Source organism: Triturus cristatus, chromosome 8 (assembly GCF_964204655.1).
Source record: "Triturus cristatus chromosome 8, aTriCri1.1, whole genome shotgun sequence".
Classification (NCBI taxonomy): domain Eukaryota; kingdom Metazoa; phylum Chordata; class Amphibia; order Caudata; family Salamandridae; genus Triturus; species Triturus cristatus.
Window position 1 is genome coordinate 1,405,414,185 of NC_140591.1, and position 288,358 is coordinate 1,405,702,542.

The window sequence follows — 288,358 nt, forward strand, 5'->3', positions numbered from 1 at the left end:
TGATAACTTGATACCATTATACTAAACATAGGGGGCGGAAATAAGATGCATTTGACTTGATGAGCTCTTCAAAATGTGATTGACTGCTGAGTGCTTCCCGTGGCATGAATATCTTCACAGTAATGATGGAGTCTGGAAATATCTTGAAAGTTTAAAGTTCAGGAAAAAAATCCATAGACTATTATCTATTTTAACAAACCCAGCATACAGATACTTGAACTGGGCAAATGCTGCTCTGTGACAACATGACTCTGATTATATTCATTTTCTGTACAGACAGCATGCATTTCATTACATGTTAAGGTATGCTTTATAGATGCAAACTCTTATAAACAAGAAATACTTCCAATTGCTGTTTGCTTTGTTTTTGAGAGAGTCATATTGACTGTGTTCTTATTCTCATTATTTATAAAGCCTAGACTATAGACTGATGTAGTATCATTATACTGAAGAGGTTAATAGACTGGGCAGTGAAAAAGCAACAGTTGTAGCTACTAAAGACCTTATTAGGAGGTCACCTGGAATTTTATTCGAGATGGTGACAAAAGTTACCAGCTGCATCAGAATTATGAGATCTGCAGAGGTGATGGTCTTTTTAAGAATGGGGCATCCAGATGAAATTCCAGGGGGAAAAAAAAATAACTAGCCCTGGGAAAAATTTACATTATGCCGCAGTAAATCACATAATTTTGGAGACTTTACATTACACTTGTTATTTGCAATTCATGACATTATTCCATTAATCCACTTTAAACATTTGTATGCAATTCATGGTAATAATTTACCACAGATGTGGCCATTCACTGTAAAGATTTACCACAACAGCACAGGAACAACAGATTGTGAGTGGCTGTTGTTCATGGTACTTTTTTTGCACTTTTAAAAAATTTGAAATTAGTTCTTGCGTCGAACATTTCATGCTATTGCTTAGCATTTTCACTCTAAAATATAGAACTAAATGGTAGCTTTTCATTTCAAGTAATTACATGTTATTTCACCAAACATCTATGTAATTACATGAAAACAAATTATGCAAATTCCATACACCCTTAGAAATAACTAGGAGTATCAGGACTAGAATTAAAGATTCCAATTAAAGATTCTAATGGGTATTCCTGATTTGCCTGGAGCTTCCACACGCAATTCAATATTAACTCCACTGTCGCCCTTCCAAATGGTAAAAATGAATCTGCATTAACTCCAGGAAAGTTATTGGGCCTGGCTATGGGACATTTGTGAAAGTTAGTTTAAAAAGTTATCTTGAGAGCATAGATAAAATTCAAAAATGAAGGGAAAAGATGCAGCGTCATGAAAACAGAGTACAAGTAGTAGCATTAATAAGGACAAAGGGGAAAATTTGAGACAAAAAAGGCAGCTATCAGAAAATGAATATGAATAATGAGAGGTTTTGGAACAACATGAGAAGATTGCACTGAACCTCATGACACCTCTGCTGGACATTGCCTGCAAACCACAGACTCAATATCATCTTCTACGCCAATGACACCTAGCTCATCCTTTTCCTCACAGAAGATGCCGACTCCACAAGAGCCATATTCCAAAATACCATGACCAACATCGCAACCTGGATGAAGACCAACTGCCTCAAACTCAACTCGGATAAGACAGAGGTCATCTTATTGGACAGAAGCCCTCCCCATGGGACGATACATGGTACTCCGCCTCACTTGGCCCATCACTTCCCCACCAACATGCATCCTCGGAATCATCCTACACACCAACCTGAACATGAAACAGCAGATCAACACCATCTCCTCAGCCTGTTTCCTCATCCTCTGCATGCTCTGCAAGATCTCCCGATGGATCCCCATCTCAACGAGGAAGACTGTAACCCAGGCCCTTATCGCCAGCAGACTCAACTATGGCAATGCAATCTATGCCGGAACCACCAAATAACTCCAGGGCCACCTGCAGTCCATCTAGAACTTGGTGGCATAACTCATTCTCAACTTCCCAAGAAGAACCAGCATAACCCCTCACCTTCGTGATCTCCATTGTTGCCCATCCAGCAAAGATGCCTATTCAATCTCCTCACACATGCCAACAAAGCCCTCCACAAGTCCGGACCCACCTACATCAACGACCGCCTAACATTCCACCAACTGACTAGGAAAGTCTGATCCTCCTTCCTCGCCTTGGCCCACATCCCTGCATCCACCAGAGCCACTGTGGAGGCTGCTCCTTCTCCTATTTCACCACCAGGTCCTGGAACGACCTCCCCCTCCACCTTTGCACCTCCCCATTGCTGAAGAACTTCAGGAAGCAGCTCAAGACCTGGCTCTTTGACCGAGACTTACACAGCCCACCAGCGCCTGGAGACCCCCCAGGGTGAGAATCCACGCTATACAAGACCTCATGGTAAGAAATGGGTGAAACCCTACTCAAGCAACAGCCACAATCCTTATCAGGGTGAACCACAAAAGTCACTAATTTAACCTGTGCTTAACTCTCTGGTAGCATGGTACAAAAGAAGTCAGGCTTAACTTAGGGGCAATATGTAAAGTGTTTATTCAGCAATTAAACAGTAATAAAGTGAAAACACAGCAGAAGAAAAATCCCACACTAATTTAGATAAAATGACAATATTTTTATAATTTATTTGAGACCAATTAAGGATTGTACTTTATGTCTTTGTTGTGGAGTCTACAAGGTGTTGCTATGCGAAGCTTTGCATCATCCAGCATTGTTTCTGATGAAGCTATGCATCTAGGCTTTATGGGGCTTTGCGTCACTGTGTGTTGGAACCGATAAGTTGTGCTGTAAGACTTTGTGGAATTTTATGTCTCTCGTAGTTGGTTCTGATAAAGCTGGCAGTTGTGTGGCAATGCTTTATTGGCCTTCCTGTCTCTTGGAGTGAGTTCCCATAAAGCTGTGCAGCAAGGCTTTGCGGAGCTTTACATTGCTGCGCATCGCTTTGCTCTGGATTTGGGGAAACTTCATTTTGGCCGGAAGGAGCTCTCTCTGATGCCAGCTAGAGTCCCAGGATGTGGGTAGGAACCACTTGGGGTTCAGGAACTCAATTCAGCAGAGGCCAGCAGAGCTCCAGCAAGTCCAGTTGCAGGTCAAGGTAGGTCCAGTGCAACAGGTTAGCTGGGCACGTGCAGGGAAGCCTCTGGAGCTTGTTGGGTCCCTTTAACTCAGAACAGGAACTCAGCCAGCTGGCCTTTTGAGTCACTTAGCCTGGAATGAAGGGAGCAGGTTCAGTTCTTCCTTCTCAGTTGTTTGGGGTTTTTCTTGCTCACAACACTCCAGTGGGTTAAGTTATAATTATTATTGTACCTGTTTCAGTCTCAGTTTCATCCTCCAGTGGAAGAATTGAGTGCGATTCACCCTGAGGGTTGTGAGTAAGAAAAACCTCAAACAACCGGAATAAGCGGTGGAAACAGAAAAAGATACGTAAATGCACAAAAAAGTTGTTGACAACAGGGGATGGGCAAGTATTAAAATGGATGATATAAAGTAGAGTTTGTCTCTTTTAAGAAATTCTCGACACTTTTGTTTTTTCACCTTTCATTATATTATTTTACTTCTTGATTATATTGGCACTACACCTCCCATAATGCTCAACTGGGCAAAAACAGGAAATGATGTTGAAAGACACTGGGAAGTATATATGAGGTTAAATGCCAAGATGAACTTTACCATGATAAAGGTCTCTGGGAGACCGAAATGCGTAGGCGTTGTTCCTTGTTGTAAATAAATAGATTTTGATGGTATTTTTTATGTATTCCGGATGATCTGACAAAGTATGTGCCTTCTACCACCTCTTTCTACAATGTGTGTCTTCTTTATGTCTCATGACAATCATCCTACATGAACTGACCAATGAACTTAGTGGTCTGACACAAAGAGGTGACAAAGGAGGTGTCGCCACTGGACCAAGACGATTAAAATATACATTACTCTGAAGGAGAGGGGAGGGAGATGATTTGCCGATGTTGGCAAAACGTACTTTCTTTTCCTGAAAAAGACACTGCTTTTGGGAACTTTGGTAATTGATGAATATGCTGTGTATGCTATTCGTGGACTCTTTCTTGATGGGACACTGCCCATGAGTTGTTTTGGCTCATGTCCTTGCTGAACTTTCCAGAGCTTTTTGTCATCTTATAGCAACTCTAAACTAATTAAATCGATTAGCACTCTTTAGAATAGATCCTAAATGTTCATTAATGATGTACTACTCTTTGAATATCTTTGATAAATGATACCTTTAACTAAGTTATAAACTTGTCATCTCTTGTCTCCTTAAGTTGATTGTGCATTCCAATTAATTCCATAATGACAGGGAAGGATCAGTATACAGAGTTTTCTAATCATCAGGTACTAATGTTATTGTTTTGTTTTGCCATAACCAACTATTGGTTTGTATGATCTTAGTCCGGCTAAATTTCTTTAGAAGGTTCCGACTAGCAGTGATCATTCTTTACTTATATTGTCTGATGTTGAGGGTAACATATGAATCTAATTATCAATTTTTTAATCAGGTAACCAATTCCTGATCCTCATTGGATATTCGGATGCTAGATCTCTTATGTCCAACCCCTCAGTGGCACAAAACAAGATCTATCGGAGGATCAAGTTAGTATCAGAAGAAATTAAACAGATGACAAGAATAGAGCAAACAAATGGGCCCAACATTCCGCTGCAACAATAAGCAAGAGACATCGCTGAGAAAAATTCTTGAGGAGATTCAAGCAATACATTCCAATATGGACATGATATGTTTTGGCATTAAGCATATTCAGAGAAATATTGCTGCACATTCAATAAAAGTGTCTGCTAATGAGACCAAGATCAAAGATACAAAAACATCAATTGATAACATTGTTTTTTTTTGTTAGTCTAATCTCTTCTATGAAAAAACAATTTGGAGAACTGGAGAACAGAAACCATCAATATAAACTGCTTATTTTTTATTTTCTGATGAATACTTATGCTCATAGCTACAGAGTTTACTTGGAGAATGTACTACCAAAGTGATTAAAGATAACTTTCCCTGAAAGTATTGAAATCGATAAATCACATCATATTCCACCTCATTGGAAACCTATCCAATCACAACTAAGGCAGATTGTATTTACGGTCTCAAGCCACCATCATATTGTCCTCATCAGAAAGGCTGCAAGAGAAATATCATTGCTATTGATAGAAGGAAACAAAGTATTCATCCACCAAGATATTGCCAAAGAAACACATAAACAGTTCTCAGACTTAAGACCTAGACTGAAAGATTCTGGTTATAAATATGGTCTTTCGATCTGTCAACAATACGCATCTGAAAAATGTATATCTCAAAATCCTTCTCTTCCCCAGGAGAGTTGGTCTTATACTCGGATCAACACAAACCAATCACAATAGACTTTCAATCTATAGGTAACTCTTGCTGAATTTAAAGATTCTATTATTGATTAAATCTTCGAATGAATTGCAGGCATTGCAGGGTGCTTGTCCTGATTTGTACCTTCATTTTTCAGTATCTTGTTGTTGTTTGGGTCCTGTTTAGAAAACGTCTATGTTTTGTTTGTCATGTTTGTGTATTTTTATGGGCTACATCTATAATATGTCCCTACTGTATTTTTTGTTGATATTTCTACCTGATTTTAGCTGTCATATAAGAACACTATAAATACCATGCCATTATTGTTAAAGGATTACATGCCCCAGTCAAGAGGCAAACAATTTCTGCATGTTCAATGCGGGAATTTGTTTTCTCCAAGAAACTCACATGGTAAAACCATAGTGTCTATGTTTAAAGGATGGGTTGGCACTACTGTTTCTTCATCAACTAAAAGATGGAAAGTGGTTTTTCACTTATTTTCTCTGGTAAATCACAACTTCAATTGTTGCAGAAGGTAGCTTTGTTATGCACATTTTCTGATGGATACATGTATATTAAATTTAGTCATTATGTGGGACTACAAATGTCAAACCAATTTTTTAGAGATATTACCAGAGTGATTATTATGATTGGTAATGTACCTCTTATTATAGAAGGCAAATTGCTTCTTACCTACCAACTCTTGCTCCGTATTGACATTTGTTTCTCAAATCTAACTTATTGATCATTGGAGACTTTCGAATTCTACAACTAAAGAATGTTTTTTTACTAACACTCATTCCACCTCTTCTAAATTGATTATTTACTATCTTCAATTAGCCTTTGCCATAGGATTAAAGATTCCAAGATTAAACAAATCATCATTTCTGATCATACATTGATCTTTTTCTCTCTAGTCTTAAGGGGCATACATTCTCCTATGAACAGATGAGAAATTAATACTGAAATACCAAATGGAGTCTTAACAGAATTTTATAAAGCATTTCAGATACAAGTCTCTTCTATTTTATGTTTACTATTTCATTGTTTTAAGTTAAATGTTACTGTTGAAGGTTCTTTCAATTAAGCCATTATTATTTTTCCTCTAAAACCGGATAAAAATTATACCTCAGTAGCCAATTATCATCCAATATCTCTCCTAAACCATAATTGTAACAGCTATACTGAAATATTAACAGATAGATTAGCCCAGTTCTACAACTGGGCCAGTATTACAGTTGGACAAAACAGGTCTTATGAAATGTAGGCTCTCTGCCCATAACACGACTTATATGTCATGTTTTATCCTCTACTGACAAAACCAAAAACTCCTACAGGATTATTAGCTTTGAATAATGCAAAGGTTTTCAATAAAGTAAATTGACAATTCATATTTTTAACATTTGCCTTTTTTCATTTTGGTCCTAATTTTTTAAATATAGTCAAAGAACGGTTAACTAACCCATCTAAAATCTGTGTTAATGGAATCTTATATTTTTAATTGCTGTAGAACCCCTATTATGTTTTATTCGAAATATTACAGAATATAAAGGTATTGTTATACAGGATGTTGCTTTAAATGTTTTATCTTATACTGGTGATATATTGTTGTCTGTTAATAATCCTTCTAAATGAATTCCGATAGTTTTAAATATTGATAACCAAATGCTACTGTTTCTAGATATACACTTAATACCACTAAAATAGATTTGTTTTACCTCTGAATAGCCTATGTACCTCTGATATGTTAATGGGCACAAATCTTATATAGAAGTTGATGTCTTCTCCATCCCTATTTAAAAGGATTGAGAAACTTAACAAAGGTAACAAGGGTAAAAGTGGAGAAATGGTCATCTCTTCATCTAAACTACAGGGGTAGAACTGAAGCTGCCAAAATGCTCATCATCCCACAAATATTGTATACATTATTTATGCTACCAGTATGCTTTCCAACGAACTTCTGTAATAATTAGTTAACACATTTATTTGGGTTAGCAAGTCTTCTCGTATACGTTATAAATCTTTGCAATTGACAAAAAAGATGGGAATATTGGTCTGCCAGACTTTAAGAACTATCACTCTTCTTTTCCGACTGTACAGAGTTCATTATGGTTTCAAAATAATACCCCCTCCTCTCTCCCAAAATGGATGCTAATGGAGATTAATGTTCTTAAAACTGTCCCTTCCACAAGATTTCTTTAGTCTTTCAAACTGGAAATTTGGTAAAATCTCACCAATTATTAAAGCGACAAATCTTACCTTAGCAAATTTTGATGCAAGATTGGGCACTAAACAGTCCCTCTTTAGTACAATCCTAAATGAAACATGTATTTTTCTGGATTGAGCTAGCATTTTGCTTATATTAGAGATGTATGCAACTAAGATATGTTTTTATCATTTTCAGAACTGCAATTTAAATTTCATCTACCTAGAATATCATAAATATGATTCACTGCATTCCTTATCATCTGCTAAAGTGTCTGATATTGAGTTATGCATCAATATCTTTAGTCGCTGTGGCTACATAGCTTCTAAAATACATAAAAGGTTCACCACTCTTGACAATTCCACTCTAATTAAATCTGCACAAGTATGGAACTCTTAACTAGAAGTTCAACACTCCATCAATCAATGAAGAAATGTATGGTCATGTAATGTTACATGCTACCTATCTGTCTCTATTTCCCAAACTTTTTTTTATTCTATTGTTTATGGTCTTGTCCAAAAATGTTTAGAGCAAAATTAATTGATAACCAAAATTGCTCACATTGCAAATGTGCAACAATGTCTCTAAAACATGTGCTATATAATTGTCATTTATTTAGAATTTCTGTAAATGAAAGATTATTCCTAAGATTTTTTATTTTAATATACAGATCTTGTTTATATGTATTATTTGTAAATCGTATCCCCTTGTCTGATAGTGATTTGAAATTATTTGACTTTTTATTTCTACAGCAATTAAGTGAATTACTTTGAATTGGAAGGATGTGAATCTGTTATCTGATCATACTTGGTTGGACTTGATAATATATCTCAAACGTGGCCAATTCTAATTGATTCATAATGCTTTTTTCTACATTGACAGCTTGTGACTCGTGTATTATTACTTTAAATTAATTATATGAATATTTAAATCACTTGATATACTAGCGGCCCTTTATATAATTTCAGTTTATTATTTGAAGTATATTATAGATGTAATATATGAATATTACTATGTAATGTTTTCATTGGGCCTGATTGGGCCTGATTACTAGTCTGGCAGTCTTGTGACTGGCAGATTCGCGGTGGCTGAGGAGTGGCTGTCCACCGACTTTGAAAATCTTATCGGCTGTAGGCCACCGGCTGCACCAGGGAGCAGTCGTTTCCTGGCAGTGGCGCAGGAGCTCCACAACACATGGACTGGCGCAGTCCCGCTCAGCATATTTTGACCACCAGCCTTTTTTAATGCGGTGTCCTGCCATGAAAAGGCTGGCGGTGCAGGAACAAAGGGGTCCTACATAGCCCCCATGTCCACCCATGGGATATGTTCAGGGGTACACAACATGTGCCCCCTGTCTGTATTGCCCCCTTTTAACCAGCATGGCATGGATGTCACCGTCCATGCCACGCTGGAACTTTTTGGCCGTTCCGATTGTGGTGCCTGTTTTCAAGGCACCGCCACGGGAAAGGCCAAAGGTCCGCCAACCGTATTACGAGTTGTACTTTTACTATATGTAATACGGCTGGCGGTCCATGAATGGGTTTTTGCACAGCAGAGGCGGCGTTGAGCATGTGCCACTGCACCAAACTTGTAATAAGGCCCTATATACTCACTGAAAAAAACAAAGGTTTAAAGGACATCATAGTTAGGTGAAAATGTCAGTTAAAACCTGCCATTTTAAACTAACAAACCACTGAAACTGATCAGACTAGTTGTCTCCTAAGGTAACTATGACTAGCACTTCCACCCTCTTCTTCATGCCACTGGAGTCAAGCTATCCTGGCTGATGAGGGGTGAAACCCTGAAACCGGTCCAAGGATGCTTGTTTATGGTCCAGAGAGGACCCGGCCTGGCAGTTCGGGCTGGACTGTTCCCATGGGGAGCAGGGTCAAAACTAATTTACATAAAGCTGGATTTAAACTGGAAAGGCATGGGGAGCAAAAAAAGATTAATTTAGGCCCAGATCTCTGTACTGGGGTGAATGTTTGACATTGTTTAACATTCTGTCTATCAGTTGTTCTTTTTGCATTTGGAACACAGCATCTGGATGTGTGTGCTGTGAGGTTGGTGGTCCAATTATCGTGCATGGCATTCGGTTGCCTGCGGGCCAGGTCCTGTGCCCATCCCTTGCTGGTGCTAAACCCTTCCTTCTAGCATAAGCCATGGGCAGTAAGGGGTTGGCTTTAGGCTGAGTGACCAAACTCCTGCTTGCAAACATGACTGAATACAAGGGGTGTCATTTCGAGTAAGGAATAGGTACTGACTTTGTCAAAGGGTCAGAACACCAAACTATAAAATGGGGGCCTATTGGCTTTTTGAAGGGGTCAGAATATCAACTTATATAAAGTAAATGTTTGTTTTCACATAAATGACCAATAATTAAAATGAAATGTATATTTCATCAATTCACACAGTTCAATGTTTAATAAAAGTGAGCCGTTATAAAATGTAAAAAGTATTTATTAAAAATCTGCGTGTAGATGGAGCCAGCTTTGTTCCCACCCAGCAGGAGCAGGAATCTTTCTATGCTCATTCCTGGCAGTAGCAATCTCTGTTTCCCTACCCGTAAGAGCCAGGGCAGGGAATAAATGTGTGTTCCAATTTGGGTGGGATACTTTTTTAAGCTCCCGCTAGGTGGGAGTGCACATTTTTATCCTGTCTGTGGACAGGGAAACTGCATCCCGGGAGTGGGCTCCCAGAGCACAGAAGTGTAGGTGGCCCGTGGAGAATGGGGTTCCCAGGGCCTTTCAAGGCTCAGGGAGAGAGCAGCACCCTCTTTTCCCTTTAAATCTATGTGTTGGTCTACATTTTTTAAACATAAAGTAAGATTGTATTAGCATACATAACTATGCTAACCCTCTGGTGTGTGCGACCTTCAGCCGTACCTGCTTCTTGAAAGTTTTGTTTTTCAAAATTGACTATGGGTGTCTCCTTCATGGACCTCCCCCATAATGATTAGGGGTTGTGGGTACCACACACTGTCCCTTTAACTTACATTTGTTTTTACATTTGAGGGCTTTAAATATTTTGAACACAGAAGAAACGATGATAGTTCCCAAACTGAGAAATTTTCAACAATAGGGGATTATTACTTCAATTGAGATGATACTGTTTGATTGAACAAAGATGACAAAACTAAACAAAGCCAAAAGTGACTTTTAAATGTCGTACAAATAAATAACATCAGAAATAGCAATCAGGGTGAATATTTCCTAAAGTAACATGCATTGCATTGCAGTTTCTACATATAATACATATAGGGGCCGATTCCGATTCCGGGCGCAAAACGAACCGACCGACACAGACCAGCGCCGTACGACCAGTGCAGTACATTGCAACGCGTGTGAATTACAACCAACACGTACGGAATACAAGCCGTACGACCAAGCCGTAGGGAAAATAGTGATCCGGACGGAAAACCGACGTGAATATCATCGACCGACACGAACCCGGAATGAAGCCGACCGACCCGTACCCGCGATGTACGATTTGCGCAGTACGATGCAATGCATGCAAAACCAGACCGACTCGCACAGAGAACAAGCCGCACGACCGACACGCACAGACAACCCGGCACACAAGCAATAGAGACCGCCGCGAACGACGCGTACCAAACACAGAAGACAGGCAGCGTGAACGAGGTGGAGAAGCCCGCACAAGGCAACAGCAGCGTCCGTTTCCGTCACATGAATGTCTCCTTCATGCCTACAAAACACAAAGGAAAAAAGACAAAAAAAGGACCAAACAAGCAATGACAAAGCCAATAAATATAAAAAAAAAACATGGGACAAAGACAAACCCACCACTCCAACTATATAAATTACTACAATCACTACCATCATCCCTTAAAACAGGAGACACAGCCAGCAGCAAACACCAGTACACAGCAACCACAACTCACACATTACACAACTCACACATCACACAACTCACACACCATCAGCACTACATACAAAAGCACACACACATACACCCAGCAAAACCAACATCAACCCACCATCACTTGCACCCTCACACACACATCCCTCACCACCACCACCCATCACCATGCCTCCAAAGAAGAATCCAAAGTTCACAGATAGTGAGTTAGAAGTGCTGGTAGACGAGAACATCAGAGTAGAGCCACATTTGTTTGGTACATTGGTCCAAAGGGCTCCCATCTCACAGAAAACCAAGATGTGGGCGAGGATTGTGGACAAGGTGAACGCACAAGCACCAGCAAGGCGCACAAAGGATGACAATCAGAACAGGTGGAATGACGTGCGCAGGAGGGTCAAGAAACTCATCGAAAAAGATCACGCCCTGAGTCAGTGCACCGCCGGTGGCCCTCCTGCCAAAACAGTCTACTTCAGGACCTGGGAGGAGAAGGTGCGGGACATCCTACCACTAGAGAGCGTCCATGGCCTAACAGACATCCCAGAGCCTGGTGAGTACACAAACAACATACCCAAGATTGTGTGGCAAGGGGACAGTGAACGCATGCACCGCAAGCAAAGCTACACTAACCAATAGATAATCAGCCCAAGATGTGTATGCCAGTAAGACAAACACAATACCTGCCATCTCATAGTGACTGGGAACTGTGTCATGACATGCACCAACCTACAAACAAATAGAGCAAGCCAGTGGCACTACGCCAAATACACCCTGCCAGACAGTTTGACACCACAAACACACCACCTCACAGTGCAGCTGACTGTCAGGAAGGAATAGTGGGAATGCAGGTAAAGTGAGTGTAGACAAAAGAATGATGGGGTCTGAAGTCACAGATAATGCTCCCCTCCTGACTGGCCCATCAAGACCTCTCTGATACATGCCCACATCACAGGGAGTGGAAAATGACTAACAAGATGGCTGACACTGGGTCCTGCTGTGGGGAGCACAAGGCCCTGGTAGGGCCTGTGTGCAAATCAGAAGCAGGACACCACTGACTGACATCCTGAAAGACAACTTGCACACCCTACCATGGAAGAACGTTTCATGATGGGAAGGAGGACTGACAGCCCTGACCATACTAATCAGCATGGGGAGACACCCCCCTCAACACAAACTCCACACAACTCACCGGGTACAATGCATTGACACACACCTCATTGAAATATCAGCAAAAGATACCCCGTACTGGGTACTGCTGTGTGAAGCACAGGGGCTCACTTGGGACTTGTAGCCTAACAAACACCAGGATTTCACAGTCAGCCATCTTGCCATTGATGTCACACCCCCTCAAAGGGAAGCAGAGTCAAGAGGGAGGAAGTATGGGCATGCTGGGAAGGGGGTGTAGCCAAGAGTATGATGGGACTCGCAGTCACAGACAACCTACACCCACCCACATGGCCCAGAAAGATCAAACTGAACCATACGCGCCTCACAGGGAGTGGGAAGGGACTGACAAGATGTCTCACACTGGGCTCTGTTGTGGGGAGCACAAGGCCATGCTGGGAAATGGCCAACAACAATATCAAACTCTGTCCGTGACAAGCTGGGAAAAAGCAGTGTACAGGCAGGCATCTGTTTGAAAAGTTGAAAATGTCATGTTTGTGAACCAACGATGCATGTAGAAACATAAACCACATTGTATCCTATCAATCACTACCATGATCCCTTGCAAACAGGAGACACAGCCAGCAGCAAACATCAGTACACAGCAACCACAGACACACTCACAACTCACACATCACACAACTCACACACCATCAGCACCTAATACAAAAGCAGACACATATACACCAAGCAAAACCAACACCAACCCACCATCACTGGTACCCTCATACACACATCCCTCACCGCCACCACCCATCACCATGCCTCCAGAGAAGAATCCAATGTTCACAGATAGAGAGTTAGATGTGCTGGTAGACGAGATCATCAGAGTAGAGCCACTTTTGTTTGGTACATTGGTCCAAAGGACCCCCATCTCACAGAAAACCAAGATGTGGGCGAGGATTGTGGACAAGGTGAATGCACAAGCACCAGCAAGGCACACAAAGGACGCCATCCAGAACAGGTGGTATGATGTGCGCAGGAGGGTCAAGAAACTCATTGAAAAAGATCACACCCTGAGTCAGTGCACCGGCGTTAGCCCTCTTGCCAAACCAGTCTACTTCAAGACCTGGGAGGAGAAGGTGCGGGACATCTTACCACCAGAGAGTGTCAATGGCCTAACAGACATCCCAGAGCCTGGTGAGTACACAAACAACATACCCAAGATTGTGTGGCAAGGGGACAGTGAAACTATGCACCGCAAACAAAGCTACACTAAACAATACATAATCAGCCCAAGATGTGTATGCTAGTCAGACAAACACAATATCTGCCATCTCATAGTGACTGGGAACTGTGTCATGACATGCACCAACCTACAAACAAATAGAGCAAGCCAGTGGCACTATACCAAATACACCCTGCCAGACAGTTTGACACCACAAACACACCACCTCACAGTGCAGCTGACTGTCAGGAAGGAATAGTGGGGATGCAGGTGAAGTGAGTGTAGGCAAATGCATGATGGGGTCTGTAGTCACAGATAATGCTCCATCTCCTGACTGGCCCATCAAGACCTCTCTGAAACATGCCCACATCACAGGGAGTGGAAAATTACTAACATGATGGCTGACACTGGGTCCTGGTAGGGCCTGCGTGCAAATCAGAAGCAGGACACCACTGACTGACATCCTGAAAGACAACTTGCACACCCTACAATGGAAGCACGTTTCATGATGGGAAGGAGGACGGACAGCCCTGACCATACAAATTAGCATGCGGAGACACCCCCTCCCTCAACACAAACTCCACACAACTCACCGGGTACAATGCATTGACACACACCTCATTGAAATATCAGCAAACGATACCCCGTACTGGGTGCTGCTGTGTGAAGCACAGGGGCTCACTTGGGACTTGTAGCCTAACAATAACCAGGAATTCACAGTCAGCCATCTTGCCATTGATGTCACACCCCCTCACAGGGAAGCAGAGTCATGAGGGAGGAAGTATGGGCATGCTGGGAAGGGGTGTGTAGCCAAGAATATGATGGGACTCGCAGTCACAGACAACCTACACCCACCCACATTGCCCAGCAAGATCAAACTGAACCATACTTGCCTCACAGGGAGTTGGTAGGGACTGACAAGATGTCTGACACTGGGCTCTGTTGTGGGGAGCACAAGGCCATGCTGGGAAATGGCCAACAACAAACATCAGGACTTCACAGTCAGCCATCTTGCCATTGCTGTCACACCCCCTCACAGGGAAGCAGAGTCAAGAGGGAGGAAGTATGGGCATGCTGGGAAGGGCGTGTAGCCAAGAGTATGATGGGACTCACAGTCACAGACAACCTACACCCACCCACATGACCCAGAAAGATCAAACTGAACCATACTCGCCTCACAGGGAGGGGGAAGGGACTGACAAGATGTCTGACACTGGGCTCTGTTTTGGGGAGCACAAGACCTTGCTGGGAAATGGCCAACAACAATATCAAACTCTGTCCGTGACAATCTGGGAAAAAGCAGTGTACAGATAGCCATCTGTTTGAAAAGTTGAAAATGTCATGTTTGTGAACCAACGATGCATGTAGAAACATAAATCACATTGTGTGTCTCTTCCAAACACAGGTGGTGCTGGGCACCCAGCACCAAGTGATGAGGATACCCAGTCCCAGACTCTGGTGGACACTGAGCTCTTTGGTCTGACTCTCTCACTGTCCTCTTCGGATGCCGATAACCAACCTGGCCCCTCCGGTGTGAGCCATCATTCAGCACCAGCAGCATCAACATCTGCCCCCCTGTACCCACGCCTCCAGCATCTGGACACCGACAGGGCACCACCCGCCAACATGGACAGACCAAAGATAATCAACACCCACAGCACAGGGACACAGGACCCCCCGGAAGCTACAGCCAACACCACCAGCAACACCACCCAAGGGGTCACAGTGTCACCTGTGCGTCCTGCCGCTGGTCCTGCCCGTGTGGAGAGGGGTGCTGGGAGGGGTGGAAGGAACAGGGCGCGCCTTTCAGAGGGGTCTGGACTGCATGATGACCCCCACCTGGCACGCATCTTAGATGCGTACCAGGATTGCACCGGAGGATTTGGCCAGGTAGTGAGGATCCTCAAGGACATGCAACACGAGCAGGTCGCCCACCATGCCCGCATGGAGGCCAAGTGGGATGACATCACTGCGGTGCATCGGGACATACTACAATGCCTCTGCCAGATCAACACCAACCTGTCCACATCCCCCTGTGTGCCCACATCATCTGTCGCAACACCATCTGCCAGCGCCACAGGGAGGGAGGAGGACTCTGGTGGAGAGTCCCCTGCACCGCAGAGGCCTGCACATGAGGATCCCCCCCCCCCCGGAAGAAGACGGGTCATCCAAAGAAGGACATGTGAGAGGCAGATGTCCCAGGGCCTCTAAACCTGTTCTGGACAATGGTATTTGTGCACAACCCGTTCACCTTGTCCAATCGCACACAACTCACCCACATGACATGGAGGGTTCATGTTGGGCTAATGTATCAGATGACTGTGGAATTTACTCTGGACATTTCATCTACCAGCACTTCCAATGTGAACTTTGGATTCCCAAACCACTGTACTGCACCCACCATCCTGTGCACTTCCCTCACACATGTTTGTAAATAAACTCACCAGTACACCGTACTTGCCTCTGTTGTGATTCCAACTTGTCATGTTCAGGGAGATGTCGATCTGCTACACAACACAGTGCATGCCAAATACTGCAACAATGTGACCAACGTAAGGTGAGTCATGGGGATGTGACACATGTGAGGGAGACACACCACTATGGCAACACAAAACATACTCACCATGGCCATGTTACTCATCACACACAATGATGTTGACCTGAAACACATTGGCATGCAGAGACTCAACACCAAGACCAGTCAGTGGTAACAAGTCCACAGGTGAGGTAAGCAGATGTCACGCAGATGTGGGAAGACAGACAACACACATAACAAAGCGTAGCACAGGTTCATTACACATCAGCAACACGTTTATTCCACACTAGTTGCACGGTAATTCTACGTAACAGTGGACACACGCTCCCAATGTGTTGGAGAATGGAAGTCCAGGGATGTGTGGTACGTCAGTTGATGGGAATTGTCAACTTCCACACTGGTGTTGGCTTCTGGGTGTTGGGGGTTAGAGTTGACCACACAACAGGCAAAGTACCCTGGGAAGGACAGACAAGATACAGTCAAAAGCACAGAAGAACAGGAGAGAAAAGCAATACACATGCACAAAACATGTTGCAAGACACCTACACAAACACTAGTTAGCAGTACTACCCTATTGTGGAGTACACACTACCTGAATGGACACATCACAGCATGCATCCAGTCAAGTGGCACACAGACACACTCAGACAGCAACAGAGCTGGCACAACACATTCCAGGCTACCTCCATATATTCACATAACAACCCTGGAAACTCACATTCAGGTGAAGAAGTTGTTGATGAGCTGGGAGCGGATGTCACCATCATCTTCATCATCACTGGTATCTTGGCCCAGGCCGGGATCCTCCACAGGTGCCGGACGTTGGTCGTCATCATCATCCTGGATGAGAGGCACCTCCTTCCACACCGCCATGTTGTGTAGCATGCAGCAGACAAGGATTATTTTGCACACCTTTGCAGGCTGATATGAGAGGGCCCCTCCGGTCTTGTCCAGGCAGCGAAAGCGGCTTTTCAGAAGGTCGAATGTCCGCTCAATCACCCTCCTGCTCCAACCATGTGCCTCATTGTAGCGCAGCTCGGATGGTGTCACAGGGTTCCTGAGGGGAGTCAGCAACCACGGCATGTTGGGGTATCCGGAGTCACCTACACACACAAAAATGAACAAGTAGCTGAGTTTTTTCAGAGTGCGGAATACAACATTGACAAACACACAATGAGAAACAGTCAGGTACACACCGACAAGACAGGCATTCTGAGCTGGCATCTGTGACATCAGCGTTGCAATGCGACTACTCCTCATAATGTAGGCATCGTGCGCAGAACCAGGGAACCGTGCACACACATGTGTGATCGACATGTCAGCAAGACAGACCACCAGAGCATTGATCGAATGGTAGTGCTTCCTGTTCCGGTATGCCTGCTCATGTGCCTGTGGTGGTATCAGGGCAACATGTGTCCCATCAATAGATCCGATGACGTTCGGCATTCTCCCCAGTATATAAAAGGCATCCTTTATTTCAGGGAGTTCAGCTGGGCTCGGGAACTTGATATACAGGTCGAGGAATTGCAACATTCCCTCCGAGACATCGTGTAGCACCCGACTAAACATCGTTTGCGACATCCCACCAGCAGTAGCCACAGTGTACTGGAAGGTAACAGTAGCAAAGAAGTGCAGGGCTGCCATCACCTTCACTTCTAGGGTCAGTGCTGTAGGGTATGTCCGGCCAGGTAGCAGATGTGGTGCCAACTGCTCCGCCAACTCCGCAATCAGTGAAGCGATGCCGTCTGATGCAGTCGCGTTCCTGCATGGTTGCAAGGTCTGGGAACAGACGATGGACAGCTGGTGCCCTGCAGTATAGAGATGCACAAAGGAAGATTGTCAGTTCATCCACCCATGTGGCCATGACCACGATCACTATCACATGCTAGTTCATGACATTACACATTGTACTGAGGTGTGTGCTGTTGGTCATGGACACATATGTCACCTACAAAACCACCACCTCACATCTCAATTCCACATGTCCACATGAGTCCCATGTAGTGCAATGGCCAATCATCTGGCTGTGTCACCCAACCTATGTGCCGCTGCAACATTCCAAAAACACACCACAGTGACAATAGAGGCCTCATGTCTCCCAGGCATCACAGATATTTGCCATGCAGAAACCCAGGTTCCCTGTATTGCCACATCAACACAGCAATGGACATGGCGTAGCAAGTACACATCACAAGGCAAACGTAAGTCCCACAGGTAGTGGCCACTGTTGTTCCTGCAGGCCCTACATGTACGTCTCTTAGACACACACCCCATCAAGGTTGATGCATATACCACATGGATGTGGAGACTGTCACCCATTGGTAACATTTGATCAGACACATCTGAGACACAACATGCACACAGACTGTGGGTGCACATCAGTATTGTGGCTACAGGTCTCACTGTGACGTACATGCCAAAACCCCCAGCCTCAGGGTGTATGTGTCCTGTCCTAAACATATCCAACCTAACACCGTGTCCGTGACTCATGCCCATTACTGTCCAATTGCACATCATAGTGGTAATGTGCACAACACACAAAGGATTCTGCTCCCATGTACACGTGCACAGCCTGGGAGTGGCTGCACAAAGTGCCAGCCAAAAAAACAGATGTGGCCCCCCAAACACCCAGGGAATGCAGCCTTACATGCCATGGGACACTGTGTGGCCAATGCTGTAGTGTGGTAGGTGTGCACAGGTGTCCCTGGCCAGTATATGTGTGTTGTATCCATATATTAGTCACACTAATGAGGTCCGACGCGGGTGACAATGCGTACGCATTGCACGGTTCATGACCGAGCCGTGCGTACGCTTTGCCATTGAATGCAATGAAGTCCGACACGGGTGACAATGCGTACGCATTGCACGGTTCATAACCGAGCCATGCGTACGCTTTGCCATTGACTGCAATGAGGTCTGATGCGGGTGAGTATCATGCATACGTGTCGGACAGGCATGGTCCGAGACAGGCGTACACCTTGGCCATTGAATCGTATGGAGACGGGTGCATGTGTATATTCAAAATACGCGTTGTACAGTCAGTTGAACGAGCCGGGTGCACCCATTGGCTCAGGACTGTCATGGAGACGGATGCGGATTCAAAACTTGTATGAGTTGTGCACTGGAAATTCAGTTGGATGCCTACAACAATGTTACAATTTCAAGTGTTCCATGAAGGTGAAGATTTGAACGATGCGGAAGGCATATACGAGTCGTACTTTTGAATGGATTGACCAGATTCATAGAATGCAACCATGTTGGACCTATCACTTGGGACACATGGCACAGAGTCTGCCTCTGCAGCACAGATATAAGTCTGTCTGGCCCCCAGGGAGCTCACTTGCCTGCACTACATGCTACTGGACCACATCCCTGCTACCACTGCTGCAGTCTTTGCATCCTCTGGCTCCTGCTATGGCACGTACTCTGGAGAGGGCCCCAGCCTTCACTGAGGAGGAGAACCAGGCCCTGCTGGACGGGCTCCTTCTCGAGTACAGAAAGCTCTATGGGAAACCAGGGGAGCAGGTGAGTGTGCAGTCCACTGCCTTCCGAATTATGCATGTTGTCTGACTAGCAGTACTAGCAGTGTGTACACCAGTGGCAAGCATTCTCACTGACTACTTTCATCTCCCAAAGTGTGTAGGTACATGTAATTAATAGTTTTCCTGCTGCTCAAGTGCATTATTGCAAGCTTAAACTATCCAGGCATTGTCAGACATGCATGTGATTTTTCCTTCCCCATGGTTGCACTACCTGTGTAATTTATTTCCCTTTGTGATGATGACATGTATATCCAAATGTGTGCTGCACAAATCTGGGGCATGTGTGTTAATGTACTTTTCACTTTGTCCTCCTCACAGGTTGATGCCCACCAGAAGCAGGAGATCTGGCTGACCATCACCCGGGCTGTTCATTCTGTGGGGGTCTACAAGCGCCGTATCCGCAACTGCCAGAAGAGGTGGCAGGACCTTCGGGGCTGGACCCGGAGGATAGCTAGAGTCCAGCTGAAGCTGTCACCTACACGCAGGAGGGGTGGACACCGGACCCTGACTCCCCACATGCTCCGTATCCTGGCGGTGGTCTTCCCAGACCTGGATAGGCAGCTGAAGGCCAGACAGCAGCAGAAAGGGGGTGAGTCCATGTCTGATCTGTGTACTATGTCTGACATGCAAATAGCAGTCTTTTGTCCTGGTCACACTTCCACATTACGTAGGTCTTGTAGTCCAAAACTCAGGTCCCTCAATTGTGTGATTCACCCTCCTCATCTGTTCCACAGGTGTGGCCCCTCTAGTCTGTTGCTTGTGTTACTAGGGCACTGTGTCCCTGCAGTCAGCTATGCTTCAGGTACCGATCAGCATCAGTTCCCGTGAATCTGTTGTGTGTTTCATGGGTGGGTCAATTGTTTACACAATGCCTGAGATCTGACAGGTGATCTGTGTGTGCCCTTGAGATGTGTACCAATTGCTGGTCTGACTCGCAACATGTGGCTGGGGTATTCCAAATAAACCCATGCAGCACGGGACTCCAATTTTTGGGCCTCAGGAGTATGTATATCAAGTATGTCACACTTGCTAAGCCACCTGGCTACTGTCCAGGGCCAAACACTGTTTCACTTAGTCCCGGCCAGTCATGCCCCTCAAGGGCATTTAGGAACACTCTGTAATCCCACTCCTGTGTATGAAATTGTAGGTTGTGCTTAGTGACATGTGCCCTCAGGTGTCTGCCTCTGTGTCATTAGGGTGTGGCTTGCGTTACTACGTACAACTGGGGTGTCCATGATTCAGAGGGTCAGCATGACATCTGCGATGTGACTGTGAGAGACAAGACCTGTGTGACATATAGGTGTGTGATCATCTGACGGCGCACAATGGTGTATGCAACTGTGTCCTTCATGCAGCTGGGTTACATGCATGGCAGATTGTGATGTGTTAATGTACAGGGATTTGTGTTTGCTGAGACTCATATGTATGATTTGCATGATGTGGGGTCTTCTGGGTCCTGGATATGTTGTTTGCATGGGATGGGTGTTGGACTTGGCTCTTCTGGCAGGTTCACCCCTGAAACTTTTTGCTTTTAATTATGACCTGGTGTTAGTGATTTTTGGCTTCTGCGCACTTTACCACTGTGTCCCAGGGTAAAGTGCGTGCGTGTAGTGAGATTGGCCTGCCCTCCCATAGGAATGCATGGGGGAATGTATGTGTCCCTGGTAGTTCCTGATGCGTGGGGAGTGCAGGTGCGAGTTTGGTATTTGTGGACTCGTGTGATTAAATGCTGCGCGATGATGTGTGCGGCGTTACTGTAGCTAGTGTGGAAGTGCCACTTCTAGACGCTGGCATAAATGTGCAGTGACTGCCTGGCACGTGATTGGCTGGCTGAGGTCATGTGATGGGCTAGGAAGTCCCCAGAGTCAGGATGAGTCACCCAGTGGTGAATGGGGAGGTCAGCAGCCAGATGGGTGGGAGGAGTACACCTAGGACCTGAATAGGGCTGGGCTTTCCCCACACAATGCTGGCTCCGCCCCCTGTGGTGCGACTGATGACCCTTGCCTGTTCTGTGAATAGGTGAGAGGGGCTGAGCAAAACAAAGTGCTCAGGAACCAGTTGTAACTGGTTCGCCCCTTCCCTGCACCTTGAGACAAAGGAAACCTGTGTATAAGAAGGGGATGTGACCCCAAGTAAAATGTTCTTTGCTGATCCTAATTTGAGGGGGGCCTGCTGCTGCTGCTGGGCGCCAGGAGAGACCACCACTGGGGACTGCCTCCCTGCCTGGAGGGCCCTGTGAGCTGGCCCCTGGGCCCAGTCCTTGCCCCCCTGCCTTCCTACAAAGACTTTTCCCTGGACCTTGTCTTCCAGCGCTTGGGAAGCGCTATACCTTGATTTACTGAGAAGCGCCTGCATTTGTGGCCAGCAGCGCTGCGCTACGATAATTTGCGAGGGAGCCCCGACGTGGGGATTCCCCCGCTTTTGCCGTGTTTATTAGCGGGTGCCCACCCCGCTGATAACGTGATTTTGGCGGGTGCCCACCCCGCAAACATCTGCATCCTCCAAGCGGGTGCCCACCCCGCATTTGTTCTATCTTAGCCCGGGAGCCCACCCCGTGAAGAAAATCACCGCCGCGGCCCCTGCGAAAGAGGAAGTCAGGCAGCCCTTGCAGGACGTGGGCAGGGCGTGAGCAGGAAGCGGTCGGGAGCCTACCCCGTGCTCCTGTAGCCGGAAGAGAAGAGGAAACAAGGAGTCCAGGCGGAGGACGGGAGCCTACCCCACCTCCGTCAGTGAAGAAAGCCCCGTGTCTGCCCAAAAGCCGACCGGGTGAAGTCAAGCGCGAGTGCGGTGTGGGACTCCCTGGCTCGCAGAGAGCCCCGCGAATGCTGCAGCCGACACAGCGGAGAGAGCGGAGACAACATGGGAGTCCCCAGAGCACTGCCCGGTGAGTTGGGAAGGGCTGGGGGACTCCGTGCGTGTGTCGTGGGTGCCGGTCCCAGACCGGCCTATCTCCAGAGCGGCCCCCCTGCCTGATAGAGGGGGGCGCTCCCACACAAGGGGGACATTATTGATTTTGAGCCCACGAGGCTCCAACGTCATTCGGGGGCATTTCTTTGGTGATTTTGAGCCCACGAGGCTCCAACGTTGTACGAGGGCATTTCTCTGGTGCTACGAGCGGCCCCGGAAGGCAGCGGGCCGCTCCAACGTGAGTGGGGGCATATTTGTTTTAGAGCCAGAAAAGGCTCCAACAACAGGGCACAGTGGTTCACAGAGCCCCGTGAGGCTCTAAGTGCTTTGCTGACTTGGTCCCAGAGCCGTGTGAGCCCCTGAAAGGCCAAGTTGGCCTGGGGACAGTTTTCTTTTGTTGTGCCCTCACCTAGGGTACATGGTTATGTTTACCGGTGTACGTTTGCGCAATGTGCCTTTCCTTTATGCTATGTTTATTTCTAACTGTGCCTATGCGTAGGAGAGGGTTTTTCCTAGTATAGGTTACACTAGTAAGTTCATGGTTCCCTGCGTAATATTTTCCTAAGGTGGTTAGGGTTGCGTAGGTGGTACTTACCTGTTACCAGTGGTTACTGGTTGTGCGCTACATTTTCTAATTGGTGCTACAGTGAGTATATGTGCTATGTTCTAAAGTGTTATTCCTACAAAGTGCTAGTTCTAAAAGTGCTTATTCCTGACAGTGGTCCATGAGGCCCTGTCCCATGTAGATAATTCCCCTGTAAATTCTGCCCGTGCCAGTGGCACATTGTAAAGTGTGTATTTATTATCTAATGTGTTTTGGTATAATACAAAGGCTATTTTTATATAATACCTTGTGTGGAGGTTCTTTTGTGGTGGGCCTTGGGTGTTGTTGCTGGGTGCGCACGCAAACGCTTTACACATTGCCTCCGGGATAAGCCTGACTGCTCGTGCCAAGCTACCAAGGGGGTGAGCAGGGGTTATCTTTGGCGTGTAACTCCCCAGCCCTGACTAGAGTGGTGGTTTCTGCCTGGCTTTGGCGCAAGCCCTAGCCAACCAGAAATCCCATTTCTAACAATGGGCAAGTGTGCCGGTCATCTGCAGAGTTAGTTTTACCCCTGAGTTAGGATTGTGAGTCAGTGCATATTTTTGTTGTCTGGATGCCCTGCCCCTGTGACAGGAGACAGTGTTGACTGACTTTCACGGCATCCCAGTGCCATGGCATTTAACTTGCTATGAGTGAGCCTGCATTGTGTTCAAGTGTGCACCATGCACCCCCTTGTGGCTTTGTCCATCAGGACATGAGTACATCATAGTGTGTGTTGCCGGCATGCATCCCAAGCATGTGAAATAAGTCTCTGCCCATCCCTTCATCCGGACACCTGTACTGAGTCAGTAGCAAGAGATGTGCTGTGTGTATATTGACATACTCCTACATGTTCACTTGCATGTAGAACTAATGTGTGGGTGGTGCATGTTGGCACATTGGGGTGTTAGCATCCAACATGCAACAGACATATTTGTGAAAGTCAAGGGGGGATATGTGTGCAATGGTTGATGTTGAGAATGACAATTGTCTTATCCTAAACAGTGTTGGCACTTTGAGCTGTGTTCAGCTGATGTTGCCAGGGCTTGCCCTGTGATGTACTCTCAGAATTAAGCGGAACTGCACCAATATGCATGATTTTATGAGACATGCTGAACAACTAAAAAGAAGACTTCTAATTAGAGGTTATCCCAAATGTTTGATTAAACAATCCATGAAACCTGCCAAATACTACGATCGAGACAGTCTGATCATTGGAAAGGAGAAAAAACCTTTGGAAAGAATAGTATGTGTGATTAATCACACATTCTACAACAATAAGATACAGCAGATTCTAAACAAAAACTGGAAAATCTTAAATACTGACGAAAACAGTGTGGCACTTAAGAAACCTATAGTGGCCTTTAGAAGAAACCCAAACCTACGAGACAACTACCAGTATCATGGAACAAAGCACCATTGATGGATTACCACAGATTTTGGGAAACAACAGATGTGGGACCTGTCACGCATGTCCAACAGCTATTACTACAGAAGAATGGTCTTATGGCACCAAGAAAGGTAGGCTCAAAAGTCATGCCAACTGCAGAAGCCACAATGTAATCTATCTTATCCTCTGCCCCTGTGACCTTGGATACATAGGTGAAACCAGCATAGAATTCCGCATAAGACTATCAGAGCATAAATCTGCCATCAGAACGCACAAAACACAAGCCCCTGTGGTAAAACACTTTATGGATCAAAACCACAGTGAGCATGATCTCAAATGGCTCATTTTAGAAAAAATAACCCACAAACAAGGCCAAGAAATTGGGGAAGTGCGAAAAATAGGGAGACCTTTTGGATTTTCCATTGTGATACAGTGCGCAGAGGCCTCAATGAAGATATCACTTGGATTATTACATAAATAGACAGATGGTAATTATGGACCCTAGTCAAATTTCTAGACTCACATATATCTCTACGTAAGAGTCCTCGTCTGATAATTAAGACTTCTTACCAGGCACATCTTTTGATTTAATGACGTATCCAATCTTATCTTCATTAAACTGTTGGGTCCCCCAATGATTTCTACTATTCCTGCATTTAATATCAATCTTAAATAACAGGTGGGAAATTGAACACTCAGTACATTCACATATATCTAAACAGGTATTCTCACCTTTCCAACATGGTGCCCATATCTGTATTTTTGACAGGCCCTGCCAGTATTCTGGCGACTTTGAAAACGTAAGTAATGATACTGCACGTTTATCGTACCTAGAAAGTTCAGACATCTTTCTTTCTTTTCTGTCCCTCGTTCCAACTATTCGAGGGCCATTACCATGGTGTTCAGCGGAGATTGATTTGTCTCACTTTGTATAATATATATCGCGAGCTGTGGCCATGGCCACATTCACGCAAGACATGTTCAAACTTCTTGAGGGCTATTTCGTTACCGTTCGAAGATGGCGTCCTGGGGTGCATGAACTGCTTAATTACGTAAATTTTATCGCGAGTTCTGGCCTTGGCCATGGCCATACTCACGGGAGAAATTACATCACTTTTAAACTTCTCGAAGGCCACTCCGCCACCTTTCCAAGATGGCGTTTTGGGGTGAATGAACTGTCTCTTTACGTAAAGTTTATCGCGAGCTATGGCCTTGACCGCCCATACTCACACGAGAACTATTTATATTTAAAAAAATACTCTCAGCTACCTGGTTTGCTTCGGCAAGTCTAACAACGGCTAGCGGCGGAATACTTACACAGACAGGTATGCTGATTCACTGCAACTACTGGGTTCTTGATCTAGTGTCCTCTCGAGCTTGTTTATTTGGCTCTTCCCTGCGTAGCACAGCGTAAATTAAATACCTTACCAAAACCTTCTTCTAATGTCACTATTCTCTTTCCACAGACATCCCGTGAATCTTTTAAATGTTGTCAACAAATTTTGGTCCTGAAGAAGGTGGTCCTCCACTGAAACGCGCGTAGACCGCAAACTGTTTCCAGAAAAGTTATTTTGGAGATCTGTATCTCCTGTAATATATGGTTTCGACAAATGAATGATTAAGTCCACCTGACGATATCTTTGAGACCAAATTTAGGATCCTCTTTTCTCTTTATTTGTTTTTTTCTTTTCCCTTTTTTTAAGATAGCATGTCTTGAAAGGGTCATGTATGAATGGAAGCATGAGTGAGTATGATAGAAGTTCTGAATGATGGCTAAATAGCTAGCACTTTTTTTTATATTTGTATGGGATGTCCTTTGAGAATCTAGTGTATCAAGTATTTGTAAAAAGAAATAGTGTGAAAATTATTCATATCATGTGTGAAATTCTATATATACATGTACATGAAGTTATCTTAAACAAAAAATGTCTACCAAAAGAGTAATAAATTGTTTTCTATAAATATGTGTGATTATGTATGATATGCAGAAGGTTTGATTGGTAATGTAGAACTCTAATGGGTCATTTCTCAAATTAAATAGGTCAGTATAGAGGCCATTACTCTGATTTATACTCACTGTGGTGTGTGCAGTCCGTGCAGGTGACTGATGTTGTTCTCTTACTTCCTATTCCTATCCAGATACATCCACGGCCACAGGAGGGGACAGCTCCATGGACCAGGAGGAGCCAAAGAGCCTTACAGGGACAGAAGGAGAGGAGTCAGGTGGACACAGTGGCACGGAGGGCGAGTGGAGCCACACAGAGGAGTCGTCAGCACCATCACCCCCAGCTGGGGGCACCAGCAGCTCTGAGGATGACTCCCTTGTGGAGGCGGGTGTCAGCAGCCACCAAACCCCAGCTAGTGAGGCTGTCCCCACCACCGCCACCACCCCCCTCCCATCGGCTCCCATCCCAGAGGTCCCTGTGGGCTCCTGTGTTCATGAGCATGTCTCCTTTGTGCCAGGCACCGCACCCCCGTCCCTTGTGTCCCCTGCTGCCCTGAGTGAGGAGTCTGTGGACTTACTTCGACAGATCCATGTAGGGCAGACGTCGATGCTGAAGGTCCTTCATGCACATACAGGTCTGTTGACACAACTGGTGTCATTCATGGAGGGCATTTCTTCAGGCATGTCTGCCCTACAGAGGACCAGTCAGTCCATGGCCTCCTCCCTGACGGCAGCAGTGTCCCTCCTCCAACAGTCCCGCATCCCTCCTACCCCTGCACCACCCATGATTCCTAGCACCCTATCTGTTCCAAGCACAGAAAACCCAAAACCAAGGTCTAGACGTGCACACAAGCAAGTGCAGGGGACTGATTCGACACTCACAGGGGCTGTTTTGCAGACACACACACAGTCATCCACAACCACTCCACAGTCCTCTGAGACCTCTCCCTCCCAGCCCCCTTCCCTTGCCTCACCTGCAACCCCATCCCCCCAGAAGCTCTTCCTCTGTGACCTTGGCCTCTTCCCCACCGACCCTGCAGATCCTGATTACAAGGGGAAGAGGAAGTCCCCACACACAGAAGGGAGTGCCCCTCACACCCGGACACCCTCCCCCAGGCGCAGTCAGACAGAGAGCCCCACCGGCAAGTCCCCCCGGTGCCAGAAGAGTAAGACCCCCCCACCACCACGCAGCTCCAAGGCAAAGTCTCCATCCTCCATCCCCCAGGCCACCACTCCATAGGTTCCCCCACCACTCCCTGCCCCGGGTTCCCCCACCCACAGATACACCATCCCCAAAATGCTAAGGCCATCCCCCCTAGCACTTGCTCCTCCACACCTGGTCAGACAGTTAGTGCCACTGATGTGGGGACCGTGTCCCCCCCCTGCCCTGCCGACCTCACCTGTCCCCCATTCCGCTCCCATGGATGTAGGCACTGCTTTGGAGTCCACGACCACCCCGTCTGACTTGGGCACTGCAGTGGTGAGCCAATCCATTCCATCTGACCTGCCCACTGGAGTTGTGCCGGCACCCCCACCATCTGACTTGTGCCCCACAGTTGTGACAGCACCCACCACTTCGGTCAGCTCCACTGCAGTTGCAAGTGTCTCGCCTGCATCCCCCACCTCTTCACTGCCTCCTTCTGCTGCGCCCTGATTCTGTCCCTGCGGTGCCTGGCCTGCCCCCATGTATGCCCCTCCGAGTGGATGACCCCGGTCCTTAGAAGTGCAGGCAAGCAACATGTGACAGTTGTCACTCTAGTTCACTCCTTGGCATTTGGACATGGACTGGCCATTGGCCTTTTGTCTGAACAGACGTTTAGATTTTTATATACTGAATTTGTCACTCTAGTTCACTCCTTGGCATTTGGACATGGACTGGCCATTGGCCTTTTGTTAGAACAGACGTTTAACTTCTAATATGCTGAATAAAGCTTTTTTCTTTATCCCTGTGAACTTGATTTAGCTGTACATTATGTTGATGTTGTTTTACATGCCCTTGCACCTGTAATGCTTGGTTTCCAATGTTGAATACTGATGTGTTGATGTGAGGTACTCCATGTGGTCCATGAGATATGTATCCTATTCTGGTGGGTATCCATGTCATCCTTTGCAGCTACCTGTGTATTATGATCAACTATTTGTGGACATCTCTGTGTACATTTCATTTGCATGGTCACATCTGTGGCTTGCACCCATGCACATGTGATGTGCTTCCCATGTCCAATTTGTCAATTTCACAGACTTTGTGCGCATCACCACTGGACCTACAGGTGTGGCATCATTGGTATAGGAGCAACTGTGTCCTCTGTGCAACTTGCTAGACATATGTTTCGAGTATGTGCAGATGACTGAGAGGAGAGTCACATACCCAGGCTGTTGTGACCAGAACCTTCATTGTGTGGTAACTGATGGCTGACTGACCAAGTGTTCTGCTGACATGAGTGAGACGTGCTGTGAATATGTTTGGCACAGCTGGGCTTCCATAGGAGTTGGGTCCCCTCAAGTGTGTTGTCCCGTGACATAGCCTGGGCCCATGGTGTGTGTTGTATGAGCATGTGTGTGTGTCCACATCCCTTTTCATGCACAGGCAGTGTTCCCTTGATATCTTCCTGTTGTTGATGCTTGCTGATTGGTACTGTGTTCATCCCACTACTTTGCCATGGGCTACCAGATGTGTGGGTGCATGACACACCACTATTAATTGGTGTATCATCATTGGGATTTGTTGGTTCTGAGTGGTGATGATGTTGTCAGACACAGATGGGACACAGCCAGGGTTCCCCAAGGCACTTGCTTATTCGCAATATCATGTAGTTGTCCCTAGGTGGTACCTTTCAGTGATTGAGTCATGTGTATGTGTGTGTGACTGCTCCCACTTGTCAGGTTCAGGGCTGCAATGTTGGCAGGTGTCAGCATGGGTGCCTTGTGGTTCTCCTTGGCTTCTGCATTGTCCTGGGACTGTGGCAGGTATTCTGAAGGTTACATGAGCGTTGACGTCATGGCCATGTACCGCATACTGTGCAGTATGTTTGTTATTCCCCAGGGTTGTAAACTGTCCTTGTGTGATGAGTCTGTGCACCTTAGTTCCTCCCAACATTCCTGTGTTTGTCATGGGTGCATGTGCAATGTCACCTGTCCATATGGGCTTCACAGATGCACATTGTTGCAGTTCAGGGTGTGTGGTGTTGAGGGTGGACTGATGTAAATGTTTGCATGGATGGTCCCCTAGGTCCAGTTTGTCCATGGATGACCGGCCATGCTGAGTGATTTGTGTTTGTGTATGTGTGATGTATGTTTGTGGAACAGGACACATGTCTGGGTTTCCCAGTTTGTACAACATCTGCCTTTGTCATCACAGTGGAGGTGTCATGCATGCTTGTGTTACCCCAATGTCTGGTCCCTGGGGGTAGTGCTGTTGTGTGTCAGTCTCTTGCTGTGTTAGTTGGTGTTTATTCCAGCCTGTGTCACATGTGTCTGTTGTGCTCCCTCTCATCTCCCAATGCCTGATTGCCCACTGAGGGTGTCCCAATGATGGTTTACTTTTGTATGGCACTGTGTCCACATCTGTGTCACTGTGATTCTGCCCGCCTCATGTGTTGTGTAGTTGCCTGGGGATACTGTGACACACACACACACATGCTGTGTCAGATGTGCAGTGTGAGTTTGCCTGTTTGCATTGGTATTGCTGTTGTGGGCCATTGTCTGGATGCTGTTTCTGCGATTTTGCATGCTGTTCCTGTGAGTCATATCACATCATTGTGCACATTCATCCTGGTTGTTAGGTGCCATTGCTGGCATGGAATGTGAGTTTGGGATCTGACACCTACAGTCTACACATGTTGTTTTGATTGGTGTGTCTATTTTCGAGATGTGTGCATGCTTGGTGATGGTCACTTCTGCTGCTGTGTCATTGTACGCTGTATGCATTGTCAGCCCCCACTTGTGGTGCTTGTCTGCACATGGCCGAGAGTGTGTTATGTTTTCACAGCACTGTTGGCCTCACCACATTTCTGTGTGTATTGGACACAACCACTAGTTTGCCCCAGAAGTGTTTGATGTGTTGGGAGCAGCGATCATACATGCTGTTTGCAATTTGCATCTTTGATCATGATGACACTTACCTTTTGGTCACTGTGATGAGGGGGGTTTAGTCCCCATCACCACAATGCTCAACATCTGCTGCATTTTGGAAGCCCCCACTTAACTTCTGTTCTACACAGTGAGGGGGTGTTCTTTTTACATTGCCACAGTGCTATGGTGATGCTTGCCTTGTGTATTTCACACTCATGTGTTGGTCACACGTGCTGTTACTTACACTGTATGCTCGTAGCCATAATCACTGTTGTGGGCATTTGTCACAGACTACACACTGTTGACATGATGTTAGGGGGGATGTATTTTGCGGACATACCTGATGTTGGAGTATGCTGGATGTGTTGCGCACCACCCATCCTATGGGTGGGGGTGGCAGGGGTGATGGGCAACATCAGCCCTATGGTTGGGGGTGGCAGGCGTGATGGGCAACAGGTCCCCTGTGAGTGGGGGTGGCAGGGGTGATGGGCAACATCAGCCATATGGGTGGGGGTGGCAGGGGTGATGGGCAACAGGTCCCCTGTGAGTGGGGGTGGCAGGGGTGATGGGCAACATCAGCCATATGGGTGGGGGTGGCAGGGGTGTTGGGCAACAGGTCCCCTGTGAGTGGGGGCGGCAGGGGTGATGGGCAACAGGTCCCCTGTGAGTGGGGGTGGCAGGGGTGATGGGCAACATCAGCCATATGGGTGGGGGTGGCAGGGGTGATGGGCAACAGGTCCCCTGTGAGTGGGGGTGGCACGAGTGATGGGCAACATAAGCCCTATGGCTGGGGGTGATGGGCAACATAAGCCTTATGGCTGGGGGTGACTGTAGTGATGGGCAACATAAGCCCTATGGCTGGGGGTGGCAGGGGTGATGGGCAACAGCTCCACTATGGGTGGGGGTGGCAGTAGTGATGGGCAACAGGTCCCCTACGAGTGGGGGTGGCAGGGGTGATGGGCAACAGGTTCCCTATGGGTAGGGGTGTTAGTGGTGCTGGCCATGCAACCCCTATGGTGGCCTGTTGTTAGTGGCCAGGATGTGGATCCCCTGTGTGTGTGTGTACCATTTTGCGGGTATGTGTCGTTTGTTTATGTGGTAGGTGTCTGACTTTCCGCCTGCGCCGTCGGCATCGGTTCCTGATCCGGTCATAGATGTAGAGTACTGGTATGACCTGCACGATGGAATTCATGATGTGTTCGTGTCATACACGCTGCTTGTTGCTCCGTCTCGTACCCGCTGCAAGCTGGTCCGTCTCGTAGCCGTGTATTGAGTTGTGACGCGAATCGTAGCTGATATGCTTGTTTTCTGGATGCTGTGACGTGCCGTACGTGACGACCCGTCCGGCGCGTAGGAAGGACTCATCGTACATGTCATGCTGGAAACTGCTGTGGATACTGTTCTGGGCAACTCGGTTCAGCGTTAGGAGTTACAGCTTAGACGGAGAATGGAGCTTGAATCACAGCCTATGTATCGGTCGTGTTCTTGGCAGTTATGCGCATCGTACATACTCTACAGGACGGACCGGCTCCGGGTACATGTCGGTCGCACGGTAAGGCTACGGATAGCTGTCCGACCGGCCATCGGAATCGGCCCCATAATGTCAAGCTTAATCTACTGTGTCACTTTCTTTAATATCTAGATCTGCATAAATGTGTGCATGTTAAGACAAATGTTTTCTTAACATCACACTTAAAGCTAGAGGTTGGACATCTTTTCACATCTTGTAGATCCACTACATGTCATGTTCAGAACACACACTGGCCCCAGCAATGTAAATATTCAGGGCCTGATTCACTAAGGTAAACTAATACTTTTGTGCAAGTTTACTATATTATGGTATTCCAAAGCTACAATTTTAATTTTACTAATAGTTATTTCATGACTGTGGGATTCTGAATTGGATGCAGAGAACTCCGCACATAAAAATATAGGACAAGCCTCTCATTTTATGTGCAAGGTCTCGAGTGCAGAGTCTCCACAGTCATAAACTTACTATTATCTCGTAGTTTGTGAATACCCCAAAAATAGTAACCTTACACAAAAGTGTAAATTTGCCTCTGTTAATCAGGCCCTCGATGTCTGACATTTATCAGAAAAGTAAGTGAGGCTGTTCTTCAGTACTAAGCTGGTAATACTGCTTGGTACTAGACTAACCCCGTGCCTGCCTCTAAATAAAGACTGCAACGTGAGGAAAATGGATTCCAGGGACATTAGCGTGCATAATATCTATTGCACAGCTCCGTCTTCTAATCACCAGATGGGTCAAAACATCTGGGGCGTTGGGCGTGTAGCCACCTAATCTCCATTCTGGCAACAAGTGCAGAGTTGTTTCATCACTGCTGATAAACCACTAGCTAAAACATAGCCAACTAATGTGCCAGTTATTCAGGGTTGCTTTTATCTTGTAGTGTTTCCAGGTTGAGCAGCGTGAATGGGGAATCAGCAGGAGAGGAGGCAAGGGGAACAGAAGCGAAAGAGCGTCTTGCAGGCCACGTCAGCGTTTGGCAGGCACTAGGAGCAAGTGAGGTGATATGGGAAAGTTCAGTGCAATCGACCTGATGATCCATTAACTTTGTTAGTTCAGTGGAATCTTTATTGATCGCTACCGCAGGTTTAAAGTAAATTCCGAAGAACATAGTAGCACCTACGTGATTTTCAATTCTTTTCATTAAGTATATCTTTGTGTCTTTTTATAATGCCAAGACTAGGCACGAGTGCCTTGTAGAAACACAGGGGCAGATGTACAAGGAACTGACGCATCAGTATAGATGTGTCAGTTACCTTGCGCCAGTGGCAAATGTCTTTGCGCCACCATGGATGCACTGTATTTTCAATACAGTGCTCCATGGTGCAAGGATTGACATGTCGGCCCAAAAGTCATGCATTGCTGAAGTTGTGTCGCAAGCACGATGCAACTCCAACAATGTATGGAGAGGGATATACTTACTGTGCTGCATCACTCCTTATGCCTGCTTCAAGCAGGCGTAAGGTTTTGACAGAGTGGCAACCTAAAAGTGGAGCAGTGAAATCTTGTAGACCTGCATGGGAATGCCCTCCCTCCATACATTATACCTGATGCAGGTATAATGTGACGCAGGGGTTTACAATCTCCCTAAATCCGTCACATTGTAAGTAGGCTGTATTGTTTGTGCCGCCGTTGCTTCAATAAAAGTGATGCAATTACGGCGCAAGGAGGCGCAAGGGGCTTGTAAATCTGCCCCAAAACATTTAACACAATATTGCAACGTTAAATCTTATCTGTAGGAACTGCTCTTGTGACCTCAGTAGCATTCTGTGCAAGAATACTTCAATTTGTGCTCTAGAAAGATACCAATGACACTTCAGTTTTTAAAGAAATCGATAATAAATTCCTTGCAGAAATTACCATCAAAGTAAAAGCAGGGCCGGCTTTAGGGCAGTATCACTCGGGTTACCGCCCCTGGTTCTGACACCGGAGTATGGGGGCTCGCTGTTTAAAAATAACTTATAGTTTTAAAAGCACTGGCTGCAGATTTCCTTCTGTGTCACCAGTTTTTGGGCAACAACAAAGTGTCACACTAACTGTTGATTAATATTCCTGCTGGAAAAAGATCATAGTTTTGTATAGTGACAGTTTGGGCTCATAATGAAGTAGCGCATAGGGGGGCATATTATCAAGCCAGGCGATAAAATTATCGCCACTTTAGCAGCAAACGGCGATAATGGGCTTGATAATATGCTCTATGGAATTCCAATTGAAGCCCATGTTAAATGTGAAGGACGTCTAACATGGGCTTCAATTGGAATTCCATAGAGCATATTATCAAGCCCATTATCGCCGTTTTAGCGGCAGTTTTCTGCCGCTAAAGCGGCGATAATTTTATCGGCTGGCTTGATAATATGCCCCAGGGTTATTAGGCCTTCTACAACAAATGTGTATTGTGAGAAAACTGGTGAGCTATGAGTTGAGCTATAAAACAGGAAATCTGTGTCCAAGAGGGGCTATGGAGAGATGAGGGGCACTGTTGAAGGGTTATGGTGAGGGAATCCATGGAGAAGAAGGTCACAGGGGGGAGGCAAAAAGATTGTTGCACCGGGCGTCACCAGCAACGTTTTGCTTCTGTTTTTTTAATGGTATAATCTGGGGTTCTCTAACTTGGTAAACACTCTGGCACATACTTATAGGTGTACATACCATCAGCTGCTTCAAATTTTTAGGAGCAATAGGAAAGAGTTCCAAGTAAAATGACTTTTAAATCCAGAAATGCTCAGGGAAACTGGAGTCCAGCTCCTAAATGGAAGACCAAATAACCTCTGTAGGATTACAGAGACTTCACTCAATTCAAATGTTCCTAGGAGCACCATGTATGCTCTGGCTGCATTTTGTCCTGATTGAAGTACAATGCTTCATCTAGTCAACTGGTAAAGTTTTTTGGTTCTGTTAACTTTTTACTTTGTATGCCCTATCCAAATACTACCATGGCCACCTCAATTTTAATATGCTACTTCCGATCAAGCTGTTCCGTAAGCTACGACTCTGGCGTAGCTTTAAAAGGATTTCTCTCCCACATACAGTGACCTAAATGAACTTGGTTCAATGCACCAGTGCTGAATTTAGAAGACAGATTATTAAAGTCCCACAAAACTGCACTCAGTACATAGTTGAAATAAAATCATTTGCTTTTGGGTCACTAACAATTCCCAAAGGGAATCAAGGGCATTGCGGTAACAGTAAGCCTATTTTGTTCTTCACATTCACAGAGTATGAAGAAGAACAAACACTTTTAACTAAAAGTATTTATAACAACAGGGTGAACCTGTTTCTTAGTACATCTAAAATAATCACACAGGATAACATAAAAACAGCATGAAGTAACATTACAAGCAATTATAATAAAATCCAAATTTCTAACATGGTTAAAATGTCATATAAAAGCCTAAAACCCAAAACCTACTTCTATGCGCTACCGTAGGAGAGCATATAGCAGAGCAACTTGTGAAGTAGATTTCCTTGGGGGTAAGCAGTGCACTGCATACCCTGTTGATAGCTCGAGCTGTCATTATCAAAAGAGCTGCAGAGAAAGTATTTCCTGCAAAAGGCAAACACGTGCTTCAGTAGCCGCTCTCCTTAGGGACTCGACTCTTATCATCTTCAGGCAGGATGTATCAGCCTCTCTAAATGATGGCAGTAATCAAGATTGACAGGTTTTTTTTCTTTCTTAATTTTTCCCTGTTGTGCCACTGTTATTGTGCCCATCTGTGTCTTGCTCTAAATCCACCACTGTTTTTATTTTCTCGTGTCTGCCAATTCCTTTCGCCTTTCGCCGCTGCTGCCCCTGCGGCCCCTCCCCCCAGGAATTCCCCCAGAGAATCCCCCCCCCGGAATTCTCCCGACTCCCAGCCTCTCCTCCCTTCCACCTCTTCTACTTAATGGCGGTCGCACAGAGGATGAGCGCAGCAGGCGCGCACTCAGCGAGCCGAAGGCGTGCCACAGGCTAGCCCATCTGTGCCTGTCTGCGACCCGACCGCAACCAGTGGTCATACTCAACCCTGGAAGACTTAGAGAATGCCAACAGGCCTCGCCGAACACAACCCACGGCCAGATCTCCTGCCTCCACTCCTGCCAGACCCTCACCGCCACCCCGGCCTCCAACATCGCAGACGCCAGCACTTTCGATACCCTAAAATGCATCCTCCTCAACGTACGCTCCGTACACTTAACACGCCATGGAAATCTGGAACCTACTTGATTCTCTCTCGCCCAAAATCACCTTCTTCACAGAGACCTGGACCAATGCATCCTCTGCCCCTGACATCAGCACCGCCATCCCAGACAGATACAAGATCCAGAGGAAAGACCGTCCCAACAACCCAGGAGGGGGCCTCACCATCGCCCACAAGAGCACCCTCCTCCTCACCACCTCCAGCGAAACGTTCCCCTCCGCCGAACACCTGCACTTCCAGATCCAGACCACCCCCAAAGCCACACTCTGAGAAACCCTCGTCTACAGACCCCCCTGGCCCCCGAACACCCTTCGCCACCACCATCACGGACTTCATCGCACCCCACGCCATTGCCTCAACAAACTACATACTCATTGGAGACCTGAACTTGCACCTCTACAACCACAGCGACCCCAACTCTACTATCTTTCGTGACAACCTTGCCAGCATCAGACTTAAGCAACTCATCAACACACTGACCCACAGAGCAGGACACACCCTCAACCCCATCTTCGTGGCAGGAAACGGCGTCCAATTCAGCCACACAACGCAGCCACCATGGAACGACCACCACTGTGTACACTTCGCCATAAACAAACCCAAGGCACCCAAACCAACCCCACGTCCACCATGAAGGAACTGGAGCAAGGTTACCGACGAGCAACTTAACTCCACCCGAAACAACAACACCTGGGTAGCCGACGCAAACAACGCAGCCAGAGAACTCCACACCTGGATCTCCAACTGCGCAGACGAGCTCGCCCCGCTACGCAACCCAGACAGACAATGCCCCAGGAAAGCCGCCTGGTTTACCACCGCTCTCCAAGAAGCCAGACGCACCTGCAGATGCCTGGAGAAGAGCTGGAGAATCACCAAGACAACCAAAAACAACACCACCTACAAGGATGCCATGACTTACTACCACAACCAGATCGGAGCCACCAAGAGGAACTTCATCCACAACAAAATCCTGTCCAACTCCACCAACTCCAAGGAACTTTTCAGTGTCATTCAAGAATTCACCAACCCATGCAGTGAAGCCACAGACATTACCCCATCCCAAGACCTCTGCGACAATCTTGGAACCTATTTCCACCTCAAGATCAGAAACCTCTACGACAACTTCATCGACTATCCACCAGGCCCCACAGATGGCCCCCCGGCCCCCAGAAACACCAGCCAGCCCACCATATCCAGCTGGACACCGATCACAACCAAAGACACCACCTCACCCATGAAAAGCATCCACTCGAGGGCCCCCACAGACCCCTGCCCCCTTCACATCTGCCACAGAGCTGCAGCTGCCGTTGCACCTGAACTACAGTGCACCATCAACACCACTTTCAAAACCGGCACCTTCCCAGATGACTGGAAGCGTGCAGAAGTCAGACCCCTGCTCAGGAAGCCCACAGCTGACCCCACCGACCTCAAGAACTATCGGCCCATCTCGCTCCTCCCCTTCGCAGCCAAAGATGCAGAGAAAGCAGTCAACAGGAAACTGACACGATTCATTGGAGAACGCCGTCCTCGACCCATACCAATCCGGATTCCGAAGCAACCACAGCACAGAGACCGCCCTACTCACTGCCACAGATGACATTCGCACCCTCCTGGACCAAGGCCACCCAACAGCCCTCATCCAACTCGACCTTTCAGTGGCCTTCGACACTCGTCTCCCACCGCACACTAGTCGCCAGACTACACGACACAGGCATACAAGGAACAGCCCTGGACTGGATCCGATCATTCCTCACCAGAAGAAGCCAAAGGATCAGACTCCCACCCTTTCTCTCCGACTCCACGAAAATCACCTGCGGAGTCCCACATTGTTCATCCCTGAGCCCCACCCTCTTTAACATCTACATGGCCCTCCTTGCAGCCATCGTCCGACAACACGGCCTCAACATCGTATCCTACACAGACCACACCCAGCTCATCCTCTACCTCACCAAAGACCCCACCACTGCCAAACTCAACGTCCAGAAAGGAATGCAAGACATTGCAGTCTGGATGACAAACATCTGCCTGAAGCTCAACGCAGAGAAGACAGAAGTCCTCGTCCTCGGTACCACCCCTTCTGCATGGGACAGCACCTGGTGGCTGACCGCCCTCGGAAGTCCAGCTACCCCCTCAGACCACGCCAAGAACCTTGGCATCGTACTCGACTCATCACTCACCATGAACCGACAGGTCAACGCCTTCAACTCCAGCTGCTTCAACACCCTCCACATCCTCCGCAAGACCTTCAAGTGGAACCCCCCTGAGTCAAGGAAGACAGTTACCCACGCACTCATCACCAGCAGACTGGACTATGGAAACGTACACTACGCCAGCATCATCAAGTCCCTACTCCGCAAACTACAGACAATACAGAACTACGCCAGACTCATCCTCGGCATCCCCCGACACAAACACATCAGCCAACACCTATGAAGTCTCCACTGGCTCCCCGTGGAGAAAAGAGTCACTTTCAAAATCCTCACTCACACCTACAATGCATAGACAACAACAGATCCAAATACCTCAACGACAGAATCAACTTCCACGTACCCAAAAGAAACCTCTGATTTTCCAACCTTGCACTAGCCAAAACCCCGCGCATCCACAGAGCCAGAGCAAGCTGAAGATCCTTCTCTCTTATTGCAGCCAAGACCTGGAACGAGCTACCGGCAGACCTCAGACGCGACCCCTCCCTGAACACCTTCAGGAAGACCCTCAAGACCTGGCTGTTTGGCTAAACAGATCTGCGGACTCCCCAGCCTCTCAGCGCCTTGAGATCCTCATGGGTGAGTAGCGCGCTTACAATTCCCTGATTGATTGATTGATTGATAGCTGGGTCATTATCAGAATGCCTTGACAGTCTTTGTCCTTTTCTCAGTTTAACCATTCATGGTGGTAATTTTCACAAAAGAGATCACAGAATTTGGAAGGGGTGTTGTCTGAGATGAATCAAAGAGCCTGACTGGAATGGAGTTGGGCTTTAAGGACTTTATGTCAAAGCCTCATCAGTGATCTTGCTGCAGATCGGCGCATATAAATTCTCCCTGCTTCCACGGACAGAGTAAATCTACAGTCACACACACAATCACTCATCATACGCTAGGGCCCATATCACTAGATTCACGCTATTACTCTATCCACACTGTATATAGGAGAGAAATCCTAATCCAATCTGCATCTACAATGAGGTCAATGCGACCTTATGACATTGCCTTGAGTCATGATTGTGAACACAAGAAATACATCTGAAACTCAATAAATGACAAAGAATAAACACCCGACACTGTAATTCAATCAAAAGCTTGTTTATCTAAAATTAATTCAAAAGTAAAGTCAATCATTAGCAAAATCGTTATTCTCATAATTACTTATTCTAGCTAAATGGGACAGGTCAGGTCTCTCGGTAAAGTCTCTCGAGCTGCCGTCCTCAGCATGAAGTCCAAACGCGATGACCGCAAGGAACGCGATGAATGTAAAGAGCGCAATGAACATGGACCCTCTCTGGTCTAACATTTTTATAGGAAAAATAGCAAATAAAAGTAACAAATGAATGCCGAATATCCGTTGAGCCGCTGAGCAGAGCGAGCAGGAAAGGAAGTCTTTAGATACATTGAGAAAATCTCTGCTCAGAAAAAATCACAAAAATAAAAAGACGGAAGAAGGAAACTCGAGTTTACAAATGTTTCTTTCGGCTTAGCAGAGCCACCGCAGCATTGTCATTGTTCATTGTGACTTTATCCTTGTCCAAGGGCAGTTGGAAGCATGCCCAGAGCTGCTGTCCTCACGGAAACTTTTAATTCAGGCAGAAGCTGTGGTCAGGTGACTCTCGACCATGTTCAGCACGGCCTCTCATCAAAATTCGATCACTCGAGCGCAGGCTGTAAATGGCAGCCATCTTGTTTTAGGCCAAAACGGACCATCTTAATTAAAAGAGACAAAACAACGTTACCACATCATAATGATTGTACAGTGTTAAACCCCTCTAATACCCTTATGTGTATGTACTTATCTAGCCCTCTGCAACGCATTAAAGCATTAGTACACGTTATTTTAAACGTACAAAACACAAAACAAATAGCTTTTGTGAATAAACCGCACACTATTATTAAGCAACATAAATGCATCCCACGTGTAGTTTCTCTCATTAGTTAATATTGATTAATCAAACAAAACAAACTATTAATTAGTAATTACAAATTAGTAATTTTAAATCACAACATATAGACAAAACTGGAGCTTAAAACTCGATAAATTTTCAACAGAAAACTCTGCTCCAGCAATCTCAATCTACACCACAGCCATAAACAACATTCCACTTCCAACTAAGCCTCACTAGTTATCTGAATTCTTCAATGCACAGTCATAAACAACACTTTTCTTTCAACCAAGCCACACCAGTCATCTACATTCAGGCCATAAAAACCTTGAAAGTTGTTCCAAAATACAAGATACTGAGGAGGTATTTGAACTCAATGAAGAATGAGTTCCATACTGGCTGAAAGTCTGTGTAGCACTTAAAGTTTGCATGAAAGGAGTTGAAAACTACAGGAAGGTGTGAGGTTTGGGGACACAAAATGTATATTTGTAAATTATCAGGAAATCGATGCTCCTGGGTTGAAACATAATGCTTTTTGTGAGACAGGTTCAGTCACGAACACACCCTGGACCTTATGGCCATATTAAGTGATCAAATTACCTAAAAATAAATGTTGACTTGTAGAGCATTAAAGCTGTATCTATGTGTGTCTCAGTAATGAGATGATGAGCAGACAGAAATTGAACCCAACTCAGAAGAATTTTAAAGGAGATGATGATGGTGAAAATCTACGTTTTGCGTTGTTCATGGAAAGTGGGCACATGAGTGAGAGATTGGAGACAAGGGATAGGATTGCACAGAAAGAAATTGTTTTATTGGTTCAGAGGGGTGGAAGTTCCTCTCAGCCAACAGCCACAATCCTTGTCAGGGTGGACCACAAAAGTCACTAAATCAACCTGTGCTTACACCTCTAGTAGCTTGGCACAAAAGCAGTCAGGCTCAACTTGGAGGCAATGTGTAAAGTATTTATGCAGCACGCAAACAGTAATACATTTGAATCACAACAGAAGAAAACTCTCAAGCCAGTTTAGCCAGATAGAGTACATTTTAATAAATAAAATAACACCAGAATGACAAAAATTTAATCAGTAGAATTGGAGATATTCAATTTCAAAGTTAATAGTGAAAATAGTGCCTAAAAGCACATTGTGCCACTTGTGTTCATAAGGTTGTGCTAGACCAGAGAAACGTCAAAGTTCAGGTGAACCGCGATGGAGAGCAGGTCCGATACAGGGACCAGCTTAGTACAGATGGATATTTACCTTCACAGTCTTGTGCAAAGAGTTCCATTTGCAATGGAGAAGGCCGTAAGGATCAGGCTAAAAATTAAAGATGTTTGTCACTGTGGTGCGAATAATGGTCAAGCATCATGGATGGTCGTTGCTGTAGCTTTGAATTCTCTCTGTTCGCCAGGTGTTGTTGTTGTAGTGTGAAGTGTGGGTCTCGCATTGTCGGCTGTTGCTAGCAGCTGCTGTCGACGCGAAGAACAGGCCTCACCAGAGCTTGGTGGTCGCACTCCTCTCACCCAGCACAGTCTTCAGGATTTTCTCTATTTCTAGAGGATAAGATCACTCTAATGCCAGCCTGGGGTCCTGGATCTGAAGAGGCACCTCTTGGGATTCAAAGACTCACTCAAGTAGAAGCCACCAAGTCTCAGGCAGGTCCAGTTGCAGGTCCAAACAAGTGCAGTTGCAGCAGGCCAGCTGGGCAGTTGTAGTGAGGCGTTTACAGTGTGTTGTGTCCCTGTAGCTTACACAGGAGGTCAGCCAATTGACTCTTGGAGTCACTCAGGTTAGCCGGGACCTACCCCAGATACGCCTTGGACTGCTCGACCCATGCCACCACTGAGAGTTAAGTGCTGAAAGGATAGTACTTGACCCTGTTACTCATTACCCATAGTAAGTCGGCTACAGGACATCAAGAGTAAAAGGCCTTAACCCCCATGGTTGGGTCTACCAGCTCTTGTTTGCTGTGCGGCCTCTGATAGGGGTTCTGACAAGAACCTTCTACCTGAGTGCTATAAAATTATATCCACAGATTCGTATACACATCCGGTGACTTGAACTGTTCTCGAAGGGTCAAGAGGTTGGTCTACTTTTGCTGATCCAAAGAAACAAAGCAGAAGTGCTTCCTTACTTGAAAAAGGCCCAGCTGACCACTGTATATTAGATCCAGAGAGTGGCCAGGCTAGTGAAAGAGATCTGATGCCTAGAAGCTTGCCTGAGGACGAGAGCCCTTTAGGGGCACCAGAAGGAAGTTTTCTAGCACAAAGATCCTAGGGGCACTCTGTACATTTTTCACCTCTGGAGGACTGGGGCACGGTGCTGTGGCTTCTTCTGGAAGGGTACATTCTTGGCTACCCAGGCATGTTTGTTTATCCTGTTCAGAGTTTTTGTTGCAAAGAACTCTGTTTTAAGGAAATCTGTCCAGCTACAGCTTCCAGCTCATAGCAATGTTTCTGATTTCTATGCACCGTCACTAGTTTTAGCATTCTGAGGAGACTATGCTTTGTGGGCGAGGATGCACAGTCCGGTCGTGTGACATGCACAACTGACTCCGCCTCCCTCAACATGATGCTCCATGCTCGGAGTTCAGCGGCCGGCAGGAGCGTGTAGCCTGTCTTTTCTGGCTTTGGCTGTGAGCGGCAAAGTTGAAGAGCAGGGTCTAAGAACGGGCTCAGAGTTTTGGTATTGCTTGCTCAGGCCCTTCAATGAATTCTCCGCCTGATGCCCACATATGTGCTGTGCTCAGAGGCAGGAGTTATGGCTGGGAGTGCCTGAAGAGGGCAGAAAGAATTATAAAAATTATCCAAAAAAATAAGCCTGCTGGACTGCCATTTTCTGGAGCGGTAGTCCCCTAGAGACCCAGGAGACGCCATTGGAGTACTCAGGTAAGATACAGTATCTGCTTGCTGTGGTCTCGTGTAAACTCCTATACTGGTGGCCAGCTCTCACGCATCAGCACGGTTGGTTTGAAGTATACCAAGACTCAAAACGTTATCTACTGGGGGTCCTCAACAGAAGAATCTGGGAAAAAGTGAGCCCTTTTAGCACCATCAGAAATGCTAACTTTACTTAATAAGGACGCACCTAGTGTTGTTTCATCTAAATCAAGTGGAGGCCCCTCCCCCAAAATATTAATTAATGGGAGATGCGAGAGGTGGGAGCTTGGAGCTAACTCAAGTTAGCTGCCAAAAAAGAGGGCAAAGAGCTCAGTTAGATGCAGCGGGTTCTGTCAGAGAACAAGAGGGACATGTTATTTGGTGGCTCTGAATTCAGAAGTGGTTTCTTCCCCCATAGAGCAATCCTCTGTTGGAGCTAAAAAACGTTTTTCAATTTTTAGGGGGTTCAGTCTTCAGCAGCTTCCGTCTCACTCTCTAATATGGCCAATGCTTCTGCAACTAAAGAAAGTGGTATCTCAGTAGTAAACATTATACAGAATAACCAGTTAAATCAGTTGTGGGCTCCCCCATCCTCCCAGCTAAATGTAGGACCTATTGTGGAGGTGGACTACTGTGACAACTGATCATCCTTTAAAAACCCATTCTTCATTAGCGCAACTGGCAGCTGAGGGTAAGGAAGGTTGTTTAGCGGAGGTTAAGTTTGAATTAATCTTTTTAAAGATTCTGGCACAGATACAGGAAGTCACAGCTTCTCAAATTCTTTGGCCCAAAATCTTGGAATGCATATAACAGAGATGGAAAACAAAACTAAGACTTTTGGGATCTAGAAGATACCCAGAATGCATTGTCTAAAACAAACTCTACCTTACAAAGGACCTTGCCTCTATGAAGCTACAGTTGGAGAATCAAGAGAATCGTTCTAGGAGGAACAACATTAGGTTTGTGGGGCTACCAGAAAGGAACGATGGTGAAAGCAACCTCAGCAAGAGAGTTCATGGACAACCTTATTTGCACCCATCCACTACCAGGAATAGCAGAAAATGTGATGATCACTCGAACTCACCTGGTTCCATTGCACGAATATCTAGATGTATCAAGACTGCAGACAGTGGTTATTAACTTTGGGTTCTATGGGATGTGAGATAAAGTGTTGTACTCTGCTATCAAACAAAAGGGTATTAAAACTAGGGAAGGCCAGACTAACCAGATTTTCCCGGGTCAAACATGTTGTACAAGACTTCAAAACGGCAGAGGGATTTCTTAAAAATGACATCCTTACTTTCCTCCTGTGGGGGGTCAGGCAAAATGTATACAAGCAGCTAAACTTAGAACTCTGGTCAAAGGAGAATTCAGAGTGTTTAATGATGTTCAGTAGGCTCAGAATTACTTGCACTTAATACAACCCATGGAGAAATGATGTGCTAGTTTCATGAATATGATGGTTTTTTGCTATTTACATAAATATTTTTTTACAGGTTTAAGGGGCTTCCAGGGAGGTAGCTAGACCACAATAGCTACTGCAAGGTGCAAGCATCGCACCGAATAGGTGGAGGGGTGCTTGTGACCAAAAGAAAAAGTCATGATGAAGGGTGGGGGTTTGGGCTCAGAGGGGGCTAATTGTTTGGAAAACTGGATGGGCATAGAGGTGTGGGCAAGCGCTGTGGGTGACCTGAGAATCCTGAAGGGGGATTGGGCTGAGTGTGTTTATGGGGATAAAATGATGTCTTGCAGGGAAATGATAATTCAAGGTGGAGTATGTATAGGTGGTTTGTAGGGTCTTCTTGCTGCTGTGGGGCTCTGAATTCCAGACCCCGTTATGTCAAGTGGGATTGGAGAGAGATTTCAGGATACTTTGGGCCTGATTATGAGTCTGATGGTCCACCGACCACCAGACTCTTGGTTGCATGGTGGTGGCCGTCTGGCCACCATTGCACCTGTGGTCTGACCGCCCTATTACAACTTAGGTGCGTGGACCGCCATTGCACCGCTGCAACCACAAGGGATCAGAGTTCCCTGGCAGTGGCACGGCAGCTTTAGGGCCACAATATGCTTGGTGGTGCCCTGTGGCACCGCCAAGCACAGTACAACTTTCCTCACTGCCAGCGGTCTCATGGAGGTTCTCACACCGTGAAACTGCTGGAGCAGAGGAAAGAAAGTGTTGCCTCTGTGCACCGGGGTGCATTAATGTGCCCCCCTATGTGAATGCACCCCATTCCTGCATGGCATGGACTGCACAGTCCATGCCGTACAGTAACGTTCACTGGCAGTCACTGGCATTCCCATGGCAGTCTTGGGGGCAGTGCAGTTTGAGGATCACAAATGAGCCTTTAAACTGCACAGCCATAGGACCGCCATGCCGCGCGCCCACCAGACAAACAAAAATACTCATGCTCTTCCAGGCAGGCAGCGCTGAGTTTTGGCAGTGCAGGAGTGTGTCGGTGGCATAGTGCCTGCTCCCACACTGCCAAAACTTATAATGAAGCCCTTTACCTTAATGCAAATAAGTTAAATAACCAGCATAAGTGTTGAGATGCTTTGGAGTGGCTTATTTAGCAAAGGGCCTCCTTGGTCTTACTTCAGGAGACACATATTAAAAAAGCTAAAATGTCATCATCAGCCTCTGCGTCAAAACATGGAGTTGCAATATTGGCTAGTAAGGGATTTACGGTTCAGTTGGGGCAGGCGGTGGCTGACGTGAGGGGAGTGGATGGTGGCAGAAGTCTCTATTAATTAGTGAGGTACTCTATGGCCTCTTTTTATATTGCAATATCAGATAACCCTCAGCCATTGTATGAACTGTCTTTTCAATTGACTGATGGTGGGAGAAGTATAATAATTGTTGGCAATTTTAATATCCCTCAGCATTTAGAGGCGGATATCAGCAGGTCTCAGCGCAAACCGAAAATGGAGAAAATTCTGCGTAGACTAGAGGCATGGTATATTTTAAGACTGGATACATTAGAACCTTCAGGTTTAAATGTAGACTCAGAATTGCATGATTTCATTTAGTGGCTTCTCTTTTCTTTATTTGAGTCATGGCAATGTTTTTGAATATGAAATTATTTTATTTCTATTTTTACAAGCGCTACATGGAGAGCAAATATTGTGGCAACCAGTAATGGAGAGAGTAGGGCCCACAAGGGCTATTTATATGTTTAATTTATTTCATAACATTTATGAATGTGGCAGTCATTTGTCTTCATAACAGTGTATCACCGTTTTTATATTCGGTCAAAGCATTTGAGTTATATTTTTCCAGCTATATTATTTGATGGGTATCAAACACTATGCTGGGCAATCCATATACCTGTGTACAGCAGAGCTTCAACCCCCCACTATACCACATTTATATGTACAAATATGGGACACATGTATCATTAATCATATTTGCATCATTTGGACTGTGTTTGTCTAAAAGTATGATTGACTAGCCCACAGGGGCATCATGTGTACTTTTGAATCAGGTGACAACCAGCATTTAGCTTCTCGCAATATGATTAATGCTCACTGCTGAATTTCAGGCCCTTTGATTGCCTATTCTAATTTCATCTGCAATTATATTTGTTATATTTTTTGTTTTTGTATTTATGCATTAGAAGCACCAGCCCATTGGAGCATCAAGTACAAGGGGGCATATTTACAAGCCCTTTGCACCGGCAGCGAAATGTGGTGCTCTAGATTTATAAGGCCACGTAAAGCCACCAATGCGTGGCTTTTTGGGGCCTTGTTAATATGGCCCCTTTTCATGCAGCACTTTGCATGAAAAGGGGCGTGCCATGGGTGTTGCTGTGGGTGTTCCCACACAGCACCCATGGAATCTGTTGTGCACCAGCACAGGGGAAAGCACAGGGATGTGACGTGTTGTTGTAAATATAAATCACTGGTGCATACTAGTGCTTGGAGTGCTGTGTACTTCTATATCATTGAAGTGGTCATTTTAGATTTAAAGGGTGTGAGCTGTCATGCAGTTACGCACACCAGCGGCGCTCTGGTGCACGCCGCCATCTCTCATCGTATCTGTACTGTATTAATATATATCCCTGTACTAGTTGTCATATCTGCATATAAAATGAGAAGACAGACAGATGAAGAAATTTTGATAGATAGATAGATAGATAGATAGATAGATAGATAGATAGATAGATAGATAGATAGATAGATAGATAGATAGATAGATAGATAGATAGATAGATAGATAGATAGATAGATAGATAGATAGATAGATAGATAGATAGATAGATAATGTGCATACCTTTGTCTGAGTTTCAATGTTTTTCTCCCTGTTTTAAGGCATGCAATTTTAAATCATTATTTATGTTAAAAACATTTTACAAATGAATGAAACGGCATGAAAAGTGGAGTAAGATATAGCTAGAGCATTATCACATTGCACTCATTACATGGAATTACCGCATTGCAAGCAAGACGTGTAATTTCGTTTAATTTAAGAAAATAATACAGACCCTTTATTTACAGACCTGCTGCACTGCGCGTGCTTGCTACCCACCAATATTCTTTACATTTGTGAATGGCATTATCTGTGGCCCGAGTGCTTGTAAAGAAGGCAGTAAGCGTTATTTGTTTTTTCAGTGAATAAAACATGACTCATTCCCCCTTTTTGCGACGTGCTTTTTTCTTCGTGTAACTTATTGAAGTAGTGCGAAATAAATATTTCGTGTCACCTACCCGTTTGTCAAGTCAGAAGGTAGATTGACTATTCAGCGGTTGAAATATTTATTATATGTCTCGTGGAGGACTGGTGTTTTTCATGTGTCTTTTTTCAGATCAATAATTGTTGAAGCATGTGCAGGGTCCTGTGAGTGAGCCCATTACCCAGAGAAGTTCTGTCACAAATCCCGTTTCGCCATTGATGGTTCATTTTTAAATCTGCACTTCGAGCCTTGGCATCGGAAGCTTTCCAGAGCACTTCAGGAGGAAACCCGTAGCGATAAAAATAGAACTGAACCATCCAGGGAAGTAAGTAGCTAAGTCACTGTTGAAGGACACCTCTGCACAATAATTACATGCTTTTCAATTCATTGCACCTGCTTCTTTGTACAGCGTACCACACCTAGAAATGAGAAGTGATTGGGGCTGGCTGAGAGGGCCCGCTGCTTCCCTCGTCCACTGCTGCACAGTACTTTTTCTATAAGTGACACTTTAGAAGGAAGTGGTGAATATTGCACCACTTTGGTCCCAAATGGAAAATGCAGAGGCCATCATTTACAGTATTTTTGCATAGGGCTGTGCTGCCCTATGCCAAAGCGAAAGGGCAGGAATGAACTATAATTATGCAACACGGTACATCCTGTCCTTTCTCCCTGCACTGGTGCCATTTCGTCAACCTAGCGCCAACGTACGCATCCTTGCACCATGGTGCAAGGGTGCCTCCATTGCATGCAGGATTGTTTTTGTGCAGGAAGGGACATCTTCCTGCACACAAAAAAACCTAAGAGGCATTTTGCTCTTTCTATGTGTGCTGCAGATACTTCTTCTCGTTACGCCTCACCTCAGAGGCAAAAAGATTTGGTGCTTCCCCAGGTTTACATGATTCTGTAAATCTTGTGAAGCAACAAAATCCATGGGTATTGAGTGAGAAAATCCACCACAACGCCAATGGAACGCCTCCTGGGCGCAGAGTAAGGGGATGCAGCAATTTGCGCAGCACTGCCTTACTCAAGATTTATGAGGCCACGCATGGTGGCTTTGCTTGGCTTCATAAATCTGATTCAGAGCCCTGCGTCATGCATGTGCTACATTTCGTCATGCAATAGTCACTCAGCACTCTCATGAATAATCTCCAAAGTGTACGAAGAGTGGACAGTGCTTAAGAGATAAACATTTCAACTGGGCACACAAAACTATGTGCAGTCAGGTCATGTCCTGCCAAGCTTCCAATTTCTTCATAGTTTCTTCATTTATTGTTCTCAATCATGTTGATTGACCATGACACAACTTAAATTAGTGTGTTATGTGAATTGTGCATGTTTTACATGGCTCATAGGAGAGGGACGGCTCAGACCATGGCAGTTTACTCTGATGTTCAGGATACATAATGTCTATTTCTCTTAAAGAAACAAATTGGACATACATTGATGCCCAGATTTACAAAAGTGAAGTAGCGCTGCGTGTCAGAAAAGGTTGGTGCAGTGTTATGCAACTTTTTCTTTCTTTGGGCAGTGCTATATATCCTATGAGGCACACTAAGTCACAAAGGGGGAATTTACAATGAAATGATGCAGCGCGGCACATCAAGCAATTTTGCTGTGCCGAGGTGCGTCATTTAAAAAATGCAGGGATGTACGGTATTTACAGGAACAGGGCACACCCCTATGCTCTCTTCTGTGCTGGTAGTTAAAAACAGCTTCTGTGTGCCAACAGAGGCACGCTTGCACCATGGTGCAAAAGGCTGCCTGCATTTCAGGAATGATTGTTTGTGCAGGAAGGGACACCTTCCTGCACTAAAACACTCATTAATGGTGTTTTGCTCCTTCTATGTAAGCTGCAGAATGCAGCACACATAGAAAGAGCAAAAAATGAGGAGAAATAAAACTATTTCTCCTCATTGCACCTTATTTCTCCTCTTAGCTCTACTTTAACACCTTTCTTTGGAAGACGTTAGTTTTTGGCGCTGCCTCAGATTTACCAATTCTTGTAAATCTGGGGCAATAGCAAAAAGCCATGGGTGTTGCGTTCTAACACCCACAGCAACACCCAGGACACGCCCCTTTAACGCACAATACTGTCTGAAAGAGAGCCATATATGGAAGGCCGTGTAAAGCAATGCAAAGTGGCTTTGCATGGCCTTGTAAATATGGGCCAACACATAGCGTAACCAGAGTGTAAAATAATAATGATGTTCCGGTGGTACCCCCAAGTTTTCTGTCATTCTGTGCTGTAGTGCAATGATCCATAATGCAACTCATCCTTGTGTGACACCAAGTCTGCTTAGATGCTACAGGTCATGCCAGACATCTTTGTGTCGCTTTTCAGTTTAAAAAATAATGGAGATCCAATGCAACAATTCTGCTTTTTCAACATGGAAAACTAGGAAGTTTCTACCACCCAGAATGGTACCCATGAAAAAGGAGGGCTTTTTCAGGACGGGATCAAGAAATGAAAGGTCAACTTTACTCACTGGGAACTAACATTTCTAATGTGAGAAAACAAGAGATGTATCTGTTTGTCACTTCCAAATCACCAATATCAGAGAAATTATTTTTTGTGAAGGCGTCTAGTTGATAAAAATAAATGCAGTAGCACCAAAATGCAGGACTGTTGTTGAATGTAAGAAAAGGTGGCTTAATTAGGTGTAGGACCAAGGAAAAGCTGGCAATGAACGTCAGATTGTCAGATGATGAATCGATATATGTAAGAAAGACTGTAAGGAGTGGCGGGTTCACACTGGGCTATAAGGTGACCTCTTTTGTATATATTTATTTATTATTTATAATTATTATTTTTTTTTTTTTTTTTTTTTTTTTTATAATTTAATTTGATTTTTTCAAAAAATTACCTACAAGTGGTATTACCAGGTTCTAGTTTAATTAGAAGTAACATTCGGGTGTTTATAATGATCACTAGCCACCCTGATGTAATGAATAGTCTGCCCTCCATTTCCCTTATGGTGGAATAGAGTCCGTTTTTTAGCTCTAGTTCCTCCCCAAGCCGGATATAATCCCGCTGGCGTATTACGCGCTTCCTGATGCTGGAAACGCGAGGAAGTTTGACGAGGAGTTTGGACGAGAAGATTTGGAATAATAAGGTGAGAAACGATAAAGAAACTGCGCGTTACCTTATTAGGCATTTAGTCATCCACATGGGTCCCGAGTATAACTATACGTTTTGTAACTTTGGCAGAGCCGGCGTCTGCGGTCGTCTATTGTCCCGCAGGGATCTCTTGATAGGAACTAAGGCTATCACGGGCGTACAATTTAAGTCTTTTTGAAAAGGTAGGTTTTATAATTTATCCTTGGTTTTGCCTTGATGTGTATAATAATAATAAATTAAGGCAGTTTACGGTTAGGCATCCCCTATTTTGTTTTGCAGTTATGATTTTCCATTGAATGAAGGCTTGGAGAAGTCCTTTACGAATATATTTTTACGAGACACCTCGACAGCACGGATTCTATTAGTAAGTTTAGAATGTGTGTACATCAGGGTAAAGATGGTTTTAGTACTTTTCCATGAATTGGATCTTGTTATGGAACCACACCATTCCCTTTGAATGAAGTTGTGAATCAGGGTGCCGCAGGTACTACATTAAAAGTCTTTCTTCAGTACTTGCTTGGTTAAGAAATATTACACTTCGTAAGGCCACACTCCCTTTAGTTGCAAGGGAGGTTGGATATATATATACATTGAGATTCAAGTCAAAATATTGTTTATTTATTATTTCTTCTTTAATATTTGCATCCATAAAGATAATCGACACACAGTGGTGTTTAGTGCACTATTATGTTCGTGTTTGACACATTTAAATCGGGATATATTTTGCCCGCCACTTCAGTGATTCTCTAAAAATGTGTTTATGTTTGTAAATATGAGACAACATGACCCGTCTTTATGCTCCAAGGTGTATATATAGTGTAAATAATGATATAGGTTTGTATTATATTGTATATAAAAAAATAGTAATACAGAAATATTGAACTTGTATTTATAGGTGAATTTTGACGAAATCGAATATACATGTACCCTAGTCCTGATGAGGCCTTAAAAATTTTTTGGGCTGAAACGCGTCGACAACGAATTGGAAGACATCCAGTTAATTGATTAAATTTTGTTTTGATTCATGTCTAGCGGAGCACTTTTAAGAAAGTAGAGATCAAAATGAAAAAAGATCTCTAAAGTTCTCTTTTAGGTTTGATCTTCATCACAAAGGAATGCTGGAACAGATTAATCCTATAAGCATCCTAATTCAAATATAGGGTCGTATAGATGTATATGTGTATTGATTTTTTTCAAGAAAAGAATGTAAATATTATAAATGTTTTTGTATATTTGTCTAAAAGATTAATCTTCTTATATATGTTTGGTGAAATATAAAACAATAAATACACTTAGATGCAGATCTAAGGAAAGATATATTCATTGTTGGGTCGGATTTTCTATGTATGACTAGTAAGAATAAAGAGAACATAGTCTATATTTGAGGATAAATTAACTCAAGGGAGGAGATATTTGATTTTTCTCGTCACCGTAACATAGTTATATTATTAATCCCTAGGTGTTAGTTTTTCCTTTCTACCTGGCAATGAACGTGATGGCAACTATGGAAACTGGTACATATATCAATGAGGAATTGACAGGAATGGAGGAGCAGATGGTAGCATTCATAGAACCTGAGATGGTTACTGGCATTGAGTGCACATATACTGCCAATCTTGAGAACTTATCTACATGTCAGGGTGAGTTTGCATTACAAAATAATATTGCCCTATATATTTCGATACTAGGTCTGGGAGAAATTTTAATTATGCTGGTGTAATCAGAGTAATTTCACGATTTTATTTTACTCTGTGTTGGACTTGGCACTTTTTGGCAGGTTCACCCCTAAACTTTTTTGCCATTCCTGTAACCTGGTATTGGTGGTCCAGTGTAAAGTGCGTGCGCGCTCTGAGTGCGTGTGGTGAGATTGGCCTGCCTTCCCTTAGGAATACACGGGGGATATGTGTGTCCATGGTAATTCCTGATATGAGAGGAGTGCAGGGTCGAGTTTAGTATGTATGAACTCGTGAGAATAAATGCTGCGCAATGGTGTGCGCAGATTTATGGTGACTGGTGGAGAAATGCCATTTTTAGAAGTTGGCATCACTGTGTGATATGTGTCTGCCTGCCTGATGTGAATTGGCTGTCTGGCTTGTGAGTGACAGGAGTTGAGAGGTGTGGGTGGCTCCAGGGGATAGGGTGAGACAGCCCAGTGGCCAATAGAGAGATCTGCATCTAGATGGGAGGGAGGGGTTGCACCTGGGACCTGAATAGGGCTGTGCCCTCCCTCCACAATACTGGCTCCGCCCCCTGTGGTGTGTCTGATCACTGAGGCCCCACCTGACAAAGGGGAGAGGAGCTGGACAAAACAAAGTGCTCCAAATCCCCCCTAAACCAGTTCTGACTGGTATCCCCAAGCCCTGTGCTGTGACACAAAGGGATTTTGTAGTAGAAATATAGGGGCTGTGACCCCATGAAAATGTGCTGTGCTGGATTTGTTCCTGAACATGTGGGGCGTGCTGCTGCTGGGGCCCAGGGGGAGGCTGTCAGGAGGGCTTGCCTCCCTGGGCCCTGCATTGCCCCTTCATCTAAAGCCTGATGCTTCTTTCTGAAGGACTTTAAGCCTAGTGCCTGGTGAGCGCTTTATTTCTATGCCTGCAGAGCGCTTTGTGGTCCTGAGGAGGAGCGCTTCTGTTTCCCCCTTGCAGCGCTGGGCTGCGATCGTTTTGGAGAGGGAATCCCCAGCGTGGTGAGTCGCCTGCTCTGGCTGACTTCGAGGCGGGTGCCCACCCTGCTTGTTTACTCCGGGGGTGCCCACGCCGCATACTGGTGCCCTTTTACTTGGTTTGGCGGGTGCCCACCACGCCATTATCTTTGACTGAAGCGGGAGCCCATCACGCGTTTCACTGCTGCTGACCGTGCAGCTTGTAAACCTTTCTCCGGGCCGCTGCCGGTGTGACCCGGAAGACAGGCATAGTTGCCTGGTTGTGGGTGGGATTTCCTGCAGACGGCCGGGGAAGGCGGAAGTGTGGAGATGCCCGGCGGGGCTCCCGTGAAGCTGAGGGAAGCCCCGCCGATGCCACCAGAGAAGAGGGTGAAGACAGGCGGCAGTCCACCCCGCATGCATGGCAGCTGCAGAAGCGGCCAGATTCCCAGCGGGCTCTCATCAGCGGAGAGAGCCCCGCGTGTTGCTGACCGGTTGAAGAGGAGCCCGGGTGAAGAGAGAAGAGGCCGCAGCAAAGGAGAGGAAGAGTCCCCGAGGAGAGGGGGCTCTCCCGAGCATGCCGCCACCAGAGGAGAGCTTGGTGAGTAGGGGCTTCTCCGTTGGGTGTGCCGGGCAAGGTGCAGAGTCTGAGCGGTCCCGCCAGGAGAGCAGTCCGCTCCTACATGGCTGGCATAATTGTTTATCGAGGGCTCAGAGGGGCCCATGCTTTTATTGTTTGAGGGGCCCATTCCTACCAGTTTGGTGGCATAATTGTTTATAGAGGGCCCAGAGGGGCCATGTTTTTCCCCTTTGTGTGGCCAGTCCTCCACAGCTGCCCCGTTTCGCTAAAGGGCAGCTGCAACGTCATTGGGGGGCTTCCAGATCAGAGCACATTGTCGGTGCTCGTGCCAGTTTGGGCATAGTTGTTTAGAGGGCACAGTGAGTGCCCAGGGCCCAGATTTGGTCCTCACAGCTGTGCAGCACTTAGTGCCAACTGCACCTTATAGGCTACTCTTTCTTGGGGGCATGTCTATTGAAGTTAGGAGTGAGATGCACTCCTTTACCCCATACATCTACAGCTGCCCAGCAAGTAGTGGGCAGTTGCAACGTTTGGGTCTGCGCAATTGCGCACCCCTGACTTCTGCTGCATTAGCAGCGCGCCCTGACTTTTGGACATAAGGTATTTGAGCTCCTTTTGAGATGGCCAGTTGGCAAGGGGGACTATTAGGTTTATAGGGTGCCAGGTCCTAATGTGAATATGTGGTGCTAGGAAATGTAATTTATACGCACCCTGATTTATGCCTCTAAATGTGTTTTTATGATTATGAGGTTTTCCATACTGTGTTATATTTGAGTTATTCTCTACTGTGGTTTAGGTATGATTTATTCCCTACTGTGGTTTGTGTTAGTAAGAATATTTCCTAATGTGAGTTATGCTTAGGAGGTTATGGTCTACTATGTTTAGGCTTATAAGGTTGGCGCAGAATATATTTCTCGCCTAATGTGATACTGTGCCTAATATGTTTTATGGTTACAGAACGATGCTAAGTAAAGTGTTTGCTAGTAATTACTGGTTGTGTTCTACGTTTATTATATGTCTACATTTATTATCTTTACTAAGTGATGATTCTGACAGTGGCCCACGTGGTCCTGTCATGTGTATATAATCCCCTGTAAATATTGCCCAGTGCCAGTTCGCACAGTGTATATTGAGTGATTACTATTCTAATGTGTTTTATGATAATACAAAGGCTATTTTTGATATAACCTTGTGTGGAGTTCCTTTTGTGGTGTGCCTAGTATGTTGTTGCTGTGTGTGATGCGCAAATGCTTTACACATCGCCACCGGGATAAGCCTGACTGCTCGTGCCAAGCTACCAAGGGGGTGAGCAGGGGTTATCTTTGGCGTGTAACTCCCTTGCCCTGAATAGAGTGGTGGTCTCTACCTGGCTCTGGCACATGCCTTAGCCAACCAGAGATCCCATTTCTAACACTCTGTTTTTGCAAAATACCGAAAAGAATGCAAGTACACCTGTTTGCATAATTCTGAGTAATTTGTAGCAGTGGGTGCAATTTATGGAATTTGCCATGGAGTATTTTTTTTTTAAATAATGCCAAAATTACATGAGATTACACAGATTGGTGCAAGGAGCGTAACCCAGAATTTAGTGCTATTTTATTAGCATAAAATGCATCCTTGCATCCAAAATATAGCTTGCAGTTGCTCATACTCACTAAATGCATTATTCATGTGCGCCTGCAGTAGTATTTATGTGCTTCTTAATGCACTCTGACAAATTGTTGTCTACTCCTACAAAACCAAGCAAGGAGAATGAGGAGTCATCAGAGTATGAAGATGTTGGCATACATATTGTACGTCGCATTGTAACAAAATAGATATGTGAGTTATTATTGAATAATGTTTTCCAGCAGTCATCCTGTATTTGTGTTACTGTGTTTCATTTCTCAAAATACTGTTTAAATTAAGCTGCTTATTGGATAATATATTATGAATTGTTTTTATGGTAGGAGTCATTTGATTGTATTTGTTGTAAAAAAAAAGTATAGTTCTGATTTGCATTGTTTTCCAGTTTATTATTAAAACTTGAATATTCATTAAAAAAAAGATATATTTCTTTCTTCATTACATTCAGCAATTAATTTTACTGAAGAATGTTGCTGTAACTCATTTTTCTATATCCTTCATAAGTTTCGAGCTGCTTTAGCTCGCCTCACATAGATTCAAGTATTCCATAGAAAGTGTATTTAATGTATGATACTCTTCGTTTCTACAGAAGTATGCAAACATCTTTGTGTGCATTCATACTGGATTCCTGTCTGAGGCCTATTCTATTCCACAAACTTAACAATAAAACTTACTGTCAATTTATATATGTTAGTTAGGTGATTTACTGTGTTATGGTCAGAGACCTGCTCTCTCCCCCAACAGCTCTGCTGTTGTGTCGCTGCTGTTGCCCTGCGCAGGTAGGTGTTCTAGGCCCTCCTCCACCCGCAGTCTCCTGACTGCGCCTCATCCCTGGGGGTCCAGTGGGAGAGCCTTGCCCTTCTGCTGGGCCGCTGTTCTCTGTCTTGAGTCTGTGCCTGTTTTCTATCTTTTGTCTGTCTTTTTCCTGTAATTTTGGGCATCTGTTTATTTTGCCTGTTTTTATTTTGCCGGTTGTTTGTACCCTTGACTGTGGCCTCCGAGCCTGTTTTCGCCATCCTCCTCCCCGCCACTGCTTCCCCCACGGCCCCTCCCCTCTTCCGGTTACCGCTCCCGCCTCCCAGCTGTGCTTCCCTCCCACCTTATTCAATGGCAGTCGCTGCTCGGGTGTCTGAGCAAAACCTCTGATCTCCTGGTCAGAGACCTTCTCTCTTCCCCAGCAGCTCCGCTGTTGTGCCGCAGCCGCTGCCCTGTGCAGGTAGGTGTTCGAGACCCTCCTCCACCGCAGGCTCCTGTCTGCCCCTCATCGCTTGTGGTCCAGTGGAAGAGCCTTGCTCTTTTGCTGGTCTTCTGTTGTCTGTCTTGCATCTGTGCCTGTTTTCTGTCTTTTGTCTGTCTTTTTCCTGTAATTTTGTGCCTCTGTTTATTTTGCCTGTTTTTATTTTGCCTGTAGTTTGTGCCCTTGTCTGTGTCCTCCGTGCCCATTTTTGCTATCCTCTTCCCTGCCGCTGCTGGCCCTGCAGCCCCTCCTCCCTGCTGGTTCCCGCCTCCCAGCTGCACTTTCCTCCCCCTTCCCTATTTAATGGCAGCCGCTGCGCGGCTGCGCCGCTGGCACACTGAAGGCACACCAAAGACAAGCCCGCCTGCGTGCGTTTGCGACCTGACAGCAACCAGCGCCAGGGACCCTGGTTCTCCCACCGCTACCACTCTGCTGCCCTCCTCTCACTCAACATCAGAAGGAACAACAACTGTCAGCTGTCTATGCTGGCCACCACCCACGGCGACGTCTCCTGTCCACACTGCAGACAAACCTTCACCACCCTCCGCACCGTCACAGTGACGTCCCCACTCCGGTCACCAGCAGCCCCGAAGCTCTGAGATGCATCCTCCTCAATGTGTACTCCCTGCACAGACACACAGTTGAGATCTAGGACCTCTTAGACAACCTCTCGCCAGACGTCACCTTCTTCATCGAAACATGGACACACCCCACCTCCACCCCCGACATTCGCGATGGATACAAGATCCAGAGGAATGACTGCCACAACCGCCCAGGAGGAGGACTTGCCATCGCACACAAGAGCTCCCTCTGACTCACCACCTACAGCACGAGCGACACCCTGTCCACCAGCGAACACTTGCTTTTCCAGACCCAGACTAGCCCCAGAACGACCTTACAAGGCACCCTCACCTACAGAACCCCCGGACCTCGAACCGCATTCACCACTACCATCGCCGACCTCATCGTGCCCTACACCATCACCTCTATGGACTACATACTCATCAGAAACCTTAACTTCCAGCTCAACAACCTCAGCGACCCCAACTCTGCCACCCTCCTGGACAACCTCGCCAACCTCGGACTGAAGCAACTTGTCACCACCCCTACCCAGAACAAAGGATACACCCGCCGCCCCATTTCGCAGGAGGTAAAAACATCCACGTCAGCCACACCACGCAACCCATCTGGATGGACCACTACTACGTTCACTTCCACGTCAAAAAACCCTCCTCACCCAAACTTGCAACCCGCCCACCATGAAGGAACTGGAGCATGGTCACCGAGGAGCACCTCAATGCCATCCTCAATCGTGAAGCCCCCTACCACAACCTATGCCAACTCAGCAGCCAAAGAACTTCACAAATGGATCACCAATAGCGAGACGAGCTTCCCCCCCTCTGCAACCCCGACAGACAGCGACTGAGGAAGGCCTCCTGGTTCACCACTGACCTCTAAGAAGCCAGATGCACCTGCAGACGTCTCGAGAAGAACTCGAAAAACAGCAAAACTTTGGAAGACCACTCCACTTACAAGAACGCCATGAAAGAATACCACCAACTCTTCAGATCCACAAAGAGGACCTTCATCTGTAACAAAATCCACGTCAACAGCAGCAACTCCAAGGAACTCTTTAACATCATCCAGGACCCTCTACAACAAACTCAGCTCTTACTTCTACCTGAATATAAGATCCCTGTACAACAACTTCAACAAACAGACACAGGACACCAAAACCACTCCGCCCCCCCCAGCAACGAAAGTCAGCCTACCATCTCTTCCTGGACCCCAGTCACCACCGAAGACACTGCATCGACCATGAAAGGCATTCACTCAGGAGCCCCAACAGACCCCTGCCCTCCACACATCTTCCACAGAGCACTAGAGCTATGATGCACCATCAACGCCTCCCTCGAAGCCGGCACATTCCCCAATGACCGGAAACGTGCAGAAGCCAAGCCCCTCCTCAAGAAGCCCTCAGCAGATCCAACGGACCTCAAGACCTACCGACCCATCTCACTCCTCCCCTTCACGGCCAAAGTCACAGAAAAGATCGTCAATGTCCAACTAACTAAATTCATAGAGAAGAACTCCATCCTCGACCCCTCCCAATCCGGATTCCGCAGCAACCACAGCATCAAGACCACCCTACTCATCACCACAGAGGACATCGTCACGCTCCTCAACCAAGGACACACCGCGGCCCTGATCCTGCTCGACCTCTCTGCAGCCTTCGACACCATCTCCCACTGCACTCTCACCGCCAGACTCCCCGACGCTGGTATATAGGGGACCGCCCTCGACTGGCTCTGCTCCTTCCTCACCGGCAGAAGCCAAAGAATTAGACTTCCTCCCTTTCTCTCTGAACCCACAGAGATCAACAGTGATTTCTGTTATCGCAGTAGTTTGGTGAAATTTCACTAAACTACAGCATTACGTGATGATGACAAGCCATTATGTGATTGGCTGATAACTCCATTTACACAAGTTAAAGGCAGCCATATTGTTTTTTTTGGCTGTATTCTGGGTTAGGTGCTTAGATCTAGGCAAGTATTAGGGTTTATATTTTTCCCCTACAATATTACCACTTTAATAAAATGATAGGTTGGGAAAAATATTTTTACCTAGAAAGCACCTCAGTAAAAAAAATGTATAAGAACAAATTGGTGTAGTACAATGTATTTACAATTTTCTACATATTAAATTCTGTGAAACAAAGTGTACAGAGTGCCACAAATATACCTACAAATTATTACTCAGCGAATTTCTATTATTTAAAATAGGTGCATTTGATAAGACACACAATACTTGCTAGGTACTAGCATGGTTTTCTGTAAAAATATTTTAAAAATATATAAATAAAGTTACCTGCCTATTACCACTTTAATAAAGTGGCAATAGGTAGTGAACAAAAACAAAACCTGCTAATTGCCTATATTTAAGGCCCTAGCCAAAGAACATTGCCGAAGTGTAGGAAAAACAATATGGCTGTCTGTTAATGTTGAAAGTACAGCCATTAGCGAATGATATACTGCTGTGTCATCACAATATACCACTCCATACCACATAGACAGAGCGGTATACTGTGGTCCAATATATACCTAGGGCCTAGCTGTATTAGGGGCATATTTATGTAATTGTAATGCAGCTCAGTGCAGCAAGTCACCTTGCTGCTCTGCTTTACAGGAAAGGGCAGAAATGTGTCACATGTATTACAATATGGTGCGTTTCTGTCCTTTCTCCATTGCTGGTGCGCAATGAGCTGCCTAGTGCCAATGCAGGCACAATGGTGCAAGGCTGCCTGTGTTGCATTCAGGATTGCTTTTGTGCAGGAAGGAGCAAATTCCTGCACAAAACCAAATTCTGAGATGCATTTTCCACTTTCTATGTGTGCTGCAGAATATTTCTCCTCTTTACCCTTCCCTTGAGAAGGTGTATCTTTTTGGCACATTCCCAGGTCTACCAGTGATGTTAAAAATGGGAATGCATCAAAATCCATCGGAGTTGCATGGGAACACCAACACAATGGTCATGGAACGCCTTCCCAGTGCAGAGCTACACAATGCAGTAATTTGCACTGCGTTAGTCCTAATTTCTCAAGCCATGCTGGGCCACACACTTGGAGCTGCATGGGCAATCTAATACTTAAGTCAGATTTACAAAGCAATGCAGGACCACCATCCCCGGTCCCTCAAAGCATGGTAAATCTGGAGAAACACAAGACAAGACAGTGCAATCCACTCTACCGCACTCTATTCCACTTTATACTACTCCACTGTACACCCTCCCACTGTACACAGCTCCACTCTACGACACTCTCCTCCACTGTATATAACTCAAGTCTAAAAAACTCTACTGCACTCATTGATACTTTACTTCCCAAATGCTCCACTGTCAAATTCTCTAATCCACTCTATGCCCATACACTCCATTATACAACACTCTACTCCAGTGTATGAGACTTTGTCTCCCTCTACACCATTGTACAACAATCCCCTCTATGCAGCGACACTGTACGAAACCCTACTGTACTCTGTGTATTTCCACTTTACAATACAGTACTACACTATATGTCACTGTGCAACACATTACTCCATTTGGTAATCCTACACTACACTGTATAACACTCTTTAACACTATATGCCACTGTTCAACACTACTCCAATTTATGCCACTCTAAGATACTCCACTGTAGAGACCAAACAGGAAGAAGGAATCATAAGGATGATCACAAGTTTTAGTGAAAACTCCCATCAGGTGGTCCAAATTTTCAAGAGAAACTGCCACATCTTATTAACCGATAACATAATCGGTAAGGTGCTTACTTCTCTTACTCAAATTCCCTACAGACGTAGTCCGTTGATTAAAGATCATAGTAATTACAGGTCTACTCCCGCCAACAAGAGCCGGACCAATGTCTTTTTTCCTTGCATGAATTGTCTGCAAATTTAGCAACAAAGTCAGTGGTTACGAAGTGGTAGAAGGAGGTGTCACAAAACAGAGAAGGATAAACATACTGTTGAATTGTTATTCAGAATTCACAGTATATTGCCTGGAATGCCCTTGCTTCAAAATGTACATGGGAAGCACCATACATCCCACCAAAAAGAGAATTGTTGAACATATGTAGCCGATTACTAAGAAAGATTCAAATTATTCTGTGGCCCAACATTTTGAATTGAAGCTTAAAGGCAACCGTGACCTTTTAAAATTCTTCTTCATAGACCAGGTACCTAAAGATGAAAGGGGAGGGGAAAGGGGTAAGAAGTTACATAGTTTAGAATTGAGGTATATTATAGAACTGCAAACTAGGTCCCCGAGGGATTGAATAACAATGAAGAATTGTTGGTTCATTTAGGATAAATTGTTTTTAGTCCTTGGTAATGGGCCTCTTTCCACCTGCTGTCACCTCCCTGTAGCGTAGGTCAATATTACTTTTCCTAATATGAAACGAGGACTCTGCCTCTATAAAGCTGCCCCGTATTCACTAGTTGGCCCATTCAGGGCATAAAGAAGAAATTCTGCCTTTAGAAGCTCCTGCATACTCACAAGTTGGCCCATTTGGGGCCCAAATGAGGAACTACTTTTGAAATATTATTTTCATTATATGTGCTATATTGAGGGACATTGTGTGAAATAAGGTATGACACAATTCAAATTATAATGAATTGTATTTGGATTTGTGCCCACTTTGTTTTTTGGTTTCTGCACAGTTTATTGATTATCATTATATATTATGAAATGTATATATGTTTGTGTCCCTTGCACTGATCATTGAGGATTGGAATCATGATATGACTCGGATCAGATCATATAGGAGCTATGCCTACTCAAATTATTAATGTATTTCACTCATTGGAGCTAAGTTCAACATGGTAGAACACGTCCCTCTTGTGATTGAGGTTTGATTCTTTGAAGAACATAATGTAATGTGCTGTATCATCAGAGTAACCCTGTGTTTTTGCAGTATTCCTGTATAGCAGAAGTCCCCAGGAAAAAAAGAGGAGGGGATAGGGAAAAGGTACTAAGGAAACTAGAAATTTATTTTATCATAGAGTTTAACTGCAAAGAACCACAGGGGTTGAATGTAGATGAGGATCTTTACACCTGTCTGTCTTGAAACACTTGAAGAGAAATAGAGAATAGGAAACTGCACATATGGTAAACCATTGATGATATGGTTTTTCTTGCCTTTTTGTTTTTAATGGTGAATATTTATCTGTATAGAGGTGAACTCGACACAATCAATTGCTCTACTGTAAAGAACACTTTATTTTATGATTCAAATATTTGCATATATGTGTGTGCATATTGCGATAATCCCTAGTTACTTTATTTTTAATGTGCCAGGCTGAAGGATGTAAACAGGCATTTATGTCTGATAGTTGCCTAAGTTTACATAAGCACTTGCACTTTAAATTCGTGATAGTATTTATTATTAGGAATGTTGTTTCCTTTATTTAAATGTTTTCATAGAATGTATAAATTCTTGGTTTTGTTTTAATAGTAGAAGACTTTGATACGTTGCATATATTAATTATTTGCACATGGCAGAATGGGGATGTTTGCACAATTTGCACAGTAGCACTAGCACTTTAAAATTGCCAACTTTTGCACCTAATGAAGAAGGCACTTGCCAAATATGAATGATAAAATGAATAAGATTTGCACTTGCACTTTAAAATCTGCATTTTTATAGGAATATATAGATACATCCGATCATGCTTGATGAATAAGATTGTATGCAAGGAATGATATTTCTGCTTAAAAATTGTGAGTCATTAGATCGGTGTAAGATATCTTCCCTCTCCCCTCTTCCCCCCCCCTTTTTTAAAAATGCAAAGAGGAGTATTATATATAAATATGACTCCAAAGAGAACACTGAGGGAGGAAAGTAACTCTTTTTAATGTTAAAAAACATGTTTAAGAGAGAAGGATTAACATGTTAAGAAATGGCGGCCAAATTGCAAACAGTGGAGCCGATGGTATAATGTGTTGAGTCCCTCTTTGATGTTTTTCACCAATTGATGTGTATTTTACTGACAAAAAAATGGCGCTCAGACATCGTGAACAAGGCAGCGTGAGTCTGCTGAAACGCGTAGATGTTATACCTCGCTCGTTGAATAAAGACCGAGTGCCCAGATTTGACCTTGGAGTGCTGGATGTTTATTTCCTAAAGAAATGTACCTATAAACGGATATATATATTTTAAAAATCCGGCTGGATTAAATGCTAGTGAGGACTTTTTACCTGCCTGTAGGACTAGTCAATCACTCATATAATGGGTATATTTATGACGTGTGTGTGGGGAGTGACAACTTCAAGTGACAAACAGTTAAAAGATAGGGATATTTGAAATCTAAGGGAATGAAAATAAAACATCTATTACCAGGAGATGGTAATATCATATATGAATTTAGATCCCATACATCTTTTTTTAACTGTTTTTAAAATAAGGAAACTAACTGGTATGTACATATATATTTTTTTAGAGGAAGGATTACATCCTTTTGCACTATTTTGGCACTATTTTGCACAAACTCTTAGAGTGGGTTATTTAAATTGTGGTTACTACAATGGAGTTATTGGCTAAATAACAACGGCCCACTTGGGCGGTATTATTTATTCATTCACTTTACAGAATACAAAAGGATAGCCGGTTACTGAGGGGAATGTCAGCTATATATTGACCAAGAATTTAATAGAAAAGTAATACAAACAACTCAGGGAGGTCTATCTGACACCCTAAATAAATGTCGCAAATAAGGATTTTGTGAATATTGTAAATAATCTCAATAGCAAGTACACAGTAACATAGGAAAATCTGTTTTTATATATATTCAGGTTTTATAGATTTATATATTTTTGTATGTATTTATTCTATGTATTTATACAATGATTGATCTTACTGTGTATATACGACGACATGTTGTAGTATTTCTTCTATGTCAAACAGGCTGCAATGACACCTGAAAATCATTTCCTGTTTACCACTTTAAATACCACTCGTACCGTCAGCAATGTGTCATGTGATCAAGACCCGAGTGGGGGTCGAAACGCGTTATGGCGGACAGGCTGGGCAACCAATAAAGCACTTTTGATTGGCACTAATCGTTTGGGTCCGCTTCTCGTCTCTGTGTTCGAGCGAAGCACTGGCATTGGCGTTTTGCATTCATATATATATATATATGTATATATATATCCGTTTATAGGTACATATATATATATATATTTTTTTTTTTCAATTACCAATTTCCGTTTTACACACGAAAATAATCCAGCACTCCAAAGGGGGTCAGTTTACTCCATATGAGAGAGCGAGAGAGTTAGAGAGCGAGCGATCGAGAGACCGAGAGAGCGAGCGAGAGATAGAGCGATAGATAGATAGATAGATAGATAGATAGATAGATAGATAGATAGATAGATAGATAGATAGATAGATAGATAGATAGATAGATAGATAGATAGATAGATAGATAGATAGATAGATAGATAGATAGATAGATATGGTTAATTTATAATGTTTATATCGGTTGTAAATTAATAGAGTAATTCACAAACTGGAGTGGGATTAGTAAAATGTACCCCTCTGAAGTCTAACGCTTTCCCTAGTATTTCTATTATTCCCATACTTTTCTAAATATTGTTTAACTGTATCTATTATGATTATTATTTGTTTAATTATATAATATTTGTTTATATATATGAAAATGTATATACTGTATGTATGTATATATATATGTATATATATATATGTAGATATATATATATATATATATATACATACATACATACAGGGCATGGAAGGTCACTAGCTACACGTACTGTTGGATTTGATTATTCATGTCACATCAGTGTACAAACATGGTTATACCTTCTGTGTACACACATTATGGAGTCTCTGAGTATCCTTTAGATTGTACATTTACACTTTAGTATGTCTTATCTCCTTTATATGAAACACCAGAGTTTCTTGGTGAGCCAGTACTTAGAACATGCAATAAGAAAAGGTTAAGAAAGAGAATATGAAGTTGAATTTAAGAAAAAGAAAAAAAGAGGAAAAAAAAGAAAAAAAGATAAAGATATTTGTATTAAGCATGGGCGGTACTAAATAAGGGGGTCCACCCATACCATGAAAAGCAAAACGGATGTTTAACTGGTTTTAATTGACACCAAACACTTTTTATAGCACCATTTGCACATAGTTGGGATAAGTAAATGGTAGTCTAAGGACGACATAACATTGGATAAAATCAAATGAATCGGGGATTTATCCCGTTACTTAAGAGTTTCCCACTTGTTCCATAATATGGGGATTTGCTTTAAACAACGAGGTGTACCAGGCATCAACTAAAGCGGATTTTGCACAAGGAGATGTACATATACCCTATAAGCAATGTTTGCACATTTTGGGATTTAACCCATGATCCTTTCTGATATGGAACATCACACTGTTGAATCAAACGCTGGCTCGTGGTAAGGGCCGATTCAAGTATTGAAGTTTATATCAATGCCAGCCAGTGTAAGGATAACAATTTATTTTGCACTAATGCCTCTTTGCACATCATTAGCTAATTTGCACAATACATTTATGGAACTGGAATGTTTACTATTCTTCGATACAGTGATGTACAATTTGCACTATGAAAACGAATTGTGGTTTTAAACAGCGTGTTTTGCACAAGTAGGATTGACATGCATCCTGTAAACTTTGTTTTCACATTTAATTTGGGATTTTACCCATGACTATCATAATATCAAGCATTGTATGTCTGAGTTAATTGCAGGCTCTCGACAGGGGCAAATTCAGCTACCAATGTCTGTTTATTAATAATCGAAATGTGAACAGTGTACTTTGCACAAATGCCATTTTGCAGATTATTAGCATAATTTGCACTATTTATAGTCAAACAATGAACTATTTAATAACTTTTTGAGAAGAGATTTCTTCCCTTGTTTAACATCTTGATTCATTGTGTACTGCCATAGTATTTCTACCATTTCCATTGCGATTAATGTCACATGGTTAGGTTTGAATTATTTACTGTCACTTTAAAAGTTGTGGTCTGCCAATATCACATTGTCATGTGAACAAGGCTCGGACGAGCCGAAACGTTATGGCGACATACAGCAACAAATAAAGAATCTAGCCCTTACCTGCTGGTCCGTGTCCGTGCTTGCTGTGGAGGTGGTGAGGAGAAATTGCTGCTGCTCAGCTGCGGAGTCTGGGATATATATATACATATATATATATATATATATATATATATATATATATATATATATATATATATATATATATATATATATATATATATATATATATATATATATATATATATACATATACATATATATATATATATTATATATATGCTGATCAAAATATGTAAATTGTATAATTGTATAATTGTATAAATGTATGCATTTTAATATATGTATGCATTTTATATGTGTTTTCTGAGAGGCTAGTTATTCTTACAATGCACAAACAAATATGCCGGTTGTTTTTAAATATTTCTTCTATGTCTATGAAAATGTGATTCACCAATGGGTGGACACCTAGCATTTAAAAACAATGGCTGACGTTTGTTTTCTTGTGTGATCAAGGGCACAGGGTGCTCGAAACGCATCGCAGAGGGAGACACTAAACAACATTTACTGCCTTACCTGTTTGGGTCCGTCTCTCTCTGTTCGCCGAAAGGAAGTACGAGGAGTCTGGAAGAATATATATATATATATATATACACACTGTATGTAGCTCCACTCAAAAACACTGTGCTACACTCTATGCCACTCTATGACACCTACTCCACTCTATGCCCACCTACACTATGCCACTGTACTCCACTCTGTGCCACTCAACAACACACCACTCCACTACTCTCTATGACATGCCACTTCACTATATGACACAGCACTCCACTCTATGACACTCTCCTCCACTGTACTCTATGACACTCCACTTAACGCCACTCCACTTCACAACACTCTAATCCACCCTACACCACTCTATGCTACTCCACTCGACAACACTTTACTCACTCTACGACAGTCTATGACAATCTACTCGCAAACACTAGACTCAACTGCATTCCACTTAATGACACAACGCTATACAACATAACACTATACCACACTACACTGTTTGACAGTCCTCTCTATGACAGTCCACTGCACTCTATGGCACCCCACTATACTTTATCACTTGCCACTTCACTCTACGCCACTCCACTGTAGAAGACTTTACTCCACTGTGTGACCCTCCACTCAAACACCACTTTACTCCGGTGTACTCCACTCCACTACTGTATGATACTGTACTGTAATGTATGACACACCACTTTACTGTACGCCACTCCACTCTAGAAGATTCTACTCCCACTATTCCCCTCATCTCTACGTCACTCTAGTCCACTCTACTCCACCGTACAACTCTGTACCACAGTCCTCTGTACGATTCACCACTCTATGATATCACACTGTACAACAATACACTCTACTAGACTCTACGACACTCTAGTGTATGACAATCCATTTGACAACACTCAAATGTATGACACTGAACTCCACTGTATGCAATGACACTCTACAATACTGCTCCACTCTATGACACTCTACTAACCAACACAACCACTCCACAACAATCCATTCCACAGCACTTCAGTCAACGACACTCCAGTGTACAACACTCAGCTCTACTGTATGACATGCCACTCCACTGCACAACCCGATGCTCAACTATACAATACTCCAATCCACTATTTGACATATCATGCTGCTCCTCTGCATAACACTTTACCCCACTCCACTCTACTCCACTCCTCTCTATTCCACTCTACAAAACTCTCCTCTACAACACTCAACTGAATGACAATCCCTTCCACTGTACTTTATGACACTCCACTTAATAACACTGGACACTATGATTTGACACATTTTTATAAAAAAATAAAAACATTGAAATTCAAAAAGGTTAAGAATGTTATAGTTAGAAAAAGTAATGTATTCTTTCTATACTAACTTAAACTACACAAACATTAGAAATTCGAAGGCATAGTTATAACTTACAGTTATAATTTCTGCCCCAGTAGAAACACATTTTGACGTGCACACCTTCATACAGTGTTATCAACTCACTAGCCACTCTACATTAACTATAACTCAGCCTTTAACTTTACATACTGTTCTCATAAATGATGTCATTTGAGATATCATGAGTCTTGTTATAAATGCTGTCATTTAACATGCAATAAGGGATCTATAATGGGGGGGCAATAGAGAGCTTGGAGCAAGATAGCTGCACATTAGTGCTGCTTGGCTGGTCGAGCCATAATCTGATCAAGATCCTGTTTTTTAAGCCGCCATCTGGATGACAAGGAACAGGGACAGTATGAGTATGTCCTAAAAGAAGAGATAGGCGACCTCTGTGCTGTGAAACGAGCCAGCAAACCCCTGATACTAGCTGTAATGATATCCGAGAAAATGGCGGCTGCCATGATGCGACCGAGATAGCAATGTGTGTGGGCACTGTGGCGGAGCGAGATTGAGACTGATGTACATCAAACTGAACCACACACTGAAGTCCGCCCTATGGGACCAACTGTCCTAGTGGGTATGAAAGTGTGAGGCGCCCGAACGAAGTGAGTGATGCGTGAACCAGAACTGCACTGGAGAGCCACGCTGGGATAGAAGAGTGGGCCGTGTGGCTAAAAGGATGCCCGTACAGAAAGGTATACAATAGAGGACCACTATAACATGTGTGGCCCTGGGCATTATGATCGGCAATAGTATGTGATCCCTGGAGAAATAAGCAAACAAAGTGCACTGACATTAAAGCCAATGAGAAGTGGTGGCACTCGGCTTTCTTGGAGGTAGCCGAAGGAGCAGTGGTGTGGGCTGGGCCCGGCATAACACTTGTGTATGAGTAGCAGCAAGGCTGAGAAGGAGAACATAGCAGCAGAGTGTAACGAATAGCGGTGACTGCGGAGGCTATTCGTGTGACAGATGAGCGACCAAATGACTCTGACCTAGAACTTGGGCCTGAACAGGCAGCGGCCTGGTGGATCACCACAATCAACGTAATGGGAGCACAGAGCAGCAAGGCCCCTAATGGGAAAAGCGGCGCTCTGCTGAAGAGCAGGGAGGAACTATCCACATGTGGTAGGAGATGATAATAAATGCTGGCATAACATAGTAGTTGTCAATGAGAGTTTGGAATGTGAAAAATCACAGGAGATAACGGACACATAGAAAAGACAAAGCAATACTGGTGAGTGCCAAATCAGGGGGGAATAAAGCGTACTGTAGGTGGGTCACTATTGAGCTCCCTTGCAGAATATAGCGAGAACAGAGATGCACCTCTGCTGCTAACAAGACAACTTTGGTGGGAGTGCTAAGCAGCATCATTGTATGCAGTGCCCCATTGGGCAGTGCCTTCGTGTAGTGAAGCGCAAGGAAGCTGCTTAAGCACGTGGTGGGATCCTGAGTTAACGATATAAATGAGGTAGGGCCCAGGCACACTGAGGTAATTATGGGCAAGCCAGACAAGCAACAATCGATGCTCACATTCAAGACCAAGCGCCTCACCAAGTCCCAACCTCAAGTGATGTCGGATAATGAATAGGAATCGGAGGTCGGGAGTTCCACAACATTAGAAAGCACCTATTGGCGATACAACAAAAACTTGAATCCATTGACTATAAGATAGACACCCTTAATATTAGAAAGGATCACATGGCGGCGAAATTAGATAAGCAAGTACGCGTCTCACAGAAGCAGAACAACGGATCTCCATGACAGAAGATAACTGTTACATCATGTTCGCAAATGGAGAAACTCCTAGCAGTGATACAGGCTAAGAGTGAAGACTTGGAAGCAAGGTCGAGATGTAATAATCTCCACATAACAGGTGTTCCCGAATCGACGAACACAGGAAAAATGGAGCTATATGTGGAGGCCATGCTGAGAGAGGTGCTAGGAGCAGAGCACTTCTCTCAAATGCTTATTGTGGAACGTGCCTATAGATCATTGGCCCCCAAACCAATACCTGGTGCTCCACCAAGACCCATTGTTGCTAGACTGTTGAACTATCATGATCGGGACACAGCGCTCAGACCGGCAAGGGAGTCGGGCACCATGGAGTATCAAGGAAATGAGATCGCCCTCTATCCGGACTTTACAACAGCAGTTCAACAAGCCAGTTGGGAATTCTATCAAGTTAAGAAAAAAATGGACACTATGAGCATCCAATATGCTATGCTATATCCAGCTCGCCTTATGATTCAGTACAAGGGAAAGCAACATTTTTTGTGTCACTTAAAGAAGAAATGACATTTGTAAAACAACCGGAGAGAAAAGAAGCACATGCCAACCAGGCAATGATGCAAATAACGAGGACTGAGGTTGCCAGAAACACGCCTCAACCTGGACAAAACTATGTAGTAAGCGGGAGAATGAGGGCAGGAGTGGGATATGAAACATTGAAGTATTACAGGACGGGCCTGACCCTAACCTATCATAGGCAGATCAGGTGGTAATAGTGAAAATTAATAGCTAGATGGACTAATGTTTGACAGTAGAATAACCCCTGATATATAAAGGTTGTGGCATAGCCATAGAGGTTTAAAATAATGGCTAATAGCCTGTGGCGGAATGTACTGATTATGTACTATGATATGGTGGCGTATTTCATAATGCCCTGACCCTCTAGCACCAAGGGGGTGTGTCGGCTCATTTCAGCCCCCTAGAGGGATACCCCAACTGTTAGACATTTCTGTACGTATATACCTGTGAACAGGTTGGATGACTGCTGGTTTGTTGCAGTATGATGTTGCATTGTTATTTAAGGGAAATCTTTGGCATGAATGGGATGCTGAGTCGGGAGGTATGGGAGTTTAAGTGGGTTTGTTGGGCCAAGAAATATCATCTGTGTGACACTAGTACTGAGATTGATGCAGTGACAACCTTCTTTAAGATAAGTATGGCTAAGGATATATGGAGATGGGCGTTGTAGCAGGAACAGGTAAAAATAGCTTGTCCTGGGTAACATGGAAGGTATGAGGCCTTAACAATCCCAAGAACACATGACAAGTATTGGCCTACCTGGATCACCAAGGTGTACAAGTGGCGCTCCTACAGGAGACACCTTACAAAACATTCAGAGAAAAAAGTAGCTGAAAGGTGGGCAGGGTGGGATTTGCATCCTAGTAAAGTAAAAAAAGACCAAACCCTTTGTACTCACACACTAAGACATAGATGAACAAGGTTGGTATATTATAGCATAGGAGAAAATTTGTGGTACAATGATCACCATTGTTAATGTATATGGGCCTAATACTGATGACCCTGAGTTCTTTGTAAAGCTTTGGTCCAAATTGCACAGCTTAGCACCATTCGCACTTATATGGGGGGCGACTTCAACACCCCGCTGATATAACCTGAAGATTGGCTTTCCACAACTGATTTGGCACCCAAAAAAGCAGCTGAGGTTTTAGTGGGAGGAATAAAAGACATGAATCTAATCGATATCTAGAGGCTGAGGCACCCTGGGCTTAAAGAGGACATGTACCACTCCTACTTACACAAATCATGGTCAAAGCTAGATTATTGGTTAATTACAGATGATATGTCTACATGGACAAACAAGATCAAACATTTGCCAAAGATGCTGTAAGATCATGCTTGTGTCATATTAAACATAATTCGTACGTACAACCCCCCCACAGTTCACAAGTCGCTTGCAGCCCACTTCACTGCTTGACCAAACTTTGAGCACAATATGGGCTCAGTCTAAATTATGGAAACGATATGGGAGGCGTTCAAGGTGACTTTGCGCAGGGTATGCATAAGTCTCCAAGCGGGAGTCCCCTCAAATCTCTAAGTGGTGGCTAAAACTGCTTGAATCAGAGTTGGGTACTTTGGAGAGAGCATATGAGGCTACTTATGTGGAGACCACGCTGGCCGAGCTCAGGGAAAAAACTACAGATTACACTGAAACAGCAGAACAAGAGGTCCAACATGTCACACCGATGGCAGGCTAGAGAATATGGTGAGGGGGTAGGTCTGGTAGAGGGTTAGGAAGCAGGATTGCAGAGCCCTGGGCACAGTCGCAGATAGTAGAAGCAATCTCTGAAGAAGGTATTATGAGGTATGACACACCGGGTATTCTCCACACATTTGTAAACTATTATGGGCACATGTATGCTGCATGCAAATCAGCAGCTGAGCCAGACATTGTAACTTACCTCGGGGACATAGCATTGGTATGGCTCACACAGAGACAATGAGAATCTCTAGCACAACCAATCACCATGGAGGAGGTTAGGGAGGCCATAGCCACCTTATCTAATGGAAAAGCGATGTGGTGTGATGCCTGCCCGGTGAATTTTATAAAGAATATGTGGATTTAGTGGCCCCACACTTGCACACCATTTATGTGGATGAATATCAATGCCGCTGTCTTCCTGACACTCTCTGCGAGGCCCTCATTATTACATTATTAAAACCTGACAAACCGACTCATAGGTGTGATTCGTACAGACCACTGTCGCTCATTAATACTGACGCTAAAATTTTGGCGAAGGCCATAGCCACACGTTTGCATCTATTATTACTCACAACTGTCAGATCAATCGGGGTTTGTGCCAGCTCGATCCAATACACGCACACTGTTTGCGGTGTTACATATATTGGAACCCACACTACCTGCGGTGGCGGTACTGTTGGACACTGCCAAGGCTTTTGATTCAATTCAATGGAAGTATATATTTACAGTGCTGCACCGTATAGGGGTGCAACAGGAATTCACAAACTGGGTTAAACTATTGTATACCAAACCCGAGTTCAGGTCAATGGGCACACATCGTACACCTTCAGAATATACCGCTGCAAACGACAAGGTTGCCCCTTGTCACCGCTACTGTTTGCAGTGGCATTGTAACCACTTGCTTGTGTGTTGAGGCAGTGGCATGCGGACACACCGTTGAGATTTCAACAACGGCTGTTAGCAGTATCACTGTATGCTGATGACATGGTATTATATGTCAGGGACCCCAAGTAACACTTAGAGCGACTTATAAGGGAATATATGCGATTCAAATGATGATCGGGATTGGGTATCAATTGGTCCAAATCCGTCATCCTTCCCCTAACGGTAGTCACAACACTCTGTGAATCAGAATACCCATTAGTATGGTGCGAAATCCTATAAAATATCTGGGGATATGTCATGGTTCCAGCCGGGAGTGTTCTACGGCAGAAAACCGACTTCCGGTTTTCGGAGCACACACCGCTTTCAGGTCAGCGGTCTAGTGCTCACGAAAACCATAGGAAGCACTTCCGGGTGAGGCCGCATTTAACCGCGGCGGCCACTCCCATCAGTGCTTCCAGTACTGAGACGTGTTGCTGCTTGGCTGCCTGCTTCCACAGATTGCCTCACCGCCTCCGGACCCCTGGGGAAGAGAACCACGAACCTCCTACGAACCACGAACGTTCTACACTCCCTTCGCAGGTAATTGTCGTGTCACGCGGGAAGCATGGTCACGGGCTCACTTTGCCCCCTCACCGCGCCGGAGCGCTTCAAGTCCAGTCTCCTTCCGTGACCCACGCAGGAAGCGAAGTCACGGGCTCACTTTGCCCCCTCACCGCGCCGGAGCACTTCAAGTCCAGTCTCCTTCCGTGACCCACGCAGGAAGCGAAGTCACGGGCTCACTTTGCCCCCTCACCGCGCCGGAGCACTTCAAGTCCAGTCTCCTTCCGTGACCCACGCAGGAAGCGTGGTCACGGGCTTGCTTTGCCCCCTCACCGTGCCGGAGTGCTTCAAGTCCAGTCTCCTTCCGTGACACACGCAGGAAGCGTGGTCACGGGCTTGCTTTGCCCCCTCACCGCGCACGAGCGCATTTGTACATACCTTCGTGACACGCACAGGGAAGCGTGGTCACGTATTTGCCTCATTTGTCCAATCACCGCGCAGGAGCGCTTTTGCACCTACCTTCGTGACACGCACAGGGAAGCGTGGTCACGTATTTACTTCCTTTGCCCCCTCACCACGCAGGAGCGCGTTTGTTGGCTCCATCACATGCTGCTGTCCAAACAAGCATGTATGACGGCCATTGACCCTCTGCACGTAAGACGTCGGGATCACCAAGACAACCCTCTATCTGGAGTAACACGAAAGGACCTACAACCACCAGCTGCCAGGTGACTATAGACTCCTACTACCAGCCCTGTAGTATGGTATGATTGTTGCATCTGTACGTGGGATCCATGAAAGGAAAGCAGGTGCACTAATCATTGTTGTTCCTCTGTTTAGCTGGCGATCCCCCAGAGAACATCCCCGGCCTAGCGTGACTCCTCCTCTGATCCTCTTCAACAACGTCTTTCCCCTGATCCCATTCGGCATCTTTCCCTGGTCTCCTCCGTGCCTGGGTCTGATTCTTCACTTTGAACAGGTAGGGAGGGGAACGGTGGAGGTTGCTCACAGCGTCCCTGCGAGATAGCTCCACGAGTACAACAGGTAAGACTTGTGGGGTCCTGACAGGATATGGATCTACAAAGACCCATAGGTAGTTTTGCAAACGAACTACGGAAGGGCGATCACGTGGCCGGAGGAACAAGTGACGCGTTGGATCAGGCTCCAATTTTCCCTAGCGGATAGAATAGCGCTAATGAAAATGTTGGTATTACCTACATTTTTATACTTTTTTACTAACATTCCCATACACTTGACTCAAACTTGTTTCAAGACGCTGTGATCCCAGCTCATTAGGCTGGCCTGGGCAGGGAAGCAACCAAGGCTTAAGTAGGAGATACTAATGCTCCCATATGAACAGGGAGGCTTCACTGCCTGAGATTTACAACTATGCTATTTATGTGAACAGGCACACTTTGCCCACTACTGGCAACAGGCACCAAACTACACCCCACATATAGCTGAAGAGCCATATGCGGTACATCCTGTCCCACTTAAAGCCATGATTTCAAATAGATGCAAAAACAACAGTTGATGGACAGAATGCAAACCAATGTCATACATTCACCCCAGTACAGAGATCTGGGCCTAAATCCATCATTTTTTTGCTCACCATGCCATTCCAGTTTGAACCCAACCATATGCAAATTTGTCTTGACCCTGTGCCTCATGGTAACAGTCCAGCCCGAACTGCCAAGCCAGGTCCTCTATTGGCTTGGAAACACGCATCCTAGGACCGGTTTCAGGGTTTCACCCCTCTTCAGCCAGGATAGCTTGATTCCAGTGGTATGGAGATCATGAAACCCACGTCTGGGCATTTCCGTCCCACTCGGGGTGACAAAGGCAAAAACAACACTCAATGGACAGAATGCAGAACAATGTCATACATTCAACCCAGTACAAAGATCTGGGCCTAAATCAATATTTTTGTTGCTTACCATGCCATTCCAGCTTGAGCCCAGCCATATGCAAATGATTCTTGACCCTGTGCCTCATGGGAACAGTCCAGCCCGAACTCCCAAGCCATGTCCTCCCTGGACTGGAAACATGCATTCTAGGACCGGTTTTGGGGTTTCATCCCTCTTCAGCCAGGATAGCTTGATTCCAGTGGCAAGGAGAGCACGGGACCCACATCTGGGCATACCCGCCCCACTCGGGGTGACAAATGCAGAAACAACAGTTGATGGACAGAATGCAGAACAATGTCATACATTCACCCCAGTACAGCGATCTGGGGCTAAATCCATAATTTTTTTTGCTCACCATGCCATTCCAGTTTGAACCCAGCCATATGCAAATCAGTCTTGACCCTGTGCCTCATGGTAACAGTCCAGCCCGACCTGCCAAGCCAGGTCCTCCCTGGACTGGAAACAAGCATTCTAGGACCGGTTTCGGGGTTTCACCCCTCTTCAGCCAGGATTGCTTCATTCCAGTGGCATGGAGAGCACGGGACCCACTTCTGGGCATACCCGTCCCACTCAGGGTGACAAATGCAAAAACAACAGTTGATGGACAGAATGCAGAACAATGTAATACCTTTACCCCAGTACAGAGATCTGGGCCTAAATCCATCATTTTTTTGCTCACCATGCCATTCAATGTGAACCCATGTCATATGCAAATCAGTCTTGACCCTGTGCCTCATGGGAACAGTTCAGCATGAACTGCCAAGCCAGGTCCTCCCTGGACTGGAAACAAGCATCCTAGGACCGGGTTCGGGGTTTCACCCCTCTTCAGCCAGGATAGCTTGATTCCAGTGGCATGGAGAGCACGGGACCCACGTCTGGGCATACCCGTCCCACTTGCGGTGACAAATGCAAAAACAACAGTTGATGGACAGAATGCAGAACAATGTCATACATTCATCCCAGTACAGAGATCTGGGCCTAAATCCATAATTATTTTGCTCATCATGCCATTTCAGTTTGAACCCAGCCACATGCAAATCAGTCTTGATCCTGTGCCTCATCGGAACAGTCCAGCCTGAACTGCCAAGCCAGGTCCTTCCTGGACAGGAAACAAGCATCCTAGGACTGGATTCGGTGTTTCACCCCTCTTCAGCCAGGATAGCTTGATTCCAGTGGCATGGAGAGCACGGGACCCACGTTTGGGCATACCCTTCACACTCGGGGTAACAAATGCAAAAACAACAGTTGATGGACAGAATGCAGAACAATGTCATACATTCACCCCAGTACAGAGATCTGGGCCTAAATCCATCATTTTTTTGCTCACCGTGCCATTAGTTGTTTCCTTCAATTTTTTTACTTGAGCATCAGGGCTTCCACATATACATAATTGGAGTATTCTAGTCAAAGCAAAAGGATATAAACAGCCAATACAATAATGTATCATTGATGAAGACCTTCAACCCGTGGCCATACGTACGGATTGATTACAAAATAAGGATTTATTGACGATATATCCTCTAATACAAAGAGAAGGAATCCTAGTTTTAAAACTATTCCATGTACGATTTAGTGGAAATACTCCAATTATTTATATGTGGTAGCCCTGATGAAGTTCAAGTAATAAAATTGAATGAAACGCGCTGGCTTGATGTTTGAAATGAAAAAAGACCATAAAATAAAATTAAAAGAAATATCTATCACAAAAATTGCTTGGTTTGTCATTTTGAATAAGAGGATTCCCTGTGCACCATTCCATATCAAGTACAAACCTTACGATTTCACTGATAATGGGAGTGTAATTTGTCTAGGGGTCTCAGACATTTATTCGAATATCATCAATGAGTGTAGACAGAATTTGTTCCTTGATAGTACACCCTAATTGCTAAGCAGCAATAGTATATTATAATGGCAATAGGTCATGTCATATCCACTCCTAATATGAATGGAGCCAGATACATACACATTTACTTTTATCCTAGCTGTAGGTTCAGTGTATAGTACTTTCCACCCATTTTATGAGAATGTACCCCAACCCAGTCTGCTAAACACTGCCAGCATGTATTCCCATTCAAGGGAATTAAAAATATGTTTTACATCTAGAAATACTGCAGCTGCATTCATGTCCAGTTTTAGCTGTGTGATAGTGCTGAGACGTATATGCAAACTGTATAAATTTGACCTGCAAGGTATATATCCAGCCTGACCAGGCAGCACCAGTCTGGCATGTACAGGAATATGTGGTCAGCAATTACCTTAGTTAAATTGTTAGTGTCCGGGTTTAGGAGAGAAAGGGGTCTCTATTGGGTCAAAGCTCTGTTGGTTTATCTGGTTTCAAAGTAGGTACCGCCAAACCCTCCCTCAGCGTAGGCAGGAGTTCTCCCCTTTCAAATGACTCCTCAAATATTTCCTTGATTTGCAGGGTCAATTCATCTATGTATTCCATGTAGATATCATAGTGAATAGATTGACTGACACTAGGCCCTCACTGTTACCTATCCCCACTAATAACATTCTGCATATCAAGGATGCAGCTGGCACATGGAAAATAACCAGACAATGCATCTTGTAATGTCCTTGCATGTGGCACCTAAAACAGGTTATCACCTTATGTCGGGAGAGTGGTCTTTTCCTTGCTGTTCTTCTGGTTCTGTCTAGGAATTCACTTCTGACTTTGACTTCTGTCCTGGACAGAATTCGTGGGGACCAGTTTGTCCCTTCTCCTTCTTTCTAATCTGGAAAAATTCTGCTTGGAGCTCTTTCCCTCTTATGGCATGGAACCACGCTGCTTGATCCCCTTTTTAACCTTTTTTGCTGATAACATTTTATCCAACTCAGTACATTCTTTTGGAGTCCTGCTCATTTAGGCCAGATAGGTACTGACCGAATGGGTTTGAGCAATTATCCCTGAGTCTCTTTTCTGTTATTAACTAATTTAGGGGGCCGGTAATCCTCTCACCCAGTCATTCCAATGTGCAAATGGAACTCCATCTGTCTTCTTTTTTTCATGTTTAAAAGCTTTATTGAAGAAATTGGTAACAATTAAAGACATTAGCATAAACAAGAAATATATTCAAACATTGTATAAATCATTAACAATGCTAATATCAGTGTTAAGGAAACAAAAAGCATTTATAAGGATTTTAAAGATAAGGGGAGGAAGAGAAAGAGGAAAAGAGAAAGGGAAAGAGAAAGGAGGGGGAGGAAAAACATTATGACCAAATATAACACTAAAAGCAAATTACGCCATATGATCAGATGATATATGTGAACAATGAGCAAAATGATCAGCATAAAAACTGGTATAACAGGAAAATCAATAAAAAATAACAAGAAATACCAAGAAGGAGAGAGTTGAAATCCTTCAAGGGGGTTTAAGACTTTCTGAGTTGACATATGTAGATTTCTTCAAAGCCAGACGATCTAGGTATGTAGTAAGGGGTAGCCAGAAAAAGTCAACATTGTGCGTTGGTTTGCAAGAGGAAGCAAAGACAAAATCAAGTCTGTGAAAATGACATACAGTGTTCCACCAGCCTTGTATGGAGATGTTTGTGAGAATCTTCCAGTTAGATGATATGTGCTGAAATGCAAGGGCAAGCATGAGGTCAAAAAGACCATGTGAGTGTGCAGGTATATCTAAAGAATCAGAAAGACTACCCAGAAAGAGGACAGTTATTGAGAAAGGAGCAGAAAATGCAAAAATGCAAGAGAGGTATGACCAAACTTTCCTCCAGAAAGCAGAGACAACAGGACAGAAAAAGAACAGATGAAGAAGATCAGCATTCAGGCTACCACAAGTCCAGCATTTAGAGTCAGAAGAGGGTATAAAACGAGATAAGGAAAGAGGAGAGAGATAAAGTCTGTGATATAGATAAAATAGAGATTGAGTAAGAGAGGCAGAGCGAGAAATTTTTAAGGATCTAGACCAAAGCTTATCCCAGAGAGCAACAGACCAAGTGCACCCAAAATCTGTTTCCCAGGAAAGCTCCACTTTGGTTTTGGAGCGTTCTGGGTCAGGAGAGACGAAAAATGTATAGATAAGCAAAGCCTTAGGAAGGGCAGTGAGAATGTTAAGAAGAGGAGATGGAGGCACTGATAATAATGAAGAGTGAAGAGAATAATAACGATCAAGAATTATTGCCATGAGAGTAGTAAACTTCTGCAAAAAAGAGCGGGGACAGTGAAACAAGACTTGAAAATGGGGAAAGGAGCAAGGTAACGATCCGTCAAAGAGTTGGTTAACCAATATAACACCTCTTTGTCTCCAAGAGTTCCAAAATATGGGTCTATTATTTAGAAGAATCAATGAATTATACCAAATAGGGGTGTTTAGAAAGGAGTCACGCGTAATGGTAGAAGGGTGAACCAAGGGTCTTAAAAGAGATTACGTATATTTGAATAGGGGAAATGAGGAATAGGGAGACCTGGCAGAGAAACGTACCACTTCACCAAAGGAGAAGGGCAATAATAATGTTTGTTCAACAAGGAGCCAAAGAGGAGTAAAAGGGGAAGAATTTGATGAAAGCCATCTCGAGGCCTGACGTAATGAAAAAGACTTATGATAAAGACGGAAATCTGGAAAGTTAACTCCACCATTAGGTTTGGACTTACGAAGATTTACCAGAGAAATTCTAGATTTTTTATTTTTCCAGAGAAATTTTGAAAGGAGTGAATCGATACGTTTAAAATAGAGTGCAGGAACGTGGACGGGTAACATGGAAAAAATATAAATTAGAATAGGAGCTATCATCATCTTAATTGAATCCAGTCGACCCCACCAAGAAAGAAAAAGAGGATTCCAGGTATTGAAAAGTCGTTCAATTCTGGATAAAACTGCCAACATGTTTAATTTAATTGAAGAGGGAATAGAGTTAGAGAACCAAATACCTAGATATTTAATCTTTGAGCTATTCCAAGCAAAGCCAGTAGAAGAGAAAAAATTAGGAAGACAGGTTTTGGTGAGAGGGAGGATTTCAGTTTTATCAGAATTAATCTTATATCCTGAAACCAGGGAGAATGAGTCGAATGCAGATAATAAAGGGGGAACAGATACATTTGGATCGGAAATAAACAAGAGAATGTCATCTGCGTATGCAGAAAGCTTCAGTTGATTGTTACCATAAGGAAAACCAGAAATAGAAGTATTGTTACGTATGGAGGATAAAAACGGTTCAAGAGCCAGGACAAAAAGAAGAGGGGATAAAGGACAGCCCTGACGGACACCACGCCGAAGATTAAAGGGCGAAGAGAGCTGACCGTTGACAAGTACCGAGGCCTTGGGCGAAGAATATAGCAGCGAGATAAGCGAAATGAAATTGGGACCAAAACCATGCCAACGTAATGAAGCAAACAGGAAAGACCAATCAACTCTGTCAAAGGCCTTTTCCGCATCAACAGAGATAGCGGCTAAAGGGATTGAAAGAGATGAGGCTTTATTTAAAACATTAAGAAGAAGACGCGAATTATCAGATGTTAGCCTACCTTTAACAAAGCCACATTGCTCCTTGCCAATGAGATGTGGCATAAAGGGGTCTAAACGCAATGCAAGTATCTTAGCAAACAATTTATAGTCCACATTGACTAAAGAGATCGGACGGTAGTTTTTACATAGTTGGGGATCAGGACCTTCTTTCGGGATAAGACAAATGGTGGCATCCAGAAAAGTGCCTTCCGCCTTACCAGATGAGTAAAAAGACTGAAAAAGAATCAGAAGATTGGGCAACAAAAGATCAGAAAAATGCAAATAGAATTCAACAGGAAAACCATCAGGTCCAGGTGTTTTACCTTTCGTAAGGGATGTCAAAGCGGTGGAGAGTTCGTGTAATGAGAGTTCAATTTCAAGATCCGGAAAATTGAGATGAGAGTTAGAAGGTTTAGGAAGTGTCTCAAAATAATTCTGAATGAGAGAGGGAGTAGGGGGAGATTCTGGAGTGTAAAGTTGTTGATAAAACAATTGAAATTGGTCAAGTATTTCCTTATCTTTATATAGGAGAGTATTATCAGAGGAATAAATAGACTCTATAAGAGTACGTTCCTTACGGGATTTAAGGTAGTTGGCTAAAAGTTTCCCTGATTTATCACGGCCTCCATAATAACGAGCACTGCTACGAAGAAGAATTGAAGAAGCATTATCAGTGGTAACTTTATTAAACTCTAATTTTGCACGTAAAAGATCTGGTGGGATAAATTTCTCTGAAGAGGTATAAAATTTATGTTCCAAAGATTTTATGAGCGCAAGAGCAGTTGTCCGTTTTTGAAGATATTGCTTCTTTTTCCTAGAGACGAAATCAATAATAATCCCTCTTGCCGTTGCTTTAAAGGAATCCCAGAGGATGTGAGGAGCTGTACTAGGGTTGGAGTTAAATAAAAAGAATTCCTTAGTGAAGGAACGAAAAGAAGAAGAGAAGTTGGGATCAGTGAGAAGTGCGCTATTGAAGCGCCAACGGGAGGGTTTGGGACGCGGTGGAAGCAAGTCAAGGTCCGTTACAATCGGGGCATGGTCCGAAATAACGATGGGCTTGATAGAGGAAGAAAATAAGTTTTGAGAAAGAGGTTGAGAAAGAAAAATATAGTCAAGACGAGAAAAAGATGAGTGAGGAGGAGAGAAAAAAGAGTAGTCCAAAGTGTCAGGATGCGTGAGTCGCCAAGAATCAATAAAGCGTGTTTGCAAAATAGTGTCAAGAAACTGTTTGTGAGGTTTGTGAGGTATGAAGCGGACTGTAGATTTACGATCAAGGAATGGGTCAACAATCTGGTTACAGTCTCCACCTAGAATAAAAGATTCATCCCTATGCTGGATGCATTTTTTTGTAATTGAAGGCCAGAAGGAACAATCTGGTTGTGTAGGACCATAAACATTGAAAAAAGTCAATGGAATAGAATTAATTAGCAATTTAGCTAATATCCATCGACCATCATTGTCCTTTTCTTGTGATAAAACGTTAAATTTTAGTTTCTTATGACATAAAATGGCAACTCCATTCGTTTTGTTATTGGCAGGTACCCACCCAACTCCTCTTTAATTTAAGAGATTCAACATCAGTAAGGTGGGTCTCCTGTAAAAGAACTATGTCAGGGTTATAGGAAGCTAAATGGGAAAGGACTCTCTGTCTTTTAATTGGATTAATAAAACCTTTTACATTCCAAGAAACAACTTTGAATTTACACAAAGTAGAAAATCAATAGAAAAAAAAGCACAAAAGTACTAACATGCATCAAAAAGCCGAGAAGTGAAAGATGAACAAATAGAAAAAGGGGAAACAAGAAAGGATGAAGGGGAAGGAAAAAAGAGGGAACAGAAGAAGAGACAGTACATATCCAAACAGGATGACTGATGAAAACATATCTGAAGGGAACACAAAAAGGACAACAGGGCAGTGGCGACACTCAACAAGACGAGCCGCCCAAAAGGGAATCCAGACCGAACCAGGACATGGAAAAAGCAGCAGGGGAGCCAAAGGAGACGAGGGAATAAGCACGAAGCAATCTACGTAAATAAATGAGGGAGAAAAGAACATCAGGAGAAGCATGGAAGCAAATGAAAGAATTCAACAAAAGAGCCATATTAAAACACTCAAGAAACAACAAAGGCAAAGCCGCAACCCCATAGATACAGCTACGACTGAACAAATCACAGTTAAATTTCCAAAACAGAACATTGCATAACAGATAACGAAGAAGAACTGCAAAATATCAACAAAAAAACCTGCAAAGGAAAGAAGAAAAAGGTTAAATAATCAACCATTAGGAGAGTTAGTGGTGTCGATGCCACTGTTGGTATGAATAAGGATAAAGTTCTTAAGTTCTGCAGGATCCTGAAAAGACCAAGTTTGATTTTGGAATGTTACCTTGAAAAGACATGGGTGAAATAAACCATATCTAGCACCAAGTGAACGAAGAGGAGCACGAAGATTGAGAAATTCCTTTCTTCTGGAGGCAGTAGCATTAGAAACATCTTGAGAAAGGAATACTTTCTGACCTAACCAGGAAAGTTGACGTTTAGATCTGGCAGCCGAAAGGACTGAAAAAAGATCTGTAAACTTCAAGAAGAGGATGATAACTCCTCGAGGCTTCGCTGGAGCTGAAGAAGAGGAAGGGCGAGGACCCAATCTGTGAGCCCTTTGGATGCTGAGAGATGTTGTTGAAGGCATCTCAAGGAGCTTCGGAAGAAAAGAAGAGAAAAATGACACGGGATCATCACCTTCGAGGGATTCTGGCAAACCATAAATACGAAGGTTATTCCTTCTATTTCTATTTTCCAAATCCTCAGTATGCTGTTGGAGACTGCGGACACTCTGCCATCCATGGTAGACCACTTCTCCTCAAGAAACTGCATTTTATTGTTTGTTTCCTCAACAAACGGGTGCAACGCACGAATCTCCTCCAACAATAGCTCCATAGAGACGGAAGAAGGTGCTTTGTCCGGAGATGACAGGTGGAGAAGATTTAGCTGGAATAGATTGTGAGGAAGAGGAAGAAGAGCGACCAGTGGTTACTCCAGCCATTTGAGAAGAATTTGGGGCTGACGCCACAGAGGCTTGAGATGTAATCGTTGAAGGCACAAAAACAAATTTCGGTTTGCGTAACCGACCCATAAGCGACTACCAAAGCCGAAGGGAGATGATGAACTGCCGCGTCCTGTGGGTAGAGTTGAGAAGCGGCACACCAGGAGAACAGCACAAGCCAACACAGAATATTGCAGCCTTAGGCAGCTCTGGTAAGGGACGGCAAAATCTTCAAACAGCCATCCATCACAAAATCGTAGCCGCATCACCCTGAGGAGCCTTCTCTGAAGTCGGCGCCCACATCTCCGAGAAACTTCAGTATTAGACCATTAATGCAGGTAGGGAAAAAAAAAACATTCATTTGTGCACTCCATCCTCTCCCTGGACAGTCGCCTCCAAGCCCTCTCCAACGCAGCCTCCCTCAGGAAGATGAAGAGAAGACCCCGATAAGCCTCTGCATCCATTAAAGAAAAAAAAAGAAATACACTAATCCCAGGTCCAGCTCCTCGACCATGCTCCGTGTAAAGAGAAGGAAGCGTTATGGACTGGCGCCAGCAGGCGAGACAGAAGCACATAGGCATATAAGCAACGAAAATTTAAAAATGCCTTGGGTCAGAAGTAGATAGAGCTCCAATAGTAACACATTGGCTGGGGAACAAAGTGAGGCGAGTGAAAATTACATTCCTCCAAGTGTAAGCGCAAGGTTATCGAAGGCTAAGGACCGCCAGAAGCAAAGCGCGCACCTAAAATGGCGGCCGCTGTGAGGAAACAGGCGCGATGTCGAAGACGAAATGAAGCGCATCGCGCTTGAAAATGGGACTGGAAATCAGCTCACCAAGTAGACAGCATGTTCCAACGCCGGAAACAGGCAGCGGACACCATGGAGATAGGCAGAAAGGGCATTGGAAGGCTACAAGCAGGTCCCGGGACAACGGAGCGAAACCCCTAGGTGGCCATCTTGCACGGCGCCGAGACCACGCCCCCTCCATCTGTCTTCTACCTCTCACAGAATATTTGCAAGTACTGGGCAGGTTTCAAACCAAACTGCATAATGAGAACATACTTCAGATATTGCCGGATCAGATTCTCATTCTTCACCATCTTTCTAATTAAATCAGTCCCGTCAAAAGGAAGATAACTGTGTAGACCTGTTGCCTTAGAATGATCATTCAGTCTTTGTGCCTTACACAAAAACTTAAAGCTGTGGAGCCACACTAGAATGTGAGAGCCTGGAAATAAAATGTGTATCAACTGAGGATCAGTGGTTGTCTCAAGCATCCAGCATCAATACAAAGTTTAGTATGATTTCTTGAGTAGGGTATTAAATGGAAGAGTATTGATTCCATATGTTCCATTTAGATTAATCAGTGTTGTCAGTGCTTGGAGGAATTGGCAGTTAGGCATGACTTGCTATGCTTGCTGCAGCTGTTTATGTTGTAAAATCAACTTTTCATTCTTTGGTTCCATGAGTATATTGCTATAATGTCCTTAGTTTTTGAGTAGGTGTATGTCACCGGTTTGTGAATGAGAATTGGCCAGGCATTACTCGCGGGTGTGTACCACGATTTGAATTGCCTTTATTGAGACACTTTTAAAAATAATGTTTTTTTCCTATTTATGGAGTGTGAGTCATCATTTTTGGGTGAAAAAACTTTTGAAAGTTCCTACTTTTTTATCCAATGTGTACATTTACAGCTGCGGAATATATGCAGTTGTGGCAGAATTGCCGCAGTCACAGCTGCCCACGTCTACCACTACAGGCACCATTTTGACTAATTATTAACCTTTGAAATGTAAGCATGACGTGTGTTCTACAGGTACGCTTGTTAAAATTTACAAGAGGGCATTTGGGGGCAGACATATCCAAGGAGCTTTTTTCATTATGTGTCTATGGAATAATTTGTTTGTACATATGTCCCTTGGACGTTTATGAATCCCCTCATTTCTGATTTAAAATAGGCAACTACTTATAAGCGAGTGAGATACGAGGGCATTGTTTCAAACATCAAGAAATTATACACATTTCATGTCACCTGCAATTTTGTCAGCACATTGTTTTGGCAAACGCAAATATCACATGTTTTTCAGCTGAATGATTAAACAAATTTCCAAAACAGGGCTGCAGATGGAGTTTTCTGCAAAAACATCAGAAAATTCTACCAGAGGAATAATTGCAAAAATTATTCATTATTAGCAAAGTTATAAAATTACTTAATAACTCATTTTCTCCAATTATGATCAGAACTAGAATTGTGGACACACAACTTTCTGAGAAGGAGAAAGCAATATAATTTTTAAGACGTGTTCGGTATGGCCGGTCTGGAATCCTTTTTTAAAGTAATTCAGGGACTATACATAGATTTCCATGATCCACAGAGACAAACAAAGAACATAAAACTAGTGACTATCATTTCTCCAGCAGGACAAAAATCTGTTTCTCTTATAGATGCCAGCAGGCACGCACACGTTGGGTCATCCGAGGCTGCAAACCAATCTGGTGCGCAGAACATACAGCAGAAACCTGCCTGCGACTAAACTATTTGCGGCATATTAATCATCACACGAAGATGTCTTTGAACCCACAGTTTTCGCTTTAGGAAAATCATCTGTTCTTTCTAACTCCCCTCGGCAGCAATGATAGAATGATATAACTTAATGTATTATCCTTTTCAGTAAGAGGGCATGGCAATATTGCATGTTTCAACTTATACCAGTCCCAAAATAAGTCCCTTCAATTTAAAATGTCATTTTTAAAAGCTATAAGAGACCTTTCACAAAATGCCTTTAATAAAATGATGTTTGAAAGAGTACTTAAAACTAGACGTTTGGTTATTCTAAGCGGTGTTCCAATAAAAGGAAACGGAAGTTGATTGGGAGTTGTCCAGCTAGGGATTCACACTTGCGCTTCCGGGTCACTCACTAATGTTGGTACCAAAGAAGGACGACATGAGGAGTGATGCTGCGCCATCCTCCTTTCGGTCTTTTTAGCACTCAAATAGCGTGGCAGGAAAGTAGCAGGGCAAACCTGTAAATACACCGGCAGGGAAAGGATACAGGTCAGCCATGCACTCTCCTCTAGCTTTCGACATACATGCTCCCATCCATCGAAGGACCAGTGAGGTGAGTGTGAAGCTGGAGTGTGTTTGGGCTGAGAGGGAGGGTGCTGCTGCAGACTACCAGCACCCTCTGCCTTCTGAACTCTTATCCAGCCACATTCTAGATAAATTAGGCCTTGCTTCTGTGTGTCAGGGCTCTAAAACCACTGGGGAAATTGGACCTCGGTCCCCTCTTTTACAGCTTATTCACATTCCAGCCCACCCTCCCCTTTGCCCAATTAGACATCAGTAGGCGGGGCAGGATTCTGAATAATGCAGGAGTGGCTCAGAATTAGGATAGGGAGAGTGGAGAATGGAGCAAGTTGAAATTTGAAATGATGAGGGGCACGTCAGAATATAGAGTACAAAAATATTAATATGCAAAAATGATTGTGGCCAACATAATGATAGCCAGAATATCGTGAAGTTAAAAATATATTAGCAACTATACATTTACTATTCTTAACTCCACATATACATACTCTGAAGAAAAATATACCATCTAAGTACATAGAATTGCATATATTCACTTACCTTTAAAATATTCTGGTAGGCGATTGCTGTGTCATGATATTTTTGAATGTCGATATTGAAAACTCACTATTCTGGTGCCATATCCTCTAGATGGTACAAAAAGTCCACACCCAGGATTGTGCTATTAAAAAAGGTGATGTTATTGCAATAATTAACTATTTTGGTACCATTCAGGTACTGAAAATATTGTCAATAGAAAAATATTTCAGTCTACAGTTCTTCCATTTCTACCGCTGTCATCCGGAAGCTGTATCACAAGTTTACCACAGGTTCATTAAGAAACTGAGGGGCATATTCTCAAGGATTTATCGCCAAGTTAGCAGCACTTTATCACAGCCAAATTGGCAATAGATTTAACGCCCTATTCACAAGCTGGTGCAAAGAGCCGATATCGGCAGTTTTCCGGCGATAGCAGCCGCAAAAACATTGCCACGGATGACACCGGCAACTTACGCTAATGAGATACAGAGTAGGCGTTCCCGTTCAAAAAGCCGCGACAACACCACTTCTCAACATTCTCAACGACCAGCCAGATTGGCGATAAGATCAGAAAACATGCAATAAGGTGCGTTAGCAGCAGGGAATTAACACCTGCTCTTACCTGGTATTAAGTCAGACGATAACCTGCACCAGTAATGCGAGCCCAGCCCACAGCCACACCAGAAGAACAACAGATGCCATGGAGCTACTGATCATTCAGCTCGGACTCCCAAGAGGGCCACAACACCCACCACCCCCAGGACCCCCCGGGATCCTGGGTCCCCCCCCCCGGACAAAGATATTTCACATCAACTTTACGAAATCATTAACAAAACAATTTGCCTGATGTCGCACAATTACAACAATTAACATTCATGTGTGGTTGGAAAATGGAGAATCATTCATTCATCCCTGAATATCCAAACAAATTATTTTATTCAAATTTAACTCAAAACAACTATTTGGAAGAGTCATGGCGGGTCTTCTCTGGACAATCCGTAAGTCACAGTCTGCAAGACAAATTCAAGGTAAGAAGGTGTGTCATGGGCTCATCAAAGGACAGAGAGACAGAGAAAGAGAGAGAAAGAAAGGGAGAGAGAGAGAGAGAGTGAAAGAGAGGGAGAGAGAGAAAGAGAGAGACAGTGAAAGGAAGAGAGGGAGAGAGAGAAAGAAAGAGAGAGAAAGAGAGAGAGAGGGAGAAAGGGAGAGAGAGAAAGTGAAAGGAAGAGAGGGAGAGAGAGAGAGAGAGAAAGAGAGGGAGAGAGACAGACAGTGAAAGGAAGAGAGGGCAAGAGAGAGAGAAAGAGAGAGAGAGAGAGAGAGAGAGGGAGAGAGAGACAGTGAAAGGAAGAGAGGGAGAGAGAGAGAAGGAGAGGGAGAGAGAGACAGTGAAAGGAAGAGAGGGAGAGAGAGAGAAAGAGAGAAAGAGAGAGAGAGAAAGAGGGAGAGAGAGAGAGAGTGAAAGGAAGAGAGAGAAAGAGAGAGATAGAGAGGGAGAGAGAGAGACAGTGAAAGGAAGAGAGGGAGAGAGAGAAAGAGAGAGAGAGAGAGAAAGAGAGGAAGAGAGAGAGACAGTGAAAGGAAGAGAGAGAGAGAAAGAAAGAGAAAGAGGGAGGGAGCGAGAGGGAGAGAGAGACAGTGAAAGGAAAGCTCTTGGTTCATACAATCCAACTGTTGTGTGTGTATCGCAATTGGTGCGCCATAAGCCTAAGGCCTAGCCTCAATTGCAGCGCGAAAGCCACATCACATTTCCAGAATGCAAGCAGTACTCTGACTAACATTAGAGATTAAAGCTCCTTTGTCTCAATACATTAAGCGGAAGGACATCTGCACCTCTGACCTTGGTCTTGCATGCGGCAGGCACCCCTGAGAGAGATACCATAGCAGATGCTGATGACTCCCACACTGCGCACAGTGCAAATGAAAGACCAACGTATCCAGATCCCACACACAGAAGTCCTTGCTCGAGGTACTCTTGCATGGAATGCCCTTGACACATACGTACACAACAACCCATACGTCCAAACGTTGCACACACATATGACTCATTGCTCCCAGCTGTGGCATATCATCCACATAACTGCCACAGGTCAGAAGAGTGACGGTTCTATGAGAGCCACCAACGCAATGGTAGAACATCCCGGGCACATGCACAACCCCTGTCACGTGGAACTGTACCGTGCACGTATGCTGCATTTGTTTCGGGCACTGCCCCTGGCAGTGTTGCGCATCAGTTACCGTCTGAGCTTCCGTCTTGCGTACGTCACCTGCATCCAGCCCTGGTTCCACTGTCGATCATGCAGATTCGAGTGGCCCATGGATGTATGCCTGTCCAACACAACGGTAGCTGAACTGGATTATGACTTGTGTGTGCGCCCCCTGTTGGCCCATGACGAGGACTGTAACCGTGATACTCATTCTTGGGATGCCTTGATATTTGGCGTATGTGCTGGCAGTTGGGCATGGGAGATTGCACATGTCCTCGTGTGCAGTGACCACATCGAAGCGCTCTCTATTGGGCGGTGTTGTGGATTGGTGAAACGGCGTGGACGGAGCACATCTGTCCAGACCAGTTAATGGATTGGCTCACCCTCGTGTCCGTTGAACTCGACAACAACGTACTCTTGGAACTGATTGCCCAGGAAGCTGCGCTCGCATTCAGGGACGAGTAACTATGTTCCTGCAGCCACAACTGATTGTAACCCAGAGCACAGGTCCCAACAACTTGTTGCATCTTGGAGAAATGTTCACATATCCCACCATAACAGTGGACATGGCTGCATTTGCCTGGACTCAGAATGCATGCGCGTGCACCTACGCATGTTGACACATACTTGTGCAAGGTGAGGCAGTCCCATGGGCGGAGCTGCACAGCGTAAATCTGACATACTGCTGGAGGGAGAACACACACATGGCAATGTACAACTACATGTGACCTTGTTGGACCCTTTCACCTGCTCACTGTCAGCAGAGGAGACAGTCAGCGCAGTCCAGTGGTACAGCACTATGCAGATCCCATGGGCTGTGAGTCGAGTCACCTGAAACTGGGCAGTGAGCATACACCAAACATCACATGACTCGTCCAGCAAGGCAAGGTGGGCTCATACCATTGCCATCGGTAATGATTGGTGTTCATTTTTACCTCCCCATTTCTTGCACCTCTACATGTTCCTATGCTGCCTGTTAGTGTCTGAAGCATGTGTTAGCATGTTGTGGCCCTTGTCTTGCCCATACTGATACGCACATGCTAATAAAATCTATGCAACTTCACTAGTGTTCAACTGTTATGAGTGTTGATTAGAATGAGAAATTGTGTGCCTCAATGAGCATTTTTCGTACACAGGGAGGGACTGACTGACGCATTTCACTTAGGGGTGAGTCCCTATTGCCAGCTCCACCTCTGTGAGTCAGACATTGTGGTTGGGATAGTGTCTTCAGCAATGTGAGTATGGTGTCCAACTTCTTGAAATGTAGATCAATGTGATCCATCAAAACAGTTGTGTCCACACAGTTGAGTGTGAGTAGGTATGCGAAGAGATGTTCTGTTGTCACATGTGATGTGGGACACTATTTTAGGACTGCTACCGAATTAGACGTTTTTACACACAGCCCTATTTAATACATGGACGTGGGGCTACGTTGGGGGGTTGCAACATTGTTGTTCATGAGCAATGAGGCCACAGCTAGTTCACACCTTCACAGTCATCTAATTGGCCATGTGGGTCAGGGTCAAACATGTGCATTGATGTCATTTCCCAGGGTGTACTTTTTTGTGCAATCAATGTCCCTACATTCAACCAAACCTTTATACTTGATTGAACATAGACATGACACATCTGTGTGATTTTGAATGTTTTATTCACATTCTGTGGCATGTCGAAGCTGGAGCAGTACATAGCAATGCAAACCACACATTACATGGTTGCCCAGTGGAGGGACAACCAGAGCCCTTTGGGGAATGACAAGTTAATCGGAAGAGGAAGAGTTCAGTCCGCAGCCGGATTGCTGTGTCATTGGTAACCAGAGCAGATATGGCAGTCCATGTAGGGGTCGAGGTGAATGTCACAGAGTGTTTCGGGGGACAGTGGAAGGTGTTGTTCCAGGGCATGATGCAGAGGGCTGAACCAAGCTGGAACAGGCCATATTTCAGGGATGAATGCTCCAACCTTCTCACAGAGAGTCATTAACATCCACATCTTAGTCCTCTGACATGTCTTCTGTGTCAGGTGTGCCAGGTCTGTGTGGTGGTGTTATGGCTGCATCTCTGTGTGCCACTGACACATCAGGGGGCGGAGGTGGTATGGCTGCATCACTGTGTGCCACTGACACATCAGGGGGCGGAGGTGGTATGGCTGCATCACTATGTGCCACTGGCACATCAGAGGGCAGATATGTGTGTGTCGAAGTTCCTGCAGCAGTCATCTGGGACAGGCTCTGTGGCAGCAATGGCGAGATGAAGTTCTGCAGGGCATGGAACATCCCAGCTACATCTCGCTGTTGTACAGCCATGGCAGCCATCCTTCCAGCCTGCATCCACTCCATGTTCTCCCTTGTCCTCCACATCTGTGCCGACTCTGTGCTGTCATCGCTGGAGCCTGTCTGACTAGACAGTTCTTGTATCCGAGTAATGGCTCCAGTGAGGTCAGCCAAGGATTGTTGTAAAGCATGGAACGGACGTGGGTGTCTGTTAGGGACTGTAAGTGGTCCCTGATGGGACTCATACACCCACGTATGGCATCAAGTTTGGCTGCCAAGAGGTCGAAACCCACCATGCCTGTTCAGCCAACCCCCTCTGGCAGTCTAACACATGGCATTGGAATGCCATGTGTTTTTCCGTGAGGTGCTGGGAGCCAGCCATGGTGGTGGGTGCATCCTGCTGTGTGGGCTGTGCAGGGGGTGGGGTCACCTTAATGCAGCTGGGCTACCCTGCTCCTGGTGGTGGGGTGCAGAGGCTTTCCACGAGCCGTTGGAGGGTGTTGGAGCAGATGGCCAGGGGGTCCTCCTCATTATCACGGAAGAGATGTCGGTTCTGCTCTGCAAGAGTTGTTGATTGTCCCTCTGCAATGTAAGGGGGAGATGCAGGTTAACAGTTTGTTCCCTGTATGTTCACACATTGTACATCTTTACATACAGACTGCATGACAATGTACATTGTGACTGTTTTTAAGGTGCTGGCTATTTGATGGGAATCAGTGGACATTTTGACTACATGACGAATGTGAGGTTGTACTCGTACATTATCATCTCACAGTTTCCTGCTATGCCAGATGTGATTGACCAGTTTCTACGCACAAGTGGCACCAGTTGTGTCCTCTCTTCTGTAGTGAAAGTGTTGCACTTTGTACCACATTGTCGTCAATGTTGATGTGCTGTGATTGCTATGTATGTGTGCATTGTGAGAATATTTTTTGGCAGCCTACGCAGCAACCCTACACACATACCTACTCCCTGCTGACGAGAGGCAACTACCTCGAAACACGTGTCCAGGGATGGCTAGCGCAACACTTATTTTCATTTTAAACTTTTGGCATAGGCGTACCCGCCGACGCTTCTTCATGGACCATAATTCTTTGGGGTAACACGCTGGTAGGACTAGCAGAGTGCGGCCAATCGGATTTTTGTTTACATTCATGCTCCCTTGAGCCGGTGGGGCTGACGAGCCCATGGCTACGCACCTGCACGCCTTGAGTGGTACTTTACCTGAGAATATTTTTTGGCAGCCTACGCAGCAACCCTACACACATACCTACTCCCTGCTGACGAGAGGCAACTACCTCGAAACACATGTCCAGGGATGGCTAACGCAACACTTATTTTCATTTTAAACTTTTGGCATAGGCGTACCCGCCGACGCTTCTTCATGGACCACAATTCTTTGGGGTAACACGCTGGTAGGACTAGCAGAGTGCGGCCAATCGGATTTTTGTTTACATTCAGGCTCCCTTGAGCCGGTGGGGCTGACGAGCCCATGGCTACGCACCTGCGCGCCTTGAGTGGTACTTTACCTGAGAATATTTTTTGGCAGCCTACGCAGCAACCCTACACACATACCTACTCCCTGCTGACGAGAGGCAACTACCTCGAAACACGTGTCCAGGGTTGGCTAACGCAACACTTATTTTCATTTTAAACTTTTGGCATAGGCGTACCCGCCGACGCTTCTTCATGGACCACAATTCTTTGGGGTAACACGCTGGTAGGACTAGCAGAGTGCGGCCAATCGGATTTTTGTTTACATTCAGGCTCCCTTGAGCCGGTGGGGCTGACGAGCCCATGGCTACGCACCTGCGCGCCTTGAGTGGTACTTTACCTGAGAATATTTTTTGGCAGCCTACGCAGCAACCCTACACACATACCTACTCCCTGCTGACGAGAGGCAACTACCTCGAAACACGTGTCCAGGGATGGCTAACGCAGCACTTATTTTCATTTTAAACTTTTGGCATAGGCGTACCCGCCGACGCTTCTTCATGGACCACAATTCTTTGGGGTAACACGCTGGTAGGACTAGCAGAGTGCGGCCAATCGGATTATTGTGAGAGAGTAACCCCTGCAGCTCTGATTTAGCGGCCCCTTATCCCTTTGAGGGTGTGTGCCTTTGACTTGTGTGCTTTTACGGTGCTGAGATGTTGGTGACTTGGGTCATTTGTGCTCCTGGATGTTTTTTGTACTCCTGTGCATTGTTTGTCTGCAGATGTGTTGTTGACATCAGGGGTTGTAGGTGCACATGAATTTGTCAGAGTTTGACCTGCTCCTTTGAGGATGTGATCCACACTGGGCCACCTCAGTGTCGTGTCGTGCACCATGTCATGTATTTTGACTGCAGCCATGCTATTGGTCATTCAGTGTCACTTGTGTGGCTCACAGAGCCGCTGCTTTGCTGGATTAAGCACATGTGCATGGGTAGGTTGTGAAATTGGTGATAGGGAGGGGTCCCCCTTTGTGCACATAGTGGATGGGGGCGTACTTGGTGTTTCTATGTGTGCTACAGTGTGCCAAGGGTATCAGGGATATGTTCCACAGTCATTGTGGGTGTGCAGTGTGCTACACATAATTGTCCATGAGTGCCATTGTGCCCATCTCCCCCTTCCCCCCAGTCCCTGGTTGTTACTCACCCTATTGCTGTTGGGTCAGGTCATATTGAGCTGTGTCTGAACCCCCAACTTCTTGCACCGTCTCCACACTGATGACTGTGGCCACCATTTCCTCCAGCTCATCCAGCTCCTCCTGTGGCGCAGGCCCCCACCTCCATTTGCTGTTGCTGCCTTCCGGTTGGCAGCGAGTTTCTGCTTGGTTTGGCTATTCACATCAAGCTAGCGCCTCTTGACCTCCTCCATTGACCGCCTCAACATTCTCGTTGTTCATGATCGACTGCCATATTTCCGTTTGTGTTGCCAATGACACAGTGGAGGTGGCGAACAGTTGTTGGTAGTGTTCTATCACTTCCGTGAAGATGATCTGGTTTTCCTACGGACTGAACCCCGTCTTCCTCTTCTCCTTGCCCTTACCCGACCACGTGGTTCCTGGTGGGTCCTCTGTGGGGCTTTTGGGGTTCGAGTTGTCCTCTGCACTCGGTCCAGGTGCATCCATGGTGCTCCGCAGTTTATTTATTTATTTATTTATTTATTTTGAAACCGTTTATTACAGAATCCAAAAGATATACAAAGATGGGCCTACAACCTTCAGGCCGGCCGCTAGCAAACAGGAAGAGCATATAATACAAGCAGTGGAACACACGCTGCGGCAGAAGAGAGATCACAGGAGTGGAGAGAAGCGTCGGCAGCCACACCATTCGGACCCCACACAACGGTTTCATTTTTATATAAATAACGAGAAAACAAGTCCTCAAGGCAACCCACAATCGAAACAGCCGCATGTGCTCCCCTGGGGGGGATCCTACCGATCCACAGGAATAGCAGGGGGGGGATAGGTCGGGACGGAGACAAAGTGGAATTGATGCCCAGAACCCGGGAGACAAGCAGGCTAAGGAGATGGGGCCGGTGACGGATCAGGCGCCAGCGGCGGGGTACAGATTCCCCCACGGTAGGCGTTCCAGGGGCCCCACACTTTCACCCATTTCCCAGGCTTACCTCTCGCAACATACACCACCTTTTCCCGAAACATACACCAATCCATGTTGTCTTTCCACGCCGAGACAGTTGGTAACCTCTGGGAACCCCACAATTGCGCAATATCACGCTTGGCCACCATGTATCCCAGAGTCACCCACCACGTCTGCGGCACTGAGTAGTCGGTTGGCTCCCACACATTCAGGAGACATCTCCTCGCCTCGGGCAGCAGCGGCACATGCGTGACTGCCTGCAAAACCACATGCACACCACGCCAGAATCGCACCACCTCCGGGCATTCCCACAAAATATGGAGAAAGGTCCCCAAAGAACCACACCCACGCCAGTTTATTTTTTTTTTGTTCTGCTTTTATAGTGCATTTTCCCGCATGATGCGTGGAAATTGCAGGCCTGTCGCTGGTTATCGCTGATTTTTGTATTGCGATTTGGGGCATCGCAACTTTTTTCGCGTTCATGTTTCGCACTATTTCGGTGTCGCGTTTATTTTTACACGGTCATATGGCGCATTATCGTGAGACTATCTCATGGTACTGCCGGGTTGAGAATACAACGTTAACACAGTGTTATTTTCCTGTGATAGACGGCGATTTGCAAAGTTGCGTTTAGCTAAGTTTGCGATAATTATCACACGTTCCTGAGAGTATCCCCCTGAATTTTATATCAATAAATCTCAGCACCATTTTTTTCTTTGCTTGACTGTGTTTTTAATAATATTTTAAAGTGCGTGAAATTAGAATAATAAAACATCAAATGTGACTGTTCTTTTTCGCAATTTGATTATGGTGCCATTTCATTTGATAATAGGATGAATATATATTTCACAGATATGGAGAAGTGTTTAATTTCAACTGTATATTACATAAAAAAGGGGAGAGAGAATAAATCAGGTAAACATTGCACAACCTCCTTATCTAAACAGAAGGTGCCTGATTCACAAACGTAACTTATACTTTGAGTCATTTACACTTTTGAGTAAGTGTACTACTTTTTGCTTTTCACAAAATCCAAGTGTGAGTTACCAGGAGTCTCCTGATTGTAATGTATAGGTAAAAAAATACATTGAACTTGAAACTAAGGTGCCGATTCCGATCCTGTAAAACCCGGGTACAAATGGTCGTACGGAGCGTTTTCTCCCTCCGACTCGTACCCGGGAAAAACACCTTACAAACTCGCAAGTACGATTCGCACAGAAATACCATTTCCGTACGAGTCGTAAAAAACACCGACCGGCAAAAAAATACATACAAATCTGATTCTGGACGGCGCAGCGTTTTACGGACCAGCAAGTACGAATCGTGCCGACGTCACTCCGCACGTAGCATTTTTTACGGGAGCCAAAAACTGCTGGGAAATTGAGGACGACGCGAACAAGGAGCACCGGTACGTGACGGACAGTGATGGACCCCAACCTACGCGTCACCCCGGACCTCATAGTCTACGACCTCGTGTTCAGAAACCGACGCAGGCGCCGCAGAAGGTCAGAACAACCCCCAGGGACAAAGGGGGGCGGGTGCAAGGGGCAGGAAACATAACCCACACCCCACAAAATACTAATACATCCTGCACATTAATTACCTCCATGGTCTGGTCACTTTGGGGGGCGTGTCCACCAATCCCACGTCCCGCCACAACGGAAGTGAACGTGGACGCGTACCCGTCACCACCACAATGGTGATACGGGATGTGGGTACGGTCCGTACCACCATTGTAGTGGTGATGTAGGGGTACGCGTGTACGGCCCGTACCCACGCCCCCAGAGCGTGGGTACGGGCCGTACATGTGTACCCCTACATCACCACTACAATGGTGGTACGAACCGTACCCACGCCCCCCAGAGAGTGGGTACGGGCCGTACCACCATTGTAGTGGTGATGTAGGGGTACGCGTGTACGGACCGTACCCACGCTGCCAGAGCGTGGGTACGGTCCATACACGCGTACCCCTACATCACCAATACAATGGTGGTACGGACCGTACCCACGCCCCCAGAGCGTGGGTACGGGCCGTACATGTGTACCCCTACATCACCACTACAATGGTGGTACGGACCGTACCCACGCCCCCAGAGCATGGGTACGGGCCGTACACATGTACCCCTACATCACCACTACAATGGTGGTACGGACCGTACCCACGCCCCCCAGAGTGTGGGTACGGGCTGTACCACGCGTACCCCTACAGCCCCATTACATGATGGATACAAGGCGTACACGCGCCACGGATGTAGGTGTACGGCTTGGTGCAGCACATCAGCTGTAAATTGGGGGTGGTGAATGCCCAGGACAGCAGTGTACCACAGCAAGGGCGCAAGTGGGTGGGTGGGTGGGTCAGAGGACTCCCAGCAGTGCCCAGACATATGAGGGGTGGGTGCCTATCACTCCCAGCAGTGCCCAGACATATGAGGGGTGGGTGCCTATCACTCCCAGCAGTGCCCAGACATATGAGGGGTGGGTGCAGAGGACACCCAGCAGTGCCCAGACATATGAGGGGTGGGTGCCTATCACTCCCAGCAGTGCCCAGACATATGAGGGGTGGGTGCAGAGGACTCCCAGCAGTGCCCAGACATATGAGGGGTGGGTGCCTATCACTCCCAGCAGTGCCCAGACATATGAGGGGTGGGTGCCTATCACTCCCAGCAGTGCCCAGAAATATGAGGGGTGGGTGCAGAGGACTCCCAGCAGTGCCCAGACATATGAGGGGTGGGTGCCTATCACTCCCAGCAGTGCCCAGACATATGAGGGGTGGGTGCCTATCACTCCCAGCAGTGCCCAGACATATGAGGGGTGGGTGCAGAGGACACCCAGCAGTGCCCAGACATATGAGGTGTCTGTGCCTATCACTCCCAGCAGTGTCCAAATATATGAGGGGTGGGTGCCTATCACTCCCAGCAGTGCCCAGACATATGAGGGGTGGGTGCAGAGGACACCCAGCAGTGCCCAGACATATGAGGGGTGGGTGCAGAGGACACCCAGCAGTGCCCAGACATATGAGGGGTGGGTGCCTATCACTCCCAGCAGTGCCCAGACATATGAGGGGTGGGTGCTTATCACTCCCAGCAGTGCCCAAACATATGAGGGGTGGGTGCAGAGGACACCCAGCAGTGCCCAGACATATGAGGGGTGGGTGCCTATCACTCCCAGCAGTGCCCAGACATATGAGGGGTGGGTGCAGAGGACTCCCAGCAGTGCCCAGACATATGAGGGGTGGGTGCAGAGGACACCCAGCAGTGCCCAGACATATGAGGGGTGGGTGCAGAGGACACCCAGCAGTGCCCAGACATATGAGGGGTGGGTGCCTATCACTCCCAGCAGTGCCCAAACATATGAGGGGTGGGTGCAGAGGACACCCAGCAGTGCCCAGACATATGAGGGGTGGGTGCAGAGGACACCCAGCAGTGCCCAGACATATGAGGGGTGGGTGCCTATCACTCCCAGCAGTGCCCAGACATATGAGGGGTGGGTGCCTATCACTCCCAGCAGTGCCCGGACATATGAGGGGTGGGTGCAGAGGACACCCAGCAGTGCCCAGACATATGAGGGGTGGGTGCCTATCACTCCCAGCAGTGCCCAGACATATGAGGGGTGGGTGCAGAGGACACCCAGCAGTGCCCAGACATATGAGGGGTGGGTGCCTATCACTCCCAGCAGTGCCCAGACATATGAGGGGTGGGTGCAAAGGACTCCCAGCAGTGCCCAGACATATGAGGGGTGGGTACAGAGGACTCCCAGCAGTGGACAGAGGCATGGGGGGGGTGTACATCATTATCAGATGACCACAGCTCCATGGGTGAATGTACGTATCCCTAACTTAGGACAATGATGATAGTGCCATAACAACACATCACTGACAGCAGTGTCCCACTCCCAGGAGGATGGATGTCTTTCCCCCACTGCATGACACATCACATGTGGGTGTGAGGACAAATAACACATGCATACCCACCCCTGGCAGATGCAGCACAATATACACACTGAGATCATGCCACAAGACTTATAGTCATGTCACTGCCTAATAAACTAAGAGACCCAAAGAGAACACACACTGTCACGGACATCCCAGGACTGATAGGAATGTTCAGGTGCTGGGCTACCCACCAAGATGTTGTCTGTCATGGAAGGAATAGGGTGGAGTTCCCACAGATACAATGCCTACAATTGTGCGTCAGGTATTCAAATACCCAGCAGAACAAGTACCATATGTGTACTAGGCTGGGATTACACACATGCATTGTGCGGAAAAGGGACAATTTATCCATGAAGGCATGGCAAAATACGCTATACACAAGTACAGTGAGTACCAAGGATGGCACAGACGATGCAGCCGGACACATTGCTGAGCAGGCATGGTCAGAGTTGAAGGGATCCATCACCAACAAAGGACATGTAGACACAGGGCAACACAACAATTGTGCAACTCTCTGCAGGGGAGATGTCAGGTGCCACAGAGGAAGGAACACTCCTTGGGACAATGTCTCCAAACACAAAGAGCATACACGACAAAGAATCTTTGCAGAGACCTTGTGATGGCACGCAGATACCAGGTTCCACCCCATGAGCAGCAGACTACAACATTTCCCTGAAACATAACACATGCCCACAACCCCAACTCCTGTAGCATCAGCATCAACATCAATACCTGAAATGTAAGACTTTTCAAATGAAAAAAAAAATGCTTTATTCAGCATGAAAATAATAATGTGTAAACTAGACTATTCACAAAAGCCAATGGCCAGTCCATATCATCAGTCCTTGGGGGGGGGGGCACATGGCCATGCGTCTCCCCTAGCTTGCCTGCACATCACAAGACTGTGTCGTCGACTGGGGGGGGCATCATGTGGGGAGGGACCAGGCACCGCAGGGACAGGAGGGGGAAGGGTAGGTGTGGTGGGTGCAGGGACGGATGACTCCACCACAGGGGGTGGGGCAGCGCCAAAGGTGGAGGCGAGCTCGGCGCTGCACACTTCTGCCAGTTCTTCAAGCGTCTCCCCTGCACCCGGAGAAACAACAGGCCCCAAGGAGGGGGGGGGTCGGAGGGATGGGTTGCAGTGCTACTGGGGGAGGTGGTGGATGGGCTGGGGGACTTAACTCCCCTACCCGTGGAGTGCCTTGACCGTTTGCGTCCAGGTGAACTAGTGGGGCTGAGGCCCAGCCCAGCAAAGTAGGCCTCCTTCTCCGAATCTGGGGCAGGGGAGCCAAGGGAGTGACATCGGAGGGACTGGGGAGTGAGTCATGTGGACGAGGACTGTGGCTGCGTGCCTGCCTGTGTGCCCCAGACCCAGTGGGTGTGCCTGCTTCCCCCTGAGTGTGCGTGTCAGGAGGTGTGCGCTTGCCCTTACGTGGTGGTGTGCTGCTTCTGTCTGGTGGGGTGCGTGTGTGTGGATGTCTTGGTGTGCTTGGGACAGGCATGGGTGTGGGACTTGTGGATGGGGCAGGGGTAGGGGGGATGCAGCGCTGCAGGTGACTCGCTACTGCCATCAGTGACGAGTCCAGGGACCTCAGCAACATCCGTTGGTCAGACATCGCTGATGACATGCCCTCCATGTACGACACTATCTGGGTCAGCAGTCTGGTGTGGCCATGGAGGACAGTCAGGATCGATGTCTGCCCAACTTGCAACTGCCGCTGAATGTCCACAGACTCGGCAGTGAGGGCAGCAGGGGGGACAGGGGCAGGGGGTGCGGTGCCTGGCACGAAGGAGACACGGTGTGGCCTAGCACGGACAGAAGGGACCCGAGCAAGTGGGAGGGCGGTGATGGGAATGGAGGGGCCGGCAAGAGATGTACTGCTTCTTTCAGCTGTGGGAGCAGCCTCCGTCCCCTCTGGGAGCTCAGCCTCGGACCTGTCTGCCTCGTAGTCTGTGTTGGTACTGGGCAGGTCCTCCGCCTCACTCCCCTCGCCCTCCATGCCACTAGATTCCACCGACTCCTCAGCAGTGGTGGCACCACTGCTCGATCCCTCCTACACTTCCGTGCCGGTGTCTCCCTCGGTGTCCTCCGATGATGCTGTGGACAAGGTGAAGAGTCAGTAAAAAATCAGTCACCTGTATACATCTGACACATGAGTCCAAACAAAATAGGCAACAGTGCATATCAGGAAAGGCATCATGAGTAACATCTAGGATACTCCCCACATATGTAAGCCCTTCACTCCCCAGTTGGTTGACCCCCCATGCCACTTGGAAACAATGAAAATTAGGACACAACAGCAAATAACTTGAAACCACAAGATCATGAGAAGCTAGTGTCTGGGATCAGTTGAGCACAGCAAGTCTATGAAGGCATGCCACCTCTTGTTCACTGTGAAACAAACAGTATTGTCGCACCCAAGGCCAAATACCACATGCCAATGCAGAAGGTGTCCCCACACTCAGAGACCTGTGAGTACTTTTGACACCCCAAAGAAATACATTGTGAATCCTGGAGAATCACAACCCTTTACACCATGGACATGTCTAGCATGTGTGAATGTGGCACTCTGTGAACACAACACACATGTGTCTGTATAGCAGAAGTCACACAAGGAGGTGCACACCAAACTACATGTACACAGTCATTGTCTGAGCTGCCAGACTCATTCAAATCAGCCACTGTTAGGCAGAAATGGCGTATCAGTAAGTACATATACATGGCACCAGGGTGGTCTGGATGACTTGACACTCGTAAGTTGGTATCAGCAACAACCAAGGACTAACCCAAATGCTAGCACACTGTGGGAACATGTATATGTATGAACTCCAAACAAGTTTTGTTCAAACTGTGCCTTACTTTAAAATGTGCCAGCGTGTACCTGGAAAGTGTAAAGGTGGTGTCTTGTGCACTTCCTTGGGAGACATCTGTCATGCAGGCACATCATTGTCCTTCACAACCAAACAACAAGGTCAAGCATATGAAACATTGAGACATGTTGACAGGTGTAGTGAGTGCCAATGGACATTTTCTCTGAGTAACAACTTGAATAATGTCATTTGTCACATGGCTATCCGTCACCTGATCACACAGTTGGCTACACATATGACCTACTGACTGTCATCTGGAGTGGCACACATGTCCACACCCAGGACAATGCATAAGCTAATGGGCCTGCAATTGTTTAGCAAAAAAGCCTAGCTGTACTGTGGGTTCCCCCTCATGGCAAGCCAGAATGTACCCACAGATGTCAGCACACAAAGTCACAACTGTGTAGCATCTGAACCACACACAGGTTGCAAAAATGTACAAGCAGGATACATGATTGTCCACAACTTACACAGGCAATGAAGCACGAACATTAAGCACTGGCCAACATCACGGGGGCACTGCACGATGACTTTCTGTACTGCGAATCATCACACACAAGTAAGAACTGGCAATGAAACATCAGGGTTGAACATGTACGCCCCTCCCACACACACCCACCCATACCTGAGTCAATGTGACTGATACCGATCAAGAAGTGAAACCTCTTATTCAGGGTTACAATAACTGTGCTTGAAAACTTGCTTCATTAACACGACATCACCTTGTAGGGCTGCCAAAACATATTAGCCACAAACAAACATCAACAGATTGTTGTGAATAGCCACACAGGCACTGCCCAGTGTGAGTATGCACAAGCAAACTGGTGTATCCCTGTCCAGTGGGCAAATGTATCACACATGTGAAAACTACTACCTAGGCCAGGGAACAATGCCACAGAGGCAGAGCCATGATGAACCCACATTGAATGTGCACAGTGTTGGATGACACACATGAGTAGGAGGGCAGGCTGTGTCAGGGGACTGTAGTGTGCACACTGCTCCATGGTCCTGGAATGAGCTGACTGTTACAGGAGCAACCGTCCCGGCACTATGCATATATCCCACTCATGCACATCATGTCTGAGGCCACAACATTGGAAATGCATGCAGCAAGTCTGTTCATTTGAACCCTCACACTCCTATGTTGGGACTCAGCATCAGTGCCAACAATTATGCACCCCCAAATGACTGAACAGGACAGGGCACAGGCAGACCACCCCCACACATGATGCTGAAAGCAGTGTGCACCTTGATAAACTGGCAGCCTAGATGACCATGTGCAATAGTGATAACACACAGACCAGGTAACACATGTCAAGGAGTGGAAGGGAGGAAGAACAGCACAGGTTGACTTTGGGGTACAGGATATGCACTGCACATATATAGCCTGGCAGTGTATCCAGGCGACTGAGCAGCTCCAAAAGCTGGCGACACACAACAAACACACATGTACCTACCCCCTTCCTGCTGCTGTAACTCCTGTATCCGCCTATCCAGGTCAGGGAAGAGCACCGCCAGGACACGCCGCATCTGGTGGGTCAGGCGCCGGCGCCCTCCATTCTTGCGAGGAGCCTCCTCCTTCAGCATGACCTGGGCGATCCTCCGGGTCCAGCACCGGATGTCCTGCCATCTCTTCCTCACTTGTGGCAGGCACCGACTGCGACCCTCCACCGATTGCACGGCCTTGACGGCATCCTTCCAGATCTTCCCCTTGTGGTAGGGGGATACCTATGTGGATGACAAAGTGGGACAACATCACTACACCTGCACCATGTCACAGAGACACACATTTGAACATCTTAGATTTGTTGAACAGGGCATAGTATGCTGGCAAGTAATAGCACCTTAGTCATAGGGACTTTTTCCACTGGGGACGCACCAATGCACTACATGGCATAGTAAGTACACAGGTGGCATGAGGGGTGCGAAACAATACCTGATCATGGCACACACTGTGCATCCCAAGCAACACAAGGCTGATGGACAGCACCGCAAAGCAGTCACATGCCCCAGGCCACTGACGAATCCTCAGCAGAGTACACAGACACACACAGGCACACATAAATCACCTGCCATTGGCAACAGCAGATGCAAACCTCACTCTGCACATGTGCCACTTGCCAGGGGGGGGGTCACAGGTGTGGGGCTAGCTCAACAAGTCAGACACACAGCACGGCTTACTTCACACATCAGATGGATTGAGCAGTTGTCTCCTCCATGCAGCTGTGGTGCAACACTCCACATAGACACTCACCCACATGACAAGAAAAATTCACACACATCAATGTCCAGGGGGCGTACACATCATTTGGACACTCTCACCACTCTCACCACAGCTCCACTTAACAACACATCTGTGGGTGCAGTCACCTGTCACACCGGGGTGACCACTGAATCACCGCAGGACAATAGAACAAGAATGCCCAAGAGGATTAGGCTGGCGGAATGTGCCATGCACTATGCAGTGAATGTCACAGTAAGCACAATGCAAGTGAGGAGTGCAAACATGAACTACATCAAGCCCTACATGAGAGACATAAGCCACCCCCCCTGGGACCCACTCCACCCAACATTGCATGTCTGTCACACCTGGCCACAATGCCAGAAGTGACAGACACAATAAAGGTGCACAGGCAAAGGTAGTAGAGTCAGCACTCACCTGCTCCCCTGGTCGACCATACAGCATGGGGTACCGTGGGATGATCACATCCAGCAGGGCCTGGTTCTCCTCCTGGGTGAAAGGCTGGACCCTCTCCACAGTCCTTGACATGGTGCCAGAGGGAGACAATACAGCAGCAGTGGTATCGACTGACATGTTGTGCAGGCAAGTGCCCTCTCATGGGTTCTGCCTGCCTTATATCTGCCTTGCTGGCCTATTTCATGTACAGGAGTACAGAGTGATTGGTCAGACTCATTTGCATCCTACCTTTCCTCCAATCCCTTTAAACATACACCAGTGACAGCCTTTGCATCTTTCGATTTTGCAGCATCATGTCAAGTCAACAACCACTTTGCAACAATGTTAAATGTGGCCAACTGCTTTTTCCAGACCACATGATGTTAAATTTTGAACTTGAAACTCGGTATCCATGACAACCAGCATGCATTTAGGCCCTAATACTTGTCCCTCATGTGTCCCCATTGTAATTCTTAAATCCCCACACAGGTACGGCGCGTTTCACACGTACCCCTAGGGCACCATCACTACAGTGATACAGCACGTACTCATGCGTGTACGGGCCGCACACGCGTGAGTACGTGCCTATCACTATAGTCGTGTTACTGTAGGTCCGAGGGATACGGCACGTACACACGCGTGTACGGTCCGTGCACGTGTGAGTACTCACGCGTATACGGCAGGTACTCACGCGTGAGTACGGGCCCTACACATGCCCTCAGAGCGTGTGTACTGAGTTTCACTGCTTACACTGGGGATAGGAGGCGCACACGAAAGGAATGGAGGTGTCAGACTCACACAAGGCTGTACATCAAGTCATTGTCAGTGCAGTCCTTCATGTGCAGGGCCTAGGTGTGTCAGGCAGTGATGTGGCACATGTCTCCTCATGTTGTGGCACAATAGATGTGTGATGAGCTGTTTACACATGTCATGTGTGATGGGGCACTACGTGGCACACTTCCCCTTCACACTTTGCACATGTGTGCATGTACGACACACGTGTCAAGCACTGCATCACTGGTATGGCACAGTCAGCAACACCCGCAACTGTCCCTTGATGCCAGGTACATGGATAATTACACCTGACATGTGACTCCCAGCGTGCCACGATGTGACTATGTCATGTGTGTGTCATGTGTTCCCATGAGCTTTCCGTTGGTGTTCCGTCAACTCCATCTGCTGTTGCAGCATCCAACATGTGTCTGTGTGCATATGTGCATGACACACATATACGCACACCATGCCACATGTGGACTCACACGTTACATGTGTCATGATGGTTTGACGATGACTTCCTGACATGAGGCAATATCTGCGTTCTCTCAATGTCTGTGTCATCAGTTTTTGACATGGACCCCTTAATGGAAATGCGTGTTATCTGTCCATTTCCAGATGACATGTGCATCTGGACTCCCGCCAGCTGTCTGTATGAGATGACATCCTTCAAATGCTGATATGTGGATGTCTGTCACTCATGTAATATGTCTGGCTTGTCACTTACACTGGCCCACAGCTATAGTAATGGCATGTCACGTCAACATTGCCATGCAACTATTGTGGCTGGCTCTTCGTAGGACTATCACCTGGCTGGCCCACGTGTCCTGGATGTATTGCACAGCACAGACTCTGTATTAAGCAGATGTGTATTAGCTGTTGAACATGTGCTCACCTCAGTGACATTGGTGTGGTAATGTACTCACTCTTCGTTATTCCTTCCAAATCTCTGCAGGGCACCGCCTCTCCCCAGACGAATGCCAGACCTGGATGCCATGCGTGAACATGACTGCATACGCAGATACCGCTTCTCACAAGAGTTGATAGAGGACTTGACCCGCCGGCTTGCACCACACCTCCAACCACAACACAGATATCCTACAGCTCTGACCCCCAAGGTGAAGGTGAAGGTGAAGGCAGCCCTACATTTTCTTGCCACCGGCACGTCTCAATTGACCATAGCTGATGTCGGTGGCATGTCCCAGACAATGTTCAGCCGTGTCCTGCATGATGTTATAGAAGCCATGTTGGTGCACCTGGATGAATTGATCCATTTTCCCACTTGTGAGCAGTTGACAGGTGTCAAGGGTGAGTTCTATGCCCTGGGAGGGATGCCTCATGTAATTGGGGCCATTGATGGGACACATGTGGCTTTGGTGCCACCACAGGCACAGGAGGTAGCCTATAGAAACAGAAAACATTACCACTCCATTAATGCCCTTGTGGTGTGTCTTGCTAACATGCTGATTTCCCATGTCTGTGCACGTTTTCTAGGGTCCGCACACGATGCATACATCATGAGGCGTAGCAGGGTGCCAGAAATGAGGCTGCAGCTACACGCGGAACGAGCATGTCTTGTTGGTGGGTATACTCTGTTAGTCCTGTGTTCAGCGCTATCTTTGTATCTTACGGCATCTCCTGGCCCACTTCTTCACATGATGTTTCCATGTAGGGGACTCTGGCTATCCCAACATGCCATGGCTGATGACGCCTCTCCGCAACCCCAGAACAGCCACAGAACACTGGTACAACGACACCCATGTGCAGACGAGGCGCGTGATTGAGAGGACGTTTGGTCTCCTGAAGAGCAGATTCCGGTGCCTCCACAAGACCGGCGGCACCCTCCCATATGCCCCGGTGAAGGTCTGCAAAATCTTCATTGTGTGCTGCATGCTGCACAACATGGCAGTAGAGAAGGCTGTGCCACTCATCCTTGATCCGGATGAGCAGGATCATCCACCCGTGGAGGATGAAGGGCTCGGGCACGGGGCAAGTGAGGATGAGGATGAGGATGAGGACATCCGGAGTCAGCTTATCCGCAACTTCTTCTCATGATGGTAAGTCCCTGTGTCTGAGTGTGCACGCTTTGAGCCTTGTGTGGCATGTGTTGCAATGTGTGTGTCGAGCCGACTGTGTGCTAAGTGACTTGGAGGTGTGTTCTGATGTGTCATTCAAGTGATGATGTCATTCCACACATATTAGCTGGGACACTAAATTTATTAAGGGCATGGTGACAACATCATTCCTGTAGAGTACATGTACATGTCTGAGGATTACTAGCTCTTCGCTGACTTGTTGTGTGTCTGGCCTCCACAGGTTCTTGCGGCTGACGTCTGCTCATGTCATCATTGCCCTCCTGCTATTCCTAATGAGTATTGCAACGTGTGCTGGATCAGAGTTACATGCACAGACATGGTGAAAAGTCATTTGGGGTAAGGAGTGCAGCAAGGCATTTTGTGGGTGGTACGTGTTTGTGATATGTGGGGACTGCTCCTGTGCATGTTGTGTTGCCATGCATACATGTCGACTCACCATGGGCCACATGACGTGTTGCATGGCTCCCATGAATTGATGGTCACCCTTCATGACAGTCATCTGAAATGGTTTGTGGATTCTGATGAATGCATCAATGGGCGTATAACGTCCCTCAGGAACATACGGGATGCTAATGGTGGACATAGTGTGGGACATCCCCATATGAGGCTCAATGGGTAATTGTAGACTCTCCGTGTGCAGCAAGGGGTGTTAGGCTCAACCCCTTCACTTGTGTGCCAGCTCAGTAGGATTTACACATCTGTGTGTTGAAGGGGGTGTCCAGTGTAGGTCACACATGGTCAGCCAAATGACCTGTGAGTCTGTTCCAATTGATGCATTTCCCTTAGTGTGAGGCTGAGTAATGAAGGTGTTCGTCACACTCCAAGGTGCCTCATCTCTGTCAATGCAAGTCTCTTGCCACTTTGCATGCGGCATATCTGGCATAGTTGTGGAAGATTATGCATAGGAGTCCATGTGTAGTTTAGCAACATGCATGCAGTTGCTCATGGATTAGGCTCCCTATTGGGCATGAAGTACATGGTTGTGTATGTTTTTTGGCATGTTGGTCCACACAATGGGCCATCAACAGCTGCTGAGGGTGTGTCTCCTGTGCGCAGGTCGGCCTTCAGTTTCCTGATCCGGTGTCATGCTTCTTTGGTGATTGTGCATGTATTGTCTCTGGGTGTGCCATGTGACACTGGACACTCCTTACTTTACACACGCGCCTATTGCAGTTGTCCTTCTGACATCCTAGTCTATGTGTGCAAATTCTGTCATTTTGCAAGGAGATTCCGCCTGCTGCTGCGGCCCCTGCAGCAAGGGCCCACATAGTATCCAGATTTGGCAACACACACGCCTCCAAGATGTTCCTCACTTCCTCCCTCCACCCATTCATTTGGCTGTCCTCAGTTTGTCTATGCCACTGTTGCCGCCACGCGGTGCCAAAGGCTGCACCATCAGCACATGCAAGGTGCACATTGCACCACCATCCTGTCCTTGCATAACCCAAGTCACACTACAGTCTGATGTATCAGCCACACTCCGAGCTATGTCCATCCGCACATCTAACGCCTGCTGTCAGACAAACCCTGGGCACACACACGACACCTTTGCATGCTGAGTGTGCAACTTCAACTGCCTACACTGCGCTGCCCCGCCTTCCAGGCCCTGTCACACCAACCAGGTAACGTCCCTGTTGGAAATGGCCCTTTTTGCAGGGTTATCCCCAAACTTTTTGCTTCTTCCTCCTTTATTTTTTCTGACCCGTGGTTGTTGGCAATAGGACTCTGGGCACTTTACCACTGCTGATCAGTGCTAAAGTGCATATGCTCTCTGTATAAATTGTTATATTGATTGGTTATCCATGATTGGCATATTTGTTTCATCTCTTAGCCCCTAGTAAAGTGCACTGGGTGTGCCAGGGCTGGTGATTCAAATGCTACTAGTGGGCTGCAGCATTGATTGTGCCACCCACAGGAGTAGCGCTAAAATGATGTCTTAGGCCTGCTTGCAGTGCCTATGTGCAGTCCAGGACTGCCATGTCGACCTGGCCAGTGCACCCACTGACCAGGCCTTATCCTTCCCTTTCTGTACATGTAAGGCATCCCTATGGTGGCCCTAGGTACCCCCCTGGGCTGGGTGCAGTGTATCTGAAAGGTAGGGCATGTACTGAGGTGTGTAACATGCCCTGGTAGTGAATTACAGCCATTTTTGTTTTTCACTGCTGAGAGGCTATCTTGCCCATAGGATAGAATGGGAAAGGCTGTTTACATGCCTATCTTCCCATAAGGGCAAGATAGAAAATCCAAGTTTGGTATCTCTGTGTTCAGAATTTAGTTATACATCTTTTTAGCAAGATGGTTTTTAAATTCACTGTGTGAGAATAGCACTTTTTAGAAAGTAGCTATTCTCCTGTTTAACCTTCCTGTGTGCCTGTGTGCTGGTTGGCTGACTGGTGTCATGTGATGGGCTAGGTGGCTCCAGGAGCCTGGATGAGTCAGCAGCAGGGTGAATAGGGAGATCTGCTTTAGACGGGTGGGAGGAGTAGTCCCTGGGTTTGAATAGGGCTGCCCCTGACAAACACAATGCTGGCTCCACCCCCTGATGGCCAGGCTGAGGACTCTGCCTCTGCTGGCACAAAGAAGGCTCCACCTCCTGCTGAGCGTCTAACGACCCTGCCCCTCACTCTGAAAGGAACCAGGTGCTCTAGAGCAGAGCACACCCAGGAACCGGTTTGAGCGGGGGAATCCCCCCACTGAAACACAGAGAGACAAAGACTTGGAGGGGTATAAGAAGAGGACCCCAGACACCTAAACTTTAGATCACTTTGGAACTAAGAAGAAACCTCTGCCAAGGAGAAAGCTGAAAAGGACTGAAGAGGAGAAGACTGCCTGCTTGCTGTTTTGCTTTGCTGCCAAGGAGAGGGGAAGGACTTTGCTGTGTCCCCTTCTTTTGATTCTGATCTCCAAGGGCCTGAGAAGAGCTGGCTCCCTGTTAAGAAGTCCCAGGAACAAAAGGACTTCACCACCAGCTCCCCTGGAACTCTGCTGAGGGAGTTCTGACCTGCCTTGGAGTGCTTGCCCAGTCTTGGGGCCTCAGGAGGTCGTTTTGCTGTGTTTTGGGAGCTGGGAAGCAGAAGCGTGAAAAGAGTAACTGGTACCCAACGCATCATCCGATTGCGTGTCGCAAGAACGAGAGTGCGTGGAAAATTTCATCGCGGCACCATCGCAACACGCAGGGTCCCCGCATCGCCGAGTGCGTCGAGCATCGTCCCGAAGCGTGAAGATTCCTGACATTGCGAGGGTCGTCACAGAATCAGTTTGCGGGCCGCACCACTGCCGGTGCGTGAAAAGTCTCCAGTCATCGTGTGCGTCGACGCAGAGTCCCGTTCCGTGGTGCATCGAGAGTTGCGGCGCCGGAAGTCAACGCTGCGCCGCGCATCATGCCACATCGAAGCATGTCGCATCGAACCTGTGCGTGAAGCTTCCCCCTAAGAAACCTACGCAATGAAGGCCAAAGTCATCGCATCCTCCCCTTACAGATCGGAGCCAGCGCATCCACCTCTGCTGCGTGAAGCAGGGCTGCTGCAAAGCCTCCCCAGGATCTCAGGAGTATCGCATCGCCTTTGCAAGCTTCCTTGTTATAGCTTTTGGGAACCTTATCGCAACTACAGGTACTGTTGGGCACGAAAGTGTCGCATTTTGTGCATTGAGAGTCGCATTGTGCAGGACACTGACTTTTACATCCTGGAGTACTTTCTGCAAACTCTGAACTATCTTTAAAGTAACCTTTTTGAATTATATGTTGGTTTGTCTGTAGTATTTGGTCTTGTGAAGTTTTTAGTAAAGATACCTTATTTTTCTAAAACTGGTGTGGAGTAAATCTGTGGTGTTTTCACTGTGTTACTGTGAGTGTTGGTACAAATACTTTACACATTGCCTTTGATAGCCTAGACTGCTCAGGACAAGCTACCTAGAGGGTGAGCAGGGGTTATCTTAACAGTGTATCCCCCTTTCCCTGACTAGAAGCAAGGGTCCCTACTTGGACAGTGGTACCTCCCCTGCCAACTAGAGACCCCCAGATCTAACATTGGTGGTCAGCGGTGAGGATTGAACTTGTATTTGTACTTGACCCACAGTAATTGGTGTACATCACTAGTTTAAGTGCAGACCAATAGACAACCACATACTATATTTTTGATTCTATTTTTGAGTAACTCTTCAAGAGCATCATGTCTCAGGTGGCAACAAGTGAGAGGGCAGAATTGGAGTTTTCCATTGAGGATTTGTATTCGTACAAAGTTGAGGAGCTCAAGCAATTCTGCAAAGACCTTGGTTGCCCTGTGAAAAGCGGATCTAGAAAGGATGTGCTACAAAGATTCTTGAAGGCCTGTTGGGAGGCCCAAGAGGAAGATGATGCAAATGAAGAGAATGGTTTTGTTCACCAAGATCTGCCCGTGGGCAGACCAGTCTCAAGGGCTGGCAGCTCCCATTCCTGTAGGGGGCTCACTCCAGAGGAGTTGGAGGAGAATCAAAGGGTGAGAGACCATGAAATGGAAAAAATGAAAATGGAAAAGGCGGCGGAGGAGAGCAAGAAGATGTATGCCTTGGAAGAATTGAAATTGACCTTGGCATATGAATTAAGAATGAGGGAGCTTGATTTGGAGCTCAAGAAGCTTGAGGCCATGAGTGTCTCAGCTGAAGAATGGTTAGCTCAAGAAGTGAGCTTTGCTGAGCTGGAGGTGGAGTCCAGCTCAGATGGTGGCAGCAAAATTGTAATATCCAGTGCTGAGGGAGAGGTACAAACACCCAGAGATGTGGCGCCTAACTTGAGGGAGGGGGTTGACATACACCAGGGGGTTCAGGTTTATGATGTAGTTCCAGTGGAGTGCAGTATCCCTGAAGTGGATTGGGGAACTGGCACAGGGGACCATATTCCTAGTGGTGGGAAGGACACTCTACTGATCCTAGATGAGAGGTACAGGGAGAGGGGTTCCCCCATGGTAGAAACCTTGGTGTGTGAGTGTGGAGACCGCCCAGAAGAGTGTGAGTTGTGTGACAGAGACAGTCAGATACTGTCTTGCCAATCTCAGGAGAGTGGTGTGGGGTACTTGTGTGAGGCACTGGAGGGTGAGGCAAACGGTAGCTTGGTTAACAACTGTGGGGGGCTGTGTGATTCATTTGTTGGAGAGCATATTTTAAGTCCCTGTTTTCCAGAGCTATGCCAACACCCGGTGGAGTGTGAGTTCTCTGGTTCCAGAGAGCTTGCATTGGAGGCAGACCTTTGGTTGGATGTCAAAAGGTCTGGAGAGGCATTGGGGAGTGATCCCAAAAGGAGTGGCCCGGATATCTTCCAGACCTGTGAGGTGGAAGAGGTTCAGTGTAGCCCAGTTAGGTCCCAGTGTAGTGGGAGGGGTGTAGGGGCTCAGGTCCTGTCTCAGTGGAGAAGGGGTGAGTGTGGGACTGTGGGTCCCAAGGTGCCCGAAACCCAGTCTCAGGGCCTGGAGGGTTCCTTAAGGGAACACCAGGTTGGGGGCCTAGACAGTGCTAGTAGGCCATTTGAGGAGGATCTCCTAGTGTCAGGAGAACCTGGAGCCTCTGTAAACAGAGCTCCAGTGGTTCTGGTGTCTGGCGGTACCGCTCCAGTTGGGAGGGTGCAGAAGTCCAGACTGAGGGGTGAGAGGGGGATGTGTTCCCCAGTGGGAGAACCAGTGGGTCAGGGACCAGCCAGAAGGGCTGAGTCCCCTAGGAGTGACCATGGTGACACCACTTCTGTCCTGGGGGATCTTCGCGCACTGTCAGGTGGACAGGGGCCGGGAGATCTGCTCCAGGCAGACTGTCACGAGACACATGAGTCATGTGTCACCCTCGGGGAGATACTGTGTGAGTCCCCAGAAGTCCTGGCATGCCAGGCAGGTGTGCAACCGCAGGGTTTAGTCCCTGGGTTGGGAGGCCAGGTTCAGGATCTGCCTGACCTGGGGGAAGGACATCTGTAAGCTGTGTCCTGACCGGTTTGGCTTCCAGGGGTACCACTCCAGTGGGGAGGGTGCAGCTCTCTGGAAGGGGGTGCAGAGGGAGAGAGTCCTCGCCTCTGACCCCGGTGCAACCTGAGGGTTTAGACCCTAGGTTGGGAGACCAGTTGCTGGAGAGAGGTCCTGAACTGGAGGGAGGGACATCTGTAAGCAGTGTCTCTACCAGTTTGTCTTTGAGGTGTACCACTCCGAGTAGGAGGGTGCAGAATTCTGGAAGGGGGTGCAGAGGGAGGGAGTCCTCGCCTCTGACCCCGGTTCACCTGGAGGGTGTAGACCCTAGGTTGGAGGGCCAGGTCCGGGGTGTCCCCCCTGACCTGGGATCACAGTTGCAGGATAGAACCCCGGAACTGGTGGGCGAATGGTGCAGGACACCTGCCACAGGTGCCCTGACTATTCTAGAAGGGGGTACCGCTCCAGGTGGGAGGGTACAGAGCCCCAAGGAAGAGGAGGACCGGGTATGGAAAAGCCTACCCCAGCCTCCTGTCCAGCCACCGGATACAGGCCCGGGGCTGGTGGGTCAGTGCCAGGTTGTCAGACCCGACCTGACAGGAAAAGAAGTGGACAAAGGGTGCCCAGCACCTGGAGCTACTGCCCCCCACCTTCTGACGCCACAGGGGTTTGAGGGCCCTGAGAGGCATAAGGCCTGGGTCTCATCCCTGACCACTGTCACTGGTCACTGCGGCTTGCTGTCTGTCTGTTGGGACACACCTGTGAGCAAGTTAAGGCTAGGTGCTGCACAGGTGGTGTCCACAGGTGAAGAGAAGGGTTCCACATGGGTTGGCTTGGTGGACCCTGAGAGTATGGATGGAATGATCCAACCGGGTTCAGGAAGGTGTAGAACAGGAATAATACCCTGCTGTTTGGGCCAGTTTCCGTGTTCTATGGCCCTAAGCAGGGAATCCCATCGAGGTATCGCTTGGTCTACCCTGGCTTTAGGCTGGAAGGGGGTTGTGTTGGAAATGGCCCTTTTTGCAGGGTTATCCCCAAACTTTTTGCTTCTTCCTCCTTTATTTTTTCTGACCCGTGGTTGTTGGCAATAGGACTCTGGGCACTTTACCACTGCTGATCAGTGCTAAAGTGCATATGCTCTCTGTATAAATTGTTATATTGATTGGTTATCCATGATTGGCATATTTGTTTCACCTGTTAGCCCCTAGTAAAGTGCACTGGGTGTGCCAGGGCTGGTGATTCAAATGCTACTAGTGGGCTGCAGCACTGATTGTGCCACCCACAGGAGTAGCGCTAAAATGATGTCTTAGGCCTGCTTGCAGTGCCTATGTGCAGTCCAGGACTGCCATGTCGACCTGGCCAGTGCACCCACTGACCAGGCCTTATCCTTCCCTTTCTGTACATGTAAGGCATCCCTATGGTGGCCCTAGGTACCCCCCTGGGCTGGGTGCAGTGTATCTGAAAGGTAGGGCATGTACTGAGGTGTGTAACATGCCCTGGTAGTGAATTACAGCCATTTTCGTGTTTCACTGCTGAGAGGCTATCTTGCCCATAGGATAGAATGGGGAAGGCTGTTTACATGCCTATCTTCCCATAAGGGCAAGATAGAAAATCCAAGTTTGGTATCTCTCTGTTCAGAATTTAATTATACATCTTTTTAGCACGATGGTTTTTAAATTCACTGTGTGAGAATAGCACTTTTTAGAAAGTAGCTATTCTCCTGTTTAACCTTCCTGTGTGCCTGTGTGCTGGTTGGCTGACTGGTGTCATGTGATGGGCTAGGTGGCTCCAGGAGCCTGGATGAGTCAGCAGCAGGGTGAATAGGGAGATCTGCTTTAGATGGGTGGGAGGAGTAGTCCCTGGGTTTGAATAGGGCTGCCCCTGACAAACACAATGCTGGCTCCACCCCCTGCTGGCCAGGCTGAGGACTCTGCCTCTGCTGGCACAAAGAAGGCTCCACCTCCTGCTGAGCGTCTAACGACCCTGCCCCTCACTCTGAAAGGAACCAGGTGCTCCAGAGCAGAGCACACCCAGGAACCGGTTTGAGCAGGGGAATCCCCCCACTGAAACACAGAGAGACAAAGACTTGGAGGGGTATAAGAAGAGGACCCCAGACACCTAAACTTTAGATCACTTTGGAACTAAGAAGAAACCTCTGCCAAGGAGAAAGCTGAAAAGGACTGAAGAGGAGAAGACTGCCTGCTTGCTGTTTTGCTTTGCTGCCAAGGAGAGGGGAAGGACTTTGCTGTGTCCCCTTCTTTTGATTCTGATCTCCAAGGGCCTGAGAAGAGCTGGCTCCCTGTTAAGAAGTCCCAGGAACAAAAGGACTTCACCACCAGCTCCCCTGGAACTCTGCTGAGGGAGTTCTGACCTGCCTTGGAGTGCTTGCCCAGTCTTGGGGCCTCAGGAGGTCGTTTTGCTGTGTTTTGGGAGCTGGGAAGCAGAAGCGTGAAAAGAGTAACTGGTACCCAACGCATCATCCGATTGCGTGTCGCAAGAACGAGAGTGCGTGGAAAATTTCATCGCGGCACCATCGCAACACACAGGGTCCCCGCATCGCCGAGTGCGTCGAGCATCGTCCCGAAGCGTGAAGATTCCTGACATTGCGAGGGTCGTCGCAGAACCAGTTTGCGGGCCGCACCACTGCCGGTGCGTGAAAAGTCTCCAGTCATCGTGTGCGTCGACGCAGAGTCCCGTTCCGTGGCGCATCGAGAGTTGCGGCGCCGGAAGTCAACGCTGCGCCGCGCATCGTGCCACATCGAAGCGTGTCGCATCGAACCTGTGCGTGAAGCTTCCCCCTAAGAAACCTACGCAACGAAGGCCAAAGTCATCGCATCCTCCGCTTACAGATCGGAGCCGGCGCATCCACCTCTGCTGCGTGAAGCAGGGCTGCTGCAAAGCCTCCCCAGGATCTCAGGAGTATCGCATCACCTTTGCAAGCTTCCTTGTTATAGCTTTTGGGAACCTTATCGCAACTACAGGTACTGTTGGGCACGAAAGTGTCGCATTTTGTGCATTGAGAGTCGCATTGTGCAGGACACTGACTTTTACATCCTGGAGTACTTTCTGCAAACTCTGAACTACCTTTAAAGTAACCTTTTTGAATTATATGTTGGTTTGTCTGTAGTATTTGGTCTTGTGAAGTTTTTAGTAAAGATACCTTATTTTTCTAAAACTGGTGTGGAGTAAATCTGTGGTGTTTTCACTGTGTTACTGTGAGTGTTGGTACAAATACTTTACACATTGCCTTTGATAGCCTAGACTGCTCAGGCCAAGCTACCTAGAGGGTGAGCAGGGGTTATCTTAACAGTGTATCCCCCTTTCCCTGACTAGAAGCAAGGGTCCCTACTTGGACAGTGGTACCTACCCTGCCAACTAGAGACCCCCAGATCTAACAGTCCCTAATACTCCCCAAAGGCTCTGTAGCCCAGCAAGGGCATGGGAGTGGGACTCAAGGCTGCAGCATGTAGTATGGTGTCATCGTCTGGGACATGGAACAGGTATCATCTCTCAGCATGTCAATCTACAGAGTGTCCAGGACCCCCCTCTCCACCATCACATGCGCACAGCACCTCATCATCAGCTCGTATGCCATTGACAGCCAGGTGCTCCTCACCCTCAACAAAGACACAGACATTGGCAGTTCCATCATTCAAGTATGCATGAGATCCATTGATGAATGGCTGAACACGAGCCACCTGAGGCTGGACTTGTGCAGGACTGAGGTGATCATCTGAGGATTGTCCCCTTCCAGCTGGGTCAAGTGCCTGTGTCCCACCCGCAAGAGCCCTGCACAAGCACCCAGTGGCCACACACACAAGATGGTGTGCATCATGTTTGGCTCGCTCACATATGCCATGCTAGTCATCACCATCTGTACCTCATGCTGCAACGACCTCTGCATTATGCACATGATCCACAGATAGATCCACTCCAAGTAAAGACAGACCATCCCCCAGGTCTATGACAACATCTGTGTCAAATACTGCCCTGCCCTCTATGGAGCACGTACATCCAAACTCCCAGGAAACTTGTCCACTTCCAGGGTGCATCTGCACACCTCAGACTCAACACCCTGCGCCCCAGCCACCTCACCGTACACCATAGATAGCTGCAATGGATCACTGTCTGCTGCAGGATGACCTCCACACTCCCCACCCACACTCAGGAGGCAGTCCACAACCCCGACCCCAAACCAACCTTGTACGTCTGTCATCCTAGATCCTGTTTGGCCATTTCCGTGCATCCAACCTTGCCCTGGCCTCCGTTCTTCACATCCACAGTACTCCATCATGCAGGACATTGTTCTCCCACCTGGCCACACATACCTGGGACTCCCTCCCCGGGAACCTCCACATAGCCATGTCCTCTACGCCTTGATGATAATCTCCCAAATAGGTCTGTCCGCACAGTTTAGCAAGCCCCCCCTCAGCAGCCGGAGGCCATCACAGGTGAGTGTTGTGCTCCATGCCTACATTGAATGATACCTTGTGACCCATGTGTGTCCTGTACCAGACACTGATCCCAGGGTATGGATGGCTGGAGTTAGTTCAACACTCAGGCATAGTTTGACATTTCCACACACATATGTCGTTGAATAATGCAAAATGACAGGAACGTCTCATGTCCAAAGTGATATATTTATTTGCGGTGGGGTAAGTGGTTTGGTAGATGAATTAGGTGCTCTACCGGGGGAATAGAATCCAAAGTTCCCATGGGGAGATGGTATCCTTGGCATTGGAAGTCATCAGAGTCCAGGGCACAGTGTTGGTCATCATTGGTCAGACTGTGACCAGCAAGTCCATGTGGCAGAGAATGTAATTGGATGAGGTGCTGCTGTTGCGCCAGAGGGCCAGGTGCCAGGCCAGGTGACCTGGGAGATGTGGATGGTCCGCTGACTCTCACGGTCTTTTCCGTGGACGACCCACCTTCCTCCGGGGACCCTCAGATGCAGGCCTTGACGATGCTGGGGACGCTCCGTCAGACGAATCCTCCTCCTCCTCCTCCCTCCCTGTGTCTGGTGCTGGTCTACGCCTGGTGGCACAGGGAGGGTTGCCGATGCTTTGGGCGGTGTGACAGAGTGATTGGCTCATGTCCCTGTGCACCGCCAGGAGCTCAGCCAGTCTTTCCTCCATCCGTCCTTGGTGTTGTTGATGACTGGCATGATGCTCGACCTGCAGGTTCTTAATCTCATCGAGGGTCCCCTGCATCTCGGAGAGTCTGGACACGACCTGGTTGATGCCTCTGGTGTCACGCCGGTATGAGTCCAGGATGTTGCGTATGTGTGACATACCAGTGTCCTGAGCTGGCTGGTCAGGTTCGCGCCTCCACCTGCCTCCACTCCCACCACCCCTGCCCAATTGAGCCTGGCCTGCCCTTGTGGGCACATTGGGCCTACGGGACCCCTGAGGGATGGCATTTGCAGGGTTGCCTGCCTCCTCCTGGGTGCCCGGAGAACCTTGTCCCTCCTGGTCAGACTGGCTCTGTTGTTCAGTGCGAGCAGGGCTCCTGGGTATGTCCTGGGATGTGGCAGGAATGGGGGTGGTGGTTGGCACAGATGTACCTGACGCAGGTGCTGCAGGGGCTTGGGCACCAGAGGGTCCAAGTTGGTCGGAGTCATCCACGGAGTGGTGAGAGTCGTCGCTGCCGGTGGGATCATCTTCACGCGGAGCCTGGGACTGTGAATCTTCCCCCCCAGTGTTGGGGGGAGATCGTCGACGTTGCCCTGTGTGTTTGAGAGAGTCAATGTTAATGGTGTTTCATGCGACATCTATGTTTCATACATATTCAAGTTGACACAGTTCCTCCAGGTAGTTGGATGTGCCTAGCATTCCTCTCAATGTCCACTTGGGGATGGGTATGTTGCGGGGGACAGATTGGGATGTTCTCCTGAGTGTTTGACCTGTAGATTGTTTGCTCTGATGCTTATTTGGCTCTGGATTGGTCTTGTTGTGTCACATGTCCATTGTGGGAGTGTGTAAATCCGTTGCCTGCCCCGGGGGTTTGTGCTTGTGTTAGGGGGGGGTTGTGACCGGGCGTGCTGTTGTGTGTAGTGTGAGTTGTCATTGGGTCTCCCAGGTGATGTGTGTGTCCCCTCATGGTGCATGCTGGCATGACAGTGAGTGTGAGTTCCTGTGCTAGATACCTGTGCTTCTGGAGTTGGTGTTTGAGTGTACAGTGGTCCCAGGAGGGCCTTGTGCTGCATACAGCAGGGCCAAGTGTCAGCTACCTTGTCAGTACTTTGCCAGTCCCTGTGCATTGTGCATGGGTATGTACCTATGCCATATGGGCTGAGGGCATTGGTGTCTGCGTCTCATTTTCACAATGTGTTGTGTGGGGCCCACCCTCCCGCACATCCAGTCTTGTGTTTGTGGTTGTTGTAGCCTTGGACATGGCCTTGCCTTGATTTGTGAAGGGTGCATGGAGACGTTAGTGGCATGAGCGTGGTTTTTGAGTGTGGTTGTGTGCGGTGAGTGCTTGGGGGAAGTTGCGTGCATTTGGTGTATATGTGGTGTGGACCCCATTGTCCCCATGTTACGTAAGTTGTTTGTGTACTCACCAGGCTCTGCGACTCCTTCCACTCCGTGTACTCCCACCGGCGGTAGCAGGGCCATCACCTTCTCTTCCTAGTGTACGGGTCTGCGGGGCGGCCCACCTCCAGTGATGTTACTCTGGGCATACTCTTCGTTCATTTTCCTCTTGACCGCCCTGCGCAGATCGTACCACCTGGCTTGGCATTCATGCCTGGTCCTTCGGATGGGTGCAACAGCATTCACCTTATCTACAATCCTCTGCCACATGGCAGATTTTTCAGCTATGCTGGTCTGTCTGACCAATGTTCCAAACAGCTGTGGCTCGACTCTAATGACTTCGTTGACAAGGAGGTCCAGCTCCGCCGTTGTGAACTTTGGATTCTTGTCTGTGGGCATGGTGTGGGGTGTGGTTGTGGGTGTGGATGGTTGTAGGTGTGTGGGTGTGAATGTGGCGGTGTGTGTGTGAATGTGAAGAGGGGGATGCTTGTGGAGGAGGTTGTTTGAAGGTGTGTGAGTGAAGGTGTAGTGGAGGTATGAGTAATGTGGAGTTGTTTCTCAGTGGAGTTGTTTCTCAGTGGGGTCTGGCAGCAGTGGGTCTGTTGCAAAGGCTCATGGGTTGTGTGTGTGGGCCCTTTTTATTGGTCCATTTTTGGGTGTGGCTGTGTTTGAATTTTGGTGGTTGTGTTATAAGAGGTGGTTGTGATTTGGGGCCTCTTTTTGCCTGTTTGGATGTGCCAGGTCAGTCATTGAGATGTATTTTGTCATGTAGACGTGTTTTGTGGTGTTGTGCGAGTCGAATGACCCTCCTTGTGCTGTTTTACAGTGTCCGGGTTCTGTAAGAGTTTTTTTCGCGTAGGTACGGTCCGTACATACGCGATGCTGGGTGAGGGTGCTGGGGTACGGTGTTGGAGTGCGGCGCGTACATGCGGTGGGGGTTCAGTGCGTACACGTGCGGCCCTGGGGTACGGCGCGTACATGCGGAGGTACGGCGCGTACATGGGGGGTAAGGCGCGTACATGGGGGGGCGCGTACATGGGGGAGGGCGCGTACATGCGGTGGGGGTATGGTGCGTACAGGTGCGGCCCTGGGGTACGGCGCGTACATGCGGAGGTACGGCACGTACATGGGGGTTAAGGCACGTACATGCGGTGGGGGTACGGTGCGTACACGTGCGGCCCTGGGGTACGGCGTGTACATGCGTAGGTACGGCGCGTACATGCGGGGTTGATGCGTGTACAGGGGGGAAGGCGCGTACATGGGGGGTACGGCGCGTACAGGTACGGGGCTGGGGTACAGTGCGGACAGGGGGGATAAGGCGCGTACATGGGGGGGTACGGCGCGCACATGGGGGGTATGGCACGTACAGTTGCGGGGCTGGGGTACAGTGCGGACAGGGTGGTGTACGGTGCTGACATATTTGGGGGTGGGGGGGCTGTACGGCTCGTACACGGGCATAAGTTTACCCATGTACATGTGTGCTACTGCGTTGGCTCCGTACGGGCCATTTTACGTGCGAATGTGTATTCGGACGGATGGTCGGGATCGTACTTGCGCGCTCAGACTTGTGTTTTACGATTTGCACGTAACAATGTCCGGCTCACTCTCGTACACTTTTCCCGACGATATTCGGACGTGAAAACTTTCCGACGCACTCTCGTAGACTTTTCCCGACGCTATTCGTAGTTATTTTTCACAGACGAATCGTACTTGGCTGTTTGTACGGTACTTGTACGACTCGTACGTAAAAAAATACGGATACGGGTCGTTCGCAAATTATTTTTAATGGATCGGAATTGGCACCTAAATGTTAAAAATATTTTATATTAAATAGTAATGTAATTTAGTTTTACACATTGATATTAAATTTAGCATTATTAGCTGAAAAGTAAATCTTTAAATAATGGAAATAAATTACATTAGATGTAAAATATTTTTGGGGAGTTTCGGTTTAAAAATAAATTCCTACTTACAGAAACAAGTATTTTTATTATGCATTAATAGTAATAAGAAGTGGTTTATAATGTTTATTAAAATTAATTTAGGTTTATTGAATAAAAATGATTGTTATATCAATTTCGGTATTCAAAAGAGGGCAATAAAACATTTATAATTACATTTTAAATATGCACATATTTCTAGACTTTTTTAACATTAAATTCTATTTGTTTATATTTCTAACTATTTTAAATAATTTAATTAATTTTAACATCAGTTCCTGGGGATATTTACTTAGACTTCCTACCTCCATTATTCTATAAGAAGTGTGTTGACGTACCAGTGGTTGGCCATGTGTGGTGCTGGAGTTACTAATGTTTTTTGTTTTGTTTAGTAGTATCTTTCACTTGGTTTTTGTGAAAAAGCAAAAAGTAGTAAACTTGCTCAAAAGTACAAATTTTTCAAAAGTGAACGTTACCTTTGTGAATCAGGCCCTACATCTCAACGGGTGTGGTGGTTTTCGTTGAATTGTGATTCTCATGTTTCTAGAGGATCCAAAGAGTCTGAATAAGGAAGCATCACCCAATTTTTGGAGGCATGGTTCGTCATAGATAACCTCATCCCATTCAGCTAGGTAGTACTGCCAGGATGGACTCAACCTCCTGTTGAGGGAAGTGTCACTAAATAGTTATGGGTATCAGGTGTTAAAATTATGTCAGGAGTAAACTAAATAATTTTAGTAGTGGTATCCTAGATAAGAAATAAAAGAAGAGCAATAGGGATTCAGGGTGAGTGCTATAGCTCTAGCATCCTTTATTGTGTCAGCATATTTCAGCCTATGTTCCTCTTCTAAGGTTTGAATGCCTTCTTCAGGACAATAAATGATCTCTGTCTAAACTGTGCATTCATTCTTGCAGAGTCAGAATGATATGAGTATATTTTTACCATTAAGGATAGTATTCATGAAACCTTCTCAAACGTTTAAAAATTGTCATGGTCAAGAGGAGGGAGCACCCTCTGTAGTCAAATATTCTTCAACAGTCAGTGCTGGTCTCATCACCTATTTTATGCACTCCATCCACCATAGTGGTGATATGCTACTTATGATGAAGCATGCCACAAAAGAGTAGCTGAGGTATCCTTCAGCAGAATTTCTGAATCCTCTTGGACCATGACAGCCCTTATTGGATGCAAGTCACCACACCTGTGGTGACATAGTTATTTTAACAGCACACTGTTGATGGATGCTGAAAAATGAGGGTTAGGGATTTTTGTGGTCTCAGATATACCTTGATTATGCCTGTCAAGAATTCACAATTGCATTGCTGGCAGACGTTGACCCATTTACGAGTGCAGAGATGTCTGAGACATTGGGGAGTTCTCTGCACTCATAAAATCCGACTCACCAGTTGGTAGTATGGGCATTTGGAGGCATATCAAAATTTAATTAGCCATGGAAGTTTGGGAACACCAAGAAACAACTACATTTGCAGACCTTCACAAACTCCACACACTCCCCTTTCTAGCCAGAAAGAGTTGTATTTTTTCCCAGCACAATATAGTTGTAAACCACTTTCCACTGTGGGAAACATTTGAAAACCCCCACAGTTTGGACGGTGTGTAAAATGGAATAGGTTTCTCAATGGAAATTTCTTCCCAGTAGAGAACAAATTGAAAAATTTGCATTTGTATTGAGGAAAGCTATGTAAACTTTCAACAGCGGCAATGGCATCCTGATACGAAAATCACATGGCTACCCAGGAAATCTCATGAAAACATGCATCTGGCATAACATTACCTGCAGATTTCTGTATATTTTAATGAATTCTAGAAAGTAGTAAATCTATACGTGGATCTAGATTTAAATCTACAAGTGTAGATTTACTGTATTTGTTTGTGAATGTTATGTTATGAATAGAGGCAAAAAACTCTATCATCTTCTAGGATGTCCTAGTGCTGAGCAGGTGTGTGTGAATAGCCCAGCCTATGGACAGTTGGTCATTTGAAAAGACAGGCCTTCGGCTTTTTGCAGAATTTTGGAAGAGCAGAGGTGGCTCTGATACATAGTGGGAGGTTGTTCCATGCTTTAAGTCTTTCAGAGCAACGTAAGAGAATGCCCATCGTCCTGATCTGGTTCACTGTATGTATGAGATGTGTGAGAGTAGGAGTCTGCAGAGCAGAGATGTCTGGGTGGTTGGTGGAATGAGATGTGACTGTTCACGTAGGTGGTGCTAAGTTGTGTACTGTCATTAATGTGACTGTGAGGACTTTGAAATGAGTGTGGTGTTACCCTAGTCCAATTTGGTTCTGACTAGGATGTGATTTAAAAAAAATTTAGAATGGCTGCGGAGCCATACCCTACGTATAAATGTGCAAATATATTGTATGCTCCTGTGGCATTTTTCAGAATATTCTACAATGCCAATTGTGTGGATTCTAGAAAATGACCTGGTATACCCTCATCTCTCTGAGATACAATGGGATTGGTAATTCTGTGGATGTGGGCATACTGCATGGTCACAAGTTGATCACTGAGGGTCACCTAAGTAATGGGATTAACCAGGAAATCAGAATCACTGCAACCAGTTACTTAGTAATTCTCTATTTCCCCAGGTTTTTAATCTGGTCATTTCGGAGGCAAACGGCTTGAGTGACTCACTATGGACCCATGGTGTTGCTTTTTAGAGGGCTCATCAGGATTAGCGGATCCTCTCAAAGAGGTACAAGGCAACAAGAAGAGTGCGTGTGTACAGTCAGGGTTGTTGAGGTGGCCCATGAGGTGTTTTCCTGTGCTAGCTGACACTAAACAAAGTTTTCCATTTACTCTTGATTGATTCAATAACATGTTTCTAGCACCAATAAAGCCTACTCGGAATGCATTTGCCCAAGAAACTCTACACTTTTGACTTGCTGCACTCCATCTTCTAGACGTCCTTATGAGTCTTCAGGGTTTGACAGCCATTTTGCTTGAAATAATTATGGCACCTCCTGGGGCGTAGAAAATGAAAAACAGTTTTGGGATTTTAGTGCTTCAGTCCTATTAAACTAAGTGTTATTTTGGCAATTTACTTCTTTTAATATTACTGATTCGAGCATCCATTACAGTCCTCATTTTAATGTATTAAAGCAATAAAAAATCTAGGATTCAATGTGACATATTACAGATATTTTTTTCGAATAAAAACATGTACTCCTTCCTACGGTTTTTGAAAGCAAAAACAAATCCAAGAATTTCATAATTAATTAGACCAATTTCTATCTTTTGCACTGGAACACAGTATAGTGAAGATCTAGGGACAGATTTACTAAGCCCTTGCATCAAACAAGGCAATCCAAGGGTTTAAGTGAGATGTACTAAGCCACACAAGGCCACGTTGCATTGCTCTACGTGGCTAGTAATGCACGGTAATGCGAATCACTGCCTTGCATTACTCTGCATTGGGAAGGCATTCCACATGTGGAGCATGGGTGTCCCTAAGCATCTACCCATGGATTTAACACAATCACAGATGTAATGAGGAGAAATGTCTTAATTTCTCCTCGTTATTTCCTCTTTCTTTGTGTGTTGTATTCTGCAACACACGCAGAATGAGGGAAATGCCTATAAGCATTGTTTTTGTACAGGAGGCTTTCTCTTCCTGCACACAACAATCCTGCTGTATTGCAGGCCCTCTGGCCTCATGGCTCAAGGGTGCCTGCACTGGCGGTATGCAGCACCCAGGTCCCCAGCACAGGGAGAGAGCAGAAATGCATCATATCTTAGTAGATACTCAACATTCCTGCTCTTTCTCTGTCCCTCAGCACACTGTAGCAGGATGTGTTGCTGTGTTTTGTTGCATTAAAGTTTGTTAAATCTGGCCCACAGTATAAATCACAGTGCAACGTTATGCCATTTGTATTTAAATTACTGCTATTACAGACAAGATCAATAGGAATAATATGCCATCATGTCAAGTATCAGTAATACTGATGAAAAATAAATGGGCCATCGTGTGTGTCTGACAATATAACAACTGCTTATTCTATATTAGCTCATAGTTTCTTACGTCATCTAGATTGATGCTGAACAAATAAAACATTCATCCCCAGTCAGAGATATGGGTTTAATCACTAATTTTTTTGATCACCATGCCACCCCAGTTTGGCCCCAGCCATATGAAAATCAGTCTTGACACTGTTTCCCAGGGGAACAGCAAAGCCTAAACTGCTTGTCAGGGTACTCCCAGGACTGGAAACAAACATACTGGGACTGGTTTCCTGGTATCACCCCTCATCAGTCAGGCTAGCGTGAACCCACGTCTGGGCATACCCTTCCCACTTAAGGCAATAAAAGGAAAAAAAAAGATAATAGACAGAATGCTGCACTTATCAAACATTCACCCCAGTCACAGATCTGGGTCTAAACCATCATTTATTTGCTCACCACAACACCGCAGTTTGGACCCAGCCATGTGCAAAACAGTCTTGACCCTTCTCCCCATGGGAACATTCCTGCCAGAACTTCCGGGCCAGGTCCTTCCTGGACCAGAAACAAGCATCATTGAACTGTTTTTGTGGTATCACCCCTCATAACCAGGCTAGCTTGAATGTAGTGGCACAGTAAGCATGAGACCCACGTCTGGGCATTCCCTTCCCACTTAGGGCGACAAAAGCAAAAAGAGCAGATGATGGAAGGAATGCTGAACAAATCAAACATTCATCCATATTCACAGATCTGTGTTTAACCTATCATGTTTTTGCTCACCATGCCACCCCAGAACAGTCCAGCCCGAACTGCCAGGCCAGCGCCTCCTTGGACCGGAAACAAGCATCCTGGGACCAGTGATTCAAGCTAGCCTGGCTGTTGAGGGGTGATACCCCAAAACTGGTCCCAGAAAGCTTGTTTCTGGTCCAGAGATGCCCTGCCTGGCAGTTCGGGCTGGACGGTTCCCATGAGGCACAGGGTCAAGACTGATTTGCATATGGCTGGGTTTAAAGTGGAATGTCATGGCAAGCAAAAAAACAAGGGATTTAACCCCTATCTGTGACTGGAGGTGAATGTTTTATTCATTCAGCATTCCGTCCATCATCTGTTCTTTTTGCATTTGTCACTTAGAGGCAGGTGACATACCAAGATGTGTACAATTTCAAAATTCCTTGAGTTGGGTTGAAAGTGGAATGGCAAGGCGAGCAAAAATCAATGGATTTAACCCCGATCTGTGACTGGGGGTGTATGTTTGATTCGTTCATCATTCCCTCTATCATCTAATCTTTTTGCATTCTTCAGTTAGATTGAGGCATGTAATTTACCAGGATGTGTACAATCTCAAAGTTCCTTTAGTTCTTAATCTCTTACAGAGAAAGAATTATTGGAACTTAAATTTTAAGTAAATATGGTTATTGTTTAAGTTATTGACAAATATACAAAGTATGCAATCTTTCCGGGACAGTGGGCAGGAGTTGGGCTTTAAACTTTTCTTAAACACCTAATCAAATTATTGATATTGTTTAAATTGGTTTTCTGATCTTTCTCTTTTATTGTCTCACTTTCCATCACACACACTTCAGCTTTCTATAGTTCCAATTGATTCATATTGCTGATCATATACGTTTAACGTGTATGTTCACATTCATTCAACATTAGTATGCTTTGTGGCTTGGAAAACAATTACAGAATCGTTACACTAGTGTAGATGCTGTGGATAGCAATATCTTTTTTTGCCCAGCAACATTGTTGATGACCTGTCCGGGTAACTTTACCATTTGGTTTCTTTAGGAAAATGTCTAAAATTGTATTTTTTTACATTGTATTTGTCATATGTGAGCAACACATAATATCTGCTTGCATTTCCTAGATTTCGTTTGAAAAATGCCTCTGATTTGGAACACTTCGCTCGCCATCTGTAGCCAATCTGTGCTGCCTAATAAATTCAATCAGGCCTCCTGCCCATCTGTGAAACCTGAACAACATTTTCACTGTTCCACCCTAATTACCAAAGTTTATTTCATTTACTTCTTTATTTATTGCTATCATTCCATTCTTAATCCAATTAGGTATAGTTATGAGGCACTTAGTTCCTCCTGAATACTAATGAATGAAATCTGTAATATGCTTAATGAGGGCACAGTTGGATTTTTAAACTAAAGCGATTGCTATTTACAAATCAAAACTATTTTAATGCGGTACTGGGGCCCTGATCCCATTCAATAAAATATTTACAATTCTTTCAATTCTGCACATGGCTCTAGATTAAAGACATCAAACTCACACCTTGGCATTCTAGATTACTTTCAGCTCTGCAGTCCTCAAATATATAATAAGATTCACAATATAAGTGACGCTGCAACACAGTGGGAGATAGAAGAGACATCGCCAAAGCCAGGAGGTCTCAGTTTTGCAACCTATCAGCTTAGCCAATTCTTGTTTATTCGTAGCCACCACAAATGTGTGTGCAACGGTGGTAGCCACGTTGGAATTAAAATAAAATTAAACATTGCAGAATGTGTGCCATCTCTGAATGCATTTTGTTTTATTGGGAGAAATTGCCGTCCAAAATAGCTGCCGTAGATGAATGCAAATCAGTGGCTGCCATCGTGGAATGCCAATTTGTTAAATATTACAAAATTCATGGAAAGAAAGTCACTGCAGATGCAAGGGTATCCGTGGTGGTAATCATACAGTTCACTTTGTTTCATTCTATCCGTTTTGGCTCTCATCCAAGGTGACCATCTATAAATGGGATTTGTAAAAGTAAATGAGAGCCATTTGGAGATGCCTGCCTCTCCTGCATACTCACACATTCATAGGGGGGCCCATATTTGAATGGTCAGAACATTATTTTAACATGTTTGCATGCCACTAGTGCGTTAAGAGGCAGAAACTGCTGAAACAAATCAAAATGAGGCGTGGCAGCGTGAAGACATAGAGGGAGGAGGTAGAATGTGATATAGAGGGGAGATGGTGATGAGGGTGAGCCGGCAGAGAGAGAGAGAAAGGAAATGGTCCTTCTAATGTACAGCAAGGAAGGGTCTGACATCTGCGAAATGATAGGTAAGCACAAGAATCCAGAGAGAGCATTCCAAGACAACAAGCCTCCAACACAATGCAAACTCAGGAACACATACTCAATGACAGGCCAGATCCAGGAAAGAGACGCCTCACTGCAAACCTGTCCTAAACCAACAGAGGAGCAGCCCCACATCCTGCAATCCGGCCGAGGTGCCTGCCAGGCTCTCCATGCTGACAAAAACCAGAATGCACTGGCAGGGACCTTAATTATGCACATGACAGACCTAAGCAAAACAAAGGGAGAAAAGAAAGGCTGTCAAAAGATGAACATTACACGTAAAAAGAAACAGTACACTCTCACAAAATCAACATAGTAATTGTGCCCTGGGGCAGCGAGTGGAGAAGAGTGAGATGCATGAAAACACTGATCCTTGGTCCATCCTGGTGGGATATTCTACAAAAGACACAAGATCCATACCCACCCTCCCCCCCCATGTCCCAAGCAAAAGCCACACAGAGCATGGCCATGAGCAAGAGGGAAGTGCTGCACACAGCATCACATCTAGGCACTGAAACAGAGGCTTGCCACTGCCTGTCATGTCTAATAAATCTCAGCAAGTGGGATGTAGTTCAGAAACACCATACTGAAGCTGAGTGGCACCCAGAGAAAGAAAGAAACAGAAATCCCCCTGCCTCTCTCTGATCCCCACTTCCTGTAAGCAAGGAAGGGTGGAGGGTGTGTCACAATGGCCCAAAAAAGAAGCTATCCGGACATACCAGCTTAAACACTACTGTAACAAAAGAGGTAAAAGTTTACTACCTGAAAGTAACAGATGGAACCTCACCATATTACCCATGGATTTATTTATTTATCTATATAGTTTTATATAGCGCGATCATGATCCCGAGGGATATCAGAGCGCTTCACAATTAGGGAGGGAAGATGATCAGGGATGTACAAGCGTCAAATACATAACCAACGAAACAATTACAAAGGGGGCATCAAAGAACATTACAAAGCTAAAATAGCGAGTCTGTGAGTGGAAGAAAAGATTAATTAAGGAAATATAGCAAAACAATTCAAGACTTAAAGGTGTAAGTCCAGTATCTTACAGCAGATGATCCAAACCTAATTAAGGTAAGAACTTGTTCATAAGGAATCGTTTTACTTCCAATTTGAAAGCAACCATGGAGGTGATTCTGCGTACTTCAGGAGCGAGAGAGTTCCAGATCCTCGGGCAGAGCGGGAGAAAGCTCTTAGATGCAGGGAACAGAACATAATCAACAAGGAGAAGTTACCCAGAAATAGACCACTTTACACCACATGAATCCGGGGGCTAAGACACCTACTTAATAACCCCACCATTTACATAACCCCTGCAGCAGAGAGCAGCAAACGAGTGAAATGGCCTGGAGCCATCCTTATAACCACACCCAAATGACAAAGCTGGAGCAAGTCACCATTAGCATCGCCATCTGTCGAAGCTTGCAGGGGAAACTAATAGGCCAGACAGGGTAGAATAGTGTCCAGGTTCTGAGACAATCTGCAAAGTAAAGAAAATAACTTAAGTGGACGTTTCTTTGAAGTCACCATTGTCCATGTCAAAGTGAACACAAAGTCAGGACAGCATCACAAACCTTCATGTAGGAATCAACTCAGTTACATTTCTACATCACAGCCTAAATCTAGGGAAAGTGACCAGGCTGAAGCTACAAGATGACCTGATGTGCCTTTCCTGCCTCCATCCAGACATCTACGCTAGATGATGCCATCAACCGTACCACCCACAGACCAGTCCTGGTAGATTAGGAAAAAGCATGCTCGCCAAACTAGACAACCAAGGTTCTACTTGGATGTCCAGCCCTGTGTAGGACACCTTCTCTAAACTTACATTTCGAGCTGACCTACGATAGGCAAAAAAATTAAGATATGTTTCTCTGCTCCCAGATGTTTCTGGATGCAGCAACATGCATTGGCAAAGCCAAAAGGTTGCGGCTCCTATATGTTGAGCTGTTGCCCATGCCTTTTCTTGTTTTGCAATTGCGTGCACGTGAGTCAGTCAAGGCACGTGCACCTGCATAGCTGACAATTTTGGAATGGGTTTTCTCTTAAAGAAACTCATTGCAAACGGGCAGCTGCAGCACACATATGCGCCGTGATGTACACGCATGCTTGCGTCAGAAAGCAGCCAGGTATTTTTCGTTTGACAATTCAACTGTAGATAAAGGAACTGTTACAAAGCACGCAAAAGCAAAGATGTGGCCTGGCTGTGATTTCCAGTTATCAGGCCACGGCAAGTGTAAACGTGAGATGGGGACTAGGAAGGGCAACGTCAGGATTGGGGTAGATAAAAGAGGTGCATAAACACAGGAACACCACGGGAGGTGAACGTAAAAGAAAGTGCGCCATGTTGACAGTGGAGGTGAAAAACCAGGGAAAGGAGAAAAGAAGCACGCGCCCTTCAGTGGATTGCTGCATACAAAAATACAAGCATTTCCAAAGTCAATATATCTGAGTTTAATATTCTTATTAAAGGAAACTATTTACGTGCGTGTGTCTGCATGTGTTGAAACATAAAAGCAGGGCCTATTACCTATTAGCTTTGTCACTCCGGCACACACGCACGCAGAGCCATCGCACAGACACACCCAGAGAGCAGACAGAACACAGGCACACATACATGCAACGCATACAGAGCATACACACGCACTGTATGAATACAACATACATTTCGAGGCATGGAGTGAAGCTGCTGTTACTCACCCCTCGAAGAGAAGGTATATTTTGAGGTCAAGGCTGTAGCAGAGGAAGGTGCAAGAGGAGGGGATGCAACATTTATTGGAATATGACCAGCATGCCCACAAGGGATTTTGTTATTGAGTCAGATGGTTTTAACATGTACATTTCATTTGAGTTCACCCTGTTCTACGTCATGGTGACTGCAAAGATCCAGCTATAATAATTGTTACCTATGTCATTCTACTCATTTTGGACGCCATCTTTTGGTATTCCTTGTGGGTTTTTTAGACACATTCTCTTCAGGTGAGAACAGACCCTCAGTTAAAACAAACATTTGCAATGCAATAGATCTCGTATTTGCGAGAGTTTAAGCTAGTGGCATTGTAAATGACAATGCCTTTTATTTATCGGTTTTGCAAATTACCACATAAATAAAAAGGCATGGGCATTTACAATGCCAATAGCTCAAACTCTTGTACATGCAAGACCTATTCAAAGAAGCGGCCGCCATTGTCCCATGCTGCTCGGAAAGTGAAAGCACGCATAGTGCGCTGAATGTTGCATTAAAGCATGTCGTGCCTGCAGTAGGTAAGACTTATTAAAGAAAATAGTGCTTACAGACTATAAAAGACGTAAGATGTAACAATCACAGTAAAAGGGCCAGTCCTCATGGGAGGTTACAAATGAAGACAAGACAGTACTATCGAAGGACAAACAAGCCTACAAACGAATCATAAGCCAGCATTTACGAAGAGGAATGACACAAGCCAATGACAAATATGGGTGGAGAGTGGGCAGGGCTTCTATTCCATACTCCAATACAGTATGCCACAGAACAGCACATGCGCTGCCCAGGCTCGACCTAAAAATTACCCACACACTGACCTCTCAGACCAGCCCCTGGGGCACTGCCAGATTGCCCTATATGCAGGGCTACTAAAAATATGTCATTCTGCAGCAGCGTTTCCTGCATATTGATAGATTCTCTGCAATTGCCACATAAATCAACGTTTGGTGTATAATGAGCAGATTTTCACAAAAATGTTTCTGGTTGAAATGGATAAATGATTGCTAAAAACATGCTGACGTGTTGGTGTGCAGTGGAAAGCTCTTCTCAAAGGTTGACTGGTCACCTTGCTGATGCTTATTGCTGTATTTGGGTGTCAAACTTGTACTCATGAGATGAAACCTCCTCCCAGCTACTGTTAACATGTGTAAAAATGACAAAAGAGTGAGGTAATACAATCAGCCGTGGTCGGTAGTAGGAGTAACTGCAGGGCGGTGACATGGGGAGGGGGAGAGGCAGGGTGGGGGGTAATAAACTATGGATTACATAGGTTTACAGGTAAATTAACATATGAATTAATAAAACGAATTTCGTTACGTGCACTGCATCGCATTTGGGGATGCAGTGCACGCAACGAAATTCGTTTTATTAATTTATATGTTAATTTACCTGTAAACCTCCGTAATCCATAGTTTACCACCCCCCACCCTGCCCCTCCCCCTCCCCACGTCACCGCCCTGCAGTTACTCCTACTACCGACGGCGGCTGAATACAATCACAAAATTTGTAGTATTGTGCCGCAAAATTTGCCTTTCCTCTCTGAATATTTGAGTTAACCCTGACGCATAGCTCGGTCCTGCCTTGTGCATAATTCCAGTGGCTCTGCCAGTGGGCCATGCTGACCCTGCACCAGACCTCTGCTTGCTGGTACTTTTCACTCGCCCTAAGCATGAAAGTCCACCAATAGATTTATTGATGTGTGGCCTGGCCCAGGTATTGGCACAAGGACAGATTTCGAGGTGGAAAGCCCTCAGTAGCCCCAGCTTAAATGACATTGAAATTGGAACTGCAGAAGTGGACAGAGTGCAAGAGTAACCTGCTCCACACAGAGACCAAGAGGGGCTACGAAAGCCTCCTTATTCCTGACCAGCATTCCTGACCTCAAAAAATCAAGTTGCCATGTTCAGCGTGTCAGAGCCCCTGAGCGTCCCGAAGAAGGCTGTGCATAGCCAACCGTGAGAAGACTTAATCAATACTTGTGATCCCCGGCGAAATCAGGCAAGTCTTTGATTTACAGCTATAAAACATTTACTGCAATACGGTGACTAACATCAAAGTCCCTCAATGGCAGTAACCGCAAAACCTAACCTCCTCGGTAACGAGGCCTCTTAAACAAGCACTGGCATAGCCAATAGGTCTCGCCTTTGGGACCTTATAAGTGTTTAGCCATGCAACAGTTGTTTAACTAAATACTTATAAGGTCCCAAAAGCGAGACCTATTGGCTATGCAAAGCGGGCGCGAAAGTGAAAGTGATCACGGTAAAACGCGCGCGCCCGCGCACATGCACTGTAGCTCTAGGCTGGCCTGGTAGCACTTTTTGGAGCCCTCTCAATAAGTCTCGCCAGACCAGCGCATGCGCTGGGTCAGGTGAGACCTAAAAACAAAAGTTAAAGTTTTGCTCCTCACAATCTGGCTCTCGGGTAGACGGTAAAGAAAGCACACCTTTAGCTTTATGTCTCTACCCTTCCTAGATAACTGCATGTATGTATGTATGTATAACATATTTGTAAAGCGCTCCAATCACCCAACGGGCATCCTGGCGCTATAATCCAACTAAACCTGTATAAACAGCGACAGGCTACTCTATCCTAGGAAACAGATGAGTTTTTAATTGTTTTTTGAAAGGTAGAAAGTCTCCAGCACATCTAAGCGACAATGGGAGGTTGTTCCACAGCTTAGATGCCATGTAGACAAACAAGCGTCCCCCCATCCGCTTCCTCCGGATTTTGGGGACCGTTACCAAGCTGGCTGACGCAGAGCGGAGAAGTCTGGCAGGGCTGTACCAAGTGAACAACTCCTGTAAGGGGAGTGGTCCCAAACCATGTAAGGCCCGGAAGACCAAACACAGAGCTTTATATTCGACCCGCTGAGCAATAGGCAACCAATGCAAATCTTTGAGGGCTGCAGATGATGAGTCAAACCGTCGGCGAGAGAGTGCTAGCTTGGCGGCAAAATTCTGGACCCGTTGCAGTTTGCCCAGTGCCGTGATGGGAGCCCCCAGAAGTAGTGCATTGCAGTAATCAAGTCTAAGAATGATACTACGCACTACTTCTGGTCTGGCATGGGCAGGGAGCAGAGGAAGAATCTTCCGTAGGGTACGTAGAAGCCCCATACAGGAAGACACTGTTTTGTCAATGAAACCCTCAAGTTGAAGATTGGGTTCCATGGTCACACCCAGATTGCGAACCGAGCTTGCTGCTGCTACTGTGCCTTGAACAGAAGGGGGCCAGAAGTCTTGCGGTAGAGGACGTGAAACACGATCCACTGAGCAATGCAACACCTCCGTCTTGGAGCTGTTAAATTGCAGCGAGTTGTTACTTAGCCATGTTGCCGTGGAGACCATACAGTGATGGAAGGCCTCCAATGACACCGCTTTCTCCCCCTCAAAGGAGAAGACAAGTTGGGTGTCATCAGCATAATTGGTAACCGTTATGCCAAAAGATTTGATTAATTGGACCAGGGGGCGGAGGTAAAGATTAAAAAGAATAGGGCTGATGGCTGAACCCTGGGGTACGCCCTGCCCTACCCTTCTGATGGTAGACTTGAAGGGAGGAAGGGCAATCACCTGATGTCTATTGGTCAAGTATGAAACAAGCCAATCTCGGGCCAGGCCCATCACCCCAGCCTCCTCTAACCTCCTGGTCAAGATGGCATGATTGACCGTATCGAACGCTGCCGACATGTCAAGCAGCACTAAGAAGGCTGCCTGACCATGATCGGCACGCGAACGAAGGTCGCTCAAAACGGATACCAAAGCTGATTCGGTTCCATGGGCTGGTCTGAACCCAAACTGTGCTGCATCTAGATAATCATTAGCTTCCAGGAAATTGGATAGATGTCTTGTGACCAATTTCTCCAGGATCTTAATCGGGAACGGGAGCAATGAGATCGGTCTATAATTAGCAGGAGATAAGGGGTCCAGTGATTCCTTCTTCAACAGCGGAGAAACTACCGCAAGCTTCCAGCTGTCCGGGACCTGGGCAGAGCCTAAAGATTGACAGCAGATTGCATGGAGAGGAGGAAACAACTCCCGCCCAAACACCTTCCAGAACTTGTGCGGAAGAACGTCTAGAGGCGAGCCTGAAGACACACTATTAGCTAAAGCCACAAATTCTGTAAAGGAAGGGGCGGGAAAACTATCCAGCCTTGCTCTTCCATCCTCCGCCTCCAGTGTAGACAAGGGAGTAATCACCGAGATGTTAGGATTCATTTTACTCAGGATGGTCGCAATCTTGTCTTCGAAGGCCGCAGCCAACGAATCACAAAGTGACTGAGAGGCAGGAATGGCGGTGGACGCACTAGCCGGTCGAGATAACTCATTAACCATTTTAAATAAGGCCTGAGCTTTATTAGAGGCTGACAACAAAGTCTCCTCAAGGAACCTTGCTTTTGCGCCTTTAATCTGGATCTTATATGCTGCCAACTCACGCCTAAAGAGTAGCAGATCCGATGCCAAATAATGTTTCCGCCACTTTCTCTCTGCCGGTTTGCACTGGAGTTTTAGTTGGAGAAGCTCTCTCGAAAACCAAGGCATGGCAACCCTTTTCCTGTCTCGTCTTTTTCTTAATGGGGCCAACTTATCTAAAGACGCCGTAATACGCTGAATGAAGATCTCATAGCTTTGCTCCATATTCTCATCCAGGTGGAAGGTATTCAGGAGCAGACTAGGAAGAGGTTCACTCCTCAGGAGCCTAGACCATTGTCTACCGATCTTGACATTTCCCCGGCTACTGTACTTTGGGTGATTTTCCGGAAGGTCGGCCAAGAACAGAACTAAAGCATCTCGTCGTATGGACTAAAGCATCTCGCCGTATGGACTAAATCTGGTTCATAGATACCGCAGCGGTGTGGGGTCAGAAGAGAAACCAGCTGAGCATAAGGCATATGTGAGCTGCCTGGACTGAAGCAGGGCGCTCTGCAAAAAGTGGGGGGGTTTGCTGATTTTTCAAGTTATCGAAATCTAAGGACCGCCGACCCCATCCATTCGAACTAAGGGGCATATTAGGAAGCCTCAGCGATAATGATCGTTGAACGCACTTAGAGCGTTTTGTACTAACGCCAGCTATCGCAGGAAATTATCGCCAGGCTAGCGCTGTATCAACAACGCTTATCGCTTTGGCGATAATATTTCCAGCGATAGCCGGCGATATGGGGTGACATTGCTGGAAAACCAGCGATAATCCAGCAGAATTGGAGAGGAGCTTGCTGATAGGGCCCTGTGGCCTCAACTCTAGAATCCACCTCCAACGGTACACATAGTGTAGTCAAGAAAATACCAGACGTTAGGATCCAGCGTTAAGGGGCATTAGCGCAACTATTATCGGCGCTTCGCCGCTCGGGGGCATCCTTGTAAATATCGCGATGCTGTGTCAGCGATGTTTTACATGGATTCTATGTGAGGAACGCCTACATTGCATCTTATTAGCGATGCAAGGCGAGGCGTTCGGAAAACGGCAGCTAACAAGCTCTAATGCATGTTAGCGCCGCCTTGATGATTGTGCAACATTAGAATCGTGCATTTTCAGCGCTATGTGCCGAAATAGCGGCGATATGTGTCTTGATGATATGACCCTAAGATGGTAACCGGCCTCATACTCCCTGCCGCCCATAAAATGGGCCGGCCTCCAAACAAACATGGCCACTTACATTAGAATGCACGTTGCCTTGATTTTAATTACAGTGTTACTGCCAAAGCCCAGCCTTGTTGGGCATTGTTATGCCTTATTGTGGGCGTGACCTTGCTCCGTAAATCTTATGCCGAACGGCCAGAGTCCCCTGATTTATCTGTCCAATGTGGGCATTTTCTCTGCCTATATGGCCAGTCCAACCCTGGTAACATCGTCGGCTTTCCCTAATTACAGGAATGCGTGAGTTCCTGCGGACCTGGAACCCGCTGCATGGCAGGAATAAAGCAGAGGCAGAAAACACAAGCATGGCTGACCTATCTGTAAATTAAGCAAGGCTCTCACCCGCAAGATCCAATATACTTAGTGAAGAAAATGCGATCATCCAAAGTGGAATTCAAGCTGGCTCACTGAAACAAGAATGGACCCGACGCTGCCTCTGCGAATTACTCTGCTGCTGGGCAGACTCTGGGCAAGCTCCAACGCACCTTCTGACCCTCGGTGTCAGCCCCGCACATGGAAGAAACATGCTGATGCAAAACAAAAGCATAGGGGCATGAGCATTTCTGCAATCATGCCCCACTGGATTAAGACTCACTGCCAACGGCTGCTCCTCCTGACTGCGCCCCGACATGAAACTAAGGGTCAACCTGTGGACCCTGAATTCCACAAACATGGATACCCAACACCAGTGGGAGGCCCGGGTTCCCAGCAGGGCTAGGGGTTGCCCCCCTGCTGCTCAATTATCACTCACCAAGTCAACACAACGCCTTCGGAACCTTGGGACCCAGGAACACGACATGGCTGTACAGTGTGTCCAGCCGTGTCCAGTCGTGTTGCTTCACAATTGATCTGAGGTGGATTCTTTGCGGTTCGCTGCTGCTTGACAGGTCGCAGATTGCTGGGCTTGCATCCCGGGGGTTCAGGGCTCCTCTGAAGTGTAAACTGTAGATTGTGCAGGCTGATGGCTGCATTACCGCCTCCAGCCACCTTGATAGCTGCACCCGCAAGACCGCGACAGCACATGAAGCTCGCAGGGGCAGCTGAAATATGGTGAGGGCTGAACAGCTAGACAGGAGTGGAAACTCATTGAAGAGAATAGAACACTGTGTAACAACCAAATAAAGGGGCCAGTAGCCATGGGACGTTACAAATGATGACACAGCAGAACTAGGGAGGGACTAACGAGCTTCTTTACCAATCAGAAGCCAGCATTTATGAAGGACAAACACACAAGCCAATGAAAAATAAGAGCAGGGGAGTGGGTGGGTCTTCTCTCCCATACTGAACTACCACAGATCTTTGCCAGAGCAGTGCTTGCGTTGCATGGACAAGAACAGCAAGCACGCTGGCGATGCCTTGTAGTGTCCTGCTGGACACTTTCTAGTGTCTCAGCAGGCACTTGTTTTACCAGCCACTCCCTCGAGGGCAGACCATCCTCACACCCCACACACATCCAACACAGGCATCACGAGTGACATGAGCCTATTAATAAAAGAGCCAGAGTGCATGTGTTCGTGGGCTGTTAACCAAGCATACTCCCTGTGTCTGTGTGCATCATTATAGTTGTATGTAAGCCTAGAGCCCACAACTCTGCGTGCCTCACAGACAACTTTGTCTATGCCTGCCCACACATAAAAGCCAGCCCCAGTTGCCATACTACCAATTTTTCTTCAGAATTACCGCATGATGTTCTTTCCCTTATTCATCAAGCTAGTCTAACTGTCAGCTTCACAGTTCAGCTAATTATATTATACAACTTGATTTTGACATAAAAATAACGCTTTTTTAAAAGAAAAAAGGAAATCTTACCAATTTGCCACCTAAACTCACACCTTCCCAGGTAACTAGCTACTTTGCCCAAAACATTCAGTACTTGAGTTAATTAAGCAGTAATGTTTAACATTCGTTCATTGAAAACCTTCTACTTTTCTACAATAATGATCAAACAAAGACAAGTATTCATCTTAATATACAACCCCTCAACTAATATCATAGTCCCTACATCCGCTTGTCCAAGAAACAGGAGGCCATATTCATGGCCAATTCATCCAGTGCAGGGCAGCAAGTCACCTTGCTGCTGTGCACTACATGACTGGGAATGGGCAGGAATGGGCCATATTTAATTCACTATGTTGCCTAGCACCAACACAGGTGCCTTTGCACCATTGTGCAAGGATGCCTGTGTTGTAAGTAGGATTGTGTTTGTGAAGGAAGGGGCACCTTCCAGCACAAACACATCCCCAGGAGGCCTTTGTTTTTGGTGCATTTCTAGATCAACTACTGCTGGTAAATATGAGACTGCATCAAAATCCGTGGATGTTTCATGGGAACACCCAGGCAATGCCCACGTAAACATCTCTCTGGTGCAGAGTTATGCAAAGTAGTGATTTGCGCTGCGTTGAAGTACTCAAAATGTCTGAGACATTCAGGGCCAGCAAGGTGGCCGTGCATTGCTTCATAAATCTCATTTTTAATTTGTGTCGCTCTTGCACCATGTTGAGTGGTGTAAGAGCGACACAAAGGGGCTAAAAAATATGCCCCTGAGTGTCTCCTCATACAAAAAGATAATGTTCTTTTGTTATGCAATTTGAATTAACGGCTGAATTACCCTAATGCCCATGTACAGATTTATGAGAAGGTCATGCAGCACAGCAAATCATCTTGCTAAGCTGCGTGAAAGGGAAGGAATGCACCTCATTTGTTACAATACAGCCAATATCTTTTCTTTCCCAAGTGCTAAAACAAAATTGGCTGCCTAGCAACATGGTGCAAGGGTACTTGTGTTCCATGCAGGGTTCTTTTTGTGTTGGAAGAGGTACCTTTTTTGCACAAAAAGACTTCTCAGAGCATATTCCTGTATCTATGTGTGCTGCCAAATGCAGCACACATAGAAAGAGGAAGTAACAAGGAGACATGAAGTTGTTTCTCCTCGTTATGACATCCCTTGGAAGCGTAGCATTTTGGCACATTCGGTGGTCAACCAGTGATGTTAAATCTGGGAAAGAGTTAAAATCCGTGGACGTTGCATAGGAACACCCACACAACGCCCATGGAGTATCTTCCAAGGGCAGAGTAATGCAATGAAGCGGTTTGCACTGCATTGCTTTACTCCTGATTTGTCAAGGCACTCAGAGACACAAAGTGGCCTTGCGTGGATCGGTAAATCACATTTTGGGTTTGGTTCGCACATGTACCACATTGTGTGGTTCAAATGTGATGAAAACCCCTTCATAAATGGGTCCCAACATTTCCTAGAGAGTTTAGAGACCTTTGACTTGTAGGGCCATATAATCAAGCTGCTGAATTGTGTTTTCACAACATAACGTGGTGCATAAGCAATGCAACCTTTAGGATGTGATTTATCAAGCCATACAAGGCCCCCTTGCATGACCTTGAATGGCTTGATAAATCCAGAGTAATGCAACACAGCTCAAATCGCTGCATTACGTTACGCTGCCCCATGCAGGTGTTTCATTGCCGGTGCGTGGGTGTTCCAATGCAAAACCCATAGAATTTGATGCATTCCCAATTTACCAATCGTGGTAGACCTAAGAATGCGCCAACATGCTACACTTTCCCAGGGGAGGCGTTCTGTAGAGAAAAATGTTTGTTTCTCGTTTTTGTTTCCGCTTTCTATGTGCGAAACATTCTGCAGCACACATAGACAGAGGAAAATGCCTCAGGGGATTGTTCTTGTGCAGAAAGTTGTCCCTTCCCACACAAAAACAATCCTGGTGCAAGTGTGCCTGCATTGGCGCTAGGAAGCCCATTTTACACCAGCTTTGGGAAAAGTCAGCAATGCACATTTTGTGATAAATACATGCATTCCTGCCCTTTCCCTGTAACTCAGTGCAGCACAGCAAAGTGACTTGCTGCGCTATGTCACATTTTAATAAATATGGCCGGCAGCTCATTTAGACATCAGTCAATCACTTCAGTAGTCATTTACTAAATCCCATAATCGCTGCAACTGATTAAAAAAGTCTTAATATATCTTTATATATGGTTTGGGCCAATCATTTGACTGTTCCATTTACTTTTACATTTACATTTCTCCGAAAGAATATTACAACTAAATTTAATACCAAAGTTTGCACTGCAAAAAACCTTTAGGGTATGAAATTAGCATTAAATTCAGAGCAGAGAATAACAACTTGACATTGGAACAAACTGAAAAAAATCCGAAAGCGAGCAGCCTAAGCTAAAATTAGATGTGAATTAAAATAAAATTAGGGACCTATTTACAAGCTCGTTTACATCGCTCTTACACCACGTAGCTGCATATTTACAAAATTTTGGAATAGGGCAGCACCACAATCCTTATAGTTCCACTGCTCTATGTAAAAAGAAAAGGGCAGGAATGCACTGTATCTGCAAGTTACAGCACATTCCAGTCCTTTCTGCTAGTGTAAGCCCACAAACTGCAGTGAAACGCCAATGAAGGCACCTTTATACCATGGTGCAAGGGTGTCTGAGTTGTTGGCATGATTGTTTTTGTGCAGGAAGGGACACCTTCCTGCAGATAAGCAATCAAAGAAGGCTTTTTCCTTGTTCTATGTGTGCTGCAGAATGTAGCACATGTGGAAAGTGGAAAAAAACAATGAGAAATGTAAACATTTCTCCTTGTTATGCCAGCTTTAGGAAGGCATTAGTTTTAGCGCTTCTCCAGATTTATTCTATGGGCCTCATTGCGATATAAGTCAGAAAGCATTTCTGACGACTATGTGTCGGAATCGTTTCCGACCGATTCAGATTCGGGGAGTTCGACCGACCGATTACGATGGTTTCGAATAACGTTTGGTCAGACACCTATTGGCTTCAATGGGAGCCTGTGTTCCGACCGACAACACAGGCTCCCATTGAAATAAGGCGTTGTTGTGGAAAACCTTGCACCCTGTGGCTGACACCCCATGATGCCTGCAACACTGTGCATGGTTGTAAAGAGGTGTCCAATGGGTACCGCCATGCCCCCCAACCAGAGGCCTCAGGGTGAAGGGGGGACGTGCTACAGGCCCCCAAAGTTGGCTTCTGACAGCCTTTCTGTGTCAGATGAACCAAGTCGGAAAGGCTGTCCAAATCAGACATCGTAATAGCTCGGTCACAAACGCAGTCCATAGAGCTGTATGAGTTGACCGCGACTGACTCGGTTTCTTCGGATGCTGCTGGGAACCGAGTCTGAAAGACCGAATGGTTACCTTTTTTCGTAATTGGGCGGACGGAAATATTTCTGAGTTGGTGAGAAACATGGGTTCCGACACGGATTCGGACAAACTGAATTCCGTTCAGAGCTTTAATGTCAGTGCCGAATCCCTACAGACATCCTGGCGAGAGTCAAGAATGACCGCCGTCTGCGTCCTGAAGAGGTTTCCGGTGTATGATGTATGTTACGTGCATTGCACCTATTGAGGTTGTCACACGCCCGTGACTCCCAGTAGAGACCATGGCACATGAAGTCCTTCTGATGTGTTCTATGCCATAGAATGTGTCCCATGTTCCATTATGATTCTTTAGGAATTATTTGGGAAATCTTGCAATAATATTAGCCACAAATTAAAATATGTGTTACTAATTGCGAGGTGCTCTCATAGCTACATGCTGCTTGAAGTTCTCAAATACAATGGGTGTGAAAGTACATGTGTCCCTTTTCAGGGTTTGGTATTCCACTAAATAGTGTTTGAATAATTCTAATGGTGGGTGGTGATCTTAAATATTGCCGGAGCAATCTTTATTTTTATAGCTCATGCATAGAACACATCAGAATGACTTAATGTCCCATAATCGCTAATGAGAGTCGCGTGTGCGTGACACTCGCGTAACATACATCATACACCGGAAACCTCTTACAGGATGCCGACGGTGGTTGTTCTCGTTCCTGGTTTCTCTGATCTCATTAGGATCCTTCATGTGAGGATAATAACAGTGTAGATCTAAGACATTAGGATAAAATAAAGAGATCTTTCCCGATCACCTCCAAAAAGTATGGGCACTGTTTAATAGAAATACGAAAATAATAATTTTAAAAATGTTAATCATTTGCAACCAAAATTGCATTAAGAGCTGCCCTTCAACTAGAATTACTAAAATGGGACATGGAGTGGTCATCATTATCTTCCAGCCCACAATCTCAATGGGTGCTATATTTACAAAGAGTACAATAAAAATCTCCCACCGATAGTACACGTAGGGGCTGTCTCTTGTCAGAAACTTTACTAATTTCATCATACAAATCCTCTACTACTTGACAATTACCCTTATCAAAAATGTTGTAATATAGATTCAAAAATAACAGATTAACCTGAGCCAATCCTGCGATCGCTAGCAATTGGTAACAGGGAGACGATCCGATGTGTTTAACTTTTACAGAAGATTGCTTTCCTGCTATAAGAAAGGCGATACCGCCTTTGGCCCTTCCTGACGTAGATGGAATTGCTGGGACACAAAAAGAGTGGAACCCATTTATTAAATATCATTTGGAGACCATTTAACCAGTCACCGTTCCCTAGATTTGTACGCATTCCAGCTATATTCCAAGACATGATTCTAAAGAGAGTAGTCATATTTCCCTGAACTTCTTGCCCCATTTTAGAGTTGACAGGTATGTCAGTGGAGCAAGCATGAGTGGATGATGCCCCCATGTCGAACGCCCCCTCAAGGTTCATTACCATTGAGGCATTACTTGGTTGTACTGCACTGCCCACTCACGCTTGCTCACATTCCTGGCATGGGGGAGCCATTACTCCAATAATTGCAGTGGTTGTGTAGTGAGTGTGTAGTTGAGGAAATAGAATCATCGGTGCGGTTAGCTCCAGTGGCGATTGCTAAGAAAGGAAATAGTGACCTAAGGTTTTGCAGAGACTGACGGGATTTGAATGCTACAGTCTGGGAGGATAGACATCCTCTACCCAATAGAGAGATGTTGACCACCATTCAGGGAGAAAAAGTGTTTTTCACTTTAGACCTTTCCTCAGCGTAGCACAAGATTGTACTGCACCCTGATTCATACCCATTAACATCTTTTATCATGCCTCAGGGAGCATACCAGATTAAGAGGATGCAGTTTGGGTGTTTTCAGAGGGATATGCACCATGTTTTGAAAAATAAACTTCATCTGAAGTATTTTCTGGACGATATCAGGATTTTTGGGAAAAATATAAGGGAGCATGACATGACTTTGAAAACTCTGTTGCAAACAAACCCTGTAAGAGAGCGGTTTGACAATCAAGAAATTAAGTGCAAGATGAAAGTGGAAGAAGTGGAGTATTTGGGTCACTGGATTAGCAGCAATGGGAAAGCTTCAAATTTAAAGTTAGTTTCTGCAATCGAAAAGACTCCTTCCCCAACATGTAAAGACCATTTCAGAGCATTTTTGGGGTTGGCAGAGTATTATTCTCGATTTGTTCCTATGTTTGCATATAAAACCAAAGGTATGCGCAAACTCATGCTCATCGAATGAGAAACGTGTTAGGTGTGAAAAATAAGAGAGTGAGTTCAAGAAACTGAAAGCAAATATTGCATTCACACCAGCACTCAAGCATTTTGACAACAATGACCCCACAATAATTAACACTGATGCTAGTTTGGGGGGGTGGGTGGTGGTGTTACTACAGAGAAGGAATGGCATATATGTCACCACTACACATGCCCCCAGGCCATTAAGGGATGCAGAAAATTAATACTCCACTATTGAAAGAAAAGCTGTGGCTGTGTTGTGGGGAGTAAACCATTTCAGGATGTATGTGTGGAGAACTGAATTTAACATAAGAACCGACCACCTTCCTTTGGTGGATGTTTTTTCAGCAAGTGGAGGGAAAAGTGCCTCTTCTAGAATAGCACAATGGACAAGGAGTATGCTAGAGTGCAACTTTCGCATGGAGTATTTCCCTGGGAAGAAAAATCTGTTAGCCGACTGTTTGTCTTGGTTGCTTACTAGTGAAGGTTCAAGTTCAGCGATTGAGCAAGATGAATGTAGGGTGGCTAGTGCGGGTGTAATTACAGAAGGCACAATATCCCAAGAAGAATGGATGGATGCCATCTAGAAGGATAGTGTGTTTCGTGAAGTAGAAAAATGCCTTATCAAGGGGTGGCCAGCAAGAGGAATGGCTTCGTCAAGTGAGACAGGATTTGTCAGTGATGAATTCTTGATGCAAGGTGATTTACTGATAGAGCCAGATGTGCTGAGGGAGTGAGTAGCAAAACTAGCACAAGAGGGACACATAGGAATGAGTGCTACTAAGAGGCGGGTCAGAGAGGAGTATTGGCTGCCCGGGCTTGACCATGATGTAGAAAGCAGCATTAGAGAATTTGTATTTTGTGCATGGAGCAACAAGTCACGGAAAACAGTAAATTATCTCCCGACCATGACTGATAAATCAGATGGGACGTGGAAGAAAATTGGAATTTATGTCACCGGGCAATTGCATGTGATGGGTAACTGCCCCAAGTATGCCATTGTAGTAATAAGCTATTTCTCTAGAGGTCCTGAAGTGAAGTTTATGGGGAAAATTACTTCTGAGACTGTAATTGGATTACTGAGGGACATTTTTAGAGAAAAGGGGTGCCAGAGATCAGTGTATCAGACAATGGTGTCCAATTTGCTTCAGGGTTCCTGAGCAATTTTTTCAAAGAGCAGGGAGTAGAGCATATTCGTTCATTGGTATACTATCCTCTAATCAATGGACTGGAGTTGAGGTGGAACAGGACATTGAAAGATGGCTTACAGTTACCTTTGAGTGGAGGAGAAGATTGGAGAGAAGCAAATATAAAGTTTGTTTGGCTTATCGCACCACACCCCATTGTGTGATCAGGAGATAACCTTTTGGGGTGATGAAGAGTCGCAGGGCCAGAGCACTGATGTCCATAGGAGTGGAGTATGAATAGCCTGTTTTAGAGAGAGTGATAGTGACGGAAGGTGATTATAAGATTGGAGATTGGGCCTGCATGCTGAAGGGACACAAAGTAAAGAAATGTGAGTATTCTGATCCTCTCCAAGTAAAGAAGGTGAACAGGTACACCCTATTGAGTGATGGTAATGTGTGAAATCCTAAGAAATTTATGAAAGCTCAGCTCAGTATGGAACAGAAAGATAAGGAAATACAAGATGATGAACCTAGAAGTGTGTTGAGCGATGAGAGCAGAGCCATATCCTTAGAAATCATAGAAAAGGTGAGATGAGTTCCTGTTGTAAAGTGACAACATGAATTGTACAATGTAATGCCACTGCCTGTAATGAAATGTTGGTATTGTTTTCGATATATGTAACAGTGTAGGATTACTGCAGTTCCATTTTACAAAGTAGTTTCTGTTCTCCATATATTTTTTAAAAAGTGTAAATAATATGCTAAAGCTATAGTTTTCTTTCTGTTGGTTTTACTCTTTTCTCCATATTGCTGTCATAGAGGTATATATTTTTCCCTTTATTGTAAATGATAAAGGAGGGAGATGTGTTGCCTTCTTGTCATTATAGACGATTAGAGTCTGCAGAATCTGAAACACGACTGCGGTTGTGTTAGTTGACAGGAACTTTCCCTCCCCATCAGTTTACCTCTACTTTACAACTTGAAGTTCTGCATTGATCTTTTCAGTGGTCTTGCCCTAACGTGTGCCTTGCTCCTCCATTTTTCCTGGCCTCGTGTTTTGCTGGTATTAGGACTCTCCACACTTTACCACTGCTAACCAGTGCTAAGGTGCTTGTGCTCTCTCTGCTAAATATGGTAACATTGGCTCCTCCCAATTGGCATATTTAATTTACTTATATGTCCCTAGTAAAGTGCCCTGCATGTGCCCAGGATCTGTAAATTAAATGCTACTAGTTGGCATGTAACACTTATTGTGCCACCCACTTAAAAAGTCCTCTAACCATTGCTCAGACATGCCATTGCAGAGCCTTTGTGAAGTTTACATTGCCAGATCAACCTGGCAAAATAAACTATTGCCAGGTCCAAACATTTCCTTTTCATTCATACTAGCAACCCTTAAAGTAGGCCCTGGACAACCCAGAGTGCAAGTTGCAATGTATGTAAAAGGCAGGACATGTACTTGTAAGTTTTACATGTCTTAGAAGTGAAAAACTCTCAAATTCGTTTTTCACTACTGCAAGGCCTATTCACCCATAAAATAAAATTGTGATAACCTTATCACATTTTATAAGTGTAATTCCCAATTGGGAAGAGTTAAACCCTTCAAGTCTAGTGAATCTGGAATCAAAATTAAAAATTCAACCTTATGGTAAAGTCAGATTTTAAATTCTGTAGGAAGCTGGCCATTTATATGATATGCCAAAGTGAAGTATACTATGCAAAGAGTCCAGGGGCTCCAATATGAGTGGACAGGGCCTTGCTCTAGCAATCCCACGGTGGTCTTCTAAGGGGTAGTGTGGTCAAGCAGCCTTAGGTTTATGAGTATTACATATCTGCAAATACACACAATAGTCAATAAATTATGCACATGACATAAGGAGATCCACATCAATTAATAAAAATAACACTTATCGTTGTGTATATATAGGTACAAGAATCAAATGATCCGGTAAGTACATTTTGCAAGAGAAATACTTTGCATGTTAAAGAGTCGTCAGTGCATTTTTCGGAAGCTGCAATGTTATCCTATGGGAGGAAAACAAGTACAGCATTTAGGTACAGTCCAGTGAATTCTGAGACCAATCTCAGGGACTTAAAGTGATTATCAGGCCAGGTCCAAGGCAGCACCAGCAGGTCACCTCCAGCGGCCGGGTGTTGTGGTGTAATATAGCGTTGGGTGCCTAATCTCAGTCAATGGGGATCGGTTTGTGAAAAAGAGGCTGCAAGTTTTGACTGGGGGGCCAGTCGGGTTGAACAATGCAAAGGGCTCAGATATTGCGATGCTAGGGGATGTGGGGACATCGGTGGTCCTCTTCTCCTTTCGCCGGTTGGCCTGGTGCAGAGGGTCTTTGTAGTGTTGGGTTTCTTTGTCCGGGAGCACACGCAGATCAGGGGCCTGTAACCAGAGTCTGCAGGTGACGTCCGGGAGTTTACGAGGGGTGAACCCAAAGTGGTTTTGGTCTCTTGAGGGATTGGGGACTACGCTGGCATCATTGGTCCACTTCGACACAGGCTTACGGGGATGCCTGCAGGATGCAGGGGAGCAGCTCCATTACTCCACGGGAGTTCTTAGGTCTGTATTGAAGGCAGGCCATCTTCCCAGGCTTAGAGGCACAACAGCTTTAGGATGAGACATTTTTGGCGAAGTTCGATGGGGAACAGCAGATAGGCCGGCAGGGCTGGTGTCAAGTCAGTTGCTCTCCTTCAGTCTTCTGCTTTCATGGCTGTTCAGTGTCCTTCTTCTTTTACCTCTTCATGATCTGATTTTCTGGTGCCAGGGTTCCCCTAAATACTGAATGTATGGGAGTTGGGAAAGTGTAGGGTATTGGCCAATGAGTTGCTTACCCTGGGGTCACGATGCCCCCTATATGACCACTTCCTGTTGTAAGTGGGCATAACCCTGTCCCAGAGATCCTAAATTTGCTATCACCATGATGTCTAACTCTGAAAAGTCGCTTCCACTTGAGGTGGAAACACCCCTTTTACTTGCTAATTTTCCAACTTTTCTATGTGCCAAAGGGCTCTGGATAAAATGGGTCGACTTCCTTGCCTGTGAAAGAAACCAGATTCACACCCATATGGTGGTAGGCTCTTTGAAGCTCCCCTGCCTTGGAATGCTATTCTGCAGGTCATACTGTGTAAGGGGGTGTGAGCACCCTCTGCCAAAGCAGGCTTGATTTCTGGTCTCCTGAGATCAGAGACCCTCACTCTTGGGTGTCAGAAACTTTTCTCTGGTGGCAGACTGGTGAAAGCCAGTCAGTCAGCACAATGGTAGCTGGTAGGTTTTTAAGGGGATACCACTAAGGGGTCGTCTGTGTGCATGTATTAATAAATCCAACACTGGCATCAGTGTGGCTTTATTAAGACCAGATGTTTGATACCAACATCCCTATTTTCAGTGAAGCTATCATGTAACTGGGGAACTCATTTTCACCAGTGTACAGCACATGTACTCAAAATGACTTCCCTGTTCACTCGTGATGTCAGCCATAGAACTGACCAGCACATGGGCATATCTGTTTGTGTAGGTGGGCCATCACATGTAGTATGGTACACCCTGCATTAGGGCTGTAAAGCCTGCTGTAGGGATGACATACCTATATTTCATGCAGAGTCTGTTAGGGATGTGTGCCATGTTGTGTTTTCATTTTTGTCTTCACCAAGACAAGTAGCCTGCAGTGGCAGTCTGCATATATTTGGTGATCTGTCAGTTTTGGGTGGCACAATTAATTCTTCAGCCCTTATTGTCCCTTTTTAGCTTCCTTGCCCTAAGTACCATGGTACCTCTTACAAGGGATGTTCAGGGAGTTCTAAAGGTATTGCCTTTTGGGGTACAATTGCACAATTTTTGGGAAAGAGATCTGTCAATGGGGACCTGGTTAGCAGGAACCCAGTGCACTTGCAGTCGAAATCTCATCAGATGCCAGGCAAAAGTGGGGGTGACCATGTCAAAAAGGGCACCTTATGAACATCCTCCCCAGGGCCCTCTACCTGTTTCAGACACAGCCCACGCCGATCCCACAAAAAGATATACAATGCCTCCAGAGGGACCTACGTGCCTCCATATGGAATGGGAAACAACCCTGCATAGATCACTCGCTATTGATGAGACAGTGCCACAGGAGGGGCCTGGCCTGCCCTAACCTCCTAGAATACTCCTGGGTGTCGCATCTAAGATATATCTCCGAGTGGGTATTCGGCGAAAGCAAAACCACTGGTTCCATATCGACCTTGCAGTGGCGTGCAGACCTCTATGGGACATTGCTTGGCTGCCTAAGCGAGCTCGCCTGCGTAGCGCATACTTGGCGACGCCGACTAAAACGGTTCTAGAGACCTGGGATAGAGTAGTCCTGAAGAAGGGGCTGACCACTTTCCCGTCCCCTAACCCCTGTTGCACACAACCCCGATTTCCTCCCAGGCTTCTCAGCCAACTCCTTTTGAGCTTAGAGTAAGGAGGACTGACAGACGCTGCAGGATATGTTTGTGGGGGACTCTATGAAGTCTTCTGAAGACTGTAGAGCTGAGTTCACTCTCTCAGCCACTGCACACATCAATATCACCCACTTTGCCACTGGGCACTACACCCTGGGGTCCACCCAGCAATCGTCCACCCCCTCCCCTCCTTATAGAAGCTCCTGAATGGCTTCGATGGCACCTGGGATTTGATATCTAGAACATATCAGGTGCTGCAGCACTCGACCCCTGACCCCATCCACAATATCAATCTGCCTGGCATGACACTACCCTATGGGGAATAACTACTAAACAGTGGGAAACCCTTTGGGGAGACATTCCTAAAATCTTCCGCAGCCTCTTCCTATGCGAAACTGAATATAAATGAATGTATCAATGGTATTATACGCCTACTCGGTTGGCTTCCATCTACAGAAATATCCCTCGCATGTGCTGGCACTGTGGCAAAAACAAGGATTCTTTCTGCCACTTATTGTGACCCTGCAAAGCGACTGCCACGTACTGGAAGGAGGTCCTAGGGAACATAAAGGGCATCATAGGCTTCCTGCTCCTGCAATTGTATCACACAGTAATTCTGGGTATTCGCCTCCCTGGTATAACTGCAATGATCCAGGCTGACTGGGCTCTTATAAGCCACTTGCTCTTAGCCGCACGACAACTTATATCCTTTCTCTGGAGACAAGCATCGCTCACCTTTGTGGCCCAATGGTTCGCTTGTGTGTGGCGCCTCTTATTTATTTATTTACTCACTTGTATTGCGCGACGAATCATCCCCAAGGGGATCTCTCGGCGCATGGGAGAGGGGCACCAGGAGATGAAGGGAATGCTTAGAATAGCCAGGTCTTGAGTAGCTTTTTAAAACAACAGAGATTAGTACAGGCACGGATCTCGTCTGGCAAGGAGTTCCAATGGGTAGGAGCCAGATCCGAGAAGGCCCGGCCGCCCATCCTAACCTTACTGACTCTGCGAACACAGAGCAGATTTCGACTGCTAGATCTCAGCAGTCGTGTAGGATGGTACTGTTCGAGCTTCCTTGTCAAATAGGCTGGGCCCAGCCCGTGGAGGGACTTATAGACTAGACATAACAGTTTGAAAATGGACCTCTTTTTTGTAGGGAGCCAGTGTAGTTGGCGCAAGAGGGGTTGCGAGGGGGTCCGAGCCAGCTTGTTAAGAACAAGACGGGCCGCCGTGTTTTGGACCACCTGTAGCTTGGCGGCCAAATCCTCCCTCATCCCTACCAACAATGAATAACCATAGTCCAGTCAACTAATCAAAAGTGACTGGATAAGGGTCTGTCTGGCCGTGAACGGAATCCATGGAAAGATCCTGCTGAGCATTCGCATGGTTCCAAAGCAGGCCCCAGCCACTGATTTTACCTGCTCAACCATTACTAAATTATTATCAATTTTTATACCCAGATTCTTCGCCCAGCCTCTGGGGAAAGGTGTATCTCCTAGTTCAGATGGCCACCATTCCGGGGTCCACATCTCCTTCGCCTTGCCATATAGGACGATCTCAGTCTTTGAGGAGTTAAGCTGAAGAAAGTTTTTCCTCATCCACTCTGCTATGCTGATCATACACTAGCGGAATTTAAGTGTAGTTACCGCAGGACTTTCCTCAATAGGGACTATCACCTGGGTATTATCCGCATAAGATATGGTTTCAAACCCACACTCGCGGATGATTGAGGCCAGGGGGGCAACGTATATGTTGAACAGAGTAGGGCTCAGGACTGAGCCCTGGGGGACCCCTTTATCAATGCTAGTGATCTGGGAGCTAAACGGCCCGAGCTGAATACATTGGGTTCTGTCCACCAAAAAATTCTGGAGCCATTTAAGGGCCCTGCCTCCGACACCAATCTCTCGCAACCGGTCTAGACCAGACAAGCGAAATCGAGAGGTTGTGGTGTCTGCACCAGGTTTGTGGCGATGAGGCACCCATGACCAGCAGCGGAGACGGGCAATTTGATGTACAGTGAGAAGAATAGAGAGACGCAAGACTGCATCTAGTCCCTAATTATGAATGCAGGTGTTGCTTAGTGTGCCCGATAACGATAGTTTGTTTGTCTGTTTGGCCCTCACATCTATCGGGCGCTGCTCCGTGGGTCCCCTACCTTCTTTCCGGCCGGGCTTGGCTCCGCATCCTGCTCCTTCCTGCTGAGACGACCGGCTGGGCTTGGCTCCGCCGGTCTGGTTGCCCAGGACTTCATCCCCCAGGATCCTTTGGGAGTGGACGCTGTCACTGCAAAGCGCCAGGAGGCGCATATAGCCCCACCTGGGGCCGAGTCCCTTGTTTGTTTGTCTGTTTGGCCCTCACATCTATCGGGCGCTGCTCCGTGGGTCCCCTACCTTCTTTCCAGCCGGGCTTGGTTCCGCATCCTGCTCCTTCCTGCTGAGACGACCGGCTGGGCTTGGCTCCGCCGGTCTGGTTGCCCAGGACTTCATCCCCCAGGATCCTTTGGGACCGGACGCTGTCACTGCAAAGCGCCAGGAGGCGCATAAAGCCCCGCCTGGTCCCTCGTCCCACGAGGACGCGCACGGGATGCGCCGGGCTAAGCCCGGGCAAAGGGCAGGCCATCTACGGCCGTCAAAGGCCAGAGGAGGCCGTGCCGGGCTCGCCCTCTAACATCTGCACCCCGTTGTCGGATTGTGGATTACCACAAAAGGTACATTGGACGGACAAAAGGGGTCTTTTTGGTACATAAAATCAGTATCATAGCTGCCTTATTTTGCTATTGGCCTATACTGCTTACAAATCTTGTGGGTGGCAAGGGGACATTCCTTGAGCGAGACTTGTTCTGCCCAAAGTAGCCCATTAGTAACAATGGCCACAATGGGTAAAAATCGTAATAAATCTTATCCGATGACCAGACAACATGTTGCCGTGACTCAACCTCTTCCGAGTCTAACAGCAATCGATAAGATGCTCCAAAAAATGATAGGGGTGGTGGCGACATCAATAGAAAATACGGAGAGGCGATTATCGATCACCCCAGCTGGCCCCCCATTACAACCAGTGGCGGACTCTTCTGTAGTCACGGTTAATCCCCTTGATTGTAGTTTTTTTCTTACGACATCCTTTTCTGAACTACCTTGTGCCCAGGCCGCTATCAGTACTACCAATAGTCCTCTCCCGTCCAAATCCCTCCCGCATGTATTAGTGGAAAAGGTACCCAAATCTCACCCCAAAAGCAAGAAAAGTAAAATCCAAAAGAAATTAACAAAAAAATATACACCCCCCACTGTACCTACACAGGTTGTTGACGGCCCTTTATCATCTCCTGTAGGAACCCTTCTTTGGATTATCCACTTATTACTTGATTTCCAGATCCATATCGAACAGATTATCAGCTCACTTATTAAACCATTGGCATCCAGATTGGATACACTGTTTTCCACACTTAATAACATTGATCTAGGGAAGGCGAAACCTGTGAGCTTAATAGTAAAAGAAGTTAATGGACTGAGCTCGAGTAACACCAATCCTACCATACGAGTTCCTAATGGAGCAGATGGGAACCTTGCTGTCGGGTCAACCGTTGACAGCACTAAATTAATCGATGGTGCCCGGGCCCCGTCCAATAGTAACAGCAACAACATTGTACTTGCAACCTCTGAGGCAATAGGTAACCCAATCACTGGACCGGTTCTGCCTTTGCCTAGTGTTGGGAAAGTAGTGGGTGGCCCTAATACAGCATTGAGGGGAGGGTCTATCAAGGGGACAAGAAACCCGGATCGACAAGATGTAGGTAGTATAAATAGCCCACCATAGGGTTATACCATGAAGCTGCCCATCATTAACCTACCCCCTGAGTCCCTGCCATATGTTGTGGTCCTCATTGGGGTTCCCCCCCTAGCATATGGGAAAAGTGAGGATCACAGTGACCTTAAAAATAAATGTATACATTGGTTAAGGACCAACAGGCCTTCTCCCCCTAGCTCTTCAGGAGAAATTCTATTTGTTAGAAGAGTCGACTGGATTGGGTCGGGACCTAAAACTCTGACAGGAAATTGTGTGGTTATAAATTTTAGGCACAAATGTGCCGTAGAACAGATATGTAATGGATCGCCAATCTGGTCGAATACTCAAATCTTCCCCCTGCCTCTTTCATATTTTTATCCCACTGCCCAGAGAAGAATAGGTTGGGATCTGAGCTCTAGGCAACAGGGCGCTTACAACGAACCTTCTTATAGTACCCATCAGGGAATTTCATTTTGGGAGGGCACAAGCCCACATATCCCCTTACTCTCCCTATTCCCTCAAAAAAACAGGTTCAGCCCCTTGGAGTTGGTAGATTGACGCCCCGTGGGGCATTACTCTATACCTTGAATGGCTAATAGTACCTATAAACAAGTCGATGAAGTGGAGGGAAAGGATTCTAGCACTGATCTAGTGAATACAAGAATACACCATCTTCGTATCCCCGAAGATGGGATGCAATTGGGGGCACCAAAACAACTTGTGGAGTCTAGTGCCCCTAATGATCCACCACTTTGTGGTGAGACTAAGGAAAGGATATCTGAGCCTAGAAATCTAATTCCGGGTGTCGGGATTCGCCCAGGCATGGAACGAGCACCATCCGATCCTGTGAGACCTGATGGTAACATAAAAATTTTGTCCTGGAATGTGGCTGGGCTGAAAAATAAATTGCTGTTGCCCGAGTGGGGTTCCTTCATGGCTTTGCATGATATCTGTTTAATGCAGGAAACCTGGGCTTTGGAGGAGAGCGCTATGTCTGGTTTTGCCACCTTTGATATCCTGGCTACAACAGGGGGTAGGGGGAGACCATCGGGTGGGCTTACAATATGGGTGGCCACGTACCTGGGTGTCAGGGCTGTACAAATGCCTACCAACTCCCCAGACGTCCAATGTGTACTTCTAACCCCAGAAAATAGGCCCCAGGTGGCTATACTGAATATTTATTCAAGACCAGTTAAGAGTGGGCGGGAGTCTGTTGCATTGGATGCACTAAAAAATTTTATACAGTCACTTGACCCAACAACGGTTTTGGTCATTGGAGGAGACTTCAATTGCCAGTTTGAGCCCCTGGCGAGTACAGAGCAGGGTGAACAGGATGATGAAGATCAGTTCTGGCATGTTCCTGATCCACAGATTCCCCCTGTTAAGGCATGGTCCCCATTGGTCCTACAATTACAATCATTCTCTCTCACAATGTCAATGCGGGCGTGCAATGGGCGGGTGGAGCCTGATAGACCCGGGACAGCTACGTTTAACAGGCTACGCCAAACTTCCATCATCGATTATATAATGATGGAAGTAAAACATTGGGATAGGCTGCTGGAGTTCAGGGTGGTACCAAGATATGATAGTGACCACAATGCCCTCGTACTAACATTGAAAGCTGGAAGTTTTGGGCTGACAAACTTGGTGCCCGAAGCAACTAGTGTAATCCCGCCCTACATTATGGCTAACAATTGACGTAGGGTAAAATGGCCATCTAGGAGTCCGCCACTAAACTGGCTAAAATATATAATATAGCCATACCATTGATTTCCTAAATGGGGGATAATGCCTCTAAGGGCAGAGCTGTGAAAATTCACGAGCAATTGGCAGACGAGCTAGTGGATGTGCTTTGCTCCGCGGTTGTGGTAAACCCACCGCGGGCTAAGACACACCCTTGGTACGATGCCATCTGTGGAAAGGCAAAAAAAGAGCTATTAGCATCAATTAAACACCAAGATAAAGTAGGTATAAAGAATTCTCGACTTCTCTATAAAAAAGGTTATTACCCTGAAGGAGGTTGAGTTAGCAATAGGAAGGTTATCTCCCAATAAGGCCCCTGGTTTGGACAAACTGCCAGGAGACCTATTTCGTACCCAGCCCAAAATATGGGCCCCATATTTGGTTGTCTTGTTCAATGAGATTCTATCGGGGACTGATTTGCCGGGGACATGGCTCGGAGCTGAGATCGTTCCCATTTATAAGAAAGGTTGTCCGTTATCCCCATCCAACTATAGGCCCATTAGCCTTCTAGATACAACTCAAAAACTAATGGGCAGGATTATTCTGGATCGGATTTTGGGTTGGATGGAGGAGAATGAAGTATTGATAATCCTCCAGGCTGGTTTTAGGTCAGGCATTTCCACCCTGGACCAAATATTTCGCCTGCAGGTTTTATTTTGGAAAACGGCAAGTGTGGAGGGTGGCAGCCTCTACCTTGTTTTTGTTGACCTGCGGGCTGCTTTCGATCTTGTGCCCAGGGATAAGCTATGGAAGGTCCTCACAGATCTGGGTCTCCCACCCTACCTCTTGGCCGTACTAATTAGACTACATACTGGTAATTATGCCCGGGTTAGGTGTGGGAGGCATGGGGACCTTTCAAAACGTTTCCCTGTTCTGAAGGGAGTACGCCAGGGTTGCGTTTTGGCCCCAACACTATTTAGTCTGTATATTAATGGTCTTGTAGATCATTTGTCTGTTATAATAGACAATGATGCTCCTAGACTAGCGACCGGGAGAGTGCCCGCTCTGATGTTTGCGGATGACACTCTGTTGTTATCCAAAACATAATCGGGCATTCAGCGTATTCAGGACGGCTTTGCGGCGTACTGTGCTTCGCGGGGATTGGAGATTAACTTGGATAAAACCAAGTTTATGATCTTCAATCCCCCGAGGCAAACACGCCCGAACCCTGTCCTCAATGGTATTTCCCTGGAGAGGGTCAAAACCTTTGTTTACCTTGGCATAACCATAACGCAGAATTTTGATTGGGGCTTTCAAATTTCCAAATCGGCCCTCAAGCTAACAAGAATAATTGGGGGCATTAGCAAAGTTCGTAGAACATCCGATCTTAAACCGGTTGCCCCGGCCCTTGAAATCTATCGACTTCAAGCTAGAATGGCCTCAATCTACGGCGCTGAATTTTGGGGCCATAAAAATACATCTAATCTATTGAGGGTGGAGCAGAATTTTATGAGGAATTTGGTAAGATTACCTCTAAGCACACCACTCATTCCTCTGCGATTCGATCTGGGGCTGGAGTCGATAGAGGAGCTTGTAGCTGCAAGACCTATGCTCTATTGGAAGAGGCTGTGGTCTGTCCCTGAATTGGCTCCTTATAGAGCAGAGTTTTTGGAGATTTGGCCCTTGCTAAAAAGTAAAAACATCCCATGGTTGCTCCATATTAGGGCTCTTAGTAAGCGGGTAGGTATCCCACAACTTTGGGAGACACCTGAGCTGTCTTGTCCGGGGTTGCCGAAATTGGAATTACAAACCCAGTTGAGGAGGCAGAATCTGTTAGCCCTGCAGACATCAGTAACCCTGGGCAGGCTGTCCGCTGAGTTCCTCCTAGTAAAAATGGAAACTCCGATTCGAGGAATTCCTAGATGCAATACAACCTCCCCTAGCGAGGAAGTTGTATCTCCAACTAAGGTATGGTAGCCTGCCCATTAGGTCTTTTACCTCTAAATGGTCCAAATCAGATGGGGAAGCTTGCCCTGTATGTAACCATAAATGTGAAGACGTTCCCCACATTATGTTTTTTTGTCCTGCATATGTTAAAATAAGGAAATGTTGGTTAATCCCAGTATGTAGGAACTTTGGATTTCGCCATTGTGCGCAGGCCAGTCGGGTCTTGACTTTCGATACTCATCCCCTTGTTGTCTTTTCTGTATCCCGCTTCCTACATGGCATGTGGCGCAGAAGGCAAATCTTTATGTAACATATGTGATTGAGTATGGTTGTTTTTATTTTTTCTTCTGATAACTTTTGAGTTTAATTTTTGTTCTTAATAATTTTTGTTTTGTATTGTTTTAATCTCTTGTGCTCTGTATGTATTTTATTTGCACTTTTATGGTCTTTGACCGAAATAAAGTTATCAAGAGAGAGGATCCGATGGGAGATGGTGTTGAAGGCGGCCGACAGATCCAGCAGCACCAATATCACAGGGACGTCCCTATCCAAGGACTTCCTTACGGTGTCTGTTACCTCCAACAGTGCCGCCTCGGTGCTATGTGAGGCACGGAAGCCCGACTGGGAGGCATCCAGTATATTGTTCTGCTCCAGATACTGGTAGAGATGCTGATTAACTAAGGCCTCCATAATTTTTGCACAGCACGGCAAAAGAGGGATTGGTCTAAAATTCTGAAGGTCGCTAGGATCCGCTAGCGCCTTCTTCAAAAGGGGTTTCATACGCGCCTCTTTCCACTTGCGCGGAACAGTAGGGGTTGCAAGCGAGATGTTACAAACAGATGTGAGAGACTCGGCAAGGGCTGGAGATAATGCTGACAAAACAGCGGGGGGCATTAGATCTAATGGGGAGCTGGATTTTGCTCTGGCTAATAGAGAGCTCACTTCTTCCCTCGTGATATTAGGGATAAGTTCTAAAGTTGACTGACTCTGGTTCTCCAAAATTGAGGTTTTATCATACACACCCTCTTCAGAATCAAAGGAAATATAAATCCTGTCAATTTTATTAATGAAGTGGCTGCCTAAGTCCTCGCATAATTCCTGAGTGGGCGGAGGAAGTGGATTATTAGCTCTGGGATTAGTGAACTCCTTTACGATGACGAAGAGTTCCTGAGATGAGTTTTTAGCTTTCATAATGTGGGCACCCAGATACAGTATCCTAGCGGAGTTACAACTGTTTAAATATACTCTGTGTGCGGTTCGATAGAGCAGTTCATCCTGCTCCAACTTAGACCGTCTCCATCTTCTCTCCTTAGCCCTACAGGTGGCTTTCTCTCTTCTGAGGCTATCTGAATACCAGGGGGCGGGGGCAGCCCTAGCCTGGATCTTTACCCTCTTAAAAGGGGCTATGGAATCTAAGGCGTTGGTTATGGCTACTTCGAAATGATCCAAGGCCATATCACCATCGTCAACCTCATTGAATATGGGAGAGATGAAAGCCCTACTAAAGGAATCCGGTGTCTCCTTTTTCCAGGGTCTACGGAGATCCTTATGGGGGCTCGGGGGGCTGAAAGATTTTATAGGTACCGACGAAAAGCTAAGAGCTAAATGATCAGTCCAGCCCATGCTCCGCGGGGTTTCTACTACCACCTCCTTAATGTCAGTAAAAATGGTGTCCAGCGTATGACCCGCCACATGGGTGGCAACAGTGACTCTGGAAAAAAGGTCAAGAGCCTCCATTGCCGTTATCAAACAGGCAGATTCAGTGCTGGATGGCGCCTCCAGATGATAGTTGAAGTCCCCCACCAGCAAGAACCCAGCGGCCTGAAACGTATATGGGGCAAGCCTTTCCAGCAAGGTAGAGCAGAATTCTCTCTTATTGCCTCCAGGGGGATGATACACTAAGGCACCTGTCCATTCGATGACTTGGGCCCGGAGAACCCTAACTATCAGCAGCTCTAAGTTGGGAGAGGAGATGGTATCTACAGTCTTGACATGATACGGAGGGCGCGATGCAATGGCCAGCCCCCCGCCCCGCTTGCCCCGCTTGCCCCGCTTGTCCAGCCGGACCACAGAGTAATCTGCTGGAAATGCTATTGCCAATGCAGGGGTTGCATCATTGTTTAACCAAGTCTCGGTAAAGAGGCCGATGTCGGGTCTAGATTCATCCAATAGATCCCAGATTTCAGCCTTGTGCTTAGGAAAAGATCTGACATTTAGGTAAAGCCCCTTAAAGGGCACTCCTGGCCCTTCTTCTAGGCCCCTTGTGGTCCCCATTGTGTGTATAGTCCGTGGGGTTTTGGGGGGAAGTGTGAGAGTGTATTCGGGGATAGGTGTGTACGTTCTTTAGGCGGGGTGGTTTCTTTCTACGGACTAGCGCCAAGACGCCTCGGCATTTGTTCGCGCTTTACAAGTGATTATCCTATCCTATCCTATCCTACAGGCCCAGCCACAGCCTCTACACCTCCCAGTCAGGGCAGCAATCCCTGATTGAAAGGTAGTTAATCCTCCTGCACAAGGTGCCGAGTGCCTGAGTTCCGCCAACCTATCATGAGAGTAAGTCAGCCTAGGCATCAAGGGTGTCTGTGGGAGAGCGGACGGCATTTCCTGGCAGCCGGCAGCGTCAGGTCGCGGACAGGCGCAGACGGGCCTTCGGTGCTCCCACGGCGCGCCCGCTGTGCGCGTCCGCTGCGCGGCCGGAAATGCCTGACTTTTATATCCCGGCAGTGTGACCACTAGAGCGCTAACCGCTCCTCTGGTACCCTGCGCGGCAAAAATCGAGCTAGAGGGCGGACTCTCTCCACAACAATCAATCGGAAAGCCGATTGCGGTGGACCGGAGAACCGTCCTCACAACAGAAGACCTTGTGCCACTGTTCAGGTAAAATTAAAAGGGTCCAAATATTAAATTCTAGTGCCCCCCACACATAAAATACAATTCCCAGTTACACACAAGTTTAAAACATTTCCTTCAGCAGCGTCTACAAGAGTGCATTCTACTTAGCAATGGAGTGATTGTCCTACAGCTTAGCCAACTCTGAGAAGAAATTTCAGCACATGTGGAAGCCACTAATACACTAGCTCTTCGATTGAGATGGGGTAGCAAACCTTAGCTGCTAACGCAGGGATTGCTTTTGGCCTCTGCTGATCTCCCCCCACTTCCCTCCACATGATGGTCCCCACGCATGCCCCCCCACTCAAAACATATTGTGGACTGTGTGTAGTTATTTTTAGTTAAATGTTTGAGTTACTATACTGACGGAGCAAGGTCTCGTTGAAAATAGACTTGCTCGGAAGCAGTCCTGAAAACTAATTATGCATTACATGAACACGCGGGTTAGTGAGGCTTGCATATGCATGTACTAATGCGGATAACATTGAAAAGGACTAATATCGCTTTAAACGGGAAATCTGTTTTGCGCATGCGTCAACTACATCTACGTAGGATGCCGAACTAATGCTTAGAGGGAAATTCTGGCGTCTTGAAAACTGGAGTCTTGAAGGCTCACATGCATGGCACCTGCTTAGGTGAAATGAAAACAAGCTATTTTACTAATGCTAATGCGAGAAAAAGTATTAATAAATAAAATGGGATAGAGCAGAGGTGGGAGGTATACAGTGCAAACACTTTATTTAAGAAATTAATATTCGTTTTTCTGACTTTATCATTAGTGCGTATTTGGGTCTCTCTCGCATAACTGAATTGAGTGGAGTGACGTGAAGTCTGCGTATGCTCACTGAGTGAAGCCATGCAGGTGATGACAAAGCAGTTGAAAGGGAGTCAAGATTGAGTGCTACATCGTGGGAACAGGATGGTGTAGAGTTCATCCATGAAGAAACGTATTCATATTAAAGTTATAATTGTATGAACATCGTTACATTTAGCACATGGGAATAAAGTTTATAAATAAAAAGTAAGAGGTTGGATTACGAACAATGGTTTAACTGAGTATTGTGACATGTAAGCATGGTGTGATGAAGACCCCCTTTTTCTGACCAATCAAATGTTGTATTATCCTGATATTGAAACATTAATGGGTGGAACATGCAGAACGAAAGGTATAATTAAGATAGCTTTAGTTAGTTAGTGGGAGACTTGCTGAATGCAGATGATGAAGCCTTGCTGTTGGGGAGAGAAGCTGATGCTGTGAGATGCTGAGTTGCTGATGAAGAGCTGATTGCAGAACCTGAAGCAGAACTTTCTATCCTAATTTAATTTGGGTTAGATTCAAAGATTGCGGAAGAATCTCGAGGAGCAAGAGAGTGTCAGAGAGGGGTGCGGCACAACCGTCGGTATTCTAGAGAGGTAAACTATCTTGTCCTGATTCCTGTCCTGAAGTCTTTGTCTCCTGAATCTCTCTCAGGGGACCTTTACCAGCCCTTTGGCCAGGGGGTTGGTCTTCCACACCATCCTTGGTAACGATAATTACTCATTATTTGCTAAATGTTCACTTCTCTCTTTTACAATACAATTGATTGTTGTATGAGTCCGAGGGAAATGCACAATGTTTATTAATTGAATTTTTCTCTCCCATGAATGTTGGTGACTGCACTGTATTTGAAATGGTTCACATGCACTTGAAATTTAGATAAAGATGTAATCTTACTACAGAGTCTGTGGTTATTTCATCATATTTTGAAGTATAAGTAAGTTAGTTTTATGCTTCTATTACCATCAACTAGTTCAACTAATGGTCCATCGACCAGAGGAAAGAACTTTTTGATCTGTGAAGGATTAGTTAGAGATGAACATAGGTATTGAATAACTAATCCTAATATATTGTGAAAAATTACAAACTTGACACCAGCGGTTTACGCACTGTGAGTTTATGGGCCCAGGTGAGTATATGATAGTGGAGTATCTGTTGTTGTTGAACCGCTGGATCAATACGACAATGCTGTTATGAATCTAGGCATCAGAGCACATGGGCCCACTTAACCACATTAACATGCACATCAGTGGAGGGCGGTGGGTGGATGATAAGCAAGGTGACCGTTAGCATAGCAGCGGTAAAACTAGGCTCTGTACTTTACGGAGGTACGTGTTCCTTGCCCTGCCGCGTATGCACCGCTTTTTGTGCCCCTCAAAACAGAGACCTCCAGTACACTCTCATTATGATAATGCATCACTGATGTTGCTTTTACTATCTAACGCTTGTGGACAAACTCAGCTGGCCCGAAGATGTTGTAGGCCCCTTGCTGTGTATATACTGCATGTGACATCTCTTGCATATTGACGCGGTTGGCCCAGTGTGGGTTGTAGGCAGCATGCTGTTTACAACGAAGACTGCTCTGTTGATAATGACCAACAAAAAAAGATTTTGTCATAAAAAGGACACTTTTCTACAAATTGCAATTCTGACAATGCCACTTTAGGAAAGTTGGCATTTTCTTACTTTATCCACTTGATGCCTGCTGCCTGTCTTTGATCACATGTCTGTGGTGTGTAACAGCTGGGCTTTTTTGCATTCCCCATAGACAGCCACACAAAATAGGAATGTAGGTGTGACTTGATGGGCCATCCTGGCAGGATTGGAGGGAGGAGCTAGACACAGCCTAATTCACACCTGAATAGTCTGTGCCCTGCCCCCACCAAAGAGCATTATCACCCCTGTAGTGATTCTGGAGCCAGGGCAGGAAGGGAAGCCCTCTGTACACTTCAAACACCTGCCATTGAGGTCTCTCCCACTTCAAAGGCACCACTGAGTATAAGTACTGAATCTCACACACCACCACTTTAGTACACTTCAGGACCAATGGATGCCATGCCAGGAAAAATGACTGCAGTGCTGCTGAAGGACTGTGACTCTGATGTATTGCTGCTTTGTTAGACTTCTGCTTTGCTGAGCTGACCTTCTGCCCTGCTGCACTACTGCCTAGGTGAGAAGGACTGGACCTGCATCACTTGTCCCCAGAACCCAAAGTGACTCCAAGGGGTAGCTGGCTGGTCTCCTGCTCTGAAGTCTCAGGGACATAAAAGACTTCCAACCAACCTGCTTCTACACTTAGATTATGCCTTCTGTGAGTCCGACCTGCCAGGTGGTGCCATCCCCAGTCCTGGACCCTTGGAAGTGGGCCTAAAGTGCATCTCCAGCAGAACCGACCGATCATATGCTGAGCGATTCATCTCCGAGCATAACCGACATATCTCCTGAGCTAAGCAGCGCATCTTCAGGCAGGAGCGATGCATCACCACTGTTGCGTGGATTGGATACTTGGAAAACGACTTAGTTCACTGCAACCTCCCACATCTTGGAGTGACGTATCGCCTTCATAACCACTGCTGGGCAATGCTTTACATGACACAAGTTCCTTGTATCCCTTGTCGACTGTAGCCTCGATGACAACAATGGTTCTCCTCATCGCAGCTTCACAGCTTATCGTAACTGACGCATCACCACTGCTGCCCTGATGGTTTGACTTTGTCCAGGCCCGGCGCGACCAGATATCCCAAATAGCGTTCTATGCTTCTAGGTGCTATTTTCACCTAAAAGCTTTTAAATTCCATATCTCAAGGTCTAATATTTGGATTTTTCTAGTTTTGATATGGATCTTGTTTTATTTAGTAAATTGACATCTATTGTTCTAACCTGTAATCTTTATATGTGGTGTTTTCACTGTTTTACTGTGCGCAAATACTTTACACATTGTCTCTAAAGTTAAGCCTCACTAATCCGTGCCAAGCTACCACAGGGTAAGCACAGGTTAATTAGGGTTTGCCTGCTTTCTTACCCTGACAAGGATTGTGGCTGCTGCTTGACTAAGGCTCACACCCCTGTCACCTACCAACAGTGGCCATCCTCCAATGGCAGGAATATTGAAATATGAGTTAACAGTTGGTTGGGTGTTACAACATTTTTCTGATTAAACCTCAAGTACCAGTCATATTTTCCAAGTGTACTGGCAATGTGGCACCAGCTAATTAACAACAATATTTCCTATACAGCAAAGGCAACAAGGACATTTGTAGGCCTTTTGGTAAAATGCTTTGGTGACTGGTCCGGAAAAGTCACCAGCGAATGCCATTTCTATTTCAAATATGAATCTACTCATGACTCTTCAAAAATAGTGATCCCATATTGATAATATAGTGTTGCACTGATATTGTGATATATAAGGCATAATGGCAGGATGGCTCTCTGTTCCAACATGCTCCTACATTTTCCATCAAGTGTGGAACACCACAAAAACTGATACCAATAAATTGCTATGCAGCTGTGGTGGATGGGGCAGTGAATATTGAAAAAACATTGAAAGAGGGAGCAGCAAGAGCAATAGAACGTGGAAAAGTTGTGAGGGTAGAGGCAGGGGTGGGCCAGAAAAGGACACCTATAGCGGGAGTGGGAAGCAACAAGTAGCAGTGACAAGGTGGAAGAAACAATAATAATAATAATGAGTAACACATAGGGAAAAGAGGGAGGTATAAGTGGGAGTTGCAGGAGGCGTGGATGAGTGGATGAGAGCAACCATGAGGTGACACAAGAGTGGATAGAGGAAGAGGTTGAGAAAGAGTATTGCAAGCAATAGGTCTGTTTGGCAGCTGCAAAAGAATACCCTCAGCAGTGAAAGAATAAGTACAAGAATGGGGAGGATAGCAATTAAAACTAGGCCTGAAAGTGAAATTGCGCCCCACTCATGGAGTTTGCAGACTGTTTCCCACTCCGTGCCCCACATACCGCAATGAGTTCCAAAAACCTCCTCTCTGTGGAGCAGAGTTTTTCTTTGCTTGCGCTCGCCAACGTTAAGTTGATGAGCTCAAGCGAGGAAAATCTTACTCCAGAACACCTTCCACTGAAATTTCTCAATGCTGCCGGTCGCAGATAGCCACTACCACTCACATTGAGATATCTTCCGTTCGTGTTGTGGACGCTGCAGCTAGAGTAGAACCTCTACTCGAATGACAGAGAGAAGCAGCACCCTCTTTCACTGAGTATGTTGCTGTTCACGCTGATTTTCCAGTGCGTGACAAACACCCGGCTCTAAAAATTAGCATGAACGGCACGACCTACCGCACTTCACCACTTGCAGAATTCTACATATCACTGTTTTCAGTGACACTGAACTCCACGAACTCCGACAAGGCCTAATCAAAACAGGGAGAGAGATGGGCCACAAAGCCATCCAACCATGAGCAAGGGTTCGACACAAATCCAAATCAATATATACTGGAAATATTAAGTCTGTCAAACCAACAACTAAAGTTATCTGTAGCTGAGATCTACAAAGAGATATGTATGTGCATGAAGTCCAGGACTTCAAGCGATCTGTCTGTGACGTAGCATTCCTCATTTCATTATGAACCAAACACAGGGGGTGCATGTGCAGAAAATTTGACTTTATCTAGCTCCACTGCGATTTGTGGTGAGATGCTAGTGATGGAGCAGGATTTCGCAAGAATTAAACCTGCTCGAATTAAATACCCCCATAATACGTACTAACAGTAAGTAGTAGTAGAAAAACTAACGTACACCCAACATTAACAGAAAGGAAATTGCTTTGCATATGCTTGAATTAACAAGTAAATAAATAATATTATAATAACTGTTGTGTTTGAAAGAAACGAGAAATGTTGCATGACTAGGCCGCATGTGCATCAGCAATTTTGCAGTCGCATCCTACTTCGGAAAAATAAATAATGCTGTTTTGCTCTAAAAGCTTATGCCAGGTAACAATAACAAGGAATAGCACAAGGTGGGTGGTAAACAGTGATGGTTTCATTATCACATGATTAATAAATGTTTATTTTCATTTACTTTATTGTGCTGGATGAAACAGCCATCTTTCTAAACTTGTCTGAAATAGGAGGGGGAAATTCGAGGAGTGAGTCCGCTCTCAAAGAAACAAAACAGAATGTGCCTTGCACCGCAGATGACATGAAAGGTTGAAGGCCTGTGTGTCGAATGACTGCAAAATGAACTGCCCAGGCGTGGGACCGGAGATTCATTCTACGGGTTATGTTAAAGAATTGAATAGAAATGTTACATTTTGTATCATACGAAGTAAACGTGAGAAAGGACTAAGACCCACACCCTGGGAATTAATAAAGAACAATGCTTTAGTTGAATTAAAGTTGAAGTCACAGTAGTGTGACAACGCCACCCCCCAAGCCAACCAATCACTTTGCGAGTTTATGAAAGTTTGCAACAATTGTGGGATGGTCATGCTAGTTTTAGGGTAAAATTGGTGTGCCTATAGGCATGTGGTTTACGCTTAGGCTGGCAGGAGAGAATTAGGGGAGATGTGTCACTGTCCATCGGTTTGCAGAGAGGCCTAGCTGTACCAGTCCTGTCCTGTTCCTGTCCTTTTAAACTTTGTTCCCTGATCCTATTTCAGGGAACCCCCATCATCAATTAGGCCAAAGGGGTGATTTTCTACCAACCAATAGGTTTGAATTTCAGGCTCTGATTTCATTTGTGCAATTTGTTGCAAATGTATTTTATTCCTGAAATCTTTTGTCTCTCCACCTATCCACTCCATTTGACGCATTGAAAATATTATTTTAGATGAAACTTTTGTCTCTTCATCTATCTTTTCCGTCAGGTATATTCAGTTTTTGCATATAATTTTGCTGAAGCTTTTGTCTCTTAAACTATCCACTCCTTCAGTGTATGTCATTGAGTTGGTCTGATGAGTTTGTATTTCATTTGTGATGCTGATGTGTGTCTCCCTTCGTGATTTTCGTTATTTACATTTGTAACTGAATGCATTGAGCAAACTGCCATTTTATTGAGATAAAGCTATCTAAATTTAACAAGTGTCTGTGGTTACTTAGTTAACTGTAGGGTTAATTAAGGTATAATAATCATTATCATCAACTATTCAACTAATTGGTCCATCCACCAAATAGAAGTAAAGTTGATTAATTAAATTGATAGGCATTTAAAGTCTTTTATATTGTTTCAGAGAAAAGAAAAGTCGTTGAATGAAACAAATTGACACTAGCCTATCAGGGATTCTGGGTGAATGTGTATGGGCCATTGTGAATGTATGAATTGAGTATTGATCCCTGAACAGGTATTGATCTCACACTGGATCAGATTCTTGGTAGAAGAGGACGGTTTAGTTATTGATTAGTTTGGTAATGATTATTGATTATTGATTATATGTTATAAAATGAAAACTTTGTGTTCCGTTTTATGTTGTCTGGAAGTTCATGTACGGAGATACCTGAGGAATCCTGGGAACAGAATTTAGCCTGAAGTAGGCAGAAGAAGTGTGTGGTAATGAAGCCACACTGCAGAAGTACTTTGTCTGTTGTAATAATACCTAAAAGCTACGGAGGACTTTAGGTGTTATACTAGGGAAATTTTGTTTATAAGTGGAGTGACTGAAATAACGAAGGGTCCACTTCCAAAACTTTAGCCTTATCCCCAGGAGAGTAACAAGACCCCTTTTCATGCCAAAAAGTCCTCTTGTGAAATCTTGGTCTTAGCCCTAGAGGAGTAATAGGTCCACCCGGAGCTTGGGTGAAGAGTAAAATAACGCTTATTAGAACTCGTAGTGAAGGAAACTCTCAGAAAACGTGAAAACTATCTCTTTATTGAGAGGAACAGACATGGTAGCATTGTTTTTGTGTTTTTACTAACAGAAAATTTTGATTAAGAAAACATTGGTGTATTATTTTGTGAAGGGAGGGCCAGTAGAAGGAGTGACACTGACGTCAGAAAAGGCTGCGCTGGCATTGGTCAGGCAGCGGGTGTGGCTCGAGTTCTGATTGGTTAGTTGGTGTGAGCCACGCTAGAATAGGTTGAGACCTTGCCTACGTAGCAGTGCTCTACTTGGTTGTTTGGTGTGAGTCGCGCTGGTATAGGACAAGAACCGACAAATAGAACACATACAATTAGGGAAAGTTTCCTCGTTTATTTTTAGTGAGGTTTATTAGTGAGGTACTCTAGTGTAAAGGAGGAAAATAAAGAATTTTTTTACTAAGGACAAACCAATTGTGATCAGAGAGGGAATTCTGATTCCGTCCCCGAAAACGCCTGCTTCTTATATGATGTTGGAGCGAGGATACCATACGTGTATGTGGTTAGATAATTGGGTTGAGTATACAAAGGAGAATGGTGTCATAGCATTTCCACAATATGGTACATTTAATGTAAGGATATTGCAGAATCTGAGATACCGAATGAATGTATTAGAACCAAATCCTAGATTGACGCAGTATGAAGCATTGGAAGAATGGGAAGTGAAGGCATTTGAAAGAGAGAAATACAGAGGAGGTAATGGAAGATACAGAAGTTGGAGACATGGTTATCCTTTTGAAAGTAGGGAAGAAAAGTTGAAAAGATGGAGGAAAAATGTAGTAGTTGAAGGGATGTATCCAGTTTTAGTTGCTGAGGAACAGACAGGAGGAAAATGCAAAGAGAAAAATAAGAATATAGAGACTTCTAGTTTTAGAGATGATCTGAATAATTCTGAGGAAGATGATCCGTTGGAGGATAAGATGACTAAAAGACCTCTGCCTTGTGAAGAGAATTTAGGAGAAATAACCTGCGTGCTCCACAGATGGGAACCCCACTAACTCCCTGGGGTACCGAGATAGTTAGAGGAGTGATAGAAAATGAAACAAATTTGTTGAATAAGGCAAGGTTGGAGCAGGTTCAGAAAATAAATGAGTTAAGCCTGAATGAGGAAGCATTGACAGTACCAGTAACAATTGGTCCCGTAAGTCCTTTATATGGGGAAAGACAGAACTTGCCAAAAGTACATTCATTGACAGTTCCAAGTAGTGGGAGGAGAGGTGGAGTAGTGACGGAATTGAATAAGAATAGCCAAATTGATCACAATACCTCATTGTTAGATCTTCCAGTATGTGAACTGTAACAGCAACCCCTCAAAGAGGTATACAATTAGATCCAAGGAGAATAGGGCTGAATGTCACTCCAATAGCAGAGAGTTCAGCAGGTACTTCACCAGAAGAATTCAATAATTGGATAAAGGAAATGACAAAGCCAAAACCACAACCACAGACTATTAATGTGAGTCAATTAAAAGTAGATTTGGAAGAGATGATTATTCGAACAGTAAGTCCAGACAGGTTAGGGACTTATCGAGATGATGAACTGCTGTTTTTGTGTAAAGGTATTACTTGGAGAGCAAAGAATTGACATGAGAAAATAACTGAAGCTGCTAGTGAGTATGGAGTAGACATAAAAAAATCGAAAGTGTTGCAGAAGTCATACAGATTGGCTTTCACTGATAAGGATTTAGAGAGTTTAAATGCATCTGGAAAATGATTACAGATAAAAGAATTGATGAACATTCTGAAGAAATGGGGAGATGTAGATCATTGGAAAATTAGATGGGCGAAAAAGAAAGAAGCAACTAGTAAAGGAACATCTATATTTCAGTTAAAAGAGACAGAGAACAGGCTGAAAGGGTGTGTCCAATGAGAGAAGTGCCCGGTGGTGGATATGTTCATGTGCCATGGTCCAGACAGGACATATTGTCTTTCACAAATGATTTTCCCCGGTTGAGAGAGAAATCGGTTGAATGGTATAAACAAGTAGAAAGGTTTGTGAAAGTCTTGAAGGTTTTGTTAAAAGATTTAAATGGATTGTTTGAGATTGTTGTTCCAGCAGATTTATGGATAGAGTGTAAGATTACTGTTGATTGGCCAAAAGATGAATACCCTAGAGACGCTAAAACAGGTGCACCATCTGATGAGGTGATAAAAAAGTACAATCAACCAATCCTGTTTCTGAAAGGGAAAATTTCCCCAAAGGAAACAGACTGGGTTCAAGTTGACAGAACAACCCAGGAACCAAAAGAGTCGGTACATGCCTACCTCGAAAGGTTGTTGAAGGTATTTACACAGTATAGTGGAAGGAAGAGGAAGAATAAATAAAGAGTAAGCGATGAAGACATTTCCTTGTCATGAGTGCAAAAAGCTTGGACATTGGAAGAAGGAGTGCAAATCTGCTAAAAAGAATAATGGGGGTAATCACAATTTAATTTCACAGATGCAGAATGAGGTGGGTGTAAATCAACAGCTGCAGCCGCAGATAGTTACTCAACAGTTACAGGTGCCACAAGCTCCCATGCCAAATAATGGGAATGCTCAAGTGCGAAGGTTCAATGTGAGTACTGAATATCACGGAGGTGACCAGATTAGTAAGAATCAGACTGTACAATTGGCTCCACAATATTGGTTGCAGTGCAATGAGAATGATTCAGACTGATCTCAATGACGGTGTCTGAGGGGAGGAAGTGGAGTGCGTACTTGGCGCATCCTTGGTGGTAGATCAGTCAGGTCACATTTTTAGTGGACACCCATTCTACTGTGAGAGCATCAGAAATTCCAAACCTACCCCTCTCGAGAGAAACTATCCAAGTTGTAGGAGTCTCGAATAAGCATAATAGAATGCCAGTTACAAATCCAATTGAAGTTCATGTTGGTGACTTCCAAGACATGCATCGGTTTGTGGTATGTGACTCGAGTCAAGTAAATCTCTTGGGAAGAGATTTGTTATGCAAGACGAATTGCACCATCTACTGTACGCCAGATGGTATTGTATTTCAGACACCTGATGAGGATGTCAAATTAAAAATGATTCTAGAGAAGCAAGAGACAGAAGTGGATTAATTGTATTCACTTCTCACAGAAGAGAGTTTGCCTGAAGAATTAAAAAGTGCAGTGAGATCAGATGTGTGGGATTTTTCAGGAAAGGAAATTAGTTTAATGGCAAATGTAGACCCAATCAGGATTTCAGTTAAGAATTGTGCTGTATACCCAAACACACCTAAGTACAAAATGAGCCCAGAAATAATTGCAGGAGTTACTCCTGTCATTGACCAAATGATTGAACAAGGAATTTTAAAAGAAATAATGAGCAGTCCTTGTAATTCGCCTATCATATGTCTTAAAAAGCCAAGTGGGAAATACAGAATAGTGCAGGATTTGCGCAAAATTAATGAAATTGTGGTACTCTGTTGTTCAGAAAAACCAAATCCGGCCGTGATTCTTTATCAGATCCCCTGTGATGCTAAATGGTACACAGTTATTGACTTGTGGCAAGCATGTTTTTCAATCCCTCTCTATCCGAAAAGCCAATATTTGTTTCCATTCCAGTTTGGAGACTGTGTCTTGGCGCCGTGTTCCTCAAGGGTATACAGAGAGTCCCTCAATCTTCAACCATATTTTGAAAATATGTCTGGAGACTTTAGTTATGCCAGGAAATTCAGTTTTGGTCCAATACATTGATGACCTACTGGTGGCATCAAAGACACGAGAGGCATATGTAATGGACACAGTTGCCCTATTGAACCATTTACCAGAAGGAGGAAACAAAGTCTCCCCAGCAAAGCTACGATTTTGTAAACGAGAAGTTCAGTAACTAGGACACAAAATAGAGAAAGGAGTTAGAAAAATGACTCCAAAAAGAATAAAGGTGATCAAACAGATGAGTCCACCCACGACACAAAAGGAAGTGCGAATGTTTTTGGGAATGGTTGGCAAGCAATGGATCAGTGGTTTCTCACTGATTTTAAAACCTCTACATTGGTTAACACGGATGGATGTGAAGGATCCGATTGTTCTGTATGATGAAAGTATGGAAGCTTTTGTAAAATTGAGAAGCGGTCTGTGTCATGCACCTGATTTGGGAATGCCAGATTATACCAAGGAATTTGCATAATACTGTTGTGAGAGGGATAGGTGTGCACTCTCAGTCCTAACACAGAAACATGTAATGGCACGACATGTAGTAGCATATTTTTCTGCTACTTTGGATTCAGTGGCTGCAGCATTGCTGGGATGTTTGAAAGCAGTAACAACTACTTCTATGAGTCTTGCACAAAGTGAACCAATTGTGATGGGATACCCAGTCACAGTGTATGTGCCACATTCTGTTGAGATTCTTATGACACGTACTCGTACGCAGTATCTTACTTCTAGTCGGCTGACTAAGTATGAAAGAGTAGGTGCTGAGAATGTGACTGTGGTAAGGTGCACTACTGTGAATCTGGCAACCATGTTGCTAAACTCTCGGTGTGAAGAAGTAAGGGAGGAAGCGGATCATGACCGTTTGGATGTGACAGAACCGTGCGCCAAACCCAGGCCAGATATAGTGGATGCTCTGTTGGAAGAATCCGATTGTGAGATATTTGTGGATGGGTCATATCTGAAAAATGGGAAAGGTGGACTATGTACTGCCTATACTGTCTGTACCATAGAAGGAGATCTTGAAGCATCCTGTCTAAAGCGGGTGAATTCTGCCCAAATTGCAGAGATGATAGCTCTAATTAGAGCGTGCAAAATTTCCGAAAGTAACCATATTCACTGATAGCCAATACGGATTTGGATTTGTCCATGATTTTGGGCAGCTATGGATGCAAAGGGGATTTCTGACTTCTTCAGGTTCTCCTATCCGTAATTGCAAAACTGTAAAAGAATTATTGGATGCTTTACAACTGCCCAAAAGAATTGCAGTGGTCAAATGTGCCGCACATAAATCAGGAGATGATTATGTGACTAAAGGCAACAGATATGCTGACCAAATTGCATGTTTCTGTGCACAAACTTCATTGGCTTTAAACAGATCAATTGAAAGAGGAATTACCGATTGCCATATTTTGTTTACAGCAACATTTTAAACTTGGGAAGAAGTTAGACAGATGCAGGAAGAAGCAAGTGATGAGGAAAAGGAAAGATGGAAGAAAACAGTCTGCAGAAGATGAACTATGAGTCTATCTTGATGGGAGACCAGTGTTACCAGATTCATTACTTTCTCACTTGGCCAGGGTTTACCATGGAATTGCACATGTCGGAAGAGATGCAATGATCAGACTCTTCAAGCAGTCATAGTACAACCCAAATTTCAGGGTCATTGCAGAAAGTCTGTGCCAGAGGTGCGTCATCTGTCAGCAGCAAAACACAGCCAGAAAGACAGTTGTTAGTTGGGGACGAATTGGGAGAGCAGGAGGACCGTTTACTCGACTCCAACTCAATTTTATTGAACTTCCCCCATTTAATGGGTTGTAGTATGTACTAGTCATTGTCTGTCTGTTCTCTCACTGGGTGGAAGCCTATCCCACGAGAAGAAATGACAGCCTCACTGTAGCTAAACTGCTTTTAAAGGAACTAATTTCTAGATTTGGAATTCCAGTCACTTTAGAAACAGATAGAGGAACACATTTCAAAAATGAGATAATTCGGCGGATTTGTGCAGCATTTAAAATTGAGAAGAAGCTGCATTGTGCCTATTGACCCGAAGCATCGGGAGTGGTTGAGCAACTCAATGGCACCATCAAATCTAGGTTAGGGAAGGTGTGTGCATCCACATCACTGAAATGTCCGGATGCTTTACCCCGTGTACTGATGAGTCTAAGAAGCATTCCTGACAAAAAGACGGGATTGAGTCCACATGGGATCCTCATGGGAAGAGCAATGAGACAAGCATACATACCAGCCAACAAATTGATGAGTTTGTCCGATGATTCAGGCCTTCTGAATCTTTCTTTAGGACTTGGATCTTTGGATCTCAACCGAATTACCGCCATGAAACCTCCCCGGTGTAAGTGAGCTCTATAAATTCCATTTTAACATGAAAAATTTTAACATGATCTGGTACTCGATTTTTGCAGAGGACTGACTGACCTGGTACATTCTGGGGCCGATTCCGATCCTGTATTTTTTTTTCCCGTACGACTCGTATCGGTAAATTTCTCCATACAAATCGTACAAGTCCCATCCGACCCGTGAAGTACGATTCGTACAGGAAAAATACAACTTTTCCCGATCCGATTTGTACGGATTGGCCCGATCCGTACAAATCAGATCAGGAAAAGTTGTACGAGACGGACCCGGACACTTTTCCTTACAAATTGTAAAAATGCAGTCCGACCGTACTAGTACGATCCAGACCGGCTTTCCGATTTAGGATTTGTACGGAAAACGTCCCGTACACGGGGAATGCCATTACCCGCTACGAAGCGAACCTTGTACGACTCGTATCCTGGGAAAAGTTGTTCCTGGGGTGCGAGTCGTACAGGCATACACCCCTGTGCGTTGTGTATGTACGGTGCGTACCCCCAGTGCGCATGTACTGTGCATACCCCCAATATCGCGTACCCCAACATCACGTACCCCAACACTGCATATGTATGGTGTGTACATACGCGATGTTGGGGTACACGATGTTGGGGTACACGATGTTGGGGGTATGCACCGTACATATGTGATGTTGGGGTACGCAATGTTGGGGTACGCGATGTTGGGGGTACGCACCGTACATACGCGATGTTGGGGTACGCGATGTTGGGGAATGCGATGTTGTGGGTACGCACAGTACATGCGCACTGGGGGTACGCACCATACATACACAACGTGCGGGGGTGTATGCCTGTACTACTCTTACCCCTGGGGTCTCTGCTTTTACGGCTGTTTTTGGCTCCCGTAAGAAAAGAACCATACTGAGTGCCATAGGGACGAATCATACTAGCTGGGCCGGAAACAGCAGCTTAAATACGTACAGACATCGCGTACAAGCTGTTCCGGATCAGAATCGTTGGTTTATTTTAGCCGTATGGTCTTTTGTACGATTTGTATGGAAAGAGGCTTTCTGTACGAATCGTACTTCCTAGGTTGTAAGAAAAGTTTACCGGGTACGAGTCGTACGGGAAAAACGCTCCATACAACGATTTGTACAGCCTTTTTCCAGGATTGGAATCGGCCCCTCTGTGTCTCACCAGGTTGGAGAAGATGCCACTACGACACAGCCAAAACAAGCTCATGATTTGAGTCCAGGCAAATGGGTCTATGTCAAGAAGCACGTAAGGAAGTCGTGTTTAGAACCCAGGTGGCACAGCCCTATCAAGTCATACTGATGACGACAACGGCAGTGAAGTGTGGTGGTTTGCCAAATTGGATTCATGCGAGCCACACCAAACGAGCCCTAGGTCCACTTGAACAGCAAGAAGAACAGCAACTGGTAAGAGAAGAACAAAAACCAGTGGTTGAAGTGTGTGAAGCTGATGAATCTAGAGTGACAGATTCTGATGATCAACCAGATGATGAACAGCCGAGCACAAGTCAAGTAAACTGGACACCAGATACTAGGTCTCAAAAGGCTGCTGTTGAGCCAGACACAAGTGAGTTCACTGCTAGTCAAGAGCCAAGTGAGTTCACAACTGAACAAGAAACCAGTGAAAGTGCTGTTGAACCAGAAGGAGGTGAATTCACAGTTGAATGAGAAGTTACTGTTGAGACAGCAGAACCAGAAGTTGTTGAAAATCACGAAGAACAACTCAAAGAAAGGCCAAATAAAAGAACTTATGAACCAGACACAGAAGGAGAAAAAGTAGATCAAACCAAGAAACAAGAAAAGGTGATGATTGGCCAAGTGGGGTGAAAAGACAGAATTACAGCCTAGTGAGAAGAAGGTCAAGAAGACCAGAACAAAGTAATGAGGTATCAAGTCAAACAAAACAAGACGATTCAGGAGAAAAACTAGTATGAAAAACCAGGAGGGTGAGAATTCCAAGGAGAATATAAAAGGCACCAGAATGGACCTATGTAGTTTTGGAGGAAATTGAAAGTTCTGATCCGAGTGAAGAAAAAGACAATTCTGACATCGAGAAAGTTGATGAAAACAAATTGAGACCACCTTAAAAGAACTTTTGAGAACTAAAGGATGGTGGAAGTGTGATAACTTAAGAAAAACAGAATGGCGGGGGTAAAGAAGAAAGCCAGTAGGTGTAAGATTGCACCCATATTCTTTTTGTCTTGTACATTTTTTTTTATTAGCATTCGTAGGATTAGATAGATTTTCTTTTAATTTTAGGATACAAAAATGGCAAAAGCAGAAGTGACTGAACGTCTAAAATCTAGTCTTAAATGCAGATGTATTAAAGCTTGCTCATGCAGTGTCTTGATGTTAACATTTATGTGGATATTACTAACTGTCCTTGTACCCATTCTAAAGGTAACTAATGACAGAAACAATACTAATGAGTGATGTCACTAATGAAACACCTAATACTAAACTAGAACCTTTGGATGGAAGTATTCTCCATCATGATAAATGAATTAGTGATTTCTTGTTAAATGTGTTCACCAAGTTATTATATGAGTATGTCAAGACCAAGAACGTAAGTGACTGTTATGTGTGCATGCAATTACCTTTGTCTGTCTCGGAAGGACATATCACCACTTACCTTTAACATATGGTGTGTCTTGCAATGTCCTAACCAGTCTCTTCTACGTAACGGGTAGACTGGAGTACCACTACTCTAACATAGATTTAGTATTTTCAGAAATACCGATAATTAAAGAATTAAATAGGGTTTTAAGTGGTAAAAATGCATGATATATGGGAGAGTTCTTCCATATCACTGAAACTTTAGATGTAGAATATGCTTACAGGAATAACTTAACGTGTAGTTTAAGGGTGGAAGAGAATTTTTTTATAGAAATGGTAGAGGGTAGAAGGGAAAGTCTCTAAAGAAAGGCCGCTGAACAGAAGTCATGGGTACCCCCATGTGCTTTTAGAGAAGGAGATTATGAGAAAGGCGAGACATACACTGCAATGTCCCTGGACTGGGCTCAGAAAGGGAAAATATGTCTGCTTGGAACAAAGACTAATAATAACAATTACTTTATTGGTAGGAGTGAATGTGAGCATACTTTCCAGATTACTGGAGGATGGGGATTGAAAGGTGGAACTGATCCTGTCTTTCCAGGAGTCTATTATTTGTGTGGTAGAAAGGCCTATTATAGATTGCCTGCACATTGGTATGGAAGTTGTTAGTTGCTATTGTCTTTCTGAAGGTCTCCCACATGGACCGAAATAATAATCAACTAAACAAGGACTAACACGCAGTAGACAAGCAAGTTTTTCTGAAATAGTGGGTGACATATTTGGTGCACTCATACCCTCAATTGGAGTTATGTTATTTATTTATTTGATGAGTTTTATATAGCGCTGGCTAGACCCAGGGGTATCAGTTGTCCTGAATTCGCACAAAATTTGAATATTGTCCACAGTGGTTGATCATTAATCAACAGATACTGCTGGTGGATTTTTGATGATTGACACCGAAATGGTTGCAAACTCGACTTGCCCTTGATATTTTACTGGCAAAAGAGGGTGGAGAATGTGGCATGTTGAAAATCCAACAGTGCTGTACCTACATTCCTTGCAAAAGTAAAGGAATAGAGGGATATATCAAGAATATTACAAAATTGCATGAGGATTTGACCCAACTGGAGGTTGACAGTGTTTGGGAGAAACTTGGTATGGGTTTCTCCTCTGTGAGTAAATGGTTTTCTACCTTTGGGAGAACTTTATTAGGGAAAATAATAATGCCGATTGTTTCTATAGCTATAGTAGTCTTAGTAATATTAACAACATATAAGTGTTGTAAGTGTAGGAGTGAAAAAGAGAAGTGACAGAAAAGAAAAGTAAACGAAAATCAAGAAAGAGAAAAAAGAGAAGAGATAGAATTAGACGATATGAAAGGAAAATACAACGATATGATGAAAGAAGTAGATGAGGGTGCCATAAAAAGAGAGAAGAATACAGAGTTTTAAAAATGAATAAAGATGGCACTTGGTATGGTAGGTAGTGTATGATGCCTCCTAAAAGCCATCAGAGGGGGGAATTGATGGAGCGGGATTTCGCAAAAATTAAACCTGCTCGAATTAAAAACCCCCATAATATGTACTAACAGTAAGTAGTAGTAGAAAAACTAGCGTACACCCAACATGAACACAAGTTAAATTGCTTTGCGCATGCTTGAATTAACACGTAAATAAATAATATTGTAATAACTGTTGTGTTTAAAAGAAACGAGAAATGTTGCACGACTAGGCCGCATGTGCATCAGTAATTTTGCATGTCGCATCCTACTTTGGAATAATAAATAATACAGTTTTGCCCTTAAACCTTATGCCAGCTAACTTTACCAAGGAATAGCACACAGTGGGTGGTAAACAGTGATGGTTTCATTATTACATGAGTAATAAATGTTCATTTTCATTTGCTTTAGTGTGTTTGATGAAACAGCCATCTTCCTAAACCTGGGTGAAGTGGGAGGGGGAAATTCGAGGAGTGAGGCCGCTCTGTCGGAAGCAAAACAGAATGTGCCTTGCACCGCAGATGACATGAAAAGGTTGAAGTCCAATGTATCGAACAAATGCCAAATGAAGTGCCCAGGCGTGAGACCGGAGATTCATTCTGCAGATGATGTTAAAGAATGAATAGAAATGTTACCTTTGTATCACACAAAGTAAACGTGAGAACAGCATAAGACCCAAACCATAGGAATTAATAAAGAACAATGCTTTAGTTGAATTAAAGCTGAAGTCACAGTAGTGTAACACCACCACCCCCAAGCCTACCAATCCCTTTGCGAGTTTATGAAAGTTTACAACAATTGTGGGAAGGTCAGGTTAGTTTTAGGGTATAATTGGGGTGCCTTTAGGGGTGTAGTTTATGCTTAGGCTGTCAAGAGAGAAAGAGGGGAGATGCGTCGCTGTCTGTCGGTTTGCAGAGAGGCCTAGCAGTACCGGGAACCCCCATCATCACTTAGGCCAAAGGGGTGATTTTCTACAAACCAGTAGGTTTGAATTTCAGTCTCGGATTTCATTTGTGCAATTTGTTGCAAATGTATTTTATTACTGAGATCTTTTGTCTCTCTACCCATACACTCCATTTGACTAATTGAAAGTATTATTTTAAATGCAATTTTTTTCTCTCCATCTATCTTTTCCATCCGGTATATTCAGTTTTTGCATATAATTTTGCTGAAACTTTTGTCTCTTAATCTATCCACTCCTTCAGTGTATGTCATTGAGTTGGTCTGATGAGTTTGTATTTAATTTATGATGCTGATGTGTGTCTCCCTTCGTGATTTTCGTTATCTACATTTGTAACTGAATGCATTGAGCAAACTGCAATTTTATTGAGCTAAAGCTATCTAACTTTACCAAGTGTCTGTGGTTATTTAGTTAACTGTAGGGTTAATTAAGGTATGATAATCATTATCATCAACTGTTCAACTAATTGGTCAATTGACAAAATAGAAGAAAAGTTTATTAATTAAATTGATAGGTATTTAAACTCTTATATTGATTCAAAGAAAACAAAAGTCGTTGAATGAAACAAATTGACACCAGCGCATCAGGGCTTCTGGGTGAATGTGTGTGGGCTATTGTGAATGCATGAATTGAGTATTGATCCCTGAACAGGTATTGACCTCACGCTGGATCACTAGTAAAATAAAAAACATTCTGCAGCATTTTCCCTTATACCTTTTTTACCATTCAAAAAGGGATATCACTGGATGCAAATCTCATGATCGGTATGCAGAATTCGCCACTGGTTTTTCGGCAGGGAGAACAATAACTGTGAAGGGAGCACTTCTGCCTGTACTCTGCGACATTAGGGGCATATTATCAAGCACGGTGTTAAAATTATCGCCGCATTAGCGACAGAAAACTGCCGCTAAAGCGGCGATAATGGGCTTGATAATATGCCGCAGAGAATTCCAATAGAAGCCCATGTTGACACCAGAACTTCTTCTGGGAATTCTCAAGGGCATATTATCAAGCCCATTTTAAAGCCGTTTCTTGATAATATGCTCCCATGGGCCATATCAGCAACGGCCAGCGATAATGATTGCTGGCCGTGCTTAGCGATAATTTTCTTATGGCTGGCTATCTCTGCTTTTTATTGCCCTGGTAGCGCGTTATCATCAACGCGCTGCTCCAGGGCGCTAAAAATTCCAGAGATAGCGATGTTATTGCATTTTGCAGGGAACATCGCTGGTTTCCCAGCGATGTTCCCTGCAAAAGGGCGATAACCTTGCTGATACGACCCTGTGGTCGTATCAGCATAATCCACTGCCAATGTTTGGGGTGGCTTAGTCAGGATTTCAGCAGACGTTAGATTTTGGACAAAACAGCAGTTTTCTCCAAAAACGAACGTCTGCTAAAATGCAAGAGCATCCTTGCTGATAGCGCAAAGACGCGTTATTGCTCTCCTGACATGTAGTGTATGTCAGGAACGCCCACTTTGCATCTCATTAGAGATACAAAGGTAGGCGTACTGTAAAAGGGTGTTAACATGCGAATACGCATGTTAGCACCCTCTTGCTGATAGGGCGATGGTTTTATCTCCTCTTTTCTGGCTTTTGAAGCCAGAAAAGCGGAGATAAAGCCCTTGATGATATGCCCCTTAATTCGCAGAAGAGGTTTATATTCCCATGTCAAGTGACATTTTGCGTTGTGCCCTTGTCGTCACTTTTTACCTCATCCTGGGCCATATGTAGATAATTTCTATTTACCGATTCATAAATACCGAATTTTACCGATTCGGTATTTATGAATCGGTAAATAGAATGTAGGTAAACATTCGGTAATTATTACCGAATCGGTAATATTCGGTATTTATGAATCGGTATTTACCGATTCGGTAATAATGCATCCCTTCCAATTCATTCCTATGGGCCTGGAGGCCCATAGGAATGAATTGGAAGCCATTCACTATTACCGATTCGGTAAATACCGAATCGGTAATAGGGGGAGCATATTCATGGGTGGCAGGGTGTCACATTGACACCCTGTTGCACCCCTGAATCAAGCATGTGTGCACATGTGGCTCACATACATGCCCTAAGGGCATGTATGTCTGCCACATGGCACTTTTCAAAAAGCACAAAATTGCTTTTTAAAAGGTATTCGTTATTTACCATCAACTTGTAGTTGGTGGTAAATAACGAATCCAGAAACCAAAAATGCACTCACTTGAGTGCCCCCTACATAGGATTTCAGGATTCGGTAATTTACCGAATCGGTATTTTACCGATTTCTGTAAATTCCGATTCGGTAAATTACCGAATCCTGAAATCCAGCCACCTACATCTCAATTGCCTAAATACCGGTCGGTAACGGGATATTTACCGATTTTCGGCCCTTACCGACCGGTATTTAGGTACCTACATATGGCCCCCTGTGTTGTATTTGTTTCCGATCTGCTCTAATCACTTCCGATATGTCGAGCATCCTTAACATCCCCGTGTTCAGTGCTTCTTTTAGCATCCCACAATAATCTGTTTCATTTCACTTTTGGCGACTTTAACAATAACACCGAGTAATTCTTTCATTTCATGGTACCCTCGTCTTCTTAGCAAGGCAGCTATGTGAGAAGTTTCATAAGGAAATGGCGCGTTTCCGTCATTTTTAGGCGAGGAACAGACAGCAAACAATTATCCGTGACAGAAAGTATAACATACATTTAAAAGTTTTCTCCGCTAGGGGAAGGAAGCGGAACAGTCAGGTCTTAAATACCATGATAACAATCTAAGCACGCTTATCAGCGCTAGAAATAAATGCAGGCTTCACGCTCCCTTGGCTATCGTGTTAATCACCCTGCAAGAGCAGCGTTTGGAATTGAAAGCCGGAGGAAGGTATGCAGACTGGCTGGAATTCCTCTGTGGCTATAATAATTTGATAACCTCATCGCATATCTTCCTGAACCTTTAAGCTGTCAAGGTGCCCTGACTTCCAGTCTGACAAATGTCTGGCTGAGTGACATTGCGCGCTTCACCTTTCCTGTAAATCCGCAACTGCTTCATGAATGATTTACAGATGTGCAGTTTCACGGCCACAAAACAATGATGGGAGTTTGCAAGGAGCTGGTAGCACTCTGACACCGCTGAAAGCCTCAAAACTGTGACTTCAGAGGAGTGCACTGGTGGGAGAGCAGGGGTACGACACTAATCGATCACATAACTACTACAAACATGATTTTTATATTGTATCCAATTCAAAATTAATTTAATGTGCAAAACAGTGGATTCGCGTTGTTGTTTGTGATTTTTTTTACAGGAAAAAATACATCACAAAATATTAATATCATAGAAAACATTTAATGAGGGTCTCGATGGGGGTGTAGGGGCACGGAATAACGCACTTCTTTGATACATCCCTTAATTGCTCAATTCAATGTCAGCGACCTAGGACAGCTGTAAATAGCTGTTCCTGCTATCATTCTCGTTTCAGGGCCGGCTTTAGGGCTAGGCCACTGGTGCCGTTGCACAGGGCGCTGACCTGTGGAGGGGGCGCTGACCTCAGGGATGGGCGCTGTGTTTAGCAGTAACTTATGATTAGAGAGATGAGGGGCACTTTTGTCTGGTGGCAGTGAGTGAATCTGAAGAGGTGGTCATAGGGTGTGGGGGCACATAAAATGATTGTCGCACGGGGCGCCACCAGCGCTATAGCCAGCCCTGCTCAGTTAATACATTCGACAATTAGACCTCAGGCTACAACTTCAATTTCGGCCCTCGTTTATTGTAACAGTAGCCCTGCCAATCCTCCTTTTGCTTTCACTCTGAAGTTAACCAGTGCATCAGGCTCTCTAATTGACTCTGGCTCACTAGAATATTTCGATATAAAATGCCTGTAATGAGCAAGAAAATAGGTTAACCAGTCGTGTACAAAATGGAGCAATTTTTTTTCCATTATGCACCTCTTCTCAGAGTTTGTATAGCCATTCATTCACACTACAATCGCGTCATTTCTTTTCCTATCTTAAGCAATTTATACATTTACATCTCAGCAGCAGGTACAGAGAATCAATCAGGAAGTACCAGATTAGGAGTTATTGGTTTACAGGGCATGACATATCTGCATCCAGTAATGCCAATACCATCTCCCACATGTTGGATTCACACCCCACAGTTGCAGAAACAACAGGTGTGGAATTTTCACACCTGTTCATTTAGCATTTAATGATACCGAGAGCAAACATGCTGCACTCTGTAACACCGGATGTGTACAAAATATGCAAAACGATGCTTTACAGAGTGTCTCATTTAAAAGTACCCGAGGCGGGTGTGGTGGTTTGGGCACCTGGTAAATTGCCATCTAGTATTTAGTTGGTGCCATAATACCCTTACATGTGATAATGCGCTTTGCAAATTCACAAAATATAACACCAAAGTCCATGTGATAAACCCAGCACTGGATCGCTGAAATGGTACTGGCCACACCACTTCACTCTGGCCTCTCGCTCCAAACAAGATCAAAGTAGTGGCTGGACTGGAGGGGGAAAGAAAACTGGGCCCAGAAAAATTAAAGGCACCAAACTACAACTGGTGGAAGAGCAGAATAGTGTTGACATCAACGATGATGAGGATAACGTCGAACAAAAACTAGCCTGCAATACTAGAGTCGGATGTGGTGGGCAACGAAAACTCAGTCAGATGCTCGAGGATCTTAAATTAATTATATACAGTGGAAATTAGAGGATTTTGAGAACAGACAGAGGAGCTCTAATTTACGATTTCTTAGCATATAAGAAGGAGCGAAAGGTAATGATGCCAGGACATTTATGGTTAACTTGTTAAAAGGGGCATCCCTGGAAAAGTTCTCCTGGAATTGGGAGTGCACCGATTTCCCCTGATGCTGAGGAAGCCGCGACTCACACAAGTTGAAAGTTGTAGCGAACTGATAGCCATTATTTTTTATTTTCACTTCAGCAAGCTGTTTTTGAAAATGCCCAACATGACAGCAAGTTTAATTTTGATGGTCATTCTTTTTTTTTGCAAGACCAGACTTTTGTCACTTGACACTGGAGAAGCGGTAGAGGCTGAGGCAGCTTATCCAACCCTGTCAGGCAATTGGGGCTGGGGAGAATATTTTATGAACCCTGCCCACCTTAAGATTGTCTTTAATAACAGGACCCCGGTGTCTACATCAGAGATCGAGGCCAATGAGTATATTGATGAACTGACAGGCGGGACTTGATTGTTATATCTCTATAATGTTATTCTCATCTTTCTTCATCTAACCTAATATGCACTTATGAAAAATTCCCTGGGGTGCTTTGCATCTCCCCACCTTCTAGTCGGTGTGACAGGATTTCATGGAGCTATGGGATGATTGTCCCCCTCCCCTTTTTTTCTTATTTCTCTGTCTAACATTCGGGTTTCTTTTTTGTTCATATAAAAAAGTATGGGATTTGGTGGCTTGGGAGGAGGGGGTTCACCGTAGCCATTATTCAGACCAGCGGTGGTCTGTATGCCTAGCGGTACAGGTTGGGGAGGAGAGGGTTGGGGAGGGGGGTCAAGGAGTGGGGGGTTATTTTGGGTAGAGTTTTTGGGGGGGTGGTGTGCACGCCACAAGGGGATGAAGGAAAGGTTATTGAGTCCATTGGGTATTTCTTTTGTTCACATGGTGATCTAGTTTGGAGGGAGGTTAAAGTTATTTTGAGGGAGATGATAGACAACCTAGGTTTGGGATACTTTTAAGACCAAAGTCATATGGGAGACACTTAGCTTCAGCCTTCACCATCAGAAGACTCAAGCATAGTTATTGAAAAGACTATATGGGGAATTAGCAGTAGCTGAGAACCAATTCATCATTGCAGCCAAAACAGGAGATGATCTAGCAGTAACTCAACAGAACCTTGCCCTAGCCATATAAGGCATTAACTGTATCTCATCCAATAAAGCAGCCGAAAAGTATTTATCTTATGAAAAGGAGTGCTATGAATTTATCAAGTAGGTGGTCCATCTGCTTGCGGTAGGTACTAGGCAGAAATTGGAACAAGGGGAGATCACCGAAATTAAGGACAAGGTGGGCCACTTAGTCACTGACTCTGTGGGAATTGGCAAAGTATTGAGAAACTTCTAAGAGGTATTATATTGGGCAGAAGGGGTAATCAATGACATAGAGTTATTAGAATATTTTGGATCAGTCTCATGAACTAAAGTCACCTTGTGTGATCAGGCTTTTTTTTCAGATGCCCCTTTCAGTAGGGAAGAGGTTTACATGGCTTTTTCTTAACTCCACTCTGTCAAAGCTGTCAGGGCTGATAAAATTCAATTTGAATTATACAAAGTCTTTTTTTTCCGCTATAGGAGAAGGTCTGGTCGAGGTATTTCTCAGGGCACAGAAAGGGTTGCAAATACCTGACGCCTGGACCATGAACAATATTGTATTCCTAAAAAAAAGGGAAGACTCCGCAAGACCCTAGGTCATATAGACCAATCACTTTAATTAATATTGATTCCAAGATATATTCCAAAAACATAGCCCCACAAGGCTGTCTAATGTCATCTGCAAGATGGTTTCTTTTTGGCCGCACAGCTTCATCCGAGGGCAGGGAACCACAGACCATGTTTGCTGCATTATTATGCTTTCTGATAAATAGGCTGTCTATGAAAAGCCCATGGCCCTAGCCCTGATAGATGCAGAGAAAGCTTGTGGCAGGATGGCATGGGCCTATCTTTGGAAAGTGATGAAATGGTATGGAATAGGGCAAGGGTATATCAAGGGCATCCAATCTGTTTATCATAAACCCACTGCCAGGCTTCATTAAATGGAGTACAGTCTGATGTTATCAGAATTATGAGAGGGACAAAACATGGGCGTCCTTGTTTCCCTTTATTGTTTGCCCTTTACATAGATATCCTGATGAGGAGATTAGAGTCTAATTATTTAATAGAACCGCTGCGATTTCACAGTAGGTGTACTAAGATTTTGGCGTATGCCGAATTTTATTGCAGCAGTACCATCTGACCCTTTGATATCTATGCAAGAGGTAGGAAAAGAAGCCTCAGAATTTGGGCAATTATGAGGTTCTCTAAATCAGCTCAAGGCGCAGGTGGTGGTCAATAAACTTTTACAATTTACTGCTGGTTACACTTTAAAAAAATAATTATACCTGGGAATCAACATTACTGGGGACCTAGAGCAGATTGCGGAATCTAATTTCATCCCGATCCTCTGTAAAACCAAAAAAGACCATTGGAGGATGGATAAGTTGCACATGCCGATCGTTGGCCACTGTACTGTTGTAAATATGCTATTCCAACCCAAAGTATTGCATTTATTCTGGGTGATCCCTCTTGAATTTGAAAACCAATGGTTTAAGCTGATGGAAGCTATGGTCAGCAGCTTTATCTGGTCATATGCTACGACTCGAAGAGGTCTCGAATTATTGATATTTTCTAGGGTGGGTGGGCCATTCCCAATTTTAAACTCTATCAGTGGGCCGCTGCTCTACAATATATGACATCTCAATTAGGGGGAATTGAATAAAGGAACTGCTCAGGCTGTAATATTCCCCCTATATATGAACTATGGCTTGAGGAGAATGCTGAAGGGAGCTTGTTAAAGATTATCAAACCTAGTTACTGCAAGAAAGTCAAAATTAAGACCCTTAATGCAGCTGTTAAAATCTGGGCAAATATAACAAGTGTATTTGTAAAGCACACGTTCACTGATTGGTCTCTTGGCTCTCTACAACAGATTTTTATTATTGCCCAACTCAAGGGTACTCATTTTATTGACCTCAGATAGATGAAAGGCTGATTGGAGCCTGGGATTTGAACCTGTGACCATGAAGTCGAACACAAGCCTCTGCAGTGGATGCATTAGTCCACTGAGCCACCAGAACCGGGATATAATAAAGAGAACTGGACTAGGGAAAATCAATTATTACACCCCAATTTGAGCTGAAGTCCTTCCACCACTGTTCCAGGATGGTTGACTGCCAGGCTCAGGAGGTTAGGGGATTATTATACGGGAGATACAATGTTCTCATTTGAAGAATGGCAATAGGATTATGGGCTTGACATGAAGGTATTTTTTTTAAATACCTTAAGATTGGCGATGACCTTTTTAAAAAGAGAAGGGATTTGGGAGGATAAGCTAAATCAGCTTTGAAGGTAATCATTTGGAGTGATTCTAGCTGTACTGTCAGTCAGATTTGTGAATATTTGAGTGATGGTATGTCGGAGGACTTTGAAAAACGTGCCGGCAAATGGGAGAGGAGGGTCGATATTGATGACTGTTGTTTTTACGAGTCTTTAGAACTAGGGCGTACTCTTATTATACCAGGATTGCAGGCGCAACCTTTTAAAACACTATTTGACCTCTTCGATACCCCAGGCAAAGTGGCCAAATGGGGTGGGAATACAGGCATTAGCTGTCCCTGATGTCATAGTCAGGAGGCAGACTTGGTACACATGTTTAGCTCTTATCCAACTCTTAATTCATTGAAAAGGGAAATAACTAGGGTTATAGAAACAGAGCTTCTGCTGGACATTACAATATCCTCCCAGCTAATATCATTTGGCACACATACCAACATGGTCACTAGCGCGGGGCAGTTTTTGTTTTTGTAGCGATGGCAGTCATCCGCATTCTATTGCGTAAGCTTAGCGCAATCCACATCCCCAATGGCTAGCTTAATTATTGTCGATTAATAATCTCGAAATTAGTTTATATGCTTGCAAATGCAAGAAAGCTAGGAAACAAGGGGAACAGGTCTTGGCCCCACTTCAACAATGGCCCACGGATCACCCTCTATGATATACTTCTATTTTTTAATAGGCTTTTAATTGAATGGTTATAATGTTGTTTTTTATGTCCAGTCCCCCTTTTGTGACCATGGCATGACCTGCATGACTTACATTTTTAACATCAACCCCTGAGTCTCTTCCTCTGTCCTAGGATCTGAGGGAAGCCTATTGCACTTCAGCACTTTTTTAAATCTCCTTTGTATGTTTCGATGTGATACGTAGTGGCCTCTGTTTTGGTTGCATGATAGCCAAATTGCACTTGCTTGTTTTGCACCGGTCAATACTTGATGCTTTATTTTTGCACTTTGCCCTCTAGGCTATATCGCCACAACAATAACTATTTGGATTGATGTCTTTGTGTATCATGTATTTTTATCAATCTAATTTTCTCATAGTATTAATGGACTGAAGAAGCTCACGCTGGTTTGCTATATCTATGTATTACTCCTCTGTGGAATTAATTGGGAAAAGATTCAATAAAACTGTTTATTTGGCAGCATCCAGGAAAACAACTTTTTATGTACTTTAATTTATAGCTTCAATGCTCACTTGAGCCTGACATTTTACGTCCATGAGGCACAGTGTGTTCTTCTAATAATTGAAGTGAGAAGGTGGACTCACAAAGGAGTTAGGCATGGCAGCAATTCAAATTTCTCCTTGTGTAGTGGCAGCCTTTTGGTTTGCAGTTAGTCATTTGTTTCAAGCTTTATGTGAGAAGATTCTCAGTGCTATGCAATGTGTTTCTAACTATTCTGCTACTTTGATTTGTGTATGTTCAAAATATAGTCACATTACTCTGCCATATACATATGTCCAATGAATTTAATATGGATGATCCCCAATTGAATATTTTTGGGCACTTCTGCTCTCTCCCTTTCATGCAATTGCGCACAGCCAGTTACTTTGCTGCGCAGTGCTGTGTGCAATAATAAAATACATGCTCCTTGGTGCTATCCTGACACTCAATGATATAGGATACATGGCTTTTCTGTCTGATACTGTAGAATCTGGGTTATTTGAATTTTCATGTATACTGTATAATTAAGTATGTTCTCCAAAATTATCCTCATAAAATGACCACAAGAGCAGTCTGTGTTCTATTACTCCTACTTCATAACCACTCCTTTAACTCCACTTGCATCTCATCTGGACCCACATATAGATGAACAGTCTGTGTTGATAGTGATATAGAGGCTGCAGTCACATCTGCCTGTGCAAATTCTGAGATGTTGAGCTGCCAATCATCCTGGGGAATGACCTCATGGTGGCGCCAAAGTAAACGCGGTTACCTCTACCTGCTTTCACATCATGAGGGTGCTACAGAAAATCTTCATTTGGCTACCAGAGAACACCAGTAAAACAGTAACACGGGCCCTGATTACTAGCAGACTCGACAATGGCAACACACTCTATGCAGGAAATACCAAACAGCTTCTGAACAGGCTCCAAACCATCCAAAACACTGCAGCAAATCTCATACTCAACCTCCCCAGACATATCCACTGGTCGCCACACTTCAAAGAACTTCACTGGCTTCCCATATACAAGCGTACTCAATTCAATCTACTCACACACACACATACAAAGCATTACACAACATGGGCCCTGACTACATCAATAGCAGCATACACTTCCACCACCTCTCCAGACACCTCCAATCTGCCGAATGCTCACTAGCACAGGTACTCTGCATATACAAGAAAAGTACTGGTGTGCGCACCTTCGCTCACATCTCACCCACAGCATGGCACAACATCCGACAGCACATTAAAGCCTCTTCATTGCTTTAGCTGAAGTACTGGCTCTTCAAGAAATCATTCCCCTGGGATGGTACAGCCTACACACCTGGAAAGCACCTGGATACCCTCATGGGTGATTAGTTCACTATAGAAATAGACATAATATAACATAAACCCTCAAGCTTGGGCAGGTGAAGTGCTCTTCATAATGGCTTCATCGGCATCCAAACAAAAATCTGTAAACATTAGATTCACTGCCAAACTGAACGGATTGCCTGTGCTTGCCAATCACATTCGGATCACAAGCCAGGACCACAGGAGAAGTAAGATAAAAGAAGGGTAGAATGTACCCTGGCTTAAGCCCACTTGATGCTGAGGGTGCCAACCAACAGGTTAGGTATTTGCTGTGATGGTGCCAGTACAACGATGCCTGTTATTGTTCTGCCCTCTCAGTTCACTGTCAGACATCTGCAGCTGGACTCAAACATGGCTACTCAAGTCCAGAGTCACAGTGTCAGCTTAGGTCTTACTTCAAGAACAGTTTTCATTGGTCAGAACTCTATTATCATTTGCAATGAATGTGGTGCTTCGAATCGAGGGATCAGGTCTATATTCAATTGACCGGTTTTTCTGCAGGGTCACGCCCAGGACGCTGAAAAGTGTTAGGGGCTTATTTATGAGCTCTTGCGTCACTTTTGCGCCACCGGTATGTAACTTTTTGTGACGCACTAGCGGCATAAAAAATGAGCCTTGTTGCACCATATTTACAAAGTGATGCATCTAGGTAGATGCGTCACTTTGTAAATCCCTGCGGCACATTATGCCTGCGCCAGGTATAATGTATGCATGGGGGGTGTTCCGACAAAAGAAAGGGTCATAGAAGTGACGCAGTGAAATCTATAAGACTTCACTGCGCCACTTCTAGGACGCAAATGCGTCAATATCTTACGCCTGCCTCATGGCAGGCATAAGACTGACGCCGGAACATTTCACATGGGACTTGCCCATGTGTAATGACCCATTGCTGGAGTTGCGTTACTTTTGTGTCACACTCCAGCAATGCATAATTTTTGCGCCTACAGATTCCTCAGAAATACTGATGTATCTGTAACTCCTTGGGACATGATGTGTCATACTGTAAATATGACGCATCATTGGTGTTGCAAGGAGGGCGCAATGAAAAGTGACGCAGCCCTGTTTCCACGCAGCAATGCATAACTTTTCATAAATTATTACTTTATTATAATATATGTATTAAATGTTTAGAAATTAGTAATTTTTTTAAGTACATTTTGCGTTTTAGTATAAGAGCAGGTTGTGGGTTTATAGGGAATTAGGGTGGGAAGTAATTGAATTTTAATTAATTAATTAATATGTTTTATTCATTGTTATTGATTATTAATTTCTCGTTAATTAATTATTAATTAGTAATTCGTTTTTATTAATTGATTAATTTATCTTCATAATAATTATAATTAATGTATTATGTATTTATTGTTATTTTTAATTAATTTATTGTTAATTAATTATTAATTGGTAATTAATTTTAAATAATTGATTAATTGATAATTAAATTAATTATGTAAATTTTTATGTGTTGCGGGTTGTGGGTTTATAGGGGAATAGGGTGGGAAGTAATTTAATTATCATAAAACAATTATATCTTTAGTTATTGTTATTGATAATTAATTTATTGTTAATTAATTATTAATTGGTAATTAATTTTTAAGAATTGATTAATTTATAATTATGTTAAATATAATTAATGTATTATTATTATTTATTTGTTTTTATTGTTAATTAATGTATTGTTAATTTATTATTAATTGTTAATTATTTTTATTTAATTGATTCAATGATAATTACATTAATTATGTTAATGTTTATGTGTAGCTGGTTGTGTGTTTATTGGGGAATAGGGTGGGAAGTAATTTTATTTTATTTAAGTAAATATTAATTTAATTTTCTTGTTATTTATTATTAATTTCTTAATTCATTTTTAATATGTTTTTTTTAAATAAGTATGTTAATTTAACCCCTATGCTATCCAACTCTTTCCCTACTGTTGCACTCACTGGAGTGGGAATAGTAATTTTTACCCCTACTCTATCCAACACTTTCCCTACTTGCACTCCCTAGAGTGGGAATAGTAATTTTAACCCCTACGCTATCCAACTCTTTCCCTACTGTTGCACTCACAGGAGTGGGAATAGTAATTTTTACCCCTACGCTATCCAACTCTTTCCCTACTGTTGCACTCACAGGAGTGGGAATAGTAATGTTTACCCCTACGCTATCCAACACTTTCCCTACTGTTGCACTCTCTGGAGTGGGAATAGTAATTTTAACCCCTACGCTATCCAACACTTTCCCTACTATTGCACTCACTGGAGTGGGAATAGTAATGTTTACCTCTACGCTATCCAATAATTTCCCTAGTGTTGCACTCCCTGGAGTTGGAATAGTAATTTTTACACTTACGCTATCCAACACTTTCATTACTGTTGCACTCACTGGAGTGGGAATAGTAATTTTACCCCTCCGCTCTCCAACACTTTCCCTACTGTTGCACTCTCTGGAGTGGGAATGGTAATTTTAACCCCTACGCTATCCAACACTTTCCCTACTGTTGCACTCACTGGAGTGGGAATAGTAATTTGTACCTCTACGCTAGCCAACACTTTCCCTACTGTTGCACTCCCTGAAGTTGGAATAGTAATTTTTACCCCGACGCTATCCATCACTTTCATTACTGTTGCACTCACTGGAATGGGAATAGTCATTTTTACCCCTACGCTATACAATACTTTCCCTTATGTTGCACTCACTAGGGTGGGAATAGTAATTTTATTACATCCGCTATCTAATATTGTTTTTATTATTTTAGTATATAATTAATATTAAAAAGAGTAATTTTTTCAAATTTTTATTTAATTTGTTATATATATATGTATTGAATTTTTATTTATATTGTTTTATGTGTATAGATGTATTTATAATTTATATGATTTTTTTATGTTATTAAAGTAATCATTAACAATTATTAGTAAGTATATATATATATATATATATTATATATAAAGGTGCCGATCCTGTAAAACCCGGGTACGAATGGTCGTACGAAGCGATTTCTCCGTTCGACTCATACCCGGGAATTCCACCGTACAAACCAGCAAGTACGATTCGTACAGAAATACCATTTCCGTAAGAATCGTAAAAAACACCGTACGGCAAAAAAATACATACAATTCTGATCCTGGACAGCGCGACGTCAGGCAGCGTTTTACCAGCAAGTACGATTCGTACCTACAGCACTCCGCACGGCTATATTTTTACGGGAGCCAAAAAGTGCCGTAAAAGCTAAGTACGCTGCGATGCACGAGGAAAAGGGGGCCTGCTACGTGACGTACACGCTATCTCCCACATCGTACGTGTCATCATGTACGGTGCGTACCCCAACATTGCATATGTACGGACCGTACCCCCAACCCCCGTATGTACGGACTGTACCCCCCACCCCCGTATGTACGGACCGTACATACGCGAGGATTGGTGTATGCCTGGGGTACGGTGCGGACATACGTGGGTGGGGGGTACGCCTGGGGTACGGTGCGGACATACACGGGTGGGGGTACGGTCCGTACATACGGGGGGTGGGGGTACGGTCCGTACATACGGGGGTGGGGGGTACGGTCTGTACATACGGGGGTGGGGTGTACGGTGCGGATGTACGTGGGAGGGGTGGGAGGCTGGGGGGGCCGTACGACTCGTAACCCGGGCACAAGTGTACTCGGGGTCGTACAAAGTTCGCTCCGTGCGCGGCCTTTTCCATGCGCTTGTGTTTTCGGACGGGCGGTACGGATCGTACTTGCGCGCTCGGACCTAAGTTTTACGAGTTGTAAGTAAAACTTTCCGGGGACGTCTCGTAGACTTTTTCCGAGGCGATTCGTATGTATTTTCCACGTACGAATCGTACTTCGCCGTTTGTACGGGACTTGTACGATTCGTACGTAAAAAAATACGGATACGATTCGTATGGGAAAAAAAAATCCAGGATCGGAATCGACCCCAATATGTATATCATTAATTTATTTTTACATTATATATATATTACTTAAAATTTTTAAACATTACATTTTTTTTAACTATGTTTATTTGAATTATATGTATTATTTACTTCATTTTACATTTTTTTTTTAACGTAAAACACGATATTATTAACAACGATATTTTTCCGATATTTTTGTACTTACCATAATGTAGATAGGATGTTGATATTTTCTGTCCGTCGATATTCTGTCAGACATTCCTTATTTACAAGCCCCTTGCGCCACCCTTACATCACTTTTCCCATGTTAAAAATGAAGCAAAAGTGGAGCAAGGGGCTTGTAAATAAGCCCCATAGTATCTAAAAAGTTCAGGCTCATTACAAAAACCTTTCAATTCACAACTAAATAGCAGCATTCAGAGACAAAAACATTGTAAGTAAGAAAACAATATATATAATATAGAAAACAACCGGATCAAAAGGTACATTATACATGCATTCCGATGTTTCTTTTAAGTAACAGTCAAAATAGTTCAAGTGTGAGAAATAAAATGAAAACCCCATTGTGGACCCATGTATAGTGAATTCCACAGACTCATTTTTAAAAAACGTCTTTGCATTTTCATAATTCTCATAATACGGATCAAATCTCACAATTAGACGATCTTTAGAACTTTAACCTCGAGAAAGAACGCCATAATTGTAGCAGTCCATATAAATAAATAAATAGTTTACTTAGAAGTAACAGAATAAAAAAGTTGATTCTTTTACTTTGACTTTCTTGAATTAATTTATATTTCCATACACACATCAATATGAAAGAGTGTTCTCCAACGGTAACACTCACTGGAATAATTAATTAAACCCTAGCGCTAAAGGCCAAGGAAGAATTCTGATAAGACATTTTCTCCCATTCATTTATGCATCTTGTTTAGTAAATCAAAAGGATTTGCTTCTGGGAAATCTTGAAGATAAGAAACAGCTTTTCCAACACTGTTTACAAGTCATAATACTTAAATGAGATTGGGAAAACATTGTTTATTCTAAAATTCAGGCAGCTTCATGAACTGAGAGTATCCATGTAATTGCAATATTGGACTCTCATGTACAAAGCAATTTTACGGTCGCAAAGGTTAACAAGCACTTGGTAAATCCATTAGGTTTCGCATTTGTGATAAATAATATGTATGTATATTTTTTAAGTTTTAGCTTGTTGAGCAGCTGTGCAATATAATTTAAAGGAACTCCATAAAAGTGTTATGACTTGTTTATTGAGGATGGCAATATATTTTGCAGTAACTGATGGTAAGGACGGTGCACCCCAGCAGACAGTATACAAATTGTATGCCCCCTGCCAGCAGGATGTACAACATGAAAACATCTAGCAGCTTTAGTTGCTGTGGGGTGGTGCTCACATACTCCTCCAGGAAGTGGGGCACTACTAACAGCATGGAGCACGGGGGCACACAAAGACACACAGGCACAGCGCACCAGCAGCCAGCAACAGGAGGAGGTGATGATTTGACGCACAAGGATGGCTAAGTACATCAAGGATGTCCATATAAATCACCAATGCGATACACACAAGCTGGGGCATAACACCTATCCTTTGAGACTAGGCATTGCTACCAGCTGAATGAGCCTGTAATTCGCTACCCTGTGTATATGCAGCACTTTTTACTGTTGTGTATATAGATAGTGCCACCTGGTGGGACACCAGGAAATTCACCACAAGCTTTATACATACAGGGGCATATTCTCAAGAGCGCGTGATAACTACCGCAAGAGTAGCTTATCACAACTCACCACATCGCAGTCCATCGCAGGAAAATAACACCTTCATAACACGGCATTCCCAAGCCAGCGGCACCATGCGATAGTCCCACAATAATGCATCAAATGTCCACGATGATGTCAACGCGCCGCCGCAAAAAACACACCAAAACCCAATCAAACTACGTAGCACCATGGATGCACCCGGACTGAGTGCAGAGGACAACCCGAACTCCACAAGCCCAGAGGAGGACCAGCCAGGATCCTCGGAGTCGGGGAAGGGCAAGGAGAAGAGGAAGAGGAAGATAAGGTACGGTCCGCAGGAAGACCGGTTCATCGTCACGGAGGTGACAAAACACTACCAACAACTGTTCGTCACCTCCACTGTGCCATTGGCAACACAAACGGAAATATGGCAGTCCATCGTCACCAACGTGAATGCAGTCGGAGTGTCAAGGTGGTCAATGGAGGAGGTCAAGAGGCGCTGGCATGAAGTGCATAGCCTAACCAAGGAGAAACTCGCTGCTAACAGGAAGGCAGCAAAGGTGACTGGAGGTGGGAGTCCTGCGCCACAGGAGGAGCTGGATGAGCTGGAGAAAATGGTGGCCACAGTCATCAGTGCGGAGATGGTGCAAGGAGTTGGGGGTCTGGACACAGGACAATATGACCTGACCCAACAGCAACAGGGTGAGTAACGACCAGGGACTGGGGTGGCGGAGGGAGATGGGCACAATGGCACACATGCACAATCATGCACAGCTCACTGAACACCCACAATGAGTGTGGAACAAGTCCCAGATACCCTTGGCACACTGCAGCACACATAGAAACACCAAGTAGGCTCCCCTCCACAATGTGCACAAATGGGCCACCCTCCATATCACCAATGCCACAACCTACCCATGCACATATTCTGAAGCAAGAAAAGCTGCAGCGCTGTGAGCCACACGGACTATGCAACTGACACTGCATGGCAGATAGCATGGCTGCAGTCACAATACATGACATGGTGCATGAGACGACTTAGAGCAGGCTGAGTGTGGACCACATTTGTAAAGGAGCAGGTCACACCCTGACACATCTACGTGCACCTACAACCCATGACGTCAAAAACAAACCTGCAGGCAAACAATGCACAAGAGTACAAAAATATGTCCAACAGCATAAATGACCCAAGTCGCAAACATCGCAGCACCCGAAAAGCACACACGTCAAAGGCACATCGACTCATAGGGATGAGGTGCTGCCAAATCAGAGCTGCAGGGCCGAATCGCCAACAATGCAGCACACACACATAGCAATCACAGCACATTAACATTGCCGAAAATGTGGTACAAAGAGCAACACCTACACCACAGGACAGAGGACACAACTGCTGCCGCTCGTGCGTAGAAACTGGCCAATCACATCTGGCATTGCTTGACACTGTGAGATGATGATGTAAGAGTACAACCTCACATCCATCATGTAGTCGAAATGTCCATAAAATAGGCAGCTCCACCAAAACAGTCACAATTTATATTGTCATGCAGTCTGTATGTAAACATGTACAATGGGCAACATACATGCAACACATTGCTAACCTGCATCTCCCCTTTACATTGCAGAGGGACAATCAACACCTCCTACAGAGCAGACCACACATCTCTACAGTGATGATGAAGAGGACACCCTGCACTTCTGCTCAGACACTCTCCAACTGCTCGTGGACAGCCTCAGCACCCCACCCCCAGTAGCAGTGCAGCCCAGCTGCATCTAGGTGACCCTACCCCCTGCACAGCACACACAGCAGGAAGCACACACCACCACGGCTGGCCCACAGGACCCACACGACCAACACTTTGAATTCCAACACCATGTGTTAGCGTGCCAGGAGGAGTTGGCTGACCAGCTGTGGGTGGGTTTCGACCTCATGACAGCCAAACTTGATGCCATACGTGGATGTCTGAGTCCCATCAGAGACCACGTACAGTCCCTAACAGACACCCACAGTCCGCACCATGCTCACCGACAATCCTTGGCTGACCTCGCTGGGGCCATCACTCGGATAGAGGAACTGCCTAGTCAGACAGGCTTCAGCGATGACAGCACAGAGTTGGCACAGATGCAGAGGACAATGGAGACCATTGACAAGATGCAGGCTGGGAGTTGGGCTGCCACGGCTGAACCCCAGCCACATGTAGCTTGGATCTTCCAGGCCTTGCAGATCCTCATCGTGCCATTGCTGCCACAGAGACTGTACCAGATGACTGCTGTAGGAACTTTGACACACACATCTCAGCCCCCTGATGTGTCAGTGGCACACAGTGATGCAGCCCTTACACCTCTGTACCCTGATGTGTCAGTGGCCCACAGTGATGCAGCCATAACACCACCACACACACACTTGACACACCGGACACAGAAGACGTCTCAGAGGAGTAAGATGTAGAGTGCAATAACTGTGTGAGGAAGGAGGCAGTAGCAACCGTACGCACCACATGGCCAGTCCCTGCATGGGTTCAGCCCCATGCATCATGCCCTGTTACAATGCATCCAACTGTCCACCGGAACACTCTGCGACATTCCCCTGGACCCCGACATGGGCTGCCATATTTGCCCTTGTACCAATGACACAGCAATCCGGCTGAGGAATGTACTCTTCATCTTCAGGTCAACTTTGCATTCCCACAAGGACTCTGGTTGGCCCACCACTAGGCAACCACTTAATGTTGGCTTGAACTGGACATGTACCCCTCCATCTCAGAGATTCCCCAGAATGTGAATAAAACATTCCAAATCACACAGATGTGTCATGTCTATGTTCACCCACATGTACAAGTATGGATGAATGTAGGGACGTTGATTGCACTAAGAGGTACACCCTGGTAAATGTCACCTATGCGCAAGTTTGATCCTGACCCACATGGCCAATTGAATTACTGTGAAGGTGTGAACTATCTGTGGTCTCATTGCACATGCAGAACAATCTCGCATCCCCCAACGTAGCCCCATGTCCATGTATCACATAGGGCTGTTTGTGTCAATGTCAGATTCGGTAGCCTGCCTGAAGTAGTGTCCCCCATCGCATGTGGCTACGGCACTCCTCTTCTCATGACGTACTTACCCACATCTGTGTGTGCACTGTCTGCTTCAATGGATCATCTTGATCCAAAGGCAAGTAGTTTGACACCATACTCACATTGCTGAAGACATGTAAGGGCACAGGTCTACCAGTAATTTTCGCCGCCATTCCTCCTCCTCAGCCCACAGGCCACGCCCACGGGCCTGAGGCAACGCCCCCCTCGTACCGGCTATATAAGTCGCGCTGATTGGAAAGCTCGCATTCAGAGGCACAACACCCCTGAGGCGGAAGCAGGGAGCACGCTCGATTTTTTAAAAATTTACTTGTCACAAAATACTTTGTTTTTACTTGTCTTGCACTTACCTAGCGCATTCTCCCACTCTAATCTCTGGCAAAATCGCCGCGCAGCCGATATTAACGCTGCCACGGCACAGTGATTTTCGCCGCCATTCCTCCTCCTCAGCCCACAGGCCACGCCCCCTCTCATATACATATAATGTGCCTTCCCCGGACGCGCAGCGGATGCGCGCAGCAGGCGTGCCGCCTGCGCGCCGAAGGCGCGCCAAAGGCAAGCCCGTCTGCGCCCATCCGCGGCCGGCCGGGGCAAGGGGCCACCCCCCCTGTCCGGTCGCCCTACCGGGCCAGAACTCATAGCCCTCATTCCCTCCTCCAACTAAAGAAGGAAGCTGCTCCACCCTGTCTCCACGCCTGGGATCCATCCTTACAACATCCCGCTTGCAACCAGTGTGGATTTCATTTCTCACCCCACGCAAAAACGGAACCCACACAATACTCCATGCTCTTGCTCAACTGCAGATCCCTCCCCAAGCACACCGCGGAAATCTCTCTACTGATAGAGGATGCAAACCCGGACATCCTCTTCCTCACAGAGACTTGGTTGCATGAACACTCGGAACCTGATTTGGTACAAACTCTCCCACACGGATACCAAATACTCCGCCATGACCGCAAAACAGGAATCGGTGGAGGACTAGCAGTGATTCACAAGATAGGCTATGAAATCACTAGCACCCCCGTTCGTGTTCCAGATAGTGAATGCCTCCCCTTCACTATAAAATTCAGCCCCACCAATACGTTCTCAGGTATGCTTATATACCGCCCACCCAGGACGCAAGGACAATTTCTCTCTAACCTTGCCCCAACGGCTGCAAACCTCGCACTTAGCTCCGCTAACTTCATGCTCCTGGGTGACCTCAACACTCACCTTGATGACCCTAACGACTCAAACGCTAGAGAACTATCCTCCAGTCTAGGTGCCCTCGAACTACAGCAACTAGTCCTCGGGCCCACCCACCTAAAGGGCCATCTTTTGGACCCCACATTCAGCAACTGCCCGAACCTACAAGTTGGAAACCCATCCCCCCTTCCCTGGACTGATCACTTCCTTATCCCTTTCACATGGACCCTCCCCAACCACCCCTTACTTAAACCCATGACTGTCCAAAAGTCACGTAACTGGTCCAAACTTCCCCAGCCGGAATGGCGGGAGAACCTTGATCTAACCGTACCCACCAAAACCTCCAACCCTATAGAGGGCAACGAGAACTACAACAGCTGGATTACCAATTCTCTAGATCTGGTACTTCCATTTAAAAGCACCCACCCCAAGCGGGGGAACACGACTGCCCCGTGGTACACTACTGACCTCCGAGACGCCAAACGCAACTGTAAAAGAATTGAGAGAAAATAGCGTCTTGACTACTTACCAACGGACAAAACAGCTTACAAAGCAGCTATCAAAAGCTGCAAATCCAGCATTAAATTAGCGCAGGCAAAATATTTTGAGGAAAAAATTGACAAGGCAGCCTCTAAGCCCAAGGAGATCTATCGGATAGCAAAATCCCTCCTTCAACTACCTGAGACACCAAAGGAGCACAGCAACACCCAGGTCCACTGTGATGAGCTAGCGGACTTCTTTTACCGCAAAATAGAAATCATGAATTCCTCTTTCTCTCAATATATCCCTTTGCCCAGCTGCCCTGTAGACCCAGGTTCTGTGGCAGCACTACCCGTCTCCCTCACATATATCCCGCCCTTAGATCTCAGCCATGTAGAAAGTATTATGCAACAGGTCAAATCAGGATCACCCACTGACCCGGCCCCTCCGCGAGTTCTCACCCCGATCACCAGTCAGATCTCACCTACCATTCGGGACCTGCTTAACTCCTCTCTCCACGCTGGCATCGTCCCGCCTTTATGGAAGAGAGCAATGGTCAAGGCTTTATTAAAGAAACCTAGCCTCGATCAAAACAATCCCTCCAACTATAGACCTATCTCTCTGCTACCCTGGCTCAGCAAACTACTAGAGAAATATGTCAACTCAGTCCTGACACACTTCTTGGAATCAAACGACATACTTGATTCCTCACAGACGGGCTTTCGGCCCCTTCACAGAACCGAAACAGCCTTGGTCACAGTGACGGAGGAGGCAAGAAGGATCTTAGACAGCGGTGGGTCATCGCCCATCGTTCTACTCGACCTTAGTGCCGCCTTCGACACTGTAAACCACAACATTCTTCTCCACCGTCTCAGTAGGATAGGAATCTCGGGAGCGGCACTCACCTGGCTGAGATCCTTTCTCACAGATCTATCTTTTCAGGTATTTGAGAAATATTTCACCTCCTCCAGTAAAGCCCTGAACTGTGGGGTGCCCCAGGGCTCCTCCCTGACCCCACCCTTTTTAATGTTTACCTTAGCCCTTTGGCTGATGTCGTCCGCCCCTTTGGAGTGAAAATTATCACCTATGCGGATGACACACAGTTGGTGGTGGCGTTGGACCCCCCTCTCAATTCCCACCACAGCCTATACAAATGTTTGGAAGCAGTCGCCGCCTGGATGTTGGCCTCCTGCTTAAAACTAAACGGGGAGAAAACAGAGATTATGCTCTCGGGAAATACCATCACCAAATCTATCGACTCCATCTGGCCCCTTTGCCTAGGCTGCCCCCCTGAACCCAAAGAACAAATCAAAAGTCTCGGCATTTGGCTGGATAGAACACTCAATTTTAACTACCAGGCAACTAAGCTTGCTGCCACATGCTTTGGGCTCCTGAGGCTACTTCACAAAATCCTCCCCCTTCTCCCGTTCCCTCAAGACAGATCATGGTCCAAGGGCTGATTCTATCTCGCCTTGACTGCGGAAATGCCCTATACCTTGGGGCCCCACAGTGTACGCTCAATAGGCTTCAAATTGTCCAAAACTGTGCCGCCAGGACCCTCCTCGATATCCCGCGACGAGTCTCAGTCAAAGCTCGACTGAAAGATCTCCACTGGCTTCCTGTGAAATCTAGGATTGAATTCAAGGCCATGTGTATTGCCCATCGCTCCTACTGGGGAACAGGCCCTGCTATCAACCGCCCCCAGGTAAATGCCTATCATCCCAATTGTCTCCTCAGATCCGGGACATCTTATCTCACCACAGTGGCCCGAATCAAGAGAGTCAGGTGTGGAGGCCGGTCGCTCTCCTACAACCTAGCCAAGATCTGGAACACTCTCCCCCTCTCAATCAGATCAGAACCTAAACTACTTACCTTCCGAAAGCTCCTTAAAACCTGGCTTTTTAATAAATCATCTTTTTAATAAATCATCTTAATAATTCGTTTAAGTCTAGCGTGCTCCGCCTAGCCCATCCTCAGCAGCGCTGGGACGCCCCAGGGTAGCCATCGCTCCTTAATAAATTATCTTTTCATTTCATTTTCATTCATTTCAGTAAGTATCTCAAACACAATGTGTGGCTCACAGAGGTGAAGCTGCCAATAGGGATTTACCACCTACGTACCAGAGGCAGTCTGTCACTCTCAGTGTACGGACAATGCTCATTGATACACACGATTTGTCAAACTAGTCAACACTCATCACAGTTGTACACTGGTGAAGTTGCATAGGCTTTATTAGAATGTGCGTGTCAGTACGGGCAAGTGATGGGCCCCAACAGGTAGACAAATGCTGAATTCACTTACAGGCAGAATGGGGACGTGTCGAGGTGCATGGAATGGGGTGGCAAACATGTAAACATATCTTTACAGTTGGCAACGGTCTCAGCCCATCTTGCCTTGCTGGTCGAGTCATGTGATATTTGGTGTCTGCTCATTGCCCCGTGTCAGGGGACACGACTCATAGCCCATGGGATCTGCATGGAGCTTTCCCACCGGACTGCGCCGACTGTGTGCTCTGCTGACACTGAGCAGGTGAAAGGGAACAACAAGTTGTGCAACATTGGCATGTGTGTAGTCTACCTCCAGCAGTATGTCAGATTTGGAATCTTTGCCAAACGACGCTGTGCAGCTCTGCCCATGGGGCTGCAGCACCTTGCACAGGTGTGTGGCAACACGCGTAGGTGCACGCACATGCATACTGAGTCTGTGCAAATGCAGAATCGTCCACTGTTGTACTTGCTTATGGGACCAATCCTCCACGATGCAACACTGTGTTGGGACCTATGCTCTGGGGGTCAATCAGTTGTGTATGCAGGAAGGTAGTTACTCATCCATGAATGCAAGCGCAGAAGTACATCGTTCTCGGATTCAAGGAACAAGAGGGAGAGCCAATCCATTAACTGGTCCGGACAGATGTGCTCCGACCACACAGTTTCACTAATCCGCAGCACAGCCCAATAGGGGAGAGCCTCGATGTGGTCACTGCACACAATGACTTGTGCAATCTCCCATCCACTGCTGCCGGCACAGACACCACATATCAAGGCATCCCATGCCCGGGTATCCCGGTTGCACTCCTGTTCATATGCCAACAGGGGTCGCACACACAAGTCGTAATCCAGTTCAGCTACCGTTGTGTTGTATAGGCAGACCTCCATGGGCCACTCAAATGTGCATGATCAACAGTGGAACCATGGCTGGACACATGTGACGTATACAAGCCGGAAACTCAGACGGTAACTGATTCGCAGGACTGCCATTGGCAGAGCTACAAACAGATGCAGCATTTGTGCACGATACAGTTCCACGTGACTGTGGTTGTGCATGTTCCCGGGAATTACCTGCCATTGCATTTGTTGGTTTCATACCACCGGCACTCGGTTCTGTGGACGATATGCCACACCTCGGAGTAAAGAGTCGTATGTGTGTTCAACGTATTGACGTAGGGGTTGTCTCTTGTACCGATGTGTTGAAGGCACGCCATGCAGGTGTAGCTCGAGCAGGGACAAGTGTGTGTGGGGTGTGGACAAGTCGCTATTTCATTAGCGGAGTTCGTGGTGTGGGAGTCAACAGAGTCTGGTATCGTATCTCACTCAGGGAGTGCCGTGAGCATTGGAGACCAAGGTCGGAGGTTCAGATGTCCTTCCGCCTTGGGTTTCGACACAAAGGAGCTTTCATGCCTAATTTTAGTCTGACTACTGCTTGCATTTCTGAAATGTGATGTAGCCTTTGCGCTGGATATGTTGCCAGGCCTCAGGTGTTGGGTGCACCAATTGCGAGACACACGCAACAGTTGGCATGTATGTGCCAAGGGCACGATTGTCCTTGCACTTCTTGTTAAGTCCCTCTCTCTCTCTCTCTCTCTCTCTCTCTCTCTCTCTCTCTCTCTCTCTCTCTTTCTCTCTCTCTCTGTCCTTTGATGAGTACCTGACACACTTTCTTATCTGAGATATTGTCTTACAGGCTGTGACTTGCAGATTGTCCAGGGTTGAGCCACCATGACTCTAGCAAATAGTTGTTGGGTGTGATATTTGATTGTGCTGTTTTGTTTGGACTTTCAATGGTGAAGGATTGAATCTGCTTTTTATGTACTCAAATGGCTGTTAGTTGTTGTGTTTTTGCGGCCTCAGGCGAATGGTTTTGTGCATGATTTTGTGACATTGATGTGCATTCTCTTGGTCAGGGGGAGGTGGTGGTGGCCGGGGTGTGGTCCCCGGGGGGGGGGGGGGGCTGTTCTGGGTGTGGTGGCGGGGTGTTGTGTCCCTGTTGGGGCTCCGAGCTGCATGATGAGTGGCTCCATGGCGTCTGTTGTTCTTCAGGTGTGGCTGTGGTCTGGGCTCCCTTTTCTGTTGCTGGTTGTTGTCTGACTTTGCACCAGGTCGGAGCAGGTGTTAGTTTCCTGCTGCTATCGCGCCTTATCGCATGTTTTGTGATCCTATTGCCGATGAGGCTGGTCGTTGAGAATGTTGTGGAGTGGTGTTGTCGCGGCTCTTTGCTCGAAACGCCTACTCTGCATCTCATTAGCGATAGTTGCCGGGGTCATCCGTGGCGATGATTTTTGAGGTTGCTATCGTAGATAAACTGGTGGTATCGGCAGTTTGCACCAGCTTGTGTATAGGATGATGGATTTATCACGACTTTGGCTGTCCTAAAGTGCCGTTAACTCGGTGATAACTCCTTGAGAATATGCCCCACAGTGTGCTGTTCTGGTGGAGACTGAAAGCCATTGACTTGTGCACCGCCTGTCTGAATAGCTGAACATTTTGGGATTCATTTTCATATGTAAGCTTTGCGATTTGCTATCTTGTGTAACTCTACCCAGAGACCGCGTCTTTCTGTAGAAGCCATGAGATTTATGCTTAGTTTTATTAGTATCGGACAACTTTAACTACTCAATTCTGTGTGGTACTTACCACCACCTGCTGGACAGCCTGGAATTAACAATTATAAGTCTGCAGACGGAAACATGACGAAAGTGACTGCTAACTCCCTATCACGAATATGAACTGCACCATTTGCTAAATGAGACATGAAATTCCCCTCCACCGACTGCCTATGTGAATAAGCAATGGCACCAGCTGAGTAGCCTTGTAAATCACTACCTTGTGTAGAAAATACCAGAAATTGGCCAGCAGATAGCAGGCAGCTCAGAGCTGCCTGCTGGATACTCTGTGGTATCAACTACCTTTTGAGAAAGAGAAGGAGGCCTTGTATTCCTAGGTTTATAATAAGTAACGTTCTCTAGCTCGTATATGCTGCTCTCTCTGGCAGCGAACTCCAACATATTTGGACGCAAAGACTATATAAGCCCTCCACTCTGCTATTTTCACAACAAGTAGCCAATGTTTGCTGCCGTTTGTCACGGCTCCCCGGGAATTAATGCTGCTCGATGATAGTTCTGGTGCATTATGTGAAAAGGTGGTGTTAGAGAGAGGGCATGAGAGAGACTTATGGTTGGAAAAAACAGGAATAATCAGGGAATTTGTGAGTGGGTGACTGGATCAGAAGACTTAATGAGCCAACAGATGGTTAAAAGGAGGGGGAGAGGCCGGTCAACTGGTGGGTGGAAGAGACTCACAATGATTTTATTAGAAATTGTAATATATGCAAGAGTGAATTACAAATAGGGCAAGCACAGTACCTTTCCTTAGGAACTTCATTGGGCTCACCAGGAAACACACATTGGACTTAGAGATTGATGTGACGTGTATAGATGGGGCGATGTGGAGCTATTTCACCGACATAGAAAATAAATACAGTAGCCCCGCCATTTTAAAGGGCTCACATCAAATAGCCGTAGGTGAGCGTGACTGTGCGACGTACAAATGCAGAGATGAAATACCTATGAAGGAGAAAGCACACTGCTACAATATTCCCCTGGCTTCTGTGGACTTGACAGACTTCAGGAGGATGGTTGAAGTACATCGTATGATGTTTCTGGCTTTGTGTGGGTGTAACTTCTTTCCAGTGCAATAGTGATAAAGAAAGATGGAATGATGGCTCGATGGCTAAACCCAGGGGCCGGGCTCAGGGCTGAAAAAAAGTTTTGGAGAACTATGTGTCCCAAGCCTTGTGTAAGAAATAAAATGTAGAGCGCAAGTGAAACAGACACCAGATATACTAATTAAAGGTACCAGATCCGATGGCGAAAACTTTTGACAAATTAAGCCTCTGAACATAAATGCTACTCTAAAAAAATAATAACTGCTGTACAGGTAAAAACCTTAAAAAAATAGTTTCAGAAAAAAGGATGGAAACAGTACTCCGGTAACAGGAAACTGATAAGATAAACACATGAGAAACAACATGAGGAACAACAGGAAACAGTATGCTACAGCCAATAGAAACAGAGGGAAAGTAAGGGGCAAGCACAGGAACCAATGAAAAGCAAAGAAAGCAAGGGGCCAGGATGTGAGCCCTTTTTAAGATTTATATTAAATAAAAGAGATTTTACAAGCACAGCACAAGCGCTATGCCGGCAAAACCTAAAAATTGAGCCTTTGCCAACACAAAAATATATTTTAAAAGTACAAAGCCCAAATTGTCATTTGGTAACACGTTAAGGAATACAAAACCAAAGGGGATGATGAACGGAGTGTTGACTCACCCCCAGTCAACTGATCTGGGTTTAATCCATCATCATTCTTTAGCTCTCTCCGCTACCCCAGTTCAGACATGGCCATATGCAAATCAGTCTATCCCTGTGCCTCATGGGAACAGTCCAGCCTGAACTGCAAAGCCATGTCTTCCCTGGACTGGAAACAAGCATCCTGGGACCGGTTTCTGGCTAATCAGCCGTCATCAGCCAGGCTAGCTTGAATCCAGTGGCAAATTGAGCAAGGGACCCATGTCTGGGCATACACTGCCAACTTAGGGCGAACAAAGCATAACCAAAGGGGATGATGGACGGAGTGTTGAACATTGCAAGCACTCACCCCCAGTTAACTGATCTGGGTTTAATCCATCATCATTCTTTAGCTCACTTCACCACCCCAGTTCAGACATGTACATATGCAAATCAGTCTGACCCGTTGCCTCATGGGAACAGTCCAGCCCGAACTGCAAAGCCATGTCTTCCCTGGACCGGAAACAAGCATCCTGGGACCGGTTGCTGTTTATTTTATTCTTGCTGTTTCAAACACAGAATAAAATAAAATCCTGTATACACCAAACGCGCTTTGGAAGGGACTTTATTTCGTCTGGTGTTCAGCTGTTCATTGGTTTTCAAAACATTTGTGTTTAAAAATTTATTTTGGTGGGCATGATATGGTTACATGATACAGAAAGTACTTTTAAAATGTCAATTATAATTTGTCTAAAGCCTGTAGAAGCCTATTTGCATGAGCTTGCAACTGTCATCTGGGAGTAACCTTGATGAAGCGTGAACATAATCCCAGAGCTCAGACAAAGACCTTGGGTGTTGGGAGGTGTTCTGTTCTTCTGACAGCACGGCTATATTAGCAGTGCCCAGGAACTTATTTGACTGCCAAGTGACAGGCAGATATAGGAAACAGCTGAGCCTGCCGTCTTTTGTCCTTTTAGCCAACCCGGCGCCAATAACAGTAGGAGAGGAACTGCCCTCTGAACTGGTTTTTCGTGACCACAGTAGGAGGGGTTGCTCATTACCCTGGCTCTGACATCTTGGTTTTACATAGATAGGGAATCTTTACAGTAGGGCTCACAGGAACTGCTGCAAATGTGGGTAGGGTTACCCCAGGGACCATTTTCCCAATTGGGCAGGTAGGGGCAAGAATCACCCACAGACTAGTGCCATGCATAAATGTGGCAACCCAGGGCATCCTATTTAGAACACTACTAGACCTGTGGAAGAAAGAAGAAGGACTGCATCTGCAGTTGAGACGTGTGAGGAGACCCTAAGTGCTGGGCCTGATCCCACTTGTATCCAGGATAAAAAAGTGGGCTCCCTTGGTCAGTTGGCTTGTCTCCTGTTAACCCCTTAACTGGTGGGCCTTCCCCCCCGCCCCCAGTGCTGAGCCCTTTTTTTGGGTATTTGGGTTAGGTAGTGCTAAGGTCCCTGTAACCTTTGGTCCACATAAGGTATCCACATCAAATTTACGTCCTTTTATTCCAACATCCTGCATGTTCTAAAGGTACCCAGGGTTTGGGGATTTCCGTGGAGGCGGTGACAGAAATTTGCCAAAATACAGCTAAATTCTGGGTTTTTGTGAAAAATTGGAATAAAGTGCCTCATCAACAGACTCTACAACATAGGCATACAGCAAGACGCCCTCAAGTGGCTCACCTCCTTCCTTACAGGACACACACAGAGCATCCGACAGCCTCCCTTCACCTCTGCCCCAAAGACATTATATGCGGCGTACCTCAAGTATCATCCCTCAGTCCCACCCTGTTCAACATCTACATCACACCCCTTGCAGACGTCATCAGATCCCATGGACTCAACATAATCTCCTACGCAGATGACACTCAACTGATGCTCTCGCTCACCGAGGATTCCTACAGTGCCAAAAGCAACTTCTGCAACACCATGACCAAGGTAGCCAAATGGATGAGAGACATGTGCCTCCAACTCAGATCCAACAACAAAACTGAAGTACTGATCTTCGGAAAGAACACCTCCACATGGGACCACAGCTGGTGGAACTCAGACCGGCACCCACATCACTGACCATGGATGGAGCCTCAACATCGTCTTCGACAGCCAGCTGACCATGAAACGACAAGTCAAAATAGTGGCCTCCTCCTTTTTCCACACACTTTGCATGTTCTGCAGAATCTTCTGATGGATTACAACAAACACCAGAAAGACAGTTACTCAGCCCCTCATCACCAGCCACTTCGACTACGCCCTCTATGAAGGCATCTCCACCCAGCTCCTCAGAAGACTCCAGACCATACAGAAAGCTGCAGCCAGACTCAACATGGGCCTCCCCAAACAAACCCACATCACCCCCCACCTGAGAGACCTCCACTGGCTTCCCATCCAGACCCACACACAGCTACAAAGCCCGCCATGACCTAGGACCTGCCTACATCAATCTTCGACTGAACTTCCACCAACCCTCTACACACCTGCACTACTCTTCACTCACCCTTACACACGCAAGTGACATTGAGAGAGAAGGTGTCCATAACAGTAAAGCAGGTAATATTGTTCAAAATTGCCATTGAGGGGTTCTGGTGACATCATGAACACTGAGGCCCTCTCATCTACAGACCTCCCAGGCAAAACAAGAACTTCATTGCTGAATTCTCTGATCTCTTCACCACCTAGTCTATCTGACATACCCACACCACGCTCTTGGTTGAGTTCAACCTTGCAAACAACATAAGTTTGGAGAAAAAAACACACCTCTTCAACCTCATCGATACGCTCACCATGGTACACACACTGACCAACTCCGAAGGCCATGTCTTCAACTATGACTTCAAAGCATCACCAACAAACCATGTAAACCCATACCAATGGGCTGGAACGACTACTTTGTGATCCCTAAATGTCTGCCTAGTGTCCTACCAACAAACCAAGGTCAACCTAAAAGAGAAGACCAAACCTTCAGTTCTGTCAAAGACTTCTACATAGACAACCTAATGCTTGAACTCATCTTTTACCCATCAACACCATGTCTGGTGATCTCACCAACATACTGAACTCCCTCAAATGCACTTCTTATGAAGATGATATCTTACCTTTGTCCTGCATCAACTCTTTCTCTGGGGATACACTTTTACCCTTACTCAACCCTGTCAATTACTTATTCACTCAAGGCTTCTTCCCAGAGGCTCTCAAAACAGTCCTGATCCTCCCACTCTTAAATCAACCTACACTAGACCCTGATGAACTCGCTAACTTCTAGCCTAGTACTCACATTATAGTTAGGACCAAAGATTTCATAGGAAAATCATTTTTTATTTTGCCAACAACTTTGGCGCCGCTTGTTGAATCTTTACAAAACCTTTTTAATAAGCCTCCTTTTTGGTTCAGGTGCTGTGTTGAAAGTTTTGGGGTGATCCGTCAAGTGAGTGGAGAGAAAAAAAGGGGGTCCCAAAACGTGTTTTCCTCGTGTTATGTCTTTGGGGATTTTTTATTTTTTGCACACAACTACAGCCCGAACCGCTGAACGGAATTACACCAAATTTGGCAGAACTTAGACGTTGCTCCAGAAAGTGTGCTTTTAGTGAATTGGTGTAAATCTGTGCAGTAGTTTCAGAGAAATTTAAATTAATAAAATATGGATACCTGGGGAGGCGAGTCTCCGCAGTGGACTTGTGGATCCTACTGAAATTTGATTGAAAATAAAGGAGACGTTGCAGGGTGCAGGGTAGAAATACCCAGACCCCACAGATATGGTGCCCGCTGGATGTTAATAGCATTTTTGTTTCCAAAAACTTGCGGGTGGATCTGCATCAAAATTTTTAAAAAAATTGTGTGGGTTTCTGTGCATCTTTTAAAAGAAGCCCCCAGATGGGCCAAATCCTGGAGGCAGGCTTTTAAAAATATGCGGGGGTGCCCATGCGCGAGCCCCTGTGCCCCAGGGACTGCCACCTTCCCGGGGCAGGCAATAATAAACAGATGGGGTCCACACGGCCCCCCTGCAGCTCTTGGGACACCAGCTCCTCAGGGCTATTTACTAAAGTTGTGCGGGGGAGGCCTACATGGCCTTCCCTGCATCCCCAGGAACTGCCACCTGCCCAGGGCTAATGTAATGGAGGAGCCTTGTGGACCCCCCTCTGCCCCAGGGACCACCACCTCCCCGGGGCTTTAATTTTTGGTGTGGAAGGCCTCATGGACCACCCGAAGCCCTAGGGACCACCACTTCCCCAGGCCAAAGTGTTTTTTAAGAAATGGGAGGGGGCTGCATAGCCCCCCCACAGGGCTATTCTTAGCTCTGGGAACCACCACCTCTCTGGGGCTGGCCCTTAATCAAGGAAGGAGGGGAATATGTGGGCCCCCTCCTGGAGCCATAAATGGCCCTGGGGACTGTCACCACACATGGCCAGCTCATGCAATGTCCACCCCAGTAAATTGCAGTTTACTATGCCATAGCAAACACTGCTCCACTTTCAGCAAACAAGAGCATTGAAAATGCTCTTGCCTGCTGAAAGTGGAGCAGAATTACTTTTGAACAGCGAGAGCTGCATGTTCAGCTGCTCCCTCAGTCCAAAAGCAATGCCAGCTCCCGCAGGATGCGGGGAGGCGGCAGCGACTGTGAGAGCCTTCAGGCTCCCCATGTGGTCCCTAACAAGGAGTCTGGGTGCCTGGGGTATGTCCCATACAGCAGCTTGTTATTGGAGGCCACGCCTCCTTACTCCACCACTCTGCAAACACGACTCCTGGTGCACTGCTGGCTGGGGAATGAAGCCTCCTTGGTTCCAGAGGGTCCTTGGGGGCCAATTACCCCTGCTGTTACCTCCAGTAAAACCACAGAGCAGGATTGCTGAGAGGTCTTTGGAGGCCCACCCCATTTTTCTGCCACTCTGGAAATGTGCCTCCTGTTATGCTGCTGGTTGGGGGATGAAGTCCCCTTGTCTCAAGAGGGTCCTTAGGGGCCAACCAGCCCTCCTGTTACCTCCAGTAAATCCCAAACAGCAGGATTGCTAAGAGGTCTTTGGAGGGCATGACCCCTTTCTCCATCACTCTGCGAACACGCCTCCTGGCATGCTGCTGGTTGAGTGATGAATTCCCCTTGGCTCCAGAGGGTCCATGGGGCCAACAAGCCCACCTGATACCTCCAGTTATTCCCACACCGCTGGATTGCAGAGACGTTTTTGGAGACCATGCCTCCTTTCTCTACCACTCTGCAAACATGCCTCCTGGTGTACTACTCCTTGGGCATGAAGTTCCCTTGGCTCCTGAGGGTCCTTGGGACCAACAACCCCTCCTGTTATCTCCAGTAAATCCTATACAGTATGATTGCTGAGAGGTCTTAGGAGGCCCCACCCCTTTCTCCACCACTCTGCACATATGCCTTCTGGCACGCTACTGGTTGGGGGATGAATTCCCCTTGTATGCTGAGGGTCCTTGGGGGACAAAACCCTCCTGTTACCTCCAGTAAGTCACACACATCCTGATTACTGAGAGGATTTTGGAGGCCACACCCTCTTTCTCCACCACGCTACAAATGTGCCTTCTGGCACACTGTTGCTTGGTTCCAGAGTGTCCCTGGAGGCCAACTACCCCTCCTGTTACCTCCGGTAGGTCCCACACAGTGGGATTGCTGACAGGTTATCAGAGGCTGCGCCCCTTTCTACACCACTCTTCAAACATGCCTCCTGGTGCACTGCTGGTTGGGGGATGTAGTCATCTTGGTTCCAGAGGTTCCTTGGGGGCCAACTACCCCTCCTGCTACCTCTGGTATGAACTACATATGACGATTCCTCTAAGAACTTCGGAGGCCATGACCCCTTTCTCCACCACTCTGCAAACGCACCTCGTGGCGAAATGCGGCTTGGGGGATGAAGTCCCCTTGGCTGCTGTTGGACCTTGGGGGCCAAGAAGCCCTCCTGTTACCTCAAGTAGGTCCCTTACAGCGAAATTCCTGAGGCTGGTTGGAGGTACCGTCCCCTTTCTACACTACTCTGCAAATGTGACTACTAGTTAAAAATTCATAGAAATTCACTTAAAAAAACGAAGGTTACAGGGACATTATAGTTAGGAAACAGAATTTGAAAAACTTTAGAAATGCAGTGAAAAAAACAAAGGATACAGAAACGTTATAGTTAGGAAACAGAATTTAAAAACCTTAGAAATTCACTGACAAAAATAAAGGTTACAGGGACATTGTAGTTAGGCTAAGATTTGACTCGTACAAAACCAGTGAAATTCAGCAGTTATAGTTACTTGAGCTAACTATAACTTAAGCCCCTGCAATGCACTGCTTATGACATCACATATTACATCACTCACTACATGGTCAGTGACACCACTGATGACGTCACTAATGACATCTCAAATAACATCACTGATGATATCATCAACAGAACCACTCACGCCCTTATACAACCTCTCATACACCCACTCAGAGACCCACACAACCACTCAGCCATTCACAGACCCATACAAGTACTCACAATCACTCACTCTTCCATAGAGCCACTCACATATAACGTCCTTGTAACATTTGTTTTTTTTAGTGTTTTTTTCAGTGCGTTTCTAAGGTTTTAAATTCCAATTATTTATTTAACTTCTATCTCCCAACTATAATTTCCCAGTCACATTTTTTTTCCTGTGAATTTCTAAAGTTTTTTAAAATTCTATTTCCTAACTATAACGACCCTGAAATCCTTTGGTTTGGTTTAGTGAATTTGTACGTTGGTTTTTATAATTTTATTTCCTAACTGTAACATACCTATAACCTTTGGTTTTTAAGTGAATTTCTAAGGTTCTTTTAAAATTGTATTTCCTAGCTGTAATCTGTAACCTTTGAGACTAAGTGTGTGAGTGAGTGTATAAGGGTCTGAGAGGATCTGCGAGTGGGTGTGAGAGTATCTGAGTGGGTCTGTCAGTGGGTGTGTGAGTGGGTGTGTGAGCGGGTGTGTTAGTGTCTGAGTGGGTGTATAAGTGTCAGAGTGGGTCTGTCAGCATGTGTGTGAGTGTCTGAGTGTGTAAATGGATGTCTAAGTTCTGTGTGGGCATGTCAGTAGCTGTGAAAGTGACTTGCACAAGGAGATGACTTGGCCACAAAGAAACCACACCTGTGACTTAATACAACAAGACTCCACAGCTTTTCACAAAATATCTACCCAAGTGGGGTACTTTCTTCTGGTTTATTACTAAGTGCTACCTCCTTGGGTAAATATCCAGTACGTATTCTGCACTAGAGCTGCATAATGGAGCATAATGGCGCATGGGGATATGTCACCAATGACCTTGTGTGCTTGTTGGCAATGTGATTGTTCCTGGTGCGTCTTTATCCAGAAATAGGTCAGAACATAAATCCTCCTTTAGAGAAGACAAGATGACTATAAAGAGGTGAGTCTGCACCAAACAAGGGTTTTTCTTCTTAACTATATGAAGCAAGTGCTTCTTTGTTTTATGGAAATGTCCTCATATTCTTCAACATCAGCAACACCTCACGAAAATCATTGGGAAACACACTGGGGGGTGCTCGATAAACTGTCCATCATCCTGGCAGAAGGCAGGAAGACCTTTGCATACTAGTAAGGTGGACAGGGCCAAACAGCGAAGCTTCCAAGAGATTTGTACATTTGAATACTTGTAGCAATTTAAAGGGAGAAACATGGACTCTGCTCTCAGCAGGTAAGGACCCACTTCTGACGGTCACTACATATTGCGTTCCAATAGCTCAGTGATGCATTGACCTCCACAAAGTTTTTGAGATCAGCTTTCAAAATGGAATTGCTGTGAAAAAACACTTGCTATGCCTTTGCCAACCCTTGAGTTGGAATCATTTGCCCTTTACAGAAGTGGAGATTGAGTTGGGGCACCCCCTATGTTTATATTTGTAAGTGCTTCCTGGTGAGGCTTAATTTCTGTGAAAAGAGCATCATGGCCAGAACGGCCCCAAGCACCCCATCCCCCAAGGCCCAGCCATGCCTTAAAGGGAGAGTATTGTTTTCAACAACAGTGGTCCCCAGAAAGTGAAATGGAAACCAAAGGAATGAATATAGACTCAATCGTAGCTATATTTAGTGGACTTGTCCAGCTGGACAGAGGTCTGATATTTACTTTTAGGTTTAGGATATAATCATACAAAACAATACATAAAATGGGACACAATCCTGTGTCCTACTTAGCCAGTAGAGTACATAAACAAGGGAGAAAACGAACAACAGGGGGCTCAGGCAAAGCTTTTCCGGTTTGTTACACAAGGAGTATATACAGTGTTACAAGAACAAATCACTACAAAACACCTTTACAGTTGTTCAAAACAATTGTCTCCCAAGGTCCCTGGTCAACTTCTCTTGGGCTCCCTTGTTGTTACAGAATATATTTATTGGGAGAGGAGGCTGCCAGGCCGATTTTGGTATCGGTGAACCTATTCCCCAGGGCCTGACACACCTCACTGGGTGCCCTGGTAGAACACAGGGCATCCAGTCTGCTTGTTGAGGACTGCATGGGGAGCCTCAAGGCCCATGGTCCCAGACAGCTCCGAACCTCCTGCGGGAGCCAGCCCTGCTGTCGCACACAGGGAGCTGCTGAAAATAGAGCTCCTTGGATGAGAGAGCAATAGTTTCTTCTCTTTCCATCCCCACATGATGGCTGAGGTGGTCAGGGTGGTTAGCGGAGACAAGGTGGATGGGATTCATGATGACTGACCTAGTGTATTATGTCTGACTGTAACTTGTCACCTTTCAGAGATTGTTATGAGAGCGTAAGCGAGCGTGCCCACGCTGGTGAACTCCACTCTGCCTACGTGGCGTTTTTGCTGAACTCTGTGTTCCAAGTAGAGTGTGGAGTGGGCGAAACTCCACAAACTCTGCCAACGGAGCGGAGTTCGCCACCCACTCCTACTTTTTGGGTGGCAAGGTATTTGTGAGGTTTTAGGGTGGGCATGGGTTTTTGAGTGCTAATGGTTTTTTTTAGGGTTAAGGGTGGTCATGGGTTTTTGAGTGGCATAGTAATATTTAGGGTTTAGGATGTGTATGGTTTTTGGGTGGGAAGAGCATTTTTAGAGTTTATGATTGGTATAGGTTTTTGGGTGGCAAGGGACTTTTTAGGGTTTAGGGTGGGTATTGGTTTTTGGGTGTCAAGGGAACTTTTAGGGTTTAGGGTGGATATGTGTTTTTAGGTGGCAAGAACATTTTTAGGGTTTAGGATTTGTATGGTTTTTGGGTGGCAAGGGAATTTTTTGGGTTTAGGTTGGTTATGGGTTTTTGACCAGTAAGGGATTTTTTAGGGTTTAGGGTGGGTATGGGTTTTTGGGTGGCAAGGTAATTCTTAGGGTTTAGGGTGGGTGGGGGTGTTTTTAGAGTTTAGGGTAGATATGGGTTTTTAGGTGGCAATGGAATTTTTAGGGTTTAGTATTTGTATGGTTTTTGGGTGGCAAGGGAATTTTTAGGCTTTAGGTTCGTTATGGGTTTTTGAGCAGTAAGGGATTTTTTAGGGTTTAGGGTGGGCATGGGTTTTTGGGTGGCAATGGAATCTTAGGGTTTAGAGTGGGTGTGGGTTTGGTGGCAAGGACATTTTTAGAGTTTAGGGTAGATATAGATGTTTGGGTGTTATGGGAATGTTTAGGGTTTTAGGGTGGGAATGGGTTTTTAGGTGGTAAGGAACTTTTTAGGGTTTAGAGTAGGGTTCAGGGTGGGTATGGCTTTTTGGGTTGCAAGGGAATTTTTAGGGTGAGTATGGCTTTTTGGCTGACAAGTAACTTGTTATGGTTTAGGATGGCAATGGAATTTTTAGAGTTTAGGGTGTGTATGGGTTTTTGGGTAGCAACAGAAGTTTTCGCTTTTATGCCTATATGTTTGGTGCCCGTTCACAAATCGTAATTTTCCCAAAATTGTGCCTGTGATTCTAGTTGTGCATTGAATGTTTTAGGGTGATCCACCAAGCAGGGGCTGAGAAAAGGGGGTGGTCAAAAAAGGTACATTTCCCATGCTAATTGCCACAGATTCTTTAACAAGCCTGCAGCCCAAACCACTGGATGAGACTACACCAAATTTGGCAGAAAGGTAGCTTTTCTTCCAGCGATCATTACTTTTTTGTTATTTTGTGTAAATCTGGTTAGTAGTTTGTATTTTCCATGAACAGTGATCAATTTCACTTGTGGATTATGTTTATACTGCAATGTGCAAAGGCATTGTGATTAATGAAAATATCACGTAAACATTTCATAAACATTTGAGGCAGCTTATATACAACTCTACTCGTAGAATCACCTAATGAAAAACATGACAAACAGTATACTGCTACTGCCTGAAAGAACTGCTAGTCGCTTCACTAAATCACAACTCATAAAATGCTTTGCACCACTTCAATAGTTTTCCAAATACCAGTAAGGAAATAAACTGGTATTACATGCACATTCACTGCCATAACAGAAAATATAGCAATTGATTCTTTCACTTTAAAATGAATGCAAGCACAAGGATTTTTCCAAACAGCCGTGCCGCTTGCTGATCATAGCCTTTATATTTCATCTAAAACATGAGAGTTTATCCAGCATTTGAAGTTCCTTTTATTAGCGAAATCAGTCATTGTGTTTACAAAATTATCTGTAATGTCACTCTATGTGTGGAGACCCACTTTCAGCATGCTTAATAAAAACATTGATGTCACAAAAATGACACATAAATTGCAAACTGCCAAGTTGAGAGAGGCTTTCCCACAAAAACAATTGGAGCCTTCAGTCCTCACCACAGCAATGAAAGTACCAGATCTCAATTTTTACATCATGAGTGTGGCCCGGAGCTTAACATGGAGAAACAAAGTCCCCACGCTGAAAGTCAATAGACTTCCCTGCGCCAAGTCCTCTACTCCACCTCAGACAGCATCACCTATTCCTCTTCTCAATCCATGATGTCATAAAAGATGTAATTTGAGACGTCATCAGTGATGTCATAAATGATGTCATAGAACCTGTCAATAGTGTTGTCACCTGTGAGTTCGTAAGCAGTGCAAGGCAGGGGCGCAAGTTATAGTTAGTGCTGCTAACTATAACTGGTGGCTTTCTGTGTTTTTGTAGTTCAAAACGATAATGTTCACACTGACAAAAATGTACCTAACTATAATGTTACTTTAACATTTGTTTAATATATATATATATATGTCAAAGGCACTCCTCCCTTCCCTTGGCTGTCACTTCAGGAACAGGAGCACGGACCACGGTTTTGGTGCAGATTCAAAATTGTATTGCTCGTTCACAACAACAGCAGCCATGACGCGTTTCGACCCCGGAGGGTCTTGATCACATGACGCGCATCACGGTAAGTGGTTCACTAAAATACCATTTTTTTAAAGTTTTTTCTAAAAGTAACAAGTGCCATCACCTCGCAAGGTAATCATAGACATCAACAACAGATTCCTGGTCTGAATGGATCTAGGTTTACGGTTTGCATATACATTCAGGTATAAATACCAGAGCAATAGATCAAAAGATAAATCTTGAAACCTTAGATTCTTAAACCCATAAAACCATAAAAGTGATGTTGAATATAGAGAGCAATAAAAAACCTTTTGTGCATTTTTCAAGAATTCATTGGTAATAATATCTGATAACAACATCCAGGTTTAAATACCATAACTTTACTTTACATGTTCGTCAATAGCATTGGCCAATCTAAATTGCTAGTGCATATTACAGTACTCTTAATGTAAACATCAGACTTACAAACCTTGCGACTGTAGATAACAAGTGCTAGTGCAAATTAGATTACTGAAACTGCTAAGTGCAAGTTTCCCCTCAAGTGTAAACATGCTAAATCCTGTCTAAAAATGTGTAAAAATTTAAAAGAAGTGGGGTATTTGGCGATTATTGATTAAACCCTGTGATTTCATATATATATATATATATATATATATATATTTCCATTTCCAAACCACAATATTCTGTCTTTGATATTAAGGGGAAAGTCCACTCTGCTTCAGACAGCCAATCAGATAATGCCTCAAACACTGCTGCCACATCATCAATACCTGGAAGCCCAACATCTACCTGAAACTAAGCCCGTTCAAGACAGAGTTCCTTGTATTTGCCAAGAACAACAAACATGGTACAGAACAAATCCGGCTCAGTGGCATGACCCTTGACAGCTTGAAAAAACAACTTTCACTGAATCCCAAGTCACTTCTATTCATTCTGGACACCAACCTCACTCTCAAAGAGATGGCAGGCACCTCGAAGATGTTACTTGGGAGGGGTGTGTTTGATTTTGGGAGGGATGGTCTTGACTTTGGGAGGGGTGTCTTTGGTTTTGTGAGGAGTTTTGGATTTCTTAGGGGTACGACTGGGTTTAGTGGTAGGGAGATCAGGTTTCTCAGGGGTGGATTGAGATGTGGAAGTGATGGGTTGGGGTGTGGATGAAGTCCTTTTGGCTTGAAGGGTCAGGTTTGCCTGGGGTAAGGGAAAATGCAAAATATACACCATCACTGGAAAAATGGGCAGGAGGTTTGGGGGGAGCAGGGGTTGGGAGGTAGAGGGAGTGAAAGTGTCTGGTGTGTGTGTGTGTGTGTTGTTCATGCATGTGTCTGTGTGTCTGATGTATTTTGTTTGTGTTTTGTAGGTGTCTGTTGTGTGGGAGAGGGTGTGCATATGTGTTTTTTGGGGGGTGTGATGTGGATATTCATGCTTTGCAGGATGTTGGGGATGGGTCTGTGGGTGCATATGTGGTGCCTGTTGTAACTCTTGGTGTTGCAGATGAGTCTGTAGGTGCAGGTGAGGTGTCTGTTGTAATGCTGGGGTGGATGAAGGGTCTGTGGGTGGGGGTAGGGTGTCTGCTGTAATGCTCAGTGTTGTGGATTATTCTGTGGGTGTGGTGTCTGATGCAATGCTAGGTGTTGTGGATGATTCTGCGGATGCGGGTGTGATGTCTGGAGTTATGTTGGTGGGGGTTGGTGTTGAGGAGGGGTGAGTGTCATGTGTGTGCAATAGTGCTTCTGTGTTTTTTGGCATTTCTGTTTGTGTGTGCTGCTTGGGGATGTTGAAGTGTGTATGTGTGTATGTGTGTGTGTGTGTGTGCGCTTGGGTCATGCATGGGAATAGAGAATGTGGATGGGAAAGGGGCAGGTGGTGGGGTGGGGGTTGAAGATTAGGATTTTTGGAAGGCTGCAGTGAGGGAGGAGGCCAGAGCATTAAATAATTTCTCTAGGGAAGACATAGCACTGTAGATGCCTTACTGGTAGGCCACCATCTGTTGCAGTTGGCTGCTTTGCCCCTGGATGGCATTCACTAGTGCCGTCTGATGCACAAGAGTTTCTCAGGAGGTCAATAGCCTCCTCACTTAGGGCAGTGGGGGTAACAGAGACAGGGGCTGAGGTGCCTGGAGTGAAGGAGACAGCTCTACTCTTAGGAAAGCGGGCCCAAGCAACTGGTTGGGGAGCAACAGGGAGGGTGGAGATGGAACTGGGGGTGTAGGACAGGGATGAAGATGGAAAAAATCCTGTTGGCTTCACCACCACTCAGGAGTGTCCACTGGAGGATGATTCTGATGAAGAAATCAGGTTTCGGTCCTCCTTGGAACTCCTTACACCTTCTTGGTCACTGGGTCCCTCCTTGTCTGTATACTCTCACGACCGAAACCACTGCTTCCCCAACGATGTTGGCCCCTTCTCATTTGCTTGCCCTGCATGAATCTGAAAAGGAAAATATAAAATTGGTTTATTGCATCTGGGTTCCAGCATCTGATGATCACAGATCAACAGATTTTTTTTTTTAAGTGCAACTATCACACCAGCTTCATGGTTTACTATATAGGCTTCAACATATAGCAAATGCATGCAAGCCGCATAAACTAGAAACTCTTGCTCACAGTGACGACATAACCACAGACTAAGCCTGGGCGGTAAAATCTGCTCCAATCGCGGAATTTGCGGATTTTGGCAATTCCGCGTTCCGCGGAGAACGCGGAATTACCGAAAATCGTGCTATCCACGGTGTAGCGGAATTATTTCCTTGTTCGCGCTTTAAGAAAAGGGTTTTCGCGCATGCAATAACGACTTATCAGGATCCCTGCATTCGCTGACGAGTTTTCCTATCCGTTCTCATGCGTCACAAGATTTTGGTAGCTGGCCGCGTGATCACACTAGAGTGTGCGATCACGAACACGTCATTCACCACGCCAACGGACACCGCGAGAGTGTGTGATTGCAAACACCTCATTCGGGCACACCATCGGACATCCGGCGGCAGTTTGGTGAAGCTCACAATGCCGAACACGCAGAATTTGCGAACTGGAGAACAATAATATCTTGAGCAGCATAAAACCTTCGCTAAAATGATGATTTGGATGAAAAAAACTCCTCAGATTGACATTTGGCTGTACTCTTTTGTGCAAGGAGTCCTTTTTTGGGAGAGGAAGGAAGTGCCACAGATTTTCCAACTTCCTGTTCCTGCCCAGCAGGTTCCTCCCAGTGCTTTGTCCATCTCCTGTTATTTTTTCCTTTGGAGTTGGAGCTGGAAGGATCACTCTCTGTGTCTGCTGCGTTAAATATCATTGGATTTGAGGACTCTTGGATTTGAGATTTTACAAGTAAATTGGTGTTGTTGTTTGTTTGATTGGGGCATTGCAGTTGTTGCAACTACAATTTTGGTACTTTTCAATCATCATTTAAAAAAATATATATATTGTGGGTAGCCAGTAGGCCCAGAGCTAGTCATGGTGGGTGCATGATAAAACAACTCTTCCTTTGGTTTGTGTTGAATTTATTTTAAACATCATTTAGGGCATGGGTGGCATTGGATTGAATTGCAAAATGTGTTTTTTGGGGGGATTTCACTTTTTTGGTGTGTGTTAAATAAATACCTTTGTTGTGTGTTGTGTACCTTGCACACCTTTTTTAGCTCTGTGGATTTTTGTTTTCACATTTTTGCATTAAAGCTGTGTTGTTTAGCATACCTCCTTTGCCTGGCTATTACAGGCCTGTTTCAGTCCATTGTTTTCCAGGCCTCCTGCTTGTTGCTTGTGACTGTGAGTGTCCATGTGGCTGGTGCCCAATTTGTGGTGGTAGTTATAAGTGTGCTGTTTTTGCCATATAGGGCCTAGGACTGCATGTGTTTCCTTTGTTTCTTTTTGGCCTAGGTGTTCTTATTGTTGTGGGCCTGGCCATGTGGCTGGCGTCCATTTTGAAGCCAGGCAGTGTGCTTTTGCCATAGGCCTGCATTGTCTGTCTTCGCTTTCTTGTTGTTGTTGTGGACCTGGCCATGTGGCTGGTGGCCATTTTGAAGCCAGGCAGTGTGCTTTTGCCATAGGCCGGCAAGCTTGTGGCCTAGTCTGCAATAGGCCTTTCATCCAGTAGGCTCAGAGGTAATCAAGGGTGAACGAAACAATTGTTTCTGTGTGTTTTGTTCAATTTAAACATCATTTAGGGCATAGATGGCATTGGATTGAATGGCAAAATGTGTTTTTTGGGGGTATTTCACTTTTTTGTGTGTGTTAAATAAATGCCTTTGCTGTGTGTGGTGTGTTTGTTGTGTAACTTGCACACCTTGTTTAGCCCTGTGGATTTTCATTTTTGCATTTCAAAACATTAAAGCTGTGTTGTTTAGCATGCCTCCTTTGCCTTGCTATTACAGGCGTGTTTCAGTTCATTGTTTTCCGGGCCTCCTGCTTGTTGCTTGTGACTGTGAGTGTCCATGTAGCTGGTGGCCATTTTGTGGTGGTAGTTATAAGTGTGCTGCTTTTGCCATATGGGGCCTAGGCCTGCATGTGTTTCCTTTCTTCCTTTTTGGCCTAGGCTTTCTTGTTGTTGTGGGCCTGGCCATGTGGCTGGCAGCCATTTTGAAGCCCGGCAATGTGCTTTTGCCATAGGCCTGCATTGTTTGTCTTCGCTTTCTTGTTGTTGTTGTGGGCCTGGCCATGTGGCTGGTGGCCATTTTGAAACCAGGCAGTGTGCTTTTGCCATAGGCCTGCAAGCTTGTGGCCTAGTCTGCCAACAGGCCCCTCATCTAGTAGGGTCAGTGGTAGTCATGGGTGCATACAACAACTGTTTCTGTGTATTCTGTTGAATTTAAACATCATTTAGGGCATGGATGGCATTGGATTGAATTGAAAAATGTGTTTTTTTGGGGTATATCACTTTTTTGTGTGTGTTAAATAAATGCCGTTGTTGTGTGTGGTGTGTTTGTTGTGTAACTTGCACACCTTGTTTAGCCCTGTGGATTTTCGTTTTGCATTTCATTACATTAAAGCTGTGTTGTTTAGCATGCCTCCTTTGCCTGGCTATTATAGGCCTGTTTCAGTTCATTGTTTTCCAGGCCTCCTGCTTGTTGCTTGTGACTGTGAAAGTGTCCATGTAGCTGGTGGCCATTTTGTGGTGGTACTTTAGTAGTGTGCTGCTTTTGCCATATATGCCTGAATGACTTTCCTATGTTCCTCTTGGCTTACTGCTTCCATCCATCCCCTTTGCCAGCTGCAGCTCCCTCAATGACGTGATGAGCAAATAATTTAATGCCAAACAAACAGGTTCCAATTCCATTACATTTGTATTTTTGTTTTTGTTCTTCTTCTTTCCTATCCTTCCTGAGTGTACACAGTATACCATGAAAGCCCTTGTTGTCAAAGTCTCACAAATGGCTACACTGTTATGTTTTAAAAAAAAACTTAAACAGAGTTAATAACATTTAATAAAATAACACTAACAAGTGTGGCTACCACACACCAAGTTATATATTATATTTGTATGTTTGTACTAGTAGTAATTTAACCACAACAACAAATGCAAATTTCAATGATGTTCTTCTCCTGGCTTCTTTTCTTTTAGGTGCACAGAAAGACAGAGGAGGAGGTGTCATCATCACCCGTTGTTCTGCCAGACAGAAATCCTGCTACGCACAATGTCACATGACGTGTGGCCACAGACATCTCTGCAACTTGTGCAACAGCGTCCTGCTGACATCTGAAGAAGATGGCCCCAAAGAAAGTTACCAGGTCCTCCAGTACCAAGAAAGTTGCCAGTGAGAAGAAGGAACAGAAGAAGGAAGTGGCACTTACCAAGACTGGTGTGCCGCCCACAATGTTTTTTGGGAAACCAAAAATTACGTTTGCAGCAGCGGTGTCAGGACCAAGATGGGAGCAGCACCACGGCATCAGCGGGCCCACCCCACCAAACTAGGCCCAAGCCCATAAGTGTCGCAGAGGTAGCCAGTCTACTAATGAGCAGTGGGACTGAAATGTCATTATCGCAAAGTAGTACCCAATCGAAGCAGGGGGAAACTCAGCAGATAAGTGGCCAACAACTGCCGCCACAACAGCGGCCACAACAGCCGCCACAACAGCCACCACAACAGCCGCAACAAGAGTCACAACAAGAGCCACAACAAGAGCCGCAACAACAGCCCACAATAGTAGTTGTTCCTCCTGGAGTAAGGAGAAATTCAGGAAATCGAGCTTCCTGCAGATGAAGAGGAGCAAGCCACTCTTTCAGAAGATCCATTGTCTTCCAGATCCCCAGCAAGGAAAAAGAGGGTTAGTCCATCAACTTCTTCTTCAAGCCCCACTTCTAATGATCTAGATGCCACTTGGAATCCACCAGCTCAGTCTGAGAGTGATGCACGCCACAAGACAAGGCTAGTGAAAAGGAAGGTTCCAGAAAGCCTTAGAGTTATGGAGGTAGATGTAGAAGAGGGGGATGATGATGATGATGCTGATGAGCCAGTCATCATAAACATCACTCCCGGCCCAGAGGAGATGGAGACCAACATTATTACCCTATCCAAAATCGCTGCGAGGGATGTAGCATGGATATCATCAAGACAGGTAACACCAGCTCCAGCTTCCATATTTGCATTTGCTAAGACCCGGCAGGGACCTACATCAAGCTCAACCACCACCTCAGTAGGTAGTGGTACTGTAAGTGCACAGAGTCAAATTCCACGCCCACCCTTCAATTCATCTGGCATTGAAAGTGGCACGTCCAGAAGCACCAAAAAGTACACCTCCCCAGTTCAGGACTTCTTTTCGGTTAACAGTACAGAGGAGAACATTGCTATATGCTCAATTTGTTGACACGCTGTTAGGTGGGGTAAGCTTGGTACAAACTATGGTACCGGAGGCCAAACAAGTCATCTCAAAAAACACCACATCATCCAGTGGGATGCTCACCTACTTCGCCTACAAAAAAGTAAAACTGCACCCATTTCTGTTGGTGGGGATGAAGAAGTACAAGAAGATATGATTGCGGTGGAAGGTGAACAAGAGGGAGAAATTTCTAGCCCTGTCCCCAGCAGTGTAGTAGTACCGCCCACATCCTCAGCAACATCTCAGTGGCACCATAGTAAGAGTCAGGCTGGGACACCAAGGCAACAGAGTACTGCAATGAAAAAAAGTACGTTGTTGAGCCTAACTGGGTTCAAGAAGACAGCTGCACCACAAAGGAAAATATTCCATCCTACCATTGACAGCATGCTTAGGTCGGAGGGGCAGTATGAATGCAACCACCCAACAGCACATTTGTACAATGCGAAGCTGGCTAAAATGTTAGTGCTGGACCTTCACCCTTTTTCTTTTGTGGAAGGGATGGGTTTTCTTGAATTTGTGTCAGCCATCTGCCCTAAATGGAAGGTTCCCAGCTGGTCCTAGTTTGCCAGAGTTGCTGTTCCAGCACTACATCACGATGTGCTGGAATTGCTTGGACAAGCTTTGCAGCAGAATGCTGTTCACAATATTCACCTGACAACAGACATGTGGACCAGTTTCTAAGCCACTGATTACATGTGCATCACTGCACACTGGATCTCTTTTGTGGGGGTTAGAGAAAAGATATCTGAAGCAGGTCTTGTTGACACTGCTGATATTTTTCATGCTACTCAGAAACATGCAACTGTAGCCATGTTCGCCATGGAGAAATCTCATACTGCTGCAAACATTTTGGAAGAGTTTAACAGCAAGGTCTTTGAATGGCTGCGCCCAAGAGGGCTTAACATTGGTTTTGTTGCCATGGATAATGGCAGTAATGTACTTATAGCCATTGAGGATGGTGCCTATTTCAGGGTCCTGTATTTGGTGCACTGCATTAACATTATTGTTCAAGATTTTCTGTAAAAAGAAGCGATAGTCAACAACTTACTGACCATCTGCCGAAGAATATGCACACATTTCAGCCATTCTTTTAAAACCTGGAAGCAGCTGAGGATCATTCATCGCGAATATAGAATGCCAGTCAAAGCACTCATCCAGGAGGTGGCAACACGTTGGAACTCAACTTATTACATGCTTGACCATTTGTTTGAGCAGTACAGACCGATCAATGAATATGTCATGCAAAGAGGGGATGCTACTATGAAAGGCATGACCCTTTAGGTGGACCAATGGTGCCTAGTTAAATGCCCAACAGAGATGCTTCTTCCTTTCGAGGTCTTCACACGTGAAGTCAGCAAGGAGGACTGTACTATGGGCCAAGCTATCCCATTGTTGCACATGTTACAGCAACAGCTGGAGGAGGTGTCTGAAGTGTACATAGGTGTGGAAGAAATAAAGAAGCATATGAGTTGGTGGAGAGCATATCCCGTCGCTTAGCGGAAAATACAAGGGTGCAAACTAAGATTGTGTCAGAACAACATTACATTTATGCCACAATTCTGGATCCACGGTACAAATCGGCACTGAACAGTAAGACATTAATTCCTTTTTCAGAAGTGGACGTTGCCCAGTGCAAATGTTGGATAGCTGAGGTAGCCAGTCACTTTGAAAATGAACGGCTGGCAATTAAAAACCCGCCCCACAACAAGTACTGCAGCAGGGCATCCAGCGTCAAGTTCCACTTCAGAGCCTGAGGGCAGTGCGTTTGGCTCAGAGCGGTCACCAACACTATCGACAACAACAGCAAGAACTGGATCATCAGTCCCAGTAAAATCTGCACAGGATTGGTATTTACAGCAAGGGCTTGCTAGGTCCAATGCTGATGCAAAGACAAAAGAGGCTAAACAAACTGTAACACCCCTGAACATTGAGCGGATGGTCCAGGCCTATCTGTAGACCTAACAGTGGTCTACATTGATCAAAACCCATTGCGGTATTGGTATGGGAAAAGGAACCAATGGCCAATGCTGAGCAGGCTGGCGATAAACTATCTAGCTTGCCCTGTCGCAAGTGTAACTTCTGAACGTGTTTTCAGTGCTGCCGGTGCATTTGTAACAGTGAAAAGGATTAGTCTCTCACCCAAAAACGTGGAGAGGCTAACCATGATGAAAATGAATCAGCACTTTATACCACCGAATAACACAATACATGAATCAACGCAGGAAGATGAGGACAGCAACTTAGGTGACAGAAGTAGTGTGTTAGATGATGATTACCTACTTCTGGTTGAAACTAACCCGGGGCGTAGAACTACGCTATGCTTGTGTAGTTTGCGCAACTACACGCTACACAAATTGCATGTAGCACAGTGCAAAAATGCTTAGTGTAGCGGGTATTTTTTGCTTTCCCGCGGCCCTCAACGTCAAGTTGGCGACCACAAGGGAGCAAAATAACATCCAGGTGAGACTTTTTCCTCGTTTGAGATCAGCAACATCAAGTTGCCGATCGCGAGCGTGTAAAATAAACCTCCCGGCGAGATTCTCAACGCTGGGAGGTCAGGTTTCTCATTGCGAGTGGTCGCGTGTGCTCGCAGCTGCTCGCGACTGCTCGCATTGAGAAACTACCAGTCCGCATTGAGAAAGCTGCCGCTCGAGTACAAATCTACTCGAGCGTCAGAAAACGACCGCTTGCACTGTGCAAGATGCCATTTGCAATGATTGCACAGTGCGGACAAGCATCCGTCACTGTGCAATCAGTTCGCGGAGCTACGGTTAGCTTGCGTAGTGCGAAGTGCACTTTGCGTAGCTACACGTAGTGCTACTACACGAACTACACCTAGGGTTAGTTGAACCCCCAGATTTTGACAACGAGCTATACTTCCCTGACAACTAGGTTTGAACTTCTTACTTTCTTCCTCCCTTATTTACTTTTATTTGTGTGTGTCTGTCTTTCTGGTTAGAAACTTCGAATCACAACAAATCCAGCTCCACCGTCTTTTACACATTGCCATATTGCAGCTGCAGCTGTCTGCATTTCCCTGAAGTCCACTCCTCCGAGTCCTGCTCCTCCATCCTCCTGACTCGTCCTAAATCCATTTCTCCCAAGACAGATGATGATTGGATGTAGAATAGAAGAAAAAAGAAAATATTGCCTCGTTGAGTCCCTCCAAAATAACTAAGTGGAACATGATGACTACTATAGCTATCCTCCTTTCCGAGGCGAGAGATACTGCCCCTTAACGTAAGATTAGAAGGAACAGGTAATGAATGATGGCATGCATTGGACGCTGACTGAGTGATTTGTGTTGTTGTTATTTGTTGTGCATGAAGTGGATTTATTGTATACTATTATTTAATCTACACACTAAAAGTAACTCAAGTCAATGTTTCCCGTCTTGTTTTTTAGTTACAAAATTGTCCTTATACTGCAGGTCCGATCCCTTTCATTTTGAATATGGAATGTGGACTCACTCTGTACACTGCGTTGGACAACACCATGATGATGATCACAGTGACATATATCTTCGCAGTCACTCAGTAGGATCGTAGATGATTGATGGAATAAGTCAGGGCATTTCATGAGTGGCATAAAAGGTAAACAAGTCAACAACAACCACACCAGACCTACATGTCTGTGGAGTGTTGGAGTCTGGTGTAGTGGTAAAACTGACAGCGGTGCATTGATTTAGTCACTTAATTTGTAAAATGCTATGTTGCTGTATATGTGCTTTGGATGCCTCCAAAAATGTACGCTAAATGGAGGATGGGTCATGGGTGCCGTGGGCCTGCTCTGTCCTGCTGTAGTAGGTTAATGCTGAAAACAGAGTAGACATGATGTATCCTATTCATGCTGCCACTGAAAGTGTTCTTGTTACACTCCACCATAATGTATGCATTTTATTTCTCCTTGATTTTTCAATATCCCTTTTGTTTTTCCTTCTACAATTACAGGCCGGACCTTACCCTGTGCTATACTAGGATAAACAACTCACACTTACCTTACCAATCCACATCCGCCAGGCAGGCAGTGGCGTCACCCAATATTGATGGACGGAGCGTCCATGGAAGGGAATTTGACCAGGATAACAACATACAGTAACAGTATCAACATTCATCATCTTTTAAATACTTTGATTCATTTTTCATCTTCAATCATTACAACTGTGTTGTTATTATGTTTGCTCTCTGCTTATAATTCATCCCTACAGCTATTTTTTAATTTTCTTTGCTGTCTTTAAAAGTAAGCCCGGTACAACAGAACAGAAACTGTATGTAATTTGGGTCTCTCTGAGGGCAGACAGGCAAGGCACATTGCATAATATACTGCTACCCTGTACTGTGTAGTTGTCTAGTAGTAGTTAGTAAGTTAACCATCAAGTTATCAATATCATCATCATGCATGCATTTCCTTTTTCTCCCTTAACAGATTAATGGATATGGTCGTCTGCCAAGATTGTGTTTTGTTGTTTGTCCATGCGTAGTGTTTTTCTTTGTCAAACCTTTCCCCAAACCCCCCCTTCCCAACCATTCATCAAACCCTAACCCTCTTCCCCCGGGCTGTGTGATTTATTGAGGTGTGACAAAATTAAATGTATACCAATAATTGATTACACGCTTGCTGGGGCGGATGTGGCAAAAGCAACATTAATTCAATTTCAAGGCAGGGCGAGGATCTTCTTCTGCTTGCCCACACATGCTCAGTATATTTAAATTGCAAGCACATTTTTTTTCCAAAGGAACCTAATCCATCATAATTAATTTCCGATATCGATTGGATTCATCAACATCCCCCTACACAGCACTAAAGGTTACACTTGTATCGAGTGACTTGACACAACTACAGTTTATAACTTGTTGTACTAGGCTATCACCGCCACCATTATGTTTTATTTACTTCATTCTACTACTCCTCCAGAGTCTCTCTCAGGCGACTGACTGTCTCATTTTCTTTTTTTGCAAATGCTAATGCCAGTGTCTACCAATACATCCACCACAACCATGGCATCTCCATTCATTTGGGAAACCAAACCATCATCGTCATGCAGCCATCGCTGTGCCTAACTTAAACATCAATCACGGGTTAGAAAAGAAGTTTGGGGGAGGTATAATAATGGACTACGAGGAGAGACTGACAGTACCAGTAGGACAAGTCACTCAGTGAGGGGTACCGGATCTATCTGTTTGTGGGTTACAAAATCGGCAGATTATTTCAATCAAACACTGGCTGTGGCCCAGCAGCAGCAAGGAAGGAAACCATGTGACGTAAAACAGTAACACCCCCACAAAACATTAACAATGTATGCTATGTTTAAGTATAAATATAATTTAATGCCCTAACAAAAATAAGTGATGTAAAAAATCCCACAACACCTGACCCACCCCTCTCCCTAACCCCAACCAATGTCAAAAACAAGAAAGTCCAACAGTAACCAATGTCCAAAATGTCCATAATAAAGCCCAACGCCCAATTCCCACCCACCAAAAAAAGGATAAAAAAGGGGCAATCCAACAGTCTTTAAGTTAGTGGCGGGCTCATCGGTTTTCCCTCTCCAGGACCTAGACCTTCTTCTTCAGCTCCTCTCCCTGTTTCCCTAGTCGCGCATTTTGGAGGAGCATGTGGCACGCATATGCCCTGCAGTTGCATCCACGGGGGGGCAGCAGTGCTGGATGTTGAAGTGCGGCGGCGGGCGGCTGCCTGACCGCGGCGCAGTACCACTGGAGACACCTGGCTGGCTTCCGGGGCATTGGAGGAGGCTGCATCTGATGCCGCCTCCTCCTCCTCCTCCGCCAGAACCACCAGCCGCCGGTATTCTTTGCAGATGGCCTCCAGCTTTCGGCGCAGGGCCATGGCTGCCAACTCCTTTCTGGTTGGTTTTGCTTGGGAAGGAGGAGCTATATAAAGAAAGGAAAAAAATTATTACCAATACTCTTAGAAAAACAGTAACACAAAATTAATTCAACATACAGTGGCACAGTAGCACTAGCAAGCACAGTACATAACATTTGTGGTATGTATCTGTCCTCCCACTTCCTCTGCCTCTAACATTTGTGGGAGTTTCAGGCATTATACTAGCACTATGGACTCGAGTACACAGTATACCAGTCTTCTTCTTCTCTCTTGTTTAGCGGAATTACATAACCTTGTTGTAGCTTGCGCCCAAGACAAACATACTCGAGTCATTGTGTAGACTCACGTTAGTTTTATTTACTACTGTCTGCAGGTGGGGAAGCTCATATTTTTCTATTACGGGTGGTACTGGCCATACTCCCTCTGTTACATCAAAGGCAACTGCTCAATTTCACTTTCATTTTCACCCTGCCCTGACTACTACAAAAAGGCATATGATGTCTGATCCAATGATCATTGATTATATATGGGACGATATGAGGTACTTTGTTTTGATTGATTGTGTAACTAGCCGATAGGCCATCCATGACAGGCTGGCTGACACAGTTGAAAATAAATTAACATAGGTAGGGAGTGGTCCTCGGAGTCGGAGGAATGCGCTTGATAACTACATACATACACATAATACATATGCTGTTCAAGCAAACTACTGTGAGTCAAGGGAGTATTCTGAAAATACAACTTAAATTCTCCTCGGCTTTGCTACTCTGGCGTGGTTTCTTTTACATTCTTTTCAAACTAAGACTCTCCATCCAGTGACAGTCTCCACCTCTGCTATCTATGATGAATACCATCCAGACATCCATCCATTCAAAGTAAACGTCTATCATTCTTCTTAATCGCTCAACAAACCTTAGTTTGTTTCACCAACAACAAACATTTATTCTTTTTTTTTAAACCACCTCCCATGTGTCCTACCTTGCTTGCCTTGGCTTTGATTTTGACCCAAACACCACTGACGATTCTTGCTATCCACCCATACAGTTTCACCCACCCAGACAGGCATCTTTTCTTTCACCTTCCACCCATCCTTCATCCACCCAGGCATCTGATTCCTATCAGCAACCTATGCATGCTTCCCACAAATCCTTCTCTGCCAGTCATATTACATCTCGCCCGTCATTCCTCCTTCCACCCTTCTTTCCCTTTTCGTTCAACACATCCATCAAGGTCATCTGATCTGACTTACTGTCTTCGCCATAAAACTTTCACAGCTGAGTTGAAGTCAGATAGAAGAGGCCATTGGTTACTCAGCTCCCGCCGCTAATGCTATTTCTAATGCTAAGTAAAGGGTGTCTTCTTTAACCGTTGTTCACTACAACTTCATACTTGCTAAGTCTCAACAGTACAGTGAGTGTACACTCTTGCAGCGAGTGTAATGTCAATAAGGAAGGAATATAACTTACCACCGCCCACCACTGCTGCTGACTCACCCCCTGTAGCTCTTGCAGCTGCCGCATCTCCTGCTCCCTCCAAAATGGCCGCGTCGCCTTCGCCGCTTGCCCCGGCACTGGTGGTCAGTAGTATGCCTAGAAAAAACATTGCACATATTTTAGATGCCATATACACCTCCCCCTATTTATTATTTTTCACTAGCAAGATTGAAAAAAAAGTTAATACATAGATATACAACATACAACATACATCACTAGTACAAATCGGGTACTAAAATAAAGTTGTCAAGACTTACTTCGGATAAGCAGAAGACCTTGTATCCGCAGGAGCGAAGAAGGAGCCTCAACTCTCCCCTAAGGTGCAGCTACCCCAGTCTAGGCTGTGGAATTAGAAATGGCTAGCACCCCCAAGGAGAGAAGAGACATTTAAAAGGACCAACCGGGAGGACCTCGAACTGGGCCAACAGAAAGGAAAGCCAATAGACGTGCCACTGAATTACATGGGGAAGTGTCCAGTTCAACAAGAGGTCTCTTCTGATGAAAATGAAGAATAGCTCTATTAATGTGCAGAGCTCAAAAGGTGGAAAATAGTAAGTATACAAAGGCATACGTCTGCCTGAGATATTGTCTAGAAAGATGTATCCACGGAGGGTCTCAAACTTGCGAAGGTCGCGGTTCAAGATAGGAGGCACTGATAGTTGTCACACAGAGAGAGATCTTGCAGAGTGACTCCATAGCGGGACGAGGTTCAGGAGACAAACTGCAGAACGGAACCTCTAACAGCTGAGTGCAGAATGCAGGCATTCTGGCTAAGGCAGCACACAGCAGCATGGGGGCGGGGCAGGAGCTCCGACGGGAGACAGAAGAGCTGCAAAAACATCCAGCAGTTAACACTCGGAAGACAAACACTCCAATTCGAAGCAGTTCCCACACCGAAGGGAATACAGGAAATTACAACTTGCAGCAAGAATTTTAGAACAAAATTCAGGAATGAAACGGAACGTCTCAACACGAACGGATCCAGGTAAAGGGGCGAGGTCCACACAGGAAGAGTAAGCCAAGCACCTGTGTTCGTGGGCGGGCCTCATTTAAGGACATAGGTCACCTGATCAGACTCCTCCCACTGTGATATGTCATGGTACACATGTCAAGCTCCCAGACCAATGCATTATGGGAGTGGTAGTGCGTTCATAGGAATCAGAGACAAGGTGCAGGAAGCCTGGCGTGTAACAAGAGTAGACACTAGTAGTGTTATATGGTCCCTAAGTTCATTAAGCCCACATGAGCTCATACTGTTACTGTCTGAGCGCTGCGTACAAGAGGTCGAAAAACAAGCCACTTTGTTATGGAGTTCTAGTCAGTCCATATTGCTTAGCCATAACATGCTACACTTTTTGGCATCCCTGAGAAATGCTTCCATTATACTGTCTAACACACACCATTTTTCTCATAACAGGTGGAAGATTGCCTTCTACGAACCAGAGCTTTGCAGAGCTTATGATGTAACCAGTACTTCTAGGTTCTATGGTCAGGGGTCCCCCAGAATTCGCTCAGAGATCTTTTGTCTCCTATGGACTTGTAGTTGTAAACATGTTTATTGTTTTAATCTTATGCATTTTGCTGTTGGTGCTGGCTCGTATACTGCTTTATAGAACAACGTACAGAGCTGGTTAGTTGAAAATAAACCTTTTGAACTTATATAGACTCTGTGGTATTTGGTGTGGACTTACTCGAGTGAGTGAGCGGAAGGGTGTGCATTGCTTCCGCGACTCTGAGAGGTCGGGAGTGTTATGTTCTGGGTTATCTAATCATTGGGTATGTTCGCAGGGGTTTGGGAAGCTAATGAGATACTATAGCTAGTCGGTCAGGGGATTGTGGGTTCTGACTGAGGTGTGAGGAAGGTCCAACCTCCCATCACCAACATCCTATTTTCATGTGCATAGTTCTGTATGTACAGAATCCCTAAAACAGTAGTAGTATGTACTATCCTATCAAAAATAGTAAAATATCTGGTTGGGCATTTTGTTGGTGGGAATTGTCGAAAAGCCTCAAGATTAAGAAGACGAGAAAAGGACAACCCGAAGGACTGGACTCACTGGCTAGAGCTATTGGTGAATTTAAATAAAGAGTGGCCAACTGGACAAGCTTAGCTACAGACAGACTAATAGTATTAGTACAGAGAGTCATAGCAGAGGCAGTTAGAGGTAGGGATAACAAGAATTTAGAAACAGATAGTCTAGATCGAAGAAGATTTTGTAAAAAATAGAATTAGGAAACCAAAATAATAGTTCGGAAAAAGTAAGGTGCATTAAAAGTTAGGGAAATATCATTATTAATATTAACCACTAGAGGACTTACTGGGGCCAGCAGCAGAGCCCTGGGTAGAGAAGCGGTCCTTGCCCTGGGAGGCATCTTGTTCTTGTCCCACTGACTCTGACCCTGTCTTCTTGCCCCCGAGTGCTTATCATGTAAGATATAATAAAAAAAGAGACAAACATTAATGATTGGTGTGAAACAAATAAAATATTTTTAAAAACGCTCAAAAAACATTTTAGGAAACAACATTTGCAATAAAATTGACCTATCTAATCTGATTGACTAGTAGTATTGCGTGATTCACGGACCGTCTACTTATTATTTATGAACACTAATCCAGTGTTCCATTCTGATTCCAGAATACTAACTAAGCCTAAGTACCACCTGACCTAGCCCACCTATTCCAGACGGGCCAATTGTTCACTAAGTCTGCATTTCCATTTATTTTAGCCCTCAAAAATGCAGAGATGGAGGACACATGCATACATTTTTGCATACACCAAATTGTTGGTTGGTTGCTGCTGATGTTCTGCTTGTGATAAGCCTCTTACCAATCACTAAACAAACTACATAAGATTCTACTAAGGACTGGGGTAAGCAGCACTCTGCAGCACTTGACGTGTCAAAGGATGCGTCACGCAGACCTCTAAAAAATTACCAAATAATACTAAAAAGTAACTAAACCTATCAATCCACCACTATCTCTTCTTAGTGTCAGGAGGACCAAGGAAGGACTAGAGTCTCTCTAGCATTACCTAACTTAAGTTCCCTAAAGTAACTCTTACATAATCAGGCCAAGCGAGCGCAAAGTTGCAAACAAGTAAGATTAGTAGCGCCGAGCACCTGTGTCATAACAATCACAGGAGAATTGTAAACGTAATTTACCTGCAATGTAAGCAGCAGCATTCTTGCTGTTTGGAAAAAAAATATATTCACAATATATAACACAGTGCACAAGAACACAAAGTAGTAATATTAAATAGCTACTCACCAAACCTCCACTCCTAGCAGGTCCAGCAGGTCCTGCTCCTGGTCCTGGATATAAGACCACCGGTGCATCAGCTGGGTATCGGTGTGCCAGACACCAGAGCAGCAAACACAGCCTGGCGCACCCTTTCCCACCATGGGCGAGGCTCCCGGAGCCTGTACCCGGACCCAGGCCTGCCGCCTGCTGCTAGGGTTAAGGGGAGGTGGCGCTGCACAAAACAAATAAGTGCAGCCACCTCCGCCTCACCAAATAGGGCCCATGCCTACACCCCTTGTGGGTGCCGCCTTCCGTAGGGAAAGCGGCGGCTGCGTCTACGGGCAGCCTTGCCCTTTCCCTTGTTGCCCTTGCTCTCTCCCTTGGGCATGGTACTGAGACTCAGGGGTGGAAAAGAAAAGGGAGGAATTCGAAAAGTAAGTAAAAGAAATGAAAAAAGCAAGTTATAGAAAAAGAGTGAAAAAGTAGTAAAAAAGTCACAAAAAAGTTTTAAAAAATGAAAATATAGATTTAGGAAAATAGAGAGATAGATAATAAATAAAAAAAGATTTTAAAAAAGTTTACAGAAACAAAGGATTGCAAAGATAGAGGGAGGATAGGAAAGCAGCCCCAGAACCATAGCAGTAGAGTTAAAAATAAGATGGCCGCACCCATTGGGACTGCATGGGCAAGTAAGCGCGATATTTTGCCCGCGAGCACGCAAAAAGCGTTGCGAACACGTAATACGCGTTCTCAAAAAAATACTCATCGCGAACGGGAGCACACAATACGCGACCCGGAACAGGAAATAAGCGTCGCGAGCGGGCGGGACAAGTGAAAAACAAGATGGCTGCGCCCATTAGCGCCCACAAGGGCAAGTTAGCGATATATTTCCCAGCGAGTACGCAAAAACACATTGCGAGCGGGCGGGACAAGCAATTCCGCGTGTTCGTGAAATTTCTGCGTGCTTGTGGAGATTTTTTACAATTTCGCGGGAATTCGCATAACACGATTACGCAAATTCCACCCACCCTTACCACAGACACCTCCAGCTGCATGAGTGCAGTTGTCTCAAATTCATCCTCAAGTAGGATACTTGATCAACTTGTATAGGTTGGCTGTTGTAGAATACCTTAGTAACCTGATTCCGTCAAATAGCATGTCAATGGCGATTTCATTCCTACAGATTCCACACACGGCTCTGCAATCAGCAATAGGTCATATACCTAATAGTACAGAACAAAAAAGTATCTCTTCTGGAGCGATTAACATCCCCTTGAAGGTTAGTGTAGGACCAACAATACGCCTTGGAGGTTCGCCACCTCTATAGGGGTGGGCTCGGCCTTGTTTCACCGAGCTCTTATGAAGATGTTTTGGAAGGGGGCATATCTTTAAAGATATAATTCCTCACCCACACTGAAGAATCCTTTCTTGGTGTGGTGAGTGGGAAGGTAAAATAAAATTACTTTGAGGGTGTAAGGATATGATGGTCCCATGACCCTATTACACCACTGTGTTTCAGACCTGTTCTGCTGGCCTATGTGAGCTGCTGAGCTTTTGTAAGGGTGGGTTAGTAAAGAGGTCACTCCCCCATTGACATGTCTAACATGTGGTTTCTTTAGTGGGCATGCATATAGCATGCACAAATTCTTTATATATACTTGCCGCTGTTGGGTATTACCTAAACAGAAGATTTGAATATTCAGTACATATTGCAAGATGTATTCAAAATTCATGCATTTAAAGAATAGGCAAAGTGCACCTGACACGGCATCTCTATCACTTGGTCCCAATTATGCATGCAGATTTGCATGTCACAATGGCTGCAATTGATAAAAATATTTATATAGATATATCTCCATATACATATACATATATATATATCCACTTGTGTTGTGTTTCGATTTAGATGCCCATACATAGGTTCCCTGAATCATGTCCTTATATAGGAACAATTCGCATTGCCCTTCTTTAGGCATAGAATCCCAGGCCTTATTTAGGCATTAGCCATGCCATCCAAATGCAGGCATGGTCACCCACATCCATCCATCCCACGTCACAACGAGTTCTTAGAAACCAGATCCTTAAGCCATCGGGACTTTCCCTAGCTAGGATTATTGATTTCTCCAAGAACTCATCCATTGTGCATGAACTACTATTCCTTAGGGGTTCATCCATGACGTCTTCCTCTACCCGACTTTACGTCAATGCTAGCATTCCTGAGCACCTTCCAGGTATAAATATACCTTCCCTTAACATGGCAAACCACGGCACAGCTCGGCACAACTTGACTGCACGGTTCGCCACAGCAAGTTTGGAAGAGACCATATCCCGGCCTGACGCACTGACCAGACACTGTCATCCCTGCTCGCAGAGAATCCAGCATCCAGTGTTCTGACTCCCTTCACCGAGTGTTAGAGTTTGAGACCCGGAAAGAGATTCCCACCTCTCTCATTCTAAAGGTATGGAGCAGACTAGAACCTAGAGGGACTCTTGGCATACAAACTTAGTATATACCATACTATAGAAAACAGCACCTACTCTTACCTCGTACTACACTTAGGTTAGGTACACCGGGGTACAACTATTTAGAAGCACCAGACGAGTATTCACTTTTTAGCCTGTATTATTTATGTATGTATCTATGAATATATGTCATAGCTAAAACACAATGCTATTGCAGTATTATTTCTTCTTACTGCTTAAGCTGTGCGTATTATATCTTGCTTACTGTCTAATGATTGTAACAGCTCATATCTCTTACACGAGAAACAAGACTGTTCAATAAATCCCTTTTATTGAAACGCCTGTCTATCTATTTCTGTGTAACTCTGAAGAAACTAAGCATGCACGATTGACTGAGTGAAACTGTTGTTTCCACGATTCTCAGACGCGTTCCGATTCTAAGGGAAACAAAGTTGTCATGTTTATGCGGTTGTCAGAAACTCATCCCTTCTTGTTTATTCAAGAAGTTTCTAGTGACCTCTGAGTTAGCTGGCATATAAAGTAATTAAGTTTAATGTACTCGATAGGAGCATACTGACCTTAGTCCTATGCAAAAACTATAGTGTATATTATTCCAATGCGCAGAGCCTATAAGGAAAATAGGAACCACACTACACTTGCTTGCGATCCCTCTTATAATTATGGAAACTGCAAACTGACATTAAGTATTAAAAACATTTACAATGTATGGAACAGCAGGATTGAATTTGTTATCCACTTGGTTCATAATTTCATGCCACACACCTTCAATATAAACAACAGTCTACCAAATTGGAACGGCAGAATGGAGTTTGGGGTTTGGGGAACGGTGGCCAAACGGAACCTTATAGGCATTGCGGTACGGAAGGTGCTGCCAAGCTTGTTGGCATACCATGTTCAATTACAGAGACTTACCTCATCAAAGGTCCCAACCCATCTGGTTACCTATATTCAGCTCAGCTCCTCTGCTTTCGATGAGGAATGGATACCAGGGGATGTGCTAAATATCCCACCGGATGGGGCAGGCATGATGCAGCCAGAAGCGGCTACCCATGCCACGTCAGCAACAAAACTAACAGCACATTTCCTGGGTAAAAACCACAAAGTCATAGACCTATGTTGGTCGATTATAGAGAAACTAACACCCCACACTGGAAACAACAGAAGACTTCTTATCAAAGAGCAACGTTGGCTGTACAGATTACAAACCCATAAACAGGGGATGAATGATGAAATCCTGTTGAACCATCTCAGCTCTATGCCTTATGCATGAGTGTATCACCTCTGTACTGGCGGCCACCCCAATATGGATTTATGCACAAAAATACAATACTATACTGCGTCTCCCAAAATCTCACTGTCTAGCTGCACAAACCTGCAGGAGACAATGAGCAATCAATTGTTCCAAACATGCGCCGATGCACACATGTCTGGCCTTGCACAGAGTAAGAGCCCCCAGCCTCCTCCTATCAGCAACCAAAATGAAAGCGAGGCGTGGCATGGGTGGTCACTTCTGGCTGCATCACGGCAGTGCCAGCCGGTTGCTGGCGGGATATTTAGCACAACACTTGGTATCCATTCATCATCGAAAGCTGGAGAACAGAGCTGAAGGTGGTAACCAATGGGTCAGGGCCTTTGATGGAGTAAATCTCCAACACCAACAAGCTTAGCAGTACCTTCCGTACCACAATGCCTTGACCAATGGAGCTCTCTCCTTGCGCCTATTTGTCCTAATACATAGTCTTTCCCCTCTCTCTCATTTACAGTTTGACTACAGGGCCACCCACTCAAGCCCACTCAAGCCCCTGTGAGAAGAGTTGTCCCACTCGCTGTGGATGAGTGGCCCCTACCCTTTACTTCACAATTGAGAAGCATGCCTAAAGTGTTCTGTTTGGGTGTCATTTTTCAACACCCCCCATCCTGTCATTCCAGTTTGGTAGATTGTTGTTTATGTTAACGTTTGTTCCCACGTCACAAGGTGTGAGGTATGTAATTATGAACCAAGTGGATAACAAATTAAATCCTGCTGGTCCACACATTGTAGATGTGTGTAACACTTAGGGGCCAATTACGATGTTGGTCGAAAAGGCTACGAATGGCATTCGATTCGTCCAAATCCGTGTCGCCTATTTTTTAATGTTGAATACACCTTCCAATATATATTGCATATTCAAATCTTCTTTTACATGTAATACCCAACAGAGGCAAGTATATTTAAAAAAAATTTGCATGCTATTTGCATGCCCACTAAAGGAACCACACGTTTGATATGTCAATGGGGGAGTGACATCTTTACTAAACCACTCTGACGAAAGCCCAGGACCTCACATAGGCCAGCAGAACAGGGCTGAAACATGTTGGTGTCATAGGGCCATAGGACCATCATATCCTTACACCCTCACAGTATTTTCATTTTACCTTCGCATCCAGCTGACCAATAAAGATTTATTTCATGTGAGTGAGAAATTTCATCTTTAAAGTTATGCCCCCATCCAAAATGTCTTCATAAAAGCTCTTTGAAACAAGGTTGAGCCCACTCTAGTCTTCAGGAGTCAGGGTGAACCAGTTGATGAAGCATGCCACAACTAGAGTGGGTGAGGGTTACATAAAGAAATGTTTTTTTCCCTTCCAGGGACCAACAGTACCTCCATGGCGTATTGTTGGTCCTACACTAACCTTCAAGGAAACATTAATCGCTCCAGAAGGGATACTTTTTTGTTTGGTTGTTTATAATGGGGAGGATTCACCCTTGTTCCAGAGGACCTCTCTACCCTTGAGGGCTGTAGGTGTTTACCTCCTACCCCCTCTATATTGTTCAGTACATATACCAAATACCACCTCATGATGAAATGATGGTCAACTAATACAGCTATGTTGCTGCTATATGTACAGTAGCAGGAAGAGGGTGACATGGAAATGCTCATTTCACACCATTGACATTTCCCAGTTGAAACTTCCTCATTTGTCCACTAGCATAATAGTCTCATGAAAGCACAGAAAAGTAGACTGCAGGCAATCTGGCTTAAATATCTGGGAGATGTTTCTAAAAATATCCACAGCATAATGAATGACCTAAGCCTAGGGACATCCCCATTCCAGATTTGTACTGGTGAGAACACCATTCATACTTTGCTTACCTGAAAGCCAATAAACCATTGAAGGTTGTTGAGGCTCAGGAAATCTCCATTACAGTAACAGCTGGATTAACCTGTGCCCTAATAGGAAGGCACATCACAGTACATTTTTGTCTCACAAACACAAATTCCATTGTATTACTGAGTGTGGACACTCACATATGATCCCTACATTTCGGCATGTCAATCCCTGATGCATCAAGGTAAGAAGTGTCTGCAGTACCAAATGAGATGTGTTTGTCTACTCAAGCCAGTCCAGTTCCGAGGAATCCAATGGGAGTGAGACTCTATAGGAACAAATGCCCTAGAACACTTAGATAGGTGTCATGCTTCATCATTGGGCTTTTGCTCCACATCGGGCCAGCGCTGCAATGCCCGACGAACACCCTCAATGGGGGCTCTTTACTGGAGATCTTTTCATAAGCCGTTTTGTGAAGTGTAGGTGTGTGGGTCTAGATGTAGATTGGTGTATTAAGTGTATAGGTACAATTTTGATGACCAAGTACTCCTGCCTATGTTGAAATAAGTGCCGCTATCTATTAGAATTTATTATCTAAGATAGCAGTAGGTCGACATGTTTCAAGCCTAATTTAGTCATATAGTTGATCTATCAGCTTTTCTTCAGGACCAGTGTCATCACAGCTACATAGTGACTGGAATTTCAATGTATAGATTCCCATGTCTACTCCCAATCACACATATCTCTTTGGGCATCAATTTAAAAACCTATTTTGGCGATAACCCACCTTGTGCATTTCTCAAGACTCCACAAATCATGCAAGGCGACAAAAATTTGTGTGAGAATTCTGCAGACCTGCTTGCTGGAAAACCTAACCACGCCTGCTACCTCCGAGTCAGCCGGCGAGGCCCAACGTGAAGCCAAAGCCTAATGATGAAGCATGACAATTATTTAGGTGTGTGAGGGCATTTGCTCCTACAGAGTCGTTCTCCCAGCAGACTCCTTGGAACTGAACTGACCGAGTAGACAATACATCTCATCAGAACTGCATAACCTTCTTACCTGGACTAGTTACCTGGGGCATGTATGCTGGACCTTTATGCACTCTGATTCCAACCTTCTTGATTCATACTCCTTGATTCATGTCACCAGTCAGTGAATGAGCCTTGACAAATCAATATGTGAAATTCACATAACCGAATACTCCCACATCAATGGCATGGAAATTCCCATTGTGAGAAATCACTGTAAGTCTACCTGTCATGTCCTTCATTGCTTCATCAATTGGACCTGACTAATGACACTGGGTAATGGCTTAGGGTATGTGTGAACCTCCCACCAATGTCTACACACTCCTGGCTGTGGTAACCCATGACTGTATACCAATCACAAATAACTATTTATAAATGCAGATTGGCCTACACACACATTTGTGATGGAATCAGACATCAACCTATGAAGACACGTAGATCAGGTATGAAACAGAAGTGCAGACTATTACTACAACAGGGAAAGGTACACATGCCAACATGTAGGCACTAATACTGATGGCACCAGTGATAGTCTGCTATCTCGTGTTATTGTACATTCCCCAGTTGCCAAGGGGAAGTATTGTTCAGTCACTGCATCCAAAGTGCACTGCATGGTATGTCACATGTCAGAGGGCCACTGTCACATGAGGTTCAGTAGCGAGGGAGCATCACCCCTGACACACTGAAGACAAGTGGCCTTTTTGGCACAATTGTCATCCACAACATCAAACAACATGAGCTGATTATTCACTTTACTCAGCCATGTGTCTGCACAAAACAGCAAATTGGTAGTGGACCGGACTCTACTGTGTTCCTGGTCATAAAGACTATAGGCAAAGCACATCGACAGGCACCTACTAGCAGACCTACACAAACTATAACTCTGAACACACATGAAAAGCAATGTTATTATTTAACAATTTAAAATGTTAATTGAAAATGAATATCTTTATATTGAAATTATATTACATTATTAAAATAATTTTGAAATCAGTATGCATTATGCATTTTTTATATTATTTAATACATCATTTTGACATATATTATGTCTTGCTATTTTAATTGCTATGATAATTGTATGTATTGTTTTCTTTTAATTCCTTTTCCTGTGTTTACATGTTCAAAGATATTTGGTGTTGTGTTGGTGTGTTTCTAAGTGCATCTAATATGTAATAATTTGAATATTCATATCAATATTCTCAGGAGAAATCCATTTGGAAAGCCATCAACCGGAAGGTTGATGGCTTTCCACCCTTGGGACCCTTAGGGCCTATCACTGGTGCAGCTTCCATTACCAGAAGAGGTGGGAGGACCTGAGGTACAGGACACAGAAGATCATGGAGGTCCGGATGGGGCTGTCCTCCCAACGTGGATGGGGAACGTGCCAGATCCTGATCCCCCTAATGGCTAGCATACTGGTGGTGGCCTAGTCAGAGCTTGATGGGCAATTGAGGGCCCACCAGCAACGACAAGGGAGTGAGTCCTGGCCAGAGTCATACATTTTACATTGCCAACTTCTGAAATTAGTGATTCACATATCAAAATCACTTTTGAAGTAACCAACTATCTGCACTGTTAATGTGTCACATGTGCAATAAGCCTGTACAATGCAAGTATGACTTATGGAAATGTGGCAACAAATCTGTAGTAGTAAGGGGCCTGTCATTAGCAAATGCCACACATTGACAATGTGGGTCAATAGAAAGAAGTATCAGGACGGGATTACCTCAGTCACCATTCCAAAGTAGTCCATGTAAAAGCAATCAGGGCTCCCCTTGGTTCAGAAAACTCATTTTGGGAACATCCAAGGTTCTGCAGGTCTACTGGGAGATTACTCCGTGTATCAGTTGAATTGCCACAATAACTCCGCCCAAGCTTGGGCCATGGCCCAGACTGGACACAAACCATTGTCAGTGCTTGCTCACTGTAGGCTGAGCATACTGATCCCACATGAACATCACATTTGCGCAACTTCAATACATAACAGTACATCTTGTGGCAATCCAATAAGTGAACTCTAGTTTGTGTGGCACTCTGAAGGAGTCTGTGAGCTATAGTCAATATAGACAATAGTTTGGCGGCCCTGATCTGATCTGAGTGATATGTGGGACTGTACACATAACTAAAATCATCACCAACTGCTACTTACAGTATACATACACAGCTCATGATATAATGCCTGTACACTTATTAGCACATTTACCATGATCTGATTTGCAAATATGTCAGTGGTACCATAAAAGGAAGCATACATAGATATGTGCATGCAACACAAGTACGATGTAGGGCTTTTCACACAACAGTAATCCCAATGGCGATCTTAAGTACTCTAAGTACACTAGATACATAATCCATTACAAGATTGTCCCATGTAGGGACTACAAAATGTTACAACTGAAATCTGAATACACTCTGGGACTCAGAGGCACATTGTAGTCTGTGGCAATGGAAAGGATGGAGTTAAACAGAGTAAAAAAATCTATGTGAGATATTTACCTGCTCCTCTGGTGAGCCATAGAGCTGGCCATACAGAGGAAGGATCACGTGAACAAGTTTCTCTACCTCCTCTTGAGAGAAGGCAGATGCATTAACACCTGCTTGGCCTAGCATTGTTGGGCTCAGAGGTGGTAAACATCAGCTAAAATGGAGGCGGTGTTGATAGCAGCAGCGCCGGGAGGCAGGTGAGTTATTTATCAAACCACTGTGTATATGTACGCCACAAACGCAGTCATCATCTTAGATGGACACAACCATTGGCCCCCAACCATCACAATCACCAATGATAGCCTATGGTTGTGTCTGCCGTGATTGAAACCGCCCACCATGCGGTCAACTTCCACCGGCAGTGACATTTTCAGAATGTCCTATTTGCAAGGTCAGGCACCTGCCATTTCAGTGGCTGGAACTACAGTATTGGTGACTGCTAAGAGCATCACCACCACCACAAATGAGTTGTAACATGTTTACCCGATATATTACTCCATTGCACTATAATTTGCTTTACACAAACATCAGTGTACTGCATTACTGTGCATAAACGTTAGATTACCGCGGTGCACTGTACACCGATGGTGATGGTGTTTTGTGAGCACAATTCAGACTTTAGAATTTTAGGGTGCACATGATTCATTTTTGGCAGTATAATGTGTGCATTTCTGTTACAGACACATGTAAAGACCACAATGGGGATTATAGGGAGATGTTGGACAGTAGACAATTATGATGCGAGTTGTGTGTAATGCTTTCTGAACCAGTTATATTTTGTCACATGACTTTTGGCTTACTTTACATATATGTTACTCCGTACACTGTGAGCAATGTTCAAAATTCTTTCCACTCTATGCTTAGGTACCCTGGGAGAGGGAGAAGACAACTGTCTCCAGTGTACCGCCCATTTCCCAACCTTCAGACCATGGAAGAAAGGCATGCCATCAAGAAGTTTCATTTAAATAGGCAAACAATACAGAATTTAAGTCAACGGTTGGAGTCTGATTTCCTTCCTCAAAACACTAATCCCACATGTATCCCACCTATTGTAAGACTTACGGCAGTAATGCGTTTTCTGGCCACAGGTTCCTTCCAGTACACTGTGGCTATATGTACAGTGGTCTACTACAAGACGTGCTTTCAGCAATGAGGAAGCACATTGACAGCTACATCCAATTCCTCTCACGTGAGAGTTTAGCCAATGTGAATTTGGATTTCTATGGATTTAGTCGCATCCCACGTGTGGTTGGGATGCGTTTAGAGGCACCCATATTGCCTTAGTACCACGGTAGCCAAGGAACAAGTTTACAGAAACGGGAAGCACTTTTATTCTATCAACGTGCAAGTTGTCTGCTTACTGGATTTGTACATCTCAAAAATCTGTTTCCAGTTCCCTGGATCAGCCCATGATTCCTTCATACTGAGGAACAGCACCATACCCCAGTTTATGTCATAACTGCAACAGGAGAGAGTCTGGCAGTTGCTATGTGTGATCAGTCCTAACTTTGTGTGGGTAATGTCAGGTTGTATAATCACAAAGTGTGTAAGTTATTGTTGCACCTATGTCTATCTTCCATCTAGGAGACTCAGCGTATCCTAACCATCCATGGTAGTTGGCACCGCTGAGGAATCCTATGACGCCAGGGGAAGTCCGCTTCAATGAGGCCCATGGATGAACACAGCAGCTAGTGGAGAGGGCTTTTGGGCTCGTGAAGGCTCGTGAGAAACCTAAGGATGATAGTGGTGAAGAGAAAGGAGCTGACTTTCATTATAATCTCATCAACAACTTCTTCTCATGAGTGTAAGTATGTTGTGAGATGTCATAACTTTGACCATTAAAGCAACTCGTGTTGTGATGATGTGAGGAGTATGTTTAGGGAAAATATTAGGAAGCTAGCTCTGGCAAAATCTGGTGAAAGATGTTTGTGGAGGAAGGTTTTGATACATGCTCACTTTGTTGGTGTTGCTTTGTTAAGCTTAGATATTCGTAATGGACTGTGTTCTCCAAATATTGACTATGTGAAATGTGTCATATGAATGGTTTCATAGCTAATCTCTTTGTTTAGGTCTGTTTTAGGTACCTTCACCATATCATCATTGTTTCGACATTTCAGAGTTGTGAAATTAACAGGTATATGATACTTTTTGGACTTGTGAAGTGGACATGGATTGTTCCTGTGAGTGACTGTCACAGACTTTGGGTGTACAAATCCTGTACCAAGACAGCTAGCACAGCGATAGCATCGAAGTTAAGAGGAATCCATTTGACTTGTTCGTTGTCGTGGTCCTAATGTAATATGTGTGCCATCATGTGCTCCAAGAAAATGTTGTTGTGGGCCCAAGTCATACTAGTCTCCCTTTACATTGGCTAAGTCATCATTGGGTATAAACTGTATTTAGCTGTTGATGTGTCTCCTCATTGTAGGACAAAGTGTTTGTGGAACATCACTGACATTTGCTTGTTACATTTCACCAGGTGCAGCAACACTGGACTAGAATGAGCCTTTGTTCAGAAACTGTTGCTCTGACATGTGTCTGTGTATTGTGTTGAATGATGTGGGAATCCTTTTGTGAGGTAGGCGATATGGCCCCAGCAGAAGACATAGACCAGTGTTACTTTGACTGTTCTATAGGAAATTGTCTAATGTATCCCCTCCTTCCATGTTGTTAAGGTCTGCACCTGAAAATGTGATCACTGACACAAAATATTCGAGTCATGTATGATTTGCTATGTTTCTGACATCATGCCAGCTTATGAATGGAGCAATGGAATAAAGATGTTATGAGACAAAACACTTGTATGTATCTGTTGGAGTGTTGTCTTCACTGAGGGCTTCCTCCGGGGGTGGAGTGGAAATCTGTTCGGTGGCCAAGCTCTGCCCAGGTGCTGTGCCAGATTGGCCTGTTGTGAAATGGAGAACATTGTTATTTGTGTAAGTGTGGTATCTACATTCAAATGTTTAGTGTCACAGTAAGTAGAAACCCAGGAAAAACCAAATAGGCAGAGATTACTATTGTGGTATATATTTCTGTTGTATAGAACTTGTTAACAAGAAATTTTGAGACATTCAATACATGTAGTAGAATGAAGCAGCTCATTAGATGCGCTGAAATGTTGCATTTTGGATTAAGCAATGAACATGACATCTCCCAAACATTTAAGGCAACACACTGGAGAAGTAGCATGTGTATTTGACCAATCCAAGGCCTAGTTGTCTATAATACAGGCAAACACAAATCCTGGTTGTATATTTAGCATTAGCCATCATGTGAGTAGTGCAGAGTCAATGGGTTACCTGCCACTTCTAATCAGCTGAGTTACCTTAATGCTTTACAAATATTTAGGGTGCGCACTTGTTATGGTGTCACTCATGCCATCAATTGTTTCAGTTGAGGAGACCAAGACAACATCAAGCTAAGTAGGTAGATTGTATCTGAGTTGAGCAGTGTATGTAGATTGCTCAGACCATGAGAAGTGGAAATCAGTTGTAACATGTGAGATAATTGAAAATGGGCAAACTCACAGTTGCATCTTGTTTCGAGTTACAGAAACAGGGCCTCATGGTAGTTGTAGTCATTTCAAAATCTACTTATCAACAATTGATGGTTAAGTCCATGAGAAGTAGTAATCAGTTGTAACATGTGAAACAAGTGAATATGGGCAAACTCGCAATTGCATCTTGTTTTGAGTTACATTAACAGGTCCTCATGGTAGCTGTAGGCATTTCAATCTCTACTTGCCAACACTTGACAAATGGTCAATGTTACATCCCTGTTGTCAAAATGCAGTTTGGCTGGACCATACATTTACATATCGACACATATAATAGGTTTTGGGATTATAATTTCATTACAGACACCATTGGAACATATGGCATGCAATGGAGATTGATACATGTGAATTTATATGCAACAATACACATTGAGACTGACAATCAAGTATCTCTGACACTTTGAATACAGCATGTTAGGAAAGTAGATAGAGAAAAAATACTAAACACGACATTAAAATGCTGTGACAGTTAGTGAGGTATAAATTACCAGACTCCACTCCCCCAGGGTCCCCTGTCAAGCCCTTAGAATGCAGGATGGTCAAGACCTTCTCCTCCAAGGGAAATAGTTGTAATGGGGCACTGGGAGGACCACCGCCAATCTTCCAGGCCTCCAGGTGGTGTTTGGAAGCCAGGAAATGCTCCTTCGCCCTCAGGTCATGCCACCTCTTCCTTATTTCCTCCTTTCATGATCATGTGGTACCTATAGCATTCACTTTGTCGATTCTCTTGGTCCATATTTCCATTTTCATACTGAGAGGAGTATGTTGGACTTGGGCTCCAAACAACTGTGGCTCTACTCTTATGAGTTCATCCACCATGACTCACGAATCAACTTCTGAAAAACATGGATTTTTTTTACATAACATAAGTGTAAATTAAAGTGTGTGACAATTACTAAAAATAAAACACAAAGGGATATTAGTAAAAAATGCAAACAAAATGTGTGGAGAGTGTTAAATGGAATACGGGGAAAATAGAAGCCTTAAGTGACCAAAATTGCTGCTCTGTGTTGCTGTGCTGCAGTGGAGAGGCAAAGGATCATCGTCTGGGATATGGTGTATTTTATAGTGTGATTTGCAGGTGTATCCACTTGGCCAATGGATATCAGCTGTGTTGTTTTTGTAGCCATTCAATGGGCACTGTTTTGGTGCTTTGCTGAGAGCGAACAGTGGCAGCCTACTAATGTCGGGGATCCGCCGCTAGGGGACCGCCAGCACAACTCTATTTTCGTAATCTGCTAAACAGGAAACCACGGCCCTAACAGCGTCAAAGTACACATCGTCAACATTTTAACCGACGCGGCCCAAGCAGGAACTACTCCATCGACTGCGGTCGGTGGTTCAGGCTGCATGCATCGTAATACGGCAGGTGGAAGACCGACAGCTCTGCGGTCTTCTAGGGACTTCTGATGCGGCAGGCCAGCGGTTAAGATCACCAAAGTCATAATTGCTCCCTTAGATCCCTTTTTTTTTTTTTTTTTACAAATTAGCAATATTTTGAGTACTTTCTCATTTGCCTCCAGAGGAGTCATATTAGAATCTCCACCACGTAAAAAAAGATACAAATTTAGCCTGGTTATCTTTTGAAGAAAAAAGAAAGGATTAAGCACATACTGTCTCAAATATAAAAGAGGGCTGCAAACTACCAGAACTTTCATTGGCATGCTTTGGTGTTTTATTCTTCTTAGATTTTATTTTATATGACAAAATGGATATATTCTAAACTGTGATATATTTCCCTCAGGCAGGCCAATTGGGATACTTTGTCGAAGGAAAGCGAGTGCTGCAAAAAGGCTCAGGATACAGGCACAGAAAACATTTTGCTCAGAAGTGAGACTTTAATAATGCACACTCTATTGGGACTTCTGCTATCTGCTTGATGTTTATGTGGAGTTTATCCGCTTTTATCAGTATCCCCTGCTTGTCAATATGCCCTTGACGGGATTAGAGAAAGCTGGTTCCACAATGAGAGAGATTATTTTACGCTTGAATGGATGTTTGTTTATTTTGGATGTATTTCTGGGTGTCTCATAAATGAAGGAGACAAATATACAGTTAATCACTTCCTTACCAACGTGAAAACAGTGCAGAAAGGGATGTTTTGCATGCTGAAGGTGTTAGAAATGCAAGAAAAGGGAGCTTTTCAGTCGCACTAAATTTGAGCTGTACACAGCTATGAGCAAAGTGTGTTGGCTGGTCTTGCAAAGTGCAGTTGTTGATGAAGAAATGCAATGTATGCATATATGAAACTGAAAACTCAATAACATCTGTGTTAAAAAATAAATGCACAGTGCAGTTTCTATGGTGAGTGAAAACAAATACCACTACATAGGTCAGCAAAAAAGCAAGTGTTGTGACATGGGCAATTCAAATGTTTGGTACAACCTTCCTGAAATCAATGGCTTTTGCCTCATTGTTTGTTCACAATGAGGAGTGTATAGTTTGCTGCGATCATCACCCGTCAGAAACTGCTACAGTGCAAACTGCGTTGCACTCACCTGCTTGGAAAAGCACATTCTGACGACTCAGGTTACCATCCCCCAACATGGTGAAACTGCAAATTGATAAACTACTGAATAAGTAATCTTAAATTTGAATTTAAAAGCATGTGATTACAACTCCCAAACGTTCTAACCTTCTTGTAACACAGTCAGTGCACCCCCTGGCATCTCCTCTGCCTCTATTCCCACATTGGTAATACAGTGTTGGCACAGAGTCAAAGTGTTTTTTAATCTGCATGGGATCATGCACCCTTGCAAATGAGGGAAAGCCCATTGATAGCACTCCTGTGTGATCTGTTTTGCAGAAGGGCCTGGAAACATCCACGGCCACTTCTGTATTTCCAAAGTGCCCAAAGGCCCATTAAGTTGATTCACACCCCATTTCAGATTACTGAGTGTGATTCCCCACTACGCCTGCGACTCCCATCAGTATAGCCGCACTTGACTGTGACAGACATACATGTGATGCATACACTCCAAGCACATACTCCACAATGGCCATGTGCACAAGGTAACCATAGTGGATTGAGGCCCAAACTGCTTATTATACTAGTGTACTATTAAGGCCATCTTGGAAACCACAGGGTGTCATTACTTCATACTTTTTAGCGGTTAATATTTCTGATATCTAATATTATGCATACGTACATGTGATTTTTAGTTTCTCCCAATCTACTCTTGCTCCAATGAACATCAACAAGAGATGAAATTGTATCCCTGACCAGAGGGGTTTTGTTATTCATTTTTAGCAAGTATGCAAGGTTCCAGTGCCCATCAGCTCTGCAGAAATTACAATATACCCTCTCCACAAGGCAAATGCTTCTGCTGGTGGCAGATTCTTCTTTTGAAGTGTTGTGTCTTGGTGCACGTTTTTGTTTTATGTATGTATTTGCAGTTTTATTTCACTCAACTTCACCAACAGGCATTTAAGCAGTGTACCTACATCATGGTACTTTACATAAAAAAGGGATAGAAGTAGATACATATTTCAGCAAGGAGCTAGTCGATTGATGGAACGAATGAATAAACAACAAGGAAAAGTTGTTAGAAAACGATCTTAGATTTAGCTTGGACTCAAGTACTCAGTGGGTATGGAATGGATGATGTTTCAATTTTTTTCTGAAAGCTAGGAAGATGGGGGTAGGTTGTGGATCAGCAGAGAGTTCCAAATAGAGTTCTAGAGAGATGCAGTCACACAAGAGAAGCAGTAGCACGGCAGTAGAACGAGATTTAGGATTACAGCTGATTCTTTTTGGTGGTGATATCATCCTCTGTACTACTGTTTGAGGAACGCACACAAGTTCTGCTAGGTAATGCAGTTATAAAATCCAAGGGTTTATTTTAGAGTTTTTATTTTTTTTTATTTTATTTTTTTACATTTTTTATTGAAGTTCTTGTATCATAATTTCAGTATAAAAATAACAAATTGGCAACACAACGAACAAGAAAATACAGAAATAAGGGAAATGATTTACGGAATACCTAAGTCCAACATTACTCAAAATAAAAACTCAAAATTTTATCAAACTTCCACGTCCCACCAATTCGCTGTGCATATCACAGTTCACTCTTTCTAACATTCCTCATTTTTTTAAGCCAGGCATTAAACAAAGGAACTTGTATTGACTTCCAGTTCTGGAGCACCAGAGACCTTGCCACTGCCATTGCAACAAATAATAGTTTAACCATCTTTGGCTGTCAAACCGAGATCAGAGTCATATCCATACAGTATTAATTTAACGTAATAAGTGATCTGGATCCCACAATACTTTTGCAAATATTCGAAAATCTCATTCCAAAAGGACACAATTTTAAAGCAGTGAGCTATAATGTGAGACCAGTTAGCAGGAGTATATTGCTGACATCTAAAACAGGTGGCACTGGTATTAACGTATATTTTAGCAATGGCGGCAGGAGTGCGATACAGGAGCCATTTACTGAAAAATAGCATTCTTCTCCAGTTAGATCCTCGAAGAACACTAAAATTCAGCTTATTTATGCTTTTCCAAGTGTTAATAGTAAGTGCATGATTCTCCTGTTCTTGCCATTTTTTAATGGCTTTCTGGCTCAGATCTACCTCAATATGTTGAGCTAAGCAACGTTTCCATGCCTCTGGCTTCCGCGTCCGAGGAGTCAAGAACAAATCGTCCCATAACTGATTAGAGGAACCAATAAGTCTTGGTTCCACTTGTTCCAACATTTTAAAGATCGAAACATAGGAACCCAATAACATAAAATTTCCCGAAATTAATAGCTGCATCTCTCCTGGTAACAACCAAGCCCCCTCCCTTAAAAAATCTGATAAAGTATAAAACCCAACACGTTCCCATTGCAGTACAGTATCCACTCCGATTTTCATTCCCATAAAAATGAGAGCATTCCTTAAGGGAGTTCTGATATTAAACTGCGGGAGAGAATATCTTTTAAGAAAAGCGTCACGACGCTTAAAAAACCAAAGCACCAACTTGTATCGACTAAGTTTTGGTGATTTAGGGATATGCAACGGAAATGGGATCTGAGCCTCATGACAAATTTGGTCAAAAAAGAAATTAATAAAGACATTTGGACTCTGCATTGCAGATTTAAATCGCTCTAAATATTGGGCAAAATATGCGCTATAATAATCTCTGACATTAGGTACGGAAAGACCTCCCAATTCAGTTTCCACATAAAGATTCCCCATTGCTATCCTGGGACTTTTTTTGCCCATATAAACCCTGAGAATAACGATTCCACTTTTGAAAAAAAGCCACTGGGCAAAAAGCAAGGAATGGCAGAAAATAAAAAATTGAAGAGCGGGAGAATAGACATTTTTATAAGTGCCACCCGCCCCAAAATGGAGAATGGCAACAAATTCCATCTGGTAAACAAGGATTGAACCTTACGTAGAAGAGGATCAAAATTCAACATGACTAAATCGGAAACCAGAGTGGAAAACATAACCCCCAAATACCTCTACGGTCTTAAATGAGTGCATCCAAGTAAATCAACATGTAAATTCACCTCACCCCCACCACAAACTAATATTTCTGTTTTTTTTTAATTAATTTGATAACCTCCCAAAGCTTCAAATTCTTCAAAAAGCTGTAAAGCAGCAGTTTGAGATTGAATATCCATCTTAATCAACAACATGATGTCACCGGCATACAGTTTAATTTTTGCCATAGAAGGGATCGGAGGAGGAATATTCACAGATTCACGAATTGCTGTAGCTAACGGTTCAATAAAAAAAGCAAAAAGAATAGGGGACAAGGGGCAACCCTGCCTGGTGCCCCGTTGGACCGATACTGTACCGACCATAACAGAATTAATAATTATATTGCCTTTGGCACCCGTATACAAATTTTGGATTAAACTAATAATTTGTGGCGGAATTCCAAAGTGCTCTAAAATAAGAAATAAAGTTGTCCATACCACCAAGTCAAACGCTTTTTCCGCATCTAATAATAAAATTAAAGCAGGGATTTTTTTTGTCTGAAAGTAATCTAAAGCCTCAGTGAGAAAATGTGCGTTGGAAGCTATTTGCCGGCCTGCCACAAAACCATTCTGATCCAGATGAATAAGATCTGTTGCAATGGAATTAAAACGTATTGATAATAGTTTAGTAAGAATCTTATAATCAGTATTCAGTAATGTGATAGGCCTATATAAGTTAGGGTCTTTAGGATCTATACCTTTTTTTGGGAAACTAACAACTGTCCCCTCCCCAAAAGAATCTGGAATTTGCCCGCCCACTAGCATATAATTAACTAATTGTAATAGTAAATCAGAAAAGGCGCTAAAGAAAACCTTAAAAAATTCAGCTGGGAGGCCATCCGGGCCACAAGCCTTGCCAATTGGCAAGTTCTTAACCACTGATTCTAGTTCTGCCTTAGAAAATAAACGCATCATTGCTCCACTATCTGCCTGAGATAGAAAAGGCATATGATATCTAGCTAAAAAATTGGAAAGCCTAGAATGATCTATCTCTTGATGTTGGCTGTATATCTGTTTATAATGGGACAACATTATAGTGCCAATAACATCAGACTGTGATGTTTCTATCTGAGTTGCAGAACACTTTAGAATACGGATCAAATTTGCGGCAGCTTGCTCTTTTGCCTGCCATGAGAGGAATTTACCAGAGAAATTACTCTCCTCATAAATCCTCTGAGATTGTACCAGAAATTGCTGTTCACTCTGTGTAGAAAGAAGCGTACTGAGTTCACGTTTGGCCTCATTTAATTTGTTTTGCGCAACACTAGAAAAGTTAGATTGTCGAAGCAGAGTAAACGTACGGATTTTTTGATAAAGTAAAGTCCTAACTTGTTTGATAGCACGCCATTCTTCTGCGTCTTTACCGATTATGATGCCACGAATAAAGGCTTTTAATGAGTCCCAAATAATGTGCAACGGAGCCGTATCCGAATTACCTATCTCCTATTTTAAAAACGAGACCCAGTTACTATCTTGTAGATATACCTTATTAAATATCCATCTCTTAGGGGGCCTAATTTCTTCCCCTACTTCGAATTCGATTACCAGCATTGTGTGGTCTGAGAAGCCATTATGCAAACATTTTTGAGGAGAAAATTTAAATAACCTAGAGACCAAGAAAAAATCTATACGAGAAGAGGATCTATGTCTTCCCGACCAACAAGTAAATTCTTTTTTTTGTGGGAATTTTAATCGCCATGGGTCACAAAGATCCAGTAAGGATATATTCTGCATAATAGACCTTCTTGACTTTGGTTTAGATTGTTTCTTCGAAGCACCAGTGGAATCAAATTTTATATCCATAAGAATATTAAAATCCCCGCCTATAACTATATCCCCCCTAACCATCAGCAATGATTGAAATAACTCCTCATAGTTGGGGACACGGTCTTCCACTGGGGCATAAAAACTAACAAAAGTGATTGGCCTATTCCTGTCTTTTATTACACACGTGGCCCAACACCACCGCCCTGCCCCCCCATCTTCAAACTGGATAATTTCCGCATCTAAATTCCGATTTAAGAAAAGCGCGACCTCCTTTTGAGATTCTTGAGCGCAAGAAAACCCACGATATGAGGACCAAGTTTTAAACATATAAAAATAATTAATTTTATCCGCAGCAATATGAGTTTCTTGCAACATCACAACTGCTGGGCACTCTGTTTTAATCCGTAGCTCGATGGCTCGCATTTTTTCCCTATTATTCAGCCCATTAACATTAAAGGAAATCACTCTAAGCCCCCCAGTAGACATATATTTAAATCATTGAAAATAACTTCTTGCCAACATATTTTCCCATCACCACCCAACAAGAACTTCAATTTTCCATTTTTTCCCCCACCCAACCCATTCCCCCACCCAGGTGCTCCCCCCTGCATCTAGCCCCGTGGCCCTGTACTTCACCTTCGCCTCCCTCCCACGCTGGCCACATGGCACTGACCCCTCTCATAAGGGCGCCTTGGTGTTGCGCTCCTGTTCCCATGACCCCCCAGTTCCTCTCCTGCCCCTCCCCCCCACACGATAGCGTCCAAATTTGCAGAAGCAAAAAATTAAAAAGAAAACCAAAAAAGAGAAGAAAAAAAGGGAGAACTTCCAGTAACCATCAGACCAGATCAAATCAAATCCTAACCCTACACCAACTGGTCAAGTATCTCACGTGCCTCATCAACATCAGTAAACAAATAGAATTTGCCCTTAATCAAAACTTTTAGCTTTGATTGCTGTGCAATCGATGCTTGAGCACCTTTGTCCTTAAATAACTTGAGAATCTTTACAAAGTCTTTTCTCCATCTAGCAGCGGCAGCCGACATGTCGGAAAAAATCCGACACTTAGTAGTAGGATTGGCATGGAATTGTCTTTGCTTGAAAGCCTGTGATAGGATTATTTCTTTAACGCGAACATCAGCAAAATTAACAATAGTAGTCCGGGGAAACGGAGAATTGGGAAATGGGCGAGCTGGAACTCGATGCGCCCGCGTGATTGTTATGTCTCCCTTAAACTCAGGGACAACCTCTCGAGAAAAAAAAGAAGTAATCCATTGCATCATGTCAGACCCCTCAATATTCTCTGGTACGCCCACTATTCGAAGGTTTAACCTTCTATTATAATTTTTTAATTCGTCCAGTTTAAATTCAAAAACCTTCGAAGATTTGGATACACTAGCCATCTCTTTCTGCACAATGGTCAAATTGTCCTCCAGCCCCGAAATTCTAGTCTCAGATTCTTGAAGTCGATTTGGAAATGAGGACATCGAATCTTCAATTTTATCCAAACGCTTGCTAATCACCTCCAATTCCGCCTTTTGAAATTGCTTCATCTCTCTTATTTCTCCCAGAATCAAATTCAGCATGTCCTTCACTGAAATCTGAAAATCCCCAGTAGTCTCGGTGTCCATCCCCATAATCGAATTCTGAGGCATAGTAACACCAATGGAATCTAAGTTAGATTGTGACAATACAGTAAAGGCACCCGTAGAGGCAATCGTAGAAGTACTGGTAGAAAAGTAGAAAGTTCTTTATCACTGAGAAAAGTGGCTCTTGTGTTTAAAAGTGGAGGGTCTGTTAACTCAACTAAGTCGCCAGTCGACATCGTTGAGCCTAAATTCTCAGAATCTGTCAAAGGAGGAATAACTGTTGGAGGAATTGGAAGGGTTAGAGTCCCTGGTAGCACTGCACGAATACCAGCTGTGTTAGCAGAGACATGTGTTGCGCCCTTTCGCTCAAATAACGGAAACTGTTTAGAGATTTTAGGAACACAGACTGTCGTAACCTCTTTAGACGCCTGTAAATCAAGTGAGGCCGCTGGATTCAAACACTGAGCTATTACAGGTAATTTGACTTCTGAGCCCAGTAAAGCCATTTCCATTCCCCCCATGGGTAACTCCAGTACATCCTGCCCCTCATTAATGACGGATTTGCGAGGATTCTGTTGATGAACCTGTATCGGGCAGCCACCCGAGAAATCGTCCTCACCTTCCCCGGAACTCTCCGAATTTTCAACAGAAGAGGTTTCTCTCTCCGCTGCTGACCCAGCCTGCTTAGCCTTTTCTGAATTCTCTTTCAGTTGCTGGCGTCGTATTCTCGCCTTGGCCCTGGCCATCAATTGTTTGCCCATTATTAGAGCCAATCCTGTCGAAATGCCAGAATTACCTGAAATCGCCGGGAAATCCGGAAAATCCGCTCCCAGTAAATCAGCTCTCAGACCTCCTTCCAGGGCAGAGCAATACTGAAGCCCGGTAATAAGAAATACACGGGGACTCACTTCAGACAAGTCCTGCCATTTAGAACGCTAAAGCACACTGCAAAAGACCAAGCAAGGCCGTGATGCTGCAGCTTCAGCCCAGAATCCGCCGGTGAGCCCGTAGAACACGCCGGACCTTCAAAATTCCTCCAGAGTGCGTCCTCTGGCTGCCGCCGCCGCCGCCATCAGCCACATGGAAGGAGAGGGTGGGGCAAAGGAACCAGGTGCAGGTGCTACGTGGAGGCATGGAACTCCACCGTAGAGGCCCTCGGTTTATTTTAGAGTTAAGCTATTACTCCAGGGGCTGTATAACACAATGTGCCTCTGGGTCGCAGCAGGCGTGTGTGTGTGCACCTTTTATGCCCTGGTGCTTTTTGGTATTACCGAAGGACCCTTTCTGTAGTGAAGATCACGTTGGAACACATGCAGACCGTAGCCATTTCTAAGGGGTTTCCCCTCATTAGCATGAGGGCGTGATATGATACAAATGAGGAATCATTTTGCCTGTGTGCCCAGGCTATATTATAGACGCTGGTGCAGAGACAAAGATGTCAGGGAATACACTGATTGAGTACCACAAGCAGATGGTGCACAGTCAGTGCACCCCTGGTGGACGCTCCCTGAAAGGGAAGAATGAGGGTTCAAGAATCCCCCCAGAAATTCCCTTGCTGGTGGGTGCAATCACTCATTATCCATGTCTATAAGAAGTTTCTGTCCCTTTTTGAAACACAGGTCCCATGCTGCTTGCACACTGAAAGGCACACTAACTACTCCATGCAGCTTGTCCACCTTTCACTGATGTGCTGCCCCATTGCAGGCACGAGTTTAAGGCTGTGCCGAGGGCTCTGCATTAACTGTAATATGACACACTAATCTGGGCTGCGCCAGGTGCACCAAGTTAAAGATGCGCCCTAGTACAGACCAGGGCAGTGCACCCTATACATAATATCGCCCCAGGTTATCAGAGAACTTCAATGTCAGCCATGCACATTTGCTTACTAGATCAGTGCATACGAAATATAGTCCTATTTCAGTTTAATTAAACCCATTGAAATAACAAGGCTGAAAATATATATTAGTTGGAGCCTTCAGAGATTTAATAGGAACAATATTTGAGGAGAAAAAATCACGACTTCCAACCTGGAGTATCTACCAAGAGTTATGTTCTACGGACAGATAACGATGAACCCTTTGCAATAAGTCCCTAGTAAGACCATTTTGGGTGATTGTCTCGTGGTGTTAAAGCTTGTTTTTCAACTATAGGAATTCTCACCTATTTTTCTCAATACCTGTTTTTCCAGCCTAGAACCTCCTGCTACAAATCATCCTGTGTCCGGACCTAAGTTAAGTTTGGTAATGCATGACTAATTTCGCAGAGTATGCTGAATTCACCTTAAAAACTATGTGAAAGCAACCAAGATGTACAGTTCCCACACGTGTCCTGGATCTTCTTCCAAACTAGATATTAGAGGTGTGGCACCAGAAAATCATGTGACATATATATTGTGTCCTAAATGTCATTTACTAAAGTATCCCACTATTGGAGTTACTTATAGAAACTCTACACTCAGTAGGACCATATTATCATAAACAATATTTACAACACAATATGTGTGCTATATGATAGCTCTGCATCAGATATTTCGACATCCAATAAATTGGGCCAATATTAATACCAAAAAAGGGATCGTTTTTTTCACCCGCAGAGATTGAGAGGGTGTTTTCTTGTGAGTGTTTGTACCCTTTCAGCAGCATCTTATCAAAAGTTTTATCTAACAGAATCAGGAAGTGACGATTTACAGATAAGCACACTGCACAACAGCATCATAGTAGACTATGCATATATTTTACGCTACATTAGAAATAAAAAAAGGTTATGACAACAGAACACCTCTGCATCATAAGACACCTCTGCATATTCTGCTGGCTGATGTTCCATACTTGGCTTAGTTTTTAAATCACTGTGTGTCTCTTCTGTTTGTCTCCTAATGATATTGTCCGCAGAGTTTTTTCTACTGACTGCAAAAGCTCAATAAGCATTTCTCAATTTTCAAAGTGGTCGTTGCAGCTGCCCTAGAGGTGTAAATTTGTTAATTAGAGCTAGCACTTCCAAGTCACTAACTGCTCATTTTTCTTTATCTTGTAGTTAATGTTCACACGGATTCTTTCAGCTGAATCTTCTAGAAAGTACCAAGATGGGCCCAACATAATAATTCACATAAGTTCAAGTGAGTGTGTGTGTGTATGTGTAGGCTCTTGTATGTAAAACAGCAGTATTATCGTGTGGGGGAAGTGTTTATCTAGTTCTCACTTGAACTCGGCACATCGAATCTCGTGGCATATGGTGGTACTGGAATACTGTAGGCATGCTTGGCATCATGATCCCCACCAATAATTAGCAAACGTGAGTAGAGAAATGTAATGGCCTGCAGTACATTCTCTCTAAGCGGCATATCAGCAACAACCGGCAATAATTATCGCTCAGCGCTCTTAGCGTGAGGATAATTATCGCCGGGTAACGTGGATTTTTATCGCTGAGATAGCATGCTATTAGCAACGCTTATCTCCTCAGTGATAAAAATCCTCAAGCTAACTGCCTAACGTGAGATTATCGCTGGAAACCCAGCGATAATCTCACGAAGTTTGGTGTTAGCTTGCTGATAGGGACTCAAAAACTTAGCCATGATATCCACCTTCCATAGGATATCATGGCTAAGTCAGTCCTGAAGCAGGCGTAAGGAAAGTAGCGATAACAGGGGTTATCGCTACTTTTCCTGACGCTATGCTTCATAGCGTGGGGCTTGATTTTTTTATTTAGAAATCTGTTTATTGAGTTTTGAAAGGTATACATCAAATCATGAAACAGGATAATGTGCAGCGACATTTAACTCATAGTTAAGTATTCATACTGGCCTACAAATGACTGTAAGGATGGGTGCACCTCTCGATTCCTTATCACAATGGAGGCCCCCACGACAGTGACTTTAACCATTGAACCGTTATACATCCTGGAGCCTTACCCCATAAGGGGTGACCCTAAGGTGAAAGTTTTACTATTGCACCCAATCTCCCCTAGCATTTCCTCATAAACAGATATCAGATTTATATATCAATAACAGGGACTAAACAGTTGGGTAACTATCGCCCCTGCAAAACAACAACAATGATAACAGCAGCAGTGTCCGGCTTTTGTCCAAATATCATTCACCCAAGACCCCTTGGGTCGCCCCCTCCCCCAGCCCCGCACCTCCTTTTCAAGTCGCTGTACAGACTGTGCTGTGTTTGTTCTTATGCCTCGCCACTCTGACTAGATCTACGTTGCCGTGTGTCATGGCACTCTGCCGGACAGACCAATTCCCGACCACCCGGAGCGGCTCCATCGGCGCGCCCCCGACAGTCCTCTGCGGCATCCGCCCCCAGCTGCAGCATGGTCTGTAACAACACCTCCCACTGGGCCGCTATGGGTGTCATCCTAAGACCCAGTGTTTCCTCCCTCCGGAGGGCCACGCCCTCCGCCCTAGCCCAGACCAGGATGGAGCCGCGCCATGCCCTCGTGTGTGGAGGGGCAACCGTCCTCCAGCGTTTGGTAAGAAGCCGCTTCGCCACCACAATACCCAGGTCTATGAATCTAGAGGTGACTTTCGTGGAGGGTGGAAAAGGTGTAATAAGTAGGCTGACCACTCCATAGCGTGGGGCTTGATGATAGGAGAAATGTCGCTTAGCGACATTTCTCCTGTCATGTTAGGTCAGGAACGCACACCTTGCATCTCATTAGAGATGCAAAGCTGGGCGTTAGGAATCCCGACGCTAAAGCAAGGTTTCACGCGTTAGCGTGGCCTTGCTAATTAGGCGATACAATTATCGCCGCTTTTCGGCCGAAAACGTCCGCAAAAGCGGCGATAATTTTTTATCACCAGCTTGTAAATATGCCCCTAAGTTTTTATGTGACAGTAATAGGTTACGCTAGGTCTTTGACAAATCTAATATATTGTCCTGTCTGTATCGCTGCCCTAGACAGGAGCTACTTAACTGCACAGATCATTAAATTCATCTTCAAAAGGGCACTGCAATCTCACGAACACTAGGTGGCATGTTTCATCATAGGGTTCCTTTCTCACCAAAGACAGATGTCAGAGGTGGGCTCGCTATGCACATTTTTTCTTTTTGGAAGTAGTTTGTACTGCCTGGTTAGAGGGTAAATTGCAACAAAAAAGTCAGAGTAGAGTGCTCCTAACCACCCCAAAAGAGCTGATGGTCACTTGTAGGGACCAAGGATTAAATATTTACTGAAAATAAATACAATTGTGACATCCCTAACAAAAGGTTAGATATAAGTGAGGGTTAGTTGGACCCCTCAATGTGTATTATTAGAGTCAACAATTTCCTGTTCTAACTGTTGACTATGAAGCTCATGGGCGCTTTTCAGAACTAGGATCCCTGAGTGTTTTGTAAAACATGCCCTATGGCATCGTAAATATATTGAGCAAGAATGGTGAAGCAAGAAAATCAAATGAATGCATCCGCTGCCTAAGTAAAGAGATGTATTGTTCCGGGTACAGTTGATTGACCTGGGAACAAAATCATTATTACAGTTAATCAATAAAGAGTGCGGGTCTATTGTAGTTTGTATCCAATTGTCCAACATTGGTGTACTTTCCTCTATTCGTTCTATTCCTGCTGAGCCTAGCTTCCCCTGGGTCAGATAAAGTTCAGCCTTAGAGGGTGCAGAAAGGTAGATGGTGATTTTCAGATGATAAACTGATGGCAACTTAAACACTGGCAACACTGAGCTCTGCTTTTACAACCCGATGTTTCAAATAGTTACTGAACACAAGAACAGATGTACTTCAGTGAATCCTTATGACATTGCTCATGTATTTTTCTGAGTGGGATATTTCAATTTAATGATATAATGTCAATAGACACTGAGGAGCATATTTATGAAATAGTGGTGCAGGTCTTTTAAATCTAGGAATGCGTCAAAACCATGGGAGTTGCGTGGGAACTCTCATGCAATGCCTACCCAGGGCAGAGTAATGCAAGGCATCAGTTTGCTCTTTGTTGCTGTACTCTATATTTTCAGAGCCACTCAAAGTCAATCAATGTAGCGCTTAGAGACCGTTGGTGATTTGGAGCTTTACAAATATAAATTAACAATAACAATACCAACAAAGTGGCTTTGCATAGCTTAAAAAATATGACTTAAGGTTTTCATCGCTCAGGCACCACTTTGAGTGATGCAAGAATGACGCAAACCGGGTCATAAAGAGGTCTTGGTAGACTTACTAAGCAAAAAAACATGCTTCCATTCTAATGCAGTGTTATCGTTACATGTACATCCCTACAAATGCAGAACGTATCAGAGGGGAGAGCTGTTTATTAGAGGTAAGTACAAGAGGTTTTACTGGCTTACTCTTAGGGTCCCTGGGTCCATTGGCACAGCGAGCACTGCTGGCGGATTCGGAAGCAATGCTAGCAGCTCACAGATTCTGTATTCTAAAAATAAGAGTGGTGAAATGTTACATTGTCCCAGTTATGTCAGGCACAAGAAACCAAAACTGTTGCAAAGTGTTGTTTTTGGACAGATGGAAATCCTGAAAAATACAGAGGTGTGAATCCCGGGAGACAGATAGTTTTCAAAAGCAACCCAAAGAGGAAATTAATATATTAATTTAAACACGCTTAAGCACGTGGTGTTACACTGCAACATGCAAAATGAGTTTCTGCAAAAACAACAGTTGAGTGTAGGTGAAAATGGAGCATGTGTGTGCCAAAGATTTCGGAGAACATTGAAAGTATGGCTATTCTTAACACACTTTCTCATGAGCTCTCCTATTCTAGCAAAGGGCAAATTGGGTTTTTGTATTTCATTTCAAGGTGAATGAACGCAGAACGTGAGTTTCAAGCAGACCCACACAAGTAGGAATTCTTATTCCCATCTGCGTGACACACATGCAGCTACCTCAAAGAATATTCTAGCAAAACCCTTCACTGCATGATTCTCTCGTTTTTTGCTTGTGTTCTGAATTACAGGTAAATATTGAAGTGGCTTTTGTGCAGTTTTTTTTTCAAAGAGAGAAGCAGAGTGTATACGTCTTGTCAATTAAAAAAGGAATCATATCAACAAGTGGTGAATATGTAGAGAAACCCTATTGATTTTCATTGTCATAAATCTCATATAGCCACAATATTTACACTCTTTGAGGCAAAGGTTAGATGTTCCCTGCAAATATAGTAGCAATACTTTGCAAAGTTAATTGTTGCACCATGAGACATTGCCATTCTAGAACAAAAATTAGGAAAGATCAGCATACATGTGGTTCTTCTTCTCTTGCTAAGGTCCCCATAACACCTGTGGGATTTCACCCAGGAATCTATACTGCGAGGTGCAGTAATTCCTGCATGTAGTATTAATCTTCCATTCAAAGCTGTCCCCTTAGAAATGGAGAACAACCGTGGGAATCAGTATTTGAGACTATCTCCTGCATATTTTACCAGATTCCAGGTCCTTTTACAAAAGGCTTTTAGCTAGGTTTTTCCAAGTGGAATGTGTGTGGGGGAAAAACCTGCAATCCCTAGGCTGCCATTAGTATCTATTACTCTGTGAATCAGGATTTGCCCTGATCCTCTCAATGAGGATCTAGGTGGTTTATTACCTGCCTTTGCCGGGCGCTAATAATTTCAATGAATTATAGCACCTTCATTGGATATAATAAAAATTTCAAAACTATGTGGTAACCTAATGACTACATATTTTTGATGATCAAGCTCATAGTCTAAATGAGATATTTAGAGCCACCAGCATCAGTAGCTAAATCATTCAGGGGGAATGGAGCAAAGAAAAGACAGGGCAATCACCTTGTTGAAAGGGACCCCTTCGGGTTTTACTACATCCGCAGACTTTGTATGTTCAATGCCACTACTATTGTTACAAGACCTTTGACTCTAGAGCCAGAACCTGTGTGCAATTTACCACATGGTATGAACAGGCAGGACCACAGAAACTCACCAATGCCCACCCACCATATTGCAAGTAATGTTGTGGTCTGGTGGGCAGGCGGCATGGCAGTACTGCGGTGGTGCTGTTTAAAGGCTCAGTGTGAGCATTAACCAGTAACGCCGCTGGACCGCCAGTGCACGCTCCTGTAGAGGAAGGAATGCACCATGTCGTGCATTCATTCCCGTGCAGGAACTGGAGGTGCAAAATTACAGGGGCACACAACATGTGCCCCCAGCATGCAACCCCATGGACAGAGGCACAAGGGGTCCTGCAGCACTGTCAGCATACTTTGGTCTTAAACCGCTGCCAGACCACCGCAGGATACTTGATCTGTGGCAATAGCAGTGGTTCAGTGGCAGTCCAACTGCCACACTTACAATATTGTGGATGATCCCGCAGTGTGGCGGTGATCATATCGCCACCATGACTATGGTCAACCCGTGGACCACCACAGTCATGATAAGTCCCTTAGACCTTTATCTCCATTAGTAATAAAAAATACTATTACAAAGTGCATTTAGGAGATAAGTACATATGAAAAAACATGTAACGTGTTTTATGCACTGAGCTCTGCAAATTATTAATTTGGCACTGCACTTAACATACGCACTATGTTGTTTCTCTATTATGTGCACACTTTTTTCTTTCAACTTTTCACTTTTGCACACATACATCTGTCTCATCTGGAGGACAAAACATCAGCTATGAGAGATGTTCTTTGGTAGGTGGTTATTGTCCTCCCCAAAGGACAGTACCTTTGTATCTTCTTTTTTTTCTAAGTTTGTAGGTGGTGTCTCTCTTCTCATCTCACTGTCTGTGTGTCTGTCTCTGTCTTTTCTCTCAATTTGCTTCACTCTTCTAAACTCTAACAGATATTATGGCCTCTACCTGTATTTTTACTAGGCTGCCTGTTCTCGGATGTTTAAGAACCAAAGGGGCCTTTGCGAGCAAATAGAAAACATAATGTTACAAGAGTGTAAGAGCCAATGTGGCTACTTCCAAAAACACCGCAAAACACTTGCAAGATGTAATACTCTATGGCAGTCTCTGCCAACAAATAGAAAAAGTATTTTTCCAAATGCTGGGTCTCAGATCAGGAGGCCAACAGATTAGGCCTTGGAGTCACTCTGGGGTCTTGGGTACAGGATGAAGTTGCAGGTCAAGTTCTTCTTCAAGTGTTAGACACTAAAGGGGTGACATTTACTGTTCCCGTTCCAAAGAAAACCAACTTTTGGAAAGTGTGGGGCACTATATGGATGACATTTTCTATTTACACTCCAATCCAAACCAACTTGAGTAAAGTGTTGGACATTAAAGGGGAAACATTTATTTTTCCCTACTCCAATGTAAACCAACTTGGGGAAAGATTTGAACACAAAAAGGGTGACATTTACAATTTCGACTCCAATCTTAACCAACTTAGGGAAAGTGTTGGACACATAAAGGGTGACATTTACTACCCCCACTCCATGTATGCCAACTTGGGCAAATGGATGGACACTAAAGGGTTGACTTTACTATTCCCGCTCCAATATAAAACAACTTGGAGAAACTGTTAGACACTAAATTAATGACATTTACTGTTCTCACTCCAAGCTAAGCCAATTTGAGGAAGCTTTAAACACTAAAGGGGGGACATTTACTATTTCCACTCCAATCTAAACCATCTCAAGGAAAATGTTGGATACTAAAAGGATGATATTTACAATTCCCTCTCCAAACAAAACCAACTGGGGTAAGTGCTGGACACTAAAGTTGTGGCATTAACTATTCCCACTCCAATCTAAACCAACTTGGAGAAAGTGTTGGACACCAAAGGAGTGAGATTTACTATTCGCACTCAAAGGTAAACCAACTTGAGGAAAGTGTCGAACACCAAAAGTGGTGACACTTACTATTTCCACTACAATCTAAACCAACTCAAGGAAAATGTTTAACACTAAAGGGGTGACATGATATTTACTATTCCCACTCCTATGTAAACCGGCTTGGCCAAAGTGTTGGACACTTAAGGTGTAACATTTACTATTCCTACTCCAATCTATACTAATTTGAGAAAAGATGCTTCGCACTAAAATCATCAAATATTATAAATCCAATTCACAATAATACTTATGTATCTAAAATAATTAAAGTTCAAAAATACAAAATTCATACTAGACATTCTAAAATGTCAGTAAATACCAAGATATATATTAAAACACCCTATTTTAAACTACTATCCTTCATATAAAAAGTGTTAACTTCAAAATTAAATCTGTAAATTTGATATAACACCTAAGTTTTTGTTAAACAAAATCTACCATTCATACACTTTAAAAAATACAATTACATGAATGTCAAATAAAAAAATTATCAATAAAAATCTTATTTAATTTGCATTGATTTTCTTTTAATTAATAGATTTTTTTTAAATTATCAAAATATTTGGCATTTCCTATGTTTTTACAATGATTAAAATGTGATACATTCATTTTTCTACTTTATATTTCAGCACCAAATAAATCAAAATATACTACGCAATATAATTGTTTTAAAAAAAACAATTAATTCAAAAAATAAATTAACATAACATTAAATAAATCCCATTAACACATATATTTAATATGCCGTTTAATATTGTAATAAAATAATATTCAAAAAAATAATTTACATTTCTTTTAAATTAATAAATTACATTTTTTAATTTAAATACATATTTCTTTTTTTAAACCCCCCCACCTTTATCCCCTAATAACCTATTACCCTCTACTAAAATAATATTTCAATAAATATTTAAAAACCTTAATTCATTTAAAAAAAATTGAAATCATATCGAAAAAAAAAATTAACAAAATAATAAAGACATAATGCAAAAATACAATACTTCACATACTAATTAACACAAAAAAATGACATAATGGACAATATTTCCTACATTGATATTTTTCACAACAATAATAAAAAAATAAAAACTAAGACAATATTTTCACCTTTGATGTGACTCTCCGCAAGATATTTGAAGTCCCAACATTCTTGAAAAGGTATTTCTGTATCTTGATAATTTTTGGCCCGATATTTTGTCCAAACACTCCATTATTCACATTGCACTTTGGGTAAGTCTGAGTAAATAGATTTGTATTAGCCCTTCACTATTTCTATCTTCATAATGTGTAGTGGAAGGTGTTCGGCAAGGTGTGTATGTCATGGTATCTTCTAGTAGCAGTAAGGGATTGTGTTGTGGCTTTTCTAGTGCATGCTTTTAATCTTTTTAGATTGGGAATTGGTAGTAATTGACCTGTAATGCACTCAGGAATTTGAGCAGTATATTTTTTAAAGTAGTTGCTGCCTGAGAGCTAGTGCTTTTTTCTCTGAGATCTTGGATAACATGTATAGTCTTCTGTATTTAGTAGGGTGGGTGTGTTACCTAACATTAATTACAAAATCCTTTTAAGTTGTGGAATTAGAATAATTTTTGGAGCATTTTCAGTTTACATTTTCACTGCTTGTGCTTTCTTTGCTCTATGCTCTATGTGTATCCCATGTGTCCCATGTGTGATGAAAATTGTTTTCCTTTTTATGAGATCATGTAAGTGGCTCTATCATTTTCTCTGAAAATGTTAGAGATCTGAATGTATTGTTTTGTGTTAAACATTGTAATGCACTTATTACTAACATGTAAAAATGCATTTCTATTTTTTGCATTTCATTCTTACATATTTGCTGTGCTTTTAAACAGATGGTTCTTCTCTTCGGGCAGTTTAATTCAGTTGAGAAGTGGGTCAGGTAGGGCATCGTTCCTTCTTAAACCACAATTGTTTATTTAATGTTGAGTTTAAAATATAGTTTAGTTTGTGGATTTGTTTGGGGTAAGTTTTACTTTTACATTTTAGTGGTTGGTTTTACTTTCTTTTAATGTCTTTTTTGGGCCCCACTTGGGGATTAGGACTCAGTCTCCCAGAAAAAACCAGCAGGGTGCTTGGCAAATCCAGATCAAACTGGTCAAGTGGGGTCAGCAGAGATTTGGGCTTTTTGCAACTTTTGCATTCCTGGAGCTGAACCTGAGACTATCCAACTAGCTCTTGGAGTCCACTCATCTGTTCTGGGCACAAAGGGGAAGCAGGTCCAGTGTTTGTGGTTTCCCTCCACATGTATAATAGCAGGTGCAGTCCTTCATCTGACTTCCACAGATGCAGAGGTGTTTTGAAGAGGTTATTGAGGGCGCCATATTTTCCTAGTGCTAGCTTCTGGGTGGGGGAGACTCCTGGCCACTCCCTTGCCAATTAATAAAATTTCCCAGGGGTGCCACTACCCACTTTTTCAGCATGTCCTGTGCGTGTTGCTGTAAACTATTCCACAGTGCCCCTCTCTACATAAAACCAATATGGCAGAACCTTTTTTCCCCTTGCATAGAGCTCTGGGCACACCCCTGAGGTGAAGAGAAACTCTCCCTTCAAACCAGTTCTGGAACAGGTTTTTTCCCCACTGTGATTGGTGCCAATGGAATGTGAATTACGTCTGCCTGTGTCAAGGGATGCAGCCTTGAAGCTTATGCATTTGGTGGGCACATCCTACTGGCCACTCTGTTAGGAGGAGTTAACTCCTCCTTCCAGAGGCCCTTTTGTTCCTTTTCCTTGGAGCCAATAATATATCTTGAAGAGGGCCATCAGGCTGCGAGGTGATAGTTGGGAATTAACCCTGAAAAGACTACTAGAGGCTATTAGGCAGGAAAATGCCAACTTTCCAAAAGTAACATTTTTAAAATAGTAATTAAAAATCCAACTTGACCATTAGGTTAGATTTTAAATTACTGTTCATTAGAGTTCTTAAATCATGGTTCTAGCTATTCCCAAAGTGAAGTAATGCATTTTAAGGTGTTTTAATGAAACCCAGTGTTCTACTTTAGGACAGCCAGCCTTGCCACAGTGAAAAATGACTTTGAAGATTATTCACTGCCAGGACGTGTAAAGCGTAAGTATGTATGTCCTACTTTGTCAATATGATGCATCCTGCCCTATGGGCATTTAAGGCCCATTTTGAGGATGACTTATGAGTCTTAAAACGGCGAGTTTAAGCTTGACAAAATACTTTTTTTTGCCTGGTTGAATTTGCAGTTTTAAAACTACACACTCAAGATTCTTTGTCTTAGCACTTTAGTGATGGTACAGTGGGTGTTGCAGTCCACTAGTGACATTTAACTGACAGGCCCTGGGTAACATATACTAGGCCTGGGCGGTAAATTCTGCTCTGCTCGCGGAATTTGGGTAATTTCGCGTTCCGCGGAGAATGCGGATTCAGCAAAAACTCTGCGATCTGCGGCATCACGGAATTTTTTGCTTGTTCGCGCTTTCAAAATGCGTGTTTGCGAGATATTTTCCCCCGAGCATGCAAACAGCGTTCACGAACAGGAAAAAAGCATCACGAACGGGTGGAACAAGCAACTCCACGTGTTCGTGGAACTCTGCGTGCTAGCGGAGATTTGTTACTGTTTCGCGGAGCTTTGCGTAGCCCGACTACGCAAATTCCACCCACCCCTAACATATACTAGAGAAATCTGCAGAAGTTAAATGTGCCAAATAGGATTCTCTAACCAATTTGACAAGCACCAGCTAAAAAAATAGAGGTGATCATGATGCAATATGAGGCATTTTCTTTCCTACATGCCTGCTATTGGGGCCAAGGATGGGGTTCCCATGACCATAGACCTTTTATTGCAATGTGCAGACCCCATTTTTAATAAAAAAAATCAATTATGGAGGCCATGGGAGATGATGTCACAAGGGGCCAATATATGGCTCTTAGAGGGGGGCCGCACATCCACTCCTCTTTTTATTGCAATGAACAGACCACCCTGGCCCTGGACCACACTGGGATGCTTGAAAATGAAAAGGGTGGGATCCTGCCCCCTCTGTTTTAAAATGTTACTGTGGTATTGCCATACTGTTTAAAATATATATGTATTTTGTTCCAGGAGGTCATTGTAGGGCCCACACAAGACGCCAGGGTGTCAAGATATCCCTATCTGTCTCACAAAACGTATTTGTTCATTTTTTTCAGGACACTGGGATTGAGTCCCCAAGTTTTAAAATGAATGCCAAACATTTTTGTTGATGTGAGGCGGTCAATTTGACATAAACATTTGGGTGCCGATCACGATCCGGTAAAAAATTCCCCCGTGCGACTCGTATCGGGTCTTTTTACCGTACGAATCGTACAAGTGCCGTACGAACTGGCAATCACGATTCGCATGGTAAAAAGTCCATACGAACCGCACCGGGAATCATTCCCCACACGTCCTCGGGTCGGAAAATGTGTCCGACACGTCCTCGGACGATTTACCTTACAAACGTAAAAATCCAAGTCCGACCGAGGAATCACGATCCATCCCGTGCGTCCGAGCCTACAACCGTATGGAAAAAACACCGTCCGCACCGAACACCTATAGCAACCATGGAGACATGTGCCCGCATACGCGCCCAACACTCCCCCCAGCCCCCGTACGTCCGACACGTACCCCCGTATATGTATACCCCCACCCGTCTATGTACACCCCAGTACGTTCCAGTCGTACCCCCACCCCAGTACGTGTCGTACCACCGTCAATGTACACCCCCCCACCCCTGTACGTGTCGTACCACCGTCTATGTACACCCCAGTACGTTCCAGTCGCACCCCCACCCCAGTACGTGTCGTACCCCCCGTGTACCTACACCCCAGTACGTTCGAGCCACACCCCCACCCCAGTACGTGTCACAGCCCCGTCTACCTACACCCCAGTACGTTCCAGTCGTACCCCCACCCCAGTACGTGTCGTACCCCCCGTGTACCTACACCCCAGTACGTTCGAGCCACACCCCCACCCCAGTACGTGTCATAGCCCCGTCTACCTACACCCCAGTACGTTCCAGTCGTACCCCCACCCCAGTACGTGTCGTACCACCGTCAATGTACACCCCCCCACCCCTGTACGTGTCGTACCACCGTCTATGTACACCCCCCACCCCTGTACGTGTCGTACCACCGTCTATGTACACCCCAGTACGTTCCAGTCGTACCCCCACCCCAGTACGTGTCGTACCACCGTCAATGTACACCCCCCCACCCCTGTACGTGTCGTAACACCGTCTATGTACACCCCCCCACCCCTGTACGTGTCGTACCACCGTCTATGTACACCCCAGTACGTTCCAGTCGTACCCCCACCCCAGTACGTGTCGTACCACCGTCAATGTACACCCCCCCACCCCTGTACGTGTCGTACCACCGTCTATGTACACCCCCCCACCCCTGTACGTGTCGTACCACCGTCTATGTACACCCCAGTACGTTCCAGTCGTACCCCCGCCCCAGTACGTGTCGTACCACCGTCAATGTACACCCCCCCACCCCTGTACGTGTCGTACCACCGTCTATGTACACCCCAGTACGTTCCAGTCGTACCCCCACCCCAGTACGTGTCGTACCACCGTCAATGTACACCCCCCCACCCCTGTACGTGTCGTACCACCGTCTATGTACACCCCAGTACGTTCCAGTCGTACCCCCACCCCAGTACGTGTCGTACCACCGTCAATGTACACCCCCCCACCCCTGTACGTGTCGTACCACCGTCTATGTACACCCCCCCACCCCTGTACGTGTCGTACCACCGTCTATGTACACCCCAGTACGTTCCAGTCGTACCCCCACCCCAGTACGTGTCGTACCACCGTCAATGTACACCCCCCCACCCCTGTACGTGTCGTAACACCGTCTATGTACACCCCCCCACCCCTGTACGTGTCGTACCACCGTCTATGTACACCCCAGTACGTTCCAGTCGTACCCCCACCCCAGTACGTGTCGTACCACCGTCAATGTACACCCCCCCACCCCTGTACGTGTCGTACCACCGTCAATGTACACCCCCCCACCCCTGTACGTGTCGTACCACCGTCAATGTACACCCCCCCACCCCTGTACGTGTCGTACCACCGTCTATGTACACCCCAGTACGTTCCAGTCGTACCCCCACCCCAGTACGTGTCGTACCACCGTCAATGTACACCCCCCCACCCCTGTACGTGTCGTACCACCGTCTATGTACACCCCAGTACGTTCCAGTCGTACCCCCACCCCAGTACGTGTCGTACCACCGTCAATGTACACCCCCCCACCCCTGTACGTGTCGTACCACCGTCTATGTACACCCCCCCACCCCTGTACGTGTCGTACCACCGTCTATGTACACCCCAGTACGTTCCAGTCGTACCCCCACCCCAGTACGTGTCGTACCACCGTCAATGTACACCCCCCCACCCCTGTACGTGTCGTACCACCGTCAATGTACACCCCCCCACCCCTGTACGTGTCGTACCACCGTCTATGTACACCCCAGTACGTTCCAGTCGTACCCCCACCCCAGTACGTGTCGTACCACCGTCAATGTACACCCCCCCACCTCTGTACGTGTCGTACCACCGTCTATGTACACCCCAGTACGTTCCAGTCGTACCCCCACCCCAGTACGTGTCGTACCACCGTCAATGTACACCCCCCCACCCCTGTACGTGTCGTACCACCGTCTATGTACACCCCCCCACCCCTGTACGTGTCGTACCACCGTCTATGTACACCCCAGTACGTTCCAGTCGTACCCCCACCCCAGTACGTGTCGTACCACCGTCAATGTACACCCCCCCACCCCTGTACGTGTCGTACCACCGTCTATGTACACCCCAGTACGTTCCAGTCGTACCCCCACCCCAGTACGTGTCGTACCACCGTCAATGTACACCCCCCCACCCCTGTACGTTTCGTACCACCGTCTATGTACACCCCAGTACGTTCCAGTCGTACCCCCACCCCAGTACGTGTCGTACCACCGTCAATGTACACCCCCCCACCCCTGTACGTGTCGTACCACCGTCTATGTACACCCCCCACCCCTGTACGTGTCGTACCACCGTCTATGTACACCCCAGTACGTTCCAGTCGTACCCCCACCCCAGTACGTGTCGTACCACCGTCAATGTACACCCCCCCACCCCTGTACGTGTCGTAACACCGTCTATGTACACCCCCCCACCCCTGTACGTGTCGTACCACTGTCTATGTACACCCCAGTACGTTCCAGTCGTACCCCCACCCCAGTACGTGTCGTACCACCGTCAATGTACACCCCCCCACCCCTGTACGTGTCGTACCACCGTCTATGTACACCCCCCCACCCCTGTACGTGTCGTACCACCGTCTATGTACACCCCAGTACGTTCCAGTCGTACCCCCACCCCAGTACGTTCCTGGCACACCCCCAACACAACCTCCTAAGTACGGAGCGCACCCCATGCCCCAACATCACAACCGCATGTACGAGTCGTACAAAGCCACACACAAGGACCAAATCGTACAACCAAATGGCCCATGTACACACCGTACACACGCTCAAAACGCACGTACACAACAAGGACAAAACAAAACAACTCAACAATACACCATTCGAAAGGCACACAGCCACTAAACATGGCCAACAACCACTAAAATAACACAATCACTGACCTGCAACTGTCAAAAACAAACAGAGGCCCAATACACCACCACTCCTTATAACACACCCACCCAAAATTCAAACACTGCCACACCCACCCATGGACCAATAAAAAGGGCCCACACACACAAACCATGAGTCTTTGCAACAGACCCACTGCTGCCAGACACCACAGAACCAGACTACAAGCGACACCACATCTTACACTTGCACACCTTCACACGACCACCCTCACAAACACCCTCTCATCACATTCACACACACACACAACCATCCACACCCCCCCCCAACATCCACACACCCCCCACACCCACACCATCCCCACCCACACCCCTCACCATGCCCACTACCAAGAATCCAAAGTTCAGTCACCGAGAGTTGGAGGTCCTTGTTGATCAAATCCTCAGAGTCGAGCCACAGATCTTTGGAACATTGGTCAGAAGCACCAGCCAGGCAGCCAAAACAGCCATGTGGCAGACCATCGTCGATGCTGTGAATGCTGTTGCGGACACCAGGAGGACCAAGCAGGATTGCCAGAACAGGTGGTACGATCTGCGGAGGAGGGTCAGAGCCAAGAGACAGGAGGAACACGACCAGGCCAACGCCACCGGAGGAGGGCCCTCCCGCAGACCCGTACAGTACCATCCCTGGGAGGAGAGCGTGATGGCCATACTGCCGGTGGAGGCAGTTGAAGGAGTAGAAGGACTCCGAGACCCGGGTGAGTACACAAACAACGCACCTCACATGGGGGGAACTGCAACCACAACCAAAATTAATAACAGGCACGCAACCACCACAAGCCATCGCATTACTCAACCACACTCCATGAGCAGGCACATGCCACTGCTGCCACCATGCCCCATGCACCCAGCTGGACAATGTCAAGTCACAGGCCACAGAAGACAACAACACATGACACGGTAACCCGGATGGCGGGAGGCTGGGCACCAAGAATCACATAGTGCGACTCCAAAGCAGACAACAATGCCCTCTGCCCATATGGCCTAGGTCACAGCCAGACAAACACTGTGTCCCAACACAGGAATGACTTGCCAGCAAATGGCGGATGCCTTGCATCAACACATGGGGGTGAAGGCACTGTTTTGCACATGCCAGCAGCTAATGAACAGCCAACAGTGTGAAAGAGTGGCAGCACACACCACCACAGCAGCAGCGCACAGACACACAGCAGACAAAATGGGTGCCTGGAGATCAGAAACAAACTCACATCAACAGGCCAAGGGCCACTCAAAGATCTGCTAACAGTGTGTGCCCAGGAAGCTGGGCCAAGGTGACAGAGGGTGACACACGGAGGGAGGGAGAGGGGGACACAGAGGGAGGGAGAGGGGGACTGAGAGGGAGGGAGACGGACAGAGGGAGGAGGCTGACACACAGAGGGAGGGAGAGGGGGACAGAGAGGGAGGGAGAGGGGGACACAGAGGGAGGGAGAGGGGGACTGAGAGGGAGGGAGACGGACAGAGGGAGGAGGCTGACACACAGAGGGAGGGAGAGGGGGACAGAGAGGGAGGGAGAGGGGGACAGAGAGGGAGGGAGACACAGGAAGATGGACAGAGGGAGGAGGCTGACACACAGAGGGAGGGAGAGGGGGACACAGAGGGAGGGAGACACAGGAAGATGGACAGAGGGAGGAGGCTGACACACAGAGGGAGGGAGAGGGGGACACAGAGGGAGGGAGACACAGGAAGATGGACAGAGGGAGGAGGCTGACACACAGAGGGAGGGAGAGGGGGACAGAGAGGGAGGGAGAGGGGGACACAGAGGGAGGGAGAGGGGGACACAGAGGGAGGGAGAGGGGGACAGAGAGGGAGGGAGAGGGGGACAGAGAAGGAGGGAGACACAGGGAGAGCAAATCAGTCCTGTGGTGTGTGGGAATGTCTGCTCGTCAGCAGGTGGACTGCGTGCATGTAGACAAGGGTGGCCAGTGCCAGAACCCCCCCTCTTCATCATGGCAAAACGCAGGGCCATGTCACAACCTGTACACGAGCACAAGGACAGCCACCTGCATCATATGAGTGTGTGGATCCACTCCATGTGCACATGTACAGTGCTACAAGGAAGGCGCAAATGCATAGCTCGGCACACATGCACACTCCACTGCTGACTGCAGTCACACTTGACGCAGCAAGTAAGACTGTGCCACACATAGTTAAAGGGGCCAAATTGGTGCCCAAGGGACACACACATGCACAAGTGCACTGTGAGTGGAATGCAAGACAGATCCTAATTCCAAGAGGAAATGTGCCAACTTTGTAACGGATGAAACATGGATGTTGCATGGATCAAAATTAACATTTTCTCTCTCACACACAGGTCAACGTCGTGCTGCACCCCCCAACACTGGGGGGGAACACTCACAGGACCCGGATCTGCAGGAGACTGATCCCACCGGCAGCGACCACTCTCACCACTCTGCGGACGACCCCGACCGACCTGGCCCCTCTGGTGTCCAACCACCTGCAGCACCTGCGTCAGGTACAACCGTGCCAACCACCACCCCCACTCCTGCCACATCCCAGGAGACACCCAGGATCCCTGCCCCAACACCACAATGCAGCCAGGCTCGCCAGGAGGGACACGGTGTCCCGGGCACCCAGGAGGAGGCAGGCGACAACGCCAATGCCACCCCTCAGGGGTCCCGGAGACCCGATGTGCCCACAAGTGCAGGCCAGACGCAAGTGGGCAGGGGTGGTGGGAGTGGAGGACGGCGGAGGCGCGAGCCTGACCAGTTGGCTGGGGATCCGGTATTTTCACATGTCCGTAACATCCTGGACTCATACCGGCAGGACACCACGGGCATGGCCCAGGTTGTGTCCGTCCTCGAGGGGATCAAGGTCCAGCAGGCCCAGCAACATGCGGAGCTAATAGCCTGTCTACAGCTACACCAACGGAGGATGGAGGACAGACAGGCTGAGCAAGTGACGGCGTCCCAGGGGATTCACGCTGAACTCCGTCGGATGGCCGACACCATGGCCGACCCTCCCTGTGCCAGAAGGCGGAGAACATCACCACCCACAGGGAGGGATCATGAGGAGGAGGAGGAAACATCCGACGGAGCATCCCAGACGTCGTCACGGCCTGCTGCTGAGGTTCCCCGCAGGAAGCCGGGTCGTCCACGGAAAGGACCGTGAGGGTGGCTGCTACATCACCATCTCCCAGGACACCTGGCCTGGCACCTGGCCCACTGGAGCAACAGCATCACAGCATCAAGAGACATTCTCTGCCACATGGCCCTGCTGGTCACTGGCTGACCAATGTTGACAAAGACTGTGGCATGGACTCTGAGGATTTCCAATGGCAAGGACACCAACTCCCCTACTGAACTTTGGATTCCCTAATCCCGGAAAGCCCCCCACTTTGTCCCCCCCCCCCCCCCCTAATAAATCACACTATTAAGAGTAGATGCCTGCTGGTAGCATTATTACCTAACATGTGTCTTGTACAGTCTAAACATGCCTGAGTCATCTGTTCACTTCAACCATCCACACCCTGGGGCCTGAGTCTGGCACAGGACACATGGGTCACAGTTTATTAGGCAAGACAGACATGGAGCACCATACACACCCGTGATGTGCAGAACCAGCTGAGGGGGTGGCCGAACAACCGTGCTGACAGACACATTGAGTACAGCAACAGTCATGCGCAGAGGTCAGGGAACCTGGCCCGTGTCCTGGGGGGCACCCAGGTACGTGTAGACAGGTGGCAGAACCATGTCCTGCAAGCTTGAGTCCGGTGGATGCAGAGAATGGGGGCCTGGACAACGTTGGATGCATGGGGATGGCACATGTCACACTACCCACACAGTCATGGACATCATGCCCAATACACAGTCTCAGCACACACACACAGCTTGCATCTTGCCACTCGACACATTGACACATAGCCACAATCTGGGAATACCATGCCAGACATGCAGGATGCACCGTGCCAACACACCAGCATTGACTGAGCAGAGGCACCTTGGAGGCATAGGGACACCTTTAATAGTCATGTTTTTGGGATTGCAGAGGCAACTTGAAGTACACATGAACACATCATGTGGAGTAACATGTGGCTCAAACACTGGCACCCCCCTTCTGCAGCACAAATGCGTGATAGCCATGGTACTGGCACACAAGCGTCGGCTAACAGCTAAATACCCACAGCTGCACACGGAGAGCCTGCCATACACCATAGATCCGCTGATGTGGAAGTCCCACGCCATGTCAAGCCAATGTCAACCGTATGTGTCCGAGGGCAGTGTCACACACATTGATGCCATCATCACAATCCACCATCCCATCACTGATGACTGACAACCAGGCAGCCCATCTATTCTGGTGTACCCAGCTGCATGTCGTGTCCCATGGGGATGCCACATGACTGCAGAGGAACCAAACCCCGACCTGGGCAGTGTGCACACATCGTGAACAACTGCCACACCCAATACACCCCAGATGCATCCCTTACCCCATGGAGACTTCCAAACGTGTCCGTGCCTGTAACGCTGAGTCAGCCCACGATGCCATGTCCATGAGGAATAGCAGTGCCACAACAATGCAACCAGCAGATGGCATGCGCAGGTACCTGGGGAAGAGAGACACACAAGAAGTCAGCCACAAAAAGCACAGCCACTTGCATGTGCATTGACTCGACACATGTATGGATGACAACATGCTAGGTCACAATTATGACTGGGGAAATACTACCATCACTGCCACCATCACTCCAGTGACACACCCACACACACCTCTGACTCACGTGCCATACATGCAGGTGGACACACACATCACAACACATGCCACACGGGGACCAAGGCGTGCACACTCAGACACTGGTACTCACCACTAAGCAAAGAAGTTGCGTATGAGCCGAGTCCGGATGTCCTCTTGCGGCTCCACATCCTCCACATCACTAGCCCCATTGCCAAGCCCTTCGTCCTCCACGGGTGGATGGTCCTCGTCATGTTGATTCAGGATGAGTGGCACAGCTCTTTCAACTGCCATGTTGTGCAGCATGCAGCAGACCATGAAGATCTTGCAAACCTTTGCCGGGGCATATGGGAGTGCGCCGCCGGTCTTGTGGAGGCACCGGAATCGGCTCTTCAGCATGCCAAACGTCCTCTCTATCACTCGCCTTGTCCGGCCATGGGTGGTGTTGTAGCGGAGCTGGGCCGGCGTGATGGGGTTGCGGAGAGGTGTCAGCAGCCAAGGCATGTTGGGATAGCCAGCGTCCCCTAAATGGAAAGCACATGGATATCGTTAGAACTGGCGAAGCGGTAGTGCTGCTCGGCCAAACAGAATACAGGACAGACAGACTGTACCCACCAACAACACATGCTCGTTCGTTGCGCAGCTGCATCATCATATCAGGCATCCCGCTACGCCTCATGATGTAGGCATCGTGTGCTGATCCTGGGAAACGAGCACAGACATGTGAAATCACCATGTTGGACAGACACACCACAAGGGCATTGATGGAGTGGTAGTGCTTCCGATTGCGGTACGCCACCTCCCGTGCGTGTGGTGGTACCAAACCTACATGTGTCCCATCTATGGACCCAATGACATGGGGCATCCCTCCCAGGGCATAGAAACCACGCTTGACCTCAGTCATCTGTTCAGGGGTTGGGAACTTGATGAAGTCATCCAGGTGAATCAACATGGCCTCCAAGAAATCATGCAGCACACCGCTGAACATGCTCTGGGACATGCCACCAACATGAGCTATGGTATTTTGGAAGGTACCCGTGGCAAGGAAATGTAGGGCAGCCATTACCTTCAGCTGGGGTGTCAGTGCCGTAGGATACCTGTGCTGCGGTTGCAGGTGTGGTGCCAGTCTCGCCGTCAGCTCCAGAATCAACGGTTGGGTGAAGCGGTAGAGCCGGATCCTGTCATTCTCCTGCATGGTGGCCAAGTCTGGAATTCTTCGGGCAACAGGAGGCGCTCTGCAGTAATTTGGAAGTGACAAGGAAGAGTGAGTGCACTACGAGAACAACTCATGTCTACTGAGCACATGTAAATCTGGCAATACACACATGCCACATAGGGAGTCAGGCATGTGCTACATGCCCAGGACACGTATGGATGCAAGGTGACACTCCTTCCAAGACCCAGCTACACACGGTGATTGAGAGCCTCCCCATGCCACGCCATGGAAATAGCTGTGTCCCAGTGCAAGTGCACTGCCCGACGCAAGACAGGAGTGACATACACCCACACATCAGCAGAAGTGTGATGCCGATTGCAGAGACTGGCAGCGGAACACTTGAGCCACAGGTCACATGACATTACACTAGTCCAGCCCACACACCTTGCCATGAAGGTGCACATGTCATGACTCACCACACATTCCTTGTGAGTTTGCTGACATGGCCTTGTCACGCTACTCCGTGTCCCTTGCATACATGTGCACCTCACATCCGAGAACACATGTGGCATGGTGTTGGGAACAGTGTGCAATGACAATCTACACACAGCCACATGTTGGTTGCTGCAACGGCTGCAGCTTTTGAGGGTGCTACAACATCAACCTGATGTAAATCCCGGACACATATATGGCATAGTCACATTGTGCACTGTGGGTAGTGATAAGTCATATGTCATGACCCCTGTACCTGGCATCATGGGACACTTCCGTGTGTTGGTGTCGGTGCCATGCCAGTGACGCTCACCCCAAGTGCGCAGTCCCACATGCACACATGTCAAAGGAGTCAAGGGCATGCCTGGCACACATTGCACCCTCACACAGTACACATGTACACATCTCATCATACATCTGGTGCCTTCTCCACTCAGGAGGCATGTTCCACATCACAGCCTGTGACACCTGTGCCCCACACATGTGGTAATGCACAGACGATGCCTTGATGTCCATTCCTGGACAAGTATGTCCATCCATGGACAAGTATGTCCGCCCTATTCCTACATGTGTGTCGCCTATCACCACAGTGATGTGTAAAATCCGCCGTACTGCTGCTGAGAGGGCCTGTGCATGTTCCCAAATCACTGTGGGAGTGCTGCCGTATGTGTACCCATCGTGATGGCGAGCGTAGATGCGAGTGTACGGTCCGTGTCACTACGGGTACGCATACGCGTGCAGACCCATAGTGATGGAGAGCGTAAATGTGAGTGTACGGTCCGTACCACTACGAGTACGCATACGCGTGCAGACCCATAGTGATAGAGAGCGTAGATGCGAGTGTACGGCCCTATCACTATGGGTCTGCACGCGTATGCGTACCCGTAGTGGTACGGACCGTACACTCGCATCTACGCTCACTATCACTATGGGTCTGCACGCGTATGCGTACCCGTAGTGTTACGGACCGTACACTCGCATCTACGCTCACTATCACTATGGGTCTGCACGCGTATGCGTACCCGTAGTGGTACGGACCGTACACTCGCATCTACGCTCACTATCACTATGGGTCTGCACGCGTATGCGTACCCGTAGTGGTACGGACCGTACACTCGCATCTACGCTCACTATCACTATGGGTCTGCACGCGTATGCGTACCCGTAGTGGTACGGACCGTACACTCGCATCTACGCTCACTATCACTATGGGTCTGCACGCGTATGCGTACCCGTAGTGGTACGGACCGTACACTCGCATCTACGCTCACTATCACTATGGGTCTGCACGCGTATGCGTACCCGTAGTGGTACGGACCGTACACTCGCATCTACGCTCACTATCACTACGAGTGCGCATACGCGTGCAGACCCATAGTGATGGAGAGCGTAGATGCGAGTGTACGGTCCGTACCACTACGGGTACGCATACGCGTGCAGACCCATAGTGATAGTGAGCGTAGATGCGAGTGTACGGTCCGTACCACTACGGGTACGCATACGCGTGCAGACCCATAGTGATAGTGAGCGTAGATGCGAGTCTACGGTCCGTACCACTACGGGTACGCATACGCGTGCAGACCCATAGTGATGGAGAGGGTAGGCATGCATGTACGGGCCGTTGCCATGCATTTGGGGTGCCCTAGGGCCCCCACACGCACCGTACCTGTGTGTGATGCTCCAAATTACATAGGGGACAAGTATTAAGGCCTACATGCATGCTGGTTGTCATGGAGACCAAGTTCAAAATTCGAAATTGTTCTGGAAGGTGCACAGCAGAAGTCAGTTGGAATTTGTCTACTTTGTTGCAATGTGTTTGTGGGGCTGACATCATGCAGGAGAATGAAACCGATAGAGAACACACAGACTGCTAGGTTTGTAGGGATTGGTGGAAACATAGGATGCAAATGTGAGTGACCAATCTCTCTGTACTCCTGTGCATGAGACTGGGCAGAAGGGCACATATAAGGCAGCCAGGTCCCATGAGGGAGCACTTGCCTGCACATCTTTGCATTCGTCGACCCAGCTGCTGCTACTGATTCCCTGGAACCATGTCAAGGGCTGTGGAGAGGACACAGCCATTCACCCTGGAGGAGAACATGGCTCTGCTGGATGTGATCCTCCCACAGTACCCCATGCTGTATGGGCGACCAGGGTATCAGGTGAGTGCATAGGCCACTGCCACAGACTGTCCCTATGTTGTGACTGTGACTTCTGCCATTGCGTCCAGGTGTAACACACATGCCATGTACTGTCGGGGGGGTCCCAGGGGGGGGGTGCCTGATGTCTCCCAGCAGTGCCCTGAGACAGGAGGGGTGGGGGCCTATCACTCACAGCAGTGCCCTGAGACAGGAGGGGTGGGTACAGAGTGCTCCCAGCAGTGCCCTGAGACAGGAGGGGTGGGTACAGTGTGCTCCCAGCAGTGCCCTGAGACAGGAGGGGTGTGTGCCTATCACTAACAGCAGTGCCCTGAGACAGGAGGGGTGGGTACAGAGTGCTCCCAGCAGTGCCCTGAGACAGGAGGGGTGGGTACAGTGTGCTCCCAGCAGTGCCCTGAGACAGGAGGGGTGTGTGCCTATCACTAACAGCAGTGCCCTGAGACAGGAGGGGTGGGTGTGATGCACAGTGTGAGCCTTGATCATTGATTGTGACATTGCCATCATTCCACCTGTGTACCCACTGTGGCACGTAGTGCTTTTTCCCCTCACCAGGGGATGATGTCCCTATGACAAAGGTGCAATGCGTTGGCTGCATGACATGCCTTGTTGTAACCAGCTAATTTGTACCCATATGTCTCTCTGTGACATGTGGCTGGTGTATTGATGTGGTGTCACTTGTTCTTCCTCACAGGTAGGCGCCACTGCCAAGGAGCAGATCTGGCTGACCGCCGTCAGTGCCGTGAGGCGTGTGGATGGTCGGAGGCGGAGCCTGCCCCAGGTGAGGAAACGCTGGCAGGATATCCGGTGCTGGACGCGGAGGATTGCACGGCTCCTGCTGGGGGACTCACCTGAGAGCCACAAGAACCGCGGCCGCCGCCGTCTGAGCCACCTCCACAGGCGTGTGCTGCCGGTGGTCTTTCCAGACCTGGAGAGGCGCTTACAGGCGATGCAGCAGCCGGAAGGGGGTAGGTACATGTGTGTTTGTTGTGTGTCACCGGCATTTGTAAGGGCACAGTAGCATGAATTCACTGGCAGGGTTTAAAGGTGCTGTGCAGATCCTGTTTGCCCCAGTATAGCGCTGTGCCCCTGCCACCCTTCCCCTCCTTGCAATGTGTTCCCTGGTCTGTGTGTAGTCACTCCTCCACAGGGTAATGTAGGCTGGCGCTTTGTCCACGGGAACAATGTCTGTCGCATCATGTGTGGGGGTGGTGTGTAACAGGTTGTGGGACATTGCCTGTGCACTGTCAAGTTCACTGCATGTGGGTTCCATATCAGTTGGCACTGATGCTGACTCCAGACATGGGAGTTGGTCTCTCATGTGTCATGCCTTACAGCGCGCATGTCCCATGTAGTGGCCTGTGACATGATGTGCATGAGTGTGCGATACACATAGTGCAGGGATGGTGACGTGTGTTGCAGTCATTACCATTCAGTAGCATGTAGTTGCGTGCCCACTATTGTCCCCTGGGGCACCTTTTCCTCAGTGGTGTATGTGTCATCATAAACGTGGCCACTGTCAGTGTCTACAGCGTAAGTTGTGCTCTCTGCCATTGTCCCCTGTCACCATGTATATAGACGTGCTATTTTGTACAGGTGTCCACTGTGCAGCATGACCTGATTGTCCTTCTTCATACTCACAGTTGCCAGTGCCTGTGTGTCTTGCTATACTCATCTGAGGATGGGCACTGGTACCACATTATTTGTACAGGCGCACCTTGGCTGTTTGGCGTTCAATCTCGCTTTTTGCCTGCCCCTGTGTGTATCACCCAGACTATGAGATGTTGGTGCCACCTGTGTCTCAACAATTTGCCTCGTGTAGGGTCTTGTTGGGGCGGGCAATGCCTATGTGTTAAATCCTGATTACCACTTGCTGGGTCTGGGCAGTGTGTGATGTGTCTGGACACACACGCAATGTGCAGTGACAGAGTCATGTTGTGCATGTTTTCAGCATTACCTATGCAGCATGTGTCTCAAGTTCATGGATATGGTCCCTGGTCATCGGTATTTTCGCCAACGCTGTGTGGTGCAGATGCAGTGCTGGATTGTCCCCAGGGCCTGGGTGCTATGTCAGACTCCTTTTCCTGTGTTTAGCTATTGTCTCATGCTCTCCATGGTATTTCAGTGGCATGGTGGCTCAACCAACTGTGTGTTTCATGCCCTACATCGGTACCCTGTTCAGTAGATGTTAGGGATCTTCCTTTTCAGGCCATGCAATGTTACCTATGTGGATTGGACTCATGTGACAGATGTGTACAGATGTCTGATTATTTCTGTCTCTCCACCCTGCCCACAGCATCGTCGGGGGACACAGAGGGAGACATGGACACAGACCAGGCGGAGGGACCGAGCACCAGTGCCAGCCGTGACATCGGGTCTGGCACATCGAGTGGTAGAGAGGCGGAGGAGAGTGTGGCCGAGGACCTGTCGACTGGCACATCAGACTACGAAGCTGACAGGTCCGGGGACGATGTCTCCGAGTGGGCGGAGGCTGCACCAGCAGCTGACAGCGGAACAACACCTCGCACCGCCCCCTCAGTTTCCACCAGCCGCCTCCCACTTGCTCGTGTCCCTTCCCAGCGTGCCCGGTCACAGCATGTCTCCTTCCTGCCAGGCACCGCACCCCCTGCCCCTGTCTCCACTGCTGCCGTCAATGCAGAGTCTGTGGACATCCAGCGGCAACTGCAGGTTGGTCAGGCTGCGATCCTTAATGTCCTCCATGCCCACGGCAAAACCCTCACCAACATCGAGGCTTTCTTGGAGGGCATTCTTTCATCGCAGGCTGACCAACGCAACTTGCTGAGGTCCATCGACTCCACACTGACTGCAGCAGTGGGTCTCCTGCAGCGCGACCTCCCCCCACCTACCCCTGCCCCATCCACACTTCCCACTCCCATGCCTGTCACACGTACACCCAGACGTCGGCATGCACCCACATCAACGGACACGGGCACCACACCAGCAGGGAAGGTCCACCGCACTCCTCCTGACACGCACACACAGGGTGAGGTAGGCACACCCACTGGGTCGGGGGGCAAACGTGTGACACGCAGCCATAGTGGGAGTCCGCATTCCACCCAGTCCACTCCCTCCAAATCCCCTCCCCTCAGCTCTCCTGGCCACATCTCCCCCAAGGACACCTTCATGGCCGCTCTGTCCCTGAGCCCCACAGTTACACCACCACGCAAGCGGTCAAGGAGGTCCCCGGTCAGGGTGGTTGAGTCTCCCCCCCTGTCTCCACCCTCCCCCGGTGGCGCTGCGACCCATCCCTCTGACCCCCCCCCCCTCCTTGGGGCCTGAGGTCCCTTCGGGTGCAGGGGACTCCCTGGAGGACCTTGCAAAGGTGTGTAGTGCCATCCTGGCCTCCGCCTTTGGCACTGACCCACCCCCTGTGGTTGAGTCCTCCATCCCTGCACCCACAACGCCGCCCCTTTGCCCTGATGTCCCTGCGGTGCCTGTTGCTTCCCCCCCCCCTGATGCCCTCACCAGTGTGGAAGACGATGCCATTTGACTGTGCAGGCAATGTAAGGGACACGCATCCCACTGTGTCCCCCATCCAGCTGAGAATCATTGACTGCCCTATGGGCTTTGTGAAGATTGAACTGCCTGCGATCCACGGACATTGTGCTCATGCTGAATAAAGCTTAATTTTGTTTTCATTATCACACTACTGCTATGCTGGTATTGGTGTTGGTGGGGCTGCTACATGGTTTTGGGTGGTGTGTAAGGGTTTGGGTGTGTGGGATGTGTAGTAGTGTACTGCTCATTGGTGGGACCCTGTGATCTGTGTGCCATCACAAGGTGTTGGCTAACTTTCTTTGTTCATGTAAGCAGTTACTGCATGGTGCACTTGTCCCAGGGTGTATTCCTTCCTCTGTGTACCCAGCTTTCTTCCCTGCAGGGTGTTCCCAATGTTTAGCGCAGAGCTGTGTCTACATGAGCTGTGTGTGTGACGGAGCCCTTCTACTTTGGCCATGCATGCAGGGCCATGTCTCCACCTGCGACAATCGTGGCATCCTTGGTGATCACTGTACTTGTGTGTGGAGTCTGTTGACATGAGTTCATGGGGACATGTTCCCTTGTAGCCAGTATGCATGTGGATAATTCTGGCCTCACACACATGTGTTACACCCCTCCTGTATCAGGGCACTGCTGGGAGTGATGGGCACCCACCCCTCCTGTCTCAGGGCACTGCTGGGAGGACTCCACACCCACCCCTCCTGTCTCAGGGCACTGCTGGGAGGACTCTGC